Source organism: Peromyscus maniculatus, chromosome 6, assembly GCF_049852395.1.
Source record: "Peromyscus maniculatus bairdii isolate BWxNUB_F1_BW_parent chromosome 6, HU_Pman_BW_mat_3.1, whole genome shotgun sequence".
Taxonomy (NCBI): domain Eukaryota; kingdom Metazoa; phylum Chordata; class Mammalia; order Rodentia; family Cricetidae; genus Peromyscus; species Peromyscus maniculatus.
Genome location: NC_134857.1, coordinates 66294120 through 66519892, shown reverse-complemented (window position 1 = coordinate 66519892; position 225773 = coordinate 66294120). Strand labels below are relative to the sequence as shown.

The window sequence follows — 225773 nt, the reverse complement described above, 5'->3', positions numbered from 1 at the left end:
AGTCTTATTCTTCATTATGAATGCCCAGCCTTAGCTTGGCTTGTTTCTTGCCAGCTCTTCTTAACTTTAAGTTATCCCATCTACCTTTTGCCTCTGGGCTTTTTCCTTTTCTTACTTCTGTAATCTTAATTTCACTCTTACTCTATGGCTGGCTGTGTGGCTGTGTGGCTGGCCCCTGGAGTCCTCCTCCTTCTCTGGCTACTTCATTCCTCCATCTCCCTTGTTCCTCCACCCCTCCTCCCAGATTTCTCCTATTTATTCTCTCTGCCTGCCAGCCCCACCTATCCTTTCTCCTGCCTTGCTATTGGCTGTTCAGCTCTTTATTAGACCATCAGGTGTTTTAGACAGGCACAGTAACACAGCTTCATAGAGTTAAACAAATGCAACATAAACAAAAGCAACACACCTTAAAATAATATTCTGTTATAGTTTTCAGTTAAATAGAGGGCACCAGGTCAATAACTTACAAGTCTGAGTCAGGTGCAGTCCGGCCTCTCATTGACCCACCACTGTCTCCGTGGCAGGCTAGCCTCCAAGGTGGCCTAAAGAGTTCATTTCTAAGTCTGTACAATCTCTTCCTGGGTGGCAAGTTCCCTGGTCAGCACCAGGAGTTCAGTCTTTTCCTTCCACAGCATGCAATTCCTGAGGAAATTTCAATTCTTTGAAGTCCATTTGTTTCAGTAATCTCACCCCCAAAGGCGTGAATGAAAGTGTCCCTCTTTAAGATGCCTTTACTCTTATAAGAGGGGAAGGCCTTATTGCTAAAGATGCTACGCACTTTGGGGAGAGCACACAGATCAATCAAACTGCAGTTGGGTTGGAGGCATCCTCCCCACTGGCCAACACTGCTAGTCCTGGAAGGTGCTGTGCAGGGTGCTGAGAGAGAAGGGATCCACGGTCTTACCCAGCTGGGAATCCTCTATGATACGATATGGATCTGCCAGACAAGATTTGCCCATTCAGATAACAGTGGTGCTGTGGGATGTTAATGTATGTCCTGTGGGAGCCCTTCTTGGGTTCCTTGTGGCGTTACTCAGCAGATTTGCATAGAGGATGATTAGGACCATGGGCCTGAGTGCAGGTGTCTGAGATGGTCTGCACTTGGCTGTGCTGGGGGATGGTCTGTATGTCAAGTTGCTCTGATTGGTCAATAAATAAAACCTGATTGGTCGTGGCTAGGCAGGAAGTATAGGCGGGACTAACAGAGAGGAGAAATAAAAGAACAGGAAGGCAGAAGGAGACGCTGCCAGCCACTGTCAGGACAAGCAGCATGTGAAGATGCTGGTAAGCCACGAGCCGCGTGGCAAGGTATAGATTTGTAGAAATGCGTTACTTTAAGATATAGGAACAGTTAACAGGAGGCCTGCCACGGCCATACACTTTGTAAGCAATATAAGTCTCTGTGTTTGCTTGGTTGGGTCTGAGCGGCTGTGGGACTGGCGGGTGACAGAGATTTGTCCTGACTGTGGGCAAGGCAGGAAAACTCTAGCTACAAATGGCGCCCAACGTGTTGGCAAGAATTTCTACCTAAAACCTGAGAAAAGATTCTAAAATGGAGCTAAAAACAGCTTCCTAATTGTGTCTCTCAAATGAGCGGCAGCTGCCGGTTTGAGTTACTGGCGGGTTCCTGGCGTGTGCGCTTAACCTGCAGTAAGGCGGAAATGAGGCCTCTGCAAGTGGCACATTAAGCTGCGTGGTGGATTTAGCCTTTGCTAGTTACAAAACAAAAAAGGTTTCTGGGCTACACGCTGCTTGGATAAAAGCATAGACTCATGATAGCTCCCAGAGCTGGCGGTAAACGTACCACCGCCATGTTGGGAAGCTGAGGTGGGCGGAGCCAGCAGCCATAGCGCTGTTTCAGTCTTACAAATGCTGCAGTTTAAGGCGGTGGATTCACAATAAGACAGATTCAGATGGAACAAGACTTTAAATGCTTTACAATGTGTGTAAAAATGTACATAGGCTTGGAAGAGAGAGGAAAAGGAACATAGACAGTTATATAAAGAAATAGAAAGTTTTAAAATAGTGAAGTCTTTAAAGAGAAAGTAAAAGTAATATAAAAAATAAGCCATGTAAAGGTGGATATCACACAGAGAGTCTGGATTATATTGTCTTTGGGATTTTTAACTGCAGAAAGACATTTGATTGTAAAGACTGCTCAGTTGAATCAATGTGTATATTTTAAAGGTATTTCAGTTTTGAAATTTATGTCTAAGGATGTTTTGCTTTGGAAAGGAGACTCTGCTTTTGTTTCTACAGAAAGCCAGAGGCTATGGATTTGTTCCAGATTAAGATACATCAGGTTTGACCAGCCAAGACCACCTGAAAGGTCTCTGATGACACCATGGCCCAGATGATTCAACATCCAGAATTGTTTCGAGGGAACACGTGGCTGCATTTAAACTTTAGCCAGCTACGCTTTCTTGTTCTCTCTTTCTTTCTCTCTCTCTCTCTCTCTCTCTCTCTCTCTCTCTCTCTCTCTCTCTCTCTCTCTCTTTCTCTTTGGATTGACACCTGGGACACTAGGTGGCTGTTTTGAAAATCCCCTCGGATTTCTACTGTTCTACACAGATTTAATTCGCTGGGATTTCTACTGTTCTACGCAGATTTGGTAAGTCATAAAGGAAACTATTTAAAAGACAATTTTTTTCCACATTTAAAAAAAATGGGTTTCCTGTGTACATTGGAAGAATGGGTTTTGTTTGAAATTTTAGGCAGTCTGACAATGGAACAACTATATGAAAAGATTAGTATTATGGGAATTATGCAGTTTATCACCATGCTTATTCTCATTTTACTATTTAAAAAGATAGTCGATTTAAGTGCCAGGATAACAGCTTTAGAAAAACCTGTTAAACCTGTAAAAATTCAGACAGAAGAAATTAACAGTGAAGTTGGTGAAGTTGGTTCAAGTTTGGATCATAAGGTTACAGAAAGAAAGCCTGTTTTCACACAGTCACCCTTAATTTATCCTGTAACCGTACAGCAGATGCCTGATCAAATGATGGCTACACAAAATAATTGGGCTCCAATTGAAATGTTGGATTTAAAAAGGTTTAAGGAGGCAATAGTATCTTATGGCATGCATTCCCCATATGTAAAGCAAATGTTAAACTCTTGGTCAACATATAATAGGATAATACCACAGGACTGGCAGGACCTGGCACAAGGTGTTCTGGAACCCAGCCAGAGACTTCAATTTCTGACTTGGTTTAAGGGGGAGGCTAAAAACATAGAAAAACAGTGGAGGGATAAAGGAATACAAGTTTGCCAGGATCAGCTTATTGGAGAAGGCCAATATGCTTCAGCACAAACACAATGTTTATATGATGTCCAAACCCTAATTTTATGTCGAACGGCAGCCTTGAATGCATGGGACAGAGTTGAGGAACCAGGAAAAAAATCTGAGTCATTTACAAAGGTGAGGCAAGGCCCAAAAGAGTCTTTTACAGATTTTTTACAAAGACTGGCTTCAGCAGTAAAGAGAATGGTCTCGGATTCAGAAGCTGGTAAGGCAATAATTGAATCAAAAGGGACAAATCATCTATCCCAAGAAACAGAATGAAATGGTGTATGGGTATATATTATCTAAAAAATTTTTATGTCTTCCTAAATGTTTGTTTCTGCTTTTCTCTAAAGATTTAACACTATTGGTTTTCTAATAGTCCCAGTTCAATTAAAATTTAAAGCTGACTTTGGAGTTGGAGAATGGCTCTCTCCTTCTTTAAAATCAAGCATGTTGTTAAAAGGAAAATGCAAACTCCCTGTATCATGCCAGAATAAGAGCCATCTTCTGCTATGGTACAGGACAAAAGCAAAATTAATTAAGGGACTATTCTATTACTAATCTCAACTCTTTGATTCTATTCTGATTCTTTAAACTTTTCTTAAAGTATGAATTTTATATCAAAATTTACAAGATTAACATATAAAGATATATAGATATATATACATTTTAAACTTTGTTTAGATATGAATGGTCATATAGAGTACTAACTAATTCTAGAAAAAAGGCTAGCTGCATATATATGTTTTTGTGTTTGAGTCTCTTATCAGTTTTCTGCAGGAAATCATGGCCAGGCCTAACATCAACTGAAGTCTCCAGAAAGAAGATGGGGCCCCACAACAACAACAATTCCACGTGGACAATAATAATATCATTAAGCTGACAAACATCATCCACAGATCAGCTTTGAACTACAAGGTGCTCAGAGCAATTTTGAGATGACTAGCTGAGATGATCCAGTCTCAAAGACTACTTGAATAAGGACTTGAGATAAACCCTGAACTTTGGCATTATACACAGACTGGATAATGAAGGATATAGTTACCTCTCCTAGAATTTGACAATTAACCTAAAATTTTTCTTTCAGGATAAAGAAAACTTGCCCATACCCAGCAGGAAGCAATTTTAAGATTACGTCGCCCACATTTCCAAAGAGGTGGTGTGGGGTGGGTGGTTTTTTGGTCTTTTTAATGGGTTTTGGGTCTGGGATAATTTTCAGTGTTTAGGGGGGTTGGTTACAAGTTATTGTCAAGGGTTAGGAAAAAGGCTAAGCAAAGGAGATTAGATTTAAGGTTCTTGTTTAAAAAAAAAAGAAAAAGAAAGAAAGAAAAGAAAAAGACAATTACTAATTTTAAATACTTTACATTGGATTGGATTGTTTTATATTGTATACAAATTTGAAACTGATATTGTTAGAAAATGCTATAAGTATATTTCTAATTGTATTTATACCATTCATTTAACAATGTAATGCAAATTTCTTATCCTTGAATGTTATTATTATCAACTATTAGGATATAAAGAAATGAAAGCTAGTAGTTAGACATTACAATAGAACTTGTAGTCATATTAGATATGTTTTAAAAATTGAGCAGAGATGTTTTAGACAGGTCATCTTCAAACCTTTCAGAGATCTACAGAATATGGCATTTAAAATGTTTTAATAACTTAGAAAATTTTTCTTTTTTGAGATATGTCGGCTCCTGGCAGTACTAATCTACTTCAGAGAAAATATGGGCATTGAAGAAACTGCATATGGAGTCAACTTTCCTTGTGGCAAAAGTTAGCCACTGGAAACAAAGTATCCTCGAATCAACAGGACAAAATGGACAGACAGAACACGAAACAAGGGACTACTGATTCTTGCCAAAACAAGTGTGGTTATGGCTTTATCAAAAGGCATCTTCTGAGGCCAGGACAATATGGCCCCATCCCTGAAGTGGCCTTTGCATCCGGAAAAGGTACGGTGCCCTTTTCTTTGAAGGCAGCTTAACAGGCAGAGGGCGGATGGATTCTGTTGTACAATGGAAGAGCAGCTGAAAGCTCATGCCTCTCAAAAGTAGACTGGCATTTAATAGAGGGATGTGGAGAAGAAGGGGATGCTGAGATGAAGCCATATATACACAGCCAAGAAGAATGGACAGCTGAATTTAAAAACTGTCAACAATTTCCAGAATTTAAAATCCTGAATCATGACAGGACACTAGTGGAATTCAGGTGTTTCTGGTACGTGGACTGCTCTCACCCAATGTGAGGTTGAACTGTTGACCTTGTGTACATCCTACATCACAAATGAGTCTGTCAGATACACTAAGCCTATAGGCTGAAGATGATGCCCCAACACTGCAGAGAAACCTCAGGTGACTGCCCAGGCAGCTGGCTGTTTCTGTCAACTCACAAATTTTTTGGAAGTTGCTTGCATGCACTTCCTGTTTTTTATTTTTGTTAGCTAATATTATTCCCTTCTTGGGTCTCTGAGGGAGTTGAAGATTAGTTAGTTATGGTTGAAGATTAGTTAGTTATAGTTGAAAATTAATTAGGATAGAAAGTACATTAGATACATCTTGGAATTACCAAAATAGGATAGATAATGGAATTATTTTCTCTGATTTGTCCAATACCTGTTTAGGTATTTATTATTTGTATATATTGTATATAGTTATTGTACTTTTGTATATAGTTTTTCTTTTGTTAGTTATAACCTTTTGCTTTTTTTTTCTTTTTATTAAAATAGAAAAGGGGAAATGTGGTGGTATTCTAATTGTACTGAAATGTGATTTTAGATTGTATGTTAATAAATAAAGTTGCCCGGGGGTCAGAGCTATTAGAGCCATAGCAAGAGTGTGGCGGTGGTGGCACACGCCTTTAATCCCATAGATATCTGTGTGTTCAGGGATATAGCCAACATTGGAGACATATGCCTTTAAGACCTAGGGGGCTGTACATTCAGACAGTGACGAGGCAGTCACGTGTTTGGGTTTACAACCAATGAGAAGGCAGAACAAAATACTTTAAATAGACGAACAGACAGGAATAGAACCCTGATTCGGGAAGCTGGGTGAGATTTTAGCTCTGAGCTCTGACCTCTCGGCTTTCTCTTTTGCATTGTTTCTGTGTTTCTTATTTAATAAGACGGTTGGTTACATCAATACAGTGGCATGATTGTTTGTGGGTAACCAGCTGATTTCTGATTGGATTTGGGGCCCACACAGTTGGAAGGAACACGTACCTAGTACTGTAAACTGGGTCAAAAGCCTAGGGCTGGGGAGGTTCAAGGCCCTAGGGTAGAACTTAAATTGGTCAAGTGCTGTTGACTGTTTGGTCTTAGAGTATCAGTATCACCCACTCCGAGGCCCAGAGAGCATCATGGGAAAAGGAACTAAAAGATTTTAATTTGGGAGAGTGCCAGGAAACAGTCTCGGGATGACAGGGCCAAGGTAATCATGAACACAAAACAGTTACAGCTACCTGCACAACACCTGCACAACACCTGCACAGCACCTGCACACACCTGCACACACACCTGCACAGCACCTGACCAACACCTGCACAACACCTGCATAGCACCTGCACACACACCTGCACAACACCTGCATAGCACCTGCACACACACACACACACACACACACACACACACACACACACGAGACTAATTGGGAAAAGGAAGGGTGTCTTCAGGAGTGGGAGGGGACAAGGTGATGTGGAGTGACATGTTCATAGTATATTGTGTACATATATGAGACTATCAAAAATTAAATTTAAAAATGTTAAAAAAAAAAAAAAGAAAGAATAACATTGTTTCCAGGATGTTTCCATAGCAAAAGAGTTTATTTTATCTTACACTTCCAAGTGACGGTCCATCACCCAAGGCAGGATCTCAAGGCAGGAACTTGAAGCAGAAACCACAGAGGAACAACAGTGGGTGGCCTGCCCCTTCTGGCTTGGTCAGCTAGCTTTCTTAAAGGGCCCTGGCCCCCCTGCCTAGGGATGGTTCCACCCACAGTGGACCCTCCCTATGTCAATTAGCAGTTAAGAAAATGCCTCACAGACACGCCACAGGCCAATCTGATGGAGGCAGTTCCTCAACAGGTCCCCTCTTCCTAGACGACTACAGGTTTGTGTCAAGGTGACAGTGGAAGCTGTGGCCCTAGGCATGGTGACATGTGTCTGTGATCCCAGCATTCCGGAGGCTGACATAGAAGGGCTGCCCAAGTTCAAGACCAGCATGTACTATACAGTAAGCCCCTGCCTCAAAACGCCAAGTGACAACCACACACACAAAAGCCACAAGTTCTCCAAGTACATAATCTCTCCTATCACATTTCATTTAAGACGAGTGCTGCTGGGCCTGGTGTTTTGTGTCTGTAATCCCATCAATCAAGAGGCTGTATCAGGAAGTGATGAGTAGGGAGCCAACCTGGCCTCTACAGCAAGATCTTGTTTCAGAAGGAAAAAAAATGCTTTGTTAGCAGCAGCAGCAGCAGCAGCAGCAGCACCCTGAGGAGTTCCCTTCTGCTCTAGGAACTCCCACTCAGGTTTCACCAGACCTTTGATTTGACCACAGAAGAGAATTTCAGGACAAGCCAAGAGGAAGCAGAGTTGCGCTCGCTCTCTCTCTCTCTCTGTCTCTCTCTGTCTCTGTCTGTCTCTGTCTCTCTGTCTCTGTCTCTCTATGTCTCTCTCTCCCTCTCCCTCTCTGTCTCTCTGTCTCTCTCTCTCAATGCAATTGATGCATATCGTGCATGGAAGCCAGAGGTTGACACTCGACACTGAGTGTTTTCTTTATGGATTTCCAGCTTTTTTTTTTTTTTTTTAGGCAGGATATTTCTTGAACCTTCAAATGAGAATTCAGATAGTCTGGCAGATCAGTAAGCTCTGGGGACCCACCTGTCTGACTCCCCAGAGTTATAACACATACTGGGGTTACAGGTATGTGATACCATGCCAGGCTTTTTTTTTTTTTTTTTCCCCCGAGACAGGGTTTCTCTGTGTAGCTTTGGAGCCTGTCCTGGAACTCACTCTGTAGACCAGACTGGCCTCAAACTCACAGAGATCTGCCTGGCTCTGCCTCCCGAGTGCTGGGATTAAAGGCTTGCGCCATCACCACCCGGCCCATGCCAGGCTTTTAAGTGGGCACCAGGGATCCAAACTCAGATTTCAATGCTTACACAGCAAACACTTTACCCACAGAAACATCTTTCTAGCCCCAAGTTGGAGTTTATTAATGATTTCTTTTAAATATTTAGTGTGTGGTTCAGGTGGTGGTAGTGGCGGCGGCGGCGCATGCCTTTAATTCCAGCACTCAGGAGGCAGAGGCAGGCAGATTTCTGCAAATTTGAGACCAGTCTGGTCTACAGAATGAGTTCCAGGACAGCCAGGACTACACAGAGAAAGTCTGTCTCAAAAAATAAAAAATTAAAAATTAAAAAAGGAAGAAAGGAAGAAAGAAAGAAAGAAAGAAAGAAAGAAAGAAAGAAAGAAAGAAAGAAAGAAAGAAAGAAAGAAAGAAAAGGAAAGATTTAGTGTGTGTGTGTGTGTGTGTGTGTGTGTGTGTGTGTGTGTGTGTGTGTGTTGGTATGTGGACATATGTCAGGTGCTCAAGATGGCCAGAGACATTGGATCCCCTGGAACTGGAGTCATAGGCAATGTTTGATGTGGGTGCTGGGAACTGAACTTGGGTCCTCCGCAAGAACAGTTAGCATTCCTAACCACTGAGCCTTCTCTCTCTCTCTCTCTCTCTCTCTCTCTCTCTCTCTCTCTCTCTCTCTCTCTCTCTCTCTCTCTCTCTCTCTCTCTCTCTCTCTCTTTTTGAGACAGGGCCTTACTAGGTAGACCAGGCTGGTCTTGTTCTTACAAACATCCACCTGCCTCTGTTTCCTGAGTACCGAGGCTAAAGTTATGTATATCACGGCTGACTTGAGAGGTTCTTAAAACAGAGCTTTAAATGTAGGAGTCAGTACAAAGGTGCTCCAGGGACAGAAGAGGAAACAGCTAAGAGCATGGGTGCCTGCTGGTCAATAAGAATCACACTTACAGCCAAGCGGTGGTGGCGCACGCCTTAAATCCCAGCACAAAGGAGGCAGAGGCAGGAGGATCTCTGAATTCGAGGCCAGCCTGGTCTACAGCGAGAGTTCCAGGATAGCCAAGATTACACAGAAAAACAACAACAAAAAAGAATCACACTTACCGTGATGGCCATACACACACTTTTGTGAGTTCAAGTTATTATCTTCAAGGTGTGGCTAAGGAATGTAATTGAGATCACAGGGTGTTTCCTAAGTTGTACCAGACAGGGTTAAGAGCTATCAAAACCAAACCCTGGGTCACAGGAAAGTAAGGCTATGTTTGTAAACAGAATAGTTTCATGAGATTCCCAGGAAATATCCAGAAGAGGAGTAAGGCCACACTCAAGGTCATCTGTGCTCATGCCGTAAGCATGGTTCATTCCTATTTTGACATTCTTTTTTTTTTTTTTTTTTTTGGTTTTTCCAGACAGGTTTCTCTGTGTAGCTTTGCGCCTTTCCTGGAACTCGATTTGGAGACCAGGCTGGCCTCGAACTCACAGAGATCCACCTGCCTCTGCCTCCCGAGTGCTGGGATTAAAGGCGTGCGCCACCACCGCCCGGCCCTATGTTGACATTCTTATTTGAAAAATCTCTCTATAGCAGTGGTTATCAACCTGTGGGTTGTACCCCCTCCAGGGGGTTGAACAACTCTTTCACAAGTGTTGCCTAAGACCATCGGAAAACACAAATATTTACAATTCATGACAGTAGCAAATCACAACTATAACGTAGCAACGAAAATCATTTTATGGTTGGGGGTCAGCACAGCATGAGGAACTGCATTGAAGGGTCGCAGCATTACGAAGGTTGAGAACCGCTGTTCTCGAGGAATGTGGCTCAGCGGGAAAATGCTTGCCTAGCGTGCACAAAGCCCTGAGTTGAGCCACCAGTGTCAAATAAAGCTATGAATGGTCGCACACGACTGTCATCCCAGCACTCTAGGAGCGACCGCAGGAGGACTAGAAATGTAAGTTTATTCTCGACTACATAGGGAATTCGAGGCCCAGTTAGGATTCAGGAAACTGTCTCAACATGGGAAAAGTGTGTGTGCGTGTGCGTGTGCGTGTGCGTGTGCGTGTGCGTGTGCGTGTGCGTGTGTGTGTGTGTGTGTGTGTGTAATATTGACTCTGGGTTGGCAGCCTTCACAGTAATGTGTTAGCTGCGCTGCGGTGGTTCAGTTGATGACAGACTTCAAACTCCAGAGTGAGAATCTTCCTTTTCCCTCCCTGCTCTGGCAATTTTTTCTCTACACTGCCTCATTCTGACATCCATGTACTTGATATCATGACTCATTAACGGATCTGACTTTTGGTGTATAAAGCACAGCGCCATTCTGAGACAAGAGATAAGCAACCCCTGGCCCCTCAGTGCTAATCACAGCAGGAAGTGGAGGGAAAGTTACTGCTCCACCCCTAGCTTTGGTGTCCTGAGTTTTACCTTCCCAGTGGGAGCTGCAGTCAATGCTGTCGTCACCCACGGGCTGGCCTCCGGGGGACCTACCCCCTCCTAGGAACCTTTGGTTCAAGATGGAGAGATCTATTACCTTCAGTCCCTGTGGCATAGTTAAGTCAGCCTGAAACATTTACAGGAGCTTTTCCCAAAGGCTCAGCGGTAAGAGGGAAGGGAGCCGAAAGACACCGGAGCCGGCTGATCTTTTGTGAAGATAAGTCTCATTCATTCCGAGTCATCGGTGCCTGGGCCTGTCTGCCTCTGAGCTGCCCGGATGACCCTTTCTTTCCCCTCCAGGAATGAGATGAATTCTAACAGGAGAGCAGAGTGACCCCCGGCAGACACCACGGGCTCCCAGTCTTTGGTTTTCTGGTTAAGTGCCCCTCTCTTCTATGATACCCATCACCCTCACTGGTGCAGTCTTTGGTGGAGGCTGTCACACTGCATCTCAGAAGTGTGACCTTGCTCTTTGGTTTTATGTTATTTTCCATACCACAAACTTAATATTCTTTTTTTTTTTTTTTCCTTTTTCCGAGACTGGGTTTCTTTGTGTAGTCCTGGCTGTCCTAGAACTCGCTCTGCAGACCAGGCTGGCTTCAAACTGAGAGACCCATCTGCCTCTGCCTCCTGGGGACTAAAGGAATGCACTACCACTGCACAGCACAAACTTAAAATTCTTAAAAAAACATAAACAGTTCTTTAAAAAGTTTTGTATGGCTCTCCAGCAGACTAATTAAAATAATTGGGTTTAAGCTCCTAGAAAGTTAATAGTTTGTACTGGCCATTCTGTGTGAAGACTAGGCTTAAATGCAGCAGAGGCATATCAGGACAGCAAAACGCTGTCTTAGGGTTTCTATTGCTTCGATGAAACACCGTGACCAAAAAGCAAGTTAGGGGAGGAAGTGGTTTATTAGGCTTACACTTCAGCATTGCTGTTCATCACTGAAGGACGTCAGGACAGGAACTCAAACCGGGCAGGAACCAGGAGGCAGGAGCTGATGCAGAGGCCACGGAGGAGGACTGCTTATTACCTTGCTTCCCATGACTTGCTCAGCCTGCTTTCTTATAGAACCCGGGACCAGCAGCCCAGGGATAGCACTACCCACCAGGGGCTGGGCCTTCCCCCATTGCTCACTAAATGAGGAAATGCCTTACAGCTGGATCTCATGGAGGCATTTCCTCAACGAGGCTCCTTCCTCTGATGACTCTAGTTTGTGTCAACTTGACACACAAAACCAGCCAGTACACCCTAGTTTCCTAATTTTATTTATTTATTTTTTAATTTTTTTAAAAAAGTATAGGGGGGTAGGGGGAAAAAGTATAGAGGCTTTGAGGGCTAGAGAGCACTGGATGCTCTTTCTCATAGGTCCTAGATGTGGTTCCCAGGTCCCATATGGCAGCTGACAGTGGTATGTAACTCCAGAGGATCCAACACCCTCTTCTGGTCTCTGAGGGTATTGTAAACTTGTGGCACATGGACATAACATGCAGAAAAAACACCCGAACAAATGAAAGAAAAAGAAATGAATCTTAAAAAAAAAAAAAAGAGAGAGTACACAGTCTTGGAGTCAAGTTCCCTTAATCTTAAGGTTTTTGAACCTCAGTCTACTCATTTGTTAAATAATTCTTCCCAGGGTTGTAAAATGACAGAATTAATCAGAAAGTTCCCTATGGTTACTTAGGAAATGGTCAATAAAGCACAAACAAATACTGCTTTTCTTAAAGGCCAAAATAAGAAAGCAAATATTGTGAAGGCCTTGTTTAATAACAACAGCAATAGCAAAGGCTACCTACCTGTTATCTCCTGGTCTGATCTGGTTGGATCCCTTTCCTGGGGACTCCAGATGTGGTTGGATCTGGGATCACTGCTCTGTATCTTCTGGTTCAGACTCTGGCTGCTGAGAAACTAGACTTGTGAGTGCTGAGTGTGTAAATGAAGACCACAGGCCCACCATCAGATCAACTCCCACAGGTCTCTTTCCCTTCCTGCCTCCACCACTTTAATACAAGCCTTGACGAAGATTTCAGTCCCTGGTTCAGTCCCTTGCACTGCAAATACTATCCCCAAAAACACAACCAAATGGGCATGGGGGTGAAGGCCTGTGATCCCAGACCTTAGAAGTCAGAAGTGGGAGGGCCGCAGTGACTCTGGAGCCAGATGGAGCTACAGAGTCAGTCCCAAATCAGCCCAGAGTAGAGTGAAACCTTCCTCAAACCAAAACCAACACCCAAACAAAACACACAGAACAAAACCAAAGGACCTGGGAGATAGCTCAGTAAGCAAAAGTACGTGTTCTTGTTAGCCAAGCCTGACTGCCTGAGTTGGATCGGCAAAATCCATGTAAAAAGCTGGATACAGGGGCCTGAACTGGCAGCAATCCCAGCAGCACCCTGCTCATATGGTGAGGTAGGAGGCAAAGACAAGAGACTCCATCAGAAGCTCACAGGCCAGCTAGCCTGGAGCAGCTGTCTAAAGACAGAAACAAGAGAGAGACCCTGCCTTAAAACAACTCCCCAAAAGTTGCCCTCTGACCTCCACACACACCATGGTGTGTGTGTGTGTGTGTGTGTGTGTGTGTGTGTGTGTGTGTGTGTGTGTGTGTGTGTTATTATGTGGTGCTGTTATTCATGAAGTGGTGCTGTTTACCATGGGAGAAAAGCCATGAGGCACAACAGAACCCACTGTAAGAGTTTAATAGGGGAAGGGAACAGAAGGGCGTGCTTAGGACTATGAGAAATGGTCGTGCAGGGAGAGAGAGGGGGGAGAAGTCTGTGACCTGCTTTTTATGGATTCTCCTGCACATGCGCATATGGGCTTGCTGTGGATATCGCTCTATTTAACTAAAACACTGGCCAGTGACCAGGCAGGAAGTATAGGTGGGACAAGGAGAGAGGAGAATTGAGGGAACAGGAAGAAGGAGGGGGAGTCACTGCCAGCCACCACCATGACAAGCAGCATGTGAAGACGCCGGTAAGCCACAAGCCACGTGGCAAGGTATAGATTTATGGAAATGGATTAATTTAAGATATAAGAACAGTTAGCAAAAAGCCTGCCACGGCCATACAGTTTGTAAGTAATATAAGTCTCTGTGTTTACTTGGTTGGGTCTGAGCAGCTGTGGGACTGGCAGGTGACAAAGATTTGTCCTAACTGCGGGCAAGGCAGGAAAACTCTAGCTACATGGGCTTATGTAGCTATATCATGCATTCACATGATCACATTGCACACAAATTATATGACCACACAGAGCATGGATTATGTAGGACGTAATGCCCTGGAGTGACTAAGCATCTTGCCTGGCTACTGGACAGCACATGTGTGGTCATGTGTCTGGGGGAGTGACCAGGAATTCCAACAGTGTGTCCACACTCAATATATACACACTATACACACTAGATTAATTCATTAATTAAAAAACAAAAAACAAAAAAACAAAGAACAACCAATAACACAATCAAACCAAACAACCAAACAACCAACCAATGAATTCAGGCCAATCAGAGTTTTAATTTGATGGTTTTGCTGGAGCCAGAGGCAGTACACCTGAGGACTACCACTGCCATGGGGGGGTGCTGAGGCAGGAGAATCACTTGAGCTCAGTAGTTCCAACAACCTACCTAGCTTTCAGAAAACAAAACCAAACCAGGCAGTTTTCCTACAGCAGAGTCTTGGCCATATCACTTTGCTGATCAGTAAGCCATGTGGCCTTCACAGCCTTCCAAAAAATTCTCAACTGTATATTTTGTCATGTGGTATGTCATGAAATAAAGTGCTATAAGTTGCTTTTGTGGGGGGAAAAATAGGGATGAGGGTCTAGGTCAGTGAGAGAGATCTTACCTAGCATGTACAAAGCCATTAGGTTCATTTTCCAGCACCTCAAAAATAAATAATAATAAATTCATTCTCACTGTTAAATTTAGCATGCCATTCTTTGTACTTAAAAGCTTTATTTCTTTTTAATTGGTTTTTAGGTTTAGTTTATGTATATGAATGTTTTGCTTACATATATGTATGTGCACCATGTGTGTGCCTGGTACTCAAGGTCAGAAGAGGGTGGTAGGATCTCATGGAACTGGAGTTAAGGATGATTGTGAGACACCATATGGGTGTTAGGAATTGAACCCAGGTCCTCTGGAAAAGCAGCTGGTGCTCTTAACTGCTAAGCCATCTCTCCAGCTCCTTGAATGTTTCACTTCTGGGCTGGAGAGATGGCTCAGTGGTTAAGAGCAGAGTTAAGAGCACTGACTGCTCTTCCAGAGGACCTGGGTTCAAGTCCTAGCACCCACATGGCAGCTCACAACTGTCTATAATTTCAAGATCTGACACCCTCACACAGACATATGTGCAGCCAAACATCAGTGCAAATAAAATAAAAATAAATAAATTATAAAAAAAAGAAATTAAAAAAAAAGTTTCACCTCTTAGGCTGAATAGTAGATACGTGCTTGGTTTGTTTAAGAGTAGCAAAATATGCAAAACATAAAAATGACCACTACTGATATTCAGTGTCTTTACAGGGATGGAGACGTAGCTCAGAAAGAGAGTATCCACTGAGCATGCGAGAAGCCCTCAGCTAGCAGCGCTGGCACCGCAATAAACAGGCAAACCCATTCGAAGGCCTTTGCATCTGAGCTCTTATTCTCAGATGTTTCTAAGTTTGGTCTGTAGTGTGTGTTAGAGACGGTCTTTTATAGCTGAATGATTCTCCGTTGTGTGAACATATCCCGTTGTTTATTCATCCTCTCACTGGTGGGCATTTTAGGTTAGCGCTTTTGTCTGTTTCAAATTGTGCTGCAGTGAATATCTGTGAACAAATCTGTTTGAATATGCCCACCTTCCTTTTTTCCCCTGCAGGTGAAGCACAAGGTGATAAGGAAAGGATTCTTTTAAAAGGATAGAAATGGACATGAATTTGAGTTTTTTATATAATTTTAATTTTTATTGAAAATTATATCTTTTCATACAGTATATTCTGATCACAGTTCCCTTCCCCCAACTCCTCCCAGCCCTCCCTCCCTTCCCACCCACCCAAATCTACTCTCTCTCTCTCTCTCTCTCTCTCTCTCTCTCTCTCTCTCTCTCTCTCTCTCTCTCTCTCTCTCTCTCCCTCTTAGGAAACAGGCAGCAGGCCTGTGGTGGTGCCTGCCTCTAATCCCAGCACTCTAACTCACAGAGATCTGTCTGCCTACCTCTGCCTCTCAACATTAAAAAGAAAGTGAAAAGTTACAATTTTCTCAGCAATTCAGGAGAGCAGGCAGACTAACGAAGCCACGCAGCCGCGGCTCTGTCCGAGGCTGCAGAGAGAGCAGGAATTTGGAAAGGAAACCACAGTATCTCCCTCAGGAATAATTATTCTTTCTATCTCTTCAGCATGGTTTAGGGTGGATCCTCCTTCCTGAGGGGTGGACCCTTAGCCAAGTGGTTGACCTGCCAAACCGGACTGGTAGGTCTCCACCCAGGCTCTGACTGAAAGGGAATAGTTTCTCTCAGTGTGCCTCTACTGGTGCACTAACAGTGCCTCCTCCGGAAGAGGCAACCACAAGTCACTCAGGAGATGGGCTGAAATTGGGGAATGGAAATAACCCACTTCTACCAAGAAAATCTGGAGCTCTAGTTCCTTGGCTGAAAGGGTTGGTGTCTGGACAGGAGTTTCAGCCCCGCCCTCACACAGAGCCTCCAGGCATGGTGCCCATTTAGGATTAGATAAGAAACCAGAGCTCCCTTCTGGCCAGAGAAGCAAGACATTTTGGAACTTTTGCTTTCTAGGTGGGTTCCTTCTCTGAGCCGCCCCCTGTCCAGTTTCGACCCACTGTTCTCATTATTATCTTAATATCATTTTCTGATTGTTATTGCTAACATATAGGAGATATTTTTAGAATTGTTATTGTATCCTGCAACCAGTCTACATTTGTAGGTGTCTTGCCTGCATGTATGTCTGTGCATTGCATGTGTACCTGGTGCCCAAAAAGGCCAGAAGAGGGTGCCAGATCTCTGGAACTAGAGTTACAGATGGTTGTGAGTTGCTATGTGGGTGCTGAAAATTGAACCCTGATCCTCTGAAAGAGCATCTGATGCTCTTAACCACTGAATGGTCTCTCCAACCTATCCTCCTTTTTTTTTTTTTTTTAAATGTTTAAGTATCTTTCTAGTATTGGCTTTTCTTAGAGAATACACTTTATATTATTTCTTTAAAATTTTTAAAATTAAGCTGGGTGGTGGCGCATGCCTTTATTCCTAGCACTAGGGAGGCAGAGGGAGGTGGATCTCCATGAATTCTATACCAGTTTGGTCTACAGATCGAGTTCCAGGACATCCAAGGCTACACAGAGAAACCCCGTCTCAAAAAACAAAAACAAACAAAAATGTATGTGTATGGGTGTTTTGCCTGTATGTAAAGTCTGTGCACCACATGTGTGCCTGGAACCCACAAGGGCCGGAAGAGGGCTTTGGGCCCTCTGGTACTGGAGTTACAGATGGTTGCGAACCACCACGTGGGTGCTGCGGATGGAACTTGGGTCCTCTTGCAGGTGGTGCTCTTACCCTCAGAGTCATCTCCAGCCCCTCTTCCTTTTTTCTCCTGGCTTTTGCTTGGTGATTTGCCCTTTTATCACCGCGTTACCTGTAGTAACGTTGTCTGCTAGCACATCTGTTCTGTTTCATCTGATAATAGTAGAGTCACTCCACGGTGCTGGTGGTTTGTTGGGTTTTTCTAGTTTTTGAGACAGGGTCATGTTATTAGAGCAGGTCGGTCTCCACGTGGAGCTCTTCCTAAACCAGTCTCTGGGTTGCTGAGATCACATGTGTGTGCAGCCATACCCAGAACTCCCACTGCTTTTTCCATTTTCATGATATCTCCCCCTCCTTCTTCCTTTTGAGACTGGATCTCCTTGCCTAGCCTGGAATTCATTATGTAGAGCAGGCTGGCCTCACCCACAGATATCCCCCATTTCTTGAGATTAAAGTTATGAGCCACCATGCCTGGCTGTCTCTTCATTGTTCTGCCTCTACATTTGAATCTGGATACGGTCTCAGGGCTGGACAGATGGTTTGTTTAGTGGTTAAGAGCACTTGCTGTTCTCGCAGAGGAACCAGGTTTGGTTCCCAGCACCCACACAGTGGCTTGATGTCTAAGCTCCAATTCCAGGGGGAAACGATGTGCTCTTCTGGCCTCCTGGGGCACTGTGCTTACACATTGTGCACAGACACGTTTGCAGGAAAAGTACTCATACGCAATAAAAAGTAAGATATTAAATCTGTCTCGTGTACATACTGCTTTTTTTTAAATCCTGTCTGCCAATACCTTTAAATTGGAATAACTGACTCATTCACATTCAATGTTATGAATGCTACTTTGTTGTTGTTTCTGGGGTTGTTTTCTTTTTGTTGTTGTTGTTGTTGTTGTTGTTTTTCGTTTTTTGTTTTGAGACGGGGTCTCACTATGTAGACCTGTCTACCCTGAACTTCATCAAGTCTGTCTTGGAACTCACAGAGGTCTGGAGTGCTGAGATTAAAGGCGTGTGCCACCAAGACTGTTAGCTGAGCATCTCTCGAGCCCTGACTTTGTGCTTCTCATCCTTAAGCCTCTATCTCCTGAAGAGTAGGACTACAGGCATGTATCCTCACATCCGGTCTCCGAGGAGCTGGGGAACAACCCCGGGGCTTTGTGCGTGCCGGGTTAGTACTCTACCAGCTGAGTCCTTAAGTAGAGGTCGTCTAAATAGTTCTTGTTTTCTATGTATTGATATGAGCATCCATGGAGGGTGGCTCTTACCTGCCTCTAACTCCAGTCCTGAGGGGTTTAACACCCTTCCCGTTCTTTGGGGGCACTGCACTCATGTGCACAAACACCCACTCAGATACACACATATACATATAATTGAAAATATTTTTTAAAATTCTATATATTGGTATGTAAGCTACATCTCTAGTCCCTAAGTAGAGGTCGTTATATATTTTCTATATATTGGTATGTGAGCTACATCTCTAGTCCCTAAGCAGAGGTCGTTATATATTTTCTGTATATTGGTATGTGAGCTACATCTCTAGTCCCTAAGTAGAGGTCGTTATATATTTCCTATATATTGGTATGTGGTTTGGTTCCTCTTACTTCAGAACACACAAAGGTATGGGTTTCCACAGAAGTAACCCGTACTGTTACAAACCTATGCTCTTTCTCTACCCCCCTCCCATGCTCTTTCTACAGATCTTTATTTTCTGTATATTATGATGTTTTAACACCGAAAAACCATTGCTGCTGGGGGCAGATGCCGCTGTGAAGCTAGTCGGTTTTGAAAAATAGTAAAGAATCAGCATGCCTTACGTAACGTGCAAAGGAGTTGGCAAAGGCGCATGCAAGGCGGGAGGCAATACTGTTCTGCACTGGTCTTCACAGACCCAGGTAAAAGGCAACTAAAAGTCAGCCCTAGAATTTAGGCTACCTGCAACTATCCAAACTAGCCTGATTTAAGCTGTTTACTCTGCCCTGCCTTTCCTGTCTTACAGAAATTCCCCACAAGGTTCTACTGTGGGCTCACCTGACCTAACCTGGCACTGATCACTGGGTGGCAGTCAATGACCTCCTCTCCAGAACCTGGGAGTACAGTAAATACTGCTTTCTTCTGCTTCCCTGTCTTGTCTTGTAGCTCTCGGGACTGACCATCACACCAAAGAACACGGGGCTGAGGAGAGGCTCATCGGGAAACTGCTCACCTGGTCCTGGGCTTGATCTCCACCCCTGCCTAAATGAATGAATGAATGAATGAATGAATAAGAGCGCACAGAATAGGAATACTGACACTGATTGAAAAATACAAGAGGTTTCCCTCAGGCCCTGAGAACAGGCACCCAAAGGTCAGCAGCTTCAGAAAAATTTAATCTCTGTGCTTAGACATTTGGCTCCACTTCCACTTCCTCAACAGTGTGGTTTGGGGCAAATCACAAAACCACGGAGTCTTGTTTCCTCCTCTGACCCCAGAGATTGAGTGAGCTCATGCAAATGATTCTTCTACTAGCTCGAGGCTTTGCCCATGTTAACTTTCTCACCGACTGACAAAATATGAGAAAAACACTTTTCTTGGTCCTGTGTTTTCAGTGTCACTATCGGAGGCTTCAACTGCTTAAAACACTTCTCGTTTTAGCAATTATCAGGAAGGAGAAATGCAGAAACAGGACGGGGGATAGAAACCTGAGGTTATGTGGTATTTCAGGAAGGAGAAACTGTCCGCATTCATTTTCAAGGTGTTCAGAACTGGCAGTTTAAATGCTACCCCACGTTCTACTGATATCGAGTGACTTTGACAATAAACAAATTCTGAAGATAGAATGAACTAAACTGTCCTGGATGCTAGCGTAGGCTTGAGGTGGGAACTGACAAGAGCCATTGGTCTGCGTATTTCCCACTTTTAATGATCCTTTGAGCCGGGTAGGGCAATTATTATTATCTCCATTTTACAGGCACCTAAAAGTCAGGGATCAAGTGACTGGCCTGTGATTACTAACTAGCTGGCGAGGAAGCTGGAGCTTAAGTCAGGTCAATTAACTGCAAATTACAGTCTCAGTGCTGTTGCGAAGATCTTAAAATAAAGTATCTTCTGAGTAGAAAAAGGTCACTACACACCTAGATAATACTACTGAGGAAATACATATCTGATTGATTAGTAAAAGATCTTATTACAATAACCACAAATGCATAGATGCAAAATATATCATTTGAATAGGAAAGAGAATCGTGCATTTAAGGGAAGTCTCTAAATTAGGCATGATGGCACACACCGGTAATCCCAGTACTTAGTGAGTGAAGGCAGAAGGATCAGAAGTTCAAAGTCAGCCTTGGTCTATGCATACTGAGTTTGGTGGTTGACACAGCCTGGACTTTGGGAAGCCGGGGAGACAGCAATAAATATCAAAACAGTAGTAACTCGTTATCTTAATCACAGTTTCTATTACTGTGATGAAAGACCGTGACCGAAAGCAACTTGGGGAGCAGAGGGTTTGCTTCCCTTACTTTTCCACATCACTGTTAATCCTGGAAGCAGTCAGGCAGGAACTCAGACAGGACAGGAACCTGGAGGCAGGAGCTGATGCAGAGGCCACGGAGGGGTGCTGCTTACTGACTTGCTTCCCATAGCTTGCTCAACCTGCTTTCTTATAGAATACCAGGACCACCAGTCCAAGGATGGCACCACCCACAATGGGCTGGGCCCTCCCACATCAATCATTAAGACAATGTTATATAGATTTGCCTACAGCCTGATTTTTATGGAGGCATTTTCTCAACTGAGGTTCCTTCCTGTCAGATGACTCTAGCTTATGTCAAATTGACATAGAACCAATCAGCACATTCATAATATCTGTATATAGTATTACAGTATGTGTCTATACTATCTAATCTCCTTACCACACCAGACCTAAAATCCCTGAGCCTGGGGAAGGGCCTTTTTTCTTTCCTAATCTCATCTATTTATAAGTAAATATATGAGTAAACAAATCATTTATTTTCTTTACAATTTTTCTTTGTTCAGTTCCCCTCTTGTCAAAGGCATCTTTCTCTGCTCTAATTCTTGGGGTTAATATTTCTTGTTTTAGAGACAGGGTCTCAGGTAGCCTGACAGGCCTTGGACTCACTATGTAGTTATAGGCAGTCTCTAATTTTCAAGTGCTGAGAATATGGGTGTGCATTGCCCTGCCAATCTCTACATTTTGCAATACATTTCATTCATTTGTTATATCATTCCATATGCTGATAGATGCATAAACTTCGTGAGTAACAAGTTAAGAAAATAAGAATAATCCTTATTGACTGGTCCCAAGTGTATTTTGATAAATAGCTATTAGAAATAATTTCCGGCCAGGTATGGTGGACATGCCTTTAATCCCAGTGATCAGAAAGCAGAAGCAGGTGAATCTCTGTGTCTACATAGTGAGTTCCAGGCCAGCAAAGGCTACGTAGTGAGGCCTTGTCTCCAGAAAAAGTTATGTAGATCTCCTTTTCTTTTTTTGGTACAAGGTAAGGGGACTCAGGAAAAGGAGGAAAGGAAGCATATTTTTTTTAGCATCTTATGTATTCTTTGCCAGGCATTTCTCTGTAAACTTCAATTCATAAAACTTTACTATCGAGCTAGAAGCTAACTGTTAATTATCTGTTCCTTTTTTTTTTTGGACAACATCAGGTTTACTTATTTACTTTTCCTATTGCAGTGCTGGGGTGGGAACCCAGGACCTTGCACATGCTGGGCAAGCACTCTATCACTGAGGTTTGCCCCACTGAGGTATGGCACATGCTTCTGTGCCAGCCTGTCTTCATTCTCAGTCTGTCAAGGCAACATGAGCAGAAAGGCCGTATGGAATACGTGGATGACATTCTGCAAAGAAAGGGACATGTCTTCCTATTTGCCTTCTCTTCTCAGTGGAGTGCATGCTGATTTTTTTCATCTAGGGCCACGTAGATGAGAACAACACAGTATGGCTGACAGATGAATAAGACTGATGATGTCACAGATGTTTGTTTTGGCAATACCGTGGGACCTATATATCAGCTCTGCTCCGCCCATACGTGGGTTGTCAGTTGCATTAGAGATGGCTTCTATCTTGTTTATTTCGTTGTTATTTGAGTCCTTGTTGGTGCTTCCTGAGTTGTGGACTGTGGTAGATTTCACCAAACTTCTAACTAATCTAATTTCAGGAAGATTAGAATATTTCCTAAGATCAAACTACTCTGAGGTAAGAGTGAACTGAGACCCCCATTTTTACTTTCTGAAATGTTGCTGACCAGAGGAAAATTCTAGAACTTGCACTTTTAGAATGGACAAAGCAGTGGGTTTTTTGTTTGTTTGTTTTGGTTTTTTTCTGAGGCAGGGTTTCTCTGTGTAGCCTTGGCTGTCCTAGAACTCATTCTGTAGACCAGGTTGGCCTCGAACTCACAGAGATTGGCCTGCCTCTGCCTCCCCGAGTGCTGGGATTAAAGGCGTGAGCCACCACGGCTCAGCGACAAAGCAGTTTCAATTCCCATGTGAGGACAGCAGCAACAGCTGTGTGGGGAGTGAAGGAAAGTGAGCGCCCTGCCCCAGACAGGCTTTTGTTCCTGTGGTAGCAAAGAGAACAGAGAACCCGGCACGGTTGTGCCTCTGTACTTCTATAGTGACACGAATATCACCATGAACAGATTTAATCTTGGCTTCTTTTCTCAGTTTTCTTGTTTTGTTTCCTGGAACAAGTTCTTTCTTCTTGTCTGCCAATCACAGCAATCTCCCAAAGGCTGGGGTGGGCAGGGTCAGTGACTCCTACAGACGTCATATTCTTTCACCATATTCATTCATCCTGTGACCAGGCTAGGCACAGAACTGGCATGGCTGTGAGTGGGCAAGTGAGAGAAAGCTGTCCAGACAGTGAGTCTCACACTCCTTTTGTGGGACAGAGAGAAAGACAGAGTTTTTGAACGCTTACTCTGTGTCAGCCCTGAGGTAGGCTGCTAGGATTTACTGTCTTTTTCCACATCTTATAGCAATGGCAGGAACTAGGTGCTATCCACACTTACTGTTGAGAACACAAGGACCATACAATCACACAGCCGTGAGACAGCTGGGTCCAGAGCCCATGAGCTTTCCAGGACACTTGTTTTAAAGTCCTTTTGAACATTTTCTCATTTTCAAATGGATTGTTCTTGGATGTACTGCAATGATGAGGCGTGCCCTTAGCATACAGGAGGCCCCGGGCCTCTTCGGAAATTTGCCCGTCTAGTTAGAGAGCCCCAGGGCCAGCGCCTGCACTCTTACCTCGAGGCCTACAAGGAGCATAAAGGCTTTGGCCGTGAAGATGGTGGATGTTTTCTAAGAAATTCCAAAAGCCAAAAGCTTACTTCATTTGGTTATCTGGCTTTATAAATTATGTCTCTAAACAACCAATCTATTTATAAGTAGGATGATGTTAAGAAACATGCTCACTGCTGTCAGAATGTGGTGGGTTAGAGCTCTGTCCATCGGCAGAGGTAAAGAGTTGGTTTGGCCTTCTTCGTTAATTCAGTTCGTGTGACGTGTAAATCATTTATTACAGATTTGACATGACTGACTGCTTCCATCATCTGTTGGGTGAGTGTATGGAATGAAAATGTAGAGAATTTTTTGAAAGTTCTGTTAATAGGGTTAATTTTAGAAAACTTTGTAAAGTGAATAATTTATGCTTGATAAGGCAGTCACTGTCTCTGGGAATATACTTTTTAAATTTGGAAATTAGAAATCATTTCTTTTGGGGAAATGTAACTTAGAATTAAATTGTCTCTTTATGCAGTCTGACAATATAAAATATATTTACTGTATAATCCTCAGACAATTTGATGCCAACAAAAATATATATTGTTATGTTTTAAAATACTAGATATGTCCATTTAAGGTAATAGTTACAATTTTAAAATTTTACTTTAATCAAGTGTTTCTAACCAAAAATTATGTTTTATCCAAGACACCTTTTTTTTTATTAAATAATAACAGGTATCGTTAATATCAAAACAAATATACAAAGTTCATCATTTGTGAAAGCAAGAAATATCAGCTAGGCACTTTCTGTTCAGGTGCATTGCTTAGATGCTGACTTTAACTGACATCTCTTACACAGCGTCCAGGTGCGGGTTCCTCATGCCGGAGTCTGGTGTAACAAACGGCTGATTTCAGTCACCTTATCCTCCTACAGAACACACGGTCCAGCCGGTTGTACAATTTTAACCTTATGTTAACTTCATATTTAACCTTATGTTATATTGACTCTTGTTAATCTTGATGTAAAAGTCCCTCGTGTCCCTTTGTCCCTTCATGATTCCCATAAAGCTGTACAGCTGTTACTTCCTGACTTAAGTTGGGAATCTTTGTCAACCGTTCGGTTTTATCATGACCGTATGGTGGACCCTCTCTCTCAAACTGCTGCTCTTCTCATGGCCGTCTGTCAGCCTTGAAGAATGCCCCAAACCCTAAAAGCAATTTGGATGACCTCTAAGAGGAGACTAATGGGCCACGGGCCATTCAATTCATCCCTCTTTTTTACCACCCTGGGCATTGTTCGGGGGCTCAGAACTAAAACAGCAGGACTGGGGGCTGGAGAGATGGCTTAGAGGTTAAGAGCACTAACTGCTCTTCCAGAGGTCCTTAGTTCAATTCCCAGCAACCACATGGTGGCTCACAACCATCTGTAATGAGATCTGGCGCCCTCTTCTGGCCTGCAGTCATACATGCTATATACATAATAAATAAATAAATATTAAAAAAAAAAAAAAACAGCAGGACTGAAGCTTTCTGTGCATCAATTCACCCCTCAGTCTCACCAGCTCAGGTCACATCCTTGACTGATGCAGTACTCCAAGATTAAGAAGGACCGAATCTGCCTACTGCCACGGATGAGATCTGTTCCCTCCTCGAACTATGGGGCTTCCACACCAACAGGCCTAACTGGTTTAAATGGGGCCTAAAGACACAGGGACCATGCCAGGCGGTGGTGGCACATGCCTTTAATCCCAGCACTCGGGAGGCAAAGGCAGGCGGATCTCTGTAGGTTCGAGGCCAGCCTGTTTTACAGAGTGAGTTCCAGGACAGGCTCCAAAGCTACACAGAGAAACCCTGTCTCGAAAAACCAAAAAAAAAAAAAAAAAAAAGGACCAAAAAAAGTTCCTTCTGGCTCTTCCCCTGGATCACTCCTTCCTTCATATTACATTCATACTTATGTTTTCTTCCAGCCTTTTAAATGTTTTCCTTACGGAACTTCCCCCTAGACCCACACAAAATGTTCCACAAGCTCTCGGAATGGCTCTCATGGATGCTGTGGAGAGACTCCGGCTGTGGTGGACCTTCCCACCTTTCACGCCAGGCCAGACACAGTTCTGGACATCAGTCCTGTGTTTTCTCTTGTCGCAGACACAGTTCTGGACATCAGTCCTGTGTTTTCTCCCGTCGCAGACACAGTTCTGGACATCAGTCCTGTGTTTTCTCCTGCTGCCTTCCTTCCATGCTCTGTAGCCCTCAATGCTTCTGTTAGCTCGATACCTCATTTCAGTACAACAGCAATGGAACCAGTCACTGTCAACCATGAATCGACTCTGTGTGGACCTACACCATCCCTCTGCTCTCTCCGTCCCTCAGCCTTCCCAGAAAATCAGTCAACTCTGTAACCAAATCATCTGCTTTCAGCCCTGTAATGATTATTTTCCAAGTCTCTTCAGGACTACAGGATGGCAATCATCTGATTCATCAAAGCAGATCAAGTTAAGGCTCTCCCCCTGCTACATGACCAGAGAACCCTCTCTTCGATGGGACAAAGACCCTCCTCAGCAGAAAGCAGCTGTAACACCCGTGTCCTGAAGTTTTTATATTCTCTCAGAGTTAGGAATGATAGTTTCCTGCTGAAAGACTACACTTCCCAGATTCCCTGGTGGACTACAGAAGTCATGCTACCCCATTAGGGGCCACATTCCATCTTCTTCTGTAGGCATTTTGGCCATCAACGTACCTGGGTGACAAAATGCTCCCATTCCCTGTCATGCCTAAGGTCAGAAAAAGTCTCTCTCTCTCTCTCTCTCTCTCTCTCTCTCTCTCTCTCTCTCTCTCTCTCTCTCTCTCTCGGCTGCTTTAATAACTAACAATGTCTGTGCTCACAGGGAGCTGAATGATTAATCAACCCAAATACTAAATGGTTTATCCTTTCTTAGACAATCTACCCCTAAATTTTAAGTCTTTCTTTTCTGGGAGGAGGGTCTCAGATAGTCCAGACTGCCTTCAAGTTCACTCTAGGTAGAGATGAGCCTCAACTCCTGACTTTTCCAATCCTCCACTGAGAAAGGTTGGGGTCACAGGCATGTGCCATCACATCAAAGTCCTTGTCAAAAGACCTTGAATTGGAAGTTTCTGTCATTATCAGTAGAACCCTGAATTTAATTGGAAGTCTCCCATGTAACAACTTTGAGTTAAAGTTGAAAGCCCCACACTATGACCTTTATCACAGTATTTACAGATGTATCTTTTCTAAATGTGTTAAACTGTGGTCCTTATATAGCTGGACATGGCGGCACATGGCTTCCACGCATAGCCTGAGAGTAATTTTATATAATAATAAATAATTAACTTTTAGTGTTGGGAATTGAATCCAGTGCATGCAGGCATATGCTCTACTGCTAAGCAACACTACAATTATTTTTATTTGTTTATTTATTTTTGGAGAAAGGGTCTTTTGTTTTGTTTTGTTTTGTTTTTCGAGACAGGGTTTCTCTGTGTAGCTTTGCGCCTTTTCTGGAATTCACTTGGTAGCCCAGGCTGGCCTCGAACTCACAGAGATCCACCTGCCTCTGCCTCCTGAGTGCCGGGATTAAAGGCGTGCGCCATCACCGCCCGGCAAAAAGGTCTTACTATGTAGCCACAGCTAACCTGGAACTAGCTGTTTAGAGCAGGCTGGTCTTGAACTCACAGAGATCCATCTGCTTCTGCCTCCTGACTAATATAAAGTCATGCATTACCATGGTCAGCATATTTTATACAAATATTTTTTAATAATTTTGAGCCTGAACCAAGTTTTACCATGTGAAATTTTTAATTTCAGTGGTCACACATGTTCAGATTTTGAAACATTTCATGTTTGCAGGTTAGACTGCCCAATCTGTATTATCATCTAAGCATTTTGGGGAATGTTGTCATTACAAAGACATTTGAAATTTGCAGAATTCCTGAAACTCACTCCATAGATCAGGCTGGCCTCAAAGTCAGAGATTTATCTGCCTCTGCCTCCTGAGTGCTAGGATTAAAGGTGTGTACCACCATGTCTGGCTTCCAAAAAAGCAGAATTCTAAAAATAAAAATAATGACCCAAGCTGACTTTTAATCCCAGCATTCAGGAGGCAGAGCCAGACAGATCTCTGTGAGTTTAAGGCCAGCCTGGTCTACAGAGCAAGATCCAGGACAGGCACCAAAACTACACAGAGATACCCTGTCTCAAAACAAACAAACAAACAAACAAACAAACAAACAAACAAATAAAATAACGACCCAAGATCTCCTCAAATTTCTTCATCTACTGGAAACATTTCTACCCATTAATTAAATAAGTACTAAACTTCAAGCTCCCAGCCAAATCCTATTTAAAATGCTGTTATTTTAGAAAGAATGACATGTTCAAAACAGAAGAGAAAAATAGAGAGAGAGGCAAAATAAACAAATGCCAAGTCACTTTTGACCAGAGGGCACTTCTTGGTTCCAAAAAAATCACAATTTATTTGGACTGCCACTCCGGATGACAGAAGACATCCAGCCCTAGCATCCACAGAATGCCGAGAGCCCTGAAAGCTGTCCTTCCGTTAGCACAGTGCCTTGTGCGTGTGATCCCCGCACTCAGGAGGCTGAGGCTGGAGAACTGCTATGAGTCAGAGGCATGTCCGGGCTGCCCAGACTCTCGGGTCTTCCTGAGCTGCAGAGCGAGACCCTGCCTAAAGGAGGCAGGGGAAGAAACGGAAAGATACAAAAACCTAGACATGGCTGGCTTCATTCATGTCTCCCACTGTAGTTTTTACTCTTGGGTAGAAAGAGAAAGTAAATTCAGTTTTTATTCTGGAGTTGGCAGCCTGTTGTTATGCCCAGATCGTGACCCCCAGAGAGACCACTGAGGATGCAAAAGCAAGGTTTATTTCCGTTACAAGTCGCAACAGAGAACTCATCTCAAGCACTCACTGGCCGCAGCGCAGTGAGGCAGGGAGGAGTTATTCTTTCTTGGGGAAATTAGTTTTTATAGGCAAAACCCACAAAATTCCTTAGAGGGGAGGGGGTTAGTACGGGTCCATCCTTGATTGGTCTAGTTTTTCCTGGGCCTGGACTTTGTCTTATTTCAGCTTATCTGTTTGCCCTGTCAGGAGTTTTACAACCCATCTCCGGGGTCTGGTCATGTTATCTCTGGAGAGCGGCATCTGGTGGTTAATTGGTCACCACCAGACATCCTGACTTTGTTCTTTTGAAAACACCTGACTTCACCCTCTCCAGGAAGGGGGAACTGACTCAGGGGGAACTGACTCAGTTCTGTTTGTTTTAAGATACCTCTTCCCTCAGCTCTTCTGGGTTTTGGGGGGAACTGTGTCTGGGCCTTTGGTGGGGGTCTTTCACCTGTGGGGAGGGGGGTCTATAATAAATTCTATTGGGAAAGTTTTACAATAGTGAAATGCCAGCTACAAAGACATTGGAGTCAAATTATTACTGTTGGCTGGGTGTGGAACTCAGTGCTTGAGCACTTGTGTTTAAAGAATGGGGTTGTAGGTGGTCCTGGGTTCTATCTAACACTGAAAAAGAAAGGAGAGAGATAGAGAGGGAGGGAGGGAGGGACTAAGAGACTCTGCCAGTATAGAATTAATACAATACATTATTATTATTGCTTGCTTGAGACTGGGTCTCACTACATACCTCAGGCTGCCCTTGAACTGACCCTCCTGCCCAGTCTCCCAAGCATCACTGCTATGCCTAGCTTCCCAGTTTATTAGACAGAATATTGTTTTGAAGGAACCACTGATGTCCACGGTCACCAGTTTTCACTAGTCTGTAACGACACGAAAGGAATAAGGTCTATGTATGTGTAATGGTAGAGATCTTTTTCCCTCTCTGGAGCTGCCACTGTTTCCGAGGATGGTGTCCTCTTCTGTACACAGGCTTTTTAGCTTCATCAGAGACCCCGACTTTAAAAAACAACAACATAAAAGCAAAACTAAAAGTCAGGATGGTGGGTGGTGGTGGTGGAGCTAACTTCTTCACTGAATAAAACCGACTTTTATTAATTAATTAATTAATTATTTTTTTTTAGACAAGATTGATTTGTGTAGTCCTGGGTGTCCTGGAACTCCCTCTGTAGACCAGGCTGGTTTCAAACTCAGAGATCTGCTTGCCTCTGCTTCCTGGGTACTGGAATTAAAGGGGTGTGCCACCATGCCCAACCAGAACTGAATTTTTATTAGGAGACATCTTACTTTTATTTGGGTAGTCAAAATATAAATTTTAAATGAAATGATGTTGTTAGGAAATGTTGGGGTTTTCATTGCTGTTGTTTCATGATTGGCAAAATTTACCATTCATTGTCTTGTTGATTCCTAAAGTTATCTGAATATATGGACTGGTTCACAAACTGTATGTGACTGATGTCCTCTAACCTTCTCTGTTTAGTCACTAAATATCCTGAGGAGTTACTATGTACCAAGGCATGAGGCAGAGAGGAGAAAAAGACCACTGGTGTCCCTTCCTTGCACACAGTGAGAAAGGGACATGTTTTGTCATCTGTCTAGCAGGTAATGCTAGGTGTCCAGGGAGCAGGTGTGAGGGAAGCATGTGCCTGCTAAGGAGGGGTGAGGGGATGTGAGCAAGGGAAGCTTGTCTATCTAGTTCAGGGGATTTTAAGGAATTTATCCATGGCTGAAGCAGAATGACCTCGTAGGAGTCGGAGAGACGGTGAGGCTAAGAGGAAGCGAGGGCAGCCAAGAGTCTTTTCAGCTAAGCACGTTCGCTGTGTTCTATTCACGAGCTAGAGGTTGAACCGAGGGCCGTGTAAAGGCTGTCAAAGGAACTCGTAACCTCCCGCCCCGTCATGATTTTTGGTTTCACTTTGTGGTGGTTTTTTTTTTTTTTTTTTTTTTTTTTGGTTTTTCAAGACAGGGTTTCTCTGTGTAGCTTTGCGCCTTTCCTGGAACTCACTTGGTAGCCCAGGCTGGCCTCGAACTCACAGAGATCCGCCTGGCTCTGCCTCCCGAGTGCTGGGATTAAAGGCGTGCGCCACCACCGCCCGGCCTTTGTGGTGGTTTTTGAAGTCAGAGTTTCTCATGAAGCTGAAAAGCTTCTGTACAGGAAAAGATCTTTGCCAATGGCCCATCCGATGGACGATGTGGTGGTTTGAATGAGAATGGCTCCCATAGCTCATAGATATTTACATGCTCAGTGCCCCAGTGGGTGAACTGTTTGAGAAGCATTAGAAGCTGCCCTTGTTGGAGTAGGTGTGGCCTTGCTGGAGTGGGTGTGGCCTTGTTGGAGTGGATGTGACCTTGCTGGAGTGGGTGTGGCCTTGCTGGAGGAGGTGTGGCCTTGCTGGAGTGGGTGTGGCCTTGCTGGAGGAGGTGTGTGTGGTCTTGTTGGAGGAAGTGTGTCACTGAGGGTGGACTTTGAGGTTTCAAAAACCCATGCCAGGCCCAGTGTCTCTTTCTGCCTGTTGCCTAGAGATCAGGATGTAGTTCTCAGCTACTTCTCCAGCACAATTTCGGCCTGGATACTGACATGTTCTCCACCATGATAATAATAATGGACTGACCCCCTGAAACTATAAGCAAGCCTCAAATTTAAATGCTTTCTTTTATATGACCTGCCTTGGTCATGGTGTCTCTTCACAGCAATAGAACAGTGACTAAGAGAGAGGATTAGTGTCTAGACTATATAAAGAAGTAAAAACAAAACCTGAACTTCATGAAAACAAATGATTCCATTAAAAATAGGGTACAGACTAAACAGAGTTCTCAGAAGATGAAACACAAATAGCGGAGAGACACTTGAATAAATGTTCAACATCTGTAGTCATCAGAGAAATGCAAATAAAAACTACTTCGAAACTTCATCTTACACCAACCAGAATTGCCAAGATCAATAAAAGAAATGATTGCTCGTGCCGGCGAGGATGTTGGGAAAGGAGAACACTTATCATTGCTGGGGGGAGTGCAAACCGTACAGACACTAATGAGATTAGCATGGCAGTTCCTCAGAAAGCTGAGAGTTGACTGACCACAAGATGCAGCTATATCAGTCTGGAGCATACACCCCAAGGACGCTACCTCCTACGAAGACATTGCCACCATGTTCACTGCTTCTTTGTTCCTAACAGCCAGAAACGGGAAACAACTTAGATGGCCACTAGTGGATGAATAGCTAGCAAAAATGTGGTATGTTCACACAACGGAATACGATGCAGCTGTTAAGAGTTCACACAATGGAATACGATGCAGCTGTTAAGAGTTCACACAATGGAATACGATGCAGCTGTTAAGAGTTCACACAATGGAATATGATTCAGCTGTTAAGAGTTCACACAATGGAATACGATGCAGCTGTTAAGAAAAATGAAATCTGCCGGTAAATGGAGCTAGAAAAAAAAATTCTTCCTGAGTGAAGTAACCCAGGCCCCCAAAGACAAATACTGTTTGTTTTCTCTTACATGGATGCTAGCTTTGAAGCTTTCAAAATGTGTTCTGTAATCTGAGTCTCCACAGAGGTTAGGTATCTCAGGGAACGGGGTGGGGGAGGGATTCAGCTAAGGAGGGGGAACTAGAATACAGTGCTATGGAGACAAAGGGGAGAATGATAGAGGAGGATTAAACAGGGAAAGGAATGGGGGAGAAGGGTAAAGAGGGACAGCTAACACCACAGGTCATTTGAAAGGCCGTCTGGAAACCGACTGCTGTAGAAGCTTCCCAAATACAGACACATCTGTGAAAGGAATCTAAGTGGAGTGACCAAATAATAGGGAGAGAGTACACCAACTAGACACGCCACCGAGTGAAACCTCCAGTGCCAGGAATGGGCTACATCTTGTTTCGTCATTGGCAAAAGGGGGGTCCCACGGAACCCCCAAACAACTCAGACTATTGCCAAGGCCATTGGTTACTCTCCACAACCTGACAGTAAGGTCCTGTCGCCGAAGAGAATGCTTACTTACGTCGCTGAACATGGAGAAGTCAAGCTGGTGCTTCCCTAATAGCTTCTGTCCTGCTGACTAGCATTAATGGTGCTGGGAAGTACTCTTCACGAGACTGGAGGGAAAAGGCAATCACCAATATCACCCAGCTACAAACCCTGCAACCTATGAAAGCGACTCGCCTGCAAGACAGACTGGTACAATGGTGGCACAAATCATATGGGACGAATCAACCAATTGTTAATTGGATTTAATGTCCACTCCATGAGATAGAACCCATACCTGACACTGCTAAAGTGGCCAAGAGCCCAAGATTGGATAGGTCAGGGGCTTAGGGGAAAACGTAACATTTTGCTATTGCTAAAGGAACATAGCAAGATGACTCTCAATGACATACTTCCACACCCATAGATCAGGGCCCCACTCAGCCACATCAAGACAAGTTTCTTCTTACAGTAAATTAACAAAGAGATTCACAATTGGGCAATGTGCAGAGAATGTGAGACTTTGGAGCACTCAGTCCTACATGGGAGCACTCAGTCCTACATGGAATGTCTCCATCCCCCCAAGAGTCAGAACTATGTGGAATAGGAAGCAAAAAGATTGCAAGAACCAGAGATGATGGATGACTCCAAGGACATAGCATCTTCCGGACACAACAGGATTGATGCACGTAAGAGAACTCGGAGACTGTGTCAGTAAACGCAGGACCTGCACAGGTCCCAGCCTGATGGGCTCATAAGGGGGAGAAGTGCATACGGGGTCCCACCCCTAACCAAGAAGCTATCTGTATCTGATACCCACTGACAAGGAGAAAATCAGTTTTCTCCAATGGAGTCTCACTGTGTGTCAACCACACTCCAGGGTAGGCCACATGCCCAAGAGCAGTTGGTGGACACAAAACTAACTCAGCGGTATTTCTGTGGACTTTTTGTTTCATTTTGCTTTGTTTTGGCAATGGTCTTTGGCTTGTTTGTTTTGATTTTCATTTTTGTGGATTTTTTTGTTTTTGAAAGATAGAAAAATAACAAAAGGGGGGGTAGGGAAACTGGAGGATCTGGGAGGAATTCAGGGAGGGGAAAACATGACCAAAATATGTAGTATTTAAACAATTAATAAAACAATAATAAAGCCAGATTCTCCTTTATACTAGATCTGACAGGCCTGGAACTCACTATGTAGACCAGGCTAGCCTCCAACACAGTGATCTAATTGTCTTCACTTCCTGAATGCTGGGATGAATTCAGAGTAATACAGGCAGAGAGATGGCTAAGCAGTTAAGAACACTGGCTGCTCTTCCAGAGGTCCTGAGTTCAATTCCCAGTAACCACATGATGGCTCACAACCATCTGTAGTGAGATCTGGCACCCTCTTCTGGCATGCAGGTGTACATGCAGACAGTGTACTCATAACTAATTAATTAATTAAAACTTCAAAGAAAGCTAGAAAAAAAAGTGATACAGGGTCTCATGTAGCTCCCTATGTGTTTTGGGTTACCTTGAACTTCTGATCCTCTACACTTCCTGAGGGCTGCGATTTCAGGCATGAGTTTCTTCTTTTTTTTAAACAGGGATTTTCTGTGTAGTACTGACTGTCCAGGAACCCATTCTGTAGAGCAGACTGGCCTCAAACTCAGAGATCCACCTGCCTCTGCCTCCTGAACGCTGGGATTACCCAGACTGCTGGGATTGAAGGTGTGCACCAGCACTGCCCAGCGTCTCAGGCTTGTGCTTTACGCCCAGTTAATGTGGTGCTAGGTATGAAAACCCAGGGCTCTGTGCACGCTAGATGAGCATGCTAGGAACCAGGCCACATTCCTAGCCCTTTGTTTTTGTGGTTTTAAATTGAAGTAAGAAAAATAAAGTCTACTATCTTTGAAACTTTTTTTTGTGGTGGGGGGAAGGTGATGGTGAACTGTGCTGAAGATCAGACCCAGGGCTTCATACACGTTAGACATTTGATGGGACCCGAAGCCTCACTAATCATGGCATCAAGATGCTCCTCACCTGGACTTTTTCTTCATCAAGGGAGCCGATCATGCCATCCTTCTCTGTTAGCGAAGCTATCTTTGTACCCATCGGTCATGTTCAAAGCTCTCGAACTCCCCAGTCTGTGCCTGGGCATGCCTGGCAAACACACTGGACGTTGTACTCCGAGAGCTTTGCCTTGCCCTCAGGCTCTACTTGAGAGTCATTAGGTCCCATCACAGCCTTCATAGCCACACACAGCTTCTCCTCTCCAAGCTTTTGAATCTGAAAATCCCCTCTGGATTTCAGCTCCTACCTCCTTCAGAGATAGACCTCATTATGTAGCCCAGGCTGTCCTCAAAGAATCTTGTCTTGGCCTTCTGAATGCTGGGTTTACAGGGGTGTGTCATCACTCCTGGCTCCATGATTTCCTTTAAAGTTTATGGTGTGCCCTTAACTATACAGCTTTAGCCTTTCTTGTATTTAGTCTTGGACCTCTGGGTATATGTTATCTTTATAATCGGACTGGAAATGGGACATTTTTGTCATTTCCCAAATATAGGGCAACATGACAGTAGTCCTCCTCTCAAATCAGAGTCAATATATTTTGAAAAAAAAAGATGTAAAACTTCTTGGGACCCTGGTGAATAGGGAGTTGATATCTGGCTTGGTCACTGGTTTTTGTTTTTTGTTTATTTTTTTAAATTTATTTTTGTTTGTTTGTCTGGCTTTGGCCAGAGAGGACATAAGAGAACTCAGGCCAAAGAGATGGCTCAGAGGTTAAGAGCACTGGCTCCTCTTCCAGAGGTCCTGAGTTCAATTCCTAGCACCCACATGTCCGATTATAAAGATTCTTTGAGGACAGCCTGGGCTACATAATGAGGTCTATCTCTGAAGACCTAGGACTGGAGGTGTTGTACACTTGAGTAGTGTTAAATATAGTCACACTGTTATAAAATAAGGACTGTAGGAGACTACCGACAGCTGAGACATGTTGAGAGACTGAAGGACCGCAGATGGGATGACGGGTTTAGGAAGACTGATTTAGAAGGCCGGGGCAGAAGGAGGTAGGAGCTGAAATCCACCACCCGCGCACCATGCCGCGACAGCGCCCCCGTGTGTCGGGAGGCCGCTCAGCAGGCCGCGGGCTGCCTCGGAGACTTCACCGTGCCCAGGAGCGCGCAGGCTCGCCCTGGCTGGTGCACACATCAGGTTTCCTGTGGTTTCCGTTGCCCTGAGGGTGGGAAGTTTCCGGACAGGGAGATGCCTACTGAGCCGTCTCCTGTGCTAACATTGAGGGTAGGTTTCTTCCCTAGAGCGTTTGGCTTCGAATCAGGGACAGCAAATCCATGTTCAAGTGGTGGCCTCCCGACACACGGGGGCGCTGTCGCGGCACGGTGCGCGCGCGGGGGGCGTGGGGGTGGCGGCGGCGGGGGAAGCGAGCCGCTGACTTAGCGTCGCGAGATTGTGAAAGCCGGAAGGGCGGAAGAGCCAGGGTCACGTCGACAGCGCTCCCCGCCCCGCTCGCGTAAGTTCTCGCGCGAGCTCTACTTCCGCCCTTTTGGCTCTCCCCGCAGCACCATGGCGGTCGGCAAGAACAAGCGCCTGACGAAAGGCGGCAAGAAGGGCGCCAAGAAGAAAGTGTGAGTGGCGGATTCTGCGGGGCGCCGGCCTCTGGGTCCCGCAGGAGGTGGTGGGCAGGGGCTAGGCTGCAGCGGGGGCGCGGATGGGGCCGATGCGGGGCGGATTGCGCGGCGACGCCGCTGGCCGGTGCGCTCCGGACGGACGGACGCCCGGCCGCCTCTCCCCGCCTCGGCCGGGTGTGAGCCGGGCTTCCGTCGCCGAGACCGCGTGCTGCGCACGGTGGGCTCCCGGGTGGCTTGCAGCCCGCGGCGCTTTGAATGCCCCGAACGCTCGGCAGTCACTCCGGTTGTCCATCTGCACGGGACCCCACGTCACTCCCCGTGCTGGGACCTCGTGCAGCCCGGGAGCTCCTGGCACTCGGTTACCCCTGGGTCCTGTTGGGGACTAGTTAGCATCACGAGAGCTTCAGGTTCCGAGCAAGTGTGTGCTCCTGCCTGTGGAGCGGAGGAGGCATGGCCCCCAACTTACCGGTTTGTCCCGGTGACGGACGAGCCAGCCGTGCGGACGCTCCCCGCACGGCGAGGGGCGTCCTTCTGTGTTAAACGCAAGGCAGGCTTAAGATTCTGCCCGGGACATGATATGTCGGCAGAAGTATTGAGGCTAAGGGACGTTTAAAGTTGGCAGTCGTAATCTTAGGATTCGCCAAGAAGCTTGAGCTTCTGCCTCTTTTCTCTCAAATCCAGGGTTGATCCATTTTCGAAGAAAGATTGGTATGATGTGAAAGCTCCGGCGATGTTCAATATTAGAAACATTGGAAAGACACTAGTCACGAGGACTCAAGGAACCAGTGAGTACTGTATGATTGTTTTGCTTGGTCCTCAACCTACTGCATGTGTCCTGTGAGAGTCTGCATGTGTCCTAGGATGGGAAAATCAGCCCAGTGGTTTCAGGCTTGGCATGTGGGGTGCTAGTTTTTCATACATTGTGGCAGCAAGGAGGTGCTTTTAGAATTTAACCAAGAAAATGTTTGGTTGGGTATTGCCAGTAAGTCACTGGTGTCTAGGTGGATTTTTTTTGTAACAAGTTAACAGGATCTTTGGTTCTTTTGTAGAAATCGCATCTGATGGCCTCAAGGGTCGTGTGTTTGAAGTGAGCCTTGCTGATCTACAGAATGACGAAGTTGCGTTTAGGAAATTCAAGCTAATTACTGAGGATGTTCAGGGCAAAAACTGTCTGACTAACTTCCATGGCATGGATCTTACCCGGGACAAAATGTGTTCCATGGTTAAAAAGTGGCAGGTGAGACCCTAGCCTTCATTTGAGCGTGTAGTGCGTGTGGTGTGATTGGAAGGATCGAAACATGGAATGGAGAGTTGGACTTCATTTCAAACCTTGGATTGTTTTCTTGGTATTAAGCACCAGCCCACAGTTGGGTCCTCTTGTGTTTATATGTCAGTGAAGTAAGTCATAATTTTTTCTTAAACTTCAAGAATGAATAGTTGTATTTTTCCCATGCTGTTTATATATTGTTAAGTAGCTCCTAGATGGAAAACTGCTAGCAGAGCTGATGAAATAGTGTTTTTCACCCACTTGTCTGAGTTCTTCCTCTGAACTCCCCTGCCCTTGTGACTGACAACATTTTAAATTGTGGCCAAGATGCTGTGTATCGTTGGGTGCTGGGGGTAGAACTATGGCTTTCCGAATAGTGAGCTACGTCCCCTGGCCCAATATTTACTTGTTAAAGGACACACAGGTAGGGGGCAGCTTTGCCAGTTTAGAGACTATTTTAGGGCTGCCATCTGAGTTGATAGTGAAAAGGTGGCTCTAGCTCATTTGATTGTCTCTGATGGTGAAGTGTAACAGTGCAGAGCTGCTGGTGTGGGGCTAATGTCATTCGGTCCCCATTTATTTTGTCCTTGGACAGTAACAAGCTTACTTAGCAGCTTGATTTCTTTATTGTAAAAGCTATTGAGTTGTGAAGATGAGATAACTGATGCAGGTGATTGAGCTTTATCTCAGGGACTAACAAATCAATAACCATATCGATTCAGGAAATGACCATCCAGATGTGTCCAGGTAACAGGATTGGCAAATTGTATATGGGAATGGATGATGACAAAATGTTTCGGTCCCAAATGAAACACCCTGATTTTACCGTTACGTTCTGACATTCCCTTACAGACTATGCAGTTTAAGTATTGGTCCATTCTTTTTGCAGTGGAAGTCAAGTTTTTTTTTTGTTTTTTTTTTTTTTTTTTTTTTTTTTTTTTTTTTTTTTTTGAGATTTTTATTTTTTGAGACAGGGTCTAACTGCTGCCCAGGCTGGCCTCAAACTCACAAAGAGAACCTTGCTTCTGCCTCCTGAGTGCTGGGATTGAAGGTGTGTGCCACCACTCATGGCCGATACTAGGTATGTTTTAAAACTCAAGGTATATAATTTATAAAATGCAAAGAGATCAAATCATTTTGCCACTAAAATGACCCTTTAAAAGATGGAAATATGGTCCAATTATGATTTTTAATTTTAATATGGAGCTAGCTGTGGGATTATATGTCCTTGGCATGGCTTTAGTTTGGAATAAAAGGGATTAAAAATGCTCTTACAGCAGAAGTTTTACCTTTTTCCTTTGGAGAAAGGATCTCCAGCCTGTTATGGTGTGGTGCTTGCTATGTAGACCAAGCTGGCCTTGAACTTATGATTTGCCTTTGTATCCTGAGTGAAGGATTACAGATAATGTGTCATTGTACCTGGCCTATTTTGTCAGTGGTTTTTTTTTTTTCCTTCCCTCTCTGAGACAGGGTCTTATTACTCTGTGTCCTTGACTGGGATGGAACTTGCTAAGTAGACCACGGTGGACTCAAACTCTTATTAGAGATCCAATCTCTTCTGCCTCCTGCTTGGAGTGCTGGGATTAAAGCTACCACACACAACCTTTTTTTTTTTTCTTCTTAAAAGATGAAAACAAATTCATGTGGTTTCAGCCTGTGTATGCTGTCTTAGAATTTGACTTCCAAAATTGTTCTTTTGGGGGGAGGGAGGTGTTGATAGATACAGAAGTAAAGGGTGAGATGACAGTAATCATTTAGAGAATGAATTTTGGGGTATCCTTAATTTCACTTTAAGGAAGTTGTGTAAACTAGATATTTATACTTTCTGTCACATAATGGGTTTGACATTTCAAGCTTTATGTTAGCATTTAAAGAATTGGTTGAGGCCCTAAAAACTGCTGCAAAGGTTGGTAGAGGTGGTGCACACAGACAGGGGAGGCTAGCCAGAGCTAGTAGTGAGACCCCGTCTCAGAAAAAAACAAACCATTAGAGCTTACAGTGTCCTTTTCTCCCTAGACCATGATTGAAGCTCATGTGGATGTCAAGACAACTGATGGTTATTTGCTCCGTCTGTTCTGTGTTGGTTTCACTAAAAAACGCAACAACCAGATACGCAAGACCTCTTATGCACAGCACCAGCAGGTCCGCCAGATCCGGAAGAAGATGATGGAAATCATGACCCGAGAAGTGCAGACAAATGACTTGAAGGAAGTGGTTAATAAATTGTAAGTGTTTTTTTTTTCCTCCTTTAAAAAACATCCTGAATGCCTGTTGAATCATCTTTCTGTAAGAGTAGGTGTATGTGGCAAGGTAGAATAGAGTTGGACATTAATTTAAATCACTGGTGGTTTTTTTTTTTTTTTTGGTTGAAGCTGTATTAACAGTGGATAGTGAAACATGTGTTGTTAGATATACAATAAATAGACAAAACTTTCATAATAATGTATGGGAATACATGATGAGAAAATGTTTCGGTCCCAGTTGATATACACTGATAACTGCTACATTTTTCTGATGTTCCCATGCAGAATACAAATGGCTAAGAGGATGTTATGTAAAAAAGGAGGGCGCTGATTTTGTTGCTAGATATTATAAACATCTTTAATTAGGATGCTTGTGTTACACATTAGATATTTTCTAAAGTTCTTTTTTTTTTTTTTTTTTTTTCAACGTAAAGAAAAGTGCTTATGTGAGAAACTACACTTTGGTGGATTTCTTGTTTGCTTGGTTGTTTTTTAAAAGTTTATTGGTCTTGCAGGATTCCAGACAGCATTGGGAAAGACATAGAAAAGGCTTGCCAGTCCATTTATCCTCTTCATGATGTCTTTGTTAGAAAAGTAAAAATGTTGAAGAAACCCAAGTTTGAATGTAAGTGAAAAATGAGGATTTACAAATACATCATTTTTTATAATGACTGATTAAAACTTCATAGATTGATAACAGCATATATAGGCACCATGTATATTCCTGGTGACTTGTGTCCAGAAGAGGGCTTCAGTTCCCCCGGGACTGGTGAACCCAGTTCCAATGCAAGAGCAAGTGCCAACTCTTCAGCTCTCTTCATGGAATTGTTTTGAGACAAGGTTTTGCTGTGTAGCCCTGTCCTGGCACTCTAAGGCTAGGCTGGCCTCTGCTGGGATTATATGTGCACTACCACCACCACTCAGCATTACATGTAAAATTTTAGAGCAAGATAATGGTCTGTTTTCTTGTGTATTTGTAGTGTGGAAGAGCATTGTTTTAGTTATGATACTTGTTTATAATAAGATTCTTTTTTTTCCTTTTAGTGGGAAAACTCATGGAGCTCCATGGTGAAGGTGGTAGTTCTGGAAAAGCTACTGGTGATGAGACAGGTGCTAAAGTTGAACGAGCGGATGGATATGAACCACCTGTCCAAGAATCTGTTTGAAATCCAGATTTCTAATAGTGACAAATAAAAGTCTTTATTTGTGATGATGATTTGCTTCTGAACATTGTTTTAAATAGGAAAGCTTGGTGAAGCAGGCATTATTTAATGTGACCGCTGAACTTGGGACCTTTTGTATGGGTTTTTAATCCAGTAAGTTGTTAGAAGGTGTGACGTACTTTAGTGATCTGGAAAAGTAATGAGACAGGGTCTCGCTGTATCTCTCTGGCCTCTAATAGATTGGGCTGCCTCTGCTTTAGGCATGTGCTCCACCACACCCGGCGAATGAAAAGAAAGCAGTAACTCCAAGGGTGCTTTGTAGACAGAAAGTTCTCTGGTCCTGCCTTGCCCTGCAGTTCGATCTCTCCCACCCTTGCTCCCACAGCCGATTATAAAATAATCACTCAGAGGCTTAATACTAGTATTAATTACGAACTGTATGGCCCAATCTTCTTGGTAGTTTGTGCTGCCACGTGTCTGGTGTTACTGGTCTGCTGACATCTTGTTGCTCCTTCAGTGGCAGGCTCATGTCTCTTACCCTTCTCTTCAGTTTGAATGTACCTCATAACCTTATTCTGCCCTGCCATTGGCCAACAGCTTTTTTTATCAACCAATCAGAGCAACACATTCACAGCATACAGAAAGACATCCTACAGCAGTGTTTCTTTTATCTGTTAAAGGCTTATGTAGGTAGGCTTTTGTAGCATGGCAGTGTTACTCCTTAGCATTTGCTGGGTCTGGGTTATTTGTTCTATTTGGTGGAGGACATCTCATGACAAGCTGGAGACCTTGCCTTAATTTTTTGGACTTCTTTTTAAACATAAAAACAGGTTATAATTCAAAAGTCCAGGGTTAAACAGTAAAATATTTTCTCTGTAGAAAGTAATATAAATGATAACATTTCCCAATAAGCCCTTTTAAGCCAAATGATAGCTGAATTATACATATTGATTAGATTCTGGGGATACAGACGAACCTATCTTCATCTGTTCAGAGAGCTATGTTTTACTTAAGTTGTGTAAGTGAGATTCCTATTCATCTTCCCCTTCATGGTTTGATTTACGGCAGACATTCTTCTATAGGCTAATGGATGGTTCTTAAGCCATTTGGTTTGTTGGGTTCCACCCTCAAGTCTTTGGTCCGAGTAGTTCTAAGTTCTCAGGCAGTGCTGATGGTCTGGAGACTACAACAGTTGGTGAGCTTCCAGGCTGAATACTTGAGTTTTTAGGGTTTTGTGATGCTTAGGGAGCATCCAGATCTCAGGCCTTAAACATGCCAGGTAAGTTCTCTGCTGTTGACCACTTTTTTCCCCTCCAAAGAAAGGGTTTTTCTGTAGCCCTGTCCTGGAACTCTAGTCCAGGCTGGCCTCAAACTCAAGAGATCTGCCTGCTTCTGCCTACCCAGTATTAGGATTAAAGACATGCGGCCTGGCCATTTTTTTTTTTTTTTTAATGTGCTATATTTAGGATTTCCCACCATGCCATTCCAGAAAGTTAGTTAGGATTCATGGGGGTCCCTTGATTTTCTGTAGACAACTCAGTTTCTTAATTTTCATTAAGTAGGGCCCTCCCCCACTTTTAGCCTATGTCTTTGCAAGGTAAAGTATTACCAGATTGTACCCTCTGGGCATTTTATATTTGACACCCTAAAATGGTCTTTTGTTTGCAGTATTAACGCGTGCCTTGGACATGGTAGCAAGCAAATACTATCACAACTATTTTTCCAGCCCTTAAGTGTGAGTTGACAGGGTCTTAGTATATGTAGCTCAGGCAAGCCTACTTTTTCCTAAAAGATTTATTTATTATGTATATAGTGTATAGATGGTTGTGGCCCACCATCTGGTTGCTGGGAATTGAGCTTAGGACAGTGCACTTAACCTCTAAGTTATCTCTCTAGCCCATGAAAATATTTTCTTTTCTTTTTTTTTTTTTTTCCAGACAGGGTCTCTGTAGTTTTGGTGCCTGTCCTGGATCTCTGTAGATCAGGCTGGCCTCAAACTCACAGAGATCTTCCTGGCTCTGCCTCCTGAGTGCTGGGATTAAAGGCCACCGCCACCCGGCAAGCTTACTTACATAATAAATCTTTTGAGTAATGATTTGGGTAGCACCCTAAAGGGCTCATTTGGAAAGGCACAAAGGAGTTAAGGGTTGGGCCAGGAGCTCAAGGTGGCTCAGCTGTTAAGAGCACTTGCTGCTGGTGGCAGAGGGACTTAGGTTCAGTTCTTAGTACCCACAATGTGGCCCAACTGTCCAAAATTCAAGTTCAAGGGCATCCCACACCCTTTTCTGGTCTCTAGGCACCAGGCATTCATGTAGTGCACATACATGTAAATAAATGGTTTGGCCTGTTTAGTTAAAATTTAAGCCTACCTATAGGCCACCTTGAAAGTCTTACAACGAGTGCCTCCATGGGGCAAATGGAAACTTACCTTGAATATCTATAGGTCTTTGATTTAATCTGTCATAGACAAATTTTTGTAATCAAGATATCAAAACTCAAACCTTGCATTGGTTTTCTTCAGTGTACATGACAGCAGCCCTAACTAGACTAACTTGAAAGGGATAAGTCCTAGGGAGACTCTTCAAGATGGATCATTGTAACTGAATTCCTCCATAAGGGAGAATTGAAGATTTAGAGCCAGTGTGGACATTGCCTCTAAAAACCTAGAAAAGACAAGTAACACGAAGAAGAGACTCCCATAACTATCTTAAATTACACACCAAATACTTTACAAACAGCACCCCAATATATTAACAAGAACAATTAACACTAGGTAGTATCATTAGCACTGATTGTGTTATGATGCCTTCTGGCCTTGATTTGACTACAATGCTTCAAGTGTTTAGTGATCTTAGTTGTGGTTGATGACTGCAGTTACTTAGTTATGTGAAGCTAGTTCCTCAGTAATCACTTCTCAGGAAGTTCTCAGCCATATTATCTTGAATTATTAAATATTTCCATGTACTTTGTATCCAATTTTGTTTTTCTTAAATTTCTTACATGTACCTGAGTGAATGTATGTTCCACTTGTGTACAGGGGCCTGCAGAGGTCAGAAGAGACATCAGATCCCCTGGAACTGGAGCTATAGACAGTTGTGAGCTGCCATGTGGATGCAGGAACGGAACCCAGGTCCTCTGGAAGAGCAGCTAGCACTCTTGTATAAAGTTGAGCCAACTCTCTAGCCCCTATTTTGAGATAGTCTGTGTACCTTTGGGGTGATCTTAACTCCTGATCCTCCTGCTTCCACCCACTAGTGCTGGGATTATGGGAATGAGCTACCAAAATTGGCCTGAAAGTCACTTGTGAGATAGAAGTTTCTAGGCTCTTTGAGCGTCTTAAATATTTTATTGCTAGTGCTTAGTGGCTTTTGACTTAGATGTGAGCAATACAGTCTGTTCTAGAATCATGGTTTGGATTTTGATCTTTTCCTGGCTGCTTTTGTGTGGTATGGAGATGTTCTGCAGGGGGAGCGACCCTGCACTGTACTGTGCTGTGTTGCTAGCACTTTTTGCTATTTATGCGTATTCAGTGAACTACCTGGGCTCTTCAGTACTCACTACAAATTGGGTTCTGTCCCTTGATTTCATGCAACTGCGAACCTAACTGCAAGTGTCCCAACTGTTTAGGTAGACAGGGCCAAGTGTGTTAATGTATTCAACAATGAGGATATGTTGTTGGTATATAACCTCGTAATAAATGGAGAAGCATCTGTATATAGTTTTAAGTCTTTGGGGGTAGTAGAGATTTCCCAGGTCACTCTTAGTAGCATTGGCTATTGTTTTGTGAGGGAGTTTGACTATGATGGTCTGGGAACCTGCTGTTACAGCCTCTAGTTCTTTTCTGGCGTTTTATCCTGTGTCACCTTTTTAAATAGGATCTTACCTTGTGGCCCAAGTTGGCCTTGAACTCAAGATGCTCCTGCCTAAACCTCCCAAGTAGCTTGGACTGTATATGCCCGTGGTGCTGCATCAACCTTTCATTGCTAAAGGTGACGATGTGTACATGCTTGGGCACTAAAACACTCAGTGTTCCACTCTGGAGGAGGCTCCCATTTTTAGGACATTATTGGTTTTTGGAGGGGATGTGGGAGGGCAAGACATGTTTTTTTACTTTTTTTTTTTTTTTTACATGTATATGGTTTGCATGTGTCTACAGGTCAGGCCAGAGATACCTGGAGCTGGAGTCAACAGGCAGTTGTGAGCTCCCTGCTCTGGGTACTGGGAACACAGCTCCAGTCCAGTACAAAAGCCTTATGCTGAGCCATGGCTCCAGCCCCATAAGACGGGTTTACCATGTACCCCAGGCCGGCCTCTAACTTACCCTCTTGTCTTATCCTTATGAACTGATGGAATTACAGGTAAGTGCCACCATGCTCAAAAAATTTTTAATGGAACAAACTACCGTTTGTTATGAGGTAGAGTTCAGTCACAAGTGTTCCTAGAACTTAATCATGTTTCAAGGTTTTACTATACGAAAGATGCCTTGTTTGACAAACAAGACTTGGTAGTCTCACACCGCCATCTGTAGAGGTGTTGCATACAGACCTCCAGTAAAGTTCCTTGGTCTGTTCAGCACTTTCATTCACTGTGCATGAGACTTGAAAGTAAAAAGGTTGGATGTTTGGAAAAGCAGCAGCCTTGGCTTCGTGTTGGTTTTGTATAAAGGGATGTCAGCTTTCTATGACCGAACAGTACCTCAGGTTTGTCAGTGGGAAAGGAGTGGTTTATTTGGGCTCTGGTTTATTTGGAGGGTTCAGTCCAGGACCAGCTGGCCCCATTGCATTGGGCCTGTAGTGACATGATAGGTACATCACGGCAGATGTGGCAGAGGAGGCCCATTTACCTTGGGACAATGCACAGAAGAGACCAGAGACTCACAGTCATAAAGAGCATATCTGTATTTCTGACCAGAGAGTTCACTAGGTAGGGGACTGCCCTGTACACAGATAGATGCCAATAACACCCTAGTTGTGAGAGAAATGTTGTTAGGCATTGTCAGGGATCCTGAAGGGCAGAACTTCCAGTTGGCACACTATTCTTAGTCCCACAGTCACCCAAATTAAAGGCATCCCACCTGGTTTGCTGGTGGACTACTGTGCTGTGCCCTCTGCTTTTACCAACAGCGACCAAACCTGAATATACACACAAAGACCAACACAATCTTGATTCAACCTGGCCAGTGTGCTTTTCCTGTGAGTGGCCTTGGGTAGTTTATATGGCTCTGTAAGTTACAATTCCTTGTGGTTATCTGCAAATTCAGGTTTACTCCTGCAGGAACTTAACTCCAACATGTCTGTCTGGGACTCGAGTGTGTACCTGAGATCAGTGCTGCAGGGGCTTCAGCTGGGCCTTTGAGGAGTTTTGCTGATAGATGGTAACCTTAATGAAATGTCTGAGTGGATCTGGCTCTAGTCTCTGTTGGTTAAACTAACTGTAGCCCTCAGAATAACATAAAAGGTAAGTCAAGGTTAGCCAATAGTGTGTCAAACATGAGTGACAGGCGATCTGCCACAAATCCTATGTGTCTCTACATACGTATTCTAGTACATACACTGCCAAAAATATAACCCATTGGCTGCTCTTGACATGTACCATGTCATATTTATATTTACATCCTGCGAATCCTGAGGTTTGATAAGGCAATGTCTCCTTCAGGAAAAGGCGGCTTGCTTCTACTTGGTACCAGGGTGAAAATCTTAAAATGCTGTCCTGTACAACAACCTGCTACAATACGGGCCCTCGGGATTTGGGGCATGGGAAACAAAGGAACACAAAATCAGCCAATACTGCTATAAAGTCCTCAGTTTCTGATCCAGTAGCCTCATGTCTTCTGCCAGGATTTATGAAACTGCAGCAAGCCCACATGTATAAAACACAAAGCACCGTGGAGCATGCCTTTAATTCCAGGCAGAGGCAGGCGGATCTCCGTGAGTTTGAGACCAGCCTGGTCTACAGAGCAGGTTCCAGGACAGCGAGGGCTGTTACACAGAAAAACCCTGTCTTGAAGAAAAAACAAAACAAAACAAAAAAAACAACAAACCAACCCCCCCTCACCCCCACCCCCAAAAAAAGCACCAAGCAATTACAGGTACTTCCCTGATTCTGAAGCAAATTTGACTTCTGGAGTAAATACCAGGGTTGGAGAGATGGCACAGTGGTTAAGGGCGCTGGCTGCTCTTCCAGAGGACCATGGTCGATTACTAGCACCCACATGGTAGCTCAGTTATCAATAATTTTACTTCAGGAGCTATAACGCCCCTGGGGACCAGGCGTGCTTCTGATGCACATACATATTTTAAAAAGTATTTCAGCGTGCATCTGTTGGTCAGCTTTCTGTCACGGTGTTTTTGGTTGCTTGGTACCACTGCCTTTGTGCCTGAGTGCCAGTATAACATATTAGGTAGGTGTGGCAGAGGAGGCTACTTACTACATGGCAGCCAGGATGCAAAAAGAGAAGGTATCAGGGTTCCAATATCTACCAGGTCTCTGTCTCCCAAGCAATGTATAAATAAGGGTATGCACCACCACGCTTGGCCTTGATCTATTTTTTTTGTTAATTTTTTTTTTTTTTTTTTTTTTTGGTTTTTCGAGACAGGGTTTCTCTGTGTAGCTTTGCGCCTTTCCTGGAGCTCACTTGGTAGCCCAGGCTGGCCTCGAACTCACAGAGATCCGCCTGGCTCTGCCTCCCGAGTGCTGGGAGTTAATTTTGTTTTTGAGAGACATGATTTCTTTATGTAGCCCCTGGCTGTCTTGGAACTTGCTATGTAGATCAGGCTGGCCTTGACCTCACAGAAATCTGCTTGGCTCTGCCTCCCCATTGATGGGATTAAAGGTGTGCATCACCACACCTAGCCTAAATATTACTTTCTTGTTTTTTTTTTTTTTTTTAAAGATTTATTTATTTATTATGTATACAGAAGAGGGCGCCAGATCTCATTACAGATGGTTGTAAGCCACCATGTGTTTGCTGGGAATTGAACTCAGGACCTCTGGAAGAGCAGTCGGTGCTCTTAATCACTGAGCCATCTCTCCAGCCCCTGTTTTTTGTTTTTGTTTTGTTTTTCTTTTTTTTTTTTTTTTTTTTTTGGTTTTTCGAGACAGGGTTTCTCTGTGTAGCTTTGCGCCTTTCCTGGAACTCACTTGGTAGCCCAGGCTGGCCTCGAACTCACAGAGATCCACCTGGCTCTGCCTCCCGAGTGCTGGGATTAAAGGCGTGCGCCACCACCGCCCGGCTTTTGTTTTGTTTTTCGAGACAGGGTTTCTCTGTGTATTTTTGGTGCTTGTCCTGGATCTCACTCTGTAGACCAGGCTGGCCTGGAACTCACAGAGATCTGCCTGGCTCTGCCTCCTGAGTGCTGGGATTAAAGATGTGTGCCACCACCACCTGGCACCTAATTATTCTTTAAAATATAGGTCTCACTACATGTTGCTTAGGTTAGTTTTAGGCACTGGGCTGAAGTGATATCCTGCCAAAGCCTCTCAAGTTCCTGGGCCTTCAAGTACACACCACTGCTTTGATTTTTATCTTACTTCTAGGTCTAAAAGAAATGAAATGTTATGTCCACACAAGACACTAGTTTTAAGTTTCTGGTGGTTTGGATGAGAATGGCTTCCTGAAGCTCTGAGTTTGAATTCTTGGTCCCCAGTGAGTCAAACTGTTTTGGAAGTGTCAAGTATGGCCTTGGAGGTGTGCTACTGGGGTTAGGCTTTGAGGTCTCAAAAGCTCAGGCTAGGCCTGGAGTCTCTCCCTCGACCTGCTGCCAGCAGATCAGGATGTAAAGCTCTCAGCTCTCCACTTATTGCCACTGTCTCCTGCTATGATGGCCATGGACTAACCCTCTGAAACAGTAAACAAGTCCACAATTAAATGCTTCCTTCTATAGGTTGTCTTGGTCATGGTGTCTCTTCACAGCAACAGAACAATAACTATGACAAGGTTGATATCAATTTTATTCAGTGTACTATTAGCCTAATATAGTGGGTAAACAAACTGTGGTATTTATATATTTAAATAGTAATAAGAGAATTGATTTACCATGGATACATCAAGCAAAAGAAACCAAAGGAAAGAGTAGGTACTATGATCTTATGAATTCAAAAATTAATCTGTGGTATAGATCAGAACAGTGGCTGCTGGGCCGGTGGGGGGTGTTGGGAAGGGGTACAGTGACTGACTGGAAGGGAGTGTGAAGGAACTTCGGAGACAAATGTTTTATATATTGATTATTGGTGTCAAAATTCATAGAATTATTTACTTAGTACCTATGCATTTTATGTAAATTATGACTCAATTTAAAAACTGGTGTAGCTAACCAGGCCACTGATTTGTTGTATTTTGCTGGACTCTGGTGTCTGCCTCTCCCACTCATGCTTTCCACACTGAACTTACCCTTTCACACCTATTTGGAACTGGAACCAAGCCTAAAGACACTATTTTACAGCTGGGTGGTGATGGCGCATGCCTTTAATCCCAGCACTTGGGAGGCAGAGGCAGGTGGATCTCTGTGAGTTCAAGGCCAGCCTGGTCTACAGAGTGAGATCCAGGAAAGGTGCAAAGCTACACAGAGAAACCCTGTCTCAAAAACAACAACAAAACAAAACTAAACAACAACAACAACAACAAAGAGACACTATTTTGCCCCCTCTGTCATGGGATTCTTGGCTTCCATGGTAATCAGGGTCAGGGTCTGGGTACCACTTATAGGAGTCATGAGGCTGGATTTGATAATGCTGTTCGGCATCCCAGAGGTCAGAATCAGCATCATTAGTGGCCTGACAACAGTGATTCTTAGCTGCAGGGTTCTGCTCTCAGTTGTGCCAGAGAATGTGGTCCTGAATCTCTTCCTGCCTGAGGTACTCAGTTTCCATAAGGTCTCATCCTTCCCTCGTTCTCACATTTTCTGTATCCATCCCCCAGAACATGATCCTGAGCGGTCTACCGTCCGGCAGGAACAACCAACAACAGGATAGTCCGACCACTCGAGATTCACATTGCAGGGGCTCAGCACTTTTACTCTTGCTGTTTGGTTTGTGGTTTTTAATTTTTGTTTTGTTTTGTCCCCCGACTGGGTTTCTCTGTGTAACTGTCCTGGCTGTCCTGGAACTCTCTATAGATCAGTCTAGCCTTGAACTCACTGAGATCCGCCTGCCTTTGCCTCTTAAGTGCTGGGATTACGGGTGTGCACTACACGCCCCCCCCCCCCCCCTTCACTGAGGCCTTTGAGAAGTAATGACCTTCAGCTGTTGGCCACTTGGGGGCCTGGGAAACAATGTGGTCGGCTGCAAAGGTCTTTGAGTCAGGACTCTTAATAAAGTACTTCTGCATGATTGGAGGAATAAATGTAGATGAACATATTTTGTTTTTGAGATGGTCTCATGTAGCCCAGGCTGGCTGTGAATTAACTATGTATCAAAGGATAGCCTTGAACTCCTTATGCTCTTGCCTCTACCTACTAAGTGTTAGGATTATAGGGTATCCCACTGTGCCTGATTTTTATTTAAATATGAGGTTTTATTATATTGCACAGATTGGCTTCAGATTCAAGTTTGAGTTTAAACCCCCTTGGGCTGAAAGTGACCTTGCCATCCCAGCTCAGCAAGGAGCTGAGAACAGGTGTTTTCATCATGTCTAGCTTGTTTTCTTTCTTTGAGGCAGTTTCTCTGTGTAACAGCCCAGGCTATCCTGGAACTCCCTTTGTAGACCAGGCTGGCCTCTAACTCACCTGCCTCTGCCTCCGAGTGCTGGGACTAAAGGTTTGTGCCACCACACCTGGCTTTTTGTTTTTTCATTTCTTCCTTTCTTCCTTTCTTCTTTCCTTCCTTCCTTCCTTCCTTCCTTCCTTCCTTCCTTCCTTCCTTCCTTCCTTCCTTCCTTCCTCCCTCCCTTCCTTTCTTTCTTTCCTTTTCTTTCTTCCTTCCTTCCCTTCTTCTTCTTCTTTCTTCTTCTCCTCCTCCTCCTCCTTCTTCTTCTGTGGTTTTTTTTAGACAGGGTTTCTCTGTGTAGTTTTGGTGCCTGTCCTGGATCTCACTCTGTAGACCAGGCTGGCCTTGAACTCACAGAGATCCGCCTGGGTCTGCCTCCCAAGTGCTGGGATTAAAGGCGTGTGCCACCGCCGCCGCCACCACCACCCAGCTCACTTGTTTTCTTTAAAAAATAAGTTAAATATATAACAAAAGAATAAATATAGGATGGTAATTTAGATTGTTGGTCAGCCAGATATGACAAACGACTAATTCTAGCCCTTGAGAGGCACAAGCAGGGTGATCATGAGTTAGTTCCACCTGGGCTACATGGGGAGACCCTGTTACAAACAACAGAAAGATTGCTGCTGGTTAGTTTTTGAAAAGAAGACAACCAACAGTTACTATTTTCTGAATTATGAATTTGAATCATTCTGAAAAGAATGTTGGTGAATTATTACTTGTAGTAGATTATCCCTACTATATATATAATTAGGATTTGTTATTTTGTCTTTTTTTTTTTCCAGAGCTGAGGACCAAACCCAGGGCCTTATGCTTGCTAGGCAAGCGCTCTACCACTGAGCTAAAATCCTTAAATCACTTAAATCCCCAACCCCTTAAGATTTGTTTAGAATCATCCAGAATGTTCCCCAGACTCATCTTGGATTACTTTTATCTGACACATAGTTTGGAGATGGCTTCTTGTTACACAGCCTTACGAACACTACAGACCTGAAGTGTAAGCAGTCATAGAGAAAAGAACTATCCATTAGTGGACGAGCTCAAGCTTGAGTTTGTAGGTAACGTTGGTATACAATGTCTACATAAAACAGACTGACAGGACTTCTTCTCCACAAACTGTCCTCTTAGACAGTGTCATATAGCCCAGGCTAGCTTTGAATTTACTGAGTAACCAAGCAGTCTTGAACTTCTGATCTGCCTGCCTCTACCTCCCAAATGCTGGGGTCACCAGGCACACGTGACCAGCTTGGCTTGTACTTTTCTTTCTACTTGAAAGAACATTTCAGGGGCTGGAAAGATGGCCCAGTGGTTATTAAGAGTACTGGTTGATCTTGTAGAGGACCTGAGTTCAATTCCCAGCACCCACACGGTGGCTCAAAACCATCTGTAACTCCAGTTCCGAGGGAACCAACACTTTTTGACTTGCATAGGCAAATGGTACACACACACTCACACACACACACACCACTCACATAAAACAAATCATAAAAATTTCAGAGTTTTAATTTGTTCTGTGCAACCAATCCCTCCCCCTCCTCTCCTTCTCATTCCCTCCTTGTTTTCCAAGACTCTCCTGCATCAGTCTCCCTGTACTGGGATTACAGGAACACCCGGGGGCTTCTTTTTAATGAGTTGTATGAGCGGTTGTAAACTTTTACAGGCTAAGAAAATATCAAATATATTTTAAAGACTTATTTTTTTTATTCATATCTTTGTGTCTGTATGAGTGAAAGCCACCTGGATGCAGGTGCCCCTGGAGTCTGGAAAAGGGTTTCGAGTCCTCTAGCTGAAGCTGCAGGCAGTTGGGAGCTGCCTGTCATGGGTGCTGGGTCCTCTGGAAGAGCAGGATGTGCTCTTATCTGCTAAGCCATCTCCCCAGCCACATAAACGACTTTAACAGCTGAAGAGAAACACACCATTTCAGCATAATACACGGAAAAGACGCTGGATTGGTCAGCAGCGGGGCTCGGCACACTTAGGCTCTGCAGCGGCCAACTCCTTTAACTTGGTTGAGTGCTGTGCTAGAAAAAGACCTTGTAATGAAAGGAGAGGCCCCTAGATGGTGGCAGTGTTCTGAGGGAGGCTCTGGATTTGGTTTCTTCCACACAGTGAAGTAAAAAGTAAGAAGAAAATGATTTCCCATTAGTTCTGAAAATCAGCTTATGAATTCGTTCAGTGACATTCGAGATGGCACTGAATCCTGTCTTGTGGCCTATGTGCATCTGATATTAATTAAAAGAAGCCATTAATGTTCATACCAAAGTGAAAATAATCCCTTGTCCCTGACCCACGTATCCACCACTGTTTTCTCAGGCTTATGTACTCAGATCGAAGAAACTGAATACCAACAGCGATTTTTTAGGGACACTGCCTTGTAGTTTCTAAGTAAAATGTCAGTTCTAATGGTACATTTTGATAAATACACTAATATTCTCTCTCCTGAATGTTACTGATTTCCAAGAGCAATGAAAGAAATTACATTCTTACTGCAGCAAGGTATACAAGGACATCGAATGAGACACCTCATCTTTTAGGGTTCAAAGGATAACGTACTGGGTTGGGGGAGTGTAGCTCAGTAGTAGAGTGCTTGCCTATGTACAGGGACTGGGCTCAATCCCCCATACTGCAAAGAAAAAAAACCAAAACCAAAGGACAATGTATTAAAAATGGCCTCTTCAATTTTAGCCTAATACAAAAATGGAGCATTTCCGGAGGTTTGTATGATGTGTGGTTTGGGTGTGAAGGTGTCCCCAGAAGGCTCACGTGTTGAAGGTTTTGCTCTCTATGTAGAGGCACTACTTAGGTGTGATCGGGTCCTGACGAATGAACTAATCCTCGACAGATGGAATCCACTGATGAGTGCACAGCTGAGCGGGATAATTAGGCGGAGGAGGAAGGCTACCGGATGTTTCTTTGAAGAGCGTGTCTTCTGCCTCGCCCTCTCTTTTCTCTCCTCCTCTTCCCTACTCCCCGCCACCCCCCTTTCCTGCTTCTTCTTCTTCCATGGATTGCGTATGGTGAAAAGCTCCCCGCCCTGGCATGGCTCAAAGCCACGGTGGTGGAGCCAGATGGCCTTGGACTGAAAACTCCGAAACCAGGCCAAAACAAATATTTTCTCCTTTAGGTTGTTCATAATCAGGCATTTTGTCACAGCTATGTAAAGCTGACTGACAAAGACGAACAATATCAAGCTGTCAACCAAAAATTTGGAGACAAACTCAACAATCAGTCCCATTTCTTTCTTATAAAGTTTCCTCTGCATACAATTATTTTTCTTGGAACATTGTTGATATTTGCCTTGACTTCAATCAATATATATAATAAGAAAGTACCTATGGAAACCCCACAGCTACATTTTGCTTTCTACTAGTTCAGAGAGAAATAAATACCAAGCAAAACAGAGCATGGTAGAGTGAAATGACAAAAAACTGAATTTGAGGGGTTGGAGAGATGGTTCAGTGGTTAAGAGTGCCGACTGTTCTTCCAAAGGTCCTGAGTTCAATTCCCAACAACCACATGGTGGCTCACAACCACCTGTAATGAGATCTGGTGCCCTCTTCTGGCCTGCAGGCATACATGCAGACAGAACAGTGTATACACAATAAATAAAAATAAATCTTAGGAAACAAAACAACAAAACAAAAAAAAAAAAAACACCTGAATTTGTTTCAATGTATATTTCTGTCAACAAAGAGGAAAGGTATTGGGTAGACTCAAGAGAGTGCTGTTGCTGCCTGTGGAAGTCATCCATCTGTCTGTCCAGCAAACCTGCCTAGCAAAGAGCCACCTCACCCACCCGTGCCAAGGACTGGAGACACAATACTAAGGAAGATATCATCTACATTCTGAAAAATGCAGCATAGCCTGAGATAAGGGATTGGAAAGTTCAGTTCAGTTTATTACAGTGTCAAGTAGATATACAGCTATTGCACTTATCATTCTGCTTACAGAAGGCCGATATTTAAGAGGAATTTTTTTCTCCAATAAAGATAGGTTTTTCAGAATCTTTACTATTAGATGTTGAAATCTCACAGTCAAAGACACGTCATGCCCCATTCCACACCCTTACCCCCTTTCTCTTGTACAGCTGGCTACAAATGAGAATTTAGTTCGGATCACACTTTAAGTCATCCTAGTCTCATGATATTAATTTGAGTGAAAACTGACAAGAATTTTCCCTATACACTCTTCACCCAAAACGTAGTAGAAACTCCAGGTCCTAAATTCCAAAACCAAATGCCAGGGATAGAAAATTTAGTCAAAGACAAAGTAAATATTACTTCCTTACAGAAGCCACGTGTTCCGGTAATCACTGTTTGCCCAGCTTTTCGGAGAATGGGAAAAACACACAAAACTAAGACGTGGTCCAGCACATGGAACTCTTCTCAAAAACAGAAGAAAGCCACGAACCTTGTTGGGAAGTGTCTCACATTTCCAGTGAAACGTTAACCCACTGATCCGTCAGGAAGATTGTCTTCAATCCATTTGGCTTTAGTTTGTAAACTGTAATTGATTCAGTCACGCAAGAGTCACTTTTTAAGCTCAGAACATGTTACCCCGGTCAGCAGGAAAGTGGTTCTTGTGTTTACTCCAATAACTGCAGAGATGAGCTGGGGGTGGGGGTGGGGGTGGGGGTCTGCACCAGCCTTCAGTCCTCTTAAATTATTTTTCCTTCTGATTATATTGAGAAGAAATGAGCTACGAGGCCTTGGTACTGTTTTTCATCTTACTGTTTGCTCTGTATTCTAAGATACTATCCATGATTCATAATGTACTACTATAACAAGACACAGCTTTTATGTATTACTGGGGTAATGCAAAGAAAATGAGTTTTCCTTTGGGTACCAGTAATTGTCAAAGGAATGATTGCAGACTCAGAAAGTGTGCTTTATAGTAACCCTGTTAACATATAGTATAGACGGACGAAGAGATAGGTAAGTGTGGCATGTCTGTGGGAGGGTTAGTTGTATTAGCAAGGCATCTCAGGGATGGTTTTGGTTGTTTTGACCCCTTCAAGTCCCTGGACAAATGCTGGGAAACACAAGGAGCATTTGGGGGGACATGAGCTTATTTCCCCACCTGCCTGTAAATGCTCCACCAGTTACCAGACTATCTGTCCTGAAGCAAGACTTTGCCCTGGGACGAAGACTAATGTGCTCAAGCTGTTAGCGTTCATATGAATACCAAAAACAAAATTCAGATTACCATCCATGTCCTGATAGTTACAGCATGTAGAATGTCAAACGTCCTCTCTTTAAACTAAAGTAGAAAATGAAGAAGCATGGTTAACTGATGGGGAGAGGGGACGAGTACAGTTCCTGCTCGTCAGCCTCCCCACGCTGGCTGCCATCACCAGATGATTCCCCAGGGGACGTGTGCGTCCGCCTGCCATCCCCACTAACGTTTCCTCACTCACGGTTCACGTATACCTTCCCACTCCGAATGAAGCTAAACTATAAAACCTACACGTCTTCCGCTCTCAGAAATCCTAGTGTACCACATACATCTTAGAGACTTCTCTTTCTGTTAAAAAAATAGTGCAAAATATCTGATAGTCAAAGTGAATGTTCAAGTGAGTGCTCGTGCCAAGGATCAGCCAAGCTTCACCTTCAGCTGACTTGTAGAAACTGAACGTAGTTTTTGGGAAATATTCCAGATCTTCCCATGAGCTCTCCACTCATCCAGTCATCATCCACGGGCTCCAGCTCTGTTATTACATCTCCAGCCTGGAGGAAGACAGGAGTTAGAAATCATTATTGGTTTCTGCAGGGTATAAGCACAGAGCGCAGCCTACCTGGAGCGGCGTGAATAATCTTCTCTTTATAGAACTCATTTATCTTGATTTGCAGAGAGGATTAAATGATAAGCCACACAGATGATGTATACCTAATGATGGCATTTGCTTGCAGGCCTCTTTTTCTCAAAGTAAACTCAGTCCCCCACCACTGTCAGCGTAGCTTCCTGCTCATGTTCACAACCCCTAATCTGAATCGCTCTTTAATCAATAACAGTATCAGCTATACACACAAAAACACACATATTTTCACCTAACAAGGGTTAACAGAATACCTACTACGTGGAAGACACTGTTCTTGGTAATACAGGTATAGTGTAGGAAATAACAGACTCACTCTAGAGTGGGAAGACAAGTAAGCCAACAGAGAGAGACAGAGAGCGCGGCTTGGCCACTCATGAGGGCCCAAAGAGGGACACACTGACTGCCATGCTTCCATAAGGATTACAGATGAAAGAGTGAGCCATATGCTCCCTGTGTGCTTTGTCCTAGTCCCGTTCCTTACAAAAGATGAACTTATTTAAATAACTGGACTTCTAGAGATGAGTACTATTAGTATCCTCATTTTAGAGAGATTTTTTTTTTAGTGTGTGTGTGTGTGTGTGTGTGTGTGTGTGTGTGTGTGTGGTGGGTATGCATGTGTGTTCGTGTTTCTGTGTGTGGGCTCGTGTGTGCACAAGTGTCTGTGCATGTATGTGTGTACACGTGGAAGCCAGAGGTTGATGCCAAGTGTCTCCCTTAATCATTCTCCACCTTATATACCGAGGAAAGGTCCCTTACTTGAACCCAGAACTCACGGACTCAGCTGGTATAGCTAGCTAGCTTTCGTTGGGGGTCCCCGTCTCCACCAGACTGCCCTGACCTCCTGGCATTTACGTGGCTCCAGGGCATCTGAATCCCAATCCTGACACATGCAGCAAGTGCCTTACCCACTGAGTACCTCCCCAGCTCTAAATTTCCTTGTCTTGTAGGTGAAGAATCTGAGGCTCAGCTGTCACACAACTTGTCAGGATTGCACATACAATTAGCGTAGAGCTAATTCAAACCTCAGGGTATTCTAGGGCCCATATTCCTAACAAGAGGCTATGAGGCCACCGCAGTTCACAGTGGAAAGTTACTGTAAAGCTGCTTTGTATCAGCCTGAGCATATTACTCTTTTAATTCTTGCTCCTAACAGTGTTTCCCTCTAATGTGTGGCTCATTCCATCCCTCCCTAGCCTCAGCATCCATTTTCATCCAGTCCCATCTTATGTGCTTTGCCGTGACACAGAACACTGCTTCCTCCTCGTCTGTGTTAGCCACAGTGCTAGTGTGTCCTGCACATGTGAAAATTATCATTCCTTTGTCAGACGGAGACATAGGATTGTGTTCCTTATGGTGTCCAGTAACTTCTCAGAGCCTGGCTTTAAAGTTCTGCCAAGGTCAAAGTTGACCCTAGCTACTTCAAAAAATATCTTTACCAGGATAAATGGATTTCTTTGGAGCACTACTACACAGCTGTCTGCACCACTTATTTGATTAAAGTCTTTCCTTTATGGAGAACGGACTGAAAACATGGCAACTATCAGATGTCATTTATCTATTCTGCTTTACTTAAATATGTAAAATTTTGGCTATTCAAAATTTGTTGCAAATAAGTTACTTCTTATTTAAAGAGTCCCTTAACAACAACAACAACAACAAAAAACCTCCACAACTATTTGATTTACAAGCCACTCATTCGTGAAAACAACCTGCTCTTTGTGGGGTATGCTGTGGATTCTATGACTCGACATAATGAAAGCCATAACACCCCGAAAGTTTGAATTCAGATTCTTTACCTACAACAATATCTTATCTGGAGACAAGGAATAAATCTTGAGCTGCAGATTTGTAAGGCTGAGAAGGAGCAAGACATCAGTTTCCAAACTTAAGGAGTGTGTGGATGAAGGCATCAGAAAAAGATTAAAGTTACTAGAGATGCCTGCCATTTATTAACAATATTTTATAGTAGAAATGCTACTTTTTTAAAAAGATTTATTTATTTATTATGTATACAATATTCTGCCTGCATGTATGCCTGCACACCAGAAGAGGGAACCAGATCTCATTACAGGTGGTTGTGAGCCACCATGTGGTTGCTGGGAATCGATCTCAGGACCTCTGGAAGAGCAGCCAGTGCTCTTAACCTCTGAGTCATCTCTCTAGCCCTAGAAATGATATTTTAATCTAAAAAAACAGTCTTGGGATAAAAGAACTATCACAAAGTAGGAGTTAGCAACTTCACCGGCACCTCTCCGGCAGCCCTGCTCGGCTGGCTAGCACCGTCTCTTGCTCACTCTGTGTAGACGAGTGAAACCTTTGTTGGGGCAGTTCTCCCTTCTGGGTCTCATCTTCTCCCTCCGCTTCCGGAGGCTTCCATTCTTTGCTTGTGATGGAATGCCTTCAGAGTCGGAGACTTTGCCACTGTGCCACAGCTCTTGGACAGCACCAACTACACCCGTCTCCTACAGTGCAGTCCCAAAGCTCTCTCTGCCCGCATGCTTTCCTCGGACCACGGCGCAATAGGAACGTACTTCATTCCACATCCGGGAAAATAAGAGACACTTTTTTTGGTAAGGAAGATCAGGGTTATATTTGGATATTCTTTACAAAAAAATCTCCACAATTCAGCTCAGCACTTTGGGGCTGTTTCCCAAAGCACTGGTGGGTGTCTTTGTGGACAAGAACAGCTCTTATCAGGCTACTGTGGCAGACAGTAGCCAGAGCTATCGGACTTCTCCATCCAGATGTTAGCAGCAGGCTGGGAGGGCTGAGGAAAACAGTCTTAATGAAAACTCCCGTATCGAGATCTGATATTATAAAGCCAAGCTACAGGGATTGTTTGAAGGCTGTGATTACTACGCTCAGGTTTTTCCCTCAGTCCTTAAGTGACAGTTGATGATGCGAACTACCAGGCCTTAATCAGGCCTTACTCACTTGTTCTAGACCCCCCCCACCCCCCATCCCTCCCACTCCCCCACCCCCCTGCTTTGGACAAGGTTCAAGCTAGCCTCAAATATATGATCTTTCTACAGTCTGCCTCCTGAGAACTGGAATTAGAGGACTGAGTTACCATGCCCAGCTCTATGCACTCTCTTCCCTTACCTAACAATTAGGGTCTGAGAACTCTTCATTCTTAGGTAGTGATCAACATTCCATTCATATGTGTATTGCAATGTATGTAGTGGTAGTGAGGTATAAAAAGATACGCAGTCTGACCTTGAAAGAGAGTTCATCTTCGTTTTCCCCGAGGAAATCATACAGGGCCTTGACCTTCCTCCCCTTCAATACTGTGGTAGCCACATTTTTTGCCTCAGCTGCAAAGACACAAGAAGCTCAACTATGCGGGAAGACAATCACACAAAACACAAACATCCTAAGAACCTGTCTTGTCACTCTTGAAATATTTTCAATTAGTTTTGAATTTCTTTAACTTGCAAAAAAAAAAAAAAGGATGTTCACTTAGCAGGAAAAGAATTGTCCAAAGTCTATTAGTCGAAGTCTGCCATTATTTAGTGATATCTGTATCTTTTTCCCTCCACATAGCTGACATAGAAGTGTGGGAGTGATTTTATTGATCATCTCCTCCCACTGCGGGTAAGAAACCAAAGCCAAGCGTGGATCAGAGGTAAAGGAATATGCACTGTTTAAACCTTGGGCCCTTGGAGAGTACGTCACCTCAGCGGCTGCCGTACCTGGGCAGGGCTGTACAAACACCGCGGGGAAGATGCCTTCCCTGTCATGCAAGCGGCCCCGGTACCAGGCCGAGTCTAACCGCTCAAGGATCAGGATCCGGTCTCCACGTTTGAAGGACAGGTCCTCGCTGGTCTCTGCCGTGAAGCTGTGCAGCGCCTTGCACCACTCTCCAGAAATGCCGCTCTCCTGTTTCAAAGCGGGAGTCTGGTAAGGAATGTGAGGGTTTATCCCAAGGCTTCAAAGATGATGAGGAATAAAAGCTAAGGGGTCATGGGGGCTGGTGGGATGGCTCAGTGGTTAAGAGCACACGCTTCTCTCCCAAAAGCCCAGAGTTCAGTTCCCTAGGACCCATCAGTTCACAGGCAGTTCACAACCATCTGTAACTCTAACACAAGGAGGATCTAACACCCTTGCTGGCCTCTGAGGGCATCCACATGCAATGTGTAAACATACTTAAATAAATAGATAAGTATAAAAAAGAACAAAGGTATTATAAGTTCAAAACCTGAAGTTTTCTTCAAATTATCTAATATTTTATGTTACTGTCAAGTTTCAGGAATAAATTTCCAATAACTTTTTCCTTAAAGTATAATTTTAAGTGACAAGTGTGACGGGATTTGTGGTTTTGCTACTTTTAAGGAACATGTAATATTTAAGCAGAAACGTTTCTCTTGTGATCTATTCTAAGATCACAAGAAGAGAGGCGACTTCTAATTCTCCATTGAGAACATCTTCTGTGGTGCTGGAGAGATGGCTCAGCTTTGCAGAGGACTTAGGTTTGGTTCCCAGCACCCACATGACGGCTTAAAACTGCCTGTCACCCAAGTTCCAGGGGAAAAGACATTCTCTTCTTGTCTCCACAGGTTCCTGCACACACACACACACACACACACACACAGTGCACACACAGTACACACACACACACACACACACACACAGTGCACACACACACACACAGTGCACACACAGTACACACACACACACACAGTGCACACACAGTACACACACAGTACACACACACACACACACACAGTGCACACACAGTACACACACACACACACACAGTGCACACACAGTACACACACACACACACACAGTGCACACACAGTACACACACACACACACACACAGTGCACACACAGTACACACACAGTACACACACACACACACACACACACACACACACACACACTCGGAGAACACATGGGGCTGGAGAGATGACTGAGTGCCTAAGAACACTGATGGTCTTCCAGAGGACCCGGGATTGGTTCCCAGCACCCAATGGTGCCTCACAACCCTCTGGGACTCCAGTTCCAGGGGAGCCGATGCCCTGTTTTGGCCTCCCATGGCACTGCCTGGTCACGATGCACAGAATACATACAACAAAAATACCCACTCAAATAAAAGATAAAATAAAAAAAAAGAAAACTTATCCATCAGGCACAGTGGCGCACACCTTTAATCCCAGTCCCTAGGAGGCAGAGGCAGGCAGATCGCTCTAGAGTTTGAAGCCTGTCTGTCTACATAGCAAAGCCATGTCTTCAGCTTCCCAGTGCATTAGAGGAAGGTTCTGCCCTGTGAAGAGGCAGCTCTTCCAAGCTGGACGGGAACTCCAGGTTTCAGAACCTCTAACAGGCAGTGGAGGGGACAGGTCCAGAGCAAGGGCTGGGCAGCCAGGCAGGCAAGGGCTCCAGATCCGGCTCTGCCATTTCCTGGTTTTGTGTGACACCAGGCTTCTCTGGGATTCGGTTTTATTTAAGGGTTGCTGTAGAGTCAAGTGTGGGGACACAGAGGGAACGCTTTCCACGTGCCTGGGGGAACACGTTCTACTTTCCTTCTCAGTAACTGCTCGACCAAAGCAAAAACCAAAAGCAAAAAAAAAAATAAAACAAAACAAAACCCTTACCTGCTAGGTTTGGTGGCTCACACCTGTAATCCCAATACTTGGGAAGCTGAGGCAGGAGAATTGCCATATATTTGAGGCCAGCTTGGGCTATAGAATGAGATTCTGTCTCAAAACAAAGCACAAACCAAAAATAAAATAAAATAAAATAAAATAAAAAAGGAAAAATAAACAAAAAAACCAACCCAAACAAACTAATAGTGTGGTGTGTGTGTGTGTGTGTGTGTGTAGGTCATGAAACTGGAATGAAGATCACGAGAGAGGAAGAAGAGCTTTAGGACGAGAGGAGAGACAGAGGACACCAGGCGCGGTTGTGCTTGCTTGTGTTATCAGGACTTGGGAGGTAGAGGCAGGATGATAAGGCGTTCAAGGCCAGCCTGGGCTACACAGATGCTAACTCAACACCCCTCTACACAGAAGAGAGCATGGAACGGAGCACATGTGACATGAAAACAGACATGGGGACGATTTGGGAGGAAGAAGAGGAAGGAGAGACCAAAAGGCACAGCGCCTGTTTTCTCATTTTCTGTCAGGGCCTGCACGGCTTCCCAAGAACTGTATGTACAGTGTTATACCAACATCCATCTACTGCAAACGTTCGCCATGTAACAAGAAAAGTGGTCTCATACGGGTTTCTCTCAATAATTTAGTATCAGTTCTCCCAGGGTTTAGATGCGAATAACTACAGTTATTCACTCAAGCAGCCTACCTGAGAATTCGAGCCAGGGTTTTCATTTTTGGTCTTTGGTGGCACCTTTGTGTCTACATTAAAAAAAAAAAAAAGTCAGATGAAAAGACTGTATAGAGGGAAATTGTTGGGTGGAGTAAGAGTGTGGAGCCTGGGATTCCAGACCAGTCTCTTTAGGTGTCAGCTTCCTGGGACTGTTTATTTAACTGTAGGCCAGGACTCACAATTAAGTGTACAATCCACTGTCTAAAAGTCTTGGTCATTTCTCACATGTAGCCATTGCTAACTACCCAAAACAATAAATAAAACCAGTTTCCAACGTAAATTACCATTCAAAGTAAGTTTTCCTTCTACCTAGGAATACAATATGGACTATTAAGCGTCTTAAGTGTTATTAATCACTGGTTCATTTGAATTAGACGAGGACACAATAAGCACGCATATTCCCCATACTCACTTAAAATATTTGCACCAGATGTGGGATGATCCTCAACAAGTTCCACAAAGTTAAGGGGGAAGATCCCGGTTCGGTCTCGAATCTCTCCTCTAGCCCATTCCTCATTCACATACTCTTTGAGAATAATTACTTCTCCCTCTGAGAAACTTAACTCATCCTTCTGGTCTCCGATATATTCGAACCGGGCAACACATCGTGGGCCTCTGGACAAAGAAGAATATGGGTATGGGTTAAACTTAAGAGCATTTACAAAAAATAAAGACCCTAATTGGCCTTCCTTTCAAGCTATCATTAAGCAACACTTTTTGTTTGCTTTTGTTTTTGTTTTTCGAGACAGGGTTTCTCTGTGTAGCGTTGGCTGTCCTTGAACTCACTCTGTAGATTAAAGGTGTGCACCACCACCTGCTGGCTCAGCAACACTTCTCAAGACAGAAAAAAGTGACCGGGTGGTGGCGGCAGGGGTGGCGGTGCATGCCTTTAATCCCGGCACTCAGGAGGCAGGGCAGGCCTCTGTGAGTTTGAGATGACCTGATCTACCGAGGGAACCCCAGGACAACCAAGGCTACAAAGAGAAACTCTGCTCGAAAAACAAACAACAAAACCAAAACCAAAACCAAACCACAACAAAAGCCAGAATAAAGTGTTCTCTAGTAGTAACTTTAAAAAAAGCTTTTCAACTTGCTTCAGTCTTTCAATAAATATCCTGTTTACTATGGAACAAGGTATATTTGCTCTATGAAAAAAAAACTCCCACGAAAATACATCTAAAAATGTCTAAACGACAAGGCTAATTTCTAGATAGGGAGGCTCTTCACACAGACGGGCCAGGTTCAAGGGCAGAGACTTCAAGAGTCATTCCAGACTAGCAGCTGACTGACTGGTAGTCTACACTGCACATCTGCCTTTTGGTCAGTTTTTATTTAATTACAGAGCCTCCCCAGACTCCATGTGTCTGTGTCTTTGTGCCAAAGTCATGCATGGCCCAGTCTGAACCCTTTCAATCACGAACACGCTGGGATTGGGAGTACTCCCCCTGAGAATCTCAGGGCAAGACATCAAAGTCTTGCTTAAGAATGAGGACAGTACAGAGGAGCATCCGCCAGGCAGAGGGGACGCTCGCTCTGCACTGACCGCACCAGTGAGCTGAAGGTACAAAGGAGCCTGACAAGTGAGAAGGCCAAGGAAAACAGAAAGTTGGCAAAACACGTCATCTTCCATCCCCTTTGTCGCTCTGCAAGGATTGTGTACTGCCTCTAAGAAGGCTGTGTTCCCGAGACTGGAACACCCTTCCGTGATCTGCAGTTTTGATGGAAAAATAAGAGACAAGCGGAGACAGAGCTTGGCCCGCAGAAGGCTTGATTTAATACCAGACCTTCGATTTGGGGCCTCAGAAAGGAAGTGTCAGCAGCAGAAATCTAACGAGAAAACAACCGTCTGTAACGGAAAGGCTGGCCCTTGCTGAATTCAAAGTCTGATCGGAGCCGGGTCAGTAGATCAATGGCCGTTCAAGCCTGTTTAAACTCAGCCTGCCCGGGTGGTACCCGTTGCTCAGAGTAGACATGCAGCCTGAAGTACCAATGACTGGATGCTGTGGCCCCGAAAGTTTTCTTATTTGTGATAACCTTTGCATTTATTGTCTCCAGTCCCCTGGGAATGCCTCCTTATGCCTGACCTATTCACAGACAGGTTTACAGTCTTCACCAGGTAGTGAATTGTACTAATTTGCTCATTTAACTAGAATATAAAGCTGCATTGTGGCGGGGCTTTAAATCACACAAGAGTTACGACGAGGCATAAAAGGCGCATAAATCCCTGGAAAGGTCTCATGAACACAGGAACACACAGGAAGAGGCCACAGCTTAACTCCTCTCTCACCTTTGTCTAGTCCTTAAAAACAAAACAATACCAGAGACGTCTACCAGGGTGCAGTTTCTTGTTTTCATGGGTGGGATTCGAACCCAGAGCTGTATACATTGCTAGGCAAGCATCTGGCCACTGAGCCGGGCCCTGGCCTCACCTGGCTGTTTTTTGTAGGATTCACAGTTCTCTAAGATAGATATATTTTTCATGAGGAAAACAGTTGAAGTTTCTAGAAAAGCTGCTAACAAACACCAGGAAGCCAGACTAAAAACTCATTGATGACAAGACCATCTCTGCAGGCTGCAGCCAGGCCAGGGCAAGTTCCCTGAGACTGCTTTGTCGCTGTCCCCAGGCCTGCATGGAAGGCTGCTTCAGCTGGCTTCTATCAGCCTGCTGCACGGACTTTTAAATGTGCTTCTTTTTTAACAGTTTTCTTTTTTTATTCATTATGTGTATGAATGTTTTGCCTGAAGTATGTATATATGTGAACCACATGTATGCCTGGTGCCCACAGAGGTCAGAAGAAAGCATTGGATCTCCTGGAACTGGAGTTACAGATGGGTGTGAGCCACATGTGGGTGCTAAAATCGAACCCAGGTCCTCTGTAAGTTGCTCTTAATTAATGAACCATTTCTCCAGGCTCTCCTTCTTTCCTTCCTTCCCTCTCTTTCTTTCTTTTCTCTCTTTCTTTTCTCTGCCCCCCTCTAAAAGGTGTGGGTGTGCATGTACACACCTCAGAGGCCAGCAGAGGGCACCAGATCCCCTAAAACTGGAGTTGGGTGATTTGTAAGCTACCTAGTGTGGGTGCTGGGAATTGAACTTGGGTCCTCTACAGGCGCAGGATGCATCCTAACCACTGAGCCATGTCTCCAGCCTCTCACTATCACATGTTAAGCAAATAAAATTTCCTTGGAATTGAAGACACTGAGAATCTGGCTAACCACGCAATGGAAATGATTAAGCTTAGAAATCCTTCATTTCTTCCTCCTTTTTATTTTGTACAAAAGAACACAGACCAAACTTACTTAGCACAGTGAGACGAAAATGATTCTCTTTTTCCACTTCTTCCTTCTGGAATATCAACCTAGGAAAGACAAAATCAGGGTAACACTTGCTTCTTTTTCATAGTTTGGTTGAGATAAATTTAATATCCAGTAATTAGGAAATGCATGATCACAATTCAACAGGGAAGCTAGCTGTTGAATGTGTTGGAGGTATAGTTGCTGAACACTAAGAAAACCAAAAACTGAGTTTTGGAAAAAATGTACAGGTTCAGCTGGATGTGGCGACACACTCCTATAATACCAGCACACAGGAGGCTGAGGCAGGAGGATCATGAGGTGGAGGCGAGCCTGTGCTACAGTAGTGAGACCCTGTCTAAAATGCTCTTGTAACACCAGCACACAGGAGGCTGAGGCAGGAGGACCATGAGGTGGAGGCTAGCCACCTCAGTAGGAAGACCCTGTCTAAAAGGGGTGGAGGGAGAACAGCTCCTGACGTAGTCCTCCTTGAGCAACCAATGACCCTGCTGCCATGAGCACATCAACATCATTCTATCCCTGAGAATTTCCTACACTCTATCCAAGGACAGCCATCAGCCATCAGGTCACAAAACTGTCGCCCTGTTCAAAAGAAGAGCAGGATATGGCAACACTTCCCGGCCCCCAAATGAGGCGTTTGATCAGATTTGTGGATTCTCTCCATATTTTGAAGGGCACTTTCCCCTTCCCTACCAACAGGGTAGGAAGAAAGCAGTACGTACTAAATGAGTGTCCACTAAACGCCAGGCACTTCAGTAAACAGCAGAGCCGGGCTGGAGTGAAATTCTTGGCCATACGCATGCAGTGAAAAACTACTTAAGGCTATGAGGTCTATATTAGATCAATGCCCTTTTAAATAAATTCTCTAAGTTTGATGTTTTAAAACAATTTTTTTAAACTTGTGGGCTTAGGAATAACATTTATACCAATCATGTGGCCGGCTGGGTGTGATTGATTGCAGTGTGGTAATTGTGCTTTTTAAAGCCCCGTTACACCGAGCAGAAGAAAAATGGAGAGTGCTAAAACTAACATCACTCTTAATATTAATTTAGGGAATGTGGTTAGATTTCTCCAAAGAACCAGGCCATATCTACACCGGGCAATTCTGAAGATCTACATTTCATAATCCAAGAGACTCAAACTCTTCTCTACTTGAAAAATACAGATTTTTCTGTTAAACTTTTTGAAGTTTCTGATGTAATGGAAAATTATCGGTTTTTCCCCCCTTCAAAATAAGCTGTTAACTTTTAAGCTAGCATTGGCATTTCATATTATCAATAGGTTATATCAAGGAGTGAGTCATATTTTTCTCATTAATACAAGTACTCAAGGAGCAATCTTGTTTTGTCCCCATGTTTCGCAGTCACTGAGGCTTGGCATGAAAACCGTCAACATACTGGAGCGTGTTCACAAGTTAAGCTATTAGGCGCCATACACTCTTGATGCTTCAACATCATTTTCTCCAACCAGACTTGAAAATATTATGTGAAAAACCGTTAGTGGACCACTACCTCCAGCGAACGTGCCTTGGTCCCCTCAGACTGACATGGTACCTCAGCCCCACGGAACACCCCCTCAGAACTGCCTAATAGCACTAGACTCATGTTCACCGAAGAATCCACGAACATCCTTAAGTGCTTCAGAACCCTCCAAGGTTAAACGATCTACCCACTGATCATCCTTCATCGGAGCATGGCGGGCTCAGCTGTGCGCACACAACTGAAGATAATGATCCACCCCCCCCACCCCCTGACTCTAGCAGCAAGGGGTAGGGAGGGCCCTGTGAATCCTTATCTCTTCCATAACTGCTTGCTGACAGAGCCAGTCTGTGTGGGCAAAACATTTATTTTAAAAATGTCCAAATGGCAATGATCAAGAGAAGATGGAAAAGAGGAACTCACGACTTATAGTTCCTCTTTCTCACCTGCGAGTCTCACTGAACCAGTGCCTCTGTGGCCAAATAAAAGAAACAGAACCCACTTACAATAACTTTGACGTAATTGGCAGGAAAGACGCCAGTCTGGTTTCTACATTGCCCTCTGTACCATTCTGCATCGATTTTTTCGAGAAGATAAACAATTTCTCCAGATGTGAGACTCAGATCATCCGCCTGCTCTGTAATACAGAATTAGTGACACACACACGATGAATTACCCCAGCCGCACACGTGACTAAAGGCGGAGAACAAAGCAGCATTTAGATCTGTCCACAGCGGCCCTATATTCTACTGATCCTAAGACAGACTAGATTACATGGGTCAAATTATTTATTTCATAACATTTTATTTAAAAATTTTGATATTAGAGGGTCTCTTTTCTAAGACCAGATTAGATATATCCACCAAGGGAAACAGTTTTTAAAACCACCATTGTCCTGGCCAGTGGTTCCCTCTGTGCCAATGTAAGCCTCTTGCTGAAAACACATTCAATACTGAAAGGCCTTTATAGACATGGCATGACACACTGACCATTATTCCTAGTCACCCTTAAAAGCCATTCCAACTTCAAATATTAACTAAGGGAGTACTACAGCTCTTCAGGAAGAAAATTTATCTACACTAAAATAAAAACCAGCCTGCCAAATAAATATAAGTAAGTTGTAAACAGTTTTTTTTAAAAATTTAGCAGCCTTGGCTATGAAGGATAACTTAAAATGATTACAAAAATCTAATATTTTGATCTCATAGGTAAGTGGTGGGTGAGACACATTAAAAAATCTTTTTTAAAAACCCATTTTGTTAAATTAGAATTAACTTCATCACAAGTTAAACAAGTCAACATTCTAGCCTGAGCCCCTGAAGGATGCTGTTTTGAGCTGTAACTTCATCACAGAGTTAAAGTTTGTAACTGGTAAGCAATGGCCATTTTTCCTTTGTATGGGGGACCCCATCCGTCTCAAAGGATGGCTTTTCAGCTAAGCCTTCTGCCATGGCTGGGTGCACGGTCCCTTCCTGAAGGCAGAGTTGATGAATAAGATAATATCCACAGTCAGGATTCTATAGGCACAGACAACCAGGAAGGAAGGCTTTGACAGGGCATCCCAGGGCTCCATCAACTTACTATTCATGTCCTTACCTGCTGGGAAATCGTGAAGGACCACAGCATGGGGAACACCACTGTCCACAGGCTTCTGAGCGTGGCCTGAATCCTTGGGGGGAAAACAGGGCTGTGAATGGAGTGTGCAGGATAGAACTGGTTGCATTATTCACTCTGAGACCATTTTTTTTTCTTGTTAGAGTCCCCCCAAAAGAATTGCTATGAGCACCAGATGCGAACCACACAGGTGAGCTAGACAAGGGAATCATTATCACCTGGAAAAAGAATGTGTCCTTGCCAGAGAGGGGGCAGAAATGACTTTCAATTGCATATTATCAAGCATTTCTTTCTCTCTCTTTTTTTAAAAAATAATTTAAGATTTTATTTATTACATATATGGTGTTCTGTCTGCATTATGTCTGCATGTCAGAAGAGGGCACCAGATCTCATTACAGATGGTTGTGAGCCACCATGTGGTTGCTAGGAATTGAACTCAGGACCTCTGGAAGAACAGCCAGTGCTCTTAACCACTAAGCCATCTCTCCAGTCCCCATTAAGCATTTCTTTTCAAGGATTTACTTATTTTATGCATGTGGGTGTTTTCCCTGCACTTATGTCTGTACATCACACAAGTGCCTGGCACCTACAGAGACCAGCAGGTGGCGCTGGATCCCCTGGAAGTGAACCTGTGTCCTCTACAAGAGCAGTAGTAGGTCTCTTAACCACCAAGTCCTCTCTCCAGTGCCCTAGGCATTTTGATCTTAAAGGAAGAAACGAAAACAAGACAGAGCTTTAACTTTAAGAACTTTAAAGGAAACAAAACTAAACACCAAAACACTTATCCTACCTCGAAGTGGTGAGATTTAGCCACTTTGCCTTCCAATGGTCCTTTTCCCCTTCAACTGACCAACTTAAACCTTAAAGGGCAGAGCTTTCAACGCTAAGCCCACCCCGTGGAGGAGAATGAAGCTCTGTATTTATGTTCTTGCTTTCTCCGGTGAAAAGAGCTAATGACTTCCCACAAAAGTATAATTCACAGGAGAAACCACTTCATTTATTACCACTTAACTCAATACATTCTCCAGTCTGAAAGCAATGTTATCTACCATGCTTGGCCTTTCTATTTAATCTGAATGGCTTATTCAACAGCAATTCTGAGTAAATTAGCAAAGAGAATGTAGTATTCTTTAGCTAGGTAAACAACGGCCTGGATTAGCTGGAGGAGAGGGTGAGTTTGAAGAGGTACACTTCAGGACTGACAAGCAGTTGCTTCTCTGGCTTTACTTTGTTTCTTATTCCTCCTCCTCCTCCTCCTCCTTCTCCTGCTGCTGCTATGTGAACCAGGCTGGCCTCAAACTCATAGAAATCCTCCTGCCTCTGCCTCCCTAGTGCTGGGATTAAAGGTGTGCGCCACTTCCTGTTTATTTTGTTTCTTGAGACAGGAGGGTCTTGCTATACACCCCAGGTAGTTCTGGGACTCACTATATAGACTAACATGGTTTCAAATTCATGATGCTCCTGCCTCAACATCCTGAGTGCTAGAATTATGGGTGTGTGTCACCACACCTGGCTTCTTAGCCTCTTTATATGAAGAAACAGGCTTATCAATGACATCATCACCATCATCAAATCCAGTTAAAGGGTGTAGCTTACTTTCTTTGGTGGTCCTGGGGATCAAGCCCAGGGCCTTACTCACAGGCAAGGAAGCATTCCATTCTAAACCCTTGGGGGGGATGTTACTTAAAATTCTTCTGGAAGGAATGGCCCACTCTTCCCACCCTGTAGCATTTCTGTCAGATTTTTCCTGAATCCATCTGCTCTTTTAACCAAAATGCACCACTGTGGCAAACTGTCTATTCTTAACACAGGTAAGCAGAGCTGTGTCTCAGGTCGAGACAGTTATGGCTGATGCAGCCTTTTTACATCAGCTTACCAAAGCAACACAACATCTTTTTAGCTCCTGCTCATTGCTTTTGTTTAAACAATGAGCAACACGGGAGTTTCGGTAATTGTGAGCTATTTTAGATCTCCAGGGGCTTTAAGATTGCCATTTATGTAATTAATTGTGTATGTGTGGTTTTTTTTTTTTTTCCTCCAAGACAGGGTTTCTTGGTGCAGCCCTGGCTGTCCTGAACTCACTTTGTAGACCAGGCTGGCTTCGAACTCAGAGATCTACCTGCCTCTGCCTCCCGAGTGCTGGGATTAAAGGTGTGTGCCACCACTGCCTGGTGTGTGTGTGTGTGTGTGTGTGTGTGTGTGTGTGTGTGTGTGTGTGAGAGAGAGAGAGAGAGAGAGAGAGAGAGAGAGAGAGAGAGAGAGATTTATATTTGTTCTTGATTTACATCTGCAGGAAAAGGAATGGCTATTCCATCAACAGTATTAGGCTGGATGGCTACTGACTTGGAAAAAGTGAAGTCAGAGATCTACCTTAAATATAACATGAACATGAATCTCCAAATGAACCAAAGGTCTAAATGTACCCAAGAGAGAGCGCTGAGAAGATAATGTGAGCCTCCAGTTAGTTAGTTTCCTTTTTCAATCTTTCAGTGATGACCAGTGAGACTGACCAGGAGGAACAGGCTAGACAGGGTTGGCCACAAGGGAGCAGTACAGCCCAGACGCTGCCACCAGGGTGCCTGGATGGTAGGTCAATCTAAGAGAGTTCAAAGGTCTTTCTACATCATTGCTAAGGAAATGATAGTAAACAATAAGAATAGCTAATACCATTGCTCCCTTATGGTGTCCCAATCACTGCAATAAATACCTTGTATGCATTAACTTTGGCTCACTTGTTAAATGTCTGAGATACAATTCACACAAAATAAAACTTATCCATTTAGAATGTATGTGATTTTAGAACATTCACAGAATTGTGCAACTATCATTGAAGTCTATGTTTAGAGCATTTTTATAATCTCCCTTCCCCACAGAACCTATGTGTGGGCTAAAGTTATGGTTTAAGTTTTAATTACTGTGCTTAAGAGATCTCCAAAACAAAAGATGGCTCTAACCTGTAAGCTTCACTTCCCCTAGGACAGACAATATCCTGGACTGCTGGGGGCTGTTGTTTATGTAAGATATGAAGAAGCCACATGTGTTGGCTTCTGTAAACAAGCTTGGTTGCCCAACTGCACAGGATGTGCTTGATCACAGGTAAGTGAGAGGTACGCAGGCAGGAAGTACATCAGGATGGATGCCTATCCCCCATTGGACGAGGGCAGGAAGTATGCAGCCTTGTGGCTTTTGACTTTATAAACCTCTGACTAATGGAATTCATGGCCATTCTCTGGGAATCCTGGGTGGATCTGGCCAGTATTTAAAAAAGCTTGCTTCAAATTTGGCTTAAAAGTTGTGGTAGTGGTCTTCTCCTTCTCACCCGGTGGGATTAACACCTACCCTCTGGCAGTTACTCCTCCACCCTCCCCTCAGCCCGAGGCAAATGCTAACCCACTCCCTGTCCTTATGGCTGTACCTTTTCTGGGTTTCTATTCAATATGTCAATTCCAAAAACAACTCTGTTGGGCATTACCACACTTACTTCACTTAAAAAAAACAAAACAAAACAAAACAACAACAACAAAAGTCGTTAACACGCTCTGTGACCCCCGAGGGGAGAAGGGAACCGAAGCCACGCACTTGGTGGTAATCCTTCACTTTCTCTGTGACCAATCCTTTGGAGTCAACCTTAATTGATAAATTTATTAACTCCCGTTTACCAGGTTAGGGGAAAGTATAACAGTTTTGGACCTCCTTCTTCCCCACTGAAGGTGGTGCTGGGTCGGGCACCTGAACATGGAAGTTAAGTGCTGGGACAGGGGGCCACCCACGTGTTATTATCGAAGAACCATAACAATCCCTACAAACCCAAAAGCCTAAAGAACAGTTCATTTCACCAACAGAGATAAGACAACGGCCCCTGGAGGACAGAGACTAACTAACGGGCGGTGCTCAGAGTGGGGAACTTTGGACTGTTACAACTTTGGATTTCTAAGTTTGAAAAGTAGATGTAAAAGGACAGATTTTTGGCAGCCTGACTCCTGCCATCACCGACGGCATACTCGGAGGGAGAAAGGGCGGCTGTGACAGATGGATGATGCTGGACCCAAACACAGAAAACTGGGTAAGAGGATTTTTTCCTGTGTGAACTAGTTAGATTTTTCACATGCCAGCTGCACTAGCTGAAGACATATCTTCTCCTTACAACGAGACATTTTAGTTTCTTAGGAAAACTTGAAAAGATAAACTGCCTTCCAAGGAAAACTTGAAAAGATAAACTGCCTTCCAAGAAGAAGGAAGCAGACTAGATTAGGATGCCCAGGGTGAATAACGAACTAAGTTCTTTACTTGAGTTGAATGACTGGTGTATTTTTCTTATATGTTACCTTGAACAACAAACAGAGAACACTGAAGTGGTCAGTTAAACTCTTCTAAAAGTACAGCCCGAGCTGGGAGTGTAGCTCAGAAGCAAGACAGCCGCCTGGCCTCTCCCAGACCCAGCTCAGGCGAGTGCCAAACAAACCCTCTTCAGGATGCTCCATGTCTTATATCAGTCTCCACAAATTTGCTGTTAGTCCTAAATCATGACATGAGATGCTGGATTATATTTCACTATTTAATGAATTTATGAAATCAGAGAAACAAGGTTTACATTAAGCTCCCCGTCTCCAGACACTCTCTCTTGTCACTAAAAGCTAGCCTTGACCTCTGCTGTTCCTCCATGGATGATCTGGGACTTCGGATCCCCCTTGCCTCCGCCTCCTATGCGCTAGAGTGCCCGGGGGAGCACCCACCACAATCTTTGTTGTCAGATTAAGCATTTACAGGGGTCCTTTCAAAATAATTGACTCATTCTGCTAGAGAACCAACCTCTGGGTTGGTAGACAGGCTCATGTTATCTAACAGAGTAAATCACTTTCTCAGTCGAAAGTCCGTGAGGGAGTGGCCCGGCTCCCACAAGCCGCCACAACACAAAGAGGGCAGAAGATGCGGCAGTCTGTGCCAACGTGATTACAGTCATTCACTCCAAAACTGGAGCCAAGTGCTACTGGTTTTTTCCACCCTGGTTAAAACAATGCTGCTAAGAAAAGAACCCTGGGGAGGGAAGGCCATAACTAAGAGCTCTGTGACGGTGCCACCACGTGTGACATGAAGGCCGTTCAATGGCCACACCTCACGTACGTTAGGTCTGCATCTCGGCCGCTCCTCCAGGGGAGTGATGATTCTCATCTGGGACGGGTGAACTCTGCCAGTGCCTTCTCCCCGTTGGCATTCCAAGTAATTATTTTCTGCCTGCTTCAGGATCACAAGGACGTCCCCGCGCTGTAAGACGCAATACCACTCTCTGAAGCAATTATTATTTAATAAAACATTATTGCTTTTCCACATTTTAATCTTTGGAGCCTAAAGCATTTAATAATGTGTAATAGCAGGAACAGAGGGCAGGGATTTTTTAATTTTTTTTTTTAAAAATCAGCCAGTAAAGAAAGAGCTTGACTTTACCTTACAGGAGAGTTCCGTGGGGCTTTGGGAGACAATGTCTTCATTGGCAATTCCATGAGGCACAGACAGCTTAAATGTAAACCGTAAGAGAATTATTCGAAATCCCAAACCCTCACCTGCTGCTGCTGATCACTTAAGACTCTGGCATGTGTGCCTCTTCAAAGGGTGAGCAGACTTCACGCCCTGGATCCAGTGGGGCCAGCATTTCTCCTGGATACTAAAGTTCTGAGGAGGTGGAGTTGAACCCACAGGATCACAAGGGGTGAACGTGGCCTCAAGTTCTCTCGGGAACTCGCCATTTGCCTTGTCGTCTCCCCGGTAGCCGGTCTGTCTGCCTGAACCCCGGCCACTTCCTATTCCCTCAGCAGTCTGGTCTTACAATGGTTTCTATACATGGGCCCCAGGGCCAAAGGGCTCTGTTTCTGCCTTGGTAAACTCTAGCTGATGAGTACATGTCAGTACTGTATAATACACACTTAAAACACGGAGAAGGAGGTGGCTTGGATCCTTGGATCACCCAAGAGCAAACACACAGAGTACAAGGAGATGGCCATGTAAGGCTGGGCTGAGTAACATCACTTCCCTCACATCTCCACGCACCCAGGGCTCCCAATTCTAGGCACACAGATTTCTAGTTGTAATTTAATGGTAGTGTAGCCATGGGGGGTGGGAAATGGATTGAAGGATGTATTTTATAATGAAACACATCACTTAAATAGACCATCATTTTGATGCATTGATTTCTTTGAATTCCGTAAATGTTTTGACATTATGCAGCTATATAAAGAGCCCCAAGTGAAACCTGGTTCCCCTTGAGTAAGCATCCTCGGCACAGAGTGACCAAAGCAAATAGAGGTCTTAACCACTAGTTAACACCAACTCGATGCCAATTGTTTCGTGTTCAAATCCTGGTTTTACTGCTAGCTGGCTTAAATCTCTAACGTGGTCTCATTTTCCTTATTTGTAGAATGGGGATAATAACAGTATCTAATCTACGAGGTTAGTTTTAGTGCCTCACTGACAATTAGTTCTCAATACATACCAATTACTATTCTACTTTATTTATTAAGTAGTTTATCCCAAAGATTACCCCTTAGGTTTGGGTAGTTAAAGTTTCATTAGTTTATACTTCATCTTAGCTGGGGGGTGGGGGGGGGGGCGGCCACAACTGGTGTCATCAATTTAAATGACTGTGAATATATTATCTCTTTTTATCTGTTTATTCTCCCTTTAAAATCTGAATTAGTTTAAAGTAAGAAACCCTTTCTGGCTTGATGGAAGTTTAGACCAGGATAAAATTACTGGCTACTGTTAACAGCAGCACTGCCATACTATTTATTTTAAAAATGCAAATAATCCTCCCCCCACTTATAAGGTAATTTACTTATTTTTCTGGTTGACCTGACCATAGAAAGCAAATCAACTCTGTTTTTCATTTGTGGGAAACGCAGGCAAAAGTCATCTGATGAAAAAAACAACCAAAGAGAACAAAATTAATACTCAACTATCTCAATTACTGAGAAGAACTTTTAACTAGTAGCTACTAAATGGGCCGTGATAATTATGCTTACAAAATGGGAAAAAAAAAACCTGCAAGAAAGTCCATTGATCTTAATAAAAACTCAATTTCTACTTCATTCAAACGCTACTGATTTAGTGGGCAAAGCAACTGTAAAGTACCAACTATGGCAGGAGATGAACCCGAGCATCTGCCACCCACTCCCACGGCAGATCCCCACCATGTCAGTGACTTATACCCCCTTCTGCCTGCTTTCCCTTTCTGGGTGTTTCTCCTCATACTGACACCCTGTCTTGAAAACCCAGGGTTTTGTTGTTTTGTTTTGTATTTTTTATTTTATCTTATTTTATTTTTTTTCGATCATCAGCTTGATACAGCACAAAATCTTATCCTAATAGTGAGATGTTTCATTGAGGCTTGCTCGGTAATTGAGTAAAACCGAAATTTATTATAAGCCACAGTCGTCCTAGGGACCTCCATGATATATATATGTATATATATATCCTCCATGGTTCTGTGGGTTGTAGTCTGATTGTTCTTTATTTTATATCTAGAATCCACTTATGAGTGAGTACATACCATGTTTGTCTTTCTGGGTTTGGGTTACCTCACTCAGGATGATTTTTTCCAGTTCCATCCATTTGCCTGCAAATTTCATGCTTTCATTGTTTTTCTCTGCTGAGCAGTACTCCATTGTGTTATATGTGCCACATTTTAATAAAGAACTATTTGTTCTATGTGTATGAGTATTTTGTGCGCATGTATGTCTGTGTATCATGTGTGTCCTGGAACTAGAGTTATGAATGGCTGTGAATTGCTATGTAGGTGCTGGGAATCGAACTGGGATCTTCTGCAAAAACAAGTGCCCAGAACAACTGTCCTAGAACTTGCTCTGTAAACCAGAGATCTACACCTCTGTAGATCAACTGCCTCTGCCTCCTGAGTGCTGGGACTAAAGGTGTGCAGCACTACCACTCGGCTAGAGTAAACTCTTCAAGCACCAACATTTTTAAATTCCAGGCTTACCATGTATTTCCTGTAGAGAGGGTGTCCTGGTTTGGGACGAGGGGGTAGCACCGGATCTTGGTTTTTAAAGACCTGACTCTTGGCTTTTGAGAGTCCAGGGGCCAAGGGACTTTGCTTTTTCTGAAGATCCATGTCGGAAGAAGATCGATTAAAAGGCAAATTTTTACTTGATGATTTGGTTGCAGAAAGTTTAGGGGGAGGTGGTCTCTCAGGGGCACCTTTGGGAGGAGGCTTCCAAACTGGAATGACTTTTCCATGTGCAGGTCTGAAAGTCAAGGGGGAGCCAGGAGTCAGCATCTTAATCTCATGGAGGTTCTGTCTACCCTTCCTTACACACACACACACACACACACACACACACACACACACACACACACACACACACACAGAGCCTGGCACAGACGTGAAGAACTTGAGCTTTTTGGCTAGTGGGATACAATTTACTGAAAGCTGCAGGGTATGCTATTTTTGAGCAAATGACTCTTGCATTAAACATTATATTAGAGGAAATGCCACGATGTTGCAGCTTCCTCTTAGCTTGCACTAGAGATTCATTAGTTCAAGACAAACAAGCGTTTACTGTCATGAGTTCTCTAAGGGCCCAACTGCTCCTAAACACACCGACTATTTCAGGAAGCTAAGTACTTTCTACCACAGTCTGAGACAAAAGCTTGTGCATGTGATGATAACAGGTATATGTGCTTGGGCCCTCTGCATAATTAGAAAAGGAACATCAAAACCCCCTAATGCTCACATTATAGGCGTTACTATTAAAACTCTTAATTTAGACTAGCATAAAGGAAGCTCTGAAAATGGAACAGGACAGCAACTATTTCGAAAACCTTTCTCCTAATCTCTAAATGGAAATAAATTTCAACACGGCAATGCCATCTGAAAGCGCAACAGCCTTTGGCTCGAATACCCCTAGAGCTAGGGGACAGGCCACCTCTGAGTTCCCTTCAGTGGCGCTGAGAAACGCGCCTGCCCCTCCTAACAGGAGGCTGCTTGTCAGCAGACTCCAGCAGAGGAGCTGTTTCAGTTTGGAAAGTTGTCTTGTTTATTTGGAAATAGCATCAGACTCATGCTTGTGCTCTGTGGGGTTTTGGACCTTGTTGAAAGAAGAGAAGATGAGAGAACCCCACAATCTGCTGTCACAAGCAGACTGAGGGCTGGCGGCCTGGGCAGACTCCTGAGTTTCTCTCCAAGGCAAGGCCCAAGGCTCCCAGCCCTGCCTCTGGACGACAGAGAGCAAGAGCCAGCTCTCGGAGGCATGCGATTCCCTCCAACTTTCCCACATGTTACCTACCTTGGTGGCAACCTGGGGGGTCCTTGTCCCAAGCCTCCTGATTCAATGGCTTGCTCCGGTTCCTATAAATGTCACAGAAAGCTTTTTTAGTTAAGACTAACCTAAAACAAGAGTTTGCAAGAGGAACCGGGGTCCATTTTTTGGGTGAGTCTCTAAGTAGACATAGGATGTGTCCCCCCACCTCCCCCAACTGAGGACCGAACCCAGGGCCTTGTGCTTGCTAGGCAAGCGCTCTACCACTGAGCTAAATCCCCAACCCTGAGTCTCTAAGTAGAAGAGCTGAGAAATTATGGAAAATAGCTGAGAAGGACTCAGTATTACACACACACACACACATACATACATACATACATACATACATACATATATACATACACATGCTATTTTTATTTATTTATTTTTGAGACAGGGTTTCACTATGTAGCCCTTGCTGGCTTGGAACTAGGTAGACCAGGCTGGCCTCAAGCTCATAGAGATCCACCTGTCTCTGTCTCCAGAGTGCTAGGATTAAAGGTGTCCACTACCATGCCAAGCCCATGAAGCAATATTTTAAAAAAGACTTTCATGTGTATGAGTGTTTTGCCTACACGTATGTCTGTGCGCCACATGTGTGCCTGGGTCCCTTGGGGGACAGAAGAGGGGGTTGGTGCCCTAGATGGTGGTTTTCTCCTTTCCTGTTAGAGTTTGCTTCCATTTTAATACAAGGCATTTATTCATCTCAATTATGGTAGAAAACAAGTGGTCCTGACTTGAACCCGTAGAGTGAAGGGGGTGGTTGTTTTACTTTGGACAGTCAAACCGCCTCTCCTCGTCCGACAGCTTCTAAACAAGCCGGTGGGTTTGAACTAAGAAGTTGAGGACATTAAAAAAATCAATCAATCAATCAATCAATCAATCAACCGTAAGGCATGGCCTGAAAGGAAGACGTGTGAAGAGACAGAGGGCAGGGGAGAAGGGGGTTTGGCCAGACAGCAGGCGGGTTGCATGGGCTGACAAGGGCTTTGTGGGGAAGAGTGAAAGGAGGACCGGAAAAACCAAGACAGCTCTAGCTGGGCTCTGCAGCCTAGGGATAGACAAGAGGATGCAGAAGTAGGGGAATGGTTAGAGAGGGCCTTGGCGGTCCTGTTTCAGTGGTTTTCAGAAAAAACACCTTTTCATTTTTTTTTTTTTTTTTTGGTTTTTCGAGACAGGGTTTCTCTGTGTAGCTTTGCGCCTTTCCTGGAGCTCACTTGGTAGCCCAGGCTGGCCTCGAACTCACAGAGATCCGCCTGCCTCTGCCTCCCGAGTGCTGGGATTAAAGGCATGCGCCACCAACGCCCGGCCCTTTTCATTTTTTAAGCATTTGTTTTTATGTTATGTGTATGGGTGCTTTGCCTGCATGTATGTCTGTGCATCGTGTGTGTGCCTGATACCCACAGAGGCCAGAAGAGGGCATTAGACAGCTGTGAGCTGCCATGTGGGTCCTGGGAATCGAACCCAGGTCTTCTGGAAGAGCAGCGGTGTTCTTAACTACTGAGCTGTCTCTCTAGCGCCCAGAACATGTTTTTGAGGATTGGGAAATAGTTCTTCTGTTGAATGAGAAACAAAAAGATCTGGAAAAGTCCTTACTAAATTGTTGTTAAAACTGAAAGAATTCACTACCAAGACCAGCTTTCTCTTTTCTACTTTTTAAGATCCCCAACACCCACCGATGAAATATTGCCTCTCAGACTTTCAGGGGGACATTTCTAGCCCTTTAAAATTACATTGCATTAAGAAATATTTAGTTAGCCGGGCGGTGGTGGCGCACGCCTTTAATCCCAGCACTTGGGAGGCAGAGCCAGGTGGATCTCTGTGAGTTCGAGGCCAGCTTGGTCTCCAAAGCGAGTTCCAGGAAAGGCGCAAAGCTACACAGAGAAACCCTGTCTCGAAAAACCAAAAACAAAAACAAAAAAAAAAAAAAAGAAAAAGAAAAAGAAATATTTAGTTATTGCTTAGGAATCTTTGGGCAAATCTAAACTGTTTCCATGTAACAAATGAGTGAAAACTCCTTTCCACGATGCTTAAGCTCATGCTATTTGTAACATTCCCTTAAATACCAAGTGATTAATCGCCAATAACTATGATAATTTAAACATGCTTCGATGTTTCAAAGTCTCATTTTTTAAAAAACAAATTAAGCTTGCCCTTAAAACTTGGTTTCACTAATGAGTTCAGTTAATGTAGTGAAGCGAGCCTCCAGCTCATAAACCCTGCAATATTCCAGAATATAACCCACACCTTGTAAATACGCTGCTGCCTGTAATTCTTCCTGACAACATCACTATGATAAAATCGTGTCTTTCCTTGGTCACCTTTAAAATTAAAGCAAACAAACTTTAGCAGGGAAGGAGAATTTTTTTTTTTTGTTGATTTTTCTCAAAATTAGTTGTGGGAGATGCCTTAATAATGAAAGGAAATTGAAGCAAAAAAATACTAACATATAACTTTGATATGGAAAGGTATCTATCAAATGGCGTATACCAAATATTAGCTGCCGTCTCGTGGGCTGAGGATTTTTTGAGTCTCTCATTTGTTTTCAGCAAGGCTTGACCCCAGCTGGGCTACATCCCAACCCAGTGATGGTATGTTCGGGGAAAATTTCAAGTATCTTTTTGATCTCGCACTTTTGACAGACTTCAAGCTGGAACAAGAAAGGCACATCCCGGAAGGCACGGACACCCTCCCTCCGACACGGAGACGACGTGGCTCCTACTGCTGCAGTAGCATTTGCTCAGCCTGGGTTGGTGCCCAGGTTCTGCCAACGGTCCTGCTGATCGGAGACGCCCCCCTTCTCCAGCTTTCTGCACATGCCGTGAAGCCTGTTTGTATCATGTTAGGTCTTTCTAGTTCCGAGATCCTGGAACTCTGGTGCCTGACAGGCTGGCTGAGGTCCCGGCAGAGGGGGTTTTCTGCCTGTAGCATCTCTATAGATGCCATCTTTTCATATTCACATCATACTCTAATTTAAAAAAAAATTCTGTTTCTTTTTCTCTCTTTTCTTTTTGAGATGGGATCTTGCTGTACAGCTTGGGTGGGAACAGAACTCACAATTCTCCTGTCTTAGCCTCTCCAAGTGCTAGGGTAACAGGTTAGTGTCATCATACCCAGGGATTCCCAGGTTTCTGTGGCATTTAAAAAAAGGTAGATATTTCTCCTTCTCTCAAGACCACATGTGCATCACATTTGTGCTGGGATTGTGGAAGAACTGGCCTAGGTATATTTTGCAGCAGCTGACACCCCTTCTTAGAGCAGAGTTTAAAATCAGCTTGCCTCAGGCACATACACTTCTGTGCTATGTGCTTGGATTCTGACATGAATCACACAGGTTTCCTGACTTTACTGTAGAGGTTGGTAGCTTCTTTAGGGACGCTTTGGGACAGGCGAGAACACACACAGCTCCAGTGGCTCCCGACGGGACCCTAGGGTCCATCATTTAAGTGACGGAAGTGAGGTCTGGCAACTGCAGCCACCAGTTCTGATGAAAAGTCCCCTAGCGCTCTGTAAGTTAGGAGCAACAGCAGATGAGTTTTGTCCAGGGGCCAGCTTTTGTAAAAAGGGACAGTTAGTAAAGACTGTCTACCCTCTTGGTCTGTGACACTGGTGCTTTTTTTTGTTTTGTTTTGTTTTTGAGACACGGTTTCTCTGTGTAGCCCTGGCTGTCCTGGAACTCCCTCTCTAGACCAGGCCGGCCTCGAACTCAAAGATCCTCTGACCTCTGTTTCCTGAGTGCTGGGATTAAAGGTGTGTACCACCACAGCCCGGTGACATTGTCACTTTCTAGAGGTCTTCCCCTTTACCCCTAGTCCTTACGGCCTCTGGTCTAAATAAACTCAGTAATTACAATTCTCAAAACAAAATTTTCAGGCATGTGATTGACCTTAGTCTCCAGGAATCTTTGGTCTGCATGGATGAGCACGGGGTGGGCTGTGACTCCCTCTGGGATGGACGCAGGGAAGGATTTCCATCATGTTCATGTGAGGCAGAGATGCAGTGTGAACCCGGGAGCTCTCGGGGGTGGGGGTGGGGTGGGGATGTTGGTTTATCCTAACTTATTTACTTGTAAATGTAGATGTTGCCCTTGGACTGCGAGACACCACAGGTGCTCACTTCAGTGTTCCCTCACACTGGAGAGTGTGCACCTTTCGGGAGAGTGGGAGCCCGAGATCTTTGTGAGCAACTGTCTTCCACAGGAGTTTGGGGTTACAGTATGGCAGGGGCCCTAACTATCTGCTGTTGGGTATTCTTGGCCCAGTATTAATAAAAATTTATTATCAAGTACTTTGAAGATACAAGTGATCACTAAATTTTAATTCATTCTACAGGAAATCTCATTAACTTGGTATTGGCTAATTTAATTTAATGTCTTTTTCAAAGAAATTTCTCTTCACTAGAAGATTGGATGGGTTGCTTGTGTGATGAGCACAGTTAATGCACAGGGTAGAACTATTATAAAAACTGAACTGAATTGGTTTAAAGACTTTAAGAATTGATTTCTCTTGAAAGAAGCCATAAAGATTGCCCATCAGGATGAAATTTTTTAAAATGCTCGAGGGAAGAGTATTAAGGTTGAAATTTAGAATATATATATATAAAAGGTCCTAGGTATGTTAACAAATATATAGCAAAGCATTGTATTTTAATTAAAAAATATCTTAAATTTCAGAATAAAAATTCTTAGGGTAGTTATCTTAAATTATTATCATTATTATTATTTTTAATAAAAATAGATTTGAGTGTTTTAAACAAAAACTAACAATTTGACTAAATATTTGTACAAATATTAAAGTTTTTTTGGAAGTTTTAATAACCTCTTCATTATTATTACAGTATCATGTAAAAGACAATGTCATTGTATCAGTACAGAAGAAATTACTTTATAATGAAGTACAATGAATGAACCCAATCCTTTCTATATGGACTTGTAAAATATTGAATATAACATTAAGTAAGTACATGAGGTTTAGCAATTGGGTTCTAATAAAATATTTCTAAAAATATAACCAACGGTAAAATAATTTAAACATCAACTGAAGATTTAGAACGGGTTCAGAACTCTGCCTTAAGCCTAACAAGCGCTCAGGACCACTTACTGGGTTTCTAGTTCTGTCCGAGTTACTGAACTTTCCAGACACTGTACTGTAAGTATTTCCAACAGGCTTTTCGGCAGGAAGAGGAGGTGGGCTTTGCAGATCCTCGTGTAAACCTAGGGAAAAGAGAGAAGACAGAAGTCACCAGCAATGGCTAGTCCAGGAAGCCATCGATGACCGCTGGGCTCCTTAGGAAAATGGCCGGCAGGAGAGAGTCACACCCAGCACTAGAACGCTAAGTAAGGACAAAGAGCCCTCTGCAGACTTCAGAAAATCGATGAATGAGCTAACATATTGCATGTTACAACAGAGGGATAGCACTGCTAAGAATGATGTGTCAGGCATTCACTCGGACATTCCAATCCTCACCCCTGTATTCGATTTGTCTGGTCAACAAGTAGCCGGTAACTACATGTGGCTATTTAGATTTAAATTTACTTAAAGTAAAACCAAGTTAAAGTTTTTTGTTCTTTAGTTGTGCTAAGCACATTTCCAGCACCCAGCACCCACTGGGGCATAGAGGCTACCATGATGGCTAGTACAGATATAGCATTAGCACAGGGCATCATATTAGACAATATGCTACCTATTTTACAGAAATTAAGAAAACTGTAGGTGAGCTATTTAACTTATTAATGTCAGGAATTGTCAGGTTTGTTCATTTGAACCCAAAGCCTGTGCTCATTCTAGTAAGACATGGTCCTTAATAGGTGGAGTACCCAATCTTCCCCCATCCACAAATAATTAAACGCTTCTGATAATTCAGGTTAATGACCATAATTAGCCTCAATTACAGAAACAATACCTTTAAATCCAAACCATACATTTAGCTCAGTAATACTTACTCCCAACTTACTTTAAAGAGAGAAAATAGAGATGATTAGATTTAATTATTGCCTGATAATTAAAGTATGTGTGGAGGAATACCTCATGAGGGGATGGCTGAAACATAGCGTAGGAGGCTAAAGTCATCTTTACACTGTCTGGTGGAGCCACTAAAAGTATATGGGGATTCGCATTTGTTCAGGTTTCCAGCTCCAATGAAAAACCGCTACCAAGAGGATGTCAGGTTCCTGTTTTATCCGCAGACAGGAAAACATTCTCAAAAGGAAAACAATGATTTAAGACGGGCAAGTGTTTGTAGTGAGAGTCTGGTCTGCTCTGGGGATCAAGACACACAGGATCATCCACATCGGTCACCTTCTGCAGGCCTCCCTCTGTGGCAGATCCTCATCCTCACAAGAAATGAACCATGTTATTTAAGAGTCTACTGTAGCCCTAAGCAAGTGAGCTGGACGCTTCCTTGCAGGAAGGGCACAGGGAGAATCTGGCGTGGGAGTGATGGGCTTCAGAGATACAGTTCCAATTTGAATCCACCAGTAAAGGTATCTGGCAAAGGCCTGAAGGAACGTGTATACCCTGGGGAGGATATCTTAGGAGAAACAGGTTCCAGGGGAAGGAGCTGACAGGGACCAAGACTATAAAGGGCCTTGTACCACAAAGCTGTTCATTTCTTCCCATTCCAAATTCTAATTCTTTAGACACCAGAAATCATGGTCTCTCTTCTGTACTGTACATATATACATTGGTTAAAATTGTACCAACAGGGGCTGGAGATTGGCTCAGTGATCTTCCAGAAGACCCAGGTCCGATTCCCAGCACCCACATGGCAGCTCACAGTCATTCCTCACTCCGGTTCCAGGGGACCGGACATCTTGTTCTGATCTCCTCAAGTACTGCATGCCCACGGTACACAGACACATACGCTGGAAAACATCCACTAAAAACACACTAACATTTTAAAAAATTTGTACTAATAGAATTCCGGGGCATTGATTTGTGCTGGAACTAACTTGGAAGCTATTTTGGCAAGTCAATTCTTGTACACCCAGCAGGGCAGATTCACCTTAACAGTTCCTGGGGGCTTTGTTTGGAAAATAATTTAAGATGGTTTCTTAGCTTATTCTTTCATGAGAGTTATTAACCCAATTTAAGAGAAGTAAACAGTAGGCCTGCCACTGCTCACCCTTAGGAATGCCTGCTCACGGGCTCTGCTGTTAGCTGGCACTCAGAGCTTGGACTGTAAGATGGGACCACCACCCCCTCTCCCTCTGCCCCTCCCTGACAGGGTTTCTTTATATAACAGCCCTGGCTGTCCTGGAACTCACTCTGTAGACCAGGCTGGCCTCAAACTCACAGAGATCCGCCTGCCTCTGCCTCCCGAGTGCAGGGCTTCAAGTGGGACCATCCTTAGAACTAAGAAATCACAAGAATCTGGCTCACATTCGGCACTTTCTTTCCTTCCAGACATCTGGAATTTTAGAATCCGTCAGTTTCTAACGGTGGCTATGTAACCAGCCTTAGTCACAGGAGTGGACAGAGCATCAGCATCTCAGGAAGCTTCCCTACTTAACAACATTCTGTGTGTGGTCTTAACTCATTGTAGGGCGACTGGATGCCTGTGTGGTGTGACTTCACTAGAAGATTCCTGGAAGCTTATGCCGGTTTCTGTCACATCGTACCCCATATGCCTTTCCTCTGGGTGGATTCTGTCTCATTTACTTCTGCAGTAATAAACCATAACCATGACTACTGCGTCCTGTGAGGAGTCCTAATGACTCATCTGACTTGGAGGTGGTCTTGGGGGCATGGGCATTAGAGAGTGGAGCTCGGTGTAAACCACGAGAGAGGGCTGGATTCCATCCTTAGAAAGTCAAAAAAAAAAGTTCAACCTAGAACCCACACGAGGTCCCTATCATATTCATAACCTTTATATTTTACCATTGCCTGTTAAATCAGAGTACAATTATAAGGTAACAGCAAACAGGCAAATAACCCAATGAGCTATACTTTTACTCCTTTCTGACTGTATCACACACAAAAGTGATTATGCCACCCTTTCCTTAATCAACACAATGATATAACCTTCAAAGAAGCAAGTGCTGCTGGAACTTCAGAGCCTTGACTTTCTCCTCATTTTTCACAGCGACTCAGTTCATCTTCTTGCTCCTGGCTGAGTGCTATTGGTTAATAACAAAACCACCAAGAGATCAAAACCGACATGATGCTTCTCCATAGTATTTTAGAGAAAAGCCAGTCCCCTAACTTCAAGTGTATGCTCCCGTACACTCTCGGGGCGCTGCAGCCTTGGACACACTGTACCCCACATGCCTGTGTTAGGAGGAATCAGTACCTAGGGGCCATGCAGAAGCGCTGCAGGCAGGAAGGAAACCAGAGGCTCCTGGAAAGCTGAGTGAGGATTCTGAGCGATACCCGGGACTGCTCTAGAACCTACAGCTCTAGAACCCACATATTTTTCTTTCTTTCTTTTTTTTTTCTTGGTGTCTCCTATAGCTCAGGTCGGCCTCAGACTCACTGTGTAGCCAAAGATGACCTTGAACTCCTGATCCCCTTGCCTTCACCTTCTCAGTGCTAGGATTACAGATGTGTACCATCTCTCCCAGTTTTATACACTTCCAGGAACTGAACCCAGGGCTTCCGGCATGCCAAGCAAGCACTCTACCAAGAGAATCACATCCCCAACCCTAAACATCAAATTTCTTCTTAAAGTAGATACAAAATTTCACTTACTGTATGAAAAAAAAAAAATCAACTAAGGAAGCACACACAAAAAAATCTAGTGTTATACCAATTTAAAAATGATATTTAGGGCTGGAGAGATGGCTCAGGGGTTAAGAGCACCGACTGCTCTTCCAGAGGTCCTGAGTTCAATTCCCAGCACCCACATGGTGGCTCACAACCATGATATAATAATGATATCTGGCACCTTCTTCTATATACATAATAAATAAATAAATCTTTTTAAAAAATGATATTTATTTTGCAATGTAGTCCTCCTAAGAAGTGTAACTGTTACATGTTCCTAAGGCCTTTGGGTACAGTTCTTTGCACAATCCACGCACCGCTGTATGAAGATTGAGCTGACTGGACAACAGACCCATCACAGACATATGTAACCTCATTTGCTTTAGTTTCAACGCTTTCCTGCCTGTCTTTACCAGAGGCAATGGTGATACGGAATACTCTGCCTGTTCTCAGAGCCACGGTCTCCTGTGCTCTTTGTCTAAAATCAACCTTCAAGAAAAACACTATACAAATTTACGGTGAGAACTCTCCAAAGAACCGCGAGAGAACACCTTGCTCCGGATGTCCGTGATGGAGTAACAAACGGCAGGTGATACACAATTTCAAAAGCAGACATTGATAAGTTCATTCGGATTTCTCCTAGGCTCTTGGAGGAGTAAATTAGGAAGACAGAGAAGAGCTTACATTTTTCTGGTTTGGCTGGGATTCGAATTACTGTAGGCTTCCTGGTGGGTGCTGGTGGAACGGCTTTCTCTTTTGTTGGTTCTGTTTTTGCGGGGAGCTGAAAAGGATCTAATGAAAAACATAGTTTATTTTACATGTTTTAGTTAACACGGACTCAAACAAAAAAGCCTCATTCATAATTGAAGAGTCATATTTTTCATGCCCCAGGGAAAACTATTCATGGATAAACAAAATCTCAGTTTGCAGAGACAAAAACAAAGTTGGAGCTCATAAAAGGAAATAATTTAGTACCCTGTAAATAATTCATATGGCTTTTCTTCCTCTCTGATGAGAGAGATCCAGGACAATCCTGAATTATGTAGAAGCTGGCTTTCAGGGGAGTGCAATCATTTCATAAATGTCTGCCTACAAATGAGGGGCAACTGCAACAAGCAGTCTTTCCAGACAGCAGCACCTCGCAGGCCCCGGGAGGGCTCTCCTCACATCCCTGTTCAGGGCTGCGACATTCGCTCACCAGAGGCCCCAGCCTCCTCTGCGCACGGCCTGACGCGAGGAAGGGGCCCAGCTGCTTAGAGTTAACTCAGTGAGGCTTTACTTCCATAACGTGCAAGTAAAAAGGGCTTTATTCCAGAAATAGAATATCTTCCTTCAAATATTTAACTTTGGGGCAAAGATAGATGATTTAGCATTTCTCCATCTTCACTAATTTAAGTGAATCAGATATGCCTAAGGTAAGTATTTTAAATGAAAACATAACTATAAACCTTTTTTTTTAAATGGAAAGGAATGAACTTTAATGTAAATGCTCTTTTCATTATTTTAGAAATTATGTCTATAAAAATGTTGGTATGTGGGTCTGGAGAGATGGCTTAGTGGTTAAGAGTACTTGCTGCTCTTGCGGAGGACCCAAGTTCGGTTCTCAGCATCCACATTAGGCTTGTAACTCTAGTTCCAGGGGATCCACCGCCTCTTCTGGCCTCCGTGGGTACCAGACACACATGCATGGAGGCACCCCCGCCCCCATATAAATAAATCTTTAAAAAAAGTTTGTAGGTGCATGCATATGTATGTGTGTGCTAGTTCACATGCATGTACACACAAGTACGGAGGCCAGAAGAGGATGCCAGGTGTGTCCTGCTCTATCATTCTTGCCCCCTTGAGGCAGGCTATTGTACTGAACCTGAAGTTTGCTGCCTTTCGGCTAGGCTGACTGGCCAGTGAGCTCCAGTGGTCTGCTTATCTTTGCCCCACTTTGGCTGGGGTTGCAGATGCACACGCCCACACTTGGACTTTGTGTGGGTGCTGGGGATTCACACTCAGGCCTCGTGTTTGTGCAGAAGGCACTCACACCCACTCACACACTCCATCTCCCCAGCTCCTATAAAAACTGTTTGGAAAGACGGGAACCCCAAGGCTTAGGAGGCAGGTCAGGTGGGAAAAGGCCTGTGGTGCAAGCGTGAGGCCCTGGTGCAGTCCCCAGAGTCCCTGTGAAAAGCTTGGTGCACTGAGGGAGCAGAGACACGAGGGTCCCTGGGGTTGGCTTGCAAGCCAGTAGAGCAGGAAAGGGGGCGTCAGGTTCGGTGAGACCCTGTGTAAGAAAAGGGAGAGAGCAACAGAGGAAGGCAGTTGATGTCAGTCTCTGGACTCTGCATGCACACGGGTGTGTGTAACACACAGACATACACACACACACATACACAGAAACAGACTCACAGACACATACACACACAACACACAAATACACACAACATATACATACACACACAGACACAGACACATAGACAGACTCACAGACACACAACACACAGACACAACACACAGATACACACAACACACAGACACACACAACACACACAGATACATACACAACACACACAGACATACACACACAGACACACACATCATAAAAATAATTTAAAAAAGAAAGACAGGAGACCTGAACATAAACAGAACAGCACAAATAAAACGATATGATCTGCAGCATCTCCCTTTTCTGTTACTTCTTCCCCGCCGCTGCGGCTCTGTGCCACCTCCTCGGCTTGCCGGAACCTGAACTACCAGCCTTCCCTACCCCTACAAGCTGCAGAAGCCTGACCTTGCCTTCTAACTATCCTCCGCCCTCACCCAGAACCTCAGCTGTCACACCCCAGTTTGCAGTATCTCTCAGGGCTTTTTTTTTTTTTTTTTTTGCTGGCAAAAGGACCAGCGAGTTTAGCAAAGGATCGAGGCTGGCAAATGTTCCGTGTGATCAACCCTATCGGAGTTGTTTCTGGCTGACGACGATTGCTGGGTGAGTTTGGAGGGAGGGAGAAGAAAACGTTGACAGTGAAATGCCTGAAATTGGGTTCTGGGACAATAAACTGCCTATACATTTTCACATTCCAGAGTAGGCAGGCGTGTGCGCGACACCGGACAGGGTGTGTGGGTGGACAGAGGAAGGAGGTCAACAGGTACTGTGGAGAGGCTGGCATAGGAACACTCAAAGCCAGCTTGCAGGAGAGGCTAGCCTCAGGAAACAGTGCCCTAAGTCCTGTACTCCGTAGAGGGCAGATCTCCACAATCCTGTCCAAGGGTCAGTCACACTGTCTTAGGATGAAGGCTGTAAACACAAGCAGCTATTCTACAGTGTACTTGTAAAGAGCTCTAAGTGTCCTAGCTTCCACTTTCTTCCTTCTTAGTTTTCATGTCACAAGCTGCTCTTAAAAAAAAAAAAAAAAAAACACAACACAACTGACTGGGTCACGTTCTTCTGGCAGGCATGCCTTGGTGAAAAGCAGCGTACCACCATGGCAGACTGGCAGGCATGGTGTGTTGATGGGCCCGGCTGTGCTTACTGAGTCACGAGGCCATCGGCATGTGGTGCTGGGCTGAGCTCCATGTGACTGACCACAGTCAGAGCGGACAAACGGCAGCACACACCAATCGAGGAGAAGAAAGGAGGACCCGAGGCCTGTCTTCATCTCGATGACGGCGGCACCCAGGGCTCTGGGCGCACCGGGCAAGTTCCCTCCAAACGAGGCACACCCCCAATTGCTGAAGCTTACTCCCCCCTCCCCCCTGAATGTGGGCAACCTACAAAGCAAGCATGGCGTGTCCCTTTGTGTTTGGGGGCTGTAGACACGGCCTGGAAGGCGGCCACATCACTGGCATCTGTTCAAAGATCTACAGTTTGGGCCTCATTTTTAGAAATTTACTCCATAAACAGAACACTGAAAGTAACTGTTTATGGGAGGATATATTGTAGGTTTTTGTTTTTTTAAAGAAATAAAACAAAAGCAAAATATCGGAGAAACAACCTATCAACCGGGAAACCCTGAGTTAACTCCAAATTCCTTTCATTTTATCATTGAAAAAAAAAATTGATGACAAACATTTAAAACAGTATACTGTAAGAACGAGCTTTAAAAAAAATTTTTTAAGTACTTTTTTTTCAGTGGTTTGGAAAATGGCTATAGTTTTAAAGGTGAAGATATTAGGTATAAGGAAACAATAGGTTGGATTGGACTATTAATCTGAAGAGATGTTGTCAATAAATCTCATTGCTTTGTAGCCAAGCATGGTGTTGCATGTGCCTTTAATCCCAGCACTCAGGAGACAGAGGCAGACAGATCTCTGAGTTCGAGGCCAGCCTGGTCTACAGAGTGAGATCCAGGACAGCCAGGACTACACTGAGAAACCCTCTCTCGAAAAAACCAAACATCAACAATAGGTGGTCACAGAACCTAACCCTCTAAAACCATAAGACCTAAATAAACTCTTTCTGTGGTGATATATTGTGTACCCAAATAAAATATGCCTGAAGATCTGAGAACAGAACAAGCCACTAGATTAAACATAGAAGCCAGGCAGTGGTGGCACACACTTTTAACCCTAGCATTTGGGAGGCAGAAATCCGTCTGGATCTCTGTGAGTTCAAAGCCACCCTGGACTACATGAGATTGACTCGGTCTAGGAGAGAAACAGAGCCAGGCAGTGGTGGCATACAACTTTAATCTCAGTACTTGGGAAGCACACATGCCTTTAATGGCTGGGTGGAGAAAGGTATATAAGGCGTGAGGAGACAGGAACTAAAGTCTTTCAGCTGAGGAAAGCTTCTTCAGGCTGAGGAGTCTTAGAGGTAAGAGGTGGCTTGTTCCTTTGTCTACCTGATCTTTCAGCTTTCACCCCAATATCTGGCTCCAGTTTTTTTTTTTTTAAATTATTATTAAAAGGCCATTTAGAATTTGTGTTACATCTTTCTTCTATGAGTTGCTTTGGTCATAATGTTTTGTCACAGTAATTGAAAAGTAACTAAGACATATATGCATGCATTATCTCCAATGTTCTTTACAACAGTGTTTTTTTTTTTTTTTGTTTTTTTTTTTTTTTTTGCTTTTTGAGACAAGGTTTTTCTGTGTAGCTTTGGAGCCTGTCCTGGAACTCACTCTGTGACCAGGTTGGCCTCAAACTCACAGAGATCCACCTGCCTCTGCCTCCCGAGTGCTGGGATTAAAGGCGTGCGCCACCACTCACCACTACTTGGCCTAGAACAAGTTCTTAATCTAGAGCCCAGGAGAGGTCTTGACATGCTGAATGTTGTACCTCAAACTGTTTGTACACAAACTACCGGGGATCTTTTGAAAGGAGACAAAAGATTCACAGTCTGCATCAGGTCCTCAGAATCCTGTGATCTACCAGTGGTTAACAACCTCATGGCGAGAATTCTGTCAGCGACTGCTCACACATGGCAAGACAAATGTGCCGTCCAAATCTAGGGACGTCAATGGCATTTTTCTGTGTTCTTCCTTTTAGTCCCTCAGATCAACACCAATTATTCTCCACGTGTCGCCGAACAAGCAGGCCCCTGTCCACCTATGCGCGGTCTTCATTACTGGGCCGGTAAAAGCCCTGATGATATAGCAGTCTTCCGGCCATTACCTGTCTGTGATAATACGCTTGTCACTGCAATTAGATCCCCGTCCCTGGCTTGCTTCTCTGTCATTCCTCTCCCTGGAGTTCTGCTAATAGCAGAGATGGGCAGCTAAACTATTATTCCGGTCTGTGCAATGGAGCCGACAGTAGACGCATTCTGCCTTTTTTTTTTTTTTTTGACAACTGGGTATGATTTGTAAGGGTGTGGAGTGGAATCGCTAATACTTCTTGGCTTTATTACATTAACCTGGAAGGCATTCTACCTAAGAAATGAATCCAATATTAAATTGTCTGTTTTATGAGTTTTCCTTTAATAATTTCTTCTAATCTTTACAATGTTTCCATAGTGTCAGTATTTTCTGATCTCTATTTCCTGAGATTAATATGGCAACTTCATTTTATGAACACTTTTATTAGTTTTTCATTATTTTTGAGGGAAGACAAAGAGAAGCAAAGACATATTTCTGAGTCTTCTTCTGTGTTCCTCCCCCCAGCTCCTGGCTGATGCCGGGACCAATTAGGCAAGGGTTCAGAGAGGCCATCAACTTTTATTTATAATGACAATGCCACGGAAGTACCAGGAAAGTCTCACAGAATCCCCAGTCAAAAACCAAACAAGAAATTCATCAGTCCCAGGAGTGGGACGGGGGCTGAGGTGACCCTGAAGGCCTCTGGAGGGTAACAAGGATGGGGAGCCACAAGGCCAGTGTGCACTCTGGAAAAATCCCTGGGGCGGCAGCCATAGTTCAGAAGATGATGAAAAGCTAGAGTGAGCCAGTTCAGAAGGAAGCAGCAGTAATCTTGGCACAGAGGCAGAAAGTGGGGTGACACACAGGGACGGGAGCAAGGAGGCCGTCCTGAGGATGGGTGACACACAGTGACGGGAGCAAGGAGGCCGTCCTGAGGATGGGCAGCACACAGGGACAGGAGCAAGGAGGCCGTCCTGAGGATGGGTGACACACAGTGACGGGAGCAAGGAGGCCGTCCTGAGGATGGGTGACACACAGGGACAGGAGCAAGGAGGCCGTCCTGAGGATGGGTGACACACAGTGACGGGAGCAAGGAGGCTGTCCTGAGGATGGGTGACACACAGGGACGGGAGCAAGGAGGCCGTCCTGAGGATGGGTGACACACAGGGACAGGAGCAAGGAGGCCGTCCTGAGGATGGGCAGCACACAGTGACGGGAGCAAGGAGGCCGTCCTGAGGATGGGTGACACACAGGGACAGGAGCAAGGAGGCCGTCCTGAGGATGGGCGGCACACAGGGACGGAAGCAAGGAGGCCGTCCTGAGGATGGGTGACACACAGAGACGGGAGCAAGGAGGCCGTCCTGAGGATGGGCGGCACACAGGGACGGAAGCAAGGAGGCCGTCCTGAGGATGGGTGACACACAGAGACGGGAGCAAGGAGGCCGTCCTGAGGATGGGTGACACACAGGGACGGGAGCAAGGAGGCCGTCCTGAGGATGGGTGACACACAGGGACGGGAGCAAGGAGGCCGTCCTGAGGATGGGTGACACACAGGGACGGGAGCAAGGAGGCCGTCCTGAGGATGGGTGACACACAGGGACGGGAGCAAGGAGGCCGTCCTGAGGATGGGTGACACACAGGGACGGGAGCAAGGAGGCCGTCCTGAGGATGGGTCACAAGTAAAGCCAGCAGGCGACGGTGACTTTAATAGATGTGAAACTGAAAGGAATCATTACAGCCAGTCTGCAGCAGTGGTAGGGCTTTCCTCTACAACCATGTTAGCCCTGGTAACATCCTCCAGGAGGCGGCATTTTATATACGAGGAAACAGGCCCTTGGAGGTGAAGGGAAGTGCTAAAGTCACACAGCAATTGTGTGAGAGCCTGCTCTACTCCAAATCCAAACAGCTAGATACTCTGTGACACAGTGAGAAGATTCAGGGATGGTTTCTGTCTCTACGGAAGGCTGTGCATGTGAGGTTGTCACCCAGTGAAGCGAAAAATACAGGGGGGTGGTGGTTTACAAGATAAACACTGGGCTCCCTATGACCTCACAGTCACGAGCAATGGTTAAAGTCAGGTGGGGCATACAAATTATACATTCTGCCAAAAGACGGCCCTGATAATCAAATGTTGTGCAATGAAGTGGAAGAAACCAAGACAGGGGAAAAAAAAAAAAAGGGCTGAGTGTGAAGTATGAATCTGCAGCCACATCGAATGTCGGCTGTTCAGCTTCCTGTGTGAAGCAGCCTGTCTGTATCTGCTTTATGATACGGAAGACATTCTCAGTGCTTTCACCAAGTTTCCACCCCACAGCACCTAGCAGGTTCTAAAAAGGCAACATCTGTTTGGCTTGTATGGTTTCCCCATCCCTGACCTTCTCTGACCCTTGTAACATCAAAAGGTTTAGCTAAGAAAATGATATTAGCAACAACCATAAAAAGGTCTCTGAGGTTTTGCTTTGTCCGGGGAGTCCTGAAAATGGTGGGTAGCAAACGTAATGTAAAAAATAAACAAGACAGAATAAAAAGACTGTTTGGGGGCTGGGGATGCAGATCAGTGGGCGACATGATGAATGAAACCTTGGGTTTAACCCCCAACGATACACAAATCAAAATGGACACACACACACACACACACACACACACACACACACACACACACACACCCTGGAGCCTTGGCTGGAAAAACAGTTTTATGACATGAGGCACTGATAGTCTCTCAGTCTGTTTACTTCATCTGCAAAGTGAGGCCAATGATGCCTTACTGTTTCTGTATTAAATCAAATTATGTTTGAGTTGTATGCATTAAATAAAAATAGTACCCATCACAGTGTTAGGACCATCAGCAGACACTTAATATAGTCTAATGGTTTCCTTCTGCTTTTGATGGATATGAGACATATCTTTTTGCTTTATTTGCCATGGCCAGTTATACTGTTGTGTGCATTAAATATTTAACAAATATGTCCGCTACCATGTATATAGTATGCAAGATTTTTTTGTCTGATTGAGACAAGTCTCAGATGTAGCCCAGGTTGTCCTTGAACTTGTGACCTTCCTAACTCAGCCTCCCTAGTGCTGTGCCTACATCTAGCTATCTTACTTGGCCAGCCTTTGGCTTTGAAATCGTGTGTTCTACACCATTCTGAGGCATGCTTAATATTTATAAGAGAACAGTTAAAATCTGGAAAATACTATTAAGTCTGTATGCCCACAAATGTCATCCAAATAAGCAAATAATAGTAAAGGGAATTTTATCAGTGATCTTCAGATCAGCTTAGTTTGACAGATCAAAGATAAGCTGTACATCACCGGGAGATAAGCTTTGCTATCTCAACAGTGCGAGGAAAGAAAACATTCTCTTGGCCTCTGGGAAATTTAATTATCCTGATCTTGGCAGCACACTGACAATTGTTGAGTCTTATTTACAGAAATTGGCATTGCCAAGATATACTGTGAGGATTATGGGAACCTTGCAGCACTTGGGTCCTAGCTTAGCACATCACTCTTGCAGGACCCCTCCTGGGTGGGCCCTTTGGCTCTCCATGAGGACCCTTGTGGGGTCATCACATTATTCTCTGTCTGTGAGAAGCTTCCATCTCCTTCTCCTACTGCTAAAGTCCCCAGACCCTTTCAATGTGAGGCCTGGACTTCAAACTGGTAATTAGGGAAGCCAGCCCCACAACAAACTAACCCCCAGCCCCATACAATAAAAATCAGAGCCGGGTGGTGGTGGTGGCGCACGCCTTTAATCCCAGCACTCGGGAGGCAGAGGCAGGCGGATCTCTGTGAGTTCGAGGCCAGCCTGGGCTACCAAGTAAGTTCCAGGAAATGCGCAAAGCTACACAGAGAAACCCTGTCTCGAAAAACAAAACAAAAAAAAAATCAGTGCATTCTAGTGTCTCTCCTTTCACTCCTGTCTCCATCTCCCACCTCGTGTTCTCCCTTTCCTCCGTCTCCGTCCGTAAGCGCTGCATGTCTCTTATTTCTGCGATACTATCCTGAAACATACACACACCTCCATATACGTGTATGTACTGAAAACCACAACAGCGACACTGTAGGCACCCTGATGAGCCCAGGTTCCCCTCCACTTCAGAGTTTGCTCACCTAGGACCGTCTCAGAACCGAGGTGTTCTTCGGCTGGGCTCCCTGAGGTGGGCAAAACGTCATCGTCAAAGCTGATGAGGTCGATGTCCCCCAGGGTCTTGCTCTGTAGAGCTGGAACTGGAGGGTTGGCTGGAGGCCCTTCTCCCGGTGACCTGAACGCTTTGGCTTGTGATGCTACTGAGAGGCGGGGAGGGACCGAAACCAATTTTGGTGGAACTGAAGTGTAAGTTGGGGCATCTGGGGAGGCTGATTTCTTCGGCGGCAAAGGCCGGGGCGCTGGAGTTGGGACTTTCTTCCCTGCATCAGGGCTCTCGGCCATGGGCCTTCCTCCTGAAATCTCATGGTTCACGCTGCGTGTAAGGCCAGGAGTTGGTTTCTTTGGCAATTCAGGTTTGGTTACTGGGATGCTTCCGGCGTCTTGTGGCGATGAGGATGGGGTGAGCCCTTCTCTGGAAGTAACCTTGAGCCTGTTTCCGGCCCACGAGTCCCACTGTCCGGAAGCCCTGTTAGCAGCTGGCTTGGGTGCCACCAAGGGTTTCCCTGAGGAAACAGCAGGCTTCGGGGGAACTGTGCGGGGAATGATCTCTGGCTTCTTGGGCGGTTCTGAGATTTCCGTGTTAGTCTGACCCTCAAATGCTTTGATCCTGGAAACGATAGTGTTTTGGCTTTGTTCTGTGTTCATAATGTTCATCACGGCCTGGCTATCTAAGTTACAGGTGCTGTCCAGCAGACACTGGGGTGGCCAGTCTTCTCTGAGGCCCGCTGGGCTCTTCCGGCTACCTTTCTCTTCTTCACTGTTAGTATCTCTAGCTACTGGTCTGAGGTTGTTTTTTGATCTTGGTCTTGGCACTGGACATCTTGTAGCGCTGGGGTTTTCAGGACAATTTTGCTCTTCAGAAATATCAAAGACTATTAAAGGTGCCACACTGGGTGGGACATCACCAGCTGAGGCTGCTGGAGACGCCTGAAGAGGCTTGAGAGGCGCCTGCAGAGCTGGCAGGACCAAAGGAAGAGAGCAAAGTTACGGTGTTATCATTTGAAAGTGAAAAAACGTAGCGGAGGATATGTAGATTTTTAAAAATATACATATAGGCTACCAAGAGATTTGGTAATTGTAAAACCACCGGGGAACTGTGTGTGGTCAGTTTACAGGGTTATACAACTTGCATTTGTTTACATAACACAGTCATTTAAAATACCATTAGATTCCTGGTTCTCATTAGACATCACCCGAACCGTTTCTATCTGATGGTCGAAACTCCCAACAACTTTAATGCTTTCCTTGCCAAGGCAAGTCACTCTCATCCCTATCTCCTCGATGAAATCAATCCTCTGAAGAAGCACAGAGGGCAATCTCCGTTAGCATCTTACCAGCTGGACCTGCTAAATGTAGAACCCTCCTCAAGGGGAGCAGGGGGGACCCATGCTAATGCAGAGCCTGAGTTAAACAGAGGATGTTTCTGCAACATGGACCAGAGATTGGGGTTGCAGCTCCCAGGAAAGCTCTATCATAGCAATCACTGCGATACCCGAATTAAGAAAGCACAGTGACCTCGGAGCTAGGAAGCAGGCCTCAATAAATTATGCACGACTTGCAAATTATTTTAAAGGCTGGGGGCCAGCTGATCCCTGCCCTAGACCTAGGCCCGAATTAGGGAAGACAGATTGCTTGCATTACTTGGAGGCAGATCGCTGTCTATTTCTTCCGGAAAGTCGGTCTGAGTGGCGGAAGTGCTGGTGCTCCTCGGTGTGGCAGCGGCATTATTGTTATTTGTAGTGTTCACCTGAACCTGGTTGATTTCTTTTATCACTTGCTCATAGGAGGGCGGGAGCTGGAAAGCAAAGAAAGAAAATTGTCTCCATCCACAGGCAACAGGCAAGGCGCGTCAAGGCTCCCTGGGAAGAAAAGTCTTTGAATTTAAACTGGAAAAGAGAAAGCCAAGAGGCGCCGCGGTGTTTAGTTACGAACCTCAGCAGGAACCAAGTCATTTGGTCTCCAAGGGCCTGCTGCAGGGGTGGAGGGGAATCCCAGTCCTGGTGGCGGAGCTCCAGGGAACCACGAAGCCGGCCTCAGTGGCTCTGCGGCCACGATGGTGATCTCGGGGCGCCTGGAAGGTGGAGTCCCAGTGAGGTTCTCAGGTAGGAAACAAGCTACCATCATCAGAGACTCATGACGGCAACCACTTCCCAAGAAAACGACCCATTAGAGGCCTCAGAAGGGCCTTTCTGGTGCTGTGGCTGCACAGTCTAGCCAGGCAGGCTTCGAGGGGGCGAATGACCATCATCCCCCAAGGATCTTGAAAAGGGAGAGAATTAGGCCCAGTGCATTTAGACCTGCTTTGGTTGATAGTGGACAGGGCTAATTAAGGCCTTTCAGCTTGATTCCACAGCTCTGCTGTTGGCCAGCCGACCGCACAAATGTGTGGCGTATGGTGGAAAAGCGTGCTGGTCCTTGACTTGTTTGGTTTTCTGTGATGATAAGGTATATATAGAGTGAAAGTTACCATGTGATGCCTATCATTGTTCTCTCTATCTATCTATCTATCTATCTATCTATCTATCTATCTATCTATCTATCTACACACACACTCTTTTTTTTTTTTTTTTTTGAGACAGGGTCTCATTGTGTAGCTCTGGCTGTCCTGGAGCTCACTCTGTAGACCAGGCTGGCCTTGAACTCAGAGATTCCCCCTGCCTCTGCCTCTGCCTCCTGGGTGTTGGGATTAAAGGGGTGCACTGCTACACCTGGCTTCTGAATTTACATTTTTATGTTTAATTTTCAACTTGCTTTTCTGGCAAACTCCAGCTGTGTGACCCTGGGAAAGCCAGTCAACTTCTCTGAATTTCAGTTTCTAATCTAACAAACAGAAATAGTGGTATTTATTTTGTCTTCTCTAGCACTCTGTGAAAACAGAATATATGTTATCAAAACTGTGCATGCATACACATTCTCCTGCTAGCTTGTGAAGTATGATAACCTTATCATTAATTAAGTTTGAACTGAATTCCCTAAAACCCCTGCTGATAGCCTTTTCTAACTGAGTAAGAGCTGCCTGTTAATGTTGAGCACTATAAATAGACATTAATCCCCATGACAACCTGTGAGGTAGGTGTGGCCAGCACCATTTTACAGAGACAGACATGGAAGCTAAGGAGGTACAGTAGCTTGTCCAAGGTCACATGGTCGGAAAATACTGAAGTCGGGATTTGAACTTGGCTCTGTCTCAGTCTAGAGTCCTTCTGCTGGGATAAGGGCTCACACCTGCCATCCTGACACCAGAGGGCTGAGACAGGGAGGTTGCAGCAAGTCTGAGGCTTCCCAGGGCTACTGAATGAGTTCCAGACCAGTCTGGGCTACTGAAGGAGACTGGCTCCTCTCTCCACCGCCCCAAACAGTCTGTTCTTCATTACTCTTTACTGTACTTTCAATTAAGCTGGAAGCAGGGATGTTGACTCATAAAACTATCCATTCATTTATCTGCCCGTCCATTCTTTTGTCTATCTACTTTCCATTCATTCTACTATCCATCCATCTATCTTTTTATCTGTCTACCCGTCCATCCATCCACCCACCCACCCACCCACCCACCCATCCACCCGCCCATCCATCCATCCATCCATCCACCCATCCATCCACCCACCCACCCATCCATCCACCCATCCATCCACCCACCCATCCATCCATCCATCCATCCATCCATCCATCCATCCATCCATCCATCCATCCATCCATCCACCATCTGTCCATCCATGCACCATCTGTCCATCCATGCACCATCCATCCATCCATCCATCCATCCATCCATCCATCCACCATCCGTCCATCCATCCACCATCCACCCACCCACCCACCATCTATCCATCCACCCACCATCCGTCCATCCATCCTTCTATTTCTTCTCTTTCACCACTCTTTTTCTATTCACCTCTGTACCATTTATCCATCCACACACCTATCCAGCCTCTTCTTTTGACCTTCTAACCCATTTTCTATCCTGCCCTCTGTTTGCTTATCTAGGCAACATTTACTTATAAAGAACAGATTATTTCTCTAAGTCATTATAATAATATTTTACATCTAACAGTTGCTTAATAATTAACTTAAAATTGAATCCAGCAAACATAGAAGACTCTTTTAAGGCCTGTGTTACTTCTCTAAAGCAAAACCTTCATTTCTCAAACTTACGGATTGATTCAGAGATGTGTTCTGAGGCAGAGCTCAGTGCAACACTGCTTATGAAGGCAAAATAATCTGCCAACTGATGAGATACTTTAATTTACATTATCAGAATATAATAAATGTAACCATACCTCCTATCCCGATGAAGGTCACTCTGAATACAGGTCCGAGAAGCTATGAGGAAAAAAATAAACTAGTGAGCACCATATTAGTACAATCAGTGAAGATTCGATTTCTATAGAGTATACAATTAGAAATAAGTTAACTTATACAGGACACATATAGAAGGTATTACTTTTAATACCGCTAAGAAAAATAAATCAAAATGATCTTTGAATATGGCAAGGTAATTATAATCATATATTTGTATTACAGAAGAAAATAATAGATTTCAAATAGCATCTAAAATATGTCATTCTGAAAATCACAGTGTGAAGAATGAACACAGAAAAGAGTTATTAGAAAGAAACCACATGGCGGGGCATTGAGATTATGACATGAAATAACAATGGGAAGAAAAACTGAAAGTTTATCTACAGGACTACCCTATTACAATAGTTTAAATTTCTATTGTAAAAAGTGTAGAAGTAACACATTTTAAAAATTTGTTTTCTAACTTTTTTGACCTTTATAGCAGTTTTAGTGATTAAAGAAATAATAATAAATATAAAGGTACTCAAAACACGTTCATAACCATTTTTATAACACACATTTTTGTGTGTGAAGCAGTGACTTTTCCCTCAAGTCTCAAACTCAAAACTCTCCATGGCAGCCAGCTATGGTGGCACAGGTCTTTAGTCCCAGTGCTGAGGCAGAGGCAAGTAGATCTCTGTGAGTCCAGTGCTAGCCTGGTCTACATAGTGAGTTCCAGGCTGGTCCAAGTTACATAGTGAGACTGCTTACTCACCTCACCCGACCCCAAATAAAAGCTCCATGGCTTAAATTTTTCCTGAATTTTATTTATAAAACAAATCAATTCAATAGGACAATGTGGCAGATGGGTCACATTTGGAGATCCATTTTGATATAACGGAACATTATCTTGATTTTCAAAGATCCCTTTAGTGAGTGGTATCTTCAACTACTCTACCGTAAAGACTCGCACAGAAGGGCATTTGTTTGTGAGACAGACTACTCCAACGGTGGCTTTCACTGCCAGCCTCTCTGTTACACTCTCTCGGTGCTTCTAATTTGGGAAGATTGGAAGTGTGCATCTATCTCTTCTTTCTCTTCCAACTTTTCTCTGAGCATGGCTGCCAGAGCTGAGGGTGCCACCGGTGAATGCAGGAATGAAATCTGGACTACACTTAGAGCTGGGACAGCTGAACCTGTACTGGGCTGCATAGGTGAAACCCCCCAAGACATGAAACCCAAACCCATGTAGGGATCTCGACTTGGAACATGCTCATAGCATCATCTGGCTCCACCAACAGCTGATTTCGCATCAAAGCTGAGCCACCCTGAGGGACGTTTATCTACTAGGACAGGAGAGGAGGTCAGAGCTCTGTTTGAGATGTCTGATTGGTAAGAAGGTTTCATTGCGTCAGAATTGCCCAAGTGTGCTGCAGTCACGTCCCCACCATCACCACGGAAGCTGGTATGAAGCAGATATTGCACTTTCCCCAAGACTTAAGTCTTATTGGCATAAACGTACCTCTTCCACGGGGCATTGTGCTGTGTACTATTCATGAGTGCTAAGGGAGAAAAAGAAGGGGTTACAGAAGAGGAAAGGGAGGGAAAGGGTGAACCAGTTGCCTATGCTCTATGAGGCAAGACCACCTGCCACGCTGCTTTTTACCTAGGAGATACTGCCTCTACTCTCAAGGAGCCCGTTCTAAAGATCCGTCTGTGGGGAAGATCTCCAAGTTCTCCCTGATCTGCTCACTTAAATGGAGATGAAAAGTTGACGGACCATAGTTTCAGATGGTAAGAAGTAAGCTGAGATGTCGATTTGTAATGTTACCACCAATACAGAACCCTCCACATTTTAGTGAGAGCATAAGCTTGGATAGACCCTCCTGATCTTCCTTAAACCACAGGAAGAGAGACGCTTATTCAAGTCAGCAGCCCGAGGTCACACAGCTGTGACGGTGGGCAAGGTTGGAAGAGTTTGTTTCTGGAAATTGTTTGACTCCTGTGGTACTGGGTGAGTGGGATGTTAGTTCTGATCCTAAATTATATAAAATTATCTATTAAATGATTAGAGGAAACAGAAGGATTTTTAGGTTATAAATGTCCTTGTTACAGAATCACCTTATTGGTAAAAGTCACAATAATAAAAAACTCAATGGCTACATTGTTTTGGACAGGGTGTGAGCGGATGCCTGTGACCTGACATCAAGGTCATGAAGAGTGGCGAACTTCAAGTAAGAAGTCCAGTCCCCATCTCAGCTCTACCTTGTGAACTATTCACCTCCCTAGACTCAGCTTCCCTGCAGCTGTAAAGCAGGGTTAGCTCACAGTCTGCTGACGGTGTTGCTTCCCAAGTGTGAGACAGTCCCAACTCATGGTATGGAAACGGTGTCAGCTAAATTTGAATTCTACAGACATATTTGTCTAAAAAGGCTAAAGAAATGGCCAAGAGTTGTGGCACATGCCTATAATCTCAGCACTTCGGAGGCAAGAGAATCACTATAAGCTCAAGGCCAGCCTGGTATACATGAGTTCCAGGCTAGCCTGGGCTATATAACAAAACCCTGTCTTTAAAAAACAAAGAAAATAAACAGAGGGAAAAAAAGATAATGAAAGGTCATATAGATCCAATTAGCACACATAAAAAAAAACTTTAAAAAATATTTAGGACTCATAAGAATGAATGTATAAAGATCCACCATAGACTGGAACTAGAATCAATATTAAAGAATTTGAAAAGCAATTGGCTGTAGAATATCGCCTTAAAAAAGTAACGAAGGCTCTCTTCTTGTCAGTGTTAGATGGTTGAATCTGGGGTAGTAAAACATACTTTTGTTTTTTTTTTTCCAAGACAGGGTTTCTCTGTGTAGCTTTGGAGCCTGTCCTCACTCTGTAGCCCAGGCTGGCCTTCAACTCACAGAGATCCGACTGCCTCTGCCTCCCGAGTGCTGGGATTAAAGGCGTGCACCACCACCACCCCACTAAATCATGCGTCTTAAATAGCTGCTAAGATTAAAAAAAAAAAAAAATCTACAACTTTTTCTTTAAATTTTTTTTTTCCTTTTTAAATTAGTGGCTAGGGAGATGGCTCAATGGTTAAGAGCAGTGGCTGCTCTTCCAGAGGTCCCAGGTTCGATTCCCAGCACCCACCATCAGTAACTATTTATATGGATGTTTGTCTGCAAGTACGTCTGTGTACTCTGTGCATGCCTGGTGCCCACAGAGGCCGGAGAGGAGTATTGGATCCCCGAGGACTAGATCACAGATGTCTGTGAGCTACCAGGTGAGTTCTGGAAATCAAACCTGGCGATTCCGGAAGAGCATCCAGTGCTCTTAACCCCCGAGCCATCTCTCCAGCCCTACAACTGTTCTTAAACAGACTAAAGGAGGAATGGGGGTGGTAATCATTCCTCATTTTGTTGATAGGAATGGGAATGCTCCATCTATCTGGCCTTCTTGTCTAGCAACGGAAGAAATGCAGACACTTGTGTAGCTGTTATGATGGGAGGGACACGTAGGAATTGAAGGACAATTGGGTCATTAGAACCCCGGATCTAGCTCAGGTTCCCTTTGCTCCATCTCCCCCGTCCCTCAGCTAGGGCTGCTGCGCCACCTTCCTCTTCTCTCACGCCCCAGTTGATCCCCGGTGACAGCTGCCCCCCCCCCCCCCCCCCCCCGCCAGACGCAAACACCCCCAAGCTTGCTCATCCTCAGCCATCTGCAAACAGATTCTCTCTGCAGGACTCTGCGGACTTCTCACAAGTCAGCCCCTCTCTTCCTGTGACTCCCAAACTTCATTCCATTCATTGTTCAAATGTTCTGCGGTCACTGCTGTCTCCACTGAGCTCCCAGGCGTGGCACGGAATGGCCTGTCCTTGGCCACGGTTGCTCGGTCTCACGGCTCCACTGTAACGTGTTCATCCGTTCACAGCCTCCTCCTTCAGCCTCACAGGCAGCTGTCTCCCGGTTTTGCTGCTACCCTGGCCACTCTGTTTTTGGTTTGTTCTGCCTTTCTCCTCAGCTGCCCCCTCTTTAAGCCTTGCACAGTCTAAGCAAACTCCACCCTGGGGACTCTGTGGGGAGTTAGGTACAAAGCGGAACTCTGTCCTAACAGAGTCCTCACATCCCGGGGAAGGAGAGGGAAGATGCCAGGCAGTGACAACATGCTCCCCTCCTCAGCAGGCAAGGATTCACAGAGATGACCACACATCTCCTCCAGTACTGTCCCTTAACGGGAAGAGCTTTAAGAGACACCAAAAGATTCTGTTTCTTGTTATTTTTTTTTCCCTCCCAAGGTGAGTGCCAGGGACCAAACCCCAGTCCTCTGAAAGAACAGCAAGTGCTCTTAACCACCGACCTTCTCTCTACCCCCAGACGACATATTTTTATGAACTGCCACTGTATTGAGTTTTCACTGTAATTGTTCAAATCCATGTTCTTCATGACCTGTGGACGCCTTAAATTCATATTATATATTAAAAGTTATGTTCCTAAAAATAGACTATATTCTTTCTAGTGTGGTGATCTTGGCTCAGATACTGAGTGAAATATCTAAAATCACATCTTTACTTTTTCTGTAACAGGTAATCCATGTCCTGTTTAAATAAAGACCTTTTCAGAACCTTTATTTACAAAATGTTAAAGTCCTATACCAACAGCAAATTATAAAACACCAATCCAAGGGGTAAAGACACGAAATATAAATGTTAAGTTTGGAGAGAATTCTACTTACGGCACTTCTATTTTTATAGGTAGAAGTATGAGCCTGTCTTTACAGACATACAAATATATATATTTATGTATAAATATATATATAATTATATTTATAATTTTAAAAATTTTATGAAGCCAGGCAGTGGTGGCACACACCTTTAATCCCAGCATCTGGGAGGCAGAGGCAGGCAGATCTCTGAGTTCGAGGTCAGCCTGGGCTACAGAGTGAATTCCAGGATAGCCAGGGCTACACAGAGAAACCTATCTTGACCTCCCTCCCTTCAAAAAAAAATTTCATGAAGAAAGCAAATTAATCAAAACAGAGAGGATTTAATATTCTTTTTATTTTTTGTTTTATGTGTCTGGGTCTTTTGCTTGCCTGTATGTCTGGACACCCTGAAAATGCCTAATGTCCTTTAGTCCAGAAAGGGCATCTGGTCCACTGGAACTGGAGTTACGGACAGTTGTGAGCTGCCATGTGGGTGCTGAGAATTGAACCCAGATCCTCTGGAAGAACAGCCCGTGATATTAACCACTGAGCCATTTCTCTAGCCCAGGGTTTAATATTATTTTTTAAATGCAGCAGGCAGATATCTAATACTTTAGAAAAATTGCTACACAAAATTCCATCTGCTCATAGTCACTGCATTACCAGATTTAGGATTTTCATTTGGTTTTCTGAGACAGGGTCTCATGTAGCCCAGACTGCCCTCAAATTCCAAGGATGATAATGAACTCTGGATCCTCCAGTTCCTACCTCCCACTTGCTAGACTACAGGTACATGCCACCATGCCCAGCTCTGGGTTTTGTTTTAAATTAGTTGATCCTATGAGGGAAAAGTAGAATTCTGAGATACCAGCTTATCAACCTATGACAGGTGAAAAAACCAGCTGTCAAAAATGCATTATTACTTCTTAAGAGAATCTATACTTGCTTAGGCCTTTGTGGATCCATCATACACACCCACTTACTGAGAACTTGAACCATCATTTATAACTACCACAGAGGAAAACACAGAGCAGAAGAAAATGAACTTACATCTCTTGATGACCGCTCTAATGGATGACAAGGGTCCTTGGCTAGAAAAAGAAAGAGAGAAGATGTATTACACATTCATCAGTCCTGAGGAGAACAGTTTTTCACAACGCCAGGTCATTTGGGGGCATAAGCCATTAGTTATTGGTCTCTTTGCAGAACAAAAATTAATGAAAAACTTAAAATTGCCTTTTATATGATGATGCCTTAAAATTACTTAGAAGTTCATAGAATTTCTACAAATTATAGAAACCTACAAATGATACACAAATATGTATGTACATACAAAAATTCATAGAAGCCTACAATTACATCTCCCAGTGAAAATCTGGACACACCTCATCATCAGATAGTATTATTGCATGATACTCAAAAGAGCTTTCCATAGCTCTCCCATAACCTTACAGCAGATCTTAATACACTATCTGATTACCAATTTGACCTAAGGACTCTCAATTTCTTCTTCAGATCAGGCTTTAAAATATCTCAACCCAACAAAGAAATCTACTTTTTTCGGGTTCTGTTGAGTAGCTGGTGGTGGCTTCCTGTTGACTTTGTTATAGCCCCTTCTTCCAGTGAGCTTGTTCATTGGTCAAGACGCTCTAGCTACAAAATATGTGAGTTTGATGTTTGTGTTGTTTTTATTCAAATCAGCTGTATTGTCTTTGGGACCATTTAAAAAATGGACAACCAGTTTAATGAGAAGACTGAGGGGGAAAAACCAACAAAATAATTTGTTTATAATATTCCTTACACTTTACACAATAATGGACCAGGTATGGTGGCCATGCCCATATTCCCATTAATACCCAGGAAGCTAAGGCGGCAAGACTGTGTGAGCTGAAGCCAGCCCAGGCTGTACAGTCAACTGAAAGTCTGGGATTTGGAGATATATACATCACATCCCAGAAAACCACCTACAAAACAGGAAACAAAACATCTTCCATCACGGCTTTTTTATGCGGGCACAAACTATAATTTTGCTTTCCCATTCTCTCCCTGCCCCGCCCCCACTCCGAATATTTATTCTTTGACTACAGCGAAACACATATGACCTCCTGCATTTTGGAAAAATGCAATTACTTGTGATTTTATAAACAGGGATGTGGTCAGCCTGATTTGCATCCCCAAAGAGGAACCTAGTGAGCTATGGAATGGCTTGTGTTTCTGTTCTGTGTGCCCTGGATGTAGCTCACATCACCATGCATTAACTTTTGAATTAAAGCAATATATTATGTAACAGAAAAAAAGGAAGCACTGTTCTGTAAGAACTCTGCTCCACAAATATAAAGGAATAATGATATTTCAGTAGTCTGAATTAATATCATAACACACTGTGTTGGACTAGAATGTTAGAAACTGTAAAAAATAGGAGAAAGTGTAGTTGCATGAAGTGAGTGAAAAAAAAATCTTACAGTTCTAAAATTTGGATAAGCTTCATACTTAAGAGGTAGAGAATGAAGGTTTGTAAAAGGGGGCCAGGGATGAGTTGGCAGAGTACTGCTTGAAGTTTGATTCCGAGCACCACATACGTCAGCTGTGGAGGCGCAGGCTCGGAACCCCATCACTCTGGAAACAGAGGCAGAAGGCGCTTCAAGCTCATCCTCAGCCACAAAATGAGTTTGTGGCCCACCTGGGCTCTGTGAGACCCTATCTTTAAAAAGCAAACAAAGAAAACTAATTGTGATCCAACTGGAGTGACTTTCAAGGAGGGGCACTGACTGTACGCAGGCTAACACACACGGCACACGCTCATCCATCTGCTACCGAGCTACATTTCCAGCCCCAGGGAAGGGCTTTGGCTAAAATTAAAAACTGTGATACAACAAAAAAGAATTTCTAAACTGGGAGTGATGGGCACACTTATCATCCCAGCCCTTGGAGGGTGAGTCTGAGGCTAGCCTGAGTTCATAGCCAGATGTAGGTGAGCTTCAGCTACTTGGCAAGCTTGTGTCTCAAAACTAAAAGAAAAACAACAACAACAAAAAAACCCAAAACAAAAACAAAAAACAAACAACAACAACAAAAAAACTAAACAAAACACCCAAAGCAAAACAAAAACAACAAAAAACAAACAAACAAAATCTTTCTGCAATTAAATCTCTGAAATCTATAAGGAAAAGGTACATGAGTTCGAATTCACTCACCTTTGGTCACTGACAGGCCAATTTCTGATTGTTAAGATCAATACCATGTGTATGTAGCTGTACTAACTGAACTCAGTGGGTCATACAAAGAAGATATCAGGGTGGGAGGGGCCATGTTGAGGGGCAGGTCTGGGAGAAGGGGAGGCAGTGGGTGGATATAATCAAGATACATTGTATACAGGTATGGATTTATCAAAGAATAAGTAAAAATATTCTTTAAAAAGATCAGCTGGGCGGTGGTGGCGCATGCCTTTAATCCCAGCACTCAGGAGGCAGAGGCAGGCGTATCTCTGTGAGTTCAAGGCCAGCCTGGGCCTTGAACTCACAGAGAGTTCCAGGAAAGGTGCAAAGCTACACAGAGAAACCCTGTCTCAAAAAACCAAAAAAAAAAAAAAAAAATCAATAATGTGCCTGGTTATGGTGGCACATTGGCACATGACTTTAATCCCAGAAGTAGAGGCAGATGGATCTCTGTGAGCTTGAGGCCAACCTGATCTACAGAGCTAGTTCTAGGACAGCTGGAGCTACATAGTGAGACCCTGGCTGAAAAAACCAAAATGATCAATAATACAAGATCAAGTTTTACCAGGCACTTTTCTATTCATCTTTTTCAAAGATAAGTAAATCATATAAAGGATAGAAACAACTAATTTCAATGAGTTACATTCATATGCTACATATTTGTTGGGGGAGACAGGCTGGTAGGCTGTATGATGTGTCTACCTGTTGACTGGCACTACATCCATGTCAAAAAGAAGGGTACAAAATCAGCTAGAGACAGACCTACTTCCCCACTTCTGTGACAGGCCATTCTATTAACTTCCTGTTGCTCTTTTGACTATAAAATGAAGATATGATTTCTATCCTCTAGCTGGCTGCTAAGACTCAAAGGGAAACAATATAAAGTATATTAACCCAGAACTGCTACATATCAGACTTAAAAATGTTGTATTTCCTACTCTACTTTCCGATATTGAAATCTCTATAGTTCATAATATACATGGCTGAAATTTTGTTTTGTTTTTGAGATAGACTCTAGCATGTTCTGGGCTCAAACTAATCATGTGGTTGAGGATGACCTGGAATTTCTGATGCTTCTGCCTCTGTCTCTGGAATACTGGGGTTATGGGCGCATGTTACTACACCTAGATTATATGGTGCTATGGATTGAACTCAAGGCTTCACCCATGACAAGCAAGCATTCTGTCAATTGTCCTACATCCCCAGCCAGGCTGAAAATTTCAGAGCTACTGAGTCAACACCTGTTGGGCTGACCTAGAGTTACCATAATCTTGTCCTGAAAATTCAAATATTCTGCATTCCTGTTGGAACTACTATTCTTCATTTAACAAACATTCGGCGTCTCACAAAGCATACTTCTTGTATACCTCATCTCTCATGGAGTTCAAGCAAAGGCAAAGAGAAGAAGCCACAAACTTTAGTAACATGTTCTTATTCCCACTGTAAACACAGACAGTCCTCTGTTCTTTTAGGTCCCCTTCCCAGGATGTGTTCTACAAAATGACCATGGTGATCAGTGGCTCTGTTGATTTAGTTTTGTATTGCTTTAAGTCTATTAAAAAGAAATTCTATAAAAAGTTCAAAGATCACGGAAAATGCTTTCAACTGTTATAACTACAGAACATTTAAAACTGGAGTGTGCTGCCCTGTCCTTCCTAATTCTCTCTCTTTTTTTTTCATACATGCATGTCTTGACTTCCTAATTAGACTGCAGGTTTCTCAAGGAGAAATAATGGCTTCTCCCCATTTTCACAGAGCAGCTCACTGGAACTGCACTGTGTGCTCGCTGGACTAACGTGAACTCAATCCTGCTTGCAGGCAGAAAGAAATATAATTGAACTCGTTCCAGTGATTCCACCCACGACCCACCACTCAGCACACAAATCCGCAGGACTGATTTTGCTGCTGGTTTTCTCCTCTTGATATCAATACCCAGCTATGCCCTGTCATGTACCACTGGCCCAAGGTGTCTGTGTCTAAAACCAGGAACTGTTCCCTGGGCCTGGTGGCACACACCTATAATTCAGCCCTGAGGTGACCAAGGTAGGAGGATGTGAGTTCAAGGCCAGTCTGGGTTACACAGTAAGACCTTGGTTCAAAAACTCAATAACCTGGGGATATAGCTCGGTGGCAGAGCACGTGACTCACGTGTTCTGAGCCTTGGGTCCATAGCCAGCAGGGGAAAGTAAAGTACTTTTCATACAGGACATCACCTTGACAAGCATCTGGCACTCACCGGAGGACTGGCCTAGCTACCAGCAATGGATGGCAGAGCAGCGATCAAGTTGGCCTTACTGCATGATGGTACTTTAGACTCCAACACTTGATTTGGTAACAGAAGGAAACTGTAAGTGTCAGTTCATAGAATATCAGGAGTGAAGTTTTTATTGTTTTTGTTTGTTTTTGTTTTTTGTTTTTCGAGACAGGGTTTCTCTGTGTAGCTTTGCGCCTTTCCTCAAACTCACAGAGATCCGACTGCCTCTGCCTCCCGAGTGCTGAGATTAATTAAAGGCGTGCGCCGCCGCCGCTGCCACCGCTGCCGCTGCCACCACCACCACCCAGCAAGTTTTTGTTTTTGTAACTGCATACTATATTTAAGAGATTCTCTCACTATAAGACTCCAGTAGCCCCCAATAAACGGGGCACAAACAGCTAGACTGCTAGTTTCAAGCCATGTGTAACATACAGTAACACACTATGATGCTCATCAGATAAAATGTGTCTCGGTTGGGCTCTTTATATGATGGGGAGCAGGCATAACTCATTTGTCAAGAAACGTGTGGCATAATGTCCAGTCGGCACCTGAGAAAGGTAGCATTTACTGCAACGTGTCCAGTGTGACCTCTAACCTCTTCATATGTGAACACAGAGAGGACTATGAGTCTGACGGATAACTGTGCTCAGTAAACACCTATTGAGCGAACCAAAGAATTAAGTAACTGAAACAGATCTTTTCTGGGGTATTTGTTACCTTTCTTCTACAGCCAACCTAGCCTGATCTAAGGAAAGTTTCTACAAAAATCCTAAAAAGGAGGGGATATAACTCAGTGGAAGAAAGAGGCCTGGGTCCTAGCCCCAGAAAAGAGAAAAGGAAAGAAAACACAAACAGATATGTAGCGATGGAGCAGAATTACATTTTAACAGCATGTTAATTCAAGAATTACACTAAGTACCAAAGCAACAAACCCAGCTAAGACTTGGTCTCTGCCCTGCTATGGGATGTTTTGTATGCTGTGAATGTCTTGCTCTGATTGGTTGATAAATAAAAAGCTGATTGGCCAGTAGCCAGGCAGGAAGTATAGGCAGGATAGGCAGAGAGGAGAATTCTGGGAATAGGAAGGCTGAGTCAGGATGCTGCCAGCCGCCAAATGAGAAGCAAGATGTAAAGATACCGGTAAGCCACGAGCCATGTGGCAAAGTATAGATTTATAGAAATGGGTTAATTTAAGATGTAAAATCTAGCTAGTGAGAAGCCTGAGCCAATAGGCTATACAATTCATAATTAATATAAGCCTCTGTGTGTTCATTTGGGTCTGAGTGGATGTGGGATGTGGGAGCTGGGTGGGCACAGGAAAACTTTCAGTTACACTGCCCCATGAAGCCAGCTTCCAGTGAGTTCCTTACAGACACAGAAATGCCTTCTAACTTATATTTCTGTTTTCTTCAAAGCGAAATTTAGAACTAGCCTAAAATTTCAATCTAATATTTACTATGCATCTGAAATTTTTTTGGATACCATTTTCTCTACCAGATCATAAACTCTCTCAAGCCATATATATGCACATATGCATACATATATATATATATATTGTGTGTATTATTGTATACATAGATACAATATGTTGGAATGGTGTTGCCTAAAAATCTTAAATTAAAAATATATTACAGCAAGCTTTTAAAAAAAGTCTTGGTATTAAATCCTACACCAAAACAAAACCAAACCCTGCGTAAACAAGCCTCATCAAGATGGACTCATCAAGTCACACCCTGTTTAACAATGCCCGAGAGGCTGTGAACAAAAGAAAAAAGAAACACAGTTGCTGATAGCTGTCACCCTGGTTTAAAAGATCTTTAAGTGCTGGAGAGATGGCTCAGAGGTTAAGAGCACTGACTGTTCTTCCAGAGGTCCTGAGTTCAATTCCCAGCAACCACATGGTGGCTCACAACCATCTATAATGAGATCTGGTGCCCTCTCCTGGCTTGCAGTCACATATGCTATATATATAATAAATAAATAAATATTTTTTTTAAAAAAAAGACCTTTAACTAACGTTGCACACACCCCCTTTAACCCTTCTTTATGGATCCAGGAGAAACCTGGTATTAACTCCTGTGATAGACAGGCATGTTCTGCCTACCCAGAGAAGTCAGGGGGGGCGAAGAACCAGGGGTAGCCATGTGGTCATAATAAAGAACAAAACATTAAAGGCAGAAGCTTCTTTCATTATAGTCCATACCTAAAGTCCTGCTATCTCCACAAGAAGAAACAAACAGCAGGTATACGGCTCCTTTAAAAAAAAAAAATGACCGGGCCAGAGAGATGGCTCAGAGGTTAAGAGCACTGACTGCTCTTCCAGAGGTCCTGAATTCAATTCCCAGCAACCACATGGTGGCTCACAACCATCTGTAATGAGATCTGGCGCCCTCTTCTGGCCTGCAGTCATACATGCTGTATACATAATAAATAAATAAAATTAAAAAAAAAATGACCCCCAAACAAGCTCTGTTCCCTTAGAGACACTGAAAGGTCACAGGAACTGGTGTGGACACCTGTATCTGATTGGCAGACTATTTCCCTTTTAGATCATAGTAAAGAGATGAGGGGAGGGGGCGCTGAGGAAATGGCTCAGGAGTCAGAAGAGTGCTGGCTGCTCTTCCAGAGGACTAAGGTTCGATTCTCAGCATCCACATGATGCCACACATCCGTCTACAACTCCAGTTCCAGGGATCCAATGCCCTCTTCCGGCCCCTGTGGGCACTGCATACACATGGTACACAGACAAAATGCACACAGATCACCTGTACATATTTTTAAAAGGTAAACAAAATTTTACAAAAGGGTGTGCGGGGCTGGAGAGATTGCTGCAAGGTTAAAGGACTCACCCAGCAAGCGGCTAGCACAGAACCTATGTAAACGCCTAGTGTTTGTCGCGGCCCCCCTGAAATTCCAGAGCCCCAAAGGCACAGACAGGACTCCCTGAGCAAGCTAGACCAGGCGTATGAATTGATCTTGGGATTCAATTGAGAGACCCTGCCTCAACCTTGGGTCTCCAATGTGAAGTGTTTCCCTCACCACATGTGTGCCCACACATGTATGAATACACATTTACACTTGTATACGCACCACACACATACATGTGAAAAAAAAGATATAGGAGGAGAAAGTAAGAAGGGTGTGTGGTGATATTTTATTTGTGCTCTAATAAATAAAGCTTGCATAGAGATCAGTGGACAGAACCAGCCACTAGATTGAACACAGAGGTCAGGCAGTGGCAGCACACACACTTTTAATCCTAGCATTCGGGAGGCAGAGATTCATCTGGATCTCTGTGAGTTCAAGGCCACACTGGGAACAGAGCCAGGTATGGTGGCATACGCCTTAAATCCCAGTGCTAGTTAACCATAGAGGTCTGGAGGTCTGTACAGACAGACAGGAAGTGATAGAGCTGGGTGGAAAGAGGAAGTGATGTAGCTGGGCAGAGAGAGGAAGTGAGATGGTAGGGCACAGAAAGGTATATAGGTGTGAGTATATAGGAAGTAGCTCTCTCTTGGGCTGAGGATTTCCTAGTGGTAAGAACTTGTGGCTGGCTCATTCTATTCCTCTGATCTTTCAGCTTTCAGGTTTTTATTAATAAGACCTTATAGCAATTCATCTTACAAGGGTGAGAGGAAGAGAGAAATATATTCCATATACAAACCCTCATCTTTTTATTTGGTCAGGACAGTTTATTTGGCTTCCCTTTTGACATTGCTTCTAAGTCATTTTGAAGCATCCAATATTGAAATCTAGAAGATAGAAATTCCTAGCATAGATCTTTAGTGTCTACTGATGCTATGGCAAAAAAAAAAAAAAAAATATCAGTAACAAAATCTTAAGTTCCAGGAACAGCTGACATTTGGAATTGAGCTAGCAACAAAATACATGACATAAGAGCACGTGTGTGCGGGCAAGCTTCAGGAAGGAGACTTAACTTCAACAAAAATACTGTTCAGACAAGACTAGAGTCACCTCAAGTAATGAGTACAACATCCCCTTATGACTAACACAAAGTCCCTCAAAGATCAGTGGTTTTAACAGAAAGCAACAGGAAAGAAAACAGGTGAGAAACATGATTTTATATTTCTCTATTCTTTATGAGACTAAAATAAAACTGTCAAGAGGGATGGAGGTCTGTTTTTTTTTTCCCTTAAAGCCAAGACAAATACATATTTTAAGCATTTGAAATTGATCAAAACATTAATTGATACTTCAGAAAACTAAGGAAGAAATTAGGTCAGTTTGAAACTTGAGTTTTATGTGATACGAGGCAGATACTTCTTTTTTTTTTATTTTACACTTTAGATGGTAATAAAATGCATAAGTTATTATAAGATACCACAATAAGCCAGGTATGGTGGCACATAACCCCAGTACTTCAGGAGGGTGACTGTTCAGGCCAGCCTCGCCTACATAGGGAGATGTCTCAAAATACTACTCTCTCAAACAAAAGGACTACAGTAGTTCCCACACCAAAAATAACTCTTAAAAATATCTTTTCTGTGGCTGGACAGATGGCTCAGTAACTGCTCTTGCAGAGGACCCAAGTTTAATTCCCAGTACTCACATGGCAGCTCACGACTGTCTGTAATTTTGATTCCCTCATCTGACTTCCAAAGGTATGCATGTACATGTACATGAGGTACATACATACATGCATGCAAAACATTCATACACAGAAAAAATAAATCTTAGAAAATTAAAAATCTTTTATTTATTAATTGATTTTTTGAGATATGTGTTGTAGAATATTATGTTAAGGTGTGTTACTTTTGTTTATGTTGCATTTGTTTAACTCTGTGAACCTGTGTTGCTTTGCCTGTCTAAAACACCTGATGGTCTAATAAATAACTAAACGGCCAATAGCAAGGCAGGAGAGAGAGATAGGTGGGGCAGCAGGCAGAGAATATAAATAGAAGGAGAAATCTGGGAAGGGAGAATTGAAAAGGAGGAGCCAAAGAAGGAGGAGGACTCCAGGGGCCAGCCACCCAGCTACACAGCCAGCCACAGAGGAGAGTAAGATTTACAGAAGAGAACAGGAAAAGCCCAGAGGCAAAAGATAGATGAGATAATCTAAAGTTAAGAAAAGCTGGCTAGAAACTAAGCCAAGCTAAGGCTGGGCATTCATAAGTAACAATAAGCCTCTGTGTGTAAATTTATTTGGGAGCTGGGTGGTGGGCCCCCTAAAAGAGCAAAGACAACCAACAACAGATATGGTCTTGCTATGTTGCCCAAATGGTCTCGAACCAAGCAGTCCTCCTGACTCCACCATCCTGAGTAGCTAAGACTACAGGTGTGTGCACAACTATGCTGAGCTTTAAAAACACCCTAGCCACTCACTGATTTTTGCTCAATGTTCTCTGACATGGTTGTACTCAGAAACAGCTGTAGATCTTGGGAAAGTTATGGCCTTGGTTCCAACAGAATGCAGTGTTACCATAGCAGCTGTGGGTCTTTGGATAAATACAGTACTGTCATTCCATCAATAAGAGGACTAAAACAAAGATTGATGTTGAATAACTATAAGTAGTTTGTTATTCAACAGTGTGTCTTTGTTCTGTTATTCACACTACTATAGGATCTAGCTTATTACTGAGCATGTACCATTCTTCTCTCAAAGGTCAACCTTACTTTGGAAGTAACTTTTTAAAAGACTAGTTTATTTTTAATGGTGTGTGTGTGTGTGTGTGTCTGTGTCTGTCTGTCTGTCTGTCTGCATGCACGCATGCATGCATGCATGCGTGCATCTGAGGGCAGGTGCCTGCAGGGGCCTCAGACTTCTCTAGAGCTGGACTGAAACAGCTGTTAGTTGCCTGACTTGGGCGCTAAGAGTCAAACTCACCTTCTGAAAGAGTAGTTTGCTCTTAACCACCATGCCATCTCTCCAGCCCCAAACTTTACTTAAAGAAATAATTCCTTTTTCTTTTATGTACCCCTGGAACGTTCAGAGGCCAGAAGACGGCATCAGATCCTCTGGAACAGGAATTACAGGCTGTTCAGAGTCACCACCATGAAGGTGCTGGGATCTGAACCCTGGTCCTCTGCAAGAGCGGTGAGGGCTTTGAACCACTGAGCCCTCTCTCCAAGGCCCCAAAACAAAACTGTCTACCTGTCCATTCACACACCTGAACACAGGCTCACTTGAGCTGATTCCTCTTGTTGGTAGTTTATAAGCAGGGAGGACCATAACCAGATGAATAGTGTCCAGACACTCTTATGATGCTGTGGCTTTGATTACAGGTTCAAATTAATAATGGACTTGGTGCACACATGCCTGCACTGGACTAGCTGGGTCGTTTGAGGGATGGCTCTGGTTTTGGGTGCTGAAAGCAAGGTAAATGCCACTACTCATGTCTTATAGCCCTGCTACTAGGAATCTGTCATTCAGTCTCTTCCTGTATTGGGAGAGAGGAAGATGTATTTTTTTTTTTTTGGACTGACAATACCCTCTCCTTTAGATACATTTTGTTTGAATTGGCACATGATTAGTGCTATATTTGATAATTATTTTATAAAGATTCCAAGTGTCTGCAGGTGGTTTCTGTCTCCTGGTTGATGTTAAAATCCTGGGTTTAGTTTGCTTAATTACCTGTTTAACTTCTTTCTTGCACACTAATAAACTTTTTGAAGGCAGGGGCTCACTTTTACATTTGTCCCCAGCATCTAGGAAAACCTGGAATTTTGCAAATGTTCTCAAGAAATATTAATTACATGACTGCTTAAAAAAAGTTCTAGCCAGGCAATGGTGGCACACGCCTTTAATCCCAGCACTTGGGAGGCAGAGCCAGGCGGATCTCTGTGAGTTCGAGGCCAGCCTGGGCTACAGAGAGATATCCAGGACAGGCGCCAAAACAACACAGAGAAACACTGTCTTGAAAAAACAAAAACAAAAAAACAAACAAAAAATCTAAAGTGTTGGGGCTGGAAAGGTGGCTCAGTGGCTAAGAACACTGGCTGTTCTTCCAGAGGACCTGGGCCCAATTCCTAGCACAGACAATGATTCACAACGGGCTTTAACCAGTTTCAGAGGGATTTATCTGATGCCTTCTTCTGGCCTCCAAGACACTACATACATGTGGTATACAGATTTACATGCAGGCAAAACAATACACATAAAACAAAAATAAATAAATCTTAAGAACTCTAAGTGTGCACGTTGATTGAATGTGATTGCTGACTCTGTTTCATTTTCATGCCACAGCAGCAGTGGTTCAGGAAACAGATCATTTTCTTTTTGTAAACAGCTCTGACATTGCATACAGGCCCTGAGTCATTTTATTATTCAACTTCGGATCCAGGGGACTTTCTATCCTGTAATGGTAAATAAATTTGACCTTAGGCTGCTAATTTCACAAAGTGATTGATTGGGTGATGGCTTAAATATAATGTTCATTATTCAAAGGTGTTGAAATTGACGTGAGCCAATTGATTTATTTTGTTTTGCTTTTTTTGCCACAGCAAGTTATTTCAAAATCATTCCGAGGGCTGCCAAGATGGCTCAGTGGATAAAAGTGCTTGCTTTGAAGCTCTGTGACTGAGTTTGGTCCCCAGAACTCACCTAAAGCTGAAAGGACAGAACTGACTCCACAAACCTGTCCTCTGGCCTCCGCACACACATGCCCACATACGTGTACATTATAAACACACACAACAACAAATAAATTAATTTACAAATTATGTAGAACATTGTGTTCATTTGTAGAAGGCTCAAAAACTACCGTGGCCTGGGTAGTTCTAAATTATAATCGCGCACCTGTGAAGACAACTCTTGATAGCATTCGGGGCACAGACAGTTTTGTCTGCTGTTAGATGCTGAACAACCAGTTTTAGTATGTAGACATTCTTGTTTGCATTGATGTCCAGGTCAGTGGCATTAACAATATCGTTGCTGACTCAGACAGTAATCTCCAAAGGTAGGGAGAATGTTTCATTTATCTTTTTGTGTGTTTTTCATAACCCTTCCATATGTCGGTGGGTGCTGAGATCCAACCAGGTCTCGAGTATGCCATGCATAGTCTCTACCACTGAACGGCATCCCCAGCTTTTCATAACGTTTTTGATGTGCTTGCAAGCTAAAGCTGTATCACTAACATTTTTTTCCCCATCACTTTATGTGTAGATAGTAAGTAAAATGATACATCAGCCCCTGGTCTGCTGGGTTTTTTGGTGTAAATATTCCCACCGTTGCCTGCTCCGCACCGCAGTGTGCTACCACTTAGAAGATGTGCATACTGCACATCCAGCCACCAGAATGAAACCGACAGGAGATGGTGTTCTAATATTTCATTCTGTGATTTATTTGAAGCGTGAACCTAATTAGTCTTGTCAATAAAAACCAGGAGTCAAATGTCGGGGTAATAACCTAAAAGATGAAAGAAGAGGAACAGCAGCCACCAGAGACTTTTTACCTCTCTGGAGCTTCAGACCGAAAGGGCGGAGATCCTGTCTCCACCCCGCCTTATCACTTCCTGTCTCCACCTCCCGAGTGCTGAGAATAAAGGTGTGAGCTGCCACTGCCTGGCCTCTGTGGTTAACTAGTGGCTAGCTCCGCCCTCTGATCTCCAGGCAAGCTTTATTTGTCAGAACACAAACAAAATATCCCACAACATTTATTTAAGTACAAGTTAAAGCCAGACATGGTACTTGATGCCTATAATTTCAGCACTTGAGTGGCTGAGGCAAGAGCATTGATTGCCTTGAGTTCAAAATCAGCCTGGCTACATAGTGAGTTTTAGGCCAGTCTGGTTAATGAACGAGACTCTGTCTGAAATAAAATAAACAAAATCGAACTAACGAAAAGATAAAAAAGAATTCATGAGTTAATACAACTTAATTTTTAATATTGTCTGACAAGAAATTTGTCAGCAGGTCTCATGAGCCAGTCTAATCTGGCTTCAGTATATCATTAGACAAATATGTTTTCACTGTGTGTGTGTGTGTGTGTGTGTGTGTGTGTGTGTGTGTGTGTGTGTGTGTAAGAGAGAGAGATCAGTTCATTCAGACTGCTTCAACAAAACTACTACACACTTACAGGTTTATTAGAATCAACAGGAATTTTTCTCTCTCACACATTTCCAGAGGCTGGAAAGGTCATGACTGAGGTAGCAACAAGTAGTGTGTATCTGATGAAGACCTGCTCTATGGCTCATAGAGGCTGCCTCCTCCTCCTTGTCCCTACATAGCAAAGTGACAAGGATCTGCTGAGGAATGCTGTATAAGGGCTCTACCCTCATCCCCTAATCACAGCTTCAAGGTCCTACCTCGTGGGGGCCAAAGGGACAGCCGGCTCAGTGGGCTAAGTGCTTACCATACAAGCACGTGGACCTGAGTTTGAACCCATGTGAAAGCAGGGTGTGCTGTAGGCCACCTCTGTAATCCTGGCTTCCCTGTGGGAAGATGGAAGGTGGAGATGGGACAGTCTACCAGCTAGCCTGAGGTACAGAGCCATCACAAAGGAAAGACCCTCTTCAACAACATGGAAAGTGAGGACGACACCCAAGTGTGTCCCCTGACCTCACACACATGAAAGATAGAATAAATCAGGACAAACTTACAGCAGAAAACACAGAACAGTCATCATGGAGGTTTCAGCAGAATAAAGTTTGGTGAGACACAAACACTCAGACCTTACAGATTCTTAAAGCAAGACTTACAAAGTAATTCACACTGAATATTGAGTGGTTTGTCTACTTCTTAGAAGTCTCATTTGGTGCCGTGTGCTCTCCTGCTTCAGTACAGACTGTACTGGGGCCAGTCTGCGGGGATGGGGGAGTTGGGGGGAGGAGAAGAATGGCGGAATAGAATGCCTCCAGTGTGTGGGGGAGAACAGAGGCGGGGTGGGAGATGGGGGGTGGGGTGGGGCAGTGGTAACATAGTGCCCTGTGTAGCAGGCCAGTTACTTCAAGGCTGGCCAGTGTGAGCTCATCCTCCCTCGGGCAGAGGCTGACCTGAGCACGTTTGGAATCAGGTTGGTGCTCCTCGGTTCAGATGGACTCCATACCTGCTGTTCTCACCTGCCTTCTTCTTCTCCTTCCTGGTTCTTCTTGATGCTCTTAAATATCCTGGCTACATAGGACTGCTTGTTTGGAGACCATCTTACTATCTGCAGTCTTAAGTCCTTATCCTGGTTTGAAGATACCCTTATTCTAAAGATTGCTTTTTCTCTGGCCACCTAAGTCTAGAAACGTACTCTGCCTCTGGGGTCATTTTATACAGCTAGCAGCAGCCATCAGTTTAAAGGACTCCAATGCCCTTCAGCTACCAGATGTGTTCTAGGTTTTCCAGTGGCTTTGCAAGGAATGGAAATTAGCTGGTGGGAGTCCCCATAGTCTTGCTTATGTAAAGGAGACATTTCTAAGCATTTGCATAAAAGTTTTTGTGCCTACACATTGCTGGAGTTCCTGCCGCAATTCCCAAAGGCGAACAAACCCTTGTGTTGTTAGAAGGAGCTCACTGTTTCCATGTTTCATTTCCATTGTTGGTCAAAGCTACCAGGGAGAGGAACTTTCTCAAGAAATTTCTATTTTTCAAGGGCATGGTTCGATTCATTTTCAGATTGTATTTTACTAGTAAAACAAAGGCTTTGGGAAAGTCTCTCCTGGATAAAATTACATTGATTAGTTTCTGTGGTTTGTATCTACTGCTCTGTTATTTTCTCAACTCGTGATTCGGCCTGTTTTATCCTGGTTTAGAAGATTTCCAATAGCGGTCTATGTTTTATTCCTGTTATTGATGGGATGACAGTATAAGTGTCTTCCCAAACATCCAGAGCTGCTTGTGGCAACACGGCACGTTCTGTGCCAGACAGGTACCCTGCTGAAACCAAGGCCGTAACTTTCCCAAGATTTACAGCTGTTCCTGTCTGAGTGTAACCATGTCAGAGGACACAGCACTGTCCCCTCCTTGGGAAGAGGAGGAAGAGAAAAGGGGGGGAGGGGCAAAGCAGGGTGAACTGCGACTGCCTAGGGTGGGATAGGAATCTAAGCCTTTACTTTTAATTCTCCCCTTTTCACACAGTTCAGAGAGCCAGGGTCTGAAGAAAACCGGGTGGCACCTCCCTGACAGGCAGGCCAGCAGTGACAGCAGCCTGACAGAAAATACCAGAAAAGACTGAGTACTCAGTCTATCAATGAACTGTACGCTGAGCGATGGGGCCGTGGAGAGCTGAGCGGGTAAAAGCACACCTGAGGACCTGAGGTCCATCCCGAGGACCTACAAGGTAGAAGGAGAGCGTGGACTCCAGCAAGTTGTAGTATAGCTCCCTCTCCATAAAATAAAATAAAATAATATAAAATAAAATAAAATAAAATAAAATAGACACATAAACTAGATTCAGAATGTTTAAAGCAGAATGACAACATTGTTCCTCAAGGGTATTAAAACCCTTGTCAAATCCCAATTAATTTTCCTGGGGAGTGGGAACAAGCAGACCTGCTCACAGGCTCACCACAGTGACAAGCTCACGTAAAGGTATGATATCTGGGCCCTTGAGTTACAAAAAAAGAAAGTACCAGCGGAACACAGAAAATGTTAGTTCTCAGTAGGCTTTAAGATGATTCAGCTGGAGCAAACATTATTAGGGAGTTATTGTTTTAAAGAACACATGTCTTAATATTTGGTATAAGTTACCTCATTACTTAGAAAAAATGCTGTCACAGACAGTACTATTTTTGTTTGTTTTCGACACGGGGTCTCACTATGTATTCCCCGCTGACCTGGCACTTGGTGTGCAGACCAGGATGGCTTCAAATTCAAAGGGATCCTCCTGCCTCTGCCTCATGAGTAATTTTTCTGCATATAAGTGAATCTCACTGTCAATATACCATACAGGAATTCAAAACATCTATTGAATATCAGAATAGTGTTTTATAAAATTATCTGTTGAGATACAAATTTTTGCTTTTATGTGTTCTGTTTTCGTATGCAACAGGCATGGTTCAAGGTCATAAGATTTGAGACTAACAGCACTGGGCTGTAGCTCTAAATGCACAAGCTGAAATAAAGGCTGTCACTTACAAATGGCCCCTGCTTCTCTTTCTTTTGTCCTTAGTATCTTTATCTCACTGCAGCCAAAGGCATAAGGATGTTAAAATAGAGTTTTGATCAACCCCACAGAAAATGATGGGCAAGGGGATGGAATGTTCATTTCAATGCAACTTTGAGGAGATGGACCCCTTACTGAAATCTTTAAGGAGACAAACTGGTGTGAATGGCTGGCTTTAAAATGAGGGCAGCAGAGACATCTTCACGGTTTCCGGTGCTGGCTAAGCAACTATGAGCTTGGATCCCAGCACCGAGTGTGGCATGGCCACATGACCCTATAACCCCAGCACTGTGCGTGGGGTGGTCGGGGAGGACTGGAAAAAGAGAATTGCTGAAGCTTGCTAACAGCTGGTCCAGCTCCAGGTTCAGCGAAGAAAGCAAGAACACAACAGTCACTGTCACCCCCTTCCCCGACCGCTACATGAGAATGTGCACCTGCACACACATGCATGCGTGCCACACGTGTCCACCTGCCACCCTGGACCAAGAATATGTAAATAAAAATACCTAAATAGCTTATATCAGGAACCCATTGACAAGGACAGAAGACAAGTAGCAGGGATGTCTATACAATTCAATATGAGAAGTTACCTTTGGAATCACAATCCTTCTGATATGAGGTCACATCAATTCCCTCTCTTCTCCCCCCCCCTCCGTGTGTGTGTGTGTGTGTGTGTGTGTGTGTGTGTGTGTGTGTGTGTGTGTAAGACACATGCCAATGTCTTACTGTATAGTCTTGGCTGGCCTTGAACTTCCAATCCTCCTACTATAACCCCCTGTAAAGGCTATGTTTGTATTGAATTATTTTAATTTTATTTATCTAGTCATTGGGGTAGGGGTTACAACCACTCATATGGAGGTCAGAGGGCAACGTGCAGAAGTCAGTTCTCTCCTTCGACCATGTGGGTCCTGGGTATCAAACTTGACCTGCAGAGCTATCTCGTAGGTCCCAAGGTTATTTTCTTAACAACCAAAACCAATGAAGAGTGGGGATGAATGTGTAGCTCAGTGGTAGACTGCGAGGTCCTGGGTTTGATCCCCACCAGGAACAGACTTGACTTAAATACTGGGATTCAGCCTCTTGTTCATGCAAGTAACATCTGAGAGAGGCTAGAGGAACCCACTTCTGCATGCCGAGTACCCATCTGCATAAGGATGCATAAGAACTCTGGGAGTGTGCAAGGCTCCGGCCCAGGGATCTCTGACTGTCAAACATGCAAAGTAACTGAACTGAGTCTAGAAGTCTAAGGCCCAACTGAGGTCAGAACCACGTCACTTAATGTCACTTCCCTTGCCTATGTAGTATGATATTGTTGGAGTAGATGATCTCTAGCCTACCTACCTAGATTGAAAATTATGAAATTTAAAACTGTAAGGTTCAATTTAAGTCTATTTCATACAAAACAAGGACACAATCCAACAAGAAAAGGGGTCAGACTTGATATTTATTAACTTTCAATAATACCAAGAAACAAAAGCCAATCTAGTTGACAGACTAATGTCTTCTAATTCAATCCAGACTAAAAAGTTACTATCTCAAGTTTACCAATGAGAAAGTTTATTTAATTTGAATGTCAGAGCCTTAGATCCAGTAAATGAGGAAGCCAGGGTGCATTACCACTGGGATTCACTGCTTCACAGGAAGTCCATGGTCAGCTGTGTGTGCACACCGACACACGGATCATCTTATAAAAATATGGAGTAATTGCCAAGGAACCTTGAGAATTTGTCTTCTTTTACTGAACATCTTACAGGCTAGAAGAGTTAAGTCAGAGGCAATGGGAAGAATAGGGACACTATCTTGAAGGGTATTATGGAGCAGACATATAGGTCAGTTGGTAGAGTGCTTGCTGGCATGCACAAGACCTTGGGTTTAGTCCCTGGCACCACATAGACTGAGCACGGTGGCATAGGGGAGGTAGAGGCAGGGGGACCAGATGTCCAAGGTTATCCTTGGCTACACAGTCAAGCTCAAGGCCAAGTCAAGCCAGGGCTAGAGACCTTGTCTCGAAGAAAAGATTGATTATACCTGGGGTTTTTGAAAAGATAAAACACGTCCAGGAATATTATGAGGATTATAATGATATACCTGGGAATGCATAGATCTGGTTGTGTTTTGTCTTAAGAAATCCTACATGAAAATATGTCTAGCCTTTGTTGGTTTAAGAAAATAAGACAACCAAGATGCCTGTTGCTCACGAAGGCACAGGTTGACCGACTGACTGCCAGTGTCCCTAGGCAATGAGTGCATTTTCCTCCTCACAATGGAGGTGATGGCGGGGATTGGTTTGTCTGTAAACACTTTAAAGCCCTAATGTATTCACGGGATCCAAATGCACTTTAGAGTGAAAACTATAGTCTGGGGTAGTTTTCAAGCCAGGATAAAGCATCCGAGGAATGCAGCTTTCACGTCTAAGTCTGTAATACTGCTGCTGTTGCCTCTTGCCGTGGAATCATGTTATCGTGCGAGGCTGAAACAACCCCAGACTCTTTTAAGCTCTAAAGACATGAGGAGTTTTATTATGAGGATGCCGAGTTTATCTCTAGAATTCTTACAAACAGAAAACATGGCTGCACATGGTGCGGCACTGGTGCGAAGCAAGCCTTTCGGCTCCCTGTCGCCTCTCGGCTCCCTGATGTCACCTTTAGGCGTGGGCTCCGCCTGCATCTGCACACCCATCCCAGCAATCCCAAATCGAAACCATTTCAAGGCCAGAACAAAGTTAACTTTACAATCCTGGCTCTTCCAGCTTGAACTTACAAGAGTAAGACTTGATGAACAAATCCTGCAGGTCAGAGGCCCACCAGCTATGGCCACCTGGTGTGGGATCATGGGGAAGTCTGGCTCAAGATGCACATGCTTATGCTGGGCCTGGGGTCTCGGGAGGCAGTTCTCAGAGAAGCAAAGGCACACTGCCACCGTGTCACTGCGTGGGGTAAGATTTTGTAGCACTCTTATCATCACATTGCTCAAAGCCATGGAAACAATACCCTGACAGCAGGCTGGATAACCCACATGCGGCTGGTTCCTGTCATTCCTAAGAGCCCTGAGTCCTCAAACCACCAGGAAGCATCCTGACAATGTCTATCAGGCTTAAGTGTCTTATCTATTTCTCCAAGAGCACGGAGAAGTCATTCCGGGTGTAGACTGAGCAGAGGTGGGGGTTTATTCCCAAAGGGATACAATCAGTTCCCCCGAGAAGCAGATCTGCTTATGGACAAATCAGTCCTAATAAAAGCAGAAAACCAAATCTGTAACTTTCTTTCAAGTAGCCTAAGAAAGTACCTTATCATGACGTCAAAACCCACAGTTTCTCACAACCCCAGGCACCTCCAGTCCAGATAGAGCAAGTAACCATATGCCTCGGCAGGCTGCAGGGAAGCCTGGATATGACACACACTCAGAGCCTGGCTCTTTTTACTGTGTAGAATCTTATCATGATCAGACACCTGCTCAAAATGATCGAGCTCTTCAGGCCCACAATCAATGTTAACTGTGCGGTTATTTATAACAAAAATGAGCAAATATTAAAATATCAAGACCTTCTGGGTGAGAGTGGATCAAAGAGTCCTGACCTTGAAAAGCAGTGACGACATCAAAACTCAATTTAAGTGGGTTTAGTCTGCTTATCCAAGGCCCAAAGAGACTATGATGGTCAATTTTCTGGCGACAGTCTTCATATTTACGTGTTCCCCTGAAGGCATTATGTAGGTGTTAAAAGGGGTTACTACTGGGAGGTTAGCCTTAAATAAATCCACGTGGGCCTGATTCAGTCAGCCGGAAAGCCTCAAAACCAGAGCTGAGGCTTCTGTGATGGAGAATTCTTCCCATGGGCAGGACCCGCGCAGCTGCTTCTGTTGGTGGGAGAGCGTGTGCCAACCTGCTTCCTCGCGGCCTGTTCCATGGCTCTTGATTTGCTTAGTCAGCTCCTATGATACTGTGAGGAGTCTCTGCAATCTCTCTCTTTTAAAAAAAGATTTATTATATTATTAATTTTGTATATGTAAGTGGGTTTGCATGTGGACATATGCACTAGAGTGCTGATGGTCTCAGAGGCCAGAGGCATTGGGTCTGGAGTTATAGGTGGTTGTGAGCAACCCAATATGGGCACTGGGAACTGAACTCGGGTCTCTGCAAGAGCAGCACACGCTCTTAACTGCTGAGTCATCTCTTCAGCTTCCCAGTGTGTCTATCAATGGAGGTACATTTACCACTCATTCTGTGTTTCCAACAAGTATGGCAACTAGAGAAGTACCACAGACCTAAGAGATAGCTACTATGATTAGTTCTATTTGCAGAAGAACCTGAAGTCAAGAAAGAACAAAACTTGCCCCAGGGAATCCAGCTCCTGAATGATGCAGCCAGGATTTAAATCCAGGCAGCCTGAACAGCAGTGCTTCATACCCATTCTACCTACAACCATTCTACCTGGACCGGCTCTACCAATACGGGAGCCCCACGCAGCGGGGCTCTGAAAGTTCATTTCAGAACGTCCTAAAAGGTTCTTCAACTTGAGCATGCATGGTCCTTTTTCAAATACTGGCTAGAAAGTGTTCATTAGGAGTCTGAATTAAAATTTACAGGCATGGATAAGAGATTGGGTATGAGCATCCTGTTGGTTTTAGTGGCGCTCTTGCCCTTTGAGGAAAAGTCACGGGACACAACAAAATCCACTAACAAGAGTTTTATTGAGGAAGGGAGAAAGGGATAGATGTGTTCAGGCCTGCTGAAAGGACACGTGAAGGAAGGGATAGGGACACACAAAGACACACGGACATACACAGACATAGGCAGACACAGACACACAGACACAGACAGACAGACAGACAGACAGACAGACAGACAGACACACACACACACACACACACACACACACACACACACGGCCCACCTTTTAAGGACCACCCTGCACATGTGCACACAAGCTCATGCAGCTACTCCACTCCTGTGCATAGATCATATGGTCACTCCACATATGATTTCCATGACCACGCAGCGCATGGGTTACGTAGGACGTATGACTGGAAGTGACTAAGTGTTCTGCTGGGGCATGCATGATCATGGGGGCGTGACTGGAATTCCTATCACATTCTAATAAAAAATGTGAGTTAAACTGAAAGATACAATGTGTGTGTGGCGGGGGGCGGGGGGAGAGGGAGAGGGAAGGAGAGATGTAACATGAACCTTAGATGGTCTTATTAATAAAAACCCGGTATCAGATATTGGGGTGAATTCTGAAAGATCAGAGAAGCAGAACAAGCCACAGCCAACTTCACCTCAACAACTCCTCATCCGATCCTGTTTCCATGAGTCCTTAGACTGAAAGATTCTGAGTCCTCACCCAGATGGATCTCAGCTGAACTGCTTAAAAGCCTAAAAGCTTAAAAGCCTCTAGTTCCTGGTCCTCACACCTTATATACCTTTCTGCTTCCTGCCCTCACTTCCTGGGATTAAAGGCCTGTGTCCTTCCCAAGTAAGACATGAGGTCTCAAGTCCTGGGATTAAAGGCGTGTGCCACCATGCCTGGCTCTGTTCCTAGTGTGGTCTTGAACTCACAGAGATCTGTATGGTGATATTTTATTTGTACTGAAATGTGATTTTAATTTTATGTTAATAAATAAAGTTGCCCTGGGGTCAGAGCTATTAGAGCCATAGCAAGAGCGTGATGGTTAGAAGAGCTAGGTAGATTTCTGTGTGTTCAGGGATACAGCCAGTATTGGAGACATACGCCTTTAAGACCTGGAGGGCAGTACTTACAGGCAGTGATGAGGCAGTCATGTGGTTGGGTTTACAACCAATGAGAAGGCAGAACAGAAAGACTATTTAAACACCGACAAACAGGAAGTAGCTCTCTCTCGGGGAAGTTAGGAGCACTGCAGGAGGTAAGATTTTATCTCTGAGCTCTGACCTCTCGGCTTTCTCTTTTACATTGGCTCTGTGTTTCTTATTTTAATAAGACGATTGGTTACATCTACAGATCTGGATGGATCTCTGCCTCTGGAATATTAGGATTAAGGGTGTGTGCCACCACTGTCTAGTCTCTAGTGGCTGTTTTGTTCTCTGACCCAAGATAAGTTTTATTAGGGTACAAAATATATATATTGGGGGACACAATGTATCGAGAGAGAGAGAGAGAGAGAGACAGAGACAGAGACAGAGAGAGACAGAGAGAAAGGTAGACAGAGAGAGAGAGAGAGAGAAAGAGAGACAGAAAGATACTAAATCCACAGTCTTCCAAGTGCTATGTAAGTGCTCTACCACAGAGCTACACCCTCACAAAAACCAATATTTTTGTTATTTTCTTCTGCTATACCCATAAATAATGCAGGGCAAAGGAAGAGCTTTAAAAAAGATGTTATAGTACAAGTGAGAATACAAACTTTCAGCAAAGCCATCTGGCAGTACAGATACTCCTTGACTAAAAGAGAAACCGGGTCTCAAACAAGGTAGAAGGCAGGCCGAACCCTTAAGGGTGACCTCTGGTCTCTACATGCCCACACACTTACATACAAATGTAAACACACACACACACACACACACACACACACACACACACACACACCCCTTACCTACTGAATATCACTGCTTAGCCTTATCTAAAAAATTTTAAGTCAAATCATTAAATCAGAGACCATCTGTACACATGAAGTCCCAAACTGTTTATTTGTATTTTTTTGCTCTGCCAATTTCACCATGAGGAATTTATCATGAGATAACCAGTGGCAGCTGATAAAATGCAAACACAGGAATGCTCACAGCACTAACAGTAAGAAGCTGGGCAGTACTCAGGAGGCAGAGGCAGGAGGATTGAGGGTCTGGGGCTTCATCGTGAGACCCTTTTGGAAGGAGAAAGGACAGTGAGGGAGGAAAGGAGAGCGGGATGGAAATAACTGAAATGGCAGGTGACAGGATGATAATGTGAGATATCCTACACCTACAAGATAGAGTACTATAAAGTGTGTGTTATGGGGAGATGCTCACATTTGTTCATTATTGCTTTGTGAAGAACTATGCCAACAAGCACATTATAAGCATTCACAGTAAAACACTAAGTCATCAATACACTGACATTAGTAACTTTTGAACTATTAGTGATATTTTTTCTTGATGTTTTTAATAGACTTTCTATAACAAACATTTTTAAAATTTTTTAAAAAAATTTAAGCATAATTTTAAGAATATTTATTGAAATGGGAAATTTTTCATGAACTAATGAAATAAAAGCAATAATTTTAAAATAGCATATTCATGAACCTCTTTTCATATTAAAGTCAGAATCTAGTTGAAAAGATAAAATCAGAAAAACTACATTAAAATGTAATAATGATTAACCATGGATAGGCATGATTAGATGATTTTCCTTTCTTTTATGTACTTCTCTTTTCAAAAAATTCCCATCATGAATATATTCTGCTTCATAATTAAACACATGTAATTCCACTTTTTTTTTTTAAGAGTCAAGGTGTTAAAGACAGAACTCCCCAGATGGAAAACAGTGAAGAATACAGTTCAGTCTCTAAGGACTCCTTCTGCCCAGATCTTCTCTTCGGGATCTACTAGCAGACCAGTGGGCAATGGCTGGGCTAAGCATAGGTCCTGCCTATCAGCCTGCATGGCACCCTGGCCTGCCTGCAGGACGCAAGGGTCAAGGACAGCTTTTATCTTGAGGAAACAGGTGTGGCTGAAGGTTTGCCCTTTAGACTCTGCTTCTCTGAAGCTTGAGACAACTGGCATGCTTCCTCTGGTCTTTCATTTTCTTAATGGCCAAAGGGAAGGTACTAATTCTTAGCCCTCCTGTCCCAAAGGAGGGAGGGACAAGAAAAGCCTTCTGGGGACACTCATCTTAAGTTCAGTGCAGTCACAAGGGCTGTGCATCCGGAGGATCCCTGCATGGCCACAGAGCTGAGCTGTCTACCACAGGAGCTGGAGCAGAAGAGGCAAAAACTGTCGCTGGGGCTGATGTGAAAGTTCTCATGTGTTATGTAGATTAGATTCTCTAATCAACCAGAGAGCTCCAGTCCTGGGTCCAGTGAGCTCCAGTGAGCTCCAGTTCTAGGTCCAGAGAGCTCTAGTCCTGATTTCTGGACTAACTCAGTTTTAGCTACAGGCTACCAGAAGCATGGGCTTCTGAGTAGCAGCTGTTGATTGTCAAGGAGACAAGAGGTCTGAGGTCCAGGCTGACTGAATGTTTTTATTTTTAACCAACTCTGTCTAGACTGAGATTCTTCTAGGAATTAGTTTCTTTTGTAGTTTATAGTCCTAACCAATATACTTGAAAAAGGTGGTCTGTGCTATGCCAGTAAGGGGCATATTTAAATAAAATTTAAAGCCCCATTTTACAAGGATATTTATTGGTTGGGATAACCATAACCTAAGGAAAGACTGAGCCACAAAGCTGTACACCAAGCTCACTCAACCAAAGTCTCTGTGATATTGGCTTTGCAGAGCCATAGATAAATTACAGTGCTTCTAAATTATAGTGCAGAAAGGTAAAGAACGAATATAAAATACAACCCAAGGAAAGAGGGGAAAGAATTAAAGGGTCACGAGTTCCATGCGTTCCCTGGACTGCTGAGAAACGGTGGCCTTACAGGCCTGTCTTGAGAGACCATAAATACAAGCTAGCTGGCCCAAAGCTGGCTGCCTGCTGCTTAATTTGCAACTTCAGAAAAGCTCCCAAGTAAGTTTGATGGCAGCAATAGGTCAGCTGATAAAACTTTTCAATTATCCAATAGACACAATATAAACGTTCCATTTTCATTCCCATCACACCACAGGGAAATGCTAAGGTCCCATTTCTTAAAACTACAATAAAACAGCACAGTTCATATCATCACATCTCCCTCTGCAGAAGGGTTCTTTCTTTCACAAAACCCATATGCACTTTAATTTTTCACCTTGTTTCAAACTTCACAGATCCTAGAGCAAAAGTAATGTTTCTGTTATAGCTCACAAAACATAATGCCAAGAAGTAATTACACACAAGCTATAGTTTATAGAGGTACAGAAATCAAAACATATGGGCAGGGAAATACTACAGAATTACAGTAGTTAAATGGGGCCCAGGAGAGCACGATATTTTAATAGACATACTTAGAAGGAGAAAAGCAAAAAACAAGGTAAATCTTTTGTTCAGACATTCTATTTAAAACTATAATGAGAAGATGGTGACATGCCAAAGTGAAACCTCAACATCAGCAATGGGTACCAATGCCTAGAACCAAGATCAACAATGGATACCAATGCTGAGAACCATGACCAACAACAAGCACCAATGCTGAGAACCATCAATGACAGGTATCAGTGCTGAGAACCATCAGTGACAGGTATCAATGCTGAGAACCATGACCAACAACAAGCACCAATGCTGAGATCCATCAATGACAGACAGGTACCAATGTTGAGAACTATCAATGACAGGTACCATTGTTGAGAACTATCAATGACAGGTACCAATGTTGAGAACTATCAATGACAGGTACCAATGTTGAGAACTATCAATGACAGGTACCAATGTTGAGAACTATCAATGACAGGTACCAATGTTGAGAACCAGGAGCTTTTGACACTCTTAATGAATGCTGTAACTTTAACATCATCAGCTCTATTTCTGAATTTACTGAACTCTGCACTATAAATATTCTCCGAGTTACACTTAAGTCCCTCCCTAGGCACCATATCACCACGGAGGCATCTGAAATTTCAGAGGCAGAAACATAAATCATGTAAAAATTTAATATTTAAAATGACTATAAGAACAGAAATGAGGGGCAAAAAAAAAAAAAAAAAAAAAAAAAAAAAAAAAAAAAAGTCTATCTAAGGGCTGGAGAGATGGCTCAGCGGTTAAGAGCACTGGCTGCTCTTTTAGAGGTGTTGAATTCAATTCCCAGCAACCACATGGTGGTTCACAACCATATAATAGGATCTGATGCCCTCTTCTGGCATGTAGGAGTATATACAGATAGAGCACTCATACATAAATAAAAATTTAAAGTCTATCTAGGAAAAAACAAGAGTTTTTACAGACAGATCTACATACAAGATGTTTCTTACAGGACATCTACTAACTATAGTGACCTGGAATCAATCTAAACACAACTCAAAAGGAACTAGTTGGATAAATGATATAAAGCTATGCTGAACAATTTTATACAGTAGTTAGAAAATAGTGAATTCTAAAATATGTTCACTTTGTAAAAAAACAAATTGACAGGAATATATGTGTGTGTTCCTTTGTAACTATGCACCACATATATCCATGCATACACAGATCCACTTATATCAAACATATGTATAGAAAGTAGGCTAGGACAGATATTGAACCACAAGATTCTCGAATAGTTATCTAAGAGGTAAAAGTAAATACCATAGATTCCTGTATTATTAAAAAGAGTGACACATGTTGCTGTGTAACCCTGCTTCTTTTCAATTTATTTTATTATCTTACATGTATAAACGTTTGCAAGCATGTATGCTCTTGATCTCCATGCCTTGACTACAAATACCCATGCTGTGTTCAAAGTCAAGGTCAAACTGTCTCTCTTCTATTGCCAAATCTCATGGCACTGGTCTACATACCTAAGCTATGGCCCTGAATAAAGTTGTCCTCACTGCTGAGCCAAGTTTCATATTTGACTGGCAGCCCAGTCCTTGAACTCTCTGTGTCATCCCAACAGAAGTGAAGGGCTATCTCATTACCTCCACCCCTACCCCAACTGAACCCTGAGCTTAAGGGCACGCCAGGAAGTACTCCACACTGAGCTGAACTATAGTATACCCAAACCAGCAGGATTTTGTGTTAGGAAGGTAAACAATCTTTTCTCTTGTTTTTGTTTTTTGATACAGTTTCTCTGTGTAGCCTTAGCTGTCCTGGAACTCACTCTGTAAACCAGGCTGGCCTTGAACTCAGAGATCTGCCTGCCTCTGTCTCCCAAGTACTAGGATTAAAGGTGTGTGCTGCCACCTCTGGCTTAAATACTCTTCTTAATTACTTAAGTTTCATCTTTTGTGAATTTCTTAACCCATTTTACTGAGTTGTCTTTTTTCCCCCCTTTTTCCTGAAATGCAGTTTGTTTGTTTGTTTAAATCTTCGGCACTAATCTTTGTTACTTATGTGTACCACATGATCACACTTTCCTTTTTACATTTTTCTGACATAATCAGATAACCTAAATTTAAAATTTCATTCAGCCCAATAATCTTGTTATGGCTTATACTTGTCAAGCTTAACAAACTCACTGTGAGGATTGGAGAGGTGGCTCAGTGGTTAAGAGCACTGACTGTTTTTCCAGAGGACCTAGTTTCAATTTCTAGAGCCCACAAGGTAACTTACAACATCTATAACTCCAGTTCCAGGAGATCTGACACTACTTCTGGCCAGGTATGTACAGACATATATGCAGATAAAACACCCATATACATAAAATTAAAACAAAACAAAACTCACTGTGCACCCTTTCAGTCACAAAGACAATCTTACATATTTGTTCAAGCAATTCGGGTTTGCTTCTTTATTTTGATAGCTTAGAGACTTATCTCATAGGGTTCGTGTGGACGTTGAACACCTGGATAATCAATGTTTCTAGCACCATTTGTTGACAGCTCATTCTTTTACTGGTCTGGGATGCCACCTCTGTCCCATCCCACAGATACTGAATATAATTACCCGTCTGTGAGCTCTTCCCATTCTGTCCCAGTGAAATAACTGTTGACAAAACACTGTCTCAATCACTTGCGGCCATCTGCCTCGCCTTCTTGACTTTCAAAATTACCTTGGTTACTTTTTCTCTTTATTATACATTCTCGAATCACTTAAAGTTTCCTTTCTTGTGCATGAGTTTTAAACAAAATATCACTGAATTTCCTGAATGGGCCCCAAAAGAGATTATGATAGGTAATTTTAACAAGGCTTTAGTAATATCAAGATTCATGTGATAATTCCTGAAAAGTAGATTTAAAGGTTTTGTTTCACTCTTGCTTTCTTTGCTGCTGTAAATTATTTTCTTGTAGGAGATAAAATATTTGAGATGAAATATGTCGTTATGCAGTCCCCGTAAGTCATTGAGATCTGTAATTTAAGGCTCATGGGGTGGCAAAAGAGTTCCTAATCTATTCGTGGCAATCATTGCCACAGGACTTAACATTCTTTATTATCTTTGCTTCCTACTTCCATCTAATTAGTTTCTCCAACACTAGTTCACGGCACTTTTTTCTAGATGTTATTAATAGCCATGTCTGGGGGAGAAAGTTACGAATTTAAATAAAAATTTAATTTGATGTGTACTAGAGATCTCACTTAGACTTTTATAAAAAGCACTTTATATATTTAAAAAATGCTCTCATTAGTATTTGTGAATGTTTCTGCTGGGAGAAACATGCTCTTCTAGAATTAAGAGAACAATAGAGACGATTAAATTTTGGTCAAAGATCATTCCTGGGTGTGGACTATTCATCGCTATTCAAAGTGACAACGGATTGGCTTTTGTTTCTGGATACCTAAAAGATGAGCAAAGTTTGTAAATAACTTAGAATTATATTTGTTGTGAAGGCTTGGGTCTGTGGAGGGGGAAAAGATAAATCTTAACTTTAAAAAAATACTGTAGATCCAATATTTAAAATGAGATAAAGCCTTCCCTATTGCCTTACTTTGAATTAGGGTAGACTTTTGAAACTAACTCAAGTCTTTAAAAAAAGGTTTATTTTAAATTTTTATGCGTGGGTATGTGCACCTGAGTGCAAGTGCCTGTAGAAGTCAGAAGAGGGCGCCAGATTATCCAGAGCTGGAGTTAGAAGCAGTTGTGAGGGGCCCAACGTGGGTGCTGGGAACCGAGAACCGGGAAAACAGTCCTGAAAGAGCAAGAAGCGCTCTTAAAGGCTAAGCCATCTCTCCAGCCCCCAAATTAAGTCCTCTTGAAACTGTGTTTGGGAGACATAGAGACTAGCTCTAAGACAGGTGTCCCACAATTTAAATGAGAAGACAAGGCTAGGGTTAAACAGTGTGTACTGAAATCGGGTCCGACAGCAGCCACTGCATCAGTCCACTTTCTCTAGGTCTGTGTCCCGCCCTCTCCACCCCGAGGACAAAGGGCTGCTAAAAACCCAGAGGGGCCACAAGCCTTTGCAGCTGGCTGTGATGTCACAAACAACTCGCTGCGCTAAGGAATGCAGGACTAAAACTCTGGGTTTATCGCTCCAGAATAAAAGAACTCCGTCTAAGGAAACGATTCATCCTTCTCCAGCTCCTGCCCGGAGTTGTACATCAACAGAGGATCTTAATTTACTAAAACAACAAAAGTAATTGTGAGGCTGTTAACCCTTTGCAGGGTGCCTTTGTTTCTCTCGATGACACAGTTGGCTGGGTGATGCTCTAAAACAGGTCAAGGCGATTTCACTGAGGTTTCCATTGTAAGCCCCACTCAGTGGTGCCTTAACCATGCTGATCTGCTAATATGCCTCATGTCCAGTCCTCCTGCCCCATCCTCACACAGTTGGGAGAGTAACTCTCGGGAGAGGGTGAAGCCTGGGAGTGACTACTGTACCGTTACACTTTCTCAGATATCATCCTTAAGGAATTTTAGAATTAGGATCCATAGCCATGATAATGGTGATAGAAGCCTATCTGGTACTTAAAAGTATTATATTACCATACCTATAAAAATGCCATGAGCAGACTCTAAATTGACAATCAGGCACAACTCTGTATCTATCTCTCCAAATTTTGTTTCTTACCCTGTCAGAATCTTTCAGTTTTACCCCACCCTCCTTGAATCACACTGACTTAGAAGAACCAGAAAAGGAGAATGTATGTCTTTTTCCCATGGACATAGAATGAAGAATTGATAGCGAGAATATAACAGCACAGGACTTAATGCTTAGAGCAGTGGTTCTCAACCTGTGGGTCACAGGTCAGCTGTCCTGCACATCAGATATTTACACTACGATTCATACCATAGCAAAACTTCAGTTATGAAGTAGCAAAAAGCAAATTTATGGCTGGGGGGGGGTCACCACAACATGAGGAACTCTATTAAAGGGAAGGTTGAGAACCACTGGCTTAGAGGCTAATGAGAAATAAGAAAGCCACCTAATGTGCACACAGAATAAAGGGGAAAAGAGCCTTTCACATTCTCCTACCACTGAAGCGCCTGTCATGGTTACTTTATGGTGTCAACTTGCCAACCTAGAATCACCTGGTGTGGTAGTCTGACTGAAAAATGTGTCCCCCGCAGTCTCAGGCATCTGAACACTTGGTTCCCAGTTGGCGGCACTGTTTGGGGGAAGATTTAGGTGGCCTAGCCTTGCTGGAGGAAGTATGTCACTGGAGGCGGGCTTTGAGATGAAAAGCCCCAGGCCACCTCCCGTTCACTCTCTCCGCTTTGTGGCGTTTGCGGTTCAAGATGTGAGCTCTTGGCTTCTGTGCTGCCTCCAGAGCTGCCACCTTCCGCCATGATGTCGCCACCATTGTGGACCCTCCCCATCTAGAACTTGAAGCAAAATGAACCCTCCTCTATAAGTTGCCTTGGCCATGATGTTTTATCACAACAGCAGAAAATTAACTAATTCACTTGGGAAGACCAGCCTCAGTTGGGGGACTATTCCTGTCAGGCTGTCTTGACTGCTAGTTGATGTAGGACTATTTAGGGGATTGTCTTGATGGTTAATTGATATAGGAGAGACCCAGCCCCTTTGGGAGGCACCATTCCCTGAGCAAGAAGCCCTCAACAGGCGGCATGGGTCCCGTCGTTCCTCTCGGCTTGTAACCGTGGCTGCGATGTGACTGGCGGCTTCCAAGTTCCTACTTAACTTCTCTAAAACGATGGGCTGCAATCTGTAACTATAAACCAAACCAACCCTTCCTTCCCTGAGTTACTTTCTGTCAGGGTATTCGTGTATAAAAGCTACGCCTTTTCACCTGGCAACCTAAAGAGAGACATCTGCGACACCCTGCCCCTCACTCCGAACCTAGGAATTTGCGGGGTTAGTTAGTATGTTTTAACAGGCCGCAGCCCAGGCTGGGGTTGGGCCTGACCTCCAAAGGAAAAGATGAAAGAAGGCTCTGTTCTACACACGGGGGGTTTTGTTGTTTTTTTTTTTAAAGTGTGAAAGAAGAACATAGAAATCCAGCCTGCAAACCTTGACTCTTCCCGGGAAAGGAAGGATTGAGCTGAGAGTCTCCAGGTCTCTGTTTTACTCTCACCCCTCAGTGGGTGGCACACGCTCTAGGCTCCTATTGCCCTTAGGGATCTGGTCTGAGCTGACCTGGGTCCTGCTCCAATGGAGGGAGAGTGACCCTGTGGAACCCATCCCGGTGATGGCAATGCTGCCCTGAAGGGAGTGGATGAAGGTCTGAAGCCCCAGTGATCCTACACTTCCGGGCTTTGCCAGTGATCAATGGCTCTCTCAAAGCTTTCCGCCATCAAAGCCCCAGGGACAGAAATGTCCACTGTGATGGAGAGAATGCTGACATCAGCAAGATAAAGCTGGCCGTGGCTCCTTGAGCAGAGGGCAGCACAGTGGATGAGCAAAACAGTCCACTTTAAAACAGCAATGTACAGAAACAGCTGAGACATAAACACCAGCATCTAAAAGTCCATCTGAAGAAGCGGAGTGTGAACCAAGGGCAATGAGAGACTGAGTCAGGAGAATCTCAAATGGAAGGGCAGCCTGGACTTACGTAGTGAGTTTAAGAGGCGATTTAAACATAAGAAAGCCTGTCTCAAGCAAACAAGAAAGAGGTCGAGTGTACCCTAAAAGGCAGCTGTGTGTGGGTCGCAGTGAATAAATAAAGCCAAGGGCCAAGCTTTTCCAACTCAAGTCACTGTTTTCCTCCACGCAGCCCCCCTCTATCTTTTATTCAGTGGGGTCAGCTACTGCCAGTCTTGATCACTCAGATACATGATTCCACCGTCTTCAATTTCTGTCAGTCCCTTCCTTTGAATCCAGCTCCACCTCAGGAACCAGATTCCCCCAAACAAATAGTTATGTGCTGTTAAGCAAGCAAGAGGGCTGACGCAACTGAAGAATAGCTTAGTCACCCAGGACTCTTGTTCTATTTTCTCCCCAGTGCCAGCTCTGTTAGCTTTCCTTCACAGTGTTTGCTCACGGAACAGCCTCTCTTTGATCAGCTCTGACAGGAAATGCTTCCTCACACTGTGTAGAGATCCATTCCCCTTAAAGTTCTGCCCTCGGAGGCACATTCGTCTCCTGGGACCTTTGCGAACACTCAGGCAGTTCTTTCCACTGCTACTTTCTACTCGGAAATGTTCAAGTCAGGGCTTGGAGACAGCTCACTCGTGAAATGGCTTGCAAGCATGAGGCCCTTGAGTTCGAACCCCGGCGTCCAAAGCCAGGTGTGTTAGCAAGCCCAGGTCTGGGGACATCGAGCCAGGTGAATCTCTGGGGCTCGCTGCTCAGCCAGCCTAGGTGAAGGGGCGAGGTGCAGGTGCCCTGAAAGACTGTCTTGAAAAGAAATGGTGGACAGAACAAAGGTTGACCTCCTTGCAGATGCTCACACATGTACCTGCCTAAAGATCTGCCCGACAACTGTTCAGGTCTATAAAAAGACTGAAGAAGTAATAAAACTCACACACATACGCCTTTCTTCTATGCACAAGTCACTAATAGTTTCCTGTGACACATCTGCTTCTTCATCTGCCCCTGTTTTTCTGCCATGAATTATTTGAGAGTAGACTGTAAACATAAAACATGTCACCCCCGATACTCTGGCATCTGTCTACCGAGAATGACATTTTTATTCTCTACCTAAACAAGCAAGGTTTACAAACAAAATCCCTACCGAAGCCTCCCTAGTTGCCATGCCTCCAATTTCTTTAAAAATCGAGTTGTTTTAAATTTGTTTCTTTTATTTTTTTGTGTTTTGTGTGTATGGGGGGGAGGGTATTCTTTTTTAATCTCAATTTTTAAAAATCAAATGCACACACCACATTTACTTGTGAATGCCTCTTTTAATATGTGTGTATGTATGTATGTATGCATGCATGTATGTATGTATGAGGCGATCTTGGAACTCAAAATCCTCCTTTCTCTACTCCCTGAGAACTGAGATTACAGGTGTTTACCACATCTGGCTCTTTTAGCTTTTTTTTTTTTTTTTTTTTTTTTAATGTAAAACTTTCTCTCAGCCTCTTTGTGTTTTTCAAGACACTACACTCCAGAGCCCACTCTCTGTTAGGTCTGTCATCTAAAGCACTCTGCGTGCGGTTGAATGCTCCATCTGGAGACCGCCAGGCTCTTGGTGGTGATGATAGACACGGCGACCATTTGATGAAGGTGGCGACTTCCCCTTGTGCAACCAAAACCTCTGCTATGGGGTGATCTTTTAAGACTATACAAAGAGCAGCTCCTCAACAACTCTACCGGGGTGTAAACTGTCACCAGTGACCCTCGCCTCATCAACAACTGCACTGAAAACAGCACATCGATGGTTTCCTAATGCTACCGATCCTTCTACACGGTTTTAAAAAATTCCAGCGTATTGTAATCCAGCCAGGCACAGTGTTCCATGCTTTGAATCCCAGCACTTAGGAGGCAGAGGCAGAAGGATCTCTGTGAGTTTAAGACCAGCCAGTAGTAGTGAGACCCTGTTGCAAATATATTCATACATGTAAATATATAAAATATAGAGATGTATATATTTAAAGTCTATTATCTTATTTTTAAAACACTCAAATCATCCCAAATTTATTTGAGTATACTCCAAAACGTACTGTGTGTGTGTGTGTGTGTGTGTGTGTGTGTGTGTGTGTGTGAGAGAGAGAGAGAGAGAGAGAGAGAGAGAGAGAGAGCGCGAGCGAGCGAGCGAGCGAGTGAGCACGCGCAGAAATCAACATCAGGTGTCTTTATAGATGGCTCCCCTTCTTAGTTTCGGAGAAGGGTTTCTCACTGACCCTGGAGCTCACTGAAGGGCTAAGCTGGCTGTCAGCAAGCCTGGGGCCCTCCCGTCTTCACGTTCTCAGGGATTACAGGCCCGTGTGGCCACACCTGGATTTTGTTAGTTGGTTTGTTTTGAAGACAGGTAGGTGCTGGAAATCCAGCTCAGGTCCTGTGTGGGCACAGCAAGCACTCTGCCGAGTGGGCTGTCTCCCCAAAACCCCCACTGCTGAGTGGGCCATCTCCCCAAAGCCCCCACTGCTGAGTGGGCCGTCTCCCCAAAGCCCCCAGTGTGTTTTTCCACAACTCTTTCAGTTGGGCGCTTCCTATCTTTTCGTTTCTAACGGGAGTCAAGACTCACTTTATACTTTTCCCTTCCCAGACTCCAAATCAGCAATGCCTCCAAATTTCAGGACGACCCTTACGTAGGGACAATAACCACGAAGAATGAATCTTCTGGTCTCTTTTATGTGTCAGTCTCCAGTTTTGGAAGCCAGACACCATTTCTGTCCCAAACACCTACCAATTGAATAGGTTACATTGTCTCCATCTTCCCATGATTCGGCTGTGTTCCTCTCTACCTGTCTCAAGTCAGCAGCTGCCTCTGGGACCAGACAGCCCCAGCCTGGCTGTGCACCAGAAACGCCAGAGGCCTTGATTAACTCATACTCTTCAAGGACCCACTCCAGACTTTCGGAGTGAGCTCTCTGGAACAGGGAGTGAGACCCTACTTTGTTTTTTAATATATCCATATTAAATCAATATATCCACTCCATGGTATACTGTGTATTTTAAAGATCGGTGAACCCAGGGCACCAAGGCTCCTTTCCTTCCATATAATCCAATAGCACAAATCTTTGGGGTATGGAAACAATGACAAAGGTTCTCACTCATGGTAAATCTACAAAGAGCTAAATCTTCACATTTTTAAAAACGTGCTGCTTAAAATTCTACCCCCTCCTTTCTTTTTCTATGTCTCTTATGTTTCAGTATAAGGATCTGTGTTATATTAAAATTTATACTGCTCAATTCATCTCAACCTTTGGTGTGCCAAGGGTCTCATGAATCTTGGTTTGTGCTATTCTAACTATTTTTAGAATTTACTCTTCCAACTTTGTGGCATCATGGGCCAATGAGATGGCTTAGCAGGCAAAGGTGCTTGTGGCCAAGCCTGAAAACCTGAGTTACTGGTAACCCACAGTGGAAGGAAAGAACTGACTCCCAAAAGTTTTCTTCTGACCTCACAAGGACCATGCCATGCAATATGCTCTCAGAGTTCTCTTCCATTGCTTTTCTTCTTTTTTAATTTTGTATTTGAAAAAAAAAAAAATCTAACTTACAGGGAACTCAAGAAGGCCCAGCAGGTAAAGAGCTTGCCGCTAAGCCTGACAGCCTGGGTTTGATCCAAAGAACAACTCAGGAGAGCGCAAACACCTCCCAAGTTGCACTCTGATCTCCACACCCATGCCACGCCATGCACACCCACCACATGCACATACAAAGCACACTCACCACATCCACACACATGCACACACACAAATATATAATAATATAGTAATAATTTTTATGCCTGTCAAGACTCAGAACCAGCCATGTATAAAGAGTGAACTATAATGTGTATATTAACCTGAAGAAAGGCCAATATTACACTCTGCTATGCCCTCCTTTCAGATAAACTCTCACTGATTTGACGGACAACGGGGAGTTTCCAGAGGTTTTATATTTTGATTCACTGGGCTCAGTACACATTAGGATTTGACGCCGTGAAAAAGCATTAGGGTATAGTTTACCAGTAAACCTAATAAATGTATTATCACTACTTTACCACTTTCCACAAAATAAAATGTAAAGAAAGAGTAATGAAGTATAGAACAATGAGAAAGTAATAGTAGAAAAGTTATAGTTTTCTAGAAATTGATTAAAAATATCTATATTAGACTTCCAGTCTTACTTAAAAGAGAAAGAGAGGAAGTTCGTTTCTACTCTTCCAAGTCTGAAAGGATTTTTAGAAATCTTCTTTGGTGCTAGTGAAGGTTGGTTTTTTGTTGTTGTTTGTTTGTTTGTTTTTTAATGCTTTGTAATTATAAAAAAATGTCAGGCGTGGTGGGGCACAGCTTTAATCCTAGTGCTAGGGAGGCAGAATCTCTGTGAGTTCAAGGCCAGTCTGGTCTACATATCAAGTTGCAGGAGAGCCAGGGCAACACAGAGAAACCCTGACTCAAAACAAAACAAACAAACAAAAACAAAGCAAAACAAAATTTTCTGGGGCAAAACGGCTCAGCAGGTAAAGGTACTTGCCATAGAATCCTGACAGCCTGAATTCGATCCTGGGCCCCACATAAAGGTGGAAGAAGAGAATTGGCGCCTCAGAGCTGTCCCCTAACCCGTGCACGGTGCAGCATGTACCCCGACCCCATATGCACACATCACTGACATACACACACAACGATTTAACATCTAAAACATATTTTCTGTGTTTCTATGTTGAGTCTGTGTTAATGCTGTAATCAAGAAAAGAGCAACGTGTATTTTGAAATATTGGTTAGAAGGAGGAGAGGGACTTGAGTTACAAAAGGAAGAAAATGAGAATGTTTCATCTGTCCCTGAAAGGAATCCTCAGTGTAAAACACTGCCCACTCACTCAGTGATGTCACAGGGTTTTGTTCAGAGAATGAACAACATTTCTCTTGTGAAGTTTCTCTGACTGCCATAACCGAGTTCAATATAACAGTCAACCTAAAAAGGACAGTTTCATTGCTCCCAAATAGTTTTTTCAAACAAGGAACTTTAAACAGAATCATTAAATACTATAAACTCATACCTTGAAGAACGATGCTCTGGCTTATGTCGCTCGTTGCGATCTGTAAAAAAAGAAGACAGTCACAAGTCAACACAGGCGTTCAAGTCACAGGAAAGAGGCTGCGTGTTCCAGCTGCCACACCAGTGGGTCTCACAAAGGACTGTTTGGGGCAGCTGTATTTTTTCCAGTGTTCTTCAATCGAGTGGAGAGGATCTGTCTGACTCGGGTGTCAAAAGCACGCAACATAAGACAAATAAAACTTTTTGATGGTTTGTTAAAATCTTCTACTTGGAAAATGTTTCAGATTTTTGTTTTAGAAGATCTTTGCTGTGTTAAAGGCTTTGCTGAAACTAAAAAGATTTAGCTAAAGAAAGTAAGGAAACTGAAAAGCCACAGATTACTCAGCTCCAAAAAATCATTCCATGAATCATGGTTGGCAGGAGCTCCGGACAGAATGGGAGGGAGCAAAATGAGCATCTGGCAACATCTGCAGACACACCAAGATCAGTACAGCCTTAACTCTCTCCCATCCAGAACATTCAAGAATGTTTTGTAGATAATTAGCTATAATGTGGTACATATAAACATCCCAGTTGTCACAACAGAGCAGGAAGGAGCTCTACAGATGAGCAGAGATGCTGTTCATTGTCCAAAAGTGACAGGACAACGCCCTAAGATGTCAACTGTGCTCCGGGTGAGAAAGGCAGCTCCGTGTAAGAGTTCAGAACACTATATGAATCAACTCGAAAACCATCCCATGAACGAGAGCCACAAAACACCCAAGTTGCTCATTTGAGTCCAAGTAACAATCATTCCCTGGTAAATGCTTCAAAACAAGAAAGGAAACTGAAGAACGCCTCAGTGTTATGCAAAAATCAACACTGAAAGAAATAAACATACCACAACACAGCCCTACCCGATGTTACAAGGAACCACACAGGAATACTATCAAAACACACTTTTCTGTAACATAATCTGAATCAATACTAACAAGGTTGAATTAATTTAAAGACAAAGCAAAGATTAGCCAACAAGCCCCACCCCCAGGCTCATAATTTCCTTGCTGGTGGAGCAGGACAGGAAGTATGCTAAGACTGGACCCTAAGAAGGAAGGGAGGAAAGTGTAAGACACACTAAGGTGCAGGAATGTTCCATCTTTCTGCATTGGGTTTATAATAAAAAAGAGATACTCTGTGTTATTCGTGTGTGCGCGTGTGTGTGCATCTTTCACAGGCATCAGTTCTTCCTTTCCACTGTGGGTTCCAGGGACTAGACACAGTCAGCGGTCTTACGTGACAAGGACTCTTACTCGCTGCAGCACTTTTATCCACTGAGCCATCTCATCCACCCAAGAAATGCCTCTTTAAGCCAAAGAATTAGAGTATATGAAGACACCATTTTCCAAACAAGTAGGAGCGAGATTCATGGTAAAACACGCTTGTTGAGATGCTCTGCCCTCTAAGTGTACAATGCCAATGTTTCTGGGTCTAATTTCTACACACTGAATGTTACCGTACCTTTAAAAACAGTCTTAATGTGCTCAGTCTACTCCTCCCTTAAGCAAAAACCACAGCAGACTTTCCACTTGTTGAGTACTGAAGTCATAGCAATCCTTGGTATCTTTTAGCCTGCTTGTTTTGTTAACAAAGGTAAAGCCAGAAACTTGTCAGAAGCAGTTATCCTCTCAACAAAGCAACAGCTCTTACCTGTGGCTAGCAATGAGCTAAAACTCTGCCCAGGATGCCGAGGTTCCAGTGTCGATCCTGGTTTCAGGCAGTTTGTTTATCTAGGCATGCGCTAGCATGATCCCTCACTAATCTTCCCAGTGGCACAACACACAGGAGGAGGGAGAAACAGAGTCATGAGCCTGTAAACAAGCCTCAGCATCCAAGGGCTTCCCTGCAGGGCCCATTCTGATTGGCAGATGTGCTATGACCAGTCTGCACATCTGGAATGTGGCCACTCAGGAAGCGGATGGCTCACAACTCTCCTCCATCCTTGGTTCAATCAGGAAATCCTATGGTCATTTCGGTACTTTCTGCTCTAAGAAAATACAAATGCCTTCCTTCCCACAGTATTAGGATCAGATTCCTATGTCAATACATATACAGTGTTTATAATGTGTTACTCCTAGGAACCCACACCATGATGATGTGAGGATAAATTATCCACTGCTTACAATACCCCCAGACACTCAACTTTCAACATTAGGAACAAATTGAAAAACACATCCTCGCCCTGATCCTCTTTCCCCAAAGGATACAGATAAACTCACTTCACATTTGGCGATCTGTCATCTTTTAGCTAGAACGCATATAAATGCGTGGAATGTGTGTGTGTTGTCTCTGTCTTATGTTTATACTTTTCAAATAGCCTCATAGTTTATGCATTTCTATTTTAAGCAAAGCAATTTTCACAACAGGGTAGAATATTGTGCAACTGTCAAGAAATATATTGTGATTATTTCGGTCCCAAAGCCACGACTGAACAAAACAAACCACGGAGAGCAGAGTCAGGGTCTCCTTCCTTGCCAACAGTAAACAAAGCAGTTGGATGAAACCTTAAGGAGAGCATGAACAGACTGATAGCAAACATGGAAATTTTATCTTGGCCATTCACAGTGCTGAAAGAGTATGAATTTCATTTATTTCAAATTAAAGACTTTCTGATGTGTTCTCCATTTCTTTAAAAACCTCTCTAAATTTTAAATAATTGGAAAAGAATGTATGTGCACAGTCGGGCAGTGGTGGCGGATGCCTTTAATTCCAGCACTCGGGAGGCAGAGCCAGGTGGATGTCTGTGAGTTCGAGGCCAGCCTGGTCTACAGAGCGATCCAGGACAGACACCAAAACTACACAGAGAAACCCTGTCTTGAAAAACAAACAAACAAACAAAAAGAAAAAAAAAGAAAAGAAAAGAAAAGAAAAAAGAATGTATGTGCAGGAAGAGGGGTTCTGGGCTTAGGAATATTTGGCAATGATATGAATTAACTATGGACTCAAAGGCTTACCATGAAGAATCACTAAAAATAAAAAGCCCCAAAGATTTATCTGTCAAATACTGCATATCACAGAATGCACCTCAGAATTAAACCTCAGAATGCACCAAGAAAAGGGTGACGGCTTAGGTCATGGTTACACGTGGTTGGATTCTGTAGCTATAATGCATAACCACATAAAGCCTGTTGGGTTTGTAGCTACACTGTATAACTAGGACACACACACGGACACACACACACACACACACACACACACACACACACACACACACACCCCTTGTATTCCCTGTCCTACTCATTCATTTATTAATGTTATTAAAGCTATTTGAAATGGCAGAGTATCCCACCACAAACAGAACAAAGAAAATAAAGCGGAGCTGGTAGTCTTCAGATGTTTCTGTAATGTGGGAAGATGTGGGGGTGTGGGGGGGAACCCACATGGTACATGGTAGAGACTGAAGAAATTAGCAGGGTGGTAGAAAGCTGTCTTAGGTCTGAGGCTCCGTGAGAACTCCAGGTTATACACACTTCCCTTCCATGACAACTTCTGGTTCTGGGACCCAGAGCACATATGTTTTAGTGACTCCCCACTGCTGTGATAGGACTCTGTGATAAAGGGAATGTAGAGAAGACTTTGTCTGGGGCTTACAGTGTCAGAGGGTGAGACCATGACCATCATGGTGAGGGGCACGGCAGTGGGCAGACAGGCATGGTACTGGGGCAGTAGCTGAGAGCTTACATCCTGATCTACAAGTAGGAGGCCAAGAGAGCGAACTGGGAATGGTGTGGGCTTCTGAAACCCCAGAGCCCACCCCCAGTGACACACCTCCTCCAACAAGGCCACCACACCTAATCCTTTCCAAAAGCTGCATCAACTGGGGACCAAGTATTCAAATAGATGTGCCTCTGGGGGCTGTTCTCATCTAATCTACCACCACATACGGTCCGATGTTTATGTGTTTCCATGGTATACCGGATGGGCCCCCTCTGACAAGGGCAGCTTTTGGGGAATGACCACACAGACCCGACCATTGGGGATGACTCTGAAGCTAAGATGACAAACACTTTGAAATAAAGATGATAAGAATGCACATGTCATCTTTTGCTTGGGTTAAAACTTAAGAAGAATGGCCAATGTACAACTTGCCAGAATCTGTTGTAAGATATTCAGGCTTTGATGATTTGGCTTTGATCACTTAACTGGAGAGGAAAATCAAACCTCGTTGAGACTAGCTTACTTTAGTAGCTGAAGTCAGAAGTGAAAGAAAGGTCCTACATTGTTCTTTGAAATTAGGGGAAAGACTCAATCTCCAGAAGGAACACAGGATAAACTCACAGCAGAGTGGGAAGCAGTGTGAGGAGAATCTCTTCCACACCTCACACTGTAGTGTCAAAATGCCTCTATGATGGGGGAAAAAAATCTCTTTAAGAGAGTCTGTATCACACTCCCAAGCATATCAAGTTCTAGTATGGGTGCTTGGATATGTTGAGTCAGTGGTTCTCAACCTGTGGGTCTTGACCCTTTGGGGGTTGATTGAGCCTTTCACAGGGGAAAGACCTAAGACCATCAAAAAAAAAAAAATAACACAGACATTTACATTACGATTACATCACAACAGTGGCAAAATTGAAGAAGCCACGAAAGTAATTTTATGGTTGGGGTTACAAAAACATGAAGAACTATATTAAAGGGTCACGGCATTAGGAAGGTTGAGAACCACTGGTCTAGATTTTATTGTTTGTGTGTGCGCTGTGTGGTGTATGTGGTATATGTGTGTGGTGTGTGTCTGTGTGTACATGTGGGGGGGCACACACATGCCATGGCACATGTATGGACGTCAAAGGACGGTGTTCAGAAGTTGGTTCTCTTCTGTGCTGGGAGCTGGAGACTCCAGGTCATCGGGCTTGCGGAGCATGTACTTTCACCCAAAAAGCTATCTCACCAGCCCTGGAGTGTGTGCGTGTGTGAGTGTGTGTGTGTATGTGTGTGTGTGTGTTATTTTCAGACAGGGTCTCACCATATGGATTTGGCTAGTTTGTAACTCTCTGTATAGACCAGACTAGCTAAGAACTCAGAGATCTGCCTGTCTCTGCCTCCCAAGCTCACCACCATGCCCAGTGGTTTTTTTTTTTTTTTTTTTTTGAGTCTTACTATGTAGCCTACACTGGCCTCAAATGATGCCTCAGCCTCTTTAGTATGTAGGATGAACAGACATGCACTTGTCTCCACATACACTTTATTCTGTTATGTCAAAAACATGGACCAATCCCATACAAATCTTTTAATCATTAAATGTTAATGTGAGGGCGCATATATCTGAAAAAGGATTAGCCATGTGCTGTGTAAGGTTGCAAGAGACCACATATCCAGTGGTGGTCCCAAATGATGTAATGAAGCTGAAAGTTCCTCTGACTTTGAGACACCATGCCTCTCCTACTGTCCCAATGCAACACATTTGTAGGATGCTGCATAAGCACACCCCATGCGCTGCCACTCGTGAGAGCGTAGCACATGCAATTAAGCAGGATACAGGATGATGACTACATTGCTGGTTTAGGTATTTATTATCCTCTATTTTTAATCATTGTTTTGGAGCATATTCCTTCTCAGTGATACAAATTCACTCTAAAACAGCACACAGCAGCCGCATTCATCTTCCATCTACTGTATCTCTTGACTGCATCGAGGGGTTTCACTTAGAAACTGATCTCCACCACCTGGCTCCGGGTCAGGCCCTCGGTGATGTGCACATGACCAAGAAACTGCCTGATGACACATTCTTCATACGCATTATATCCCCATCATTAGCCACCCAAGGTGATCTTTGCCCAGCAATGCTATTGTTTTTATTTATGATAAGCAGCTTAAATAAAACAACGAACCCATCCATTATATGACAGAACAAAACATGCAGGGCTCATGAGTCCTTGGTGACTCTCTAAAAGAGAGCAAGCTGATTCGACAGAGATAGAGTCCTTGGTGACTCTCTAAAAGAGAGCAAGCTGATTCGACAGAGATAGAATTTTGCATGTTATAGAGAGTTTCACAGGCTTTTCTAAAACTTCAAACACACAAATAGAAAACACACTGGGGTGTTTGGGACGGTTCAGCAGGACAAGGAGCTTGTTGTCAAGTCTGACAACCCAAGTTCCATCTCTGGGACCCCCATGGTGGCAGAAGAGAACCAACTCCCACAAGCTGTTCTCTGACTTCCACAGGTATGAACACACACACACACACACACGCACGCACGCACGCACACAAACACACGCCAAATAAATGTAATTAAAAGCAATGCATTCTACACATACACTGTTTTTAAGAATCCAGTGATCATCCTCTGCATATGTGTGCAGACCAGGCTGGCCGTGAACTCAGAGATCTGCCTGCCTCTGCCGCCCAGCTTTGGGCAGCAATGTGTCTGTAAAGTGACTTTCCCTCACTTTTGGGGTTCCTGCAGGGACTGGAATATCGCTTTACTAAGTGTAAGTTTTCCAATAACTCGTTTCTTTCCTTGCGGCGCTGGGGATCAAACCCAAGGCTTTGGTCGTCGGAAGGAAGTAGCCGCTCTACCCCTGAGCCTCCTCCCCATGCTGCGGCCCACTATTTCTTGTGGAACTTAGGTTCCACAGACCCGTGCTCTTCACTGAAGGGCCAGGAGATTAAAGAGAACCTCTGCAGAACTACGGCAGGGCAAATCTGAGGCGCTCCAGAGCAGTTTACATGGTCACTGCCCTTTTTCTAACTCTAATTAGAAACCCTAAACTCACTGAAGTGTAGCACCTTAATCACAGGGAGGGGAAATGAGTATGGAAGGGGAGTCTGGTTTTCAAAATAGGATTTGTGCTTACGCAGCAGCAGCCCATGCAATCTGTCTGCTTCTGCCACGCCCAGTGTCCCTACTCCCTTCCAGGCTCTTATCAGCTCTGGGCGGGCTGTAGTGTCCCGACTGGGTTTTCTGGTTCCGGCTTCTTCTTCAATCCTGCCATATGGCTTGCCAGATAAATCTAGGTCTCAGAAAAACTACAAATCATGACATGCCACACACCCTGAGAAGACCGAGATAACAGTGGCAGCTTTCACATGCGACCTGTGCTTTTAAGACCTCATAAGCATCAGCCGCCATCACGTCAGAGGGCCACAGTGAACTAGCTGTAGCCGCTTGGGTAATGACTGGACTAGTTATTTATGCCCAGCTAGTTTTCTCAGCTGTAAAAGGTGAGAGAATACTTTACAGACTTTCTGTAAGGACACATGAACTAACAAAAGGCTATAAAAGCTTAGCTTAGTATCTAGAAAATAAAATTCTACTGTTATTACCACTCGTGTGTGTGTGTGTGTGTGTGTGTGTGTGTGTGTGTGTGTGTGTGTGTTGCTTGCTATATCATTTTCACTGTTATTTTCTGTTTTGTTTTCACACAGAGTCTGATGTAGTCCTGTCTGGCTTTGAACTTACTATGTAGATGAGGATGACCTTCAATTTCTGATCTTCTTCCTCAACCTCTCAAGTGCTGGGGTTACAGCATTCTATTCCTTTCTATGTGCTGTTAGAGATCGATCCTCAGGCTACACGCAGGCTAGGTACGCAATCTACCGAGTTTATGTGTATGTGAGTATGGTGTGTGTGTGTGTGTGTGTGTGTGTGTGTTCGTGGCTGTGCACACGTGTGTGCTTGTGTGCATCCACCAGTGGAGGGCATGCACTCTCTCTCTCACTCTCTGTCTTATTCCTTTGAGGCAGGGTCTCTCCCTGAACCTGAAGTTCACAATTTTCAGCTAGGCTGGCAGCCAGCGAGTCCCAGTGACCTCCCTGTCTCCACACGCCATCTCACTGGGGTTACAGGCATGTACAGGGGCACGCTGGCTTCCTGCCTGGGTATTTGGATCTAGTCTCAGGCTCCCACAGCTGTAAAGCAGGTGCTTTTAATGACTGAGTCATATCTCCAGGCACCCTGTTTTGCTTTTTTTGAGACAGGATCTTGCTATGTAGCCCAGCCTGGCCTCAATGTATAATCCTGCCTCTGCTTCCCAAATGCTGGGATTACAGGTGCAAGCTAACACCCCCAGCCTTTGCTTTTTAAGATGAGGTATTTCTAGGTTGTCTAGGCTGCTCTCAAACTCCTAGGCTCAAACAATCCTCCTGCCTCAGCTTTCCAAGTAGTTGGGACTATAAGCGTACACAATTATGCCAGGCTTACTTCTACCGTCTTTAGTAAGTGGTTCAAGAGCTGCTTTCTCCACAGAGCAGGCACTGGTTTTTCTTTCTCTCCTTCAGCACCCTTCTATTACTTTCCTCTCATTGCATCTTAATAGAAAACACCACAAACGTATTAACTCAAGAGTTCAGAGGCAAGATGTCAAAAGTGCATCTCTTTGGGATTAAAGTAAGCTTTCTAAAAGGCTTTATTCCTTCTAGAATCACCAAGGGAGGGGGTGTCTATTCATTTCCTTGCTTGTTTTTCTGCTTCTTGAAGTTATTTGCATTCCTTAGCTTGTGGCCTCTTCCTCCAGTAGAATAGTGTTTGTGTGTGTGTGTGTGTGTGTGTGTGTGTGTGTGTGTGCATGTACATGGAGGCCAGAGGTTGACACTGAATGTCTTTCTCTTCTGTAGTCCACCTTTTTATAATTAGTATATTTTATTTATTTATTGTGTGTGTGTGGGGGGGTGGTACACAAGTGTGCCACAGTGTACATGTGGAGATCAGAGGACAATTTTCCGGAATCAGTTCTCTCCTACATTATGAGTCCTGAGACTTGAACTTGGGTCATCAGCCTTGGTGGCAGGCACCTTTACCCACTGAGCCATCTCATGGGTCCTCTCTCCACCTCTTTTCTTGATCCAGGGTCTCTCACTGAATTTGGAGTTTATTTATTTGGCCGGGTGGGTTGGCCAAAAAGCTCCAGAAATCTGCCTGCCTCCACCTCCTGAGCACTGGTACTATGGGTGATACATGCCTCTGTGGTGGGCTTTAATGTGGGTACTGGGGGTCCAGCCCAGATCCTCAGGCTTGCATAGAAGGTCCTTTACTGACTGAGTCATAGCCCAGGACTTTAACATCTTTTTGACTCTGGCTTTCTCTCCTACGTCTGTATTTAACTATCAGTCGTGGCTATAGTGGGTCGGAGAGGATCATTCAGTATGATGTTCTTCATGAGATGACCAATGATCAGCGACATTAATCCTCCTTTGCTATGGAATGAGACGCCGGTTCCAGGAACTGGGGTGTGGATCTTTGTGGGGAAGGGGAGAACATTATTTTACCCAAATCACCTTATCGGAATGCCGCACTCCGTCAATGCTTAGCTCACACCAGTATGTATGTATTGTTCTGTATGGCCTTGGGCACAGGTCTTTCCCATGTACCCCGAGCATTGTGTTTGATGAAAGCAATGACAGTCTTAGGTCCTCACACAGGCAGCCACTGCAAATGTCTGCAGTAATGAGCCTGCCCAGTGCCCTCCCTCTCCTCTTCTGCCCTGCATCCTTTAGGCTGTACACACATTTATTACCCCACAGATAAATCTGATGCTACTGGAAAACACATCTGAGAATGCCCATGCCACCTTTTGCTTTTCACGAACCCGATGGTTTTGAAAAATCACCTCTGTTCTAAAGCAGTCCGCTTTTTAGTCTATCCTCCTGCCTCAGAGCAGCGCTCACAGAAACAAACTGAATGCCGGAAACACAGTTGCAGTGCATATGAACTGGAAGAGGAAATGGCAATTTAGTGGCAGGCTGCCTCTTTTTTAAGTCATTCTTTAAAGTGTCTCAACTGGCTCCCTTTGATTGCTGAATTCAACTGACATTCATTACATCAGGCTAATGTATGACCTGAACTTTTTTATGTTGGTCGTTTCCGGGAATCCGAGTCCCCTTGAACTTGCCCTCTTCACCCACGGTGAGTCAGGCAGGGGCTTTAGGAAGATGGACATTTCATCAGGGCTACTGGCAGGGAGGGGGCAGAAGGGAAGCTGGCTTGGTGACAGGCGTCATCAGTCCTTGCTGCTGCTACTCACGCTTTCCAATGACGCCCTCACATTATCGACCACTTTCTTTCAAACTTCTTACAACATCTCTTTGTTGCATGTATTTATTTGTTGTATGCTCGCTCTCTCTCTCTCTCTCTCTCTCTCTCTCTCTCTCTCTCTCTCTCTCTCTCTGTGTGTGTGTGTGTGTGTGTGTGTGTGAGTGTGTGTAAGTGTAAGACTTTTTACTGTTGTTTTGAGACAAGTTTTGTTATGTAGCACAGGCTGGTCTGGAATTTACAATCCCCCTGTCTCAGCTCTCAAGTGCTAGGATTAAAGAGATGCAGCATCTTGCCTGGCCCTTATTAGCATATGTTAACTGTGCTCCCCACATGTATTTCACTGTGACATAACATATTTTGGTCTCAAAAGAATGCTATTATTATTGTTAATTTGCTATTTTGAGACAAGGTCTCACTATGTAGCCCTGGCTGCCCTAGAACCATGTAAACCAGGTTAGCCTCAAACTCAGAGAGAGCTGCCTGCCTCTACCTCCGAGGTGCTGGGATTAAAGGCATGAGCCACCAAAACCCAGATCAAAATTATTTTTTTTAATCCTCAAGAGTTCCAAATCGCTTTCCTGAGTAGGCTGACTGAGTGGTACAGAGAAAGGAACTAAACAGATGAAATATAAGAATTTGATCTCTTTGTGTAATTACTAGACCCTCCATTATATTTCAGAACAATACAGAGTTTGTTCATGAGAACTCAGGACACAAAAATTAAGATTGTTATTTCAGGTGCAAAAAGGATAGATAACATCACTAGCCACATGTTGTCTTTTCAGCTGTTAGGGTTTTAAAAAAAAACAAGGATGAAGTCTTTAAATTCCTTTAAAGACAACCCCCCCCCATTTCCCCATCTCCTAGTCCTAGTGCTGAGCATTAAAAGACCCTGTAACACCAGAGATTTCCTCTTGTACAGCTGACTCTAAAAAGTGAGGAAACATTAGGGACCAGTGCAGCTGAGAGAAGCCTTCACTGTGGAGAAGCTAGGAGAAGCTGAGAGAACCCAGACCTTGTGGAGAAGCTGAGGGCACCAGGACCTTGTGGAGAAGCTGAGGGCACCAGGACCACGCTATTCCAAACCCCAGGCCAGGCCCTGTTAAATAACTGGTTCACAAACCTTTCTCACTGGGATGAGAATTCTTGTGACCTGCATTTTCAAGTTGAGGTGTTTATCCACAGTGTGGCAGTCTTGATCTCTAATCTAGAGTGACTGTTGAAAAAAACCCTTTAATCAAGAAAAGGTAAAGCCATGTATGAGCCTTGCTAACGTATCTTAGCTAGGGATAGGGAATGTATTTTCTGTGCACATACAGCCTCCTACAAACTCAAGCCCCCTCTTCTCCTTCCTCTCTGTTAACTTCCCATCCAAACAGCTTCCTTCAAAAGAACACAGAAACACAGGCAGAATCCCCACTGGCTCATCCGGCTCATGCTATTCTTCCCTGTGTAGACACCTAAGCGCTCAGAGCTGCTGAGTGTGAAGAAATGCCTAAGAGACATCTATCACTTTCGCTGTGAATCCTTGTTTGATCTTCTCCCGGGAGCAGAAATCACACCTGTCCTCTCTCTCATCCATCCAGTGCTGAGCACTTCTCAGCACTAACACACTTTGACAGCTCATCGCTTCCTCCGGTGTAAACGGCTTAAAGATGGCAAAGCCTGTAAAGCCCTGTACCTTGCACAGCCTCAGTGCAACATAAATAGAGGACTACACTGGCTGGAGTCCTCCACGTCTGTGCCAACTAGAAACAAGCTGAGCTAAACTACCTGTGTTGCCTGTTCTTGTCTCCTCTTTTGTGGGAGCGGGTGGCTCTGACTGATTCACAGGGACATGCATCATCACACACAAGCTTCTAATAATTCTGATTAGAAGAGGAAGCATCGTGAAATGCTACTTCAGAAATGCAAAATGAAGAAATGCTCAACGTCGGTGAAGAAATGCAGTGTTGAGGGGCAGTGCATCTGGCACAGAGAATGCAGTACTCTCTGAGTCACTTCTGAGGCTCCCAGGTCACAGGAACCCAGAGGAACCAATGCAAAAACTGATCATCAGAACAATGGCACTGGAAGCTGTGTGTCTCCTCTGCGGGAGGCATTCCTAAAGTACGGCCTCTTCATCTTTACCAAAGCCCCACAACGAATGTCCTTGACATTTTACGGATGAGAACTTAAAGAACTAAAGGGGGAGATTTTTGAAGCTGGATCTCAAGATCCCCAAAATCTCCACTCCTCCATTTACATCAAAAGGCTGGAGGCGCCCTCACCCGATGAACCCATGGTTCACATACAACGCTGATGCTCACCACAAGCCACACTCATCTTATATTAGATTGTATGTTGTTCGAAGACTGAATCCAGAGTCCTGAATTCCTTCCCACCGACTCCGAGTTTTCTTAAGCTCAGAAACTCCTAACTATCCAGAAGCTGTTGAGTTGAGAACCTTATGACAGAGGTGTCTGAGCTGGGAGAAGAGCTCCAGTTTACTGCCTATTGTTTTTTTTTTTTTGTTTTTTTGTTTTTCGAGACAGGGTTTCTCTTGTGTAGCTTTGCGCCTTTCCTGGGACTCACTTGGTAGCCCAGGCTGGCCTCGAACTCACAGAGATCGCCTGGCTCTGCCTCCCGAGTGCTGGGATTAAAGGCGTGCGCCACCACCGCCCGGCGAGTTTACTGCCTATCGTTATCATTTTTTTTTTGTTACTAACATTGAATTTATGAGCAAATGTGTACCCACAGATAGGGATGTAGTGCATCAGAACATTAACAGGCCTGAATTCTGCTGAGATACTGTTTGCTGTCAATTCCTGCACCCTTCTCTACTTTCCTACAGGAAACAGGCATGCTGTATTAATACACAGCTCGGTGCAGTCTGCTCTGCAATCAGAGGAAAGCGTTACAGAAAACAAACCTTCATCCTGTATCGGTCAACTCGTTCCTTCGCTCATAAACATGCTCCCTCAACCAACGTTAAACAAGCAGCTGAGGAAATCAATACATAAAATAGGATGGCCAGATGTACAATCGATTCTGGATGAAAGAGAAGAGGAATTTAGGAATAAGATATGTAAGATAGTCTAATGACGCCAGATGGTGCTAGCACATGCTTTTAATCCCGGCACTCAAGAGGCACAGACAGGTGGATCTCTCTGAGTTCAAGGCCAGCTAGGGCTACACAAAGAAACCCTGTTTGGGAAAAAAAAAAATTCTAATTGCATTCTCAGATTTAACGAAGCTTATTTTATCTATCTCTTTCTATTTATACATAAAACAGGAAAAAGTTCTACCATGAAGAAAGAGTAGGCCGAGAACAAGATGTAGCTCTTTTGAGAGACTGGAGAGATGGCTCAGCAGTTAGGAGCACTTGCTGCTCTTTCAGAGGACCTGGGTTCAGTTCCCAACACCCACATAGTGGCTCATAACTGTCTGTAACTCCAGTTCCAGAGGATCCAATGCCCTTTTCTGCTCTCTGTGGACACTGCATGCACATGATACACATACATGCACTCAGCTAAAACATATATACATAAAACAAAAATTAATAAATCTCTTAAAAGAAATAGTTCTTGGAAGGAAATACATGACTGCTTGTCAACATAAAAGATTAAGCAGACAGGCTAAATACGAGAATAAACAGAACTGAATATTAATCTGAAAAAACAAGGTGACAGGATTTTAAGCAACACAAAGATATAAAAATTAAGATCCATTAAAAAATAGACTTAGGAGGTCCACAACATTTGCTCATTTATGTATTTATCTCTGAGATGTTAACTCAACATACAGCAATAGAATAGATAATAGAGAGAGTTAAGAATCTCAAAGAAATAGTTGGTTAAAAGCTATGAACAGGAAATATTTCCAAGATGTTATTGGGTAACTATACAAAAGAAGAATTATCTCCCACGTTCCAACATTCTGTCGAGAAAATATCCTCCAAGGAAAAGGATGGACAAAGGAAAGACAGAAGATGTTATAGATCTGCTTTGGGGTGTCTGTCTCAAACTATATGCCAGGCTAGCCTGGAACTTACTATGTAGTACAGGCTAGCCTTGAACCCATGGAAAGCTTCTTCCTTAGGCCCACGAGTGCTGGAATTACAGATGTGAAGCATCACAGCTGGCTGTTGGAGCTGGTGATTCTGTTACAGCATTTATATGGGGCAAACATCTGGGGTGGAGCTGGCAAACCCAAGAAAAGCTCTGGAAATTGAGAACCACACTTTGGGAGAAGAAGAAACAGAGATTACGTAAATAAGATAAAATTTCTAGCTCAATACTATTCACAAGGTAGCTAATGTAAGATTCTACACGAGAGGGCTGAGTTTTCCATCAGCCCTGTCACTGACCAGATAGCACTACACTGACAGGATTTTTACATGTTCAACTCCAAGAAGTTGCTTGGGTATTGTGAACAAGAATTCCTGGAAATAAGCTATGTCTGCAAGGGCCGATTGGCTGATTCGAACATGAATGATATGGAGAGGGTGGAGATACTACTTCTCCACACCCACTAGAATAGCTACAATCCAACAGATGGACAATAAAAGTATTGGCAAAGATGTGGAGAAAATGTAACCCTTACATGCTCCTGGTGGGAACATAAAATGGCACATCTGCTCTGTAAAGAAGTCAGCAGTTTTCAAAAAGTCAAATACAGAGTCACCATAGGAACCTAAGATGCCACCTCCAGGTACATGCAGTCAATATAAAAAACACAGCTCATTCCTCCAAGGCAGTAAGAGATAGCTTATTCTGGAGCCAAATATGAGTGACCATGGCCTGGGAACGCTGATTCAGGTTATCTAAAATTCCATGTTCCAACACAAAGCAGTTTCATGAAGTTTTTATAGTAAGAGAACAAAGAAAGTCATAAATCAAGGCACTTTGCAAATCCACTGGTGGAAACATTAAGTAGGCAGTTATGGTGGAGCAGAGAAACCCCAGCCTGGCCCTGAGATGCTATCTGAGAGCACTTGGAGCCTCTCCATTGATAGAACTAGGGTTTTGTTAAGCCAATACATTCCAAAAGGTTCTTAAGTCTGGCTTTCTCTGTTAGTGACAGGATGTTAGGTCCAGCACTTTGGGGGTTGGGGGGGGGGGCGGATGCAAGGAATATCTATTAAGTACTTTAGAGATAATCCAAGATAAATTTAATTAGGCTCTGGGCCTGCAACATTCCACCCTCTCCACATCATTCATGTTCGAATCAGCCAATCGGCCCCTGCAGACACAGCTTATTTCCAGGAATTCTTGTTCACAATACCCAAGACAAACGAAATCACGTCCACACAGACTCCTATATAACTAACAGCAGCCAACCTTGGAAATAAATTTTAAATGAATGAACTAGTCGTGGATAACATATTGGGTAGCAGACCAGTGAGCTGGCTCAGCAGGTAAAAGTGGTTGCTGCTAAGCCTGACGACCTGAGTTCCATCCTTGCAACCACATGATAGGAGGCGAGAACCCCCTCCTGCAGGGTGTTTTCTGGTCTCCATACATGTGTCATGGCACACATGCATGTGCATGCGCGCGTGCGCACGCGTGTGCACACACGCACACACACACACATATGCGCTTTAGAATTTTAAAACAGTATTGCATATACTAGAGCATCATTTGATCAGTCGGCAATAAAGAGGAACGAATCACCGAAACATGCCACACCTGGGCGACCCCTGAAAACATTATTGAACAAAAGAAACTGGTCACAGGCATGGTGGCAGGAACAGGAAGCTGAGCGCTCCCATCCTCCACCACAAGTTCAAAGCAGAGAGAGTCAACTGGAGGAGGGCAAGGCTACAGGACCCTGGAAGCCCACCCCCAGTGACACACTTCCTTTGGCAAGGCCACACCTCTTAAACCTCCCCAAGCAATGCTACCAGCTGGGGACCCTGGTTTCAAGTACCCGAGCCTACGGAGAACATTTTTCAATCAAACCAAAACAGCTTCACCCGATTCTTTTTACCCCTGGATGACAGTCAATTAACAATTTTAACACTAAATTGAAATTTTAAAATAAAATCAATAGTAATCCTTGAGGATACGTAGAATCCAGTATAAAAACTTCAATAGAAATAATATATAGCCTCAGCTAGAGTCTTTTATATTAAACAAAGGCTATACCTGTCTAATTATCTAACTATGATACAGAGATATAGAAAGGACCTCTCAACAGAAAGCCACATAAGAATATAGGTAAAAAAGTGAGCATGGATTTGCCCTTAGGGTAACTAAGTCGTACGAATCAGGAGAGACAACTCCAGGGGACAGGCACACTGGTAACTCCATGAAGTTTCCCCTAATCTCTCTTGCATTTTCCCAGGAACAGCACAAGCAAAAAGGAAGCATCTTCATAGTTATCAGTTCTTACGATACTAATTGGTTTAGAGCAGATAAATTTCAACGAAGAGCTTCTGTACTTCCTGAGTAATCAGGGCCCAAATGGTTATAAGAATGATTATTTAATATCTAAGGTGAGAGCACTCTGTTATTATCAAATAAAAAGTACAATAAATGACAAATGAAACTTTAAGCTTTTATGTTATAAAACGGAAAAAGAATTGTCTCTTTGCTATTTCCTTCTGTGAATATCACTAAGATGGGAGAGACAAACTCAATATAGTCATATCGTGAATCATCAAACAGAGGGGTAAATATAAGTGTTTCCTGCATAGGACAATTAAAGGATGTCACTGATGGCGAAGTCCTTCCCTTCCCTCCCTTCCCATTCCCCTCAACCCATCACTTGTCCCCCCCTTCCCCTCAACATCATCACCCCCTCCCCGTTCTCCTCAACCTACACCTCCCCTCACTTTTTCTCCTCTCCCTTCCCCTCAGCACAACCCCCCCCTCCTCCTCTCCCCTTCTCCTTATTCCTTTTTGATGGCCTACATTCCATGCAGGGTCTCACTGATGAGAAGCAGATACTCTACCACTGAGCTACCGACCTTCCATCCACCAACGAAAGTTGATGTTATGCTCTCGCCCAATGGCAAAAATTAAGTCATAACTGGACAGTACTAAGCTGGCTAAAACGCAGATGGTTTTATTATATTACATATTAATAATACTGGTTTGAAAACACACACAAAGTAGGAGACACTGGGTCTGTACTTTAAGTGTGCAAAGCAATCTCCCAGGGCAAAGCATTTAACTGCTGGGGAAAGCTGGACACTCAACTCCATTTTTCCCGAGTATCAAGGAAAACTTCATACTTTGATACAAGCTCAAAGCCCAGCATGGTTTGCGAACTGCTCCTGAAAAGCAGACGAACCGTAAATGATTGTCATAGTTACTTTTTCTGTTGCTGTGACTGAATACCACCACCAAGGCAACTTACAAAAGAAAGCGTTTAATCCGGCCTAGTTCCCTAGTGTCAGAGTCCCTGATGGCAGAGCACAGACATGCGGTGGGTAGCCGGAGCACAGCTCAGAGCTCATGTCTCCATTGCAGACAGGAGGCAGAGGGAGCTCACTGGAGACACACAGCTTCGGAACCCTCAAAGCATGCCCCTAGTGATGTACCTCTTTCGAACCCTCAAAGCATGCCCCTAGTGACGTACCTCTTTCGGCAAAGCCACACCTCCCCAAAGAGGGTTACTAACTGGGGACCAAGTAGTCAAATAGTCGAGATTTCTGGGGAATTTCTCATCACATGAGGATGCCACCCCTTACTAGGAAAGGAACTCAAAGGGAAGACCTTCTCATCAGACTCTCCAAAGAGTGAACAACTTGGTGGATTTTGAATTTAGTGTAGAGTTCAGTTTCCCAGCTTAATGTACATTTGTTCAAGGCACCAGCAGGTACTAACCAGAGGCTGATGATCTTTGTGGTTTAGTAAAATGGCTACTAACTCCTGAAGTTAATCACCAGGGAGCGACAGCTGGTCTGACCTTTAAGAGTCGGCAGTAAACAAGGCATGGATTGCACGACGCTGCAGAATTTTCACATCTCCACAAACAAAGGCACAGCACTCCAGGGTTTTGATGTTGTTTCTGTTTTGTTCCAAGATACCCTAGTAGTATATCAGTTGGGAGAACTACAACGCAAGCTTTTAAAATTGGTCCAAATCTTGACAGGATATGGAAGAAAACTAGACATTAGAATAAACCTAGGGAAAGCACACTGTGCAACAAAGCTGTGGAAGGACCACGAGAATACTTGATCATAAATTGTTTCTATCTGAATCTGAGACTGGGGATGAATTTTTATTTTATTTATTTATTTTATTTATTTTTATTGTGCTATCATCGAAGACCATAAAGTACATATGTCAAACAAAATGTAGATTCTGAACGAGCCTAAGGTGACAATGGACATCAGAACTGTGGTGGTCTTTCACTTGAGTGACTAAAATATCCCGCACAGTCAACATGCTTCCAATATTAAATCCAGCTGCTAGCCATGTGTCACTGCTCTCCCCGACACACGACCACAGGGAACTTGACAGGCACCCAGGAGCGATCTCTAAACACTGCACCATGACTAAACCACCGAGGAGTGACTACTGCTGGCCTTTCTGAAACATATTAATATTAATTTGTTCATATATCGATTAAATATTGCAACAAGACAGTTTCCATTTCATTTGTTTCGGGGAGAGGGGAGAGGAGTGAGGAAATATTGATGTTTGGCAAGATTTACACATCAACACGATCCCACGGAAAAAGGGACCCTCCCTCCGCAGCATGAGGGAGGTTCCCATCACAGACACGGGTTCTTCCCACCTTCTCAACTGTCAGTAGCAGGTGTGCCCAGGCCTTCGGAATATTCCTGGAACATTCACACCTGTTTTCTGTAAAAACTCATAATGTTCTGGGTTTGGTTTAGGAGTAAAACTGTCAAATTCAAATATAATTGGATGGATTTACACTGATCCAGTACAGCCTTCTGAGCCTTTCACTGAGAACTGGCCATTCTCACTTTCCAAAGAATTTAAAGACTAAGATAAATTTAACTGGGGAAGCACAATAAAGGGAAGGATTGATAAGACACGTGACTTGAAAAGACTGAATCCTCACCCTCACAAAAAATTAAAATAGAAGTTTTTCTGGTAGCATTTAATTTATATTTTTAGGAAAAATAAATTCTCTACAAGATTAAAATAATTAAAGCCTTTTGCTGCAAAGGTTAAAATTTTATATTATAATATATTATTTATTAATATATTTATATTATTATAGTTATTATATATTATTTTTTATATTATGAATTTTATTTTAAGCTATCGTATAAAACAGAAATGTGCAAAGGAAAGTCCAACTCCAGATACCTACCTAGAGGGGTAATGCCAACTGTATTTCTCTGAGTTTCACGTATCTTGGGATAAGTTTGAGTTACAGTGTGCATCTGTTACCAGAGAACTGGAAAGTCACTTCAGCCTGGGGTTAGCAATGTCTTTCAGATAAAGGCTTATTAAATTATTCCCACTCTACCAGGCTGTGATGGCACAGGCCTTTAATCCCAGCACTTGGGAGGCAGAGGCAGGATCTCCGTGAATTCAAGACCAGCCTGGTCTACAGAGCAAGTTCCAGGACAGCTAGGACTACACAGAAAAACCCTGTCTCAAAACAAACAAACAAACAAACAAACAAACAAACAAAACAAAAAAAAATTCTTTCCACTCATAATTCTTTTCACCTGAGAAATTTTTATGCAACTCTCTATACACAGGTATATAAAATAAGTATACAAATCAAAGATTTACTGACAATAAATCACAAAATAATTTATTCTAGAACAATTCTTTGGTATATATGTAGATTTATCATTTACTAAAGACAAAGGCAAATTTAATTATTTATGAGATGGGTGTGCTTGCTTAATTTTATAAAAATAATTAGATCCTGGCTAAGTGAGATGCTGAAGGGTAGAACATCTTCAACAGTTTTCAGCGTTGATTACTATTTGGATTTATAATCACCAATGCTGCCAATGCTCCTTCAAATAAAAATGTGCTACAGAAGTGGCAGAAGCATGCCCAGGGCCATTTCTGAAATTACTGGAGATTCTGTCCTAATCCCAAGACAAAGTTCATTTAACAATGAACTTTTTAAAACATATTTTAAACTAAAATAAAAATTTTAAATGCAACATAAACACCAGTTTTTTAAATCAAAGTTTGTGGGGCTGGAGAGATGGTTCAGCCGTTAAGAGCACTTCCAGAGGACCCAGGTTGGATTCCCAGAACCCACATGGCAGCTGGCACCATAATTCCAGTTCCAGGGGATCTGAAGCCCTCTTCTGGACTCTGCAGACACTAGACATACAACTGGTACACAGACATGCATGCTGGTAAAACACTCATACACACAAAATAAAATAAAATAAATATTTTGTGGGTGGTGGTAGATTTTTTTGAGATAGGTTTTCTCTGTGCAACCCTGGCTGTTCTAGAATTCACTTTGTAGACCAGGCTGGCCTCGAACTCAGAGATCCTTTTGCCTCTGCTTCCTGAGTGCTGGGATTAAAGGCGTGTGCCACCACACCTGGCTATAAATAAAAATCTTAAATAAAATAAAACTTTGTATCCCAACACAATCCACAGACACACTAATTTGATACTCACATGCTGAAGAATGCTGGCCAAGAAAATATTGCCTTTGCTTCCCATAATTATGTTTCTAAAGAGCAGAACACTCTGTATATACAGCAAAACACTGCAATTCATAACATACAACAGTCTTGAATCTTAGCTGAGGTATTTCAGGCAGCATTCATTGATGACACATGGCATGATGGCATGGCCCAGTACTCATGGGCATTCAGAACCAAGGCTGCAATGACATCATGTGATTCAACACAGGCAAGCACCACCAGAAAGAACTTAGATTCATTACACATTTGATTTTGAACTAATTTTGGCCACTGCACTTTAGAAATTTCAGACTCTTCAAGACTCCTACATGCATTCAGTTACTTGATCCCTTATGACTCATGATTTAAGAAAGGGGGCCCAGGAGCACCATACTGAAGAATGAAGTGGAGACCAGAAGAAAGGACAAGGGACCTTTAAATAAGGCAGAAAGGGAAGAACACCTTGGAAGGTCAAAGTGGGCACACAGAGAAAGCAAAGAACCTCCAGTCTTTGTGACTTCCGCGATGGCCAGAAAGCTGTGTTCTGTCTGAAGAGTCAAAACCGCACTGGACCTCACTTGTCTGGGCCGAGGAAGAAATAATTAGCTGAATTCCATTACTGTTGGTTTTTAGCTCTGCAGTCACTTAAAGGCTATTCTTTATAGAGCACACTCAGGATAGAGATCTCAGGCAGCTAACCAAATAGCTTTGGGCCGGGAAGGCTTAGCTAATTGTGCCTGTGTAATGGTTTACCCTGATCTCTGTGGTCAGTGTAGGGACCCATTTTTATCTCCGTGGTCAGTGTAGGGCCCCAACCGGCTCCCTTGGTTCCTTTTCAACTAAACAGAGACAAGCAGTGTGAGAAGTGTTTGCTGAAATGTTAGCGTTTCAAAGTCTACAGCTGCCTCCTCTCCCAGTTCCCTAACTCCTTGCCTACTCTATCTTATCCTGTATTTAACTAAAAACATATAAAACGACACTATTTTTCAGTAATATGTCCAATGCTGGTACAAATAGTACAGACATGGGCAATCTCCCTTACCCATGGTAGAAATGGATATGGATCTTTCTAGACCAGAGCAATGTGGCACTTTAAAAAGTTTACAGCTTTTTTTCCTCTCAAAAGTTCAGTTTCTAAAAAAAAAAAAAAAATCTATCTAATAAATAAAAGGGCAATCGAGACTTCCATTAAGATTTTTCACTGTACCATTATTTTGAAAAAAAGATTTATATTTTTATTTATATATTTACATATATATTTATTTTTTATCTGTATGAGTGTTTTGCCTGCATGCATATATGTGTGCCATGTGCTAGAGCCTGCAGAGGTCAGAAGAAAACTTCAGAATCCCTAGAACTGGCATTAGAGATGGCTGCAAGTTGCCATGTGGGTACTGGGAGCCGAAGCTGAGTTCTCTGCAAGAGCAGCCAGTGCTGTTAATCGCGGAGCCATCTCTCCAGCTCCACACTCTAGTAATCTTGATGAACAGCAAGTTTTAATAAACTACCAAGGGCTCAGTAAGATTTTTATCCCTCGAAGGAGGAAAGAGAAGGAAGGAGGAAAGGAAAGAGAAGCTCTTTAAGAACTTCTCTATTTCATCTGCTTTAGATCTTATGCGTTCTGTGGTCAGCTATGGTCACACATTTTTCATTTCATACAACTTCATGATGTCTAGTTTACAGACCATAACATTATCTGAAGGCTACCAGTCAGTGATGTTAGTAAACTCACAGAGCTGTGCAATCATTACCGTGACCATCGTGGAACTCTCCCATTGACGTAGGTCAAACAGTCGCAGGACCATCAAGAGGCAAACTAGGCAGTGGCTAGAGGCTGCTGCAGCTATGGGACTGTGTTACAGCAGGGCACATGTGATTGTCCTCACTGTAAAGACACAAGATTGCCTACCACAAACTCGCCGTGACCAACACGGCTGACCAACACGGCTGACCAACAGTTCCAAGTTCCATTAAACTAACACCTGTGCCTCACTGACCTGGCGAAGTTACCTGCTCCCATCTTGTCACCGCTGCAATTCCCCTCTGAGGACAGGAAGGGGGAGCAAACCCCTGTCTAGAACAATCTCCACCCATTTCTGCAACCTTGCCTTGATAACTCGAGATGATTCTCCCTTCCTTAAAGCTTGCCCCGGGAATACGCTATCCGAAAGCTCAGCGATGTACCTCGTCCCTTAAGTGTGCCTTTGTCCTAGTGAACTTCTTCGCAGTCATTTTCTTTGTCTCATCTCTGAATTCTTTCTTTGCTGGCAAGAAGAACCCGAGAACACAGAATGGGGAGTCTCAATCTGGTGGTTTGTTTATCTTTGAAATCTGCTCAGTTTTCACCACCAGTGAACCATCTCCTTGTGCCCATCTGTACCCAAACCCTGCTGCCCTCCCCAAACCTTCCAGTTTAAGATGACTCTATAATCTTAATGGATATGAACAGATATGCCTGTTTTATATTGGATAACAGAGGATTAAATCTTAGACCTGTGGCGCATAACAGGGTTATATGCTATACAAATGTCTACTTTTAAGACATTAATTAATGTGGTGCTATAAGCAAGTGGTGTGACTTTCTTAGAGCTCATTAAAGCTCTCTGGCAGCGGGAGTGGTGGCACTCCAAAGCCAGCTGAGGCAGAAGGGCTGCACATTCGGGGCCACCATGGGCAACGTGGTGAGCTCCTGTCTCAAAATACAATTTAGAAGGTATATATGGCTGGGTCACCGAATACTTGCCCGGCATGTGTGAGGTCCTGGGTTCAGTCTTCACTAAGAAAAAAACAAAAAACAAAACAAAACAAAAAAACAAAAACAAAATAAAGCTGGCTGCTCTCATTTCCCTGTATTCAGCACTGTGACTGCCACAAACACGAGTTCCTGCCCGTGCTCTCGGGAACGTGTAAACGAGGTTGACGCTAACACAGCGTCATAATTCCCCCGTCCAAGAAGCATCTCAGAAAAAATAGCCACTTGGCTTCCTGTTAACCATTTCTCATTGGAAAAATTTTAAAGTGCTCACCTTCTTATAATTTTGCCCAGTGAGAGTCTGTTTCTGAAATGGACAAAGTGTTTTCGCCCCCAATACTCAGGGATTTAGTGCTTGGGACTAGGCACAGCTGACGAACAGACTGGCCAATGTACTTTTGGTGGCACTGAACAGACTTTCCTAATTAGGGAGCATTTGTGTCATCTGATTCCTGGTCCTCGCGACCAAGTTCTCCCCACACAGCAGGAAGCATCAAGAAGATTAAACCTAATTTAACGAGAAAATATTTTAACATGTTCAAACATGCAGAATCAAGGCAGTACCATTTTTAGATCTAAGATTACTAGGGGAAACTGCTTTGAGCATTAAGAAATTCTTCCAGTGACAAAGGTCAATAAGAAAGAAACTCTTGGCAAAGTGCAAAGAACATACACTTTAAAAAACTGTAGATAAGGGTATAAGAGTTCAAATCTCCGGACCACCATGTTTGTGCCCCCCCCCCTCCTGTCTGCCAGTTCCTTACCTCACCAAAAAAAAAATATAAATAAAACACTTCAGTGGAAAAATAGTTCCAAGATTTTTATTCAGTGAGTTTACACTGACTCAACTGGTTTTTACTCAGGAGCTAAAGCAACCAAATTATAGTTTTTCCCTTGTCAACTCAATATCCTTGGTGGCCATCTGTTAGCTTTTCTATCATCTTCCACTCGAACACATAAAGTGAACCTCAAAAAAAAAAAAATTGAAGTGTATACTGCAGTATTGTTTTCAGTCTCCAACAGATGTGCACTTACAGGAACTCTCCATTCTGAAGCACTCCAGGGTAATTACTGTGCTGACAAGTCAAGTCACAACAAAGGTGCCCAAGACACAGTCACGCATGGATTTGGTCTATTCACACCTTCATCCTAAACACACATTCATTATGTCCGTACAAGTCACAATATTTAAAAATGTTTTCCCAGCCAAATAAAAAGATGACACATGGCTCTTCTGGTTTAAAATTGAACACTGTTTTCAGTGTCTTTCTTTTCTGGAAAATTAAAAGTTTCCAAGGTGCAACGAAGAATATGACTTCACTGGATTGAGAGCATGCATTTAAGATTTCCATGAAGTAATCAATGGGGAGAAAAAAACCTTCCCAAGTCTAAATCTACACTGCCGCTTATCAGATGCATGCACATTCCTTCTAAAACAGGTCAAAGTTTAAAGATATGAAAACCTGGTTACTGATTAAAGAAAACAAAATTTCCAGTGTAGTCATCAGAAACTCACACACGCTGGTGGTCTGAATCAATACTTTATAGATCACTCCAGAACCTCCAGTCATTAAAAACTTGCTGAACAAAATGATGGCTTCCACAACTCTTCGTCTTTTCCTCCTCCTCTTTGTCTAAGACAAAGTTTAGTTTATACAGCACAGGCTGGCTTTGACCTTGTGGCCATCCTCCTGCCTCAGCTTCCCAGGTACTAGATTAAAGGCATGAGCCACTATGTCCTGTTCGTCATTTTCTTAATTAGGACATTGGTTAAGGCCATCTCAGTTTAAACTAAGTGTCTGTGGCCAAGGCTGGCCTTTTAACTAGTGATCCTCCTGCCTCAGCTGGTCATTCTATTTTAGCAGCTCCTATCTATAAGCCCTGTATTAAAGGTATGTAGTCTCCACTGGGATAGCATCTTCTGCCCGTGCTCTTTTCTCTCTTTCTGTGGCTTATCTGAGCAAATGAAAGCCACGAAAAACAGTAAACTCTCTAAAAGGGGGTGGAATAAAATATCCAGACAGGACCTTTTTCTGTTATCACATGTCCAGTCTAAAACAGGTCCTGGCACCCGACACAGGAACCGCAGAACTGACTGACAGGTGAATGAGTGAAGTCCTGGTCTCAGGAGCCTTCTGTAGTAAGAAAGGTTATGTTGTTAGACAGTGAATCCGAAGATCTGGGTTTGAATCTATAATATTAAGAAATCGGGATGTTACCAGCCTTTGTTACTTGACGCTCTAAGATAATTAGCTGTCGTCACTTAACCTCCAAGGACCTCAGGATAAGGATATTTTCCTTATCCACAAAACAGGAATGAAACCTAGAAGAGCCACGTGATGCAAACACTGAGCAAATATTAAACACTGCTGATTTTCTGTAATTGATCATGTTAGATTATTTAGAATCATTTTCAAATTTCTAGGTAATGGTTCATTGTTAGAGGGGCCATGTGTTTATAAACCAAAAGGAAAACTTGGATAATAACAAATGATTGTCACTTCCTTTTCTTCAGGGCTTATAATTGTCTCCACATAAATTGGACATATTCATGCCTTATAAATCCTAACTTCCAGGTGCTAAGGCCAAGATTATTTTTGCTTTGTATTCTGAAGTTAATGTTACTTGTTATTTTGAGATCTTTGGTACTGTTGTCCTTTCCACAGACCTTCCTGCAGTCCCCAGTCAGGCAAAGCTAAGATGGGCGCTCACACATGCCAGACAGTCTAGGGTAGTGATCCTCAACCTGTGTGCTGTGACCCATTCCATAAGGGTCGCCTAAGACCATCAGCAAGCAAAGATACTTACATTACAGTTCATAACAGTAGCAAAATCACAGTTATGAAGTAGCAATGAAATAATTTTATGGTTGGGAATCACCACAGCATGAGGAACTATATGAAAGCGTCGCAGCATCAGGAAGGCTGAGAACCGCTGGTCTAGGGGATCTAGAGTGTACAGCTGGACATGGGACACCCGAAGGGGGAGAAGCATCTTCCCTGAGTTCTACGGTTTCAGGCTCTACAACCAGGAGTGTGAACAACTAAGTTAATCACCTCACAGAAACCACAAATCAAAAGGACGGTGTCAGCATGTATTGAGAGACCACCTTAATAACATTCTCTGCCAAACTGCCTATTACGTTAATCGATGGCGATTTTTGTAATATTGTGACAAATTCACTGAATTTTATTGCCAAGGAGAACAAACTCTCTCCTGATGGAACATACACTTGCCATCATCAGGTCGGATCAGACATAAACGTGCCTTTCAGTGCCCTGACCTCCCGATACCCCCAGTTCTCAACTGTTAACCCTTATACTAGTACAATCCTATCCTCCATTCTTGGAAAATATAACCAACCCTCTCTCCACTCCCATGGGCCTCTGATCCCTAGACGTTTTTATTATTCTCGTGATGTATTCCTGTGTCGCGCACAGGGCCTGAAACAGAAAGGACTCTCAACCACGCCAACACCACAACTTTATTAGAAATCGTAACCAGCTCTTGCTCAGCAGGAAGGTTAATCACCTCGTAAGTTCAAAAGTTCTCAGAGGCAACCTGCAGGTAGGCTGGGAATGAGGCTGGATGGCCCATGCCATGCATGCTAATGCCGTCACAGTCTTCTCTACTGTTGTTTTTAATAAACACGATAGACGTTCTGAACAAAGGCCTCGGAGCTGTTTTCCCTTCTCCACTAGATTCTCCTATTGTCCACTCCGCAGCTGCATTGGTGCTATAAGATTCTGGTCTTCATTTACCCCTCAGCTTGTATATTACAAATACCCAATAAACAGCTGGTGACCAAGGACCGTAAAGCACAGAATTTAAGGGCAAAGACGTAAAGAGAAAGCGGAAAACCCTGGTTATCTAACAGTCGGGTGCATGTCCTTGATATTTTCATGTTAGACAGGTAACCATTTTCCAGGCTGGGGACCTGGTACAGCCAGTCGCCATAGGTTTTTGTGATTCCAGTTGAGGGTTTGGTCTAAGCCTCGCACTCTTGGGGGGGAATTCGACGGGAGGCTGGGGCATGTTCCTGACATGGAGGGAGAGGGCAGAAGGAGGTCTGTGGTTAGACTTGTCCCACACTACAGTCACTACCCACTAAACAGGCCCCGCTCCTTCTGTGGCCCACCTTGCTCTGCCCCTCCCTTCCCCCATCCCCCACAGTAAGCAGAAACTCTCCAAACAGCACCTTATACTCCCCTGTGTGGGTCCCGAAGTTTCTCTTTCAGTCTGATCCTTTCACTGCTGAGCTGAGGTGCCCACAAAGGGGAGGGGAGGAAGCAAAGGACTCCACTCGGAGAGGGTGTAGTCTCCATTTACCTCCCGGCTGCTCCCTCTGATGCTCCTGAGGAAAGAGGTGTGGACTCTGTTGGCACTGAGGACCTGGTGATACTTCTGGGGACCTCAGATGAACCCCAGAGATGAGTAAGCCCTAGGCAAGGACAGAGGCTGCAGGCCAGGAAACATGGTAGGAGCTGCCTTTCCTGATTGCATCCAGGTTTCCTCTTTTCTTTTGCAGGTGGAAGAAGAAGAACAGAAGGATCTCCTTGAGTTAAGTATGGTATCCCAGGCAGGGGTAAGATGCACAGGGACCATGGGAAGGGATTATGTGCCCGAGAGGAAAAGTAGCACCTGTGGGTGTGGGGGCAAGGTGCAGGGGAAGGTTGGGAGATGCAGAGCTCTAAAGTTCGTCTTATATTCTCCCTCCCTTTTACTGGAAGTCTGTGGTAACCTGCAATCTCACTGGGCATTGCTTGAGGTTGGAAGACCACCATAGGGCAGTAGCCTTAGTAGGTTAGCATCTTCAGTGGCTTGTTTAAGGTCTGCTCATGTCACAGAAGTGAGTGCTGACCCCAGAGACAGTGAGAGCTGTGTCTGGTGAGTTGTGGCCTCACTGCTGGGGCACCTATCAAGGAAGTGAATGACCAAAGTCCCTAGGCTGAGTTTGGGGGTTTATCATGTACTGTCCTTTATACATGGATCTATGTGTTTCCTGCCCTAGCTCTCAGCTAAATGCAGCTACTCTCTGACTTCAAGCACTTTCACAGTTGACAATCATTTCACTAGCAAGGAGCATCCTGCAGATATAATCCTCTACCTGAAGACATTTCCCAGGGAAGCCCTTCCCTTGTGGAAGGCCCCTATTCCACACCACTCTTTGGAGGCATGTTCCAGAGCCCTCTTCTCTCATCTATTTGTTATAGTTTAAATGTCATGTATGTGCTGGGGGAAAAGTCTCTAACCCAAAGCCCTAGTCCTGGTCTGTCCCCATCTGAATGTCTCAAGGCTATCCTGAAAATCACTACAGTAGACCAGGCTAGCCTCAAACTCAGAGATCAGCTTGTCTCTGCCCCTCTGGTTCTGGGATTAAAGGTGTACACCACCATGCTCCAAGAAGTGATTTTTCTAAAGTCAGAGGTGAAGTCATACCACATCTCTCTTGTCATCCTCCAGCGGCCACTGAGACACCTAGGATAAAACCCAGAGTCCTGGCCATGGATGGCTAAGCCACCAATCACTATTTTTCTCTCACCTTTCCAACCTTATTCTATTCCAGATTTTCTTCCAGTTCCTAGAAACTGCCTAGCTCTCTCTCACCCTCCTAGTCTGTGTGTACTGTCTGGCAAAGCTTTTCTCTTAGATGACTCCTCCTTCATGTGGAGACTCAGTTGAAAAGTTACCTCTTCAGGAGTCTCTCTCTCTGGTCATCTAGTTCAAAGACCTTTCCCCCCACCCTTCACTCTCTGGCTTAAATTTATTTTCTTTATAACATGTATCACAATTTTAAATTTTGAACTCTACTATTGTCTTAGGGTTTCTATTGCTATAAATAGACACCATGACCACAGAAACTCTTATAAAGAAAACGTTTACTTTTGGTGGCTTGCTTACAGTTCAGAGGTTTAGTCCATTATCATCATGGTTGAACATGGCAGCATGCAGGCAGACATGGTGCTGGAGAAGTAACTGAGAGTACTGTATCTTGCAGGCCACAGGAAGTAGACTGAGGCATTGGGTGTGGCTTGGGCACATATGAGACCTCAAAACCCACCCCCATAGTCACATACTTCCTCCAACAAGGCCACAACCACTCCAACAAAGCCACATGTCCTAATAGTGCCACTCCCTATGAGCTTGTGGGGGCCAATTACATTCAAACTACCACATTCCACTCCCTGGCTCCCATAAGCTTGTAACAATATCATAATGCAAAATGCAATTAGTACAACTTCAAAAGTCTCCCATAGTCTATCACAATCTCAACAATCTTTTAAAGTCCAAAGTTTAAAGTCTTTTCTGAGATTCATGCAAGCTCTTAACTATAGTCACCTGTAAAATCAAAATAATCAAAAACATATCCAACATACAATGGCACAGGATAGATGCTGGAGAACCCTGCATTTAAGGTTACAGTCTACCATGTCCGGATAGCTCCCTGAGCTTGGTGCAAAATGGAGGACTCCCTTTCTCAGTGGGGCTTCCTCCTCTCTGTCTAATCTTATGTGGAGAGTGTCTCTAAGCTCAGACGCCTGACCTTCTTTGGAGGATGACCCTGCACAGAGCTCCCTGTAAATGCTGTATGACTTAGCACATAAGTCACACTTTTTTCCTCCCGCCCATATGATAATTAGGTGTTGTGTTATGACCAATCAGCCCTTTCCGCCTGTAACCCTAAGAACCCTTATATACCTTACCCCTGGAACAATAAAATGAGCTGTCTCTCTGAAGCTGACTCCTGAAAGTTCTTTCGGTCATGCTCATAACTATCTGAACCCTGCTCACAGCTTCTGCTCCCTTTGCCCTCATGGGCCAGTGGCCAATGACCCCGGAGGAAAGGGAGACCCACAGATAAACATTACCATTCCAATGGAGGGAAGGGAGCACAGTGAGAAAATCCTGGACCAAAGCAAGACTGAAAACCAGCTGGGCAAACTCCAAACTCTGCATCTCCATGTCTGATGTCAAAACACTCTTCAGATCTCCAACTCCTTTCAGCTTTGTTAACTGAAACACATTTCTTTCTCCTGGACTGGGTCTACTCCCTGTTAGCAGCTTTCCTTGACAAGTATCCCATGGCTCTGATATCTCCAACATTTTGGGGTCTCCAAGGCAATCTGGGCTTCAACTTTACAGCTTCATGCAACAGCCTCTCTAGGCCTCCATTCAGGGATATCCCTGACATACGCCTGATCTCAGCAGCTTTCCTTAGTCACTGGGGCAAATTCCATAACCCCTTTCTTCTATCCTTAACTCCAGAAGCTGCCAGGTTCTGCTGCCTGCTGGCACATGGCCCCCTTGTTCAATTTCATCTTCATTAGCTTTCTATGGTTAGACCAGGCTGGCCTCAAACTCAGAAATCTGCCAGCCTCTGCCTTCCCAGTGCTGGAATTTAAGGCGTGCCCCTGATGACACCTGGTTCTATGCTTTTCTTTAGTTCCTTTTCACAAGTTGGAAACTTAGCTGGGTGGGATCTTGCCCTGAGGTCACCACTCCCTTTATTCATTTCTTAATCTGTTTATCTCCTTGAACTCAGGACTTAGTTCCATTCCACTTTTTGGTGCTTCTTCTCTCCTTGAATTTTACACTTTGTAATTTGCCCTGCTCAGCTTGCTCCTTTTTAGTATAAACCTTCATTAGAGTTACCACTAATAACCACAGTTTATGCTGGGCTGATTTGAGATCTCCTCTGCCAAAGGAATTAATCCCAAACTCTTCACTTTAGCCTCAGGCAAACTCTTCAGACAAGGGCAAAAAGCAGCTATATTCCTCACCAAAATTTCACAAGAATGATCTCTAGGCAAATACTGAAATTCTTCTCTTCTGAAACCTCTTGAGCTAACAGCCAACAGTTCAAATCATTATCAGCACCATTGTCTTCCATGCTCCTACTAGTATGGCCCATTAAGCAGTGCTTAAAGCATCCCACTGCTTTCCTAACCCAAAGTACCAAAAGTCCAAATTTCTACAAACAAAAACATGGTCAGGCCTATCATAACAATGCCCCAGTCCCTGATACCAACTTCTGTCTTAGTTAGGGTTTCTGTTGCTGTGAAGAGACACCATGATCACAGAACCTCTTACAAAGAAAACATTTAATTGTGGTGGCTTGCTTATAGTTCAGAGATTCAGTCCATTATCATCATGACGGGACATGGCAGCGTGCAGGCAGACGTGGTGCTGGTGAAGTAGCTGCAGGTCACAGGAAGCCGACTGAGACACTGGGTGTGTCCTGGGCATGTATGAGACCTCACAGCCCACCCCCACAAGGACACACTTCCTCCAACAAGGCCACACCACACTCCAACAAAGCCACACCTCCTAATAGTGCCACTCCCTGTGAGCTTACCGAGGCCAGTTACATTCAAACTACCACAACTGTTTACTTATCCATTGCTTGTCTCTCTTCCCTCCCCCTGTTTGTATCATCCCACCACCAACCCTTATGACCATCATCCTCCGAGAGGAAGACTATGTCCACTTTAGTCTGGTTTACATCAATATGTGTGGGAAGAATGAAAACTCAGGAAAATCTGGAGGAGAACACAATGTCCCAAGCATCAGGCTTCCCAAGATGCCCATAGTGGAGACACAAGAAACCTATATGCTTCTTGTTGGGGATCTCCCCTGGAGCTGCCCCTTCTCCAGACCCTACCCTCAGAAAGCCCGCCAAGGGTCAGCTCCTCCCCCGGGGCTGCTCAAGACCACGCCTACAGGGTATTTAAGACCTGGCTGCCAGACCTGCCATGTGCTTCCTTTCCTGCCTTCCTCAGAGTCACCGGGAGTTGCTTTGCTCTGTTTATTAAACCCGTACTTATTAATTTGGCTTGATAGGCTTATTGCATCAGTGGAGGATACCCAATAACTGGGGATCCAACACTTACCACTTCTCACCTTGAGTCTAAGGATACCACAAAACACAATGTGCTGTTGGGGCCACTTCAGATCTCTGTTTGCCTGAACTCCTAAATGACTATAAAATGTGTGTCTTGTACTGACTTCCAGCAAAACATGTTTAGTACCATTATGGTAGATGTGGCCTACCCAGTTTCTTTTAGCCTGTGGTCCTGCCCATCTTCCTGCCTTCATTTGAGGTCCAGACAAGGAAGACAGCTCCCTACTGAGTAACTAATATGTATGTATACACATACAGTGTATACCTGTGTATGGGTTTGTATGTGTGCAGGCATACGGAGGCACAAGGTTGATTTTGCAAACCATCTGTGATCCCTCTTCCACTTTATTGACTGAGGCAGGGTCTCCTGACCAAACAAAAGCTTGGTGAAATAGTCTTGCTAGCCAGGCTGCTCTTGGCATCCTTTATGTCTACTTTGCTAGGCTGGAATTATAGATGGGCGGTCATGTTTACTTGGTATCCAAACTCTGGTCCTCACGCTGGCCTGGCAAGTGCTTTCTCCAGAGAGCAATCACCTAGCCCTCCTGTGCTTCTCGATCCTGTGCTCCCTCACAGTCCTCCTGTTATAATCTTTGCTCATTTACACGGGCTCTTGTTCTTTAGCTAGGACTTCCAAAGCACAACAGACAGAGCCCCTGCTGTGGAGAGGATAGTGGTGTTTAACCTGAGAAGTAATTGGTAATGTGCCAATGTGCAGCTGGGTGGAGTATGCGTGGGTGGGTGGGCGGGCAGATAAGCAGACAGATGTATTCAGGAAAGCAAGGCCACTGGGGAAGGCCTGCGTCAGGCTGGCTAAGGAGCCTCATGTCTGTGTACAAAGTCTCAATTCTTCTTATCACACTAAATCTACCCTTTATTTCTATGTAAGAATAAAGCTATATTCCAAATATAAATAATTCAATGCTATATTATTAATTATTTTGGGTTATCTTGAATCACAGACTTCTCTGTTCTATCTGAATGGGAACAACTATCATGAGCCTTGTTCAGAGCCAGGAAGCTCAGTCGGCAGATGATTTAAAAAAACCATAAATCAGGATTCTATCTAACATGGGGGCAAAATTTGTTTGTTTGTTTTTCAAGACAGGGTTTCTCTGTGTAACAGCCCTGGCTGTCCTAGAACTCACTTTGTCAACCAGGCTGGCCTCGAACTTGCAGAGATCCACCTGTCTCTGCCTCCCAAGTGCTGGGATTAAAGGTGTGCCCCACTACAGCAAGCTGGGGCCAAAATATTTCAAATCAGGGCAACTTTTCAAACACCACAAGCATGGAATCTATATTTATTGCTGAAAGTTACCAGGGCCAGCATACATGAAGGGACCGAGTGTGTCTCTCATGGATCTGCAGACATGGAGAGGTGGATCGCTGGTGGGGTGAAAGCAGAGTGCATGGGACTGAGTGAGGCCGGGATCTGCTCCATTCTGGTTGGGGCTTGGAGGGAGAGCTCTATGAGGACATCACAAGGAAACACTGACCAAGTCCTTATAACAGCCCTACTTTCTTCATCCTACTGCTCCCCATCCCCAGAGCGCACCGTGAACCCAGGAGTATTTGGACAGGTCTCATTCCACAATCCTTAGCTAACCCGTGGAAAAGATTCATCTGCTTCCCTTTGCTCTTACGCCCTCAGGCCAACTTTCTTCTCTTCCCCAGGACTTCAGAGAAAGCCCCCTGAAGTATCAAGCTGAGCATTTTTGGGTCCTGGAATTTGTGGTGAGTTAGGGATCAAACTATATCCAAACCAGTGAACCTACAATATACTATATCAGGACCAGTGACTCTACAGTATATAGTACCTGAACCAGGGCGCCTACAGTATACAGTACCTGAACCAGGGCGCCTACAGTATACAGTACCTGAACCAGGGCGCCTACAGTATATAGTACCTGAACCAGGATGCCTACAGTATACAGTACCTAAACCAGGGCGCCTACAGTATACAGTACCTGAACCAGTGAGCACCTACAGTATACAGTACCTGAACCAGGGCGCCTACGGTATACAGTACCTGAACCAGGGCGCCTACGGTATACAATACCTGAACCAGGGCGCCTACGGTATACAGTACCTGAACCAGGGCGCCTACGGTATACAGTACCTGAACCAGGGCGCCTACGGTATACAGTACCTGAACCAGGGCGCCTATGGTATATAGTACCTGAACCAGGGCGCCTACAGTATACATTACCTGAACCAGGGCGCCTACAGTATACACAAACATCAGTTTCTATAAATCTTGGATTAAGAAGTTAGCCATCTCTTGCCGGGCGGTGGTGGCGCACGCCTTTAATCCCAGCACTCGGGAGGCAGAGGCAGGCGGATCTCTGTGAGTTCGAGGCCAGCCTGGGCTACCAAGTGAGTTCCAGGAAAGGCGCAAAGCTATACAGAGAAACCCTGTCTCGGAAAAAAGAAAAAAAAAAAAAAGGAAAAAAAAAAAGAAGTTAGCCATCTCATCCACAGAGTTTTGTACCACCCCCACTTCTTGTGTTCCTCTGTTTTGTTTCTGCCTCTGATATTCTTGGGGCCACCTTAACAGGCGAGGTCAATATGGCCAGGATGAAGGCGCAATTGCAAATGAAGGAGAAAGAGCAAATTTTAGACGCCGAGAATTGTGGCGTCTAGCAAGACAGATACATTTCTGTCATCCTGAATGTCTAACCTGTTTGTTGACTTTCTCTGCCTATCTGGAAAGCTGAGCTGCCAGAGTGAACACTTCAGATGATAGATAACCCCAATATCTTAACTTGATTATTATATAATAGGTGTACCAAAACATAGTATAACCCATGAGGTTGTACAACTACAATCTGTCACTTAAAAACCACTGGTTAACTCTAACAGTTATCATAATTATTCTTTTGATGAAACTGAGGCAGAGCTTGGAAAGAAATTTAGAAGCACAGAACTTTAAGGCTGAAAGGAATCCAGAAAACCATCTGGCCCAACCACTCTCCACATTCAGTAGGAAAAGAAGCTGGGGTCCAGGGGTTAGCCTGCTCTTGGCTGAATTTAAGAAGAAAATCACTCAACGTAGGACTTAGACTGGATTCTGAAGGGGGGAAAAGGGGGGATGAGGAAGAATGTGAAAGATCAAATGGATTCAGGTAAACTGGGTCAGGCTAGAAGAGCCCACACAGTGCATCAGTCATCTGCTGTTGTACAACAAATTACTTCCAGACTTGAGTCACTGAAATAGCAAACCTTAGTTCCCTTCTGTGGGCTGGGCTGGGTAGAAGTGGCTCAGGGTCTCTCACGGACTACTGCTGTTTGGGTCATATTCCACTCTCACCTCTGAGCTCAGTCATGTACCTGCAAGCAGACCCACAAGGACCTCTCTGCAGAATTGCCTCAGTGAAAATGGCTTCTCTAGACTGAGTGACCGAAGAAGGAGTGAAAGCAAGAGCTGAGGTCTTTTCATAACCTACTTGCATGTCAGTCTTCTTACTTCCTGTTGTATTCCCTAGTAAGGAGTCAACAAGGTGTGACTCTCAAGAGGCAAAGACTGGGGGTGTCTTAGTGACTTCTCTATTCTTGTGAAGAGACATCATGACCAAGGCAACTTATAGAAGAAAGAGTTTATTGGGGGCTCACAGTTTCAGAGGGTCTATGGCCATCGCGGCAGGGAGCATGGCAGCAGGTAGGCAGGCATGGTGCTGGAGCAGGACCTGAGAGCTTACATCCTTATCTGAACGCATAAGGCAGAGAGAGCTAACCGGGAATCCCCAGTGACACACCTCCTCCAAAAAGGCAACGCCTACTAATCCTTCCCAACCAGTCTACCAACTAAGGTCTAAGAACTCAACTATATGAACCGATGGAGGCCATTCTCATTCAAACCACCACGGGGGACATAGAAAAGGCTGCCGTCCTCATTTAGAAGTTAAGGGAAACAGTGTAATGGCTCCAAAGTCAAGGCTGGCTGTGCCTAGCACTCAAACAGAAGAATGTAGGGGGAAATGCCTTGAGTCTCTCATTAGCCTCATCCACAGAAAGGACTTCACAGTCGTGCTCTCAGGTGTGGTGTTAGGGAAGGTGTTATTAAAGATACATCCAATGTGGACAGAGAGCAAGTCTAAAAACCCCTTTCATAACAAATGCAAGGCTGCCTTATTGTTCTTTCCAAAGCTCCAGCATACAAAGACGGGTGGTTAGGAACATGGGATACACACTGGCCAGGACTAAGCCCCCCTTCCCCCCCACCCCATAAAATAGTGAAACAATGTATCCCATGATAGGTAAGAGTAAATCTTAGTTGTAGGGAGGAGTTCTGGCACAAAGTAGAATGAACAGCAAAGCAAGCATCCCAATTTCATTAAAAAAAAAATCACTATTGAAAATGACAGCTTTCATTGATAACCACACACACACAAATTACATAATGGTAAGTGAACTAAATCAGGACCGTTATAAAAGCTTTCCAGAGCTGGAGAAATGGCCCAGCGGTTAAGAGCACTGGCTACTCTTCCAGAGGACCCAGGCTCCATTCCCAGCATTCACTTCATGGCTCACAACTGTCTGTCACTCCAGTCTTAGGGAATCTGATGCCCTCTTTTGGCCTCTGTGGGCACCAGACAAATATATGGGGCATGGACATACATGCAGATAAACCCCACATACATAAAATTAAGAAAATAATTTTTTAAAAAATTTAAAGTTTTCCAAACAAATGAAGTGCTAAGAACTTTGAAAAAAAATTCCCAAATATAAAATTACACAAATTATAATCAAGATTCAAAGAATGGTTACAGTTTATTCAATTTGACATTGGAGAATGCTTAAGCATAAGAAAGAGATGTCAAATATGTAGAAATATAAGAGAATGTGAAAGAAGCCATGTATCTAGATATTAGAGCCAAAAACATAAGTAGATAAAAGATTGTTATATAATCATAAAACAGTTGAAAGGTGCTTTGCAAATGGATACAATTCTTACCTTAATGCATGAGTTTGCTTTTCAATAGACACAATAAATAGATGATGCTCATACCTGCTAATAATATGGCAAAACTGGAAAGTTAATTGTTGACTGTTGGAAACAGGAGCGGTGATCACTATGTAGTCTCATCATACCCCTGTACCCTAGATTTCTCTCTTCTCCTATACTAGTAGATCATGAGTGTGTGTGTGTGTGTGTGTGTGTGTGTGTGTGTGTGAGAGAGAGAGAGAGAGAGAGAGAGAGAGAGAGAGCTTTCAATATCACACTATTTAGTCCTAACAACTAAATGTTATTATTTATCCCATGTTTACAAATGAAAACACCACAGAACAACTGAGCTAATATTAACAGATTTATCCAGAACTGCCTGACTCTAAAAAATGTGGCTCTTTCCATCAGGAGTTCCTTCCATTCACTTCTGAAAAGTGCTGTCGAAGGTTTTTCCTTTTGCTACACCAGAATAACATCCACCCTTCCAGCCCAGTTATTGGACATCTTATTGGAGTGCAAGTCTCCATTTGTAGCTGTTCATTTCTCCTTTGGAGCAGGTATGAACAGCTTGAGAGAAGACGCAAATGTCCTAGTTATCTTCTTAACCTTCTAACAGCGTCTAACAAATGGGAAGTGCCCAAACTGGTTACAGATGGGTGTTCCGTTGGCTTGGTTTGGTTTTTTGATACAGGGACTCATATAACTCATAGGTTACACCCAAACTTTCTACATTGTTGAATATGACCTTGAACTCCTGATCCTCTTGCAAGTCCTAGGATGACAGGCATGTATGTGCCTTGCTTCAGTCTAGCTTTGGGTCAGGAGGAGGGGTTGTTGTTGTTTGGTTGGTTTTGTTTTTTTTTTTTTTCCCTCCAAACAGGGTTTTTCTGTGTAGTCTTGGCTGTCCTGGAACTTGCTCTGTAGACTAGGCTGGCCTCGAACTCAGAGATCCCCCGGCCTCTGCCTCTCGAGAGGGATTAAAGGCATGTATCACCATTGCCCAACTTCAATCTGGTTTTTAAATAAACAAAATAAGAGCTATACAATATAGAAAACTCAACTGTTAAAACCATGAAGAAGGGTTCTTCAGGATGAGTAGAAGCAAATTTTTAAAAAGGAAGTCTTTTTTCTTTAGTCATGTGTAGAACAGCACAAATCACTACAATAAGGCAAGAAGCAGGGCAGAGCTTCCTACAGGGTCAGCCTCATTCAGTGGATACCCACAGACCACCTAAGAAAATTAAGAGCTAGGGAGAAGAGAGGGATGTCCATGGTGTGAGCTTGATATAACAGATGCACTATATACACATAGTAGCTAGTTCTATGACTATGTAGGGAAACTAAAGCCTGACTAAAATTTTCTTGTCTAGGTTCAAGAATGAAGTCCAGACTGGGCCTTTTAAATTCGTGCTTATCATCATCATCATCATCATCATCATCATCATCATCACCGGTGGTAATAGTGGTGGTGGTGGCGCATATATGAGTATGTGTGCGTGCATGAATGCTCGCTTGCAGAGATACAGCAACTATGTGCAGGTCAGAGGACAACTTTCAGGAGTCAGTGCTCTCCTTTGCTGTAGGTTCCCGGGATTGAACTTGGGTTCACGGGCTTCCATGGCAAGCTCTTTACCAGTTAAGCCGCCTTGCCAGTCCCGGGTTGGATCTTCCAGTAGAGAACATAGGTATCTGTTGCTGAGGGCACCAACAATGGCCAATGCCGGGGTCTGCTACAAACATGCTGGAGAAATCAATTAGTCTTTAGGACAATGGTTCTCAACCTGTGGGTTGTGACCCCTTTGAGGTTGCGTATCAGATATTTACAATGCATAACAGTAGCAAAATTACATAACAGAATTATGAAGTAGCAACGAAATAATTTTATGGTTGGGGGTCACCACAACATGAGGGACTATATTAAAGGGTCCCAGTGTTAGGAAGGCTGAGAACCACTGCTCTGGGAGGTAGTTTTATAAGGGATGTGCTCATTTTCCAATATTACAGATTGCTCTGACAGACTGAATCAGGGAAGGGACAGAAATGCAAGTCCATTGGCCCTATTTTATCTTCAGGGTACCCATGATAAAAATTAATTCCTGGGCTGGAGAGATGGCTCAGTGGTTAAGAGCACTGGCTGCTCTTCCAGAGGTCCTGAGTTCAATTCCCAGCAACCACAAGGTGGCTCACAACCATCCATAATGAGATCTGGTCCCTCTTCTGGCCTGCAAGCAGACATGCAGACAGAACACTGTATACATAATAAAAACCCAAACCAAATAAAAAACAACAACAATGAATTAAAAAAATTAATTCCTAATGTGGCATCCTTCCTCTACAACAAGGTTCTCAACAACCTACTGACTTTGACCCCGGGGACATTTGGCAATGTCTGGAGACATGTTACAACTAGTAGTAGGTAACTCCATCCACCTGGCAGGCCAGGGATGCTCCTTAATGTCCCACAATTAACAAGGCAGCTACCCCACAACTAAGGACCATCTGATCCCTAAGGCCACCGGTGCCAAGGTTTGGGACACCTTAGCCTCCAGTGTCCACTGGCACATATCTAAGCTGTCACCAAGGTAATGTTTGCTGAGAATTAAACTAAAAATGGCAGCTGCCATTTGTTAAGCTGCTTTAGTAGATGAAATCCAAGCACAATGCTAGCTCTGTACTAATACGTTTAATTCTTATGAAAATCTTATGGTGTGTTATTTATTCCCATTTTGCAAAGATAAAGAGGTAGTAACTTGCCCACAGCCCCATAGCAAGTAACCAAGTTCTCCATACTACCCCCCCCCATATTGCCCTTTCCCAAACCAAGAGCTTTTGTGTACAGTAGAAGCAGTTAAAAGAACCTTAACTGTAACGTCTGGGGACAGAGAACCCAACACCTGTGACAGAACATGGTAAGAGCGGTGGAGACCTCCAAGAGTGTCCCTGGGGTGGGCATACGATTTACACCCATTACTTCCAATTCCTTGGTACTTTCTTATTTTAGAAAGTCAAGTAAGCAGTAAAATGGCAGCCTTAGCATCTTCCTTGATTGCTGAACTGAAATTAAAGTGTCTGTAGAGGAAAAGTGGAATCAATAAAGCATATGATGATAAAGGCGCAATGCCCAATCGATGTCACATTTTATAAAGGATCTTTCGATCTTCAGTTGATCCCTCCATGGCCCAGCAGGAGCCTGGAGAAAGGCCACTGGATAAGAAGATGTGTTCAAGGCCACGGCGGTGGTGCCTTATCCACGAAAACAAAACTGCTACAGACTAAAAAACCACTGGAGCATTCTCCGAAGCGACAAAAAGAATTTAGCTCAGATTGACAAAGGACTCATGGGTTCCTGGTTCTCTCTTTGAAAATATATATTTCCTTATATAACCCAGTGTCATTGTCACACCCACCAGGATTAAGGCCACTCATCCAATATCCAGCTCTATCAAATTTCCTTCCTTACAGAAAAAAGGACTCATTAGGGTTGGTTTATTAAATCTGGCTCCAAACAGGGACAACACACTTCCCCCCCCACCACCAAAGTTTCGCATAACCTAGCGCAGTCTCTCCCTTTCTCCCCCACAGGGTTAACTGACTACAGAAACTAGGTTAGCGGCTTTAGAAAATGTCCCACATTCTGACTGGTCTATTTACTCCCCTGCACTGTAATTTAACTGGTTCTTTCATCCCCTGTATTTTTGGCCAATGGAAGCAGCTTTAGAGCTCAGGCCTCTCTTTCTCTGACAAGAATGCTGCACAGGGGTTCTGTGCGCTTCATGTTCGAGACATCAAGGGGCACATGTCTGCCTTGTCCCACTTTCAGCCATGCCACACTTTATCAGAGGGCTCAAAGGTCCTCTGATAAAGTCCTAAGATCCGCATCCACCTTCCCACTAAGGCTCCTGGCTATTTGTGACCACACTCCTAATCAGTTTTCACCATGGGCCTAAGTGGTGACTCTCTAATTTTTTAAAATTTTCTACTAGTCCAAACACATTCATTGGGCGGACTCTGTCCCTCACTGGCTGAGCCTAATTGGTTTCTATGGACTATGATTTGTACAGGAAAAGCAGGACCAACTCTTTTTACTCTCCAATTTTCAGAATAAGAAGCCGGTGCCCTCATTACATCCCATAGAGTTTGCTTCCGACAAAATTCAACAGTATCAAGATACATTTTTATAACACGTTTTTAAGGGAAGAGACTCTGTGAGCAACCCAGCTGAATTCTAAAGGGAGTCAGTTAGAACTTCACATTTGCCTAGTGATACCAGACGCCCAGCAACCTGGCATGATCACTCGACCCAACAGTGTCTGCGCAAGCCTTTAGTCTAGACAAATCAGAGGCCCGGGCAGAGCCCAAGGATCGTGGCAAAACCAGGAGAAACTAACTACCTGTTCCAGACACGACTCCAGAGACAAATGCCAGACAAAGATGTGACTTTTCGCTTTCCTGTTTGCAGTGCTTGGGGAAGAACCCAGGGCCTTGTGGATGCTAGGCAAACACTCTGCTGTGGAGCTATTCCCGGCTCCCTAAGCCTTTTTTAAAAGCTACCTTCACAGATAAAATTGTCTGTGAACATCATAAATTATTGGAAATACCCACAAGGGTGGTTGTGATTAAAATAAGTGGCTTTTTTTCTTCTTCTTCAGAAAAAAAAAAAATAAGATGAAAAGCAGGAAGCCATAAATTATACAATGATAAAAATCACGGCAACTGGCACAAAGCCAGCTCGAATGTGTAAAGCTCAAAAACAGAGGATGTGAAGAACCCAAGAAAGCCTGGGACGCTAGTAAGTTAACTGTAGAGATGGCGCTTTATCTGGCAGATACCACCGAAGACAAGTGGATCTGAAAAGCATAAGCCCAGAAAAAATGTAGTGGGGCCGTCAGTAAACAAATACATGGAGATATGGGTTTTTTTCAAATGTTCACTTCTTAAAATGTCTTTAAACTATAATTATTTAAATAAAGAAGTAGGCTGGTACAGGTCGGAAAAGCTACTAACTCTTGGGAAGATCACATTTCTCAGGCTGACCTGGGACTCTGTCTTAGACACACACACACACACACACACACACACACACACACACACACACTTCATGACAACAGGGGGAGTCAGGCTGAGAGCAACTTCACTAAAAAACAGCTGGCCTGCTCTGACCATTTCTGTATCCCGCCCCGCCCTCCTCTTTTTATATAGGGAGACCTACTTCAAAGAGAATTGATCCACAGCCATGAGAACCTAAGTCCTGGCAGGAGCAGATCCTCTGCCAAATAAAGCCTCTTAGGAATTCAACAGACCACAAGGAAGCTCTTGGGTGGGTGGCCCGGGATGCAGTTGAGCCATTTTAGTGTATGACTGGCCAGGGATCTGAGTGGAGACACTCAACCATCCTGCTCCTGGCTCTCAAGCTAGCGTGCCTCCAAGTCCTCCCAGCCCTGGTCTTCAGGTCTGCCCTAGGTTTGCTCCAGATGTCCTTGTCGCACTCTGCTCCTGGCTTTTCCACGCACACCCTAGGTATTAACCTGAGACCACGCGACAATAATTGTCCTACCACAGATCATTGTCTTTTTTTTTTCCCCCCAGAGCTGAGGACCAAACCCACCCACCCAGGGCCTTGTGTACTTGCTAGGCAAGCGTTCTACCACTGAGCTAAATCCCCAACCCCTAGATCATCGTCTTATACTTCATTTGTAAAGCTGATTCGTAAAAAAACAAATGGATTTAACTCAGACAGTGGGTTAATTTCCTCTTTCCCATTCTTATCTTTGACTCATCCTCGAATCCTGTACCTTTCCACCTTCTTGCTACGGACAGACAAAACTTGAATCCTTCCCAGGACCCTTAGTGTGCTACTCCACTCAGGCAAAAACTCCACACATTGGGCTCCCCCGTGACAGTAGGGGGCGCTGCAGGGGCCTGCAGGAGCTCTGCTTAAATCTGATCCCTTGCGGTCTGGCTGAGGCGAGGGGGAAGAAGCTGAGCGCTCCGTCTGAAGGGAGAAGCTGGTCCAGCCTGTTACCTGGCTACTCCTCACCCCACTTCCGCCTGGGGCCCGGAGCAGGGAAGCAGGAAGTGTTGCACCGGAGGACCAAGGCATGGGCCCTGCCGTCCCCGTGGTCCTGCTGCTGCTTTTGCTAGGTGAGCCCCAGGGGCAGGGCCAAGAAGCGGGGAAACAGAAGCACTGGACTCAAGAAGGCATCATATGGTAACAAGGATGCTGCTTGTGAGTGGCATCATGTAAGAAACTCCTGCGAGATTATTGCATACACGCCACCGTTTTAATGTCGTCCCTGGTTAGATAAAGCAGTAAACAAAAGTCCTTGTCTTCATGAGACTTACAGTCAGTGCACGTATTAAAAAAATGTAAATTATAAAGCATATTAATGGGCAGTAAATGTTATGGAAGGAAAGGGGCACCTAAGGTTCAGGGACCAGACAGGCCTGTAATCCCAACAGTCAGGAGGGCTGAGGCAAGAGGATCACATGTTTGAGGTCAGACTGTGCTACAATCAGGAGTTCTAGGCCAACCTAGCCTACATCAAACAAACGAAGTAACAACAACAACAACAACAAGAAGAGCTATGCTGTAATTTTTAACAGGCTAATTTGAGCAGACACTGGAAAGAGACTGGGTGATAGCAGAGCACTTGGCTAACATGTTCCAACCCTGCTTTGCTCCAGGGATTCCCCAGCCAGGGCCATGAGGGAATGAGGAAACGACAGACACACAGACACAGACACACAGAAAAGCTGGGGTTGTGTGGGCTCTCTGATGGAGAACTGCAGCATGTTTATTATGTACAGCTGAACAAAGAGGCGGGGTTATTACATACAGATAAACATAAGAGGTGGGCTCATTAATACAGATAAACAAAGAGGCGGGGTTATCACATACAGATAAACAAAGAGGCGGGGTTATTACATATAGCTGAACAAGAAGGCGGGGTTATTACATACAGATAAACAAAGAGGCGGGGTTATTAATACAGATAAACAAAGAGGCGGGGTTATTACATATAGATAAACATAAGAGGCAAGGTGTATGGTATGAAGCTGGATGGAGGAGGCATGTTTAGCTGATTTCCTAGGAGCAGTGTTTATTGGGAAGCATTCTTCAAGCCATACAAATTAGTGGGAGGAAGCTACAGTGGACATTTTCTGCCCACACTGTCAACATCCACACATGAACCAAGGGAAGGCTCTTCCCTCTGAGCCTCACCCCTCGGCTGAGGTGGAGGGGCTTTGGCATTTCCCCACAGGTCTGAGGCTAGGGTCCTTGACATGGACCTTGCCCATGTCAACAGCATGCATTCACTCAGGACTTTATTCACTCATGGCTTCCTTCACTCCCTATAGGGAGGAAGTCTTCATGGAAATGAGCAAGTTAAATGAGGCCCAGGCCCTGGGAAACTCCATGTCAGGCAGAGGAAAGTGGAGGCACTTCTGGTATAATAAATAACTTGTTATTTCTCTGGTCTACAATTGATTAAAAGAAGGCTATACCGTCAGTAGCAAAGACGTAAGAGGTAGCAAAAAAGATACATAAATATTGTAAAAGGACAATTCAGTTAAAAAAAAAAAACCATAAAAATGAACAGCCTATAAAGCTCAAAAGCATCCCAGGGCATCACTGTATTACAACTGAACATACTTGATTTTCCTGACAATGACCCTGAATCATCAAGTAAAAGGTAAACTTCGGTTGCTATAGGCAGGTAGGTCTAAAATTATCAAGAGCCCCAGTAACTGGTAGATATTTGTAAATTTTAGCTTTACCACCAGTCTGGAAAGCTTTCTGTTCAGTGAGCTTAAATATAAGATGTGTTACTATGCAATAATGATGTGGTGTGTTTTCTGTAGGGTCTTGCCAATACTCTTTTGCCAAAAAGAAAAATTTGCAATCAGGTGAGTAAGTAGTCTCCCCCCTGGCTTGGGACTGCTGGGTTTGAAACTAGAATTGGGGGTAGGGGTGGCTGGAGAGATGGCTCAGTGGTTAAGAACACTGGCTGCTCTTCCAGAGGACCTGCGTTCAATTCCCAGCACCTATGTGGTGGCTCACAACCATCCATAACTGTAGTCCCATGGGATCCGATGCCCTCCTCTGATGTGCAGATGTACATGCAGAGGAAAACACCCATATACATAAAGTGCACAAATAAGTAACTTGAAGAAAAAAAAACCAAAACCTGGAATTGGGAAGCTTGAGTCTTAGGGAAGGCTTCAATCCTAAAAAAGGATGAGATGGGAGTTTGGGGACAATGATAAAATGGAGACCAGAGGCTGAACAGAACTCCTAGTCTGCACAGTTCCTTCTCTTCTTTGTCTAGTGTGTGGACGACCTGTATACCATGGACGTATTGTGGGTGGCCAGGCTGCTGCTTTGGGGCGCTGGCCTTGGCAGGTCAGCCTGCAGGTTGACCAGACCCACATTTGTGGAGGTTCCCTCATCAGCGACCGCTGGGTACTGACGGCAGCACACTGCGTAAAAACGTGAGTTGTAGCCGGGAGCTGGCACACAGACGGCTCTTCCGGAAATGGTTGAATGGCATCATGGGAACCAATAGGCTAGCACAAGTGTTAGGATCAGCAGGGCAGCAGAGAAGACTGTGTCATCCCGGAACGAACACAACCAGGGGACGGGGTGTAGACAATTCCCTTCCACTGTGCTAGCTCACTTCTGAAATACTAGTCCAGGGGTTTGTCTTGAGCTTTTGGGTCTCAAAAAGAACCTGAGCTTTCTCAGAGCCATTGTGTGAAAGCAAGTTGTCATGTGGTGAGCACTATGCGAAACTGGATCCTCCCGAGGACTCCAACTCAATATAAGTGAGCTGGAAACACTCTCCCCCAGCCGAGCCCTGAGATGACTGCAGTGACCCTGAGATGGAGGCGCTAGTTAGGCCACACCTGATCCCCGACTCAAAGAATCCGAGACACAAACATGTTTTCATTTACATCACAAAACATTGTCGTAACTAATTGGGCAACAACGGATAACTAAGATGCATAGAAGTCAAAATAACACGCTTTTTCATGAACAACTGTGAAAACTCAGGAAAATGGTACAGTGACTTCAAAATGCTGAGGGAGAGTTTCTTCCTTGCCCAGAATTGTATATTCTACCCATATACAAACCATGAATCAATAGGGTATAAACAGACATTTACAAATACTGAGAGCCGCAAAAACATTACCACTCACACGTCTGGGCAGGGAGGAACAGGGAAACACGGATCTAGACAAAATGGTACAAGAGGATTCTCAAGAAAATCATAAATATTGTAAAGGTAAGTTCAAGATGAAGCAGGGGGAGCAGACCAGGACAAGAAGGCCAAGGGCCAGAGAAGCAGGGTGGGGGTGGTAACATTGCCCGACAGTACTGCCTGGACGTACTGAGAAGTTTGTATTTCTAGCAGAGAGCTTGGGGACAAAACGATGAATCTGTGATGGGCATTAAGAAAACAAAATGAGGGGCTGGAGAGTTGGCTCAGTGGTTGAGAGCACTGGCTGCTCTTCCAGAGGTCCTGAGTTCAATTCCCAGTACCCACATGTCAGCTCACAACTGTTTGTAACTCCAGTTCCAGAGGATCTGACACCTTCACATGAATGTACATAAAATAAAATTAATTAAAAAATAAAAAAAAAAAAAAAAGAAAACAAAATGAGCTGGGTGGTGGTGGTGCACGCCTTTAATCCCAGCACTCGGGAGGCAGAGCCAGGTGGATCTCTGTGAGTTCCAGGCCAGCCTGGGCTACCAAGTGAGTTCCAGGACAGCCAGGGCTACACAGAGAAACCCTGTCACAGAAAAAAAAAAAGAAAGAAAGAAAGAAAAGAAAGAAAGAAAAAAGAAAACAAAATGAGAGGATGTTATTAACCTCAGGAAAAGCCAAGGGTTTTATGAGACATGCAATCACAAGCTACAGTCTAAGCCGCAGTCCAGGAGGCTACAAGGGGACAAGAGAACACTGACCTGACCGGTAGGAAGAGGGGGTGAAAACCAGGCATGGACAGAAGCTTCACGGTTTTCTACGGTTGTAATGAAGTCCACGGCCCAAATCAACCCAGTGGGGAAGGGCTGGTCTCAACTTACAGTTGTTCTCCATCACGAAGTAAAGACAGGAAGGACAGGAACTCAAGGCAGCAACCGAGGCAGACACCAAGGAGGAACCCTGCTCACTGGCTTGTCCCCAGCGCCTGCTCAGCCTCCTTTCTTATACCACCAAGCCCTGCCCTGGGGTCAGCTGAGAAAATGCCCCAGACTCACCTATCTGATTGAGACAGACCAATCAGATGGAGGCATTTTCTCAGTTGAGAATCCTCTCCCCAGATAATGTCAGCTGTGTCAAGTTACAGAAAAGTAAGCATGACAAGGCTGAACAGTGAGATGTGTAAGAAAGCTCAGGGCTTACCCTCTGTGTTAGGAACTCAAAATCCAAAAACGTGTGGGGTGGGTGGGAGGGTGTCAAGAAAGTGTTTCTTTTAAGATTTATTTATTATGTATACGGTGTTCTGTCTGCATGTATATCTGCAGGCCAGAAGAGGGCACCAGATCTCATTACAGATGGTTGTGAGCCACCATGTGGTTGCTGGAAATTGAACTCAGGACCTTTGGAAGAGCAGTCAGTGTTCTTAACCGCTGAGCCATCTCTCCAGTCCCAGCATTTCTTAAAAGTACCAGGGAAATTATTATCTGAAAGAGCTGAAAGTGACAGACTGCCTATGCATAGTGTGGCCTGCGAGCATTCTGCCAAGAACTGAAGTTATTTATTTTGTACATCTTAGGAGACTACCTGACACACACACACACACACACACACACACACACACACACACACACACTCACACACACTCACACACACACTCACACACACACACACATACACACACACTCATACACATACATACACACCACACCACACACACACACACACACACACACACACACACACATACATAGACTCATATACGCCCCCCACACGCACGCACGCACGCACGCACGCACGCACGCACGCACTCAACCATGGAGAATGGAAGAGGTTAAGTGGGGGAAACCAGGAGAATATATAGGGCAAATTCTGGCCACCCGCCTATAAGAAGAGAAGCCAGGAGACTGGAAAAGGACAGAGAAAGGACAAACTAATCTCAGCTCAAGATTAACTGAGCCCTGGTGGTGTCATCCTTTCTTGGTCAGAGACTTTGGGCTGTAGTTGGGCAGCTTGTTCTGATCCGCTGTAGGCCAGCACATTGCTTTCATTATTCTCTCCCATCATTTCCTCTTAGGACTTTGTATGCTCTTTTCTACACTGTGTGGCTTGGCTCCACGGATGTAAACTACTCAAGTAAAGGCAAGGAATACTATGTGTCCAGAATCGTCATCTACCCCAAACGGGACGGTCTTTTAGACGGAGACATTGCCCTGCTGAGACTGTCTTCCCAGGTCACCTTCACAGATGTCATTCTGCCCATTTGCTTGCCCAATGCCTCAAAGCAGCACACACTCCCAGCTTCTTGCTGGGTGACTGGATGGGGACAAAATAAGGAAGGTATGGGAGAGACGGGTGGAGAGAGGGATTGATTGATTAGTTAGTTAGTTAGTTAGTTAGTTAGTTAGTTAAGACAGGTTTTTTTGTGTAGCCCAGGCAGGCCTTAAACTTGCCCAGTAGCCAAAGTTAGTCTTGAACTCATGCTCCCTTATCTCCTGGAATTATAGGTATATGCCACCATACCTGGTTCTAGCTAATATTTTTCAACTAGATCAAAGCAATCTACAAGTCTTCAAATAAAATATCCTTTTGACATTTACCTGTTTGTTTACTTTTATATCGTGCCCAGAGTCTGACTAGAACTGACAGAGCAAATATTAACAATTTAAACACAGAATTACCTCTCCTTCAGAGACTACTAAACACGACTCAATGTTTGGAGAGTCTAGGTTTTGTTGTTGTTGGTGGTGGTGGTGTGTGTATATTAATTTGTTTATAAAATGCGTGTTAACACTGTTCCAGAATGAAGTAGAGATATGACAGGAATTCATCTGGAAGCATAAAAATGAGGAGGAGAACAATTTTAGAATAATTTATATTATCTACACTTTCTCAGACCTCTCCATAGCAAGGAAGGTGGCTGGAAGGTGGCTGATTCTGACTGTGGCCCTGTCCACTTTCCAGGTTGTTACAATCTTACATTCCTGTCTTCCTCTGCAGGTCAATACCCCTCTACCCTCCAAGAAGTTGAAGTACCCCTGGTTACCAGAGAGGCCTGCGAAAAACTGTACAACCCAATCGGCACTTTCATCCCAGAACTGGAGCGGGTCATCAAGGAGGATGCACTCTGTGCTGGCGATATTCGGGATGAGAAGGACAGCTGCAAGGTTAGTGTTTGCTCTTGAGGCACTCCTGTGCACCTTCCTTCCTTCCTTCCTTCCTTCCTTCCAGGAGATCTTACTGTGGCTCTAAGTGGTTTTTATCTGTTATTAACAGTAAATTATGACCAAAGCCATGATGGTCCTGACAGTAATTCTTGAGCTATGCTGGACAAATCAAATGACCTATATCAATATTTCAATTTATTTTACTTTATTTTTGAGATTATGATTACAACATTTCCCCCTTTCACTTCTTCCCTCTAAACCCTCCAATGTGCCTCCTCCTTGACCTCTTTTAAATGCACAGCCTCCATCTTCATTTCATGGTTGTTACATATGTGTATACACACACACACACACACACACACACACACACACACACACTCCTAAATAGATAACTATAACCTGCTCCGTCTATATAATGTTACTTGCATGTATGTTTTTAGGGCTGACCATTTGGTGTTAGATAACCAATTGGTACGCTCTTTCCTGGGGAAGACCATATCTCTGCCCCAGCATTCCTTAGTTGCCTACAGTCTTTGTGTAGGGCTGAGGAGGCCTCATGGGCTTTTCCCTGTCCACTCTGACATGTCTGTTGTCTTTGTTCAGCTCGCATTTGGGCAGTCATGTTAGTGAGACCCTGTGTAGCTTCTGATGTTACTAGGAGACATAGTCTCTCAGCAAACTCCTGGAACCCTTGGCTTTTAAATAATCCTTCTGCTCTTTCTTCCATAAGTTCCCTGAGCCTGAGATGTGGGAGTTGTGCACATTAAAAACAAAACAAAAACATCCTTAGCTTATCTGGTAGCTTGAACTTCAATAGAAGCCCATTGTCTTGATGACTTGAGGTCCGGGGACAGAGCTCAGAGCTACCACAGGCAGTTAAAAAGTGAAGGGCAAAGGATAGAGGGAGGGAGGGAAAGGAGGGAGGGAGGAAGAGAGAGGGAGGGGGAGGGAGGGGAGAGAGAGAGAGAGAGAGAGAGAGAGAGAGAGAGAGAGAGAGACAGAGAGAGAGAGAGAGAGACAGAGAGAGAGACACTGCAAGCCGGCAGCCTGGATTCACCAGGGCAATACAGCACATACTTGACTGGGATGAAGGTCCAAGCAGTGGCTGGGTTGGTTGGTTGTTTTTATGGTGCTGGGAGTCAAACCCAAGGCCTCACGGATGCTAGACAAGTCTCTACCATTGAGTAATACCCACAAACCTTGATGGCTGACAGTTGATCAGGAGAATGACATTTGAAAAGTATGTGATGAAATAGTATTAAAAAGATGAAAATTGTGTTTACCTCAGTATATTTATGAAAAATTATAACTCTTAAAAAATGTAATAACACCTGGCAGTGGTGGTGCACGCCTTTAATCCCAACACTCAGGATGCAGAGCCAGGCGGATCTCTGTGAGTTCGAGGCCAGCCTGGTCTACAGAGCGAGATCCAGGACAGGCACCAAAACTACACAGAGAAACCCTGTCTCGAAAAAAACAAAAACAAAAACCAACCAAACAAAAAAAGATACATCTTATGGGTGGAGCTTAAGCAGTGGTTAGAGAAACTCAGTTGTAAATGTCAGTTCTATAAACAAGAGTATCTCAAGTGAAAAACCTAATCTCTATTTTAAGATACTGGGGAAGGAGGCTGGACACAGTGCAGTCGTTTCAGGGCCATGGTTTCAATTTGAGCATTGAGGAGGAAACCGGGAAGGAAGGGAACAAGGGAGAAAGATGGCCACTAAAGAGAGGGAAAGGGGGAGGGGGAAGGGGGAGGGGAAGGGGAGAGGGGGGAGCTGGAAGGGGGAAGAGGGCACAGTACTGGGGGTTGGGGAGCAAACTAGACCTGGGAAAAGAACAAAGAAAATAAGGATTTTATTTACTGAAGCAGAGAACAGAAAGACAATAAAAAGTCAACAAAAGCCAAACTTTGTTTTAAAATAAAATTGGAAAAAGAGATAGCTAGACTGAGAAGTTAATAAGCTGATCCTAAAACTCATATAGAAATTCAAGTGGCCATAAACAGTCTTGAAAAAGAAGAACAGAGTTAGAAGACTCAAACTTTGATTCCCAAGCTTTCTACAAAGTGACAGGAATCAAAACAGTGTGGCCGAGCGTAAGACCAGACACACATGGTGAGCTGTGGACAGCATGATATCTTAAAGCTGTTACAAAACAGAGAAACAGGGACCAAATTACTAATGACTGTCATTTCATTCCATAGAAGAAATGAACATTTAACACTAAAAAGACAACAAGAAGCCATGGAAAAACAGGAGTAGTATATTACACAGAGTAAGTCTTGCTCTGTAGTGAAAACCTTAATGAGAAACGTCCCATTAATTTTCCTTTGCTTTTTCATGGTTAGTCAGATGAATATTTAGAAAGGACCGATGTATTTTTCCAAGGTCCCTGCCAATTTCACATTCTGTGATTCCAGAACTCCCGTGAGCTCTCCCTGAAGCAGTGGGAAGTCCAACTCCCTGGCAGCTGCGAAGCTCAGTCCAGGTCCGGCTCTGAAGAACTCTCCATCCCTTCCCGACTGATAACAGTCCCCTCCCGACCCCCCAGGCCTTCTCACTGCTGAGCTCTGGCCTTTCTGTCTCCCTTAGGGCGATTCTGGAGGTCCTCTTTCATGTCACACTGATGGTGTCTGGACCCAGATAGGTGTGGTGAGCTGGGGTTTGGAATGTGGCAAAAATCTTCCTGGAGTCTACGCCAACGTGACCTACTATCAAAAATGGATCAAGACCATTATCTCGAGAGCTGGGGGCTTGGGTGGTGACTGTACTTACGTGACTTCTTGTTCCCTACTTTCTCTGGCCCTCCTGGGATCCTCCTGAGCCTTGGCTCTAACATGATACCAACAGTATATAGAGCTGATGCTGCTGAGGAGCTAATGGGATGGGATGTGTGGAGAATAAAGCCTTGGGCAGAGGAATCATAAGAGAGTCACTGAGATTCCTGGATGACTAGCTTCATGATTTTGTTTTCAAGGTTCTTGATTTCCTCATGTTTTATTGGTTGGAATGCAAACAGCTAATAAACAAGGCTACCACTTCTCTGCATGGTTATTTTTTTTTTTTATTTTTATCCCAGAATAATGTATGTTATGAGGGAGGAAGGATTCTTTCTATGAATAAATATTTGTGGATCTGAGTTAAATAACTACTAGACAATCAAAATGATGTAAGGGAGGGTTGTTCAGGGAACTCTAGAAAGGGTCTATTGTGAACCTTACCTGCATCAGGGATTTCTTACCTACTCTGTATTTTTTGCCTCCTCTATTATCCTTTGCTTCCCTTCTAACCCTCTTCTATCCCTCCATCTGTAACAAGGAGTGCGTATAAGCAGCTTTGCTCTTTTAAAATGCCTGTGTGGTTTACTACTGCAAATGTTGTTAGGTTTGGCAGCACAGTCTCTAATCACAGCACCTGGAAAGCAGAGGACTGCAAGTCTGGGGCTAGCCTGTGCTACACCATGAGTTTGAGGCAAATCTGGGTTACAAAGCAAGACCCTTTCCAAAAAACATAGATCAATCAACTAAATAGATGAACGCTATGAGTCCAAGCCCTGAGGCCTCAGGTGAACAATCTTCTCCTACCAAGGTCCCATAATGTCTGCTTTATAATAAAGGCCTTCAAATGTTCAGACCAAGGAAAAGAGCCTCTGCCTTTAGACTGCAGGAGCTCAGAGCTTCGTTCTGAATGGACCACAGTCATTATCTTTCTCTTTGATTGTAGGCTGAGGCTTCTGTCCTGCCAGCCATTCTCAAGTAACCACACAGAGGCTTAATATGAATTATAAATGTTCAGCCAATAGCCCAGGCTTGTTACTAGCTAACTCTTACATTTAAATTAACCCACATTTCTTATCTATGCTTTGCCACGTAGCTCATGTGTGTTAGCTCATTTTCTCCATGTCCTGCTTCCTTGGGGGCTGGCTAGTGTCTCCTGACTCCCCCCTTCTCCTTCCCAGCATTCTCAGTTTGGCTTTCCCATCTAACTATATCCTGTCCAGCTACTGGCCAGTCAACTTCTTTATTAAACCAATCACAATGACAAATCTTCACAGTGTACAAAAGGATTATTCCACAGCACTTGATTTTTCTGGTATAATTTCATTTATACACCTTTGAGCCATCCTTTATTTCTCATTTAATTTGTTTATTGTATCTATGCCTTTTATAATAAATCAACTTTCAAAAATAATTTTTTTTATAAATAAATACATTAAAGAGGAGTGAGTATGAAAGCCAGGCATGGCACATGCTTATAATCCCAGTTCTTAGGAGGCTAAGGCAGGAGTTCAAGGCTGGTGTAAGCTATAGGGACAATGTCTAAAATGAGAAAAAGAAGCAGCAGGACCGTGAGGGTGGACTTGGAAACTTAAGATCTGAGCCAGCAGGATGGCTTGGCAGTAGGAACACTTGCCACCAGGCCTGACGACCTGAGTTCAATCCTTGGGGCCCACAAGGTAGAAGGCAAGGGCCAACTCCCATATATACACACAGCACATGCACTCAGCTCCCATACACCAAACAGATGAACACAGCTTAAACATTCTGAGGACTCTGCTAACTGTGAATCTTACTTTGGACCTGCCACTACAGTGTCCTAACTGGTGTTTCCATGTCCTTTCCCAAGCTGTAACTTTATACCCAACTCCCGACTCTCCATAGCATTCACACTGGTAATTTTAAAAGAAAAAAAAAATACTTTTAATACCTGCTTCCCTATTTCTCCTGCTCACAGCACACTGAAGGCATCTTGTTCAGTATAAGAGAAAAGTCCTTCACACGGTCCAGAGCCCTCAAACCCGGCCCTAGGAGGTTCCAGCCTCCTCTGATGTCACTCTACCTCCTGTGGATGCCCAGCCTTCCTCAGCTGCTCCACACGCCCCTCAGCACAGACTTTTGCATCTTCTATTCCTCCTCCTGGCTGCCTTGCTTGGTGAGTTCTTACCATGACTTTCAATCTCAAGCTACCCCTCACTTTTCTGAAAGAAGCTGTGTTGGCTGGCTCTCCTGGCCAGAGCAGATCTTTATAATAAACATTTACACAGCACGATGGAGCCCTCCTTCACAGAACTCAACACAGCACTTACCTAACGTTTGATTATGTAGCTGTATAATTATTGTATCTGTCTTATCAAAATGGAAGGAAGGAGCGTAAGAATTTTCGTTTTCATCTACAACTGTATCCCAGCCATGCTAACCATCTGAATGAAAGGAAGAATAAAAACCACCCGACTGATTTTTGTCATCCCCAGCTACACTGTGAGAACTTGAGTATTTTGTCTCCTGAGACAACCCAGAATCCCATAGAATTCTTTTTTTTTTTTTTTTTTTTTTTTTTTTTTTTTTGGTTTTTTCGAGACAGGGTTTCTCTGTGTAGCTTTGCGCCTTTCCTGGAGCTCACTTGGTAGCCCAGGCTGGCCTCGAACTCACAGAGATCCGCCTGGCTCTGCCTCCCGAGTGCTGGGATTAAAGGCGTGCGCCACCAACGCCCGGCCAAAATCTTAAACCTTTTTTTTTTTTTTTTTTTTTTTTGTTTGTTTGTTTGTTTGGTTTTTCGAGACAGGGTTTCTCTGTGTAGCTTTGTGCCTTTCCTGGAACTCGCTTTGGAGACCAGGCTGGCCTCGAACTCACAGAGATCCGCCTGCCTCTGCCTCCCGAGTGCTGGGATTAAAGGCATGCGCCACCACCGCCCCCCATAGAATTCTTACACTCAGGTTTCCAGATACTAATTAAATAAAAGGATGAAAGGAGGAGATGATGCTCCTCCTGCCCGGCCATAACAAACAGAAAGGGGAGATTACTAAAAGCAGGGGGGCTAAATACTTATTAGATGCAAGAACAGAAGCTAAGGCCGCTCTGGATCACACAGCTGAGGGAGAAGGAAACAGGAAAGCTAGACTACCACCGAGGACCAGGGCGGAATAGAAAGTGCAGGTGTGAGCCAGAGTCACAGGGCAAAAAGGACTTGGGTCGAGACCATCAAAATAATGCTTTCTCAAAATGGGAAGCAACTTACCCCCCCAACCCCTCGCCGCCGCCGCCGCCGCCGCCGCCGCCGCCGCCGCCGCCCCCAGCATAGGATCTGGCAAAATTTTCTCATAAACCAGGAACCAAAACGTAAACCTTTAGCGGGTGCTGGGTCCACGCGGAAAGAAGTCTATCAGGAGGACCCTGCCACTTGATAGGACGGAGCAGGAATGAGAACCTGACTGGACAGCCGCCAGGTGTCTTGCCTAAGAGACAGACTCGGTCACGGACAACATAGCAGATTCTTCCCCCGAGGAAGTCTGGAGCGAGTCAAGAGTGTGCACCTGTGCATTTAACAGTATCGAGCGCCCACCACGTAATGGGCACCAAATCAACAGCCCAACCTGCGATACTCTAAGCCTGCCTTGAAGGAATTTACAGCCTGGTGAAGGAGCAACATGAAACTCAAAAGAAACACACTGAAGCCATGTACAAGAAAGTCTGATGGAGAAAAATCAGACCAAAGCGTCAGGTAAGAGTAACGTGTTGTTTTTCTTCCTTTCCTGCTTCTGGTCTGCGCTGCCCTTATAGCTGCCCGTTTACCATGGTGACCTGAGAAAGCCCCAGCATGCTTCTTACACTGAATTAAAATCCACCACTAAGACACCCAGAGCAAGTTCTTGATCCTCCAGCCTGTTTCCACCTCGTGGCCTTATTGTGTCTGCCCTCCGTACCTAAAATACCCTTCTTTTGTACATCTCAATGCACTTATTTCTGTCTCCTGCTTAGAAAAGGAAGCGAAGAACACCGACAGAATACATTCAAAGCACCATAGGGAATGGTTTTTTTAATTTGGTTTTTTAGGGCTTGGGGTGTGGCTCAGTGGTAGAACACTTGCCATGATAAGCAAAGCCCTGGATCCTACCCCCAGCACCAGCGAAGAAAAATTAACAGTCGATGGATAAATCGCAGGGCCTCTGAGTTATACCTCATTAATGCCACATTCTAAAAACGAACAGGGAAGTTTATCTCCTGCTTCACGTCAGTATCGACTTGTCTGTGATATACTTGGAGCTCTCTAAACATCTGAATAATACTTGTGATTGCATTTCAAAACAAGACGCAAAGTAATTATATACATTTTCTGTTTCAGTTGCTAAAACACAAAATGGAAAGCATAACCCAAGACATGGGGTATGGAACTTGCTAATACATTACTGAGGGGGAAAAATCAATAGATATTTGTATTCACAAAACTAAAATGTCAAGCAGTTACAGGCATCTAATGCAGTCAGCACCACCACACTGGCAGACTGAAGGAGGGATAAACAAGGGCATCTTTATTCTCCGCTCTGGGAGGGCTCAGCACAGGACTTCTGATTTAAAATCAATTTTAATTTGCAGAATATGTTACTTCTTGGAATGTCTCATTTTCATATTTGTTACCCTTCATTTTCAGATGTCTCAAGAAATTTTAATTAAGGTAGGATTTTAATAAATAAAAATCGCTGAAAATCTAGTAAACAACAATTTTCCTCCCCGAAAAGTGGGAGGGGGAGAGTGTATAGTTAGTGATATCCAGGTTTTTTTTCTTGGTAGCAAGTAGACTGCTTCAAGTAATGACCTAGTTTTCCCCTCGATTCCATTAAGCCATCCAGTTGTCCTCCCACATGCATTACAGAAAGAGTTCAGAACAGAACCGGAAGCCTGCACATTGCTACTGTTTCAATGGTGACCCTTCACTCCTCCAGATGCTGTTCTGTGGATGCTACCGCCAGCTCCCCGTCAAATCTGACAAAACACACTTTATTTACATAATAGAAAGCAGCCATCTGCAACTTTTTTTTTTTTTTTTTTTTTTTTGAGAGATAAGGTTTCTCTGTGTAGCTTTGCGCCTTTCCTGGAACTCACTCTGTAGCCCAGGCTGGCCTTGAACTCACAGAGATAGGTCTGGCTCTGCCTCCTGAGCAGAGATGGCTCAGAGGTTAAGAGCACTGTCTGCTCTACCAGAGGTCCTGAGTTCAATTCCCAGCCACCACATGGTGGCTCACAACCATCTACAATGAGATCTGGTGCCCTCTTCTGGCCTGCAGGCATCTGCAACTTTTTAAAACATACCCTTTCTTTAGGAAGGGGAGGGAAAGAGTTGCTCAGAGAACCAGAGCTTAATTTCATTCTCTATTCCCAATAATCGAGAGGAAATATTCAACCAGATGAACAAAAAAGACTGAAATCTTTCATGCAAATCCTGTCTTTCTCTCTAAGACTTTCAAGATCATTATCTTTAAGCAACACAAATTCTCTCCAGCGTCTTCTGTGATGTAAGACTTCACTTCAAGCTCCATATTGCTGCAGGAAAGTGATGGAGATCTAGTCCTGTGGTACCGTGTGTGCCACTAATTAAACACAAAGTATAGGGCTGTGATTAACTCAGAACACCCAAGAGTGGAAGGCAGGGGCAGGGAGCCAGCCTGGGGATCCAGGATACTTCAGATATTCAGTCTGTGTTTAGTGGAAATTAGTGAACAGGATCAATCTGGACAGAGCTGGGTGGCGGTGAAAAGACCACGTCTGATCAGCTTTGGATGTGACCTGGGAGTGGTAGGAGTGGGTGTGATATCGAGACAGGAGGATGGGAAAGAGAGGAGAGAAATTAAGAATGACAGGTCTCACAGTCACTGGTCTCATGGTGAATGTACCATTAAAAACAAAATGAGGGAGGAGGAGGAGAAATGGATTTACCGTGCTATCAAATTAGGCAACAGAATGAGTGAGGCCTCCCTCAAGGATTCCCACGTCCTAATCCCCATAACCTGTAAATATGTCTTCATACGCAGTGAAAGGGGTTTGCATATAAGATTAGGTATTGGCTGGGCGGTGGTGGCGCACGTCTTTAATCCCAGCACTGGGAGGCAGAGGTAGGCGGATCTCTGTGAGTTCGAGGCCAGCCTGGTCTCCAAAGCGAGTTCCAGGAAAGGTGCAAAGCTACACAGAGAAACCCTGTCTCGAAAAACAAAATAAATAAATAAATAATAAATAAATAATTAGATTAGGTATCACAAAATGGGGAAACTATCCTGGGTTATGTAGGTAACCCAAAGTAATGACAGGGCATATTGACATTAAGGCAGAACTGGGACCAGAAATGCTTGTGGGCCACTGTGGTAGTTTGAATGTAATTGGCCCCCATAATCTCATATGGAGTGGCACTATTAGGAGGTGTGGCTTTGGTGGAGTGGGCATGGCCTTGTTGGAGGAAGTGTGTCTCTGTGGGGGCGGGCTTATGCTCAGGATACTACCCAGTGTCTCAGTGGACTTCCTGTTGCCTTAAGATGTAGGACTCAGCTATTCCTCCAGCACCACGTCGGCCTGCACACTGCCACGTTCCTCGCCATGATGATAGTGGACTGAACCTCTACAACATTGTGAGCCCCACAATTAAATGTGTTCCTTTGTAAGAGTTGCCGTGGTCATGGTGTCTCTTCACAGCGATAGAAACGCTGAGACACATCATGACATAGAAGACGTCGTCGTGATGTAGAGCCAGAAAAGCAAAGATGTTGCTTTGGAGATGAACCGAGGGACCGTGAGCCAAGGAATATACTTGGTTCCTAAAATCTAAAAAGTATGATGGTGCACACCTAATCCCAGCACTGTGGAGGCAGAGGCAGGTGGATCACTGTGACTCAGAGGCCAGCCTGGTCTACAGAGTGAGTTTCAGGTAAGGGAGGGCTACACAGAGAAACCCTGTCTCTAAATAAAAAGTAAAGCGATGGACTATCTGTGGGCCTACAGAAATATCACCCGCCAAACACTCTTTTTAGTGCAGTGAGAGTGATTCTAGACTTTGAACCTCCAGAACTACACACTCTTAATTTCGTGTTGTTTTAAGCCTTTAATTTGTAAATCGTTACAAAAGCAACAGGAGACTAATAGAGATAGGTGAAATTTGAAGGACCCTTTAGTGATCCCAGCAGACATGCCACAATTCAGAAGGAGGAGCAGGGGCAGAGAAATAAGAAAGATCCTTTCAAATTATGGACTGTCTTCTCTACACTGCCAACACCGTACTAAAAAAGAAAACGCACATTCACGTATTTTTCTTATGATTTTCAAAATATTCGAGCACCTTTATAAGCACAGAAAGCCCTAGGTGATGGCAAAACAGCCTTTCCCGGTGTCCTGACCTCCGCCTCCTGAAGAGGGGGAAAGTCAAGGAGCGTCTAACCTAGAAAAGGAATCATTTTCCCGAATTCTGGCTATTGAAAGAAAACCAGACTCCACAGATGGGACCGACGTGGAAGGTTTAAACCTCTGGGCAGCACAGCGTTCCCACTGCGGCCCTCTGAGCTGGGCTTGAGGACGTGGCTGTTGTGCCACGATTCCTTCTGAAATGCTGGAACAAACAGTGCTCAACTCTTAAAGCTAAGCTTTTAAAAACCGGCTTACAACAGAAATCTGGGATGCCGAAACTCTTATGCTTCAGAATTGGTTAATGTCATCAAAAATTCTATATCAATAGTCAAGGGGGAGAGAAATGACAGAAGTTGTTTGATCAATATTTTCTACCAGTGAGTTTGGAATAATAAAAAACACATTTTTGGCACTGGGAAACTAAAATACTCATCAAAGGCAAGTATTTGGATTTTAGGAGAACTATCCTATCCCCCTAAGGGTTCAATGAAGCTATTTTTAATTCGGAAAGAGGGGGCTGACATAAAGACCACAAACAAGGAAGAGAAATGCACTCTTGCTTCAGAGACTTCCAAATGAGTGCCATACAAGGAAAAAGACATGAATCCATTTGAAGAGCCTGGGACAGTACCCGAGTAGTTCTGAATGGATCTGATCGAAATCCTTCATAGTGTCACTTTCAACTTCTAAAAACACACCCTATACTTTGGGTTTTGAACAAGCAAGTTATGAAAACCAGGCTATTCCAAAAGCTCACTGGGCCAGTTTCTAGTTATTTCTTAGTTGCAGGGAGTTTATGAAAAGTGTTGGACAAAGAATTCCAAAACAAGTTTCTGCTAACAGTTTCAGTCTCTTCAAACTAGCAAAGCTTTAAGGAGGCACGGAAGACGTCACTACTTCTTCTGGCCATCTGCTCAAGGCCCCCATGGCTTGCAGGGCCTCCCACAGGAGAGTGCAGCCGCCTGGTGCTGTTAATGCTAGGTTAGCCAAAGAAATGTGAGAACTGACATCTGCAACCCTGAGCCTGAGCTTTAATGTTGGCAGGTGGATTTCTGTCTATTGTTCCTACCATAGTTCTGTCCATAGCTCTTAGGAGCCAGGATCCCAGAAGAGCACCAGGGTGAGCCTGTGCATACCTCTCTAGCTGAATAGACAGTGAGATTTAAAGCTTGTTTTAACCACAGCATTAGTAACAAAATAGGTCAGGTTCAGGTAGCTAACAAATAATAATGTATAATTTTGGGTGTTTCCCCCTCTTCTAGTTGAATTTTTCTAGTAATTTACTAAGAAGGGGCCTGTGGGGATATTGGCTTAAATGTCCAAATCTAGAACCAAGAATTTTAAGCCTGAAAGGAAACTTGATACGAATTAGCAAACTTTTTCTCCAAAGGGTAAGAGAGCAAGTATTTCAAGCTTGCAGTCACATGGATTGTACTGCAACTCCTTTGGAGGTGTAAGACAAAATAGCCATGTGAATGTGTGTGGCTGTGTGCCAATAAAACTTTATCTATAACAGTCATAAGCTTAGGGCCAAGGTCCAAATCCTCCATATTTGTCAGTAAAGATTCTGAGAAGAGTGAGTCAAGATCATATAGTTGATATTTTAATTTCCTTTTCTTGGTTGTTTTTCTTTTTTATGTGTATGGGTATTTTTATCTGCATGTATACTGTGCACCATGTGTATCCAGTGCCCTCAGAGGCCAGAAGAAGGTGCTGGATCCCCTGAAACTGGAGTTACAGATAGTTGTTAGTTGCCAAATGGGTGCTGGGAATTGAACCCAGGTCCTCTGGAAGAGCAGTTGGTGCTCCTGACTGCTGAGCCATCTCTCCAGCCCCTTAACTTTCTTTCTGTTACTGCATAAAACACTGACCAAATACAACTGGTGTGTGTGTGTGTGTATGTGTGGAGGGGTGATTTATTTGGCTTACACTTCCAGGTCACAGCCCATCATTGAGGGAAGTCATGGCAGGAACTCAAGCAAGTGCTTGAAGCAGAAACCATGGAGGAAGGCTGGAGCTAGCTCTCTGGCTAGTCACTGATAATGGCACTACCCACAGGGGTGGGTCTTCCCAGATCAATCAAGACGTGCAATCAAGACGTGCCTCAGCGACTTGGCCACAGATCAACCAGATAGACTACTACTCAACTGATACTCTTTACCACGTCTCCACCCCCCAGCCTGCCAGTCTAGACTTTGTCACAATTGATTGACAATTAATGCTAACTAACTAGGACAGCTGGCCAGTAGGAAGTTGCACATCTAATTAAGTATAGTTTTGCTTTTGCTTTTTGAGGAAGGATCTTTCTATATCATATAGTCTGACTGACTTAGAACTCACTCTGTAGACCAGGTTAGCCTCAAACCCAGAGATCCACCTGCTTCTGCTTTGTGAGTGCTGGGATTAAAGGTGTGCTCCACCATGCCCACTGAGGTTCAGCATTTAGAATGTGTGTCTCAATCAGGTGGTGGTGCACATCTTTAACCCCAGCACTGGGGAGGCAAAGGTAGACAGATCTCTGAGTTTGAGGCCAGCCTGGTCTACACAAAGAAACCCTGTCTTGAAAAACCAAAAGAATGCATGTCCCCTGAACCTAGTCCTCAGAAGAGGTTCTGTTGGGTCACAAGAAAAAGACAAAATACACATAAAAAAAATAAAGCAGAGAATACTTGGGGTTTTTTAATTATGTTAAGCAGGCAACAGTTTGATTATAAATGAGGATTTGCTTTTCAAATGATTACAGTGTTTGTGAAAACAAGTAAATAGCATAAGAGATCAAACTCATGAAGAAATGATAAATTAGCCAGCGCTTTGAAAAGTGAGCTGCCGTGGAAACATAATTACACGCTCTCGTCCTAAAGTCGTCCGCACGACAGTTTATCAATCATTTCTTTTATCAACAGGACAGCATTTGCTATTATCTTTACAGGAACTCATCTCAGGGAAAAATAGCATTTTAAAAATATCATAAAACGAACAAAGTATACAAAAGCAGCCGGCAATCACGTCTCATGTTTCTCTTTGTTGTTTCTGTATTGAAGACAAACCCGGGTCCCTGGCAGCTAAGCTGGAGCTCTGCTACCGACCTATCCTCACCCTTCGGGTTTCAAATTTATTTTCCTTTCTTTAAATTTCAAAAATAATAAGCACTCACCGGGAGAAGCTCAAACAGTACAGGGATATAAAGTAAAACCCTCCAGGCCCCCCTCCATCCCACTCTCCAGGGGTAAACATTCATTCCATGTTATCAGCATTAATTTCCACTGTTTCTGAGCCAGGAAGTACAGTTGCATTGTCTAGTCACTTTGGCAAAGAAGAAGAATATGGAGTTCCCCTGGCCAGATACTCTAGGGAAATCATGTTTTAAAATGCAACAAAGAAAAAAAATAAGATAAATAAATAAAGTGCAATAAAAGGGTGTGTGAGCTTTCTGTGATCTAAGACAAGCAAGGTGCCCAGGGAGTCTGAAGGAGGGTTGGATGCCCGGCTAAGTAACATTCCTTTTTTAAAATGTTTCTCAATTTTTTTTATGCGTATGTCTGTGCAGCATGTGCATGTCTGGTGCCTTCAAAAGCCAGAAGTGGCTGTTGGATCCCCTGGGACTAGAGTTACAGACAGTTGTGAACCACTATGCAGACGTTGGGGATATAGCCCAGGTCTTCAGAAAGAGCAGCCACTTGACCACTGAACTGTCTCTACAGCCCCCAAGACTCATGCTGTGGGACAGTCTGTATGTCAAATTGCTCTGATTGGTCAATAAATAAAACACTGGTTGGCCAGTGGCCAGGCAGGAAGTAGGTGGGACAAGGAGAGAGGAGAATTCTGGGAAGCGGAAGGCTGAGGCGGAGAGAAACTGCAGCCGCCGCCATGACCAGCAGCATGTGAAGATGCCGGCAAGCCACCAGCCACGTGGCAAGGTATAGATTTATGGAAATGGATTAATTTAAGCTATAAGCACAGTTAGCAAGAAGCCTGCCACGGCCATACAGTTTGTAAGTCTCTGTGTTTACTTGGTTGGGTCTGAGCGGCTGTGGGACTGGCGGGTGACAAAGATTTGTCCTGACTGTGGGCAAGGCAGGAAAACTCTAGCTACAAATGGCGCCCAACGTGTTGGCAAGAGTTTCTACCTAAAACCTGAGAAAAGATTCTAAAACGGAGCTAAAAACAGCTTCCTAATTGTCTCTCTCAAATGAGCAGCAGCTGCCGGTTTGAGTTACTGGCGGGTTCCTGGCGTGTGAGCTCGATCTGCAGTATGGCGGGAATGAGGCCTCTGCAAGTGGCACATTAAGCTGCGTGGTGGATTTAGCCTTTGCTAGTACAAAACAAAAAGAGGTTTCTGGGCTACACGCTGCTTTGATAAGAAGCATAGACCCACTATTTCCGAGAGTTGATGGCTCCCAGAGCTGGCGGAAAACGTACCACCCCCATGTTGGGAAGCAGAAGTGGGCGGAGCCAGCAGCCACAGCGCCGTTTCAGGCTTAAAAGGCTGCAGTTTAAGCAATAGGCTCAAGGTAATATAAAAAATAAGCCATGTAAAGATGGCTACCACACAGAGAATCTGGATTATGTTCTCTTTGATATTTGTAACTGAAGAAAAACATTTGATTGCAAAAGCTGTTGAGTTATGCAAAAATGTGTATTTTAAAGGTACCTTGACTTCAAAATTTGGATATAAGGATATGTTGCTTTGGAAAGGAGGCTCTGTTTTTGTTTCTACAGAAAGCCAGAGGCTATGGATTTGTTCCAGATTAAGATACATCAGGTTTGACCAGCCAAGACCACCTGAAAGGTCTCTGATGACACCATGGCCCAGATGATCCAACATCCAGAATCGTTTCAAGGCAACTGGCTCAGACAATACGGTCTCACGGACTACTCCATGATCCTAAAATTTTCTTTGTGTCCCCATAAGATACAGCGCCCCCCTCCAGCAGGAAGTAGTAAGAGAAGCTACGCCCAAATTCCCAAATATACCAAGCTGACTTTGGAGATGCGTAAAAGTTAAAACCTTCCTTTTAAAAAAAAGAAAGGGGAAGTGCTGTGGGACAGTCTGTATGTCAAATTGCTCTGATTGGTCAATAAATAAAACACTGGTTGGCCAGTGGCCAGGCAGGAAGTAGGTGGGACAAGGAGAGAGGAGAATTCTGGGAAGCGGAAGGCTGAGGCAGAGAGACACTGCAGCCGCCGCCATGACCAGCAGCATGTGAAGATGCCGGCAAGCCACCAGCCATGTGGCAAGGTATAGATTTATGGAAATGGATTAATTTAAGCTATAAGCACAGTTAGCAAGAAGCCTGCCACGGCCATACAGTTTGTAAGCAATATAAGTCTCTGTGTTTACTTGGTTGGGTCTGAGCGGCTGTGGGACTGGCGGGTGACAAAGATTTGTCCTGACTGTGGGCAAGGCAGGAAAACTCTAGCTACAGACTCATCTTTTGTTTTCTTTAGTTTATTACATATTTATTTATTTCTGTCGTGAGCATGGGATTGTCATGCCAAGACACTCAGGTGAATGTCAGTAGGAAAGTGGGAGTCTGTCCTTTCCTTCCATCATGCTGGTCCTGGACTCAGACGTTCAGGCTTCGGGTCTATCATCTTTACTCAGTGAACCACCTGGCCTACCTACCTCAGGACCCCTCTATACACATATTTTATATAGATTTACTTTATGACTTTAGATTATGTGTATATATGTTTGTACACCTTGGTCCAGCGCCCTCAGAGGACAGATGTGTGAGATCTCCTGGAGCTGGAGTTACAGGTGGTTGTGAACCTCCAGGTGGATGCTGGGAAATGAATCTGGGTTCTCTGGAAGAGCAACAATTGCCCCTAACCACTACACCACCTCTCCAGCCCACCATTTGTTCTTTTAAACAGTCACTTTGTTGCCAAGGCTTGCCTGGAACTCCTGGACTCAAGACTCCCCAGCACCCCTGGTGCAGGCCACAGTGCGGGCATCCTCAGAAACGTCTCTACGGTTCACTCCAGCCCTACACAGAACTCTTATTATAGCTTGGTGAGGAGTGGGGGAGCTAGAGACTTTTGCACTCACGGTGTGGGTTCATTAGGTAAGTGGGTGTTTTTTTAAATTTGTTTTTTGATTGTTTTTATTTTGTTTTGAGACCTAACCCAGGTTGGCCTCAAACTCTGTGGTCCTCCTGCCTCAACCTCCTGAATGCTGAGATTATAACCCTGTCACACTATGCCAAACGTGGCTGCAAACTCTTTTAATGGCACTATCTTTCAGGTCTCTCCCTCTTTACTTCATGATTAGCATCCTTGTCCTGGCTAAATATACAAATGTAATTTGAACTTTAAAATTTAAAAGTCAATTGATGAGACACAATGGCTGTGCCCTCCTGTGCAGGGCACACATGAAGTTGTGGCAGATGCGTAGCCACATGGCTCTCCTTGTGTAGGGAACTCACAGCCCCTACAGAGCCTCTCTATGGTGACAGCCAAGAACATCCATCCCCAAGGACAGCTGGTGGGAAGGCTCTGGAAGCTGGACTTGATAGCCATATAATGCCACACAGCAAGATGCCTATAGCAACAAGCCAACAGGCTGCGTTGATGGTGCCATAGGACAAACATTTAATGCCCTTTGGACTCACACAAGACAGGAAAGTATAAAGATCTAGTTCCTTAGATAAATGGTTTCCCCTCAACGGGGCAGGCCATGAGCAGAAGGGGATGCTTTCCAACCTTGTCTACGTAAGGATCCAGGTGAGAATAAAATAATCAAAGTAAATATAACGACAGTAAATCAAGTCGTGGTTTAAAAATCAAGACCAGCAGGGTGTGGACACACACACACACACACACACACACACACACACACACACACACACACACACACAATCCTAAACACTAAGCAGGAGGCTGGAGACCTGCCAGCTGGAAGCCTACAGGTCTGAAGCCAGCGTGGGCTACATATGAAGATACAGTCTCGAAAGCCATGGCTGAGGATATAGCTCAGTAGAGAAAGCACGCTGGCATGTGCCAGGCCCTGGGTTGGGGTACATGCGCACTGCTTCCGAGTTGAGTTTAATACTCTGCTGGAGTTGAGAGTCACTGCTCCAAAAGACAGACAGGGAGAACCTGGTCCTCAGATTCGGTCCAGGGACAGCCAGTGGCAGGACCATGCAAAGCTTGTTAGAAATGCAGAGTTCCTCTGCAGAGCATAGGGGTAGCCGCCTGTAGTTCCGGCGACGCAGGAGGATAATGTAGCAAGAGGATCCCTTGAACCCAGGAGTTCCAAAGCAGCCTGGGAAACACAGTGAGATCCATTACAGAGGAAAAGGAGAGGAAAGGGGATGAGAGGGAAGGTCAAGAAGAGCAAGAGGAGAAGAAGGGAAGGAAAAATGCACTCTTAAAACCTACTAAATGAGGACCTGTATTCTAGCAAGATCTCCAGCTGATTTTGGATACAATGAGATTTGAAAAGCACTGCAGAGTTCCTGCTGCTACAGAAATATGGGAAATATGCCACATTATAAAGTACTTATATAAAAAAGAAAAGAGTACAGGGTAGAAGATAAAACCAATGTTTGTGATATTAAGGCATTTTACATCAAGTATCCTATTAAAAGTCAAATATAGCAAGGCGGTGGTGATGCATGACTTTAATCCCAGCACTCGGGAGGCAGAGTCAGGTGGATCTCTGTGAGTTCGAGGCCAGCCTGGTCTACGGAGCGAGATCCAGAACAGGCACCAAAACTACACAGAGAAACCCTGTCTCGAAAAGAAAAAAAAAGTCAAATATAGCAAGGCGGTGGTGATGCATGCCTTTAATCCCAGCACTCAGGAGGCAGAGGCAGGTGGATCTTTGTGAGTTTGAGGCCAGCCTGGTCTACAGAGTGAGATCCAGGACAGCCAGGGCTACAAGGAGAAACCCTGTCTAAAAAGCTTGCATCCACACCCCACACCCTTTAGTTCAACAGAATCCACTGAGAGAGCAAGAGACCCCATCCTCCAGTCCAGCGACAAGACTCAGCTGAGCAACACTAATCTACCTGCAAGCTCCAGGGAGCACCAGCTTTCTCCACTACATGACAAGTCCTCAGGAGGAGATGAACAGCAAAGGGTGTGGTTGCAGGATAAGAAGGGGTCTTGGACACCAGTGGTCCCACACTGGGGGCTTTGCAGTATTAGGTGAACCCCTGTAATACTTTTAAAGGACTATTTAGAAATGGTGATACTTATTACCAGAAAAAAAAAAGAATCCTCTACAGTTTGTACAAACATTCTCTTCTGTACCCCTTGTACTCAACGGGTCTCAGAGCAAAAGAAAAAAAAAGAAAGGAAGGAAGGAAGAAAGAAAGAAAGAAAGAAAGAAAGAAAGAAAGAAAGAAAGAAAGAAAGAAAGAAAGAAAGAAAGAAAGAAAGAAAGAAAAAATTAACACACTTCCAGTACCATGACTCTTTGATTAACATAATGTCTGAAAACAAACTTCTGTGGCAATGAAGGCAGCCATACTGGACATGGGAACATAGACCCCTACCCAGCAGCATCCTGGCTGGCATATGGTCTTCATTAGCAATGCCAATGATAACCTGCTCCAGCGCATAGGAGGAAAAGCAGTTTCTATCCATTTGTTCTATCCATGGCTTCTATCCATTTATTCTAAATTAAGCTGTCAGTAGGCCAATGCCAAAACCAGAGAAAAACTGTTTTCAGGTTCTATAGGCTTCCTTCTCCTGACTTGTCCAAAGGTAACCCGGTAACATTACATATTGTATATGTGAACTTCAAACTTATAAACACACTCCTCCTCATCAGCCTCTTGAATTCTCAATCAAAGAGGTAATCAAAATAGTAAAAGGGACTCATAAACCTGAAGTGGTTTGTCCAAGGTCATTAAAATAAAGCAAAAATATTACAAGGATGTAGGCGTTTGTTTTTGGTGTGTGTGTGTGTGTGTGTGTGTGTGTGTGTGTGTGTGTGTGTGTGTCTTTTTTGCATGCACTGAAGTCTATGTACCTCTGAGGAGGCCAGAAGAGGGCATCAGATCCCCTGGGACTGACACTGCAGACCACGGTGAGCCACCACTGGGTACTAGGAACTGAACCCCAGTTGTCTAAGAAAAAGCAGCCAGTAGCTGAGCCAGCTCTCCAGCCTCAGACAGACCTGGGCATCCTCTGGCAGCCTTGTTTTAACGAAGTACATTATAGTTCAGTGGTGAGGTAAGGCAAGTCAAAACATCAAGGTGGAGCCTTTCCCAGTCAAGGACTACACTGGACTTGTGGTTAGAGGCACGGGACAGGAGTGGCTTACTCAAGACAGTTTCTGCTGTTGCTGTTCTTCTCTCTCACAGAAGGAAGGCAAGCAAAAGTTCATATGGTGATTCCATTATCATCGGGAAGTAGGATCTCACCTATTTTTCCACCATACTCTACTCCCATATGCTTTTCTGCTCCACCATAGTCATTTCCTGCTCCTGGGGCCTGGGATGCTACTGAGAGCTAGAGATCTTGATTCCTGGCATGCTATCCCTTGGATCCTCAATATCCCCGAGGCCTACGTGTGGAAGGCTCGGTCTTCAGCCTGTGGCACTTTGGGGGAGTTGGAACCGATATGAGGCGAGCCCTAGTAAACAGAAGTTAGGCCACTAGAAGCCTGGTGCCTTCTCTTCTCTCTCTTGGCTTCCAGCTACCATTGAGAGAAAGGCTTCTTGTGCCAAGAACTACTGGCCATGAGAGTACCACTTGGCCACAGGTTCAAGGGCAATGGGACTAAGCCAGTGCAGACCCCACACCTATGAACCCAAGAGTCAAATAGCCCTCTCCTCCTTTAGGTTGACTTCCTCAGGCATTTTGTGACATCGAGAGAAAGCTTACCAACGTGTGGAAGCAGGGGGAGTGAGGGGGATAGAAAAAGGGCCATTCTGCCGGGCGGTGGTGGCGCACGCCTTTAATCCCAGCACTCGGGAGGCAGAGGCAGGCGGATCTCTGTGAGTTCGAGGCCAGCCTGGACTACCAAGTGAGTTCTAGGAAAGACGCAAAAGCTACACAGAGAAACCCTGTCTCAAAAAAAAAAAAAAAAAAAAGAAAGAAAGAAAGAAAGAAAGAAAGAAAGAAAGAAAGAAAGAAAGAAAGAAAGAAAAAGGGCCATTCTGTGCAACTGAGTTAACGCCTTTAAGATTGTTTTTAAACATGCAGGTGCATTTTGCCTGCATGTGTGTCTGTGTACCACACACGTGCAGTGTTCTTGGAGGCCCAAAGAGGCCGTCAGATCTCCTAGAACTGGAGTTGGAGGCAGTTGTTGGACACCACGTGGATCCTGTGGAGGGGAAGCCACTGCCGTAACTGCTGAGACAGCATCTCTCCAGCCTCCGAGTTAACCCCTTAAAGAACAAAGCTCTCGGGAACCCCATTCAACACCCACTTGCTCCTCACGAGCAGCCAGAAGCAGTTTCACAGGTAACCACGGCTGCCATACTCAGCAACAACAGGCGTTCCAGTCACCAAGATGGCGTGACGAATGAGTGCTGGGTAGACAAGTGTCTGCACCTCTGTCCTATTCTGTCACTACCTACCTGTGTGGCCTTCAGCGGATTATCTACCCTTTTGCAGGTTTTCGGCCCTTCGTCCATCAAATGAAGGGAAGAGTCAGATCTACTTCACAGGACTCTTGCCAGGGCTGAAGGAGAAAAATATGTGTACAACAACTAGACTACTGCCTGGTACCTAGTGCACAACAAAACAGTAGCTCATTCTCTGATTCATCAGAGCCCAGTGTTTTTCCAAATCCTCTCCTGCTCTCTGACTTCCTCTCCATCTCCGAAATGGGAAAAGAATGTATATTAGTCATCGTACCTGTTGCTGGAGCGCTCCAGTGTGAATGAGTCTTAGTTGCAGGGTCACCTTAATCACGTGTGTATTTTGCATCTTTCTCTTTTCAATTATGAAATGAAATCATACAGAGACTTGGGGTGGCGAAACAGAGATTCTCCGGGACCAAAGGAAACCCCACTGTTCTGCGGAGCTGAAGATGCTGAGGGAGTGGAAAGGAATCATCTCAGGGCGGGAATGGTGTTAGGTTGGTCGAGTGCTCACTTAGCAGGCCTCAAGGCCCTGAGTTTGAGTCTCAGAACTCTGGAAACCAAGAATGGAGGCAGCAGCTCTTAACCCCAGCACTCGAGGATGCTGGCAGAAAGATCACAAGTTCAAGGTCATTCTTGGCTACATAACAAGGTTGAGCCCAGCCTGAAATACATGACACTTAAAACTGACAATAGGGGCCGGGCAGTGGTGGCGCACGCCTTTAATCCCAGCACTCGGGAGGCAGAGGCAGGCGGATCTCTGTGAGTTCGAGGCCAGCCTGGTCTACAGAGTGAGTTCCAGGAAAGGCGCAAAGCTACACAGGGAAACCCTGTCTCTGGAAAAAAAAAAAAAAATCCACAATAGGTCTTTCACACAGAATAATTATTATTTAATGTATGTCAGAGCATCTCACTCTGTTGGAGTGGCTTGCACAGTGACTTCTTTCCCTTCATACACTACAGAAGTTCCAGGGAACAAAGCTGAGGTATAGAAACCAACAATCACTGTCCACGCCAGCCACCAAAGTCAGCATCCACAGGAATAAGTAGTAAGACTAGTATACATCCATGATACCGAATAAAGATGGCACTTCACCTCTGTGGTCTTCCTAGTGCCCAGTCTAGTCTTTAGAAAAACATCAGGGGGGCCAGGGAGATGGCTTAATGGGTAAGGACCTGAGTTTGATGCCCAGAACCAAATAAAAAGACAGATGAGAGAGCACACATCTATATTATAATATAATCCTAGCACTCCTAACGTAAGACAGAAGGCGGAGACAGAATTACCCAGAAGCTCCTGGGCAGGCTACCCTGGTGCACAGCACAGCAGCAGGAACCCAGAGAGCCCCTGCCTCTGCTTCAACGAGGGTGAAAGTGAGACCAGGCCCTTTTGCAGCCCACCCACAGCCTCACTCTCACACAGCAAACAAATAAGTAGCTTCTCAGACTTTGAAACAAATCAGACAAATCCCAGTGGAGACACATCAAAGGTATCAAAACCAAGAAAAATCCAGGGAGCTGCCACAGCCACAAGAAGCCTAGAGACACAGCAAGGAAATGTGATACGGTAGGTGGGATCCTGCAACACAGTAAGGCCAGCAAGCAAAAGCGAAGGCAAGAGGAGCTGTCTGGACCGGCGGTGGTGGCGGCGGCGGCGGCGCACCTGCTCAGCATGTGCAGGGCACCGGGGCTCTACCCCAGCATTATCCCTCTGCCCACAGCACAAAGTCTGAAAGCAAACCTGAAGACCCAGAAAGATGCTGTCACCCGCTGAAGGCTCCCAAGCGAAACGAGGTGGGATTGGACGCAAAGACGAAATGATCACCGAAAACAGAATGCTCATGCTCTCCCCAGAATGGCGTAAGCTGATGAAGTTACAGAAGTACATGGGTCAAAGAGGCAAAGAAGAATGGAAGGACACACCCTAGTGAGAAATAGGTTGCGCCGGTCGGGTGTGATTACAGGGCTGGCACACCTGCAATGCCAGCCCTGTAGAGACTGATGCAGGAGAATCACATCTGAGGCCAGGGTGGGCTGCAAAGCGTAACCCCATGCTCTTTGCACTCTCCCTGAAGGTCAGGAGAATATTTTCTCTGTAATGCTGCATTATGATGCCCCTAGGACACTGCCAGACATGTAAATATTTATAAGGTCGTTAGTGTTTATTTTATGTCGGCCTTTTGCTATTTTTGTTGAAGTATCTGGAAAGGACTTGCTACTCTTGCAAAGGGCCCAGGTTCAGTTCCCCACAGCCACATGGTAGCTTATGATAGTCTGTAACTCCAGGGCCAGGAGACCCAGTACCCACTCTGGCCTCTGCAAGCCCCCAGGGGCATGCACAGTGTACATATGCAAAGGCAAATACTTATATAGACATAATTAAAAATATAGATTAGAGGGAGGAGTGAGTTTTCATGTGTATTGTGAAATGCAGAAAAAAATTGTCAGCTCTTTTAGCTTAGAAATAAATTTGAAAAGAGAAGAGGAGGAATTGAAAGAAAGCAAATGAGAGTGTGAAGTGTGTGTGTGCGTGTGTGTGCGCGCGCGCATGCGTGTATGTGTGTATATGTGTGTGTGCGTATATGTGTGTATGTGTGTGTATGTGTGCGTATGTGTGCGTGTATATGTGTGTATATGTGTGTATATGTGTGTGTATGTGATGTGCATGTATGTGTGTATGTGTGTGTATATGTGTATGCATGTGTGTATATGTGTATATGTGTGTATAGTATGTGTGTATGTGTGTGTATGTATGTGTGTATGTGTGTGTATGTGTATATGTGTGTATATATGTGTGTATGTATGTTTGTGTATATATGTGTATGTATGTGTGTATATGTGTGTATGTATGTGTGTATATGTGTATGTATGTGTATATGTGTGTATGTGTGTATATGTGTGTGTATGTATGTATGTATGTATGTATGTATGTATGTGTGTATATGTGTGTGTATGTATGTGTGTGTGTGTGTGTATGTATGTGTGTGTATGTGTATGTGCTGTGCATTCATGTAGTGCAGGCTTTCCCCTAGGGCACTCGCTTCCTTAGGGGCTTCTCCGGCATACTCAGGGCCCTGGGTTTGACCTCCAGGACTGAGGAGAGAAGGAGGAAGGAAACGGTCAACTTCTGACTTGTTGAAATTAAGTCACAGAACAAACTTTTCATTTGTGACAATAATGAAACCTAAACATTACTATTGGGCCACGTTAAAATAATCCGTATAGGGGCAAGAGAGCTGGCTCCGCAGTCAAGAGCACTTGTAGCTCTTGCAGAGGATCCGGTTTTATTCCCAGCCCCGACATAATGGCTTACAACCATCTAGAACTCCAGACTGTCTTCGGACCTCTGTGGGCATGAGGCACGTGGTAGACAGACCTACGTGCAGGCAAAACACCTATGCACACACATATCATCATCATCACCTTCTTCTTCTTCATCTTCATCTGAAGGCTTGCAGAATGCCAAAACGAAAAACCAGTCTCAGACTTTGGGATTCTGGCGGGACTAAGGTATTTTCAAGAGAAGCGTGCATTTCACAGTGACCATATCTGACTGTTAAGTGTGACACTGCATCTGCCTGATGTTTCTTCTGCTGATAAAAAACCCAAAACTAGTCGGGCAGCGCTGGCACACACCTTTATTCCCAGCACTCAGGAGGCAGAGGCAGGTGGATCTCTGTGAGTTCGAGGCCAGCCTGGTCTACAGAGTGAGTTCCAGGACAGACAAGAGCTGTTACATAGAAAAACCCTGTCCTGAAAAACCAACCAACCAACCAAACAAACAAACAAATAAAAAACCCCACAACTAATCCCCAAATGGAACAGAAATTTGGACTGGATTAAGTATCAGGTAATTTAGCAATAGTGAAGAGCAGATATAAAGTAAACACTAATAACTATCACTATTTACCACATGTCTGGCTGTGTTCTCAGAATATCACCATAAAACACTACAGAGAAAATGCTCTCGTGATTTTATTGTAGGGGTAGCATTTACTAACCAGGAAGAGGAAGTGGAAAAATTATAAAGGAAAAAAAATCACATAGCTGTTTACATTGAAATGAGAAAGGTTGACATCAAAGAGACCACAAAGAAAATAATAAATAAATAGATAAGCATCAGAGTAGAAAATATTTGTAGTACATATAACGACTCACAAAATTTTAGATACCTTAGTTTAAAAAAAAGAAAAAAACTCCAAAAACCAATAAAAGAATGGACAAAAACCATAATGTATTTACCACAGCTTCTGAAGTGTGAACTGCATATGGGGTCACATAACTGAATGTGTTTTTGTTAAAAAAAAAAAAAAAAAAAAAAACCATTGGGAATAGTAAAATGTTTCTGGATGTGCAAGGACCAAAAATAAATTCAAAATCAAATGTGCAGCAGATTCAACGGTTTCTGACAGTTCTTGCCTGTGTTACAGCCCTGGGCTCCATTGCAGCCCTGGTTCTGAGCACATAAACACACACACAGTCTACACCACACATGTCACCACACCAACCAGAGCCTGCACCACATATCACCACACCAATCATCACCAACAAACACTTCCTGAAACACCTTGGCTAGATTTGAGACTACTTTATGTTATAAATTACAGTGTCTTTTTTTTTACTGTATATAAGAAGTTTCTGCTTTATAGACATAACATGAATTAATTATGGAAAATAATGACAATATCTTCTTAGAACCATTCTTCAGCATGTATCAAATCACTATATATTTGATTTGCATTATGTTGGAATGTTTGATTTTTAAAGTTGCTATTTGAGATACTGACTTTTTTCATTTAAAAAAATCATTCAATGGAGCCGGACGGTGGTAGTGCAGCCTCTAATCGCAGTACTTGGGAGGCAGAGGCAGGTGGATCTCTAAGTTCAAGGCCAGCCTGGTCTATAGAGTGAGTTCCAGGACAGCCAAAGCTACACAGAGAAACCCTGTCTTGAAAACAAAAACAAAACAACAACAACAACAAAAACAAAAAAACCAATCAACCAACCAACCAATCAAAATCATTAAATGAATTTCGTCTTGGGATTGGAACAGAATTTCCAACAATCTGTGAAATAGCGCTCAACATGACTTCAGTCATCCTGGAGTGTGTGTTCTTAACATGACCTCAGGCATTCTGGAGTGTGTGTGTGTTCTTAACATGACCTCAGGCATTCTGGACGTGTGCTTCTATGAGCAGCATCTTCAGAACTGACAACTATAAAATCAAAATACCCACCAACTCGGAAAAACACTGGAGACGTTCTGACATCCAGCAGACTAACATTTCAGCCAAGATTTCAAACATAAAAAACCAGATCCAGCTGATTAGCATGCAAATCCGCTTTTCTCTTTAATAAGTGGGAAAATTACATGTATATCAAAGAATTGTTTCAACATAAAAATTCTTTATGATTTCTTATCAGTTAGTGTTCTTATAGGCTTATACATCCAGGGATATATAAAAATTTTCTGGTCCAGAAAGGGTGTTAAGTGAAAAAAATATTTAAGAAGACCCATTCTACACAATGACGATAAAAACCTACAGAAACCTGTGACATTATCAATCTTTTTTTTTTTTTTTTTTTTTTTTGGTTTTTCGAGACAGGGTTTCTCTGTGTAGCTTTGTGCCTTTCCTGGAACTCACTTGGTAGCCCAGGCTGGCCTCGAACTCACAGAGATCCACCTGCCTCTGCCTCCCGAGTGCTGGGATTAAAGGCGTGTGCCACCACCGCCCGACATTATCAATCTTACAAACAACGCTGACTGAAAAAAAACAAAAACAAAAACAAAAAAAACCCCACGATGCTCACTCTGATGTAAGCATGGGCCAACTTCATCCTTCCTTTTCCTCCCTCTTCCTCCCAGGTCAGAAAAGCTATCCAACCTTAGCTTTGCTGGAGTTGCAGCTACATCTTGATGCACCTAATACTTGGGAGTTTCCCGGAGAACTTTCCATATTAAAAGCCAAGACAGTTTCCGGAAACCTGGAAAGAACTGGGCACCCCAGCTTTCACTTCCCCTTGCCCTCCACGTGGTCCACTTCACCGGCACTAACCAGTGCGACTTGGCAACACCAACACACCAGACTTAGCTGTGCAGATAGATGAAGAATTGCTGACCAACGACAAGAAAGAAGAAGTCAAGAACAGAGAATGCCGTTGATGATGTAGGCTGGCCCACATCAATCAACCACGACTCCTTTAAGCTGCCAAGAACCCCACAATGAAAAATAAGCTTATGTGCTAGTCTGTGGCTCTCTTTGTGTTAATCTCATTGTTTTTCAATTGCTCTGTTCAAAGGAACCCTTCTGAGGGAACCAGAAGCATAAAAATCTCTGGGAGTACATTGAGAACGGGCTCCGATCCGGGCCTGTGAGGCGGTTCAGTGAATAAAGGGGAGAGCTGACCTGGGTTTGCACCCTGAGACCCACATGGTAGAAGGAGGGAACAGCTCCAGCAAGTCATCCCCCAACCAGTGGAGATCAGAGACCTGAGAGGACAGTTAGCAGTCCGACGGAACAAGCCCTAGAAGGCAGTTTTGATACACAAAGGAAAAGTTTGAGAATCACTTGACCCACACACCCACATCGTCTTCCCTGCTTGAGACTGACATTTAATGGGTCAGTAAGGTGCTCCAGGAATTAAAATGTGCCTGGCTTTTATACTAAAACTGTCACGTGAGGCAATGAAGGATTTCGTATCACACCACCAACAGTGAAGACCTCACATGGTATCAGGCTGACAACAGCGTAGTGTCCACGAGCATCAGTGCATGGTAATCCTCTCTGCTCCCGTCCGCTCACAAGTTAATGCCAGCTAGGTAGCTTCTCCATGGCTGCAAAACTGCAGTTGGCTTTTTCTTCTTCCTCCTTCCCTTCATTCTACTGTTTCCTCTCTCTTTTAATCCCCCTCTCTCTCACCCCTCGTATGTTATAACATTTTCTGTATGGTTCTCTTAGTTACTAAGAGAAGACTGGAATCACAAAGAAGTAATGGGTGTGGGGTAATAGAATAGCAGTAGTAGTAGTAATAAATAATAATAATAATTAATAATAATAATAATAATAAAAACAGGAGGAAATAGTCCATTTGGTGCCCTAGGTAATATCTTGGAACTTTAAACAATAAATAAAAAGAAATAGGGCTGATAAGAACCATGTTAGCATAGGTAAGGCCCTGGGTTCAGTCTCTAGCATGTTCCCTGCCCCCATAAACAAACAACAAAAAACCTGAGAAAACCTGGATATATTTTATGAAGATAGGCGCCAAGTCAGCTAACTTCCTATGAGTAAGATGAAATAGTGATTCCTAAAATCACTTTTGTTTTCCAAGGATACCCTACACCTGTCATCAAAGAAACACAAAATAAAATAAAATTTTAAAAAGCATGATCTGGTGTCTTACACCTATAATTCCAGCACTTAGAAGGCTGAGGCAGTTGGATCGTTAATTTGAGGCCAGACTGGGCATGACCTTGGGAAAACTACATTCAGGATGATTCTACCTAAGTCAGGCTATAAACGTAATATTATATAGGATGTGTGTGGTAAAATTTTAAAGACAAAATAGGAAACAGTTTTTTTTTAAGGTTTTTTTTTTTTTTTTTTTTTTAATATCAAGTAGTAGAGCACTTGCCTAGCACACACAATGGCCTGGATTCAGTCCCTAGAAATACACACACACACAGACCCACACACACACAGACCCACACACGGGGAAAAGGTTTTAATGGTTAACTATATATACAGAGAGAATGTCTGGGAGGGATAGAAGCATGATTCTAAGGAACTGATATTCTTTTTCTTACTCTGGCATAAGTTAGAATACTCTTCACTTTATAATGTGTTGTAAGTCTATTGCAAAAATAGATACGTTTATGTAACTACAGATAAGTTACCAGGGCCAGAAAGCTCACTGGCTGTTTCGAGTCTCCAAGGCCCGGGGTTATGGCATGCATCAGGTTAGATGAGATTAAAGAGAAGGAGAAATCTTTAGAAGGGAAACCTTCAACGTGAAGGAGGAAGGAAGGAACCCTGAGAACAGGCAGAATGAACTACGATAAGGAAGAAACAGGGGGACCTTAGGCCTGCGTCAGTTCACACTCTCACTTGGAAGGGGGCACCAGTCAAGCACTGGAGTTAATGCCCAAGCTTGGTAAGGAATGCAAAGTGTTTGAAAACACAGTGATAAATTTGGCGGGAGAAGCACCACCTATAAAGCATGTCAACTATTAAATAATTTATCCCCAAGACAATAAAACCCAGAATTGTAAGTTTGACCCTCTTGACCCACTTATGGAATTGCTGTCCCCTCACCCCTCCGTGAAGAAAGGCCATACTAAAGATAAGAAAGCTGAAAACACCTATTTCTAAATGCAGACACTACACACCACCATGTCTTGGCAAACTATTATCACAGAACCTAACTAGGCCCTGGCAGCCTTCAGACAGTATGGAACTAGTGAAAAGCTACAAAAACGCCTTGGGAAAAAAACACACTGAGGAAATACTGAACACAGAGCTGGGTTCTATCTAGTTTACATGCCAACACAGTCCCCACAGTGCGGTCCTTTGTAGCGTGAAGCTTTGCTCACAGGTACCGGGAATCCAGAAGAGCACACACTTTTTAAATCCATAAAGCAATGGGGGTACATCTTTGCGAACTTTTCCCATGCTATTCTCGAATCATTTACTCAACCATTCCGTGTTATTTCACTTAGGGATACACTGAACAAAACTACCAGTGATGACCAGGTGGTGTTCATGGTGACTGTCAAGTATCTTTACTCTGAAGAAAAGGCTCAGTGACGGGCGCAGGAAGTTATTTTTGAGGTTCCAGGACTTCTACCGAGAGTATCCTGCTCTGACGAACTTCCTTTCTCCCCTGGCATCCCATTTTCTGCCCTCCATTTGCACAGACCCAACTTTCTCCTGGCGGTCACAGGGAAAAGCTCCCCCATGTTTACTTTCCAAGGAGACTCCCACCTGGTGAATGGAATCCACTTGGATCTTTCCAAATCCTTCACCTCTCTGCATCTCCCTCTAGGCTAATTCTTTCCTCCAGGTGCTGATAACTGTGGTTAACCAGCTGGAACCAAAGGCCCAATAATATCCTGCCCATTAGGTTAGATTTGGGGGGGGGGGAACACCCCGGAAAAAGGGGAGGAGTGTGGGTCTACATTTAATCTTAAACATTATCCGCCAAGCTACTTGATCCGTGCAGCTTTTGTGTGCCCCCAAACAAGATCATAAAGGTAACTACAGGCCCCAAATGATCCCCAGTCCAACTACACTGGGCACCACCGCGGGGAGGGTAGTTTCGACGAATTACTCCCAAGCAGAAAATTGGTGCGTGGGGGAGGGAAGGAAGGCACCAGAGGTCCGAAGTTCACCCGCCGCCGCCCGCCGAAACAAGACTTGACTCAGTATGGGCACGTGGTCTGACCAGGTTGAGGTGGCTGCAGGCGAAACCACAGGGAGGGGTCGTTGTCCACCGGGAGAGCCAGACCTAGGGAGTTCTCCCTGGCCTCTGACTCACCCACAGATAAGTTATCACCCAGCCACAAGTTCCAAGCCAGCAGCCTTGGATCGAGTTTGCACGGAAATTTTGGAGTTTTCAGCTCCAAGGCCACTAAGCAGGTAAAGAAAGCAATCTGAATTCTCTCGGGCTCAGCCCGAAAAGGAGACTAAGGATGGCATGGCCACTGTCCCGCCCTCTCGCCTCCACGAGTTAAAGGTGTCAGTCCCCCCAGGCTGCAGCGAGAACTGCCGCCGCGCGGGGCAGGGCGTGAGTGGCCACGGAGAGCCGGGTCCTCGGCGCGTCCCCCACCCCGGGGTGGCCCTGGTCCCCTCGCCCCCCACGCGTCTCACCTGCGGCCGAGTGGCCCGGGAGCGCGCGGCCCCGGGCGCGGCGCGATCCCCCGAGCTCCCGGCGCTCTCGCAGCTCTTCCTCCTCGTCCTCCCGCCGCCGGCCCTCAGCCATGGGCGAGGCGCCACCGCGCAGCCCGGGGACGGCGGGCGAGCTGCGGGCAGCGGGCGCCCCTCGCCAGCGCGCTCGGCGGGGAAGGACGGTTCCACCTGCAGCGCGCGGAGCTGGGGCGCGGGCCGGGCCGAGCTCCCCGCCTCCTGGGCACGCACCGGCGGCCTGCAGCTCCTCGGCTGGCGCTCTCCGCTCGCTTCCCGTCCTGGCCCCTTCTCCGCCCCACCGAGGTCCAGCCTGGGATCCGGGCGGGCTCCCGGCCGGCCTCGCCTCCTCGGGGAGGGGTTACGGGCTGCCGAGGCCGCCCTCCAGCAGCACAAGCTGGAAACACCCCCAGAACCCAAACAGACGTGCACAAAATAAATAAAGGGGATGGCGAGGAGAGAGAGAGACGAGGAGGCCTGGCCTCTTCCTGCCCTTTCACAATATCCCGGAGTCAACAGGAAACCCATTCGCTTGACACTTAAACAAAAGGGGGAGGAACCGGTTCCAGGGCGAGCTAGGAGAGATGCGCCAGCTAGGAGAGGCTCAACTTCACTTGGGGCGCACCACCTAGAGTTGAGTCTAGACTCTGGGAGTTCTGTCTCTGACCGTGTCTATCTCTCTCTCTTCTTCCTCCCCTCTTCTCCCCCCCCCCCCACCCCCGGCCTTTTTGGGACACGTGGCTTAAGTTGGCCTCGAACTCCTCCTGATCATTCTGCCTCTGTCTCCCAAGTGGTGAGATTTCGGGCCCACATCGGGCCCCTTTTCCCCTTTTATCACCCTTTAAACTGTACCCCACTAGGGAACAGGATTTGGTTGTTTCTGGCAATGATACTCCTCTGTGATGCACGTCATTGTAGATTAGTCCAAAGCCATGGAGTGTGCAGCGGCAAGGATGAGCCTCCTCCGTGTACACTATGGAGTGTGTGGGTGGTAAAGACGCGCCTTGCGTTTGAGTAAGTTTATCCGCTGTAACAAATGAACCACTCTATGGGGGGAAGGGGGAAACTGAGGCTATGGGGGTCCGGGAGAGCATCTGTGCTTTCACTTCTGTTTTACTGAGAACATAATACTGATCTAAACAATGAAATCTGACTTCTTTTAAATACTAGATAGGACTTGGGGTTGGAATGGGAGTAGAACACTTGGCCAGCATGGGAGAGGCTTATCTCTGGCTCTGTAAAATAGATAGATAGATAGATAGATAGATAGATAGATAGATAGATAGATAGATAGATAATACACAAATAAATGAATAAAGCCTCCCTGTATTCCAGCTAATAGAGGGTTAGGAAAAGGCCACAATCCCTAGAAGTCCAGGAAGCAAATGTGTTTAAGGAGTCCCATACCCGATTATTTGTAGGGAGGTGATTTGGCCAAGTGGTGGGAGAGCTGGCTCTGAAGTCTGAGGCTGTAATTTGAAGCACTTTACGGCGGGGCCTACCCGCTGAACACCGCTCCAAAGCTGGAGAGAGCAATGTAACAAAAGTCATTATGTGTACCCTATAACACACATCTAAGGTTCATTGGTTGCACGTACGAAATTTCACACAGAGGGCAGATTCTGGAATGTCACAAAAAGATACCGAACCCCTTAGGAAAGGGCTGCGTGGGAAGAACGGGCCTTTA

General features: G+C 44.1%; 3 protein-coding genes and 2 non-coding genes across 9 annotated transcripts; 4 read left to right on the top strand and 1 right to left on the bottom strand.

Annotated features, from left to right (window-relative positions):
• The first annotated feature begins 35915 nt into the window (after window positions 1-35915).
• On the top strand, window positions 35916-40796 carry Rps3a (ribosomal protein S3A). The gene is made up of 6 exons (XM_006985333.4): window positions 35916-36073; window positions 36758-36861; window positions 37126-37313; window positions 39360-39568; window positions 40102-40211; window positions 40631-40796. Exons 1-6 carry the CDS (start codon window positions 36012-36014, stop codon window positions 40750-40752), a joined length of 795 nt encoding a protein of 264 aa, XP_006985395.1. The 5' UTR covers window positions 35916-36011; the 3' UTR covers window positions 40753-40796.
• LOC121830613 (small nucleolar RNA SNORD73) lies at window positions 38119-38186 on the top strand. Its single transcript, XR_006073825.1, has one exon. It is a non-coding gene; the product is annotated as a small nucleolar RNA SNORD73 (small nucleolar RNA).
• Window positions 39794-39862, top strand: LOC121830612 (small nucleolar RNA SNORD73). Its single transcript, XR_006073824.1, has one exon. It is a non-coding gene; the product is annotated as a small nucleolar RNA SNORD73 (small nucleolar RNA).
• Window positions 40797-54321: 13525 nt separating the features above from the next.
• On the bottom strand, window positions 54322-224305 carry Sh3d19 (SH3 domain containing 19). 5 transcript variants are annotated; one of them, XM_042279230.2, is made up of 22 exons: window positions 224054-224156; window positions 143923-143962; window positions 106748-106788; window positions 102518-102557; window positions 100995-101037; window positions 98653-98791; window positions 98362-98515; window positions 96684-97676; window positions 87694-87801; window positions 83407-83519; window positions 78296-78357; window positions 76990-77254; window positions 74445-74513; window positions 74124-74264; window positions 68985-69057; window positions 67895-68025; window positions 65896-65954; window positions 63011-63213; window positions 62575-62627; window positions 59962-60148; window positions 59486-59583; window positions 54322-56177 (listed from the first exon to the last, which is right to left on the bottom strand). In XM_042279230.2, exons 4-22 carry the CDS (start codon window positions 102531-102533, stop codon window positions 56061-56063), a joined length of 3024 nt encoding a protein of 1007 aa, XP_042135164.1. In that variant the 5' UTR covers window positions 102534-102557; window positions 106748-106788; window positions 143923-143962; window positions 224054-224156; the 3' UTR covers window positions 54322-56060. The 5 variants fall into 5 exon arrangements, with proteins under 5 accessions (XP_042135164.1, XP_076430460.1, XP_076430459.1 ...); XM_076574345.1 differs by having other exon boundaries at window positions 74115-74264; window positions 224054-224090; XM_076574344.1 differs by lacking the exon at window positions 224054-224156 and adding an exon at window positions 145608-145749 and having other exon boundaries at window positions 74115-74264.
• On the top strand, window positions 187072-196401 carry Prss48 (serine protease 48). The gene is made up of 6 exons (XM_016003844.3): window positions 187072-187249; window positions 188972-189016; window positions 189439-189601; window positions 192389-192651; window positions 193312-193478; window positions 196073-196401. The coding sequence occupies exons 1-6, from the start codon at window positions 187207-187209 to the stop codon at window positions 196301-196303; spliced, it is 912 nt and encodes a 303-aa protein (XP_015859330.2). The 5' UTR covers window positions 187072-187206; the 3' UTR covers window positions 196304-196401.
• Window positions 224306-225773: the final 1468 nt, after the last annotated feature.

Coding starts and splice junctions, on each gene's coding strand:
- Sh3d19 (XM_076574343.1), bottom strand. CDS start 224,165: ATGGCTGAGGGCCGGCGGCGGGAGGACGAGGAGGAAGAGCTGCGAGAG. Junction 98,792..100,994: donor GACCTTCATCGGGATAGGAG/GTATGGTTACAT, acceptor TCCACCTTCCAG/GCGCCCCGAGATCACCATCG. Junction 56,178..59,485: donor AAGATGAACTCTCTTTCAAG/GTCAGACTGCGT, acceptor GTCTTCCTCCAG/GCTGGAGATGTAATAACAGA.
- Prss48 (XM_016003844.3), top strand. CDS start 187,207: ATGGGCCCTGCCGTCCCCGTGGTCCTGCTGCTGCTTTTGCTAG. Junction 189,602..192,388: donor GCAGCACACTGCGTAAAAAC/GTGAGTTGTAGC, acceptor ATTTCCTCTTAG/GACTTTGTATGCTCTTTTCT. Junction 192,652..193,311: donor ATGGGGACAAAATAAGGAAG/GTATGGGAGAGA, acceptor CTTCCTCTGCAG/GTCAATACCCCTCTACCCTC.
- Rps3a (XM_006985333.4), top strand. CDS start 36,012: ATGGCGGTCGGCAAGAACAAGCGCCTGACGAAAGGCGGCAAGAAGGGC. Junction 36,074..36,757: donor AAGGGCGCCAAGAAGAAAGT/GTGAGTGGCGGA, acceptor TCTCAAATCCAG/GGTTGATCCATTTTCGAAGA. Junction 37,314..39,359: donor CCATGGTTAAAAAGTGGCAG/GTGAGACCCTAG, acceptor TTTTCTCCCTAG/ACCATGATTGAAGCTCATGT.